Source organism: Ovis canadensis, chromosome 25 (genome assembly GCF_042477335.2).
Source record: "Ovis canadensis isolate MfBH-ARS-UI-01 breed Bighorn chromosome 25, ARS-UI_OviCan_v2, whole genome shotgun sequence".
NCBI lineage: Eukaryota > Metazoa > Chordata > Mammalia > Artiodactyla > Bovidae > Ovis > Ovis canadensis.
In genome coordinates, this window is record NC_091269.1 from 35173882 (window position 1) to 35462239 (window position 288358).

At 39.0% G+C, this 288358-nt stretch overlaps 1 protein-coding gene across 2 annotated transcripts; it reads left to right on the forward strand.

Annotated features, from left to right (window-relative positions):
- Positions 1-34891: 34891 nt before the first annotated feature.
- CABCOCO1 (ciliary associated calcium binding coiled-coil 1) lies at positions 34892-196594 on the forward strand. Of its 2 annotated transcripts, XM_069571748.1 has the most exons (8): positions 34892-35162; positions 47648-47751; positions 63329-63498; positions 87893-88031; positions 93142-93214; positions 188595-188717; positions 189129-189269; positions 194797-196594. In XM_069571748.1, exons 1-8 carry the CDS (start codon positions 35085-35087, stop codon positions 194869-194871), a joined length of 903 nt encoding a protein of 300 aa, XP_069427849.1. In that variant the 5' UTR covers positions 34892-35084; the 3' UTR covers positions 194872-196594. The 2 variants fall into 2 exon arrangements, with proteins under 2 accessions (XP_069427849.1, XP_069427850.1); XM_069571749.1 differs by lacking the exons at positions 188595-188717; positions 189129-189269; positions 194797-196594 and adding an exon at positions 162219-163245.
- The last annotated feature ends 91764 nt before the right edge of the window (positions 196595-288358 follow it).

A 288358-nucleotide genomic window follows, 5' to 3' on the forward strand; every position in this document is an offset into this window, starting at 1 on the left:
AAATAATAACACCCAATGAGCTATAGCATCTTTTATCCGAAGTTTTGGCTGCCTTTATTTACTCCATGAAACGGGGCCCAGAACCTACATTATTGTATTAAGTTTGCAAAGCTATCAAGATGCCCTTGAGTAAGATTCATCATCTTGTCCTAAATTCTCCACACGCTCCACTAAAAGCCTAGTGGCAGACTGAAGGGATTGTCAGAAAGCATAAAAGGCAAAATAAAAATTTTATGCTCTTTTAGGCAAGTGAAGATTTGCCCTCTAGCAATTTCTGATATTAACTCATTAATCCTCACAACCTATCTAGAGGATGGATTTCAGGAATGAACAACCCTTGTCACCTCAATCGCTTTTAAAAACCTGCACCAAACACAGCACTGGCTATTTTCCTGAGTTGGTCTGAGCATCGCCTCAGAGCCCAGGAAGAGCTAAGGCTGAGACAGACAGGATTCAGAAGCATCTCGACAACTCCCTTCTTTCCCTATCACCAGGGCCAGCAGCTGCACAGGACCCGGTGCTTGGTTGATGCACCGCTGCTGCCATCCTGAATTTTTTTTCCAAATGAAAATTTTTTTTCCAAATCAAGAAGTACTGCATTTTCATTCTATATTGGGTCCCACCAGTTATATAGCCAGTCCTGCCTGTCACACACCCTGGGTGAAAGGACATCAGTAGTATAAAACTTAGGGCTGGACGTGTTTCCTCAGTCTCCATACTGATGCCCATAACAAACAAGTCCACCTGCCCTGTGGTGCCTTCAATCCTCAAGGTTTGCTCTGCTTGTTCAAAATGCAATTGGACTATATGTTTAGAACTGTATATAAAACTTAAGACCATATTCCTTCTCAACTATATTCATGCCACATTTATGTTTTCTCGGTTTGAAATTTACTTTAGTGTGTTTATTGCTACATAATATTGTACCTTCTTTGGATGTGGCATCTCAACAATGTGCAATTTCTAATAGTCAGCATAAAATCATAACTTAGAAAAACATTGCTGAGCTAATTACAGGGACTATCAAAATACATCTACATCTTTTCTGGGCCACAGTCCATATCTGAATCATAATGAGTGTGAAAATGTTTACACATCATTACAAGTTTTCCACAGAGTTTCGCTCTGTGTTGGGACCAGTCGTGTTCTTTCAGTCATTTGAGTCGACAAGCTGGATGATCTCCAGTGAGAATGCTAGTTTTAGAAAACAGCTTATTAGAGATTATAAACATCAAAGACAGAATTAACAGACCTGAAAATGCAAAATGTAAGGAACATTCTTCGTGTAACTATTAGAATACACCCCTCAGCACAATATTTATTTTGCAAAATATTCCACTGAAGTTAAAAAGGGAATCACAATAAACTGTGGAAAATTCTGAAAGAGATGGGAATAGCAGGCCACCTGACCTGCCTCTTGAGAAACCTATATGCAGGATAGGAAGCAACAGTTAGAACTGGACATGGAACAACAGACTGGTTCCAAATAGGAAAAGGAGTACGTCAAGGCTGTATATTGTCACCCTGCTTATTTAACTTATATGCAGAGTACATCTTGAGAAACGAAGGGCTGGAAGAAGCACAAGCTGGAATCAAGATTTAAGGGAGAAATATCAATAACCTCAGATATGCAGATAACACCACCCTTATGGCAGAAAGTGAAGAGAAACTAAAAAGCCTCTTGATGAAAGTGAAAGAGGAGAGTGAAAAAGTTGGCTTAAAAGCTCAACATTCAGAAAATGAAGATCATGGCATCTGGTCCCATCACTTCATGGGAAATAGATGGGGAAATAGTGGAAACAGTGTCAGACTTCATTCTTTTGGGCTCCAAAATCACTGCAGATGGTGATTTCAGCCATGAAATTAAAAGACCTTTACTCCTTGGAAGAAAAGTTATGGCCAACCTAGATAGCATATTGAAAAGCAGAGACATTACTTTGCCAACAAAGGTCCATCTAGTCAAGGCTATGGTTTTTCCAGTGGTCATGTATGGATGTGAGAGTTGGACTGTGAAGACAGCTGAGCGCCGAAGAATTGATGCTTTTGAACTGTGGTGTTGGAGAAGACTCTTGAGAGTCCCTTGGACTGCAAGGAGATCCAACCAGTCCATTCTGAAGGAGATCAGCCCTGGGATTTCTTTGGAGGGAATGATCCTGAAGCTGAAACTCCAATACTTTGGTTACCTCATGAGAAGAGTTGACTCATTGGAAAAGACTCTGATGCTGGGAGGGATTGGAGGCAGGACAAGAAGGGGATGACCGAGGATGAGATGACTGGATGGCACCACTGACTCGATGGACGTGAGTCTGAGTGAACTCCGGGAGTTGGTGATGGACAGGGAGGCCTGGCGTGCTGCGATTCATGGGGTCGCAAAGAGTCAGATACAACTGAGCAACTGAACTGAACTGAAGGAAAGTAACCAGGCACTTAATTTTGTATATTTTAATGAATTTATGTTTTCTAAAAACCCTATTTAGAAGCCTGGAAATTAGGTGGTAAGGAAGTTAATATTTCATGACAAAATAAAGGAAAATTATTTTAGTAAGTATTCACCTAGTATTACTTTTATGACATTGGAACTAAGCTGCTACAACAGAATTCTGATTTTTCATTACTTCATGTAAGATTCATTGTACCTATTGCGTACAAGGTATTGGAAGAATCCAGTAATGCTCCAAATTTTTTACTCCTTCACATGTTCTTAAGCCTTAACAACTGAACTAGAAATATATTTTGAGGAATAATGAGCCTATTTTTTTCCTCTAAATAGTTAGATATGATATTTTTTAATTCAAGGAAGGAGGGTTTAGTTTTTGCATTCTATAAAAATGCTGTGTATATGGTTGGATGGTGTCACCAACTCAATGGACATGAGTTTGAGCAAGCTCCAGGAAATAGTGAAGGACAGGGAAGCCTGGTGTGCTGCAGTCCATGGGGTCACAAACAGTCAGACACGACTGAGCCACTGAACAAAATATATATGTGTGTGTGTGTGTACATATACATATATATGTACATGTATATATATTATATGTACATATGCCTGAGTCTAAAAATGAGCTTTAAATATGTATATGTATAACTGATTCACTTTGCTATACAACTGAAACTAACACAAGTCAACCATATTCCAATAAAATTTTTAAAAATAAAAATGAACTTTTGGGAGCCCATGAAACCCCAAAATTGTTTTATGAAATTCTGGATGGAGGAACATTTTTCTGGTGTCAGCACTTGTAGTTTTCATGATTCTCAAAGAATTCATGATTCCAGGTCCTAACAGACTTCCCATAGTACTGCCAACTTCTGGGCTTCTCAATCACTATCCTGAGAACCTGGTGCACTCAAAAACCATGAAGTTCAAAGTCAGTCAGATTCCTTATTCTGAAAGCTCTCTGAGATTGTCTGGCTGTAGCGTTTTGTGCTCTTGGCATCATTTGGTTCTGTGATTATTTTCCCTGTGAGTGAGGTGTGTACTCTCCATGGGGATGCAAACTACTTTGGAGCCATAAATATTTTTAGTCTACTGCAGCTTAGATACATGTTGTATCCTCAGACATTTCTGCAGTGTGATCCATAGTGTTTAGAGGATGTCAGAATTGAGAGCATTAAATTCCTTGACAGAAACAGAAAAGCATTCCAACTTGACTAATATTGTTAAGTAATGTGTGAAACAAGAAGGGTTACAACGATGATATGTTATGATTTGCTAAAAGTGGAAATTACTTTTGCGTTTGAAATGATTCAAATGAATTCATTCCAGTCTCACTTCTATCTTGCTTAGTATTTTTTTCTGATAGAAAATCCAGCTACTTTTCAATAGAAAATAAAGCAAACTATTTGTCTTTGACTTTTCACATATCATTCTCCAGAGATTCTGCAATGTGCTATATTTAACATAATTCACCTAGACCTCCTGTCCAGTCAACAATAGTAAACTCTTCCAAAGGTCACTGCTTGGGGAGAAGATTGAGAAATTTTGAATAAGTGAAATTCTTTAACTATATCCTTGCTTACATGCTTATATCCATAGCTATTATTTATCTGTATAAAAGCAAAGAATTTGATGATATACAATGAAGGCCCATAATTACCTGACAGTGCATCTCAAACTTGGAACATACTACTAGGTCAGAGAAATGTAGTAGATATTTTGGCCTTCCCATTATCCATTGTCTTTTTTTCTTAGTCACCATACTCTAATTTCCTTTTGAGTATTCTCTCAACACAGCAACATTTTCTGATGAGAAACTGACTCATCCCCAATAACAGACATGTTGATGACTGGCCAAAACCAGTCAGCAAGTCCAATCTCTGACATAATAACCAGAGTCCAGCAGGGATCAGTTAAACAATATCTTGCTGAGAATTTCTCAAGAACTAAGTTTCCACCCTCTTATTTGAGAACTTCCAGGGAGATCTTCTTTTATTGCTTAATATGAATTAGGATGCTTTCAGTTCCCCAAAGCTGAGCCTTTCTTGGTTGAAGCAAACACTTTGGCAGGCAGAGAGGATAGTGAGAAAGAAAATGGAAACATTGATAACACTGTTTAACCTCTGAATCAAAACCTCACTTGAACTCTAGCCTACCTTCGACTCACTAGCAAGTCAGTAAAATGCCTTTTGAGTTCTTTTTTTCTGCAAAATACAGATGAAGTCATGAAGTCTGTAAATCTAGAAAACTACAGGCAGGCAACATATAACACGTTGAAAAATTTTGTCTCTAAACTATCACCATCACTTTTTCAATAATACAGAGTAAGAAATATATTTAGAGATAGTAATATAGCCTCAGACATCTTTCCTAGATTCAGCTGCCCAATAAGCATTTACTGAATGATAATGAGAACAATATTTATCGACAACTTGGCATGTTCACATAAACAAACAAAAGCTAATTTTCTTGTGACAAAACAGGCTTAGGTTAAGGTATTTGTCAAATGTCACCAAGTCAGTGGCAGAGGCAAAGCTTGAATCTATGTCTGTCAGACAAAAAAAGCTCATGCTCTGAACCCATCACTTATCCAAACTTCAGTGGCCTAAACAGTTTAAGTTTAAAAGTACTTGCAGGACTCCCATGCTGGTCCAGTGGGTTAAGAATCCACTGCCAATGCAGGGGACACAGGTTCCATCCCTGGTCCAGGAAGATCCCATATGTCACAAGGCAACTAAGCCCATGCAGCACAACTACTAAAAATGTGCTCTAGAGCCCTTCAGGTGCAACAAAAGAAGCCATGGCAATGAGAAGCACACACACCAAAACCAGAGGAAGTCTGCATACAGTGAAGACTCGGTGCAGCCATAAATAAACATATAAATAAATTTTTTAAAGGTAGTTTGCATCCTTATTGGACTTCCCTGGTGGCTCAGATGGTAAAGCGTCCGTCTACAATGCGGGAGACCTGGGTTCAATCCCTAGGATGGGAAGATCTGCTGGAGAAGGAAATGGCAATCCACTCCAGTACTATTGCCTGGAAAATCCCACGGACAGAGGAGCCTGGTGGGCTACAGTCCACAGGGTCGCAAAGAGTTGGACATGACTGAGCGACTTCACTTACTTACTTACTTATGCCTCACTCACAAGAAAAATAATCCAAGAATCAAATGATAGAAAAACACAGCAAAATAATGAAGTTGTAGAAACTCAGAGAAATTTCAGAATCTTGTACCATGAAGCAAGTGGCAGCATGGTGCCAGGAAGAGATGTGGCCTTGTTGCAGGAAGTTGAGTTGATTACTCTGGACCTCAGTCCCCTCATCTTGCAAATGACTTGGTAAACTGAATAATCCTTAGATTCCCTTCCAGCGTGTAGAATCCGGTAAGTCTCATCAGAGGAAAATTTCAGAGGAACTGCATGTTTTGTCTTTAAATTTGGAACTCATCTATTTTGAGAGACAATTAAGTAGATATTCCTTTTATAACTTTATTAGAAGGATCCTATACCATGGTTAAACAATTTCAATTGTTCAAAAAATTAGTCCATGGAGTAATACAATCAAGAAAAATAAGATGGTTTTCCATGTATATGACACTGGGCTAGTTCTGATTTTTATAATCAACTGCTGGCTGATTCTGTTATACAGTGTTACTTTATGCAAATCTTTAAAATATGTTACTTATAACACTGGGAATTTTCCTGCCAATAACTTCATGATTTTGAATTTCCAATAGGAAAATTAGGAAGAAGATGAGTATTCTATGTTAAGTCTTATTATTTTAATCTTAATACATTGTTTTTCAAATCGGCTCTAGATCAAATTCAGATGTTAAATGGAAACTCTACTCTGATTGACTGCTTTCAAAGGGACAGAGTTGGTTAAATATGTCACAGTTGCTCCTTGATGATGACCTTTTGGGGGAAAGACTAAAATCAAGTCACAGAATTAGGATCTGATCTAAGGTTTTCAATAATAATACTCCATCTTCCTAAGACATCTACCAGTGTGCATAAAAACCAGCAAACCTGTCTATACCTTCCATCCCCAGAGCTCTAGCCCCCACTTACATCAACTATCAAAATTACTAATGGACGGGTAGGTATTACACAGAAACTCTTTAGAGGAACACAAGCTTTCAGAAGGGGAAAAAAATCAGGAATATTTTGCAACATTACACAGAATGACCCAAACTGACAAACTGACATATAGTATATCAATAAAATATGGTCATAGAGCAATAAATAAGCACAGGAAGTCTGTAGATGACTGGAAGCCACATGAAGAATCTCAAGTCTCTTGGGTCCTAACTAGCACATAGAAGTCATTTGTTAAATGAACCTCCAACCATGTAAAATCTGATATGCAGCTCTGAAGAATAAGTTACATCCTGGGAAAGTTAGGTTAATTGAACCCCCTTATGGCTCTATTTTTATCAATTTAATGAACTTTGAAGAATTTGAAAATGATGCAGGGACCTGTGAAATCTCTAGTGACTTATAACTTTGGTATAATTCTTCACTAAATTTGCCCCACAGAGTACCACAGAATAGATGTTTATTGAAATGGTCAACAGAAAAAATTATGTTGACATGAAAATCATTCAAATAGTTGTTAAAACAGCATTAAAGAGGCCCACAATTCTGTACTGAATGTAGCATTGCATATTCACGATTAATATATTAAATGGCAGATGCCAGTTAATTATTTACACAGTTACTGATAGACCACCTAAAGGCCTGAAAGAATTAATGCAATTACCTCATTTACACTAAAGTCAGACTGGAACTATGAGAACTTGATCCTCCAGCATTCATTCATTGATGACAGATCCAGCTGTTAATACTTCTAAAGAACTAAGTACATTGGTCCCTATTTCTTCCCACTTTCCAGGAACATATTTATTGAATAAAGTGCATATTGGGTAATATTTTTGCATTGACTTCACCACTCTCCCATAAGAATTTTCATTCCTAAACAGATTGTTCATGTCTGTCTACCAAACATATTTTACCTTTTCCTATCACTAGCCATATTTACATAGCATTGAATTGGCCAAAAGGTTTGTTAGATGCTATGGAAAAACCCAAATAAACTTTTTGGCCAACCCAATATTTCCTTGTGCATGCTAAGTTACTTTAGTCATGTCTGACTCTCTGCAATCCTATGGACTGTAGCCTGCCAGGCTCCTTTATCCATGGGATTTTCCAGGCAAGGAGTGGGTTCCATGTCCTCCTCCAGGGGATCTTTCCAAGACAGGGATCAAACCCTTGCCTCTTTCATCTCCTGCATTGGCATGCAGGTTCTTTATCACTAGAGCCACCTGGGAAGCCCAGTATTTCCTCACCTGGAGCTATAACTCCTCAACCTTGCCACACTGGATCCACCTTTTAGACCCAACTCTAATCTTGCCATTACCTCTCTTCCTAACCAAGGGCCCTCCCTTTCTTTCTGTTATTTATGTATGTGGTCCTCTCCACAGCTAGTTCATAAGCAGCTTGGAGAAAGAAACGAGGCATTGCCTCTTTTGGCATCCCCAGAAGTATGTAAGACTATTTCTTATAACCTGTGCTCACAATTTAGATCCTGGGGGTCTGACTTTGAAAGATAGCATACTCTTTTTCTGTTTAACACTCGACGTGCAATTGATTCCAGATTTTGCTGGACATGCCACTCTGTATTTGTTCAGCCATTTCAATCATTGCCTTTCAAATTATACAGGGAGTTGAGAGATGACATCAAGTAGATGACTTTTTAAAGAAGTTTGGCTCTAGGGACTTCCCTAGTGGCTCAATGGTTGAGATTTCACCTTCTACTGCAGGGGATAAGGATTCATCCTTGATCGGGGAGCTATGATACCACATGCCTTGCAGCAAGAAGACCCATAAAAAAGAAGCAATGTTGAAACAAATTCAATAAAGACTTTAAAAATGGCCCACATAAGAAAATTAATAAATAAATAACAAACTTGCTGCTTGGGGGAAAGATAGGAGGAAGAGATAGTTAGTAAGTTTGGGATGAACATGTACACACTGCTATATTTAAAATGGACAACCAACAAGGACCTACTGTATAGCACATGGAATTCTGCTTAATGTTATATGGCAGCCTGGATGGGAGAGGAGTTTGGAGGAGAATGGGTATGTGCATATGTATGGCTGAGTCCCTGTGCTATTCACCTGAAACTATTGTGGCATTATTAACCAGCTATACCCCAATATAAAATGAAAAGTTCACAAAAATTTAAAGATAAATTTTAAAACTTTTTTAAAAGATTGACTATGAAGGAAAGAACCAAGCTAAGTCAACTGCTTAAAGAGAAGCTTAGATCAAGGACAAGTATTATGTTTTATGGACTGGATTTGGAGGGAAATTTGAGAGTGCAAATTGCAGGATAGAGGATGGTGAAGCAAGAGAGACTGAGGTGATGCCTAATGGAGCAAAGCCTAGGAAACAGTGAGAGAGGATGAGATCAAGGAAAAGAGTTTTATATCCTTTTTAAAGATACATATTTGTGGGCTAGAAAAAAAATAAAAGGAGGAGCACAGCCAAGTTTTCAAAACAAAGCAATTTAGGTGGATGCCCAATTGAGGCTTCATGTATGATGTGAACAAGGTCAATAACCAGCATCATTGCTGGATATTTACCATGTGCTGGGTGTTCATCATCTACCAGGCACTGTACCAAAGGACTCACATACATCATCCCATTCAATTACCACCCTGGCACCTTAGCATGATAACATCATGAAGATATTAAACTCAGTATTAACGACTTCCACTAGGAAAGCTTATCCAAAGGGTCGTGTTGTTTTTTCAACTGAGTTGTAGCAGGAATGTCTTGATGCCACTTACAAGGCAACTGAAGGGAAGTGTTTACAAAGTGACTGCCTCAGAATAACTCCTTCTGACAAAGTTCCCATGAGGCAATTCCTGGAGTAACTAGCAGTGCTGTTCTGGAGTCATAATAAAGCAAATGATTCAGTCAGTTGAATCCTTCCATTGTGTGATTAACTGAGGCACAGAACATTACACAGATCATCAAACTGCAGTGTGATCATAGCAAAGCCCCAAAGCCTTAGCCTGAGAGCCGGGAAGACTGGATATATACCACTGTCTGGAGGAAAACCAGCCTGACCAGTAAAAATGCTTCATTAGAGGAGAGTCCAGGAACAGGGTTTTTCTTATTTTTGCTGTTTTGTTTTACTATTTTTTCTTTACTGCACAGGTAAACCAAGCATCACTAAGCCATTAAAAAAAAACAAAAACAAAAAACAATGTATACATTACCTTGGGGCTTCCCTGGTGGCTCAGCAATAAAGAATCTTCCTGCAATGCAGGAGATGTAGGTTCAATCTCCAGGTTGGGAAGATCCTTTTAGAGAAAGAAAACGGCAAACCACTGCAGTATTCTTGTCTGGAGAATTCCATGAGCAGAGGAGCCTGGTGGGCTACAGTCCATGGGATCACAAAAAGTCAGACACAATTTTTCAACTAAACAACAACACCATACATTACTCAGTTAACCCTTTATATTTTTAAACAGTTATTATTAAGAAATACGTGCCACAAGGATATGAAGTATCTGGATATCTGTCACTGATAAGTCTCAATTAACTTAGGTATTTATGTTCTGAAATCATAAATTAAAAAATTCATAATCACTGGTTAAGATACGGAAATGCAGCAAAAACAGGAAGGGTTAATAATAATAACACCAGCAATCATACTTACGGAATCAATGGAATGTTTTATAATACACAGAAAGAAGTATAAATAAGTAACATTTTTAAAGAGAGCCCAAAACCAGGAAGTGGGCCTAAGAAGCATAGCATCTCATCAAGATCACTTCCTCATAACATCAATGTCCATTCAGACTGCCCTGTACTATCCCAGAACGCTGGGAGTTTTAAACACAAACCCTAAACTCAGGAAGTTAGGCTTACCTCATACCTCAGACACTAGTTGACTAACCAGCGCAAAGGGAATCCTACAATCTAAACAGAGAGACTGAGACATTAAAACACAGAGAACAAAATATAAGTCCTGACAACACCTCCAGTATTCCAAACTTCAAAAGAAAACAAAGCTAAATTGTGATGAAACTGGCAATGGATATGTGCATATGTTCAGTCACTAAGTCATGTCCAACTCTTTGAAACCCCATGGACTGTAGCCTGCCAGGCTCCTCATGTGATTATCCAGGCAAGAATACTGGAGTGGGTTGCCATGCCCTCCTCCAGGAGATATGACCCACAATTGAATCCACTTCTCCTGCCTTGGCAGGTGGATTCTTTACCACTGAGCAACCTGGGAAGCCCCAAAATACACACACACACACACACACATATATACACATATTTGTTGCTTTATCTCATACAGTAGAAAGCTTAGATTACAGCCAGATTTTATGATTCTATTCAACACTAATTGAGGTAACACTTATCATCATAAATCACATTAAATGAAGTAGGATTGATTCATGGTTGGCATAAATTTTTTCCACATTACTACTTTCCATGAACATTGCTGATACCAACACACACACAAACACACTCACCATGATCATAACCATAAACTAAATAACTCCATACTCAGAATAGATGGCTGTTAGAAAATACTCACACTAATTGATAATGACATCATGCTGCTATGCACATTACAATGTAAATGAGGCTTCCAGACTCATTTATGGCTCTTTTATTCAAAGTTTAGTACTTATTAGTTTTTTTTTTTTCATGGTTTAGAGGGTTCTTCTTAAGGCTGTGGGATTACTTATTCCTGCTAATTTTGCCCCTTGGAATTGGACCAGGAGTACCAATTTTTGACTGTATTTTAAAACAGATGCTTACCAGCAATGAAACAGAATTGAAATGTCTAATGGAAACCACATTAGTGAAAGAAAACAAGCAAAGAGAAAAACTGATTAACAGATTTACTCAGGCAGCCATTTGGCTTTATGAAAAACATGAATTACTCTTTGCATCAAAATATAACAGCTTCCATGATTTTGTCTAGGTATGTGTGAAGAGAGAGCATACAAATGAACACTTTTCTTCGGTGATATATTTTGAAAGGTGGTTTAAGATCCATCTCAAACACATCTGTAAACTTAAGTGACTTCTCAGGCTCATATGAAAGATCTAGGAATAAGATACAGAACTCTGAACTTCCCCTAAGTGTTTATAAAACTTAGCCAGATTTAGCAAAACCTGGAAAGAAAACAATGCTTGATATAATGCCCAACTTTTCTTTGGCTTCTATTAGTGATGATTCACAGCAAGACCACATGGTTTCCTGATGTCTCAACTCCGTTTTTTTTTTTTTTTTAAGAGCTCGTGTTTCTAGAGCCTCTGTTAGTCTCCTCAACGCTACAAAGTAAAGAGAAAAATTAGAGAAATGCAAAGTTGGGGCCCTGATGGAGATGTAGAATATACTTGTTTTCTTTAAGTTACAGAAATCTGATCAACCACACTGCTGCTGCTGCTGCTGCTAAGTCACTTCAGTCGTGTCCGACTCTGTGCGACCCCATAGATGGCAGCCCACCAGGCTCCCCTGTCCCTGGGACTCTCCAGGCAAGAACACTGGAGTGGGTTGCCATTTCCTTCTCCAGTGCGTAAAAGTGAAAAGTGAAAGTAAAGTTGCTCAGTCGTGTCCGACTCTTAGTGACCCCATGGACTGCAGCCCACCAGGCTCCTCTATCCATGGGATTTTCCAGGCAAGAGTACTGGAGTGGGGTGCCATTGCCTTCTCCAGATCAACCACACTACATGGTGGTAAAATTTTTAGTACAAGAAGGCTTACTTTTGCTGAGCTTAACTCATAAGAACATTCCTCTACGTTTATAACAATTGCAAATTCCATCTATAAATCACAGCATGTAACTCACTGCCTAGATTGTGCACCTATTGCACTGTTCATGATGAAGATGGGAGAAGACTTCACGTGTTTAAAAAAACAGGCTGAATAGGCTTAAAAAATATAGATGAGGGGATATATGTGTACATATACCTGATTTACATTGGTGTACAGCATAAAACACTGTAAAGCAACTGTACTCCAATTAAAAACTAAAATGAAAAAATAGACTACCAAAAATTAACATAATGAAGGAAGAGAAAACATTTTATTACCGAAAATAATTTATGGAGCTGCAAAATTGGGATCAGGAATGCTGGAAACTTTGTGAGAACTAGGCTGTGATGACCTCACCAAGTGATATCACTGGTCATTTTCAGTGCAGTAGTAATTTGGCAGAGGGATGGTCTGACAGTAGCTCTACATTTTGCTTAGCTGAGAGCTTCCCTTGTAGCTAAAGACATCACGAAATTGAAAGCATTAAGCTTTGTTTTGCAATTCACAATTCAGCCCAGGTGGGCCACTATTACACAATAACTGTGCAGCTGTTAGCATCATTGCCTAAATTGCCCTTCCTTTTTAAAATTTACAGTATAATCTGCTCAACCAATAGATACTAATGTCCAAAAACTCAGCTCTTATTTACCATTTACTCCCTATAAAGGTCCAAAATAACTAACAAATCATTCTCAAAGGAATTCCAATTATGCTGCTTGTTCCCTTAAAGAGTATAAAGGAGTAAAATGTCAGTATTGTCTGTAAGACATAAAGTACTCACACCTGCTAACAATACATACTGTATAAAGCACTTAGCCTGTTATGCATTTCTGGAAATCATTTCAGAAATTTACAAACATAATTTTTGGCCTATCTTCCCACCATTATAAAGACTCGCCATATGCTACAATTTTTATCTGAATTGCCTGATTCTTTAGTCCTGATGTTAACAGGGTGGCAGTGTTCTACAGGCACATAGATTATGTCAAATACCTAGATTTTTCTCAGTTAATGCTTATAAAAATTAATAGTTTCTACTAAAGCTTTCTGATCCCAATGAAATTGTTCATTTATTTAACTGATCATATTTGTCTCCACAGTGGATGGATGTGAGAGTTGGACTGTGAAGAAAGCTGAGCACCAAAGAATTGATGCTTTTGAACTGTGGTGTTGGAGAAGACTCTTGAGAGTCCCTTGGACTGCAAGGAGATCCAACCAGTCCATCCTAAAGGAGATCAGCCCTGGGTGTTCATTGGAAGGACTGATGCTGAGGCTGAAACTCTAATACTTTGGCCACGTCATGGGAAGAGTTGACTCACTGGAAAAGACTCTGATGCTGGGAGGGATTGGGGCCAGGAGGAGAAGGGGATGACAGAGGATGAGATGGCTGGATGGCATCACCGACTCAATGGACACGAGTTTGAGTGAACTCTGGGAGTTGGTGATGGACAGGGAAGCCTGGCGTGTTGCGATTCATGGGGTCGCAAAGAGTCGGACACGACTGAGCGACTGAACTGAACTGAAGAAGTGTTGAGCACATCCAAAGAGCTTTGGTCAGACAAAAATGGTTAAGCAGAACATGTGTTTACTCATTTGTTTTCAAGGCTTTTAAAGCATTATTTTGGAGTTCTAAGTGCCTTCAGAGAGGACAATAAATTAAACAAATTAGTGAGAACTGAACAGTCAAACCCCAGTGTAGTCTATGACTTAATAGATAGTAGCTAAAATAACACAGTAATAAGACTAATAGTTTTTATAATCCACAGGTGAGACTGACTACAAACTAGAGAAGCTGTTATAGAACCAGTACCTGGGTCTGCTTGCCTGTGTACAGTAGTCAGTCTACTGACCCTAGTTTGTGGTGAAGGAAAGTGCAGCATTTACTGCAGAGCCCCACACCAGGAGTCCAGAACAGCTAATGCTTAGAGAGCCTGAACTCTTCCTGATGGGTTTCAGCAAAGCATTTGTGAGGGCAAAGTGAGGGAGGGGAATCCTAGGGTGTGTGATCAGCTCATGCACAGTTCTGATTGGTTGATGGTGAGGTAACAGGGCAGCATAACTGGAGGTAACAATATCCAACAACCCTTAGATTCTGGTAGGTCTGGGGTGGTGGAGCTTATGGTCATCAACTAGTTCATTCCTTCCATTTGGTGGGAGTTTTAGCATCTGTAAAACAACTCAGGAAATGTGCACCAGGTACTGTTATCTAAGTACTTCAGAGTGGAGCTAAAGCAGAGGATATGGGAGAGGGGCCTGTCCCAGGAAGGCCCCAGAGGGTCCTGTCCCAGGAAGGCCCCAGAGGGTCCTGCTATTAAACTCCCTCCTGTTCTTTGCTACTTCTCCATCCTGACTGAAGAGAGGAAATGATCTCTCTGGATCCATCCCGCTGAACAGCGGCAAAAGTCAATTTTTCAGAATTAGAGGAAAGAAAATCATTGACTTTCATTTCAAAGAATTCTTGAGTCCCAAGAAACTTAGCATCAGTATTTTGTATTATGAAAACATTACCTCTCTTTTCGATGGCTTTTGTCATAGTACTCAGAGAAACATTTGAAAATTAGTAGACACATTACAATTAGGAAAATGATCAAAATGCACCTTGTATTAATAGTATTTCCCAAAGGAATCTGCCTATTCCAGGTGGCAACCAGGACAATAAGTTAAGATCTACAAATACCTTATAAAATTATTATATTTATTTGGGTTTCAATTTCTCCAGCGGTATTACGTATCTAAAGAATCTAGTGACTTCTGCTGGGAGACTATAGCTTAAGATTGTCTTATTTATTATAAGAGAAAGGTTTCATGATACAAGAGGATACCTTCAGACAATAAGGCTGCAGTCAGCAGCTGCTAGCAGATATTGTTTTGAGAACACCTGGCAATGTCCCTTAATCTTAAACAGTTTGGAAAATTCAAGCTCTCAGCCATCCATGAACATATCTAAAATCGTGTCCACGATGGCCGTCTAGTTTTACCTAGGGTATCTGAAACATAGCTGCCCCATTTTGACTTTTAAATCCTTGCCCTCCTCAATTGCCAAAGCAGATAGCAAATTGTATTTAATAAGCAAAAAGTTTGTTGGAAGTATCAAAAATTTTCAAAACATTTGGTCAAATTGCATCATAAGGTACTGAATATATATTCATGTAATCAAAGTGACAAAAGATTTCAAAAGCAAATACAGATCCCTTCAATAACATAAATTACAGCAATATTTTTGAATCCATCTCCTAAAGGAAATAAAAGCAAAATAAATAAATGGGACCTAATTAAACTTAAAAGCTTTTGTACAGCAAAAGAGACCTCTAACAAAATGAAAAGACAACCTTCTTGGGGTAAAATGTTTGCTAATGATATGCCCAATAAGGGATTAATATCCAACATATATAAAAAGCTCATACAACTCAACATAAAAAAAAAAACTAACCACATGACTAAAAAATGAGCAAAAGAATGGAATAGACATTTTTCCAAAGAGAAAATGGAAGTGACCCACAGGCACATGAAAAGATGCTGAGCGTCACTAATCCCAGAAACACAAATTAAAACCACAATGAGCTATCACCTCACACCTGCCAGAATGGCTATCCTCAAAAGGAATACAACAAATGTTGGCAAGGATGCAGAGAAAAGGGAACCCTTGTACACTGTTGGTGAGAATGTAAATTGGTACAACCACTGTGGAAAACAGTGTGAAGCTTTCTCAAAAAACTGAAAAGAAAGCTAACATATGACAGAAATTTCACTCCTGGGTATATACCCAAAATACCCAAAACATTAATTCCAAAGATACATGCACCTCGGAGTTCACAGCAGCATTATTTACAACAGCCAAGATATGGAAGCAACCTAAGTGTCCATCAACAGATGAATGGATATAGATGTGGATATGAATGTGTGTGTGTGTATATATACACATATATGCAATGGAATATTAGCTATAAAAAATGAAAATTTGCTATTTGCAGCAACATAGATGGATTTGGAGGGCATTATGCTAAGCGAAATAAGTCAAAGACAAATATTGATTGATATTGTTTATATGTAGAATCTAAAAAATACAACAAACTAGTGAATATAGCAAAAAAGAAGCAGATTCAGATACAGAGAACTAGAGGTTACCAGTGGTGGTGAGGTTCAACCAATGCTCCGTCAGATATGAAGCCACGTGGCCATACTTGATCCAAAAGGGAGAACCCCTTACCAATGACTGGTCAGAGAGGAAACCAAAATGACTGTCCAAAAGAGAAAATCCCAATCAATGCTCTGCCACAGGTGAGGCCAACACAACAGGGAAGGACAGCCTGGTGTCGTGACACGCGAGCCCCGTTACTCACCAAAGATGTCTGAAGCGGCCAAAGCGATCGCCTTGTTTCCTTCACCACAAAAGCACTGCGGGCCAAGGACGCCCGGGTTGTGGCAAGCACTGGGGGCTGTCCCTGAGGAAAAGACGCTCTGTTAGCAGCTGCACAGGCCCCGGGAGCCACCATAAGCCAAGGTGAATGTGCCACGGGGGACGTCCCTTCAGGACCATGCCCACCTCAGGTGCCAAAATTGCCAAACCAAACTTGGGGGCTCTCAAGAATGGCCAATTTTTGACTTGGGTTGTCCTGAAGGGAAGTGCAGAGTTTCTTCTAGGAGTAAGAGTCTGGGACTGCTAAGGCTCAAAAAACCTGAACACTTACAGCTAGACACTTTTTAAGACAAAGTGCGGGGGTGGGGGAGGGGAGGTACGCGATCAACTCATGCGCAACTCTCTGATTGGTTGATGGCCAGGTAACAGGGCGGGGTCACAGGTGTTAACATTATCAATCCTTAGGGTCTAGGGCTACATGCTCCCGCTGTCAAGTAGTTAATTCCTCTCATTTGGTGGGGGTTTTAGTAACTGTAAAGCTTCCCTGGTGGCTCAGCTAGAAAGGATCTGTCTGCAATGCGGGAGACCTGGGTTGATCCCTGGGTTGGGAAGATTCCCTGGAGAAAGGAAAGGCTACCTACTCCAGTATTCTGCTCTGTAAAATTCCATGGACTGAATAGTCCGTGGTGTTGCAAAGAGTCGGACAGGACTGAGCAACTTTCACTCACTCACTCAGAGCAACGCAAATGTTCTTCAGATACTATTATTCAGGTACTTCTGCTGCTGCTGCTAAATCGTTTCAGTCGTGTCCGACTCTGTGCGACCCCACAGATGGCAGCCCACCAGGCTCCCCAGTCCCTGGGATTCTCCAGGCAAGAACACTAGAGTGGGTTGCCATTTCCTTTTCCAATGCATGAAAGTGAAAAGTGAAAGTAAGGTCGCTCAGTTGTGTTCGACTCTTCGCGACCCCATGGACTGCAGCCTACCAGGCTGCTCCATCCATGGGATTTTCCAGGCAAGAGAACTGGAGTGGGGTGCCATTGCCTTCTCCTCAGGTACTTCAGGGAGGAGCAGAAGCAAAGGATATCGGGAGGGCTGTACCCTGGGAAAGCCCCATAGGGTCCAGCTCGCTTACAAAGTCTTCTACCAGTAGTCTCTTAAGTGATCTTTTGGCAACTTGTGTGAGATTTATCAGAAGGGGGAACATGTTTAGGATCAAATTTCTGCAATATCATGTTTAAAATTAGTTACAAAGCAAATTTACTCAGCCTCACACTTACATGCATTTTCTTTTTGTAACTGAAACTGGGGTCCAGCTGGCGCCCCTCGGAAGCCATTAAAGAAGACAGTTTAGTGGAAAGAAATCTTTGTTTTATTTTGGATGCCAGCAACCAGGGTTTGGGGGGTGGTGGATGCCTGTCCACAGGCAAACTCCCCTCCCCATCACACCCCTGCAGACAATCAGGGGGGTAAGAGATTTTTAGACAGAGGGAGGAGGCTACATGCAGAAATAGCACAATCAGTTCTGACAGTCATCATTGGTGGTCTGACCAGAGTATATCCTGATTGTTTTAAGTATAGTTAAACTTCAGTTCCAGGGTGGGTTTTTTTTTTTCTTTCTTTCTTTCTTTCTTTTTTTTTTTCCCTCATTTCTTGAGGCCAGTTCTTGGATTGTGGTCAGACTGTAGAGAATCTACCTGCAACGCGGAGACCTAGGTTCAATCTCTGGGTTGGAAGATCCCCTAGAGGAGGGCATGGCAACCCACTCCAGTATTCTTACCTCGAGAATCCCCTTGGACAGAGGAGCCTGGCAGGCCTACAGGCCATGTGGTCGCAGAGTTGGACATGACATAGGGATTAAGCATAGCACATACCATGGCTACAGTTTGGTCATCACGTAGTTAATTTCTCCACGTAGGGTCTCAGTATCTATAAGACAGCTCATAGGATATGGCTGAGAATATTACCTATAGCCCTTGAGAAGGAACTAAAGCTCCTCCACTATGCTTAATGACTAAACTATTATTATTTGGTCTCCTTTGACTGTTTTCCTTTGTTTCTGCATTTTCTCACTTTTCTGACTAAACTACTGTTTGGCTAAAGTTTTTTCACAGACAAAAGGCAAGCATGGTGGGCGGGAGGGGGTGGGCTGGCAAGGACAATGTGGTCCTGCTCCATTTCACTTTATTGCTCACACTGGAAAGGTGGGTTTAATACCTATTTTCTAACTGAGGTAATGTTTCCCTCTGATATAGGTATTTCTACTTCAAAGTATTTCACTAAAAAGCCTATGAACATGGCTGACATAGTTTGTGATTATAATCTCCATGAGCAATATCTCAGAGTGTGTTATTAAAAAGTTATCTGATCCTGATACTGTTGTTTTCTGCTTCTCCCAAACAGCTTTTCTTCATTAATTATTTATTTTATATATATGAAATGTTCACTGCCGAAGGACTTCTGAGCTTGTGCATAAAATTTAATTCCGCAGCTAAAATGCTCTTAAACTAAAATGAAATTACCAAGTTAATGGAGTGGTATAATCAAACCAGAGTTAATAAATATGGTGTGGCCTTAATAGATGCCATAAGAACAAATGTCAATAGATATTGACAATTTGCCATGTGAAAGCATGACATTTATTATATTTATACTCATGTTGTCACACATTTATTATTTTTATGGTCCAGCTCTACTGAACACATCGAAAGCACAGTATTGGACCTCATGGAAATAAAAGAAACAATTTTCCACTTTCCAAAAGTAAGTTATCTAGGATTTTAAAAAATAGCACACATTCAAAGTTCACCAGAGGGGTTAGCCCATCAAAATGCATACAGACCCACCAACACACAGTATGAAAATTTGCCTCTAAATCTGGCACAAAAACAGGAGTCTTAAAGAGGGGTTTTTAGTTATAAATATACTAGATGGTGTCTGTGGCATCTCTTTGCCTTTCATTCTTCAGAAGGGAAGATATTTAAGCTTGTGGGAGTCTTTTTTTTTGCATGGAAGCACATAATCCTTTGGAGCAGACATGGCTAGCTGTTAACTTCTCAAATCTCCTTATCAACATCTGCTTACATTTCATACATTTCATATTTCAGATTCTGAATTCAAGAATGAAAGTGCATCCAAAACTGATTATAAAGACTATGGACTCTTTAACTTAAATGTGTTTTACCAAATTCTGCCTCATCCCTAAACTATATGAAGAGATGCAAGGACCTCACACAAGTGGCCACACGGCCTTTTAGATCTCATTGCTCATAAGCTTCTTGTTTATATATTCAGAGAAAAAGTGATAAACTGCCAAATAACAGAATTGTGGCTTTTACTTGGATAAAAATTTTAAAATCACATTATTGATTTATTATATTCATTAAAAACACTGAAATGCTCTGCGCTTTCTCTTACAAAAATTTTTGGTGACTAAGGCAATGTTTTGTAAACAGGATTTGGGCAGTGGAAACAAAATATTTTTAAAAGGAAAAATATGAGAAATCCCTTGTTAAGAATCACGCTAATAACTCCAGGAGGTTTGGGCACAATGGTTTGTGAATAATTGAACTTTGAGTGCTGAAGAATTGATGCTTTTGAACTGTGGTGTTGGAGAAGACTCTTCAGAGTCCCTTGGACTGCAAGGAGATCCATCCAGTCCATCCTAAAGGAGATCAGTCCTGGGTGTTCACTGGAAGGACTGAGGCTGAAACTCCAATACTTTGGCCACCTCATGCGAAGAGTTGATTTATTGGAAAAGACCCTGATGCTGGGAGGGATTGGGGGCAGGAGGAGAAGGGGATGACAGAGGATGAGATGGCTGGATGGCATCACTGACTCGACGGACATGAGTTTGGGTGAACACCAGGAGTTGGTGATGGACAGGGAGGCCTGGTGTGCTGTGATTCATGGGGTCGCAAAGATTCGGACACGACTGAGCGACTTCACTTTCACTTTTCACTTTCATGCATTAGAGAAGGAAATGGCAACTCACTCCAGTATTCTTGCCTGGAGAATCCCAGGGACGGGGGAGCCTAGTGGGCTACCGTCTATGGGGTCGCACAGAGTTGGACACGACTAAAGCGACTTAGCAGCAGCAGCAGCATTATAACTATAAACATATTTACTCATTATAACATGCATTTGTCTATAACTATAAAAACTAACATAATGAGACTGTTTCAGTCATGTCAGTCTCAGTAATGAAATTATTCCAAAATTCTGACTTGGTTTCATAATATTAAAAAAAAACCAACTTAATCTACATAAGTAACTACAAATGGTAGGTTAGAAAAAAAACATAACTTCCTGTAATCTCAGGATATTCTTCATTTAAGTAATTCAGAGCTTAAAATAAATTCAAGAGTTAGTCACTAATTATATCTCAATTCAGGCAAAAAAAAAAAAATCTAAACTGAACCAATGGCACTAGAATTACATATTATATGACATTACATGACCATATTACAGGTTCTTTTTTTCAATATGTTTTCAAGATTCCATCATGATGATAACATGCAATCAGCAGACATTCCCAATCCTACCTCATGCTACACACGAGCTATTTTAGAATTTTCTGTTGACAGAACTACTGTCTGAATTTTCTTAATCATGCAAAATTTAAACATTGAAATGGCAACCCACTCTAGCATTATTCCCTGGAGAATCCCAGGGACGTGGGAAGCCTGGTGGGCTGCCATCAATGGGGTCACACAGAGTTGGACACAACTGAAGTGACTTAGTAGCAGCAGCAGCAGCCAATGAAACATTTGTACAATGTTCAAATATATGCACAAAAGTGGAAATAAATTTGCAGATGTACAAAAAGTACCTAATCCTCAGTTTAACAGGTTGAGAACCTCCAATATGTTAATATGTGAATTATTATATATTTAAGTACATGGTTTTAAACTGAGTTTTAAATACAAGGCTAATAATAGATGCTTTGAAAAACTAATGTCAAATCAAATGTCACTGCAACCTTCAAACCCAGTTAGGAAACTATTGCTTGAGACATAGTACAGGATGCATGATTTGGGCCCTTGATCAGATAGTCTTGAATTTAAATTCTATAGCCTCCACTAAATAGCTGTGTTACATGAAGTAAATAATTAACTTGTTTAAGCTTCAGTGCCTACATCTGTTATGAAATTTAAATAGGAAATACACAGAAAACAGTTAGCTAGAATGCTAGTTATGATAATGGTGATGATAAGCTTGCACAATTGTCATCTTTTTTCCAAGGTGAATCCTGACCATCCTACCTGAAATTTCAACATGCGTAGATTCTCCCAACCCCACACTGCTGATCTCCCTTCAAACTGCTCTGTTTTTTCCCATAGCACTTGCGTGTGCTAAGTTGCTTCAGTCATGTCCGACTCTTTGTGACCCTATGGACTGTAGCCCAACAGGCTCCTCTGTCCATGGGATTCTCCACGCAAGAATGCTGGAGTGGGTTGCCATGCCCTCCTCCAGGGGATCCTCTCACCACAGGGATCAAGCCCAGGTCTCCTGAATCTCCTGCAACTCCTGCAGGTTCTTTACCACTAGTTCCACCTGGGAAGCCCATAGCACTTACCACTCTCTAATAAACTATTAACCATCAACCAGTAGGATATTATTTCCATTTAAAGAGACATCACATAAAATATTGAGCTCTTTTCATATCTTAAACTCTCAGATATTTATAGACAAAAAGCCTTCCCAAACACTAATTAGTGGGTTCTTATATCTTGAAATAGAATCTAGGTGTACTACCTCATTAGAATGGAATTTTTGGGCACAGAGTTTTTTGCCTTTTTTTTTTTTTTGTCTGTTTAGTTTTCTTGATATATCCTGTAACTGAAATACTATGATGTAAAATTAATAATACATAAATACTGTGATATAAACTCAGTACATCTTATGTTACATAAGGGAATAAGAGAGAAAAGAAAACACACACAAAGGTGCTCATAACAAGGAGAAAATACTCATGGCAATCATAATCTTTGTTTCTGTGAATGGTTGGCAGTGAAGGTTTGTAGCTGCATTTCCACTATCTTTTCTGTATTCTTTTTGCCTTCAGCAAGCACTTCAGCTGGTCATGGTTTTTCAGCTGGTGGGGTGGACATTCCTGAAGGGTCTGGGCCATTAGCACTCCTGCTTGGATTGGGTTTTGGTGTTTTCTATTGATCTTCAACATTCAGAAAACGAAGATCATGACTTCTGGTCCCATCACTTTATGGGAAATAGATGGGGAAACAGTGGAAACAGTGTCAGACTTTATTTTTGGGGGCTCCAAAATCACTGCAGATGGTGACTGCACCCATGAAATTAAGACACTTAATCCTTGGAAGAAAAGCTATGACCAAGGAGCATATTCAAAAGCAGAGACATTACTTTGCCAACTAAGGTCCGTCTAGTCAAGGCTATGGTTTTTCCTGTGGTCATGTATGGATGTGAGAGTTGGACTGTGAAGAAGGCTGAGCACTGAAGAACTGATGCTTTTGAACTGTGGTGTTGGAGAAGACTCTTGAGAGTCCCTTGGACTGCAAGGAGATCCAACCAGTCCATTCTGAAGGAGATCAACCCTGGGATTTCTTTGGAAGGAATGATGCTAAAGCTGAAACTCCAGTACTTTGGCCACCTCATGAGAAGAGTTGACTCACTGGAAAAGACTTTGATGCTGGGAGGGATTGGGGGAAGGAGGAGAAGGGGACAACAGAGGATGAGATGGCTGGATGGCACCACTGACTCAATGGACATGAATCTGAGTGAACTCCGGGAGTTGGTGATTCATGGGGTCACAAAATCGGACACGACTGAGCAACTGAACTAACTGATTGATCTTAATCCCAGGTAATATTAACTTCCTCAGTGGCTCAGATGGTACAGTCTGCAGCAGGTAGACTTGGAAGATCCCCTGGAGAAGGAAATGGCAACCCACCTCAGTATTCTTGCCTGGAGAATTCCATGGACAGAGGAGCCTGGCGGCTACATTCCATGGGGTTGCAAAGAGTGAGACACAACTGAGCAACTAACACTTTCACTTTCATAGTAATATTGATACTAACAGAGGCCCTAAGGAATCTCCTATATACCTGACATACTCTCTTTACCCCACTGTAGAGTAGTAGTCCAATTTCCTCTTGGTAGTCAAGTCAATCACCTCAGCCAGTACCATAACTCCCTTCTTTGTTAATTCAGGGGTATGAGGTTCAAAGTGGCTGGGTAGCAGCCTCAACATTCAATTCAGTGGGGTCATTGTTGTGTCTCCTGGTAGAAGTATTTGTCCCCCTGGAACTAAGTGCATGCATGTTGAGTCACTCAGTCATGTCCATCTTTTGCAACCCTAGGGACTATAGCCTGCCAGGCTCCTCTGTCTGTGGGATTCTCCAGGCAAGAATACTGGAGTGGGTTGCCATGCTCTCCTCCAAGGGATCTTCCTGACCCAGGGATCAAACCCGTGTCTTCTGCATCTCCAGCATTAGCAGGCAGGCAAATTGTTTGCCACAGGACCACTTGGGAAGCCCCTCTGGAACTAAGACCACTAGGCTAACAGAGCATAAGGACACAGAAACAAGGAAAAATATTTGGCTACTGGGTCATTAGGGTATAATAGTTGTGCCACTCCCATTTCCACTCCTTGATTCCTGGACTCATGTATCCTGACTGTGAGAGAAAGAGTACCATGTATTGGATGCTGATTCAGAGCATGTACAACCATCTGGATAAACTTGATCCAGGTCTGCAATGTAACTGAGTCTTCAAAAGGTCATTCCACTATTTCATCAAGCCAGCTACTTCAGGGGATGGGGGGTGGGGAGCAGATATAATAAGACCAGTGAGTTCCATGAGCTTGGGCCCAGACCTGCGCTTATTTTCCTGGGTAGTAAGTTTCTTGATCAAGGGTGGTGCTATGTAGAATACCATGACAGTGGATTCTGATGAATAAATGAGATAATGTATGTAATTTTCCTTCCCTCGAATCATCAACATGTATATACATCAGAAATGTTTAATAATAGTAATACTGTGTATTTGCCAAAGCGAACATTTCAGACAACGAATGCTTTGGGAAATTATATTGTAATAGAATTTTCAGAGATGAAGTTTCCTTAGAGATTACCTCGTCGATTTGAAACTTTTTAAAGCTCAAAGTCTTTCCTTCTAACAAAATTCACAAGAAAGCTATTATGTAAAACAGGTAAAATTAGACTTGCTATGTTTAAAAGTGGAGTGGGGTGGGAGGCAGCACAGAGAAGGGGGCAAAGCTTGCTCAGCCAAAGCACTTTTCAGAATACCCCAGGATAAATTTTCTCAAAGATATATCTGAAGAGCAATGGAGTCCCCTGCCATTAATTAAATGGCACCCAGTCACTTTTAGATAGTTTTAGAAGGAAAAAAAAAATCAGTGAAACTGTTTTGATCATACATATTTCACAAATTAAAATGTAGGATAAATTTTCATTTTTACAAAAATTATTTATGGCTAACTCAAATCATGTGTTTAAAGAGCCTGCTTGCACTTTAAAAATTTGCACGCGTTTGCCTGGGTGAAGGAAATAGGGTGTGGTTTTTTGTCAGCTGAAGCATTTTCACTTTAGGTGTGCATTGTTGCTTAAATTTGTTAACTTGGTTTTTTGCATTAAGCTGTGTGTGTGTGTGCACACGCGCAGGTGTGTGTGTGTGTGTGTGTGTGTGTGTGTGTGTTCAGTTGCTTGCCCAGTCGCGTCTGGCTCTTTGTGTTCCCTTGGGACTGTAGCCCTCCAGGCTCCTCTGTCCATGGGATTCTCCTGGCAAGAATACTGGAGTTGGTTGCCACACACTCCCTTCAGGGGCTCTTCCTGACCCAGGGATTGAACCTGCATCTTTTTCATCTCCTGCATTGGTAGGTGGGTTCTTTACCACTGTCACTACCTGGGAAGCCCCAGTCCACAAGAATGGATTAAAGACTCTAAAGTAGTTCCCTGAGGAGAAATATCAATAACCTCAAATACACATGACACCACCCTTACGGTAGAAAGCGAAGAAGAAATAAAGAGCTTCTTGATGAAAGTGAAAGAGGAGAGTGAAAAGTTGGCTTAAAATTCAACATTCAGAAAATGAAGATCATGACATCCAGTCCCATCACTTCATGGCAAATAGATGGAGAAACAGTGGAAACAGTGGCAGACTTTATTTTGGGGGGCTCCAAAATCACTGCAGATGATGACTGCAGCCATGAAATTAAGATGCTTACTCCTTGGGAGAAAAGTTATGACCAACCTAGACAGCATATTAAAAAGCAGAGACATTACTTTGCCAACAAAGGTCTGTCTAGTCAAGGCTATGGTTTTTCCAATGGTCATGTATGGATGTGAGAGTTGAACTATAATGAAAGCTGAGTGCTAAAGAATTGATGCTTTTGAACTGTAGTGTTGGAGAAGATTCTTGAGAGTCCCATGGACTGCAAGGAGATCCAACCAGTCCATCCTGAGGGAGATCAGTCCTGGGTGTTCACTGGAAGGACTGATGTTGAAGCTGAAACTCCAATACTTTGGCCACCTCATGTGAAGAACTGACTCATTTGAAAAGACCCTGATGCTGGGAAAGATTGAAGGCAGGAGGAGAAGGGGGTGACAGAGGATGAGATAGTTGGACGGCATCACCGACTCAATGGACATGAGTTTGGGTAAACACTCCAGGAGTTGGTGATGGACAAGGAGGCCTGGTGTGCTGTGGTTCATGGGGTCGCAGAGTCAGACATGACTGATCGACTGAACTGAACTGTACTGAGGCTCAAAGGAGAGCTGCAGGGGCTAAGGGACCCACCTTAGCCATCAAGGCTTTTGGTGTAGGAAGCTAGCTACTGTACACCCAACTTGTAATCCTGAAGAAAGGAAACAGGGAGAATAAATGACCCTGGACCTCAGTCTCCTATCATTAATCTGCTGGTGTTCCCACTGGCCAAACGTAACCACAAGTCTCAGGCTGACGAACTTGGTGAGTCCAGCTGATGGGTCAGCCTTCCAGGACACAAGGCCAAGTAGAGAAGGCAAGGAATGGATATTTGGGACAAATAGGACGTCCACACACCAAGGAAGACAGGACCTGGGACAGCCCTTGAGAGGACGGCTTTAGGAGAGCACAGGCGATTAGAGACCGACTGGAGGACATGGAGTGGTTAAGGAGAGGTGACCCCATTTTTCTTTTAAAAGATCATCTGGAAGAAAAGGAACAAGTTACAAAATTATCTTTTTTATTGAAATGTAGCTGATTCATAGTGTTGTGCCAATCTCTGCTGTACAGCAAAGTGACTCCGTTACACACATACACGTGTGTGTGTGTGTGTGTGTGTTTAGTCTCGCAGTTGCATCTGACTCTTTTTCCACCCCATACATTATAGCCTGCCAGGTTCCTCTGTTCATGGGATTTTCCAGGCAAGAATACTTGAGTGGTTTGCCCTTTCCTACTCCAGGGGATCTTCCCCACCCAGGGATAGAACCCATATCTCTTGCATCTCCTGCACTGGCAGGCGGGTTCTTTACCACAAGTGCCACCTGGGAAGCCCAAACATATATAGAATTTCTTTTTAGTATTTTTTTCCATCATGATTTATCCCAGGATATTGAATATACAGTAGGGCCTTGTTGTTTAACCATTCTAAATGTAGTTTGCATCTACCCCAAACTCCCAGTTCATCCCTCTCACTTCACCCCTCTCCCTTGGCAACCACAAATCTGTCTGTTTCTGTACAAAACTATCTTAAAGAAGTCTCTGGGTTAGGAAAAGAGAGCATTTTCTGATTGGAGAAAAAGAAATTTCATCTTGAGGGCACAAAAATTCACTGTAAAGTAAATAACTGGATAATAAAGAATAACAGATATGCCCACAATGAGTTTTGAAGACAGGATGCAGTATTACATGAACAAGTTCAAAATCAGACCAAGTGATTGAAAATCATTACACTTCCCCCCCCCACACACACACACAACCAATAATTAGTTAGTCTCAGAATAGATTCTACTACAGTAGGTTTACTATCCCATTTTCTATAAGCACTTTGTTAAGGTAAGACTTTAAAATGTTCTCCCATATGACTTGAACAGATTAAGGCACTTAACTGAAATGAGAAGACCAGATTTGAGAAGTAGGTAAAGATTTAGAAAATGAAATATATTTCAGAATTGATTAGCTACTGGAATACTTTCTTTGCTAAATGTTAAATATGTAACAAAGAGTGAAGGTAATGATTTACAAAATAAAATGATTTTTATAGCTTTTCTTTCTACATCTAACAATTCAGTGTATCTCAAGGCTAAAATACAGTGTGTTATCTAAATTCCATGTCTGCAACTTTGTGGTCTCTCAGTACTATTTCAAGAACAAACTGTAGTTTTTCCAGCCTGATCCTCTTAAGACTATCATGGGTGTCACTTAAAAGATTCAAGACCTCAGGAATGACAGTGTTGGAACTACTAATATGTCATTAATCTCATTAGTATCATCATTTCATTTATTGTTGAAGAACTTCTCTTATACTTAAAATGAACCAGTAACACATAAATCATGAGGAGTGGAGTGAAAATAGTTCCTGACTCTAAGAAGACAGTGGAAATCTCACCATCAGTTCTCATTGTATTATATTGCTACACTAGACCATCAATCAGAGAAGGCAATGGCACCCCACTCCAGTACTCTTGCCTGGGAAACCCCATGGACGGAGGAGCCTGGTAGGCTGCGGTCCATGGGGTTGCTAAGAGTCAGACACAACTGAGCGACTTCACTTTCACTTTTCACAATCATACGTTGGAGAAGGCAATGGCAACCCACTCCAGTGTTCTTGCCTGGAGAATCCCAGGGACGAGGGGAGCCTGGTGGGCTGCCGTCTATGGGGTCGCACAGAGTCGGACACGACTGATTCGACTTAGCAGCAGCAGCAGACCATCAATACCCAATAAAAAATTATCTAGCCCTTTCCTAAATGTTTAATTTTTTTAAAAAAAATATGTATTTATTTATCTTATTTTACTCCATTGAATCTTACTTGCAGCCTGAGTGATCTTTCAGTTGTGGTACTCAAACTCTTAGTTTCAGCATCTGGGATCTAGACCTTGACCAGGGATCAAACCCAGGCCCCCTGATTTAAGAGCGTGGAATCTTAGCCTCTGGATCACCAGGGAAGTCCTGGTATTATTTTAAACATTAAAGGCTCAATTAGGGCTTCCCTGGTGGCTCACACAGTAAAGAATCTACCTGCAATGCAGTAGACTTGGGTTCAATCCCTGGGTCGAGAAGATCCCCTGGAGAAGGGAATGGCTACCCACTCCAATATTCTTGCCTGGAAAATCCCATGGACAGAGAAGCCTGGCGGGCTACAGTCCTTGGGTTTGCACAGAGTCAGACATGGCTGAGGGAGTAACACAAACAAGGCCTCAACTGATAAAAATTATAAAAATATCCCTCTTCAAAAAAATTTGATTCCACTTGTAAAACCTGCTGCTCATAGGTTTATCAGCATGTAGACTGGAGTACTTTCATTAGAATGAGGGCCAATCCAATTGGGCAAAAAATACTATCAAGCTATCCCGTATTTCACTGTGATGTGCTTAAAGTCAGAGGTCGTTTAAAAAAATAATTGTAAACTACAAGACCCATATGTTTCCTTTTCCCTGCTAGCCCTAAAACAATAAACTAAGATAACAAATGGAATTTTGCAGGCTTTAGTTAGAAGCCTTTATCTTCCAAAGAGACTTGAGAAGGAAGATATAACTGACCTTTCCATGTAAGAAAGCATATCAACTACTGAGATTTGTCTTTCCTGTTGGCACCTCCCTACAAAAGAAGTGAGAAGTTAAAATCAGCTCCAACTTGTGCAAATTAAAAGTAACCTTCAGGCTAATGGGTTTTCAACACCATTCCTTACCACGGCAAAAAAAAAAAAAGTGCCCCATATTATTAAATTAGCTCCTCGAAACTGACTTCTCTAATATATTACAACATTAAATACAGTAAAATACAAATTACTACAAAACAATCCCCTCCCCACCGCCCCCCACCCCACCTCACCCCACCACCCACACTGGAGGTAACCCTCCTGTCATCGGTAGAATTTCAGATCAGTTCAGTTCAGTTCAGTTCAGTCACTCAGTCGTGTCCGACTCTTTGCAACCCCATGAATCACAGCACGCCAGGCCTCCCTGCCCACCACCAACTCCCGGAGTTCACTCAAACTCATGTCCATCGAGTCCGTGATGCCATCCAGCCATCTCATCCTCTGTCGTCCCCTTCTCCTCCTGCCCCCAATCCCTCCCAGCATCAGGGTTTTTTCCAATGAGTCAACTCTTTGCATGAGGTGGCCAAAGTATTGGAGTTGCAGCTTCAGCCTCAGTCCTTCCAGTGAACACACAGGACTGATCTCCTTCAGGATGGACTGGCTGGATCTCCTTGCAGTCCAAGGGACTCTCAAGAGTCTTCTCCAACACCACAGTTCAAAAGCATCAATTCTTTGGCACTCAGCTTTCTTTATAGTCCAACTTTCACATCCATACATGACCACTGGAAAAACCATAGCCTTGACTAGACAGACCTTAGTTGGCAAAGTAATATCTCTGCTTTTCAACATACTATCTAGGTTGGTCATAACTTTCCTCCCAAGGAGTAAGCGTCATTTAATTTCATGCCTGCAATCACTATCTGCAGTGATTTTGGAGCCCCCCCACCCCAAAAAATAAAGTCTGACACTGTTTCCACTGTTACCCCATCTATTTCTCATGAAGTGATGGGACCAGATGCCATGATCTTAGTTTTATGAATGTTGAGCTTTAAGCCAACTTTTTCACTCTCCACTTTCACTTTCACCAAGAGGCTTTTTAGCTCCTCTCCACTTTCTGCCATAAGGGTGGTGTCATCTGCATATCTGAGGTTATTGATATTTCTCCCAGCATCTTGATTCCAGCCTGTGCTTCTTCCAGCCCAGTGCTTCTCATGATGTACTCTGCATAGAAGTTAAATAAGCAGGGTTACAAATACAGCCTTGACATACTCCTTTTCCTATTTGGAACCAGTCTGTTGTTCCATGCCCAGTTCTAACTACTGCTTCCTGACCTGCATACAGATTCCTCAAGAGGCAGGTCAGGTGGTCTAGCAGTCCCATCTCTTTCAGAATTTTCCACAGTTTATTGTGATCCATACAGTCAAAGGCTTTGGCATAGTCAATAAAGCAGAAATAGATGTTTTTCTGGAACTCTTGCTTTTTTGATGATCCAGCGGATGTTGGCAGTTTGATCTCTAGTTCCTCTGCCTTTTCTAAAACCAGCTTGAACATCTGGAAGTTTACGATTCACGTGTTGCTAAAGCCTGGCTTGGAGAATTTTGAGGATTACTTTACTAAGGTATGAGATGAGTGGAACTGTGTGGTAGTTTGAGCATTCTTTGGCATTGGCTTTCTTTGGGATTGGAATGAAAACTGACCTTTTCCAGTCCTGTGGCCACTGCCAAATTTGGAGTTTTCCAAATTTGCTGGCATATTGAGTGCACCAATTTCACAGCATCCTCTCTCAGGATTTGAAATAGCCACTAGCTTTTTTCATAGTGATGCTTTCTAAGGCCCACTTGACTTCACATTCCAGGATGTCTGGCTCTAGATGAGTGATCACACCATCATGATTATCTTGGTCTTGAAGATCTTTTCTGTACAGTTCTTCTGTGTATTCTTGCCACTGCTTCTTAATATCTTCTGCTTCTGTTAGGTCTATACCATTTCTGTCCTTTATCGAGCCCATCTTTGCGTGAAATGTTCCCTTGGTATCTCTAATTTTCTTGAAGAGATCTTTAGTCTTTCCCATTCTGTTGTTTTCCTCTATTTCTTTGCATTGATCGCTGACGACGGCTTTCTTATCTCTTCTTGCTATTCTTTGGAACTCTGCATTCAGATGCTTATATCTTTCCTTTTGTCCTTTGCTTTTCACATCTCTTCTTTTCACAGCTATTTGTAAGGCCTCCTCAGACAGCCATTTTGCTTTTTTGCATTTCTTTTCCATGGGGATGGTCTTGATCCCTGTCTCCTGCACAATGTCAAGAACCTCATTCCATAGTTCATTAGGCACTCTACTTATCAGATCTAGTCCCTTAAATCTATTTCTCACTTCCACTGTAAATCATAAGGGATTTGATTTAGGTCATACCTGAATGGTCTAGTGGTTTTCCCTACTTTATTCAGTTGAAGCCTGAATTTGGCAATAAGGGACGGTGGTGAGGAGATACCCCTTGTCCAAGTTCAGGAGCAGCAGCTGTGCTTTGCTGCAATAGCTGTGAAGAGATACCCCACCTCCAAGGAAAAAGGAACCCAAATAAGACAGTAGGTGTTGCGAGAGGGCATCAGAGGGCCGACAAACTGAAACCATAAACACAGAAAACTAGTCAATCTAATCACACTAGGACCACAGCCTTGTCTAACTCAATGAAACTAAGCCATGCCCATGGGGCCACCCAAGACACGCGGGTCATGGTGGAGAGGTCTGACAGAATGTGGTCCGTTGGAGAAGGGAATGGCAAACCACTTTGGTATTTTTGCCTTGAGAACCCCACAAACAGTATGAAAAGGCAAAATGATAGGATACTGAAAGAGGAACTCCCCAGGTCAGTAGGTGCCCAATATGCTACTGGAGATCAGTGGAGAAATAATTCCAGAAAGAATGAAGGGATGGAGCCAAAGCAAAAACAATACCCAGTTGTGGATGGGACTGGTGATAGAAGCAAGGTCCAATGCTGTAAAGAGCAATATTGCATAGGAACCTGGAATGTCAGGTCCATGAATCAAGGCAAATTGGAAGTGGTCAAACAAGAGATGGGAAGAGTGAATGTCAACATTCTATAAATCAGCGAACTAAATTGGACTGGAATGGGTGAATTTAACTCAGATGACCATTATATCTACTACTGTGGGCAGGAATCCCTTAGAAGAAATGGAGTAGCCATCACGGTCAACAAAGAATCTGAAATGCAGTTCTAGGATGCAGTCTTAAAAACGACAGAATGATCTCTGTTCGTTTCCAACCATTCAGTATCACAGTAATCCAAGTCTATGCCCCAATCAGTAACACTGAAGAAGCTGAAGTTGAACGGTTCTATGAAGACCTACAAGACCTTTTAGAACTAACGCCCAAAAAAGATGTCCTTTTCATTATAGGGGACTGGAATGCAAATGTAGGAAGTCAAGAAACACCTGGAGTAACAGGTAAATTTGACCTTGGAATACGGAATGAACAGGGCAAAGTCTAATAGAGTTTTGCCAAGAAAATGCACTCGTATTAGCAAACACCCTCTGGCAACAACACAAGAGAAGACTCTACACATGGACATCACCAGGTGGTCAACACCAAAATCAGATTGATTATATTCTTTGCAGCCAATAATGGAGAAGCTCTATACAGTCAACAAAAAAAAAACGACCAGGAGCTGACTGTGGCTCAGATCATGAACTCCTTATTGCCAAACTGGTCTTAAAGGCAGGGGTCAAATATAAGAAGAGGTCCATGAAGGAAGTATTATTTTGGCAATGGTTGTACAGGATGGAGTAAAGAGAAAAGTACAAACTAATACTAATCCTAATAATACAGAACTACTGTTGCAGGATACTGTCCTAAATATTCCCATATATTAACATGCTAAATCCTCACAATAATGCAATAAGGCCGACACTGTCATTATCTCATTTGACAGAGGAGGAAAGTGAAGCATTTTAATGTCTGATATTTGCAGTAAGTTTCCTGCATAGCAACCCCCATGGAAGTTAATAAAAGTAAAACACATTTCATTATCGAAGTACATACTATTGTTCAGAGAGGAACACTCACATGAAAGTTGCTCATACCTGTCAGACTCTTTGTGACGGCATGGACTGTATGCTGCTGCTACTGCTGCTAATTCACTTCAGTTGTGTCCAACTCTGTGTGACCCCATAGACGGCAGCCCACCAGGCTCCTCTGTCCTTGGGATTCTCCAGACAAGAACACTGGAGTGGGTTGCCATTTCCTTCTCCAATGCATGAAAGTGAAAAGTGAAAGTGAAGTAGGCAAGAGTACTGCTGCTGCTGCTGCTGCTGCTGCTGCTAAGTCACCTCAGTTGTGTCCGACTCTGTGCGACCCCAGAAATGGCAGCCTACCAGGCTCCCCCGTCCTTGGGATTCTCCAGGCAAGAACACTGGAGTGGGTTGCCATTTCCTTCTCCAGTGCAAGAAAATGCAAAGTGAAAGTGAAGTCACTCAGTCGTGTCTGACTCTTCACAACCCCATGGACTGCAGCCTACCAGGCTCCTCCGTCCATGGGATTTTCCATTCCATTAAATTCTCCAGGCCAGAATACTGGAGTGGGTAGCCGTTCTGTCTGGATGGAATCTTCCCAACCCAGGAATCGAATCCAGGTCTCCCACATTGCAGGTGGATTCTTTACCAGCTGAGCCACCAGGTAACCGCAAGAATACTGGAGTGGATAGCCTATCCCTTCTCCAGCGATCTTCCGGACCCAGGAAGTGAACAGGGGTCTCCTGCATTGCAGGTGGATTCTTTACCAGCTGAGCTACCAGGGAAGCCATACAAATACTAAAAATATTGTTTTTCAACATTTTTATTATGGAAAAAAATCAAACTATAAGTAGAAATAATAGTATAATGACCATGTCCCTCCTCCCCAATCTTGATTCCTCTACTGTACCTCCACTCATTATCCATCTGCCTCCCTTATTTTGGAGTAAATCGTGGACATTTTATCCCTTCACCATCACTAAATCTATCAGCATGTTATCTCCAAAAAAATTAAGGTTGTTTTTCCTTCTAAACATAACAATAATATCCTAATATTTTAAAATTACTTTTTTCATGTAAAATATTAATTTCAATAATATACCTCACTTTAATATTTACGGGGGGCTTCCCTGGTGGTTCAGTCAATAAAAATCCGTCTGCAATGCAGGAGACGTGGGTTTGATCCCTGAGTCGGGAGGATCTCCTGGAGAAAGGAGATCCAGTATTCTTGCCTGGGAAAAATGGACAGGCTTGCCATGTATTAGTATTACACACCCACGTTTGGTGGTAGTAGTTTAGTCGCTAAGTCGTGTCTGACTCTTGCGACCCCATGGACTCTATCCCCACTGAATCACCAGGGAAGCCCCACTTGCCCGTTTACTAGTTCGTTTCAACTGCTTTTATTCTTTTCCTTTTTTCACTCTTGCTAAAAGGAAAGTCTATCTCGATTCAGTTACTCAAAGCCCTGCCATAGGCTTTCCGGGCACAGCGCCCCGCAGCGGTAGGGCCTGCTCTCCGTTCCTACAAGCCTGGTCCTGACCAATTCCCGGGTGGGCATGGGGCTCGGGACCGGAAGCGGCTAAGCGTGGCCTCAGTTCCCCAGCCCATTGACCCCGGCCCCGCCCCCTCCCCGGTTGCCTAGGCGACGAGGGGCCGCAGGGCTGAGGCGGGATCATGGCGACGTTTGTGGGGACACCAGGGGGAACGACTCCCGCGGGAATGACTTCGGCGGGAACCACACCCGAGTCGGAGGTACGCAGTCTCTGCCCGGTACCCGCGACCCCCGAGCCCCCGACCTCTCCCGCGGGCCGAGGCTGTTCCCTCGGAGGCGCCCCATGCCCGAGTTGGGTGCTCGGCCCCGAGTGGGTGCGACGCCCAGGCGGCGCCGGCTCTCAGGGAGTGAAGGGGGCTCCCCAAGCCACCGACCCGCGCTCCCCTTGCCCTGTCGACCGCCGCCCCTCCGTGCCCCCGAGTGTAAACTAAAAACCCCTCCATTGGACGGTTCTTTGCCCAAAAGGCCTCACAAATACGCGCTCTTCCCAGGATTCTCTACTTAAAAGGGAATTTTGGAAAATATAAGTGAGCGCGTCTCCTTTGTAAATGACTCCTATTTCTCAGATATCACAGTTCTGTTGCTCAAAAGATGTCATGGAATAATTACTCTTCATTGATAGTGGATTGATGAATATTTGAAGGCCAGTGTTTCTCGTATTATTTTACTGTTTCTCTAAATAAGTAAATAGTTGATAGATCGGACAAAGGAGGAACGCCTAGAAAATCAACCTTCCGGTTATGGCTGAGTTGCTCATTAGCACCTTGTCTTTAGGAAAAGAATTTAACATTCTTAGGCCTCCAGTGATTTCCTGTGCGAAATAAAAGATTTCTTCTCCGGCCCCTCCCAGCACTAATTCTCAATAATAAATGGGTTCTAAGTAACTGGGATTACTCAGAAGCTTTGTATCCTGAGATTTTAATTAAAAATATTTGCCAGATACTACTAAGAAATGTTTAAATCTTCACATACTGAGTCAATCATGTTATTCTAAGAAGTTTTTTCTTCAGCTTTTTTAGGACTCTGAAGGTGAATAATAATGTTATAATTAACATTGCTGGGTTGAACTCACTTATTAGTCTAAATAGCATTTATTTGGTTTTTTTTTTGTACAGAAGATGTGTATGAGCTGCAGTTTTATAAATGAGGATAAACAGAGCCAGTGATACAGTGCCTTGCCCAGAGATACGCAAGTTATTCCCAACAGGTTCTTCCCAATACTGTATGCAGACCACTAAAGCTGCTGACTCTTCTATGAACCTTTTGAAATTAGCATACATTAAAAATACATTTTAATGTGATAAACTGGTTACTAAGCCAGTTACTCCCTTGTGATCTGTAATGTAAGTAATACAGTTTCAAATGTGGCATAGGAAATTTTCCAATTAAATCATGGTATATAAATATATACAAAAACTTTCTTGTGAGAATATACCCAGTACTTATCCATGTAACAATAATAGAAATATCCTTTATAAGTAACTGATAATTTGGAATTAATGAACCTGCACTTCAAAAAAGAAAATACCCCTTAATTTTTTTTTAAGATACAAAACAAAAAACAAACAAAAAAAAAACAACCGTGCTCCAGGGTGAGGGGGAATCACTTTTTATAAAGGATAAGTGAAACTAATGAACCAGTTACAGACCTTAGGTGATTATCTGCCATCTTACCACAGTCATTGAGCTCTTTTGTTTAACTTCTTGGAGGAGCAGCAGGTATTCCTCATGGCAGTCATTTTGGGATATGCTTAGTCTTTTAGTTCGTAACAAACTGAAAAAGTAAAGTTGGAATTTGGACTCACTTAACTGTTCGTTTGCTAAGATTAACAGTCTGCATCTTGGAGACTTCATTTTAAAACCAGAGTTCCTGTAGTTCATGGAGAAGACAGTTGATCCTTAGTGTTGTGTCATTCATTAGAGTAAGTCCTGCCTGCCACCCATTACCCAACTCCAGTACTCTTGCCTAGAGAAGGCAATGGGCAACCCACTCCAGTACTCTTGCCTGGTAAATCCCATGGAGTCTTGTAGTCTGCAGTCCTTGGGGTCGCTAGGAGTTGGACACAACTAAGCGACATCACTTTTCACTTTAATGCATTGGAGAAGGAAATGGCAACCCACTCCAGTGTTCTTGCCTGGACAGGGGAGCCTGGTGGGCTGCCGTCTATGGGGTCGCACAGAGTCAGACACAACTGAAGTGACTTAGCAGCAGCAGCCACCCATTTGTGCCCGCTGTGGGTTTCAGGGGTTAGATGGAAAAGATAGCAAAAATCTCTCTTGGTGTCTCTATTCATGAGGCTACTTCTTTTCAGTTAGGTATTGAAAGGTTCTTGTAAAGTGAGATTCTTTCCAGAGTTGATCCCTAGAAACCTAGCATTATAGTATTATTTCTCAATAATTTGTACCCAAATTGACTAGCCAGTGGACCATTCAGTCATCTGAGCCAAACAGTAGTGAAATACTTCTTTTTGCCAAGTTTGTTGGAAATAAAGCGTACACTTTCAATAGTCTGAGGTTTCCCACTTGTTGTTTGTTGTCAGTACCTAAAATTAAAACAACCAGTTGTCCCAATCATATAATAGGCACTCAATAAAATTTGACAACTAATTGGAATTATAGAGGGTTTGAGGTATGCCAGGTATAATAATTATCATAGATCGAACTCTATAAGATAACCTTGAACAAGCAGACATGAGATATGACTCCAGAAAAATATTTTTATGTAACATTACATAAACTTTCTTGCCAACTTTCTGCATTTAATAGTATAGTTTCATTAGTAACATGGGAATAAATGCCTCTTGCGTAAGGCTAAAGTTTTGGGAGAGAAACATTTAAATACAGAAAACCAGAGAAATGATGACAATCTGAAAATAAATATTTGCTACCTAAAGATTTGTAAGTGAAAGGAGTTTATAAATGCTTATAAGTTAATTTGTACGTGAGGGTGTAAATTCAGTTCATAAACTGACTTTCTTAATATCTTCAAAAATACTGTTTGGGACATGTAATCATTTAGGTATTAATACTATAATTAAAAGGGACTATACTTCAACTCTGGAGAAGGCAATGGCAACCCACTCCAGTACTCTTGCCTGGAAAATCCGATGGAGGAGGAGCCTGGTAGGCTGCAGTCCATGGGGTCGCAAAGAGTTGGACACGATTGAGTGGCTTCACTTTCACTTTTCACCTTCCTGCATTGGAGAAGGACATGGCAACCCACTCCAGTGTTCTTGGGCTGCTGTCTATGGGGTTGCACAGAGTCAGACACGACTGAAGTGACTTAGCAGCAGCAGCAGCAGGAGCAGCATACTTCAACTCACATCAGAGAAGTAAAAAGTAAATGATTGTTTCCCAGTTGGCTCAGTGGTAAAGAATCCGCCTGTAATGTGGGAGACACGGGTCAATCCTTGGGTCAGGAAGATCTCCTTGAGGAGGACATGGCCACCCACTCCAGTATTCTTGTGTGGAAAATCCCATGGACAGAGGAGCCTTGCAGGCTACAGTCAATGGGGTCTCACAGAGTCGAACGTGACAGAAGTAACTTGGCACACATGCCCGGGCTTTGAAAACAGCCCCATCTCATTATTGGCAGGTTGGAGAGAAACACTTGGGGCTCAACTTGAGTACCAAGATGATCAGGTTCCTACAACTGGAATATCATTCAAGAGGGATTTATTGAAGCCATTCACACCACATGATATAGATAGTATAGGACAATGGACAGGATGCCAAAAAGTTGCTCAAAATATTGTTGAGAAAACATTACTCAGTCAGTTCAGTTCAGTTCAGTCGCTCAGTCATGTCTGACTCTTTTTGACCCCATGGACTGCAGCACACCAGTCCTCACTGTCCATCACCAATTCCCAGAGTTTACTCAAACTCATGTCCATTGAGTCGGTGATGCCATCCAACCCTCTCATCCTCTGTTGTCCCCTTCTCCTCCTGCCTTCAATCTTTCCCAGCATCAGGGTCTTTGAATGAGTTAGTTCTTCACGTCAGGTAGCCCAAGTATTGGGGTTTCAGATTTAGCATCAGTGCTTCCAATGAAGTGAATATATAGCATCATTTATCAAACACTTAGAACCTCTGAAAATACTGATAGTGGGTGTGGAGGTATTCACAGATGTTTGGTCTTCTAGTAAGTCTTTCATCTTACTATTAAGTTTAATAAGTCCTTCATCTTATTAAGTCTTTCAATTTCCTATCTTATTCCTATCTATTTCCTGCTTCTCCCTACTCCATCCTCACTTTCAGGTTGCACAAATTATCTTCAATCTTTTCCTGATATTTAAAGTTTTCTTTTACTAAAGTTATGTATCTAACACAGCTAAAATTAATTTTTGATAGATGTATATTTGAAATGGGGATCTAATTTTGTTCTAGTGTGAACCATCATGCCAGTTTCATTCACTATAAATTAGCTTTTTTTAATTCATATTTTACTGAGAGTTTTGCTGCTGAATTCTCACAAATGCCTATTTATTATTTACTTATATAACCATAATTTTATCTTTTAATTTGACTTAAAAAGTACATGAGACTTGTTAACCATCATTTATCCTTGCATTTATGAAATTAACCTTATCTTGTCATAATGATAGCTTCTTATTATTTTAGTACAATGCTGGATTCAACATTCAAAGACGTCACTTTTAAAAAATATTTTTAAAATTTTATGTATTTATTTATTTTGGTTATGCTGGGTCTCCATTGCTGTGCTCAGTCTTTCTCTAGTTGTGGTGAGTGGAGACTACTTTTCTGTAATAGTTGCTGTACATGGGCTTTTCATTGTGGTGCCTTTTCTTGCTGTTGTTCCACAGGTTATAGGGCTTGCCAGCTTCAGAAGTTGTGATGCATGGGTTTAGTTGCCTCACAGCGTGTATCAGTGAATCAGTGATCGAACCCATTTCCGCTGCATTGGCAGGCAGATTCTTAGCCACTGGACAACCAGGGAGACCCTTAAGATATTTTAAAGTAGAATTTTTGCATCTGAGTTCATTAATGATTTTGACTTTACTCAACTTTCCGTGCTAGTTCAGGTTTTTGTATACAGATAATGCTGGTCTCTAAAAATGAATATCTACAATCTGCAATCATTAGACTAACAGAATTTATGTGTTCTGGTTGTTTAGTAGAACTTCAAGTGTAAAACTGTCTGGACGTGTGACCTTTTAAAAAGTAGACTTCTAGTTTAGTTCATGTTTGTCAGGTCCATTTTTTCCTTTACCCTTGGTCAAATTTATAACGTATATTCCTAGAAAATGACCCATTACCTTGTAATTTTCAAATGAATTCATTTAATGTGGCATATATTTATTTCTTCTTTAACCAGCTTTGCCCAAAATTTGTCTATTTTGTTCATTATTTTAAGGAACTAGCTCTTGCTTTTACTTACCCTTCTTTCATCTACTTTTTTTTTTTTTTCTTAAATTGGCTCTTTATGGTGTCCAGCACTATAGTGATGAGAGTGAGGCACCCTCCTTGGGTACAGAATTTAAGGGATGCTAAAAAATTCCGTAGTCAAGAGAAAAAATTTAATGCAATATTTAAAAAAATTAAAATAAATGCAAAAATCCATAATGGATTTAAATTCCAAGTAAAGACAGCATCATTATTACTGTTCTTTCCTTTTTGCCTCAGCTCCAACATGGCTGAACACAGAGCTGCTTCTTAGTTCATTTCTTTTCAATCTTGAAGAAAGCCTTTCAGAGTGTGGAAATGGTAGACCACTCTATGTTCTCTAAGGCTATGAAACCCCTCTTAGGCATCTTTGGTGAACTGTGCTATATATTTCTTAAGTGAACATTTTTTAAGAATCTTTTAAGACATATCAGTGATAGAAACAAAGATGCGCCCAAAAGATTAAATTCTAGAAGAAAGACGTTATGTTCAAATGTGAAAAGTTTAGATGACATTAGAGAAAAAATTCACAGAAAAGATTATCTGACAAAAAATAGCAGCTTACAATTTTAATGCTTCTGGAATAACAGCTAAAATCCACCAGGTGGTGGAATAAAATGAGTTACAGTGCAGTTTAGCTCACATATTTTCCTAGTCAGAGATGTAATTTTACAGAGAAAGTGATAATTACATATTTACATTTTTATTAGCCTATTCATGAATTTTCCATTGTATCTTTAATTTTTACAAATGAGAATGTATGTATTGAAAGATTAAAGATATTTAACCATCTTACATCCTTTCTAGTGCATGGCAGTGTATAAACAAACAGAAGAAAAGCTCTCATTTAAAATGGTCCAGGAATTCAATTTAAAACAAAAGAAAACAAAAAAACAGAGGCAAACCCTCCTACAAAATGATTATCTTAATCTATCAAGTTTTAGTAGAAGAACAAGGCACTGGTATTAGATTCCTTAGCTAGAATTATTATTGTATGAAAGATTAAGATTATACTGTTTTTTGCAGTTCTTGTGTGACCTATTTTCTCCTAAAAAATTTTGAAGTCTGAGACAATTGATCTGAATGTGTGTATATCTTTCATGTATATCTTTATTCATTTTTAATAATGATAACAATTGTGTTTGTATTAAAATATATCAAAAGATGTTTTAACATGAATCCAATTTTAGGTTCAAAAGTCTTGCTGTTAAGTCACAGAATTCATCAATATATTAAAGGCATCATGATATTTCCAAATCTACATACGGCTTTTCATCATGTTCCATCATCTAACAATGTCATCACAGGATGAAGATGAATTCAGACACAGGTTAATTAACAACCTTTGTTGATCTAACTAGAAACTTCAGAATTCTCAAAAGAAATAAAATATTGAATGACTGTCCCTGAGGAATTTACAACCTAGTTGAACTGATAGTACAGTAATACTTATAGTTTAATGCTAATAATAAAAAATGCATGTAACTAACAAATATTTAAACAAATATATACAATATATTATGAACTAAAATACTATCCTGTCTAAACACTGCATGCATTTAATTCAATTTATAAGCATCTGAGTGCCTACTAGGTACAAAGTATTATATTAGGTACTAAAATATTTTTTCTTCTTGAATTTATAATCAAATGGATGACCTAGTTTAGGTTAGTTTGCTGACTCTATACTAAATAAAGATAGTTAATAAAATAGCATATTTTACTTTTCAATTAGATTTTTTAAAATAAAAATATAATAACCTAATATTAAATTATAAACATTAAACTGATTATTATTTCCAGTGAGTGTTAGCTTTGCAGTTTTCTATTCTTGAAAAAGGATAAAGAAAATTTGGGATGTAATCTTATTAACTATAGCAAAAAGTTTCTTGCTGTTCTTATTTATTGGAGTTCATTGACATGGAAGGAGGATAAATAACTGTTGAATTAAAAATATTTGCCCCACTCTCACCCAAATCTCACAATACTTTTTAAAGATTTATTTATTTTAAAAATTTTAAAGTTTAGTTGGGCTTCCCTGGTGGCTCAGATGGTAAAGAACCCACCTGTGATATAGGAGACCTGGGTTCTATCCCTGGGTTGGGAAAATCCCCTGGAGGAGGGCATGGCAACTCAGTCCAGTATTCTTGCCTGGAGAATCCCCATGAACAGAGAAGCCTGGCGGGCTACACTCCATGGGGTTACAAAGAGTCGGACACAACTGAGTGCTGAGAACAGCACAGCACATAGTTGATTTACAATATGTTGATTTCTTTTGTGCAGAGAAGTGACTCCTTATACTTGTATATATTATTTTTAACATTCTTTTCTATTATGTTTTGTCACAGGATACTGAATATAGTTCTCTGTGCTACACAGTAGGATATTATTTTTTATTCATTCTAAATATAATAGTTTGCCTCTGCTAATCCCAAACTCCCAATCCTTCCCTCCCAACCTCTCCTCCTGTTTGGTAACCACAAGTCTGTTATCTGTATCTGTGAGACTTTTTGTTTCATAGATATATTGATTGTGTCATATTTTAGATTCCACATGTAAGTGGTTTCATAGGATATTTGTCTTTCCGACTTTCTTAACTTAGGATGATAATCTCTAGATCTATCCCTGTTGCTGCAAATGGAATAATTTCATTTTTTTTTAATGGCTGAGTAATGGATGACTCTACATATGGACATCACCAGATGGTCAATACTGAAATCAGATTGATTATAATCTTTGCACCCAAAGATGGAGAAGCTCTATATAGTCAGCAAACACAAGACTAGGAGCTGACTCTGGCTCATATCATGAACTCTTTATTACAAAATTCAAACTTAAATTGAAGAAAGTAGGGAAAACCACTAGACCATTCAGGTATGACCTAGATCAACTCCCTTATGATTATACACTGAAAGTGGCAAATAGATTCAAAGGATTAGATCTGATAGACAGTGCCTGAAGAACTGTGGACAGAGGTTCATAACATTGTACAGGAGGCTGTGATCAAGATAATCCCAAAGAAAAATAAATGCAAAAGGGCAAAATGGTTGTCTGAGAAGGCCTTACAAATAGCTGGGAAGAGAAGCGAAAGGCAAAGGAGAAAAGAAAAGGTATATCCATCTGAATGCAGAGTTCCAAAGAATAGCAGGGAGAGATAAGAAAGCCCTCCTCAGTGATCAGTGCAAAGAAAGAGAGGAAAACAATAGAATGGGAAAGACTAGAGATCTCTTTAAGAAAATTAGAGATACAAAGGGAACATTTCTTGCAAAGATGGGCACAATAAAGGACAAACAGTATGGACGTAACAGAAGCAGAAGATGTTAAGAAGAGGTGGCAAGAATACACAGAGCTATACAAAAAGGATCATCATGCCCAGATACCATGATGGTGTGATCACTCACCTTGAGACAGACATCCTGGAATGCAGAGTCAAGTGGGCCTTAGGAAGCATAATTAGGAACAAAGCTAGTGGAGGTGGTGGAATTCCAGTTGAGCTCTTTCAAGTCCTAAAAGATGATGCTGTGAAAGTGCTGCATTCAGTATGCCAGCAAATTTGGAAAGCTCAGCAGTGGCCACAGGACTGGAAAAGGTCAGTTTTCATTCCAATCACAAAGAAAGACAATGCCAAAGAATGTTCAAACTACTGCACAGTGCATTCATCTCACATACTAGCAAGGTAATGCTCAAAATTCTCCATGCTAGGCTTCAACAGTGTGTGAATTGAGAACTTCCAGATGTACAAGCTGGATTTAGAAAAGGCAGAGAAACAAGAGATCAAATTGCCAACATCCATTGGATCATAGAAAAAACAAAAGTATTCCAGAAAAACATCTACTTCTGCTTCATTGACTATGCCAAAGCCTTTGACTGTGTGAATCATGACAAACTGGAAAATTCTTCAAGAGATGGTAATACCAGACCACCATGCATAGCTACAGGTCAAGAAGCAACAGTTAAAGTCGAACATATAACAATGGACTGATTCCAGATTAGGAAAGGAGTAAGTCAAGGCTGTATATTGTCACCCTGCTTATTTAACTTCTATGCAGAGTACATCATGCAAAATGACTTACTGGATGAAGCACAAGCTGGCATCAAGACTGTCAGGAGAAATATCAATAACCTCAAATATGCAGATGACGCCACCCTTATGGCAGAAAGCAGAGAAAAACTAAAGAGCCTCTTGATGAAAGTGAAAGAGGAGAATGAAAAAGCTGGCTTAAAACTCAACATTCAAAAAACTAAGATCATGGCATCCAGTCCCATCACTTCATGGCAAATAGATGGGGAAACAATGGAAACAGTGAGAGACTTCATTTTATTTGGCTCCAAACTCACTGCAGATGTTGACTACAGCCATGAAATTAAGATGCTTACTCCTCGAAAGAAAAGTTATGACCAACCTAGACAGCATATTAAAAAGCAGAGACATTACTTTGCCAACAAAGGTCCATCTAGTCAAAGCTGTGGTTTTTCCAGTAGTCGTATATGGATGTGAGAGATGGACCATAAAGAAAGCTGAGTGCTGAAGAATGGATGCTTTTGAAGTGTGGTGTTGGAGAAGACTCTTGAGAGTCCCTTGGACTGCAAGGAGATGAAACCAGTCAATCCTCAAGGAAGTCATTCCTGAATATTTGTTGGAAGGACTGATGCTGAAGATGAAGCTCCAATAGTTTGGCTACCTGATGCAAAGAGTTGACTCACTGGAAAAGACCCTGATGCTGGGCAAGATTGAGGGCAGGAGGAGAAGGGGACGACAGAGGATGAGATTGTTGGATGGCATCACTGATTCAATGGACAGGAGTTTGAGCAAGCCTCAGGAGTTGGTGATGGACAGGGAAGCCTGGCTGGCATGCTGTAGTTCATGGGGTTGCAAAGAGTTGGACACAACTGTACTGAACTGAATAGAGTATATGAGTTTGCTCCTTTGGTCAGCAAGTCTCCCCATAGAAAGGAATGGTTACCCACTTCAGTATTCTTGCCTGAAAAATTCCATGGACAGAGGAGCCCAGTGGGCTACAGTTCATGGGGTTATAAAGAGTTGGATACAACTGAGCATACACTCATGGCAACTCTAATTTTTTGAGTAACCTCCCCACTATTTACATAATGGTTACACCAATTTACATTCCCACCAACCATGTTTGAGTTACCTTTTCTCCACATGGTCTCCAGCATTTGTTATTTGTAGACTGTTTAATGATGGCCATTCTGACTGGTATAAATCTCATAATCTTTGATTTTCATGAAGCTCCTGGTGTCTTACCTCTTTCTCAGTCTCCATTTCCATCCTCCATTCACAGTTCACTTTATGCTCTGGCTCTGGGCAGTTTCATTCATTCTCATACTTGCAGTGACTCCTAAACCAATATCTGTAAAATTGACCTTGTGACTCTAGCATTTCTAATTAATCTCTAAACATTTCTTGCTATTCATATTCCACCTAAAATTCAACCACTGAAACCAAACTCATCATCTTGCCTTCTTAAAGGCATCATCTTCTAAATCTCTTATTTCTTTTGGTGTAATAAGAGTGTTTATGTGTCAGTTGCTCAGTCGTGTCCAACTCTCTGTGACTCCATAGACTGTGTCCATGGAATTCTTTTGGCAAGAATATTGGAGTGGGTTCTCTTCTTCGGGGGATCTTCCCTCCCAGGGATCAAACCCACATCTCCCGCATTGCAGGCAGATTCTTTACCATCTGAGCCATCAGGGAAGCCCAATAAGAGAGCCTTGTATGTTTTTATGGATTGTACTCTGTACAAAACGACTCAGCTGAGAATTGAGCAGAAGGTGGAACTATTCTGTTCACAAGCGGTGCACTTGGGTACAGGGCTGTGTCAGCCTTACATCTTTTAATACTTCCTCTACCCAGAGAGTATTCTTTTGTCTGGTTCGTGCATGGGGGCATATTTGCTTTTGGAGGCCCTGAGTCTCAATACCTTTTTCTTCTAGTCACCTATTTCAGAAACTCAGACTCTGCATTCATTCATCCCTCTTTTTAGTCCCCCATATATATGTGGCATTTATCCTTATCCATTTTCATGCACACTGCTAGGAGCCCAGTGCACCCAATGCTTCATTCCTGAACTGTTCTAATAATTTTTTCATTTAACTCTTCCTTTTTATCCTTGCTCTGTTCCTGTCTTTCCTTCACCCTGCTACAGATTACCCTTCATTGAAGCATAGTTTTATTTTGTCATTTCACTGCTCAAAAACTTCAGAGTCCATTTCTGCTTATTAAGAACAAACTCTTCTGTCATTCTTCCAATAGCCATGGTCTAAAATATGTATGGTGAGTTGTGCAGTATCTTGTGTCTTGTAATTGCTTAGTAAATATTTATTAAATTATTTAAGATCTCCTGTGATATTTTCCCAATGCCCACCTTCCACTTGGGTTCAACTTGTACTCTGTGTGTATGCTTGGCACCACTGTGAAATACTGATACTCACAGAACTGGTACCCAACTGTCCTGCATTTATCACCTTGGTGTTGCTGATTCATTCACCTGCGGCACTATCCACGTTCATTCTCCGAAAATCTATTCCTTTCTTTAGACTTTCTTTGTCCTGTTTTTGTCCTTGTCCCTTCCTTCCTTTAGACTGAATGACAGCTATTTTTTAAATTTTAATCTATTTACTTATTTTTGGCTGCACTGGATCTTTGTTGCTTCCTGTGGGCTTTCTCTAGTTGCTGCAAGCTCAGGCCACTCTCTAGTTGTGGCCACTGGCTTCTCATTGTGGTGGCTTCTCTTGTTGTGGAGCACAGGCTCTAGAGCGTGCAGGCGTCAGCTGAGGGATATGGGCTTAGTTGCTCTGCAGCATATGGAATCTTCTTGGACCAGGGATCGAACTTGTATCCCCTACATTGGCAGGCAGATTCCTATCCACTGTGCCATCAGGGAAGTCCTGAATGACACCTTTATTATGGTTCACTTATAATTTTATTTTCTTGTTTTAAAATCATCTTCGGTTTATTCCTTCCATAAGATGTTGAGCTTCTTGAGGGTAACAAGTCTTTGTTGTCTTTGCCTCCTCTTGTACCCTAGGTTCAAAGAGGAATATATAGATATTCAAAAATGTTTGTTAGTTGAAAACCATCACCCAGTTTTAAATATGCACAGAAGACAGATTGACTAACCATTCAGCTTTGTAGAAGAGATACCATTACTTAAATTTTTTTTCCTGATAGCAGTAGACAAAAGTAAGAACAGATTTTGGTATTATTAGGATTAATATGTGAAATGTGATTGAAATAATTATTCCATTTTTTTTTTGGTAGAAAGATGCTGAATTCCAGGAACATGAAAAGATTCTGTCTCCAGATTTTCTTTCAGTTGCCCAGATCACTGAAATACTAGCAGAGGATGTAGATGGAGTTCAACAGTAAGTACTTTTGATATCACAACCAAATATGGAACAGTTCTAGTTCTGCATCTATAAACGGAATAATATGTTATTACACATTTTTAAAACTTTTTTCAAAATATGTGTTATTATATTGTGCACAGATATATATATATATATCCAGACTCTGGAACACAAAAATTCTCAAACTGACTTTTTGCACTGCTCAGCAGTCTTCTTTATGGGAGAAGTGGATTTCAAACCAACTTGTTATCTTAACACAGAATAGGGATTTATTGTTAAAAACAACCATTAGCATATGACATCTTCTTTTCTCTTTCATTTGTAAAACCGACAGTATACATAAGAACCTCTAGGTCTTCTGTCTCATCATGACAAGAGTAAGATGCATTTTCTGTAATATTAATAGTCAATACATGTATAATTTTGGTAATCTGGAATATTAGCCATCCACCTGTGATTTTTATTGGATACGAAGCTATACCAAGTATTCTAATCTCATACATTTTGTTTAAATATGGGAATATAACTGAATCTATAGGCATCAGTTCTAATACAGGTACATCTTATTTTTAAAGCCATTGATTTCTACAGTAGATCATTTACTTAGAACTCTTTAGATATACTCAGATATATTCACCACACAAATGCCTAAATGGTGTTTTTAGTAACATTCATTTTAAAAATTATCTCACTCTAATAATGGAAGCCTGATTAGTTGTAATATATGGAGAGTGGGAATGATGTGATGATGTTCTGGACTGTAATGTTCCAGGGTAAGATTTCTGTAGGCCAGTCATCTGGATGCAAGCAGAGTGTTGTAAACCATAATGGCAAATAGAAAATGACTCTGTCAGTGGTTATCATTTGCAGATCATAATATCAAATATTATGGAATAGAGGTGATTTACGGCTGAGAAGGAAGTATGATAAATTTAATGGGTGGAGGAGAAGTTTGAGAAGGGAAAGCATATTAAGAGCAGGCAGATGACACTGACAGGCCTTTTCCTAAGATGCTCTTCACCTGCACTGCCTTTAAATCCTGCTAGAAATTTTGGTGGTCTGTGATTTGGCCATACAGCTTACTATCTGCATCTTTAGAAGTATGAGTCAATTAACAATTTCATAGATATCAAGTAAGAATTTCAAGGTCATTTTACCAGTTTTATAGAAACAGATACTCTTTGGGAATTCTTATTTTTTAGTGCCAGAATTAATTAGAAAAATTCATTTATTGTATTAATATCACTGATTACTTAAGTCAGCCATATTATTTTGGACTTCTAGATAACCCCAAATGTTGTCATTGAAATGTAAAAAGTAGATATTTAATACTAGGCAGATAGAGTAATATGATGTCAGTGACACATTTAATATAGTTTATAGTTTATAATTTAATTATATTGAATAGTAAATAAAATATATTGTTTAAAAATAGTTAATAAAACTTATTGCACAAATGCTTTTTAGACTTATGTATTTCTCATCACATCTTAATTGTACTGTTTATATAACAATCTTTTTGACAATTTTTTCAATTATTGTCTTTTTTGTTAAATATCTAATTTCTAAAAGTATTTTTCATCTCTAAGAGGTGAGATCCAGGAGAAAGTAAATGATTCAAGGAGTGATACAGAAGTTAGCAACATAGAAACAACCCAAGCTAAACAGCAGGTTGACCTAAAAGGTCATTCTTTCAGGATATGTCGTTGACCATCTGATTAATAGAATTCACCTGAAGTAATCTCAGATTACAGGACATCAATTTTGGATAAATGACTTCAGTGTTATGCCAGGAACCATTTCTTAGAGTAATTTTCTTGAGATATTTTTACATGATTTTTTTAACAGTTACCCTGAAATATTTGCAATCAGTCGTTCACTTTCCATTTAAAATAGCATTATTATAAGTTGGGATTATATACCTTTCAAAATGACAGAAATATAATTGAAGTATCCTGTCACCAACTGGCAAAAGTATGCCAAAAACCATACAATCTAGGAAGCTAAGAAAATGAAAGTGTTAGTCACTCACTCCTATCTGACTCTTTGCGACCCCATGGACTGTAGCCCACCAGGCTCCTCTGTCCATGGAATTCTCCAGGCAAGAATAGTGGAGTGGGTAGCCATTTCTTTCTCCAGGGAATCTTCTTGACCCAAGAATCAAGCCAGGTCTCCCACATTGTAGGCAGATTCTTTACCATCAGAGCCACTAGGGAAGCCCCTGCAAAGCCTATAGTGAAGTGAAGTCCTTCAGTTGTGTCCAACTCTCTGCGACACCATGGACTGTTGCCTACCGGGTTCCTCCATCCATGGGATTTTCCAGGCAAGAAACTGGAGTGGGATGCCATTTCCTTCTCCAGAAGATCTCAACCCAGGGATTGAACCCGGGTCTCTCACATTGTAGGAAGATGCTTTACCGTCTGAGCCACCAAGGAAGTCCTGCAAAGCTATAAACCTACTCAAATAAATTATAGGACATCAGCACATTCCCTTACCTTTTAACATTAAAAATTTTGCTCCATAAAAGCAACCAATCAAATGAAACTTTAAAGTATCATTAAAATATATTTCTTGAATATACTTCAAGCAAGGATAAATATCTAGGTACATTTATCATCTCCTAACTGCTGTCATTCATGTTTTCATGTAACCCTGATTTTATATACAGATCCATGCAAATCCCTTTTGAAAAAAAAGATAAAGACTAAATTGAAAATAACTGTTTAAACATAGAAATAACGTGGAGTGATCTTTTAATAACCTTTCTATAACTGGTTTCCATGAGCTGTTCAGCTCTTGCCGTAAGGCTTATTTCTGCATGTCATCATATTCAAAAAATGAAAGGTATTCCAATTTCAAGAGCATACAAGAATAATGTAATATTTTTACTGAAATTATTGGTGAGATAAAGTAGGTAGTTTCATCACCTATCACTATAGCAAAACTTCCTAGATCACTATTAAGCATCTTTTTCTTTCCCTACATTCTCCTGTGCTGCATCAGTGGCCATTTCACTATTCTCCTCTGTCCCCTCTCCCTTTATCACTAGAGGAAAAGCTTACAAATGCCAGTAAAATGCATGGAAACTTTACGTTCAAACCACAGCTGTATCTTGTTCCCAGCGTCTCCCTGCATAGTTTTCTTTGGAGTGAAATAACTAAGAGAATAGAAATGTTAAATATTTAGCCTGCAGCTCAAGTTGAAGGTTAAGATTTGAATGGTACTTAGGGAAAGCAACAGAGGACACATTAGGGAAAAAGAGAGCAAAAGTGGAGGGACCTCAAGGAGATCTCACCAAAATATTCTCAGGCAGTTGTCTGTTAATATAGTTAAAACATTCAAAAAATAATGTAAAGCAAAGGACACATGCAGCTATTTAGGTCAGATATTTAATTGAAAAAATAACATGCAGATTGCAGATGAATACATTTGGAAGGAAAACTAACTTCCGGAAACAAAAAATCGTTAGACAAAGCTGATGTTTAAAGAGGACATTGATTTCATAAAACAAGAGATAAAAAAGAGATTATAAAATATGTTAAAAAGGAGCTGTTAGGACTAAGACAAGAAACTACAGTAAAAAATAAATCCTGGGGAACAAGATGGCGGAGGAGTAGGTGGACGTGGTGTACATCTCTCTCCACGGATACCTCAGAAATACACCTTTAGACACAGAAGTGCATGCAGAACACCAGCTGAGAGCAGACAGGAGTACCTGCCCAGAGGAAAAGAATATATGGAACAATGCAAAACTCTGTAGAATGAAAGAACTAGGGGGAAAAACAGGAGTGTTAGCAGGACTGGATTTGCCCTCGGCATGTGGGGGAACTGAAGCAGGCGTCCAGTCCCCACAGGGGCAATTGTCTGAGTCAGAGGAGAAACATTTAAGGCTGACAGTGAAACAGCTGATCTATGGAAGCCTAAATGGAATGAGAATCAGACAGTCCTCGCCACAGCCGTACATACCCCGGAAAGGGGCAAGGGTACCCTGGAAGGTGCAGCGCCTGGGAGCTGGAGTTTGGCGAGTGTGGAGCGATCCCAGGGCAGGGGCTGCTGTTGACTGCAGAGAGACCGATTGAGGGGAGGTGAGGGAGGAGATTGTGATGGGAAATGCCTGTGGAGGAAAGCCAGGCAGCCATGGAAGCAAGGAGATACTGCTGAGTCACATGTAGGGGGTGGAGCCATCACTATAGCCTTTCTTTCTCCACAGGCCAGCATTGGCAGCTGAACAATACAGAGGCTGGCCCATCAAATGCCTGATGCACTGAACTACAGAGCAGGACCCCACCCGGTTGCTCCTTTAAGTGCCTGACACGCTGATCTACAGAGTAGAACCCCAGCTAGGGGGGCCCCTCTATGTGCGTGATGCAACAAACAACAGAGAAGGACCGCAGCAAGGGAGCCTTCTAAGTGCCTGAATGGGCGGAGCTACAGAGAAAGGCTAGCCAAAAAGGCCTTTTGATTGCCAGCTTAAAAAATGCTTGAAAAAAAGACTCTGATAGGGCCATACTCCTGTGGCGGAAGCAGTCCGTGTCCCTGCACACTTGGCATTGCCAGGGTCCCCACGAGCCAAGCAGCTGCGCTACTACCTTCACGCTCAACTCTCATTGGGGCAGAGCTGCCACAGGCATAAAAAGCCTTGTGTCTGTGCGGGCAAGGTCACCTGGGTAGTATCCAACTCTTAGGTGACCCTGTAAACTGTGGCCTGCCAGGCTTCTCTGTCAGGGAAGGAGGTTCTCCAGGCAAGAATACTGGAGTGTATTGGCCAGTACTGGTTGCCATACCCTTCTAGAGCACTATATTTCCTGCTGCCCTAGCCACCAACTCCCCTGAGTACCTGGTGCTGCCAGAAGCCCTGCAACCCAAGCAGCTGCACCACCTCCACACCTCACAGGGGCAAACCCAAGTCCTCCCGGGCAGCCTCAGGAGCAAACCCCAGTGGAAGACCCTCATACAGAGGTGGAAATAAAACCACAATAGAAACCCAGGGACAGGGTGGCTAAGGAAGAAGACCCAAAACCTTCCCACCAGCTCTACAAGCTGCAGACTGAATCCACACAATCAACTAGGCAGACTCTGTATCTGTGGAATATATAAAAGATCATTGAGAGCTCCCACAAAAGAAAACATGCTAGTACTGACAGCTGTTGACACTGGAGGCAAGAACACACAGAAGCACCAGTTTAGAATCTGAGCTGCCCCAACAGCAGGTCTAGAGATAGCACAGTGTTGGAGGGTATCATAGGGAGGTGAGGTGGACTGTGACTCCCAGTAAGGGAGAGGACTCTGATAGCAATAACTCAAGAAAAACATTTATTAACCTTATGTATTGACTTGCTCTGTAGATTCTTTTCTATTCCCCTTCCCGCCTTTTTACCCCTCTGTTCTAGTTGTCGATGTTATTGGCACCATGAAATCTGATTCAGTTCTTGAGCTATTTTTTTTTTACCTCAGATTCATTTTTTATTGCTGTTATAAACCACTGCCACTATATTGGGCTTTTGCAGTTCTGTGGAGTTTTCCTTTTTTTCTTTTTCTTTAGTTTTAATTTTTAAGCCTATTATTATTTTTCTACATTTATTCATTTGTTGGCTTTTCCTCCTGTTCTTTTCCCTTTGCACTTGATCTTTAATGTATATAAATCTTCTTTACCTACCTCTATTTAATTTGCATATCTATTCTTTGTTTCCTTTCTATCTTTCCTTTCCTCTCAACGTATTTGTTAGATTTATTTTCATTGCTTTATTCCCCAGTTGGCACCTTGCTTTAGTTTTGTTTTCCAGTTTGTGCTTTAGTTAGTTTTGTTCTGGTAGATATAATTTTTGGTTTCGTTTGCTGGGTCAATTTGTTGTACTTTATTTTTGTTGGACTGTTTTGATTTTGTTTATGGGTGTATATGTATATGTGTAAATTCAGTCATACTTTTTATTGTTGCTATAAACCTCTGCCTCTATGTGGGGCTTTTGCAGTTCTGTGTTTTCCTTTTTTCTTTTTTCCTCTGTTTTTTTTTCCTCTCTCTTTTTTATCATTTTAACTTTTTAAAAAACTTATTATATTTTTACTACATTTATTCCTTTGTTTGCCTTTCCTACTGTTCTTTTCCCCTCGCAGTTAATCTTTAATGTATATAAATCTTCTTTATCTATCTCTATTTAACATTGCATATATATTCTTTCTTTCCTTTCCTCTTAACATATTTGTTAGTTTTGTTTTCATTGTTTTATTACATACTTGGCACCTTGCTTTAGTTTTGCTTTCCAGTTTGTGCTTTAGTTAGTTTTGTTCGTAACTGGTAAATATAACTTTTGATTTACTTGGTTAGCCAGGTCAATCTACTGTTCTTGATTTTTGTTGGACTGCTTTCAGTTTACTCATGGCTTGATATGTGTATATGTATATTCCATTATTTTAATTATTATTTGCCTGATTTAATAACTACCATTTGTCTGGGGCTCATCTTTGGTTTCTCGTTTTTGGATATTTGTTTTAATCTCACTTAATGTCGTAAAAAACCACTTGTGAAATCTTTGTTCCTGACCAAAGATCAAGCCCTGAGCCTTTCGAGTGGGAGCACTGACTCCAAGACCCTAGACTACCAGAAAACTAACCCTAGGGAGTATGAAACAGTGAGAACTCACAGAAAGGAAACCACTTCAATACAAGACCTGGCATCACCCAACCACCAGTAACACTCTATGTAGAACCCCACATCTAAAACACAAACAAAAATACAAACCCAGTTATCAGCAAATGGGATTACCATGCCCTTCAGCCTTGCCCATCAGAGGAAAAACAAACAAACAAAAACTCAGCACAAATTTCATCCTATAAGAAGCTTACACAAACCACGAGACCAAACTTCAGTTCAGTTCATTTCACTTGCTCAGTCGTGTCCGACTCTTTGCAACCCCATGAATCACAGCAAGCCAGGCCTCCCTGTCCATCACCCACTCCCAGAGTTCAATCAAACTCATGTCCATCGAGTCCGTGATGCCATCCAGCCATCTCATCCTCTGTCGTCCCCTGCTCCTCCTGCCCCCAATCCCTCCCAGCATCAGAGTCTTTTCCAATGAGTCAACTCTTCGCATGAGGTGGCCAAAGTATTGAAGTTTCAGCTTCAGCATCATTCCTTCTAATAAACACCCAGGACTTCAGGATGGACTGGTTGGATCTCCTTGTATTCGAAGGAACTCTCAAGAGTCTTCTCCAACACCACAGTTCAAAAGCATCAATTCTTCGGTGCTCAGCTTTCTTCACAGTCCAATTCTCACATCCATACATGACCACTGGAAAAACCATAGCCTTGACTAGATGGACCTTAGTTGGCAAAGTAATATCTCTGCTTTTAAATATGCTATCTAGGTTGGACATAACTTTTCTTCTAAGGAGAAAGTGTCTTTTAATTTCGTGGCTGCAATCAACATCTGCAGTAATTATGGAGCCCCCCAAAACAAAGTCTAACTCTGTTTCCACTGTTTCCCCATCTATTTCTCATGAAGTGATGGGACCAGATGCCATGATCTTAGTTTGCTGAATGTTGAGCATTAAGCCAACATTTTCACTCTCTACTTTCACTTTCATTAAGAGGTTTCTTTGGTACCTCTTAACTTTCTGCCATAAGATGGTGTCATCTGCATATCTGAGGTTATTGATATTTCTCCTGGCAATCTTGATTCCAGCTTGTGCTTCTTCTAGCCCTTCGTTTCTCCTGATGTACTCTGCATATAAGTTAAACAAGCAATGTGACAATATGCAGCCTAGACATACTCCTTTTCCTATTGGGAACCAGTCTGCTGTTCCATGTCCAGTTCTAACTGCTGCTTCCCTACCTGCATACAGATTTCTCAAGACGCAGGTTAGGTGGTCTGGTATTCCCATCCTTCAGAATTTTCCACAGTTTATTGTGATCCACACAGTCAAAGGCTTTGGCATAGTCAATAAAGCAGAAGTAGATGAAGGAGTCAAAAAATATACAATGGGGCAAAGACAGCCTCTTCAATAAATGGTGCTGGTAAAACTGGACAGCTACATGTAAAAGAATGAAATTAGATCACTTCCTAACCCCATACACAAAGATAAACTCAAAATGGATTAAAGACCTAAATGTAAGACCACAAACTATAAACCTCTTAGAGGAAAACATAGGCAAAACAAGCAATGACATAAATCAAGGCAGGATCCTCTCTGTGGTCCACCTTCTAGGTTCAGTTCATTACAGTTGCTCAGTCATGTCTGACTCTTGGCGACGCCATGGACTGCAGCATTCCAGGCTTTCCTGTCCATTGCCAGCATCCAGAGCTTACTTAACTCATCAAGTTGGTGATGCTGTCCAACCATCTCATCCTCTTTGTCCCCTTCTCTTCCTGCCTTCAGTCTTTCCCAGCGTCAGGGTCTTTTCCAATGAGTCAGTTCTTCCCATCAGATGGCCAAAGTATTGGAGTTTCAGCTTCAGCATCAGCCCTTCCAGTGAATATTCAGGACTGAGTTCTTTCAGGATGGACTGGTTGTATAGGGACTCTCAAGAGTTTTCTCAAACACTACAGTTCAAAAGCATCAATTCTTCTGTGCTCAGCTTTCTTTATCATCCAAATATCACATCCATACATGACTAGTGGAAAAAGCATAGCGTTGACTAGACAGACCTTTGTTGGCAAGGTAATGTCTCTCCTTTTTAATATGCTGTCTAGGTTTGGAATAACTTTTCTTCCAAGGAGCAAGTATCATTTAATTTCATGGCTAAAGTCACCATCTGCAGTGATTTTGGAGCCCCCAAAATTAAAGTCGCTCACTGTTTCCATTGTTTCCCCGTCTATTTGGCATGAAGTGATGGGACTGGATGCCGTGATCTTAGTTTTCTGAATGTTAAGTTTTAAGCCAACTTTTTCATTCTCCTCTTTCACTTTCATCAGGAGTCTCTTTAGTTCTTTGTTTTCTGCCATAAGGGTGGTATCACCTGCGTATCTGAGGTTATTGATATTTCTCCTGGCCATCGTGATTCCAGCTTGTGCTTCATCCAGTTTGGTATTTTGCATGATGTACTCTGCATATAATTTATATAAGCAGGGTGACAATATACCGCCTTGATGTACTCCTTTTCCTATTTGGAACCAGTCTGTTGTTCCATGTCCAGTTCCAACTGTTTCTTCTTGACCTGCATCCAGATTTCTCAGGAGGCAGGTCCAGTGGTCTGGTGTTCCCATCTCTTATTTTCCACAGTTCATTGTGATCCACACAGTCCAAGGCTTCGGTATAGTCAATAAAGCAGAAGTAGATGTTTTTCTAAAATTTTCTTGCTTTTTCTATGATCCAGTGGATGCAAATTGATCTCTGGTTCCTCTGCCGTTTCTAAATCCAGCTTGAACATCTGGAAGTTCATGGTTCACGTACTGTTGAAGCCTGGTTTGGAGAATTTTGAACATTACTAGCTTGTGAGATGAGTGCAATTGTGTGGTAGTTTGAACATTCTTTGGCATTGCCTTGGGTTGGAATGAAAACTGACCCTTTCCAGTCCTGTGGTCACTGCTGAGTTTTCCAGATTTGCTGGCATATTGAGTGAGCACTTTACAGCATCATCTTTTAAGATTTGAAATAGCTCAACTGGAATTCCATCACCTCCACTAGCTTTGCTCGTAGTAATGTTTCCTAAGGTCTGCATGACTTCTTATTCCAGGATGTCTGGCTCTAGGTGAGTGATTACTCCATTGCCATTATCTGGGTCACAAAGATCTTTTATATATAGTTCTTCTGTGTATTCTTGCCACCTCTTCATAATATCTTTTGCTTCTGTTAGGTCCATAACATTTCTGTCCTTTATCGAGCCCATCTTTGCATGAAATGTTCCCTTGGTATCTCTAATTTTCTTGAAGAGATCTCTAGTCTTTTCCATTCTATTGTTTTTCTCTATTTCTTTCCATTGGTCGGTGAGGAAGGCTTTCTTATCTCTCCTTGCTGTTCTTTGGAACTCTGCATTCAGATGAGTATATCTTTTCTTTTCTCCTTTGCCTTTTGCATCTTTTCTTTTCTCAGCTATTTGTCAGGCCTCCTTGGACTACCATTTTTCCTTTTTGCATTTCTTTTTCTTTGGGATGGTCTTGATCACAGCCCCTTGTACAATGTCATGAACCTTTGTCCATAGTTCTTCAGGCACTCTAGTCTATCGGATCTAATCTTTGAATCTATTTGTCACTTTCAGTGTATAATCATAAGGGATTTGATTTATGTCATACCTGAATGGTTAGTGGTTTTCCCTACTCTCTTCATTTTAAGTCTGAATTTGGTGGTATGGAATTCATGATCCAAGCTATAGTCAGTTCCCAGTCTTGTTTTCACTAACTGTATAGAGCTTCTGCATCTTTTGCTGCAAAGAATATAATCAGTCTGTTCGGTATTGACCATCTGGTGATGTCCATTTGTAGAGTCTTCTCTTGTGTTGTTGGAAGAGGGTGTTTGCTATGACCAGTGCATTCTCTTGACATAACTGTTAGCCTTTGCCCTGCATCATTTTGTGCTCCAAGGCCAAATTTGCCTGTTACTCCCGGTATCTCTTGATTTCCTACTTTTGCATTCCAGCGCTTCTTGGCCTTTTGGCTAAGATCAAGTGGTGGCTCAGACGGAAAGCGTCTGTCTACAATGTGGGAGACCTGGGTTCAATCCCTGGGTTGGGAAGTTCCCTGGAGAAGGAAACAGCAACCCACTTCAGTACTCTTGCCTAGAAAATCCCATGGATGGAGGAGCCTGGTGTCCATGGGGTCGCAAAGAGTTGGACATGACTGAGCGACTTCACTCACTAATGAAAAGGATCTTTTTTTGGTGTTAGTTCGAGAAGGTCTTCGTAGAACTATTCAACTTTAATTTCTTCAACATTACCGCCTAGAGTAACTGAAATAAAAGTAAACAAGTAGGGCCTGATGAAACTTAAAAGCTTTTGCATAGCAAAGGAAATTATAAGCAAGGTGAATAGACAACCCTCAGAATAGGAGAAGATGATAGCAAATGAAACAATTGACAAAGGATTAATTTCCAAAATATACAAGTAGCTCATACAACTCAGTGCCAGAAAAACAAACAACCTAATCAAAAAGTGGGAAAAGGACTTAAACATACATTACTTAAACATACATACAAAGAAGACATACAGATAGCTAACAAACACATGAAAAGATGCTCAACATCACTCATTATTAGAGAAATGCAAATCAAAATTACAATGAGATATCACCTCACACTAGTCAGAATGGCCATCATCAAAAAGTCTATAAACGATAAATGCTGGAGAGGGTGTGGTGAAAAGGGAATGCTCTTGCATTATGGTGGGAATGTAAATTGATGCAGCCACTATGGACAACAGTGTTGAGATTCCTTAGAAAACTAGGAATGAAACCACCATATGACCCAGCAATCTCACTCTTGGGCATATACCCTGATGAAATGAAAATTTCAAAAGATACATGTATCACATTGTTCATTACGGCACTATTTACAATAGGTAGAATATGGAAGCAACCTCTGTGTCCTTCGACAGATGAATGGATAAAGAAGTTGTGGTACATATACACAATGGAAAATTACTCAGCCATAAAAAGGAACACATTTGAGTCAGTTCTGACGAGGTGGATGAACCTAGAACCTATTATGCAGAGTGAAGTGAGTCAGAAAGAGAATGATAAATATCCTATTTGAATGCATATATATGGAATATAGAAAAATGATACTGAATAATTTATTCACGGCAACAGTGGAGAAACAGACATAGAGAATAGACTTAAGGACATGGGGAGGGGGAGGAGAAGGTGAGATGTGTGGAAAGAGTAACATGGAAACTTACATTACCATATGTAAGATAGCTAGCCAAGGGGGATTTGCTGTATGCTTCAGGAAACTCAAACAGGGCCTCTGTATCCATCTAGAGGGGTGGGATGGGGAGGGAGATGGGAATGAGGTTCAAAAGAGAGGGGACATATGTATACCTATGGCTGATTCATGTTGAGGCTTGACAGAAAACAAAATTCTGTAAAGCAATTATCCTTCAATTAAAAAAAATAAAGGAAAAAAGAATAAATCCAGTATAGAACTTATCTTGGTGAAAATCAAGTCAGTAATGGAAAAAAAATTATGAAAACATTCAAAATGCAGATTATAGCAATTAGATGTTAGAGTATACATCTAGCATAGTGAATCAGAGAAGTAATTTAAGCTTCATAAAATAAAAGCTTTGATAGCAAAGAAAATAAGAAAAGTTGCTGTTCAAAACTGTTTCTTAAACAAATACACTCTTACTGTAAATTTCCCCTCTCCCCCCAAAAAAACCAAAGCTTTAAGGATATAATTCAGAATAAAATGCTGCTGGGTTTGTTTTAGTTAATCCATGTATTGGTTGAGTATTGTTTTATTTTCTATGTGGCTAGCTAGTGCTGCCAGCATCATTTTTTTAACTGTTTAATTTCTGTTGGAATAAACTAGCATCATTCTTAAACAATTCGTACTTCCCTTACTGATTTTGAAATATTACCTCTCATATCCCTGTTTCCATATATATTTGGTCTGTTTCTTTGTTTTCTACCTGTTCCTTGGCCTATTTATTGATTCTAGTAAAATAACACAAGTTTTTACTGCTATAGAAGTTTTCTTACTGCTTTTCACTTAAGACTAAGTGGTATTATAAACACTGAAAAATGAATCTTGCTGACTGATATCCAGTGCAAATGGAAGATGGCTGGCTAGTAAGATAACCTCCCTCCCCAGAGTGCCTGCCCATTCTTTTCTGCATCTATCATTTAATTTCTCTGCTTGACAAAATATATCAGTTGTGTATGCTTTTATTTGCTTGTAACATAAAAAAAGATTGTATTGTCTTAAAAATAAAGTTTATGCACATGTACACATATAAGATGGCTGGATGGCATCACCAACTCAATGGACGTGAGTTTGGGTGAACTCCGGGAGTTGGTGATGGACAGGGAGGCCTGGTGTGCTGCAATTCATGGGGTCGCAAAGAGTCGGACACGACTGAGCAACTGAATTGAACTGACACATATGTGTGTATGTAAACTATCACATAATAGGACATTGAGAGAGAGAGTGACTACAGTGTTGATTGACTCAAGTCCTCAAAATTATCAGGAAGTAAGGCTTAATCTTGGGACTGATTTTTCTAAAACAGCTGCCAGTAGCAGTCAAAGCTACTTATTTATGCTTTTGATTTTTGTTCCACAGAAGAAAATTAACCTTACCTTTAGTTATGCATTAACTAGAACAGTTTAGGACAGTACCCACTGTAGGTCAGTAATTATAAAGAATGCCATATACAGAAAGGCATTATACAGCATTATGAGAAGAGGCTATGATTACTGTGAAAAGACTCAGATCTCACTTTGGGGATTGGGGTCTACTCTGATACCACTGTAAATGAAATGTTTCTGAGTTGGATGAGAGTGTGTTAAACATAACATCAGCTTTATTTTTTCCCAAACTTGTTTAATCTTGCTGTATTCATTATTCTGATCATATTTTAATATTATAAATAATGACTATCTTTTTTTTAATAACTGTATAAAGTTGTCACACAGACAAACACACACACACACACACACACACACACTCTTTCTCCCTCAGAAATCACATATAAGCATCAAGGAAATATCAATTCCATCTCTGTACTAACAAGGAGAATGAAAGTCCAGACTGCAAAATGTGAGTATGCCTGCCAGAAACATGGTAGATCAAGCAGAAGTGTGGGGAAAAGTACAGGGACGATCACACAGTTTAAGATCTGAGAATGAGTTTAAAAAATATTCTCCCAGGTGAAGAGAAAACCCTGAAGTGCCATTCCAAGAACACTTGTTTGCAACAGCAGGACTATATTATAAGGTGTGGAGCAGATACTTCCTCTATCTATAAGGAGGTATAGAGATGGTATAAGGAGAACCTATTCTACATTTTTCATTTTTCCCAGTAATTGAATAAAGGCTAAAAAGTAGAATAATTGACATAAACTTATTTCATATAGAAAATAGCTTGTAATATGACCAGGTTTGAGCATTAAACTAGGAGTATACATACAAAGCCGTTGTGAGGATAAAAATGAAGAATAGAAAAAAAAGAAATGTCAGGCAAAGGAAACACACCAGAAAAATATGGCTATGAACAGACAAAAAATATGCTCAAATATATTTATCATGAATTAAGAATAAGAACTCTTGTGAAGTAGTCACAAGAACATAAGACAGAGATACAAAAAAATCAAGGTAGAGATAAAAATAAATAAAAGGTGATGAAACTTTTTTTTTTTTAAGTAGAGAAGGAGAGGTCTCACAGAAGTGAAATTTATAAATAGCCCAAGGGAGAATTAACAATGCTGAAAATACAAGGGACACAGAAGACAGTAATGAGAAAAGCATATAAAATGAAAAGGAAATTGATTTAAAGTTTTTTGAAGATAAAGAAAATTACAGTACTAGAAAAAATGAGTAAAACATACATAATTGGAATTCCTAAAAAATAAAACAATAAATATTTAACAATCCAGTTCCAGAACACTGTCAGAGTAAAAGAAACTTGATTGTATAAGTGAAAAAAGACATTGAATTTGAAAGAAAAGAAAAAGTTACTACATTTTACTTCAGAGATAAATAAGAGAAAAAGGAAACTCCCAACAACTGTTGGTGGGAATGTAAACTGATATAGCCATTATGAAGAAAAGTACGGAGATTCCTTAAAAAAACTAGGACTAAATATACCATATGACCCAGCAACCCCACTACTGGGCATATTCCCTGATGAAACCACAGTTCTAAAAGGCATATGTACGTGTTCATTGCAGCACTGTTTGCAATAGCCAGGACCTGGGAGCAACCTAGATGTCCATCGACTGATGAATGGATAAAGAAGATGTGGTACATGTATACAATGGAATATTACCCAGCTATAAAAAATGAATTTGAGTCAGTTCTAGGGAAGTGGGTGAACCTAGAGCCTACAGAGTGAAGTAAATCAGAAAGAAAAACCATGTATTAACCCATATATAAGGAATCTAGAAAAACAGTATCAATGAACCTATTTGCAGGGAAGGAATGGAGATGCAGATGTGGAGAATGGACTTGTAAACATGGTGGGAAAGAGAGAGAAAGAGGCGGATGAATGGAGAAAGTAGCATCAACGTATGAGTAGCTGGTGAGAAGTTGCTGTATGACACAGGGAGCCCAACCTGGTGCTCTGTGATAACCTAGAGGGGTGGTATGAGAGAAGGGAAGGGAGGCTCAAGAGAGAACAGATATATGTATAATCATGGCTGATTCACATATTATATAGCAGAAACCAACACAACATTGTAAAGCAGTTTTACTTCAATTAAAAAAGAGGAGAGGAGAGAAATTTAGAAGAAGAAAGAGGAAGTGGAAAAAAATGAATAATAAGAATTTTCATGTGCTCTCTTTTGAATGCTGTTTGGGTTTAGGATTTTTATATAATCATGGTTTTTTTAGCTTATGAGCATTATAGAATCTTCATTCAAGAATAGTATCTGTTTTCAAAACTTAGAAAAGGAACTGTTCAGTGTTTAATCAATTTTAATATCTTGATTTTTTTTTGTTAACAGGAAACTAGAAAAGTTTTTGAATTTCAAAAATCTTCAAACCTGTTTAAAGGAAGCCAGTCTACTAGATTATTACGTATCTGGATTTTTGTGGGCAAGAGGAATGGACTTTTCTGTTATTCAATATTCAAAATTTATGACTTTACTAGATATGCTACTTCATAATCTTAGAAGTAAGTACATTACTTTTTCTTTTTTTAAGAAAAGAAAATTTAGTCCACTGTCTAAATGAATTTTCTCAAGCAAAAGCTCCTAATTTCATTGTAAATCCTACAATGAAAATTATGTGTTTTTTCCTTGGGTATATATAGCAAGAATATTCTTCATAACTTCATTAAGTTGTAAAGTGTTAATACTTAACAAAGTTAATGTTCTCAATAATGAATTTGCCAGATATATTACTTTAATTTTGAAATCTCATCAGTGTCATCATCCCAAAAATATCAAGTAATTCAGATTTATCTAGATATTTTTCATTGTTTGAGCTGTTTTCATCTTATCTTACATTTAAATATTACTGTAATATCAGGTTTGCTGTTAAGAGGAGGTACTTTGTTCAGTATCAAAGCCCCATGAAATAGACATTAGTCCCATACACTTAGATTTTGTGAGTTTTTTTATTTACTGAAATGAGTTACTACAGGAAATTTGGAAATTCTTCCTTGGAGCAGTTTTAAATGTGATGACTTTTGTTTGAGAATAAACAGAGTTACTTTCTTGGAAGGAGGAAAAGAAGGAAATCTATCATTACTTATTGCCAGCTTTGTCCTAGGCAGTATGTTTGGTTCCAATCTTTAACATACATTGTAAAGTGCAGAGCAACTGCAGGGGAGGTATCATAACCCCTCTATCACAGCTGAGCAAGCGGTCTAAGGTGCATAGTTGATAAATGGCAGAACTAAAACATGAATCTTACTGTATAATCAAAAGACCATGAACACAATAAATGTCAAAGTATTTCTAACTCCACAGAAAGACCTGCTTGTGTCTACGGGAGGCAGCTTTGCTTCCTTCCTTCCTTCCTTCATTTCTTCCTCCTTCCATTTTGTCTCTTCTTTTGATTATTTGCTTGTTTTTAGTTTCTTTTTTAAAAAAATTTAGGGAGATAGAAGTCCTTTCTACCCCTAAAGTATTGTCACCATTGTCCTACTAAAATTTATGGAGGACTTTTGGTCACACAAAGCTTATTTTGTTCCTTGTATAATTTTCTAACTTTTCAGAAGCAGGGAAATACTGTGTTAGCAAAATTAATTGAGGAGTCACTCATACCTTATGTTTTCTTCCTGCTTCTCATCACTCTTAACAAGGGAAGCATTGGTAGTTTTTGTATGTGAGGAAGAGAAATCCTTATTTTCCTTCTCTGCAAATAGGAGAATTTCATTTTTTCTTTACTTAGGTATGTGGTGCCGTGTTAAACACTAATAATGTCCAATAGAAGAAAAAAAATAATTATGCTTGACAGTGAGAAATATTGTATGATATTAACTGACTGATTTCAGATTATTCTGTACCTAATATAAAACTAAAACAGAAACTGAGGTCTTAGGTAATTTTGAGAATTCAGTCTTTTCCAGTACTATTTTATTAAGAGCCCTGATAAATAATATAACATTGTTTCAGTGTCAATTGTTGAACTATAATCTTCCAAAAAAGAATTCTTAGTAAATCATCACAAAAACAGACTTTGGCTGTTTTTTCCCTCATGACACAAATATTTGTGGAATCTTTGAGTACTACAGGTCTCGAAACATTCTTTCAATACTATTTTCAGAATTGCTAGGCAGACAAAGAACTGTGTGGATCTCATCCTGCATGGAAAATATTAATAACTAGATACCAACAATAAGATGAAATGGGCTGGTGCACTGGGATGACCCAAAGAGATGATATGGGGAGGGTGGTGGGAGAGGGGTTCAGGATTGGGAACTCATGTACACCCTTGGCGGATTCATGTCAATGTATGGCAAAACCAATACAGTATTGTAAAGTAAAAAAAAAAATAAAAATAAAAAAGAGCACCAAAAAAATAAATAAATAAAAATAAAATGACAAGATTTTTTAAAAAAAGATGAAATAGATATTGAAATTAGATGACAAAGACTTCAAAACAGCTACAAGAGCTTAAAAGAACTGTTGTGAACATTGTTGAAACAAACATTAAAATATAAAGAATCATGAAAGAAACAGAAGGTATAATCAAGAAACAAAATTTTAGAACCAAATTGTACAATGACCAAAATTAAAATCTCACTGAATGGAATCAATAACAGAATGGAGACAAAGGAAAAATCAGTGAACTTAAAGATGGAAGAGCAATAGAAATTATCCAATCTGTGCAATACAGAGAAAAAATTTTAAAAGATTGGTAAACAAATGAACAAAACCTCAAGGACCTATGGACAACAGAAGTTCTAATATACATATCATTCAGAGTCCCAAAAGGATAGGAGAAAGAGTACAGTGCTAAACAAGCATTTGAAAAAGCAGTAGTTTAAAACATCCCAAATTTATCAGAAGACATAGACCTGTAAATTCAAGAGGCTAACTAGGTCACAAATAAGGTAAACCAAAAGAAAAACATCAGCTGTCTGGATCTAATTGCCATTTACAGAGCAACATACCCCAAAACAACAGAATAGTCATGCTTTCAAGTGTGTATGGCACATTCATCAAGGAGGACCCATATCCTGGATCATGTAACAACTTTAAGTTTAATTGAAACCATACAAATATGTTTTCTGACCATCATGGAATTTAACAATCAACAACAGAAATGTGTAAGGGAAATCTCCGAACACTTGGATATTGAACAGCACAATTCTTAATAGTCCATGAGTCAAAGAGTAAGTCTCAACAGATATTAGAAAAGATTTTTAAGTAAATGAATAGAGCATAGATCAAGCAGAAAAGAAATAAATAATAAACAGAAGTCAATGAAATTGAAAATGGAAAACCAATAGAGAAAATCAGGGAAAAAAAATCTGGATCTTTGGTAAGATCAAAATCGATAAACATGAAGCAAAATTGACTAAGAAAAAGATGGAAGTTATTATTATCAAGGTTATTATTATCAAGTATAAAAAAGGATATCACTAAAGATTGTGCAGACATTAACAGAATAATAAGAGAATGTTAATTATATGTACATTAGAAAACAAAAGTAACTGACCAGTTTTCAAAAACCTCAAACTAAAAAATTTCACCAAGATGAAGTAGATATCTTGATAGTCCCATAACTATTGAAAAAATTGAATTTGTTGCCAAGAACTATCAGAAAAAATTCTTCAGGCCCAGATGTTTCTACTGGAAAATTCTGTTAAACATTTAATGAAGAAATACCACCAATTATATATGACATCTTCCAGGAATAACAGAGGAGAGGACTCTTTGTAACTCATTTTGTGAGGCTAAAATTATATTCATACCAAACCTGACAAAGAAAAGGAGGGGTGAGGGGAAAGAGAAAAGAAGAAAAAGTTGAGGAAAGGTGGGGGGAAGTAGAAGTAAAAAGAGGAGAAGAAATTACAGAGCAATGTCCCTAATGAACATAAAAGCATCTCAACAAAATGTTGTCAGAATTAATCAGGCAATTCATAAAAAAAAAAATATATAGATGACCAGTTGGGGTTTATACCAGAAATTCAATGCTGAATGGTTCAGTGTTGAAAATCTGATTCATGTAAAAAATTGAAAGAAGAAACGAGCACATGATCATGTAAATGGATGCAAAGATAGTATTTGACTAAGTACAACATCCATTCATGTTTTTAACATCAGAAAGTTAAGAAAAGATGAGATTTTTGTCAACCTTATAAAAGACATCTACAGAAAAGCCACCATCATACTTAGTGATGAAAAAAAATTGTTTCCTCATAAGATCAGGATCAAGGTAAGAATGTCTGGTTTTACCTCCTATTCAACATAAGAATTGGAGTCTTAGCAATAAGTGCAGTATAGTGAGAAAAAGAAATAAAATACAGGCAGACTGAAAAGGAGGGAATTATACAGTCCCTCTTGTCAGATGAAATGATTATATAGCAAATTCCACAGAATAAAAAAATTCCTAGAAGTAATGAATTTAGCAATGTTGCAGGAAGAAGGTCAAAACACAAAAGTCAGTTGTATTTCAATATACTACCAAATTTTTAACAAACAATTTCATTTATAACAACTCAAAAAATGATAGAAGTATGGATACAGAAGTATAAGTATAACAAAATGTGCACAATCTATATGCCAAAAACTACAAAATGATGATAAAATTAAAACCTAAACAAATAAAAAAACATGCTGTGTTCTTGGATTAGAAATCTCCACATGATAAAGATGTCTTCCCAAATTGATATGTAGATTTAATGCAGTATCAATCCAAATACCAGCAGGATTTTTTCTAGACATACTTACTGATTTTAAAATTTATATGGAAAGGCCAAGGAGCTAAAACAACTAATTTTTTTTTTGAAAAATAAGAGTAAAGTTGCATAAGGCTTAACACTCAGTTTAAGAATTACTATATAGTTATAGTAATAAAGTCATTGTGGAATTAGTGAAGGGATAAACACATGTATCAGTGAAACAGAAGACAGAATTCAGAATAGAAAAATGATCATCTGACTTTTTGATAACTATGCAAAAGCAATTCAGTGGAACCAAGTCTCCTTTTCAATAAATGTATTGAAACAACTATTCATCTATATTGAAAAGAGTGCACTTCAGCCTAAACTTTTCACTTGATGCAAGTTAACTCTAATTGTTATAAACTTGAAATATAAAACTATAAATCTTTTAGAATAAAACATAAGAGAAAATCTTTATAACCTTGGGTTATTGAGAAGTTCTTAGATGTGAACCCCAAAACAGTACCTGTGAAAGAAAAATTTATAAATTGGACTTCATAAGATTTTAAAACTTTTGTTTTATGAAAGTCATTGTTAAAAGAATGAAAAGTTGTAGACAGGGAGAAATACATTTGCAAATCACATATCTGAAAAAGAGCTTGTATCTGTAATGCATAAAGAACTGTCAAAACACAGCGATAAGTTTAAAAATCCTGTTAGAAATGGACAAAGCCATGAAAAACCCATAACTTCTGTTTAACGATCAGGCAAACTAAATTGAGGAACATTGTACAAAATATTTGACTGGTCTTCTCCAAGCTGACAAGGTTATTAGAAACAAGAAAAGTCAGAGAAACTATGAATCTAGGGGGACCTAAGGGGCATGACAACCAAATGTAATTGGTGTCCTGGATGATGTCCTGGAATATTAAGTAAAAATTATGAAAATTAATAAAATAAGGGCTTTAGTTCATTTTAATATTTGTGTGTGAAGTTGCTCAGTCATGTCCGACTCTTTGCGACCCCATGGACTGTAGCCTACCAGGTTCCTCCATCCATGGGATTTTCCAGGCAAGAATACTGGAGCCGGTTGCCATTTCCTTCTCCAGGAGATCTTCCTGACCCAGGGATTGAACGCAGGTCTCCCGCATTGTAGGCAGATGCTTTACTGTCTGAGCCACCAAGGAAGCTCATTGTCATGTTTAAATTTGGTTTATTAGTAGTAATAAATGTACCATGATAATGTTTGATATTAAAAATAAAAGAAACTATGTGGAGGGTTGGCAAGAATTCTCAATATTATTTTTGTAATTTTCAATAAATGCAAATCTTTTACAAAATACAGTTGACCTTTTTTTAAAAAAAAGGGGGCACAGAATCTGAACAGATGCTTCACCAAAGAAGATATATAAAGATAGCAAATAAACTCCTGAAAAGAAGCTCAACATCATTAGTCATTAGGGAAATGTAATAAAACCACTATGATACCATTACACATCTGTTAGAATGGACTGACAATATCAAGTGCAGACAAGGATTCAGAGCATCTAGAACTCTTGTTCTTTGTTTGTGGAGATAAAAAAATGACACAGCCACTCTGTATAATAGTTGGCAGTTTCTTAGAAAATTATATCCCATTCATCCCTCTCTAAAGAAACATGCGTTACTCTAAAGAAAGAAAATCATATATTCACACAAAAACCTGCACATGCATGTTGTCTAGCAGCTCTGTTCATAAGTGCTCAAAAATAAAAACGAATTCAAATGTCTATCAATGGATAAACAGGTAAAAAAACTATGGTATATCCATGCAATGGAACACTACTCAGCAGTAAAAGTAGTTGAGCCATGATACAATAATTAGAATGAGTCTCAATAGGATCATACTGAGTTAAAGAAGTCAGTCTTAAAGATGGTATTCTTTATGATTACACCTATGGGAAATTCTCAACAAATCACAGTGACACCAGTTCAGTTCAGTCGCTCAGTTGTGTCCAACTCTTTGTGACCCTATGAATCGCAGCACGCCAAGCCTCCCTGTCCATCACCAACTCCTGGAGTTCACTCAGACTCACGTCCATTGAGTCAGTGATGCTATCCAGCCATCTCATCCTCGGTTGTCCCCTTCTTCTCCTGCCCCTAATCCCTCCCAGCATCAGAGTCTTTTCCAATGAGTCAACCCTTCGCATGAGGTGGCCAAAGTACTGGAGTTTCAGCTTTAGCATCATTCCTTCCAAAGAAATCTCAGGGCTGATCTCCTTCAGAATGGACTGGTTGGATCTCCTTGCAGTCCGAGGGACTCTCAAGAGTCTTCTCCAACACCACAGTTCAAAAGCATCAATTCTTCGGTGCTCAGCCTTCATCACAGTCCAACTCTCACATCCATACAAGACAATGGGAAAACCATAGCCTTGACTAGATGGACCTTAGTCGGCAAAGTAATGTCTCTGCTTTTGAATATGCTATCTAGCTTGGTCGTAACTATTCTTTCAAGGACTAAGCATCTTTTAATTTCATGGCTGCAGTCACCATCTGCAGTGATTTTGGAGCCCCCAAAAATAAAGTCTGACACTGTTTCCACTGTTTCCCCATCTGTTTCCCATGAAGCGATGGGACCAGATGCCATCATCTTCATTTTCTGAATGTTGAGCTTTAAGCCAACTTTTTCACTCTCCTCTTTCACTTCCATCAAAAGGTTTTTCAGTTCCTCTTCACTTTCTTCCATAAGGGTGGTGTAATCTGCATATCTGAGGTGATTGATATTTCTCCTGGCAGTCTTGATTCCAGCTTGTGTTTCTTCCAGTCTAGCATTTCTCCTGATGTACTCTGCATAGAAGTTAAATAAGCAGGGTGACAACATACAGCCTTGACATACTCCTTTTCCTATTTGGAACCAGTCTGTCATTCCATGTCCAGTTCTAACTGTTGTTTCCTGACCTGCATACAGATTTCTCAAGAGGCAGGTTAGGTGGTCTGGTATTCCCATCTCTCTCAGAATTTTCCACAGTTTATTGGCATCCGGTCCCATTACTCCATGGGAAATAGATGGAGAAACAGTGGAAACAGTGTCAGACTTTATTTTGGGGGGCTCCAAAATCACTGCAGATGGTGAGTGCAGCCATGAAATTAAAAGATGTTTAGTCCTTGGAAGAAAAATTATGACCGACCTAGATAGCATATTCAAAAACAGAGACATTATTTTGCCGACTAAGGTCTGTCTAGTCAAGGCTATGGTTTTTCCAGTGGTCATGTATGGATGTGAGAGTTGGACTGTGATGAAGGCTGAGCGCCGAAGAATTGATGCTTTTGAACTGTGGAGTTGGAGAAGACTCTTGAGAGTCCCTTGGACTGCAAGGAGATCCAGCCAGTCCATTCTGAAGGAGATCAACCCTGGGATTTCTTTGGAAGGAATGATGCTAAAGCTGAAACTCCAGTACTTTGGCCACCTCATGAGAAGAGTTGACTCATTGGAAAAGACTCTGATGCTGGGAGTGATTGGGGGCAGGAGGAGAAGGGGGTGACCGAGGATGAGATGGCTGGATGGCATCACTGACTCGATGGACGTGAGTCTGCGTGAACTCCAGGTGTTGGTGATGGACAGGGAGGCCTGGCGTGCTGCAGTTCATTTCGGGGGGGGGGGGCGTGCAAAGAGTCAGACACGGCTGAGTGACTGAACTGAACTGAACATTGTGATCCACACAATCAAAGGCTTTGGCATAGTCAGTAAAGCAGAAATAGATGTTTTTCTGGAACTCTCTTGCTTTTTCCATGATCCAGCAGATTTTGGCAATTTGATCTCTGGTTCCTCTGCCTTTTCCAAAACCAGCTTGAACATCAGGAAGTTCACCGTTCATGTATTGCTGAAGCCTGTCTTGGAGAATTTTGAGCATTGCTTTACTAGCATGTGAGATGAGTGCAATTGTGTGGTAATTTGAGCATTCTTTGGCATTGCCTTTCTTTGGGATTGGAATGAAAACTGACCTTTTCCAGTCCTGTGGCCACTGCTGAGATTTCCAAATTTGCTGGCATATTGAGTGCAGCACTTTCACAGCATCATCTTCCAGGATTTGAAATAGCTCAACTGCAATTCCATCGCCTCCACTAGGTTTGTTCGTAGTGATGCTTTCTAAGGCCCACTTCACTTCACATTCCAGGATTTCTGGCTCTAGATGAGTATTCACACCATCATGATTATCTAGGTCGTGAAGATCTTTTTTGTACAGTTCTTCTGCGTATTCTTGCCACCGCTTCCTAATATCTTCTACTTCTGTTAGGTCCATACCATTTCTGTCCTTGATCCAGCCCATCTTTGCATGAAATGTTCGCTTGGTATCTCTAATTTTCTTGAAGAAATCTCTAGTCTTTCCCATTCTGTTGTTTTCCTCTATTTCTTTGCATTGATCACTGAAGAAGGCTTTCTTATCTCTTCTTGCTATTCTTTGGAACTCTGCATTCAGATGCTTATATCTTTCCTTTTCACCTTTGCTTTTTACTTCTCTTCTTTTCACAGCTATTTGTAAGGCCTCCTCTGACAGCAGTTTTGCTTTTTTGCATTTCTTTTCCATGGGGATGGTGTTGATTCCTGTCTCCTGTACAGTGTCACGAACCTCATTCCGTAGTTCATCAGGCACTCTATCTATCAGATCTAGGCCCTTAAATCTATTTCTCAATTCCACTGTAAATCATAAGGGATTTGATTTAGGTCATACCTGAATGGTCTACCAGTTTTCCCTATTTTCTTCAATTTGAGTCTGAATTTGGCAATAAGGAGTTCATGATCTGAGCCACAGTCAGATCCTGGTCTTGTTTTTATTGACTGTATAGAGCTTCTCCATCTTTGGCTGCAGAGAATATAGTCAATCTGATTTCGGTGTTGACCATCTGGTGATGTCCATGTGTAGAGTCTTCTCTTGTATTGTTGGAAGAGGGTGTTTACTGTGACCAGTGCATATTTTTGGCAAAACTCTATTAGTCCTTGCCCTGCTTCATTCCACATTTCAAGGCCAAATTTGCCTGTTACTCCAGGTGTTTCTTGACTTCCTACTTTTGCATTCCAGTCCCCTATAATGAAAAGGACATCTTGCCGGGGTTTAGCCTCAGCTGAGTCCAGGGATATCCTCAGTATTGGCGACGTCGGTGAATGAAGATAGATAGAGATAGAGATAAGGAAAGAATGACACGGGGTGACCAAACTTCAGTGAGCGAGGCCCGTTTTACTTTATTTTCCTCGGGGCTTTTATACCCTGAGTTGTACATACAGCAATGTGAAAAGTGCAGAGTCAACATTCCATCAGTTATAACTTTTATCAATATCAGGTTCCTTCTTGTAAGAGTCTAATTTTTTGTACATCATCTTCTATTCTGGAGGCTTGTTGATATTTCATGACCTCTTTTTGATAAATGTTGGTCAGCCAGAACAATAATCTTCCCTTAAAGAGTTTCTTCTTAAATTCTTAGCCTGCGTCACCCTTAAAGTACAGAGTTACATTTTTATGGAGCAATGATTCAGAGGGTTACAGCAAAGAAAGAACTTATTAACTCAATGTCTAATGTTGCTAATGCTAAAGCTACTGCTTGTTATTTCTATATCTTAACTATATGCACTCCCAGGAACAAAATGGATAAGGGATGTGAGAACTTGGCAGCAAGCATAGGCTCAACAATGTTGCAAGAGTCTGGATAAACCTGCCAAGTAAGCTAGAATGCTAACAGAGTTTGAAACACTCCTTTCATGCCCAGGAGATTTATTAACTAAAGCCCTAAGTTTACTCATACCAGAGAAGGGTGGTCGGGGTACAGCCCCCTGCTAATGTCAGAAGAGCTGGTGAAAGACATAAAATAGTAAGACAGACAGATTCTGGTTTGAGGGTAGATGCTCGAGCAGGTCCAGGGGGTCCGTCGAGTCCTGAGGCCTTGCTTATCAGGACTCTTCCACATGACCTTGTCATGGGTGGGATGGCCCAGGGAGTCCCTCGAGTCCTGCATGACCTTGTCATGGGTGGGATCTCCTGTGCTGGCTCCCGGCAACATCTTTTTCGAGTGTTAGTTCTAAAAGGTCTTGTAGGTCTTCATAGAACCGTTCAACTTCAGCTTCTTCAGCATTACTCGTTGGGGCATAGACTTGGATTACCATGATATTGAATGGTTTGCCTTGGAAACGAACAGCTGCTAAGCTGCGAAGTCACTTCAGTCATGTCCGACTCTGTGCGACCCCGTAGAGGGCAGCCCACCAGGCTCCCCCATCCCTGGGATTCTCCAGGCAAGAACACTGGAGTGGGTTGCCATTTCCTTCTCCAATGCACGAAAGTGAAAAGTGAAAGTGAAGTCAGTCAGTCATGTCCGACTCTTAGCGACCCCATGGACTGAAGCCTACCAGGCTCCTCCATCCATGGGATTTTCCAGGCAAGAGTACTGGAGTGGGGTGCCATTGCCTTCTCCGGAAACAAACAGCAGTGGAGAACAAATCAGTGTTTGCCAGAGGTTGAGGTGATGAGAGGACATAAAAAGACAGCATGAGGGAGTTTTTGGAGGTGATGTACCTTTTCTGTATCCTGATGGTAGTGATAGGCTATCCAAGCATTTAACTTTCTAGAACTGTACACCAAAAGGAACAGTGAATTTTACTGTATGATAGTGTTAAAAAATATTTAGGTATAAAAATATTTGTACATAAATATTTGTGTATAAAAACATAATATTTATGTATAAAAGATTTAGTGAAAGAAAAATATGTGCTCTAACAACAACAACAATGATAAAATACTAAGCAGGAATAAACTTTAAAAAAGCAATGTGCAGGCCCTATATGAAGAAAACTTCAGAGCATTTTTAAAGTCACACAGGAGGTTTTTAACATTTGGAAAAACAACATTCTTTGAAAGAGTCAACATCATAAAGATGTGAAGTCTTATCAAGTTAATCTATAGCATTAATATTCCAATTAAAAATGCCAACAGTATTTTGTTAATATTTTTGTCTAGGGGTGTGTTTCTAGGCAAGATGATTCTAACAAAATATGGAAAATAAGACAAATTGCCAGAAAAACTGTCTTCAGAAAATGTAATAAGCTATAGCATATCTTAGTAGTAGTAGTACTACTAGTAGTAATTCTGTAGTTTATTAACAGAAAACCTCAAGTATTTGAACACAATGGTGAATCACTTGACAGACAGACCAAAGGAACAGCAATTTAACTAATCATTAGAATTCAGTAAAATGGCTTTTCAAATCTGTGATGAAAAGATAAATTATTCAATAAATAATACTGGGACAACTGGGTATCCATCAAGAAAAAAGTGAAATGAAATTGATTCAAACCTGTGTCTGTCTGTTGATATAAACCAGAATATATTCCAAATGGATCAAATGCTTAATTTTAAATTAAGTTAAGCCTTAAAAATATTAGAGAAAAACATGGTTTAATTTATTTACAACCTTGGATGGGGAAGATCTTTATACTTCAAAATTCTGAAGCCATAAAGATAAAATTTGATACATATTTGATATAAATGTCATTTATAAAAGTCAAAAGTCTGCAATGGAAAAATACCAAAATAAAAATAAAAATTAGAACCTGGGGAAAACATTGCATCTCAGACACCAACAAACAAATTCTATAATATAAAAAAAGAGCATACAAAAGCAAGAAGAAAAGACCAATAGTGCAATAGAAGAGTATACCCAGGCTATGACTAAATAAATACAAATGATTCTTAAATAAATGAGAAGCTCAATCTTAAAGATAAGAAAAATGTTAATTAAAATATTTGTCATATATCAAATTGACAAAACTGTAAAACTTTGGTAGCATTTTCAACTGTCAAAGCTGTAAGAAAACAAGTACTCTCTTGTGTTGCTGATGGAAATAAAAGCCCCATTGTGGAATGTAGGTTAGCAGCTGTCTATCAAATTTACAGATTTATTATCTCTTTGACAAATGTATTGTCTCTTCTCAGCAATTCAACTTTTGGGAACTTATCCTGCATATTCACTGGCACATGCATAACCTGACATATATGTAGAGTCATTAGTTTCAGTAATATTTGAAACAGCAAAAAATTAGAAACATCAACTGAAAATATCAGTGTGAACTCTTGTTTAACGTAAGAAATATACAGATGAATAGTTGTAGAGTTCAGTGTAAACATATATTCATAAACTTCTCAGCTCTATTCACAAAGAGGGCCAAAAAGCAATGATATCCAATAGCAGTGAGCGTAGCACTCAGGACTCAGGCCTTGGTTTATAATTTCATTCTCAGATGAAAGGAACCAGGGCTCCTTAGAAAAATGGCTGATTGTAGACCTAGAGCAGGGAGCATAAAAGGTGAGCATGGGGCATCTTGTAGTGACCAGAAAAAAGTACTTAAAAATAAGAATGATGGGAGTATGCCAAAAGAATAGAGAAGCCAACTGAAAAAGCTCCCAGTATCCACAGAACAAATTGAACAAGATGGCATAGTATTGAATTATAATCCAAATATGAAATTAACTTCCATGAATCCATGCTGATGAAAATTAATGATTGAATAAATAATTTGAATAAATGAATTAATGCTTGAATAAATAATTAACTACCTGCAAATGGCCATGGGATAACATGGCTTTGGCAACCTGAAGTGGTGTTGGTGGCCTGGGAAGTAGCTTCACAGAGATCACCCCAGAGATGGAGACGGGAGTAGGGTAGTAACAGATTGGCCCCAGGATGACCACCAGCAGTGGAGAGGCGTGGGTACTGTTCACTCCAAGGTGGTTGATCGGCTCCAGAGTAGACAGTGGCTCCACAGCAGACAGCAGCTCCTGGGCGGCACATCAGCTCCACTGGTGGACAGCGGCTCCTGGGCGGTGCATCAGCTCCATGGTGGACAATGGCTGCTGGGCAGCAGGTTGACTCCAAGTGGCCAGTGGCAGCCATGATGCTGGGCTGCCCTCTGCTCCTGGGAATCCTTCAACATTGGCTCCAGCCTTCCTCTGACCCACTTACCAGCCATTCCAGTGTCACCTTTGCCTCGATCCCCTTACTGCACATTGACTGACACTGGATGGCCAGTGACGGTTTAAACGCTCAAGGAAGACCAACAGTGGGACAGCAGGATAGCCAGGGCACCATGCATGTAATCCAGCTACCTTGAGCAGCTGAAGGGCATGTCCCTGCTAGTTAGGGCCTGACAAAACATGGTCCACTGGAGAAGGGAATGACAGACCTCTTGAGTATTCTTGCCTTGAGAACCCCATGAGCAGTATGAAAAGGCAAAAACATATAACACTGAAATATGAACCTCCCAGGTTGGTAGGTGTCCAGTATACTACTGAGGAAGAGCAGAGAAATAGCTACAGAAAGAATGAAGAGGCTGGGACATAGCCAAAAGGATGCCCAGTAGTGTTTGTATCTAGGGGTAAAAGTGAAATCCAGTGCTGTAAAGAAAAATATTGCATAGTAACCTGGAATGTTAAATCCATGAATCAAGGTAAATTGGATGTGGTCAAACAGGAGATGGCAAGAGTGAACATGGACATTTTAGGAATTAGTGAATGAAAATAGATGGGATGGGCAAATTTAATTCAGATGACCATTATATCTACTACTGTGGGCAAGCATTCCTTAGAAAGGATGGAATAGGCCTCATAGTCAACAAAAGAGTTTAAAATGCAGTAGTTGTGTGCAATCTCAAAAATGACAGGATGATCTCAGTTCATTTCCAAGGCAAACCATTCAACAACACTAATCCAAGTCTATGCTGCACCCAGTAATGCTGAAGAAGCTAAAGTTGAACTGTTATTTATGAAGACCTACAAGACCTAGATCTAACACACACAAAAGATGTCCTTTTCATCACAGGGGACTGGAATACAAAAGTAGGAAATCAGAAGTTACCTGGAATAACAGGCAAGTTTGGCCTTGGAGTACAAAATGAATCAGGGCAAAGGCTAACAGTTTTGCCAAGAGAACATACTGTTCACAGCAAATACTCTCTTCCAACAACACAAGATACAACTCTACACATGGACGTCACCAGATGGAAAGTACTGAAATCAGATTGATTACATTCTATGCATCCTAAGACAGAAAACCTCTATACAGTCAGCAAAAACAAAATCTGGAGCTGACTGTGTCTAGTTTATCAGCTCCTTATTGCAAAATTTAGGCTTAAATTGAAGAAAATAGGGAAAACCACGAGGCCATTCGGGTAGGACCTAAATGAATCCCTTGTGATTATACAGTGGAAGTGACAAATAGAAACAAAGGACTACATCTGATAGAGAGTCACTGAAGAACTATGAATGGAGGTTCATAACATTGTACCGGAGGTGCTGACCAAAAACAATGCAATGCTAAACCAAAAGAAATGCAATAAGGCAAAGTGGTTGTCTGAGGAGTCCTTACAAGTAGCTGAGAAAAGAAGAGGAGCAAAAGGCAAAGGAGAAAGGGAAAGATATTCCAAATTGAATGCAGAGTTCCAGAGAACAGCAAGGAGAGATAAGAAAGCCTTCTTAAGTCAACAATGCAAAGAAATAGAGGAAAAAATCAGAATGGGAAAGACTAGAGATCTCTTTAAGAAAATTGGAGATACCAAGGGACTCTTTCATGCAAAGATAGGCACAATAAAGGACAAAAATGGCAAGGACCTAGCAGAAGCAGAACGGATTAAGAAAAGGTGGCAAGAATACACAGCAGAACTCTACAAAAAAGCTCTTAGTGACCCAGACAACCATGATGGTGTAATCACTCACTAGAGCTAGATATTCTGTAGTGTGAAGTCAAGTGGGTCTTAGGAAGCATTACTACAAACAAAGTTAGTGGAGGTGATGGAGTTCCAGCTGAACTATTTGAAATCCTAAAAGATGATGCTGTTAATGTACTATGCTCAGTATGCCAGTAAACTTAGAAAAAGCAGTGGCCACAGGACTGGAAAAGGTCAGTTTTCATTCCAATCCCAAAGAAAGGCAATGCCAAAGAATGTTCAAATTATTATACAATTGTACTCATGTCATGTGCCAGCAAGATTATGCTCAAAATCCTTATCACTAGGTTCAACAGTACCTGAACCAAGAACTTCCAGATGTACAAGCTGGATTTAGAAAAGGCAGAGGAACCAGAGATCAAATTGCCAACATCTGCTAGATCATTGAAAAAGCAAGAGAGTTACAGAAAAATATCTTATTTCTACTTTATTGACTACACTGAAGATTTTGATTGTGTGGATCACAACAAACTATGGAAAATTCTTAAAGAGATGGGAATACCAGAACACCTGACCTGCCTCCTGAGAAATCTGTATGCAGGTCAAGAAGCAACAGTTAGAACTGGACATGGAACAACAGACTGGATCCAAATTGGGACAGGAGTACGTCAAGGCTGTATACTGGCACCCTGCTTATTTAACTTATATGCAGAGTACAACATGCAAAATGCTGGGCTGGATGAAGCACAAGCTGGAATCAAGATTGACAGGAGAAATATCAGTAACCTCAGATATGTAGATGACACCATCCTTATCAGTTCAGTTCACTTCAGTCGCTCAGGTGTGTCCAACTCTTTGTGGCACGCCAGGCCTCCCTGTCCATCACCAACTCCTGGAGTTCACTCAAACTCACATCCATCGAGTCAGTGATGCCATCCAGCCATCTCATCCTTTGTTGTCCCCTTCTCCTCCTGCCCCCAGTCCCTCCCAGCATCAGAGTCTTTTCCAGTGAGTCAACTCTTCACATGAGGTGGCCTAAGTACTGGAGTTTCAGCTTTAGCATCAGTCCTTCCAGAGTACACCCAGGACTGATCTCTTTTAGAATGGACTGGTTGGATCTCCTTGCAGTCCAAGGGACTCTCAAGAGTCTTCTCTACAGTTCAAAAGCATCAATTCTTCGGCACTCAGCTTTCTTCACAGTCCAACTCTCACATCCATACATGATTACTGGAAAAACCATAGCCTTGACTAGACGGACCTTTGCTGGCGAAGTAATGTCTCTGCTTTTGAATATGCTATCTAGGTTGGTCATAACTTTCCTTCCAAGGAGTAAGCATCTTTTAATTTCATGGCTGCAATCAACATCTGCAGTAATTTTGGAGCCCCCAAAATAAAGTCTGACTGTGTCCACTGTTTCCCCGTCTATTTCCCATGAAGTGATGGGACCAGATGCCATGATCTTCGTTTTCTGAACGTTGAGGTTTAAGCCAACTTTTTCACCCTCCTCTTTCACTTTCATCAAGAGGCTTTTGAGTTCCTCTTCACTTTCTGCCATAAGGGTGGTGTCATCTGCATATCTGAGGTTATTGATATTTCTCCTGGCAATCTTGATTCCAGCTTGTGCTTCATCCAGCCCAGAGTTTCTCATGATGTACTCTGCATAGAAGTTAAATAGCAGAGTGACAATATACAGCCTTGACATACTCCTTTTCCTATTTGGAACCAGTCTTTTTTTCCATGTCCAGTTCTAACTGTTGCTTCCTGACATACAGATTTCTCAAGAGGCAGGTCAGGTGGTCTGGTATTCCCATCTCTTATGGCAGAAACCAAAGAACTAAAGAGCCTCTTGATGAAAGTGAAAGAGGAGAGTGAAAAAGTTGGCTTAAAGCTCAACATTCAGAAAACGAAGATCATGGCATCTGGTCCCATCACTTCATGGGAAATAGATGGGGAAACAGTGAGAGACTTTATTTTGGGGAGCTCTAAAATCACTGCAGATGGTGATTGCAGCCATGAAATTAAAAGACACTTACTCTTTAGAAGAAAAGTTATGACCAACCTAGACAGCATATTAAAAGGCAGAGACATTACTTTGCCAATAAAAGTCCATCTAGTCAAAGCTATGGTTTTTCTAGTAGTCATGTATGGATATGAGAGTTGGACTGTAAAGAAAGCTGAGTGCCAAAGAATTGATTCTTTTGAACTGTGGTATTGGAAAAGGCTCTTGAGAGTCCCTTGGACAGCAAGGAAATCCAACCAGTCAATCCTAAAGGAAATCAGTCCCGAATATTCATTGTAAAGGCTCATACTATAGCTGAAACTACAATACTTTGGTCACCTGATGTGAAGAACTAACTCTTTGGAACTAACTCTTTCCTGATACTGGGAAAGATTGAAGGTGGAAAGAGAAGAGGATGACAGGATGAGATAGTTGGATTGCATCACTGACTTGATGGACATTAGTTTGAGTAAACTCTGGGAGTTGGTAAAGGACAGGGAAGCCTGGTGTGCTGCAGTCCATTTGGTCACAAAGAGTCAGACACGACTGAGTGACTGAACTGAACTGAAATGCAGAGTACATCATGCAGAATGCCAGGATGGATGAATCCCAAGGTGGAATCAAGATTGCAGGGAGAGATATCAACAAACTCAGATATGTAGATGATACCACTTTTAATGGCAGAAAGTAAAGAGCAGCTAAAGAACCTCTTAATGAAGATGAAAGAGGAGAGTGAAAACCTGGCTTAAAACTCAGCATTCAAAAAGTGAAGATCATGACAGCCTGTCCATTGCTTCACGGCAAATAGATGGGGAAAATGTAGAAACAGTGTCAGATTTCGTTTTCTTGGCCTCCAAAATCACTGCGGATGGTGACTGCAGCCATGAAATTAAAAGATGCTTGCTCCTTGGAAGAATAGTTAGGACAAACCTGGACAGTATATTAAAAAGCAGAGACATCACTTTGCCAACAAAGGTCCGTATAGTTAAAGCTATGGTTTTTCCAGTAGTTGTGTATGGATATTAAAGGGTATAAAGAAGGCTGAGTGCCGAAAAATTGGTGCTGGAGAACTCTTGAGAGTCCTTGGAGAACAAGGAGCTCAAACCAGTCAATCCTAAAGGAAATCAGTCGTGAATATTCATTGGAAGGAGTGATGCTGAAGCTCCAATAGTTTGTCCACCTGATGGGAAAAGCTGACTCATTGGTAAAACCCTGATGCTGGGAAAGATTGAGGGCAAGAAAAGAAGGGGATGACAGAGGATGAGATGGTTGGATGCCATCACTTTCTCCATGGACATGAGTTTGAACAAACTCCAGAAGATAATGAGGACAGAGAAGCCTGTTGTACTGCAATTCATGGGGTTGCAAAGAGTTGAGCATGACTTCGTGACTGAACAACAGCAAATAATTAACTGGGGCAAAATAGACAAATCTCCCATGTGGAAGTCCCAGTAATTTTTATAGATACCTCCTCTGGAGGAAGGCATGGCCACCCACTCCAGTATTCTTGCCTGGAAAATCCCCATGGACAGAGGAGTCTGGCGGGTTACAGTCCATGAGGTCGCAAAGTCACAGAAAGGACTGAACAACTAAGCACATCACTGCATCCTCAAGAAGTTGAATGCCTTTTCCCATTTCTTAAGAATGTTCTGCACAGCTCATTTCAAAGAGGACAGTATGGAAAGGAGGGAAAATAGTAACTTTATATAGGGAAGCCTGACAGATACAACCTCCACAGGTCTAAATACTAATGTTATTAGTGATGAGCCATGTTAAATAGTAATATGATGTGGGTGGCAAAATATGCATAGTAAGGTGTGTGCATGCCCAGTCACTCAGTCATGTCCAATTCCTTGCAACCCCATGGATGGTAGCTCACCTTGCTCTCCTGTCCATGGGATTCTCCAGCCAAGAATACTGGAGTGGGTTGCCATTTCCTCTTCCTAGAAATCTACCTGACCCAGGGATCAAACCCGCGTTTCCTACATCTGCATTTGTAGACAGATTCTTTACCACTTGATATAATGTGAAGAAAATGGCTCTGTAGTCTTCCTCTCCAAAACCTTTCTTCCTTATCTGATCATGACAGAAGTATCAAATTTATTCCAAATTTAAGTACACACTACAAAATACCTGATCAGTACTTCTTGAAACTGTGCAAGCCTTTAATAGCAAGGAACCTCTGAGAAATTGTGCAGTCTCAGAAGATGAGATGAGTAAATGTAATGTGTCTGGAGGGAATCCTGAAACAGAAAAAAAAAAAAAAAAAGACTTGAATAAAAACTAAAGAAATCCAAAGAGTGAACTTGAATAATAATATATCAATATTTGCTCATTAGTTGTGCCAAATGCACCATAGCAATATTAACAATGGGGGAAACTGTGTATAAGCTATATGGGAACTCTGATATTCTTGCAACTTTCCTGTAAATCTAAAACTACTCTGAAAATACAAATTTATCTGTAGGGATTACCCTATCTCTAAATCGTAATACCATGTAGCTGTAAAAATGGAAAGAATAAGGAAGCTTTCTAGATATCATATGTTACTGAGTCAAGTGAGGTGCAGAATTGTATTCTTTTGTTTAAAAAAAGAGACAAGAATAAGTATATGTTTTTATTTACTATATATACAAAGAAGTGCTGAAATGATGTAGAAAAAACTAATAATCAAAATTTTAGGTGCAAAGGGTGTAGGAACTAGACATTTGGACAACAGGATTGGAGTAAGTCTTCTTACAGTACACCTTGACATATTTTTTGAACCATGTGAATGTACCACTTAATCAATTTAATTGTAAAAAGAAGTATATGACATGAATAGTCTTAAGCTTTGCAGCCTGTGAACTAAGAATTTATAAACTAGAAACACTAAAGGAAAGTAGAAAAATTTCATGAATGTCACATTCCAAATTGGACAAGAGATTTCCATTTTAAACTTTTTCCATAACTTACAACTGCATCACAAGTATTTCTTTTATGTGAAACTTTATATTGTTGATGTCAGTCCAAAAGTGAATTTTTAAAACTTGAACAGGATCCATCCAAGTACTCAAAAACTATGAGAGAGTGAAAGTACATGTGTAAAGGCTAACCAGAAGAAAAGCAAGGGATCTAACTTTTTCATTCTGATAGAAAAAGAAAATCCCCTCAAACCTTTCAACCTGAAAAGGTTCTAACTACCATCAGGAGAGAATGTAATCTTAGCCAGGTGTGCCAGAGAAATAGGTAAAGTACGTTTATATTTAAACTAAAAGGTGGTAGAGTCCTGAATGCATAGTGAGCACTCCCATCCCATTCTGCAACATCGTCATAGAAAAAGCACTGAATCTGTGCTCTGAACTGTAGCATGGTCAATGGTTGCTAATAAAATTATAGTGTGAAAACTGCATTTTATACTGACTCACTTATAATGTGTCCCTTGTCTCAGATTCTGCTGCATTATCTATGAGTCATTCTGCAGACAACCCACCTGGAGTCAAAGTAGATCAAAATAAAGGATTATAGAACATAAGATTTGTACAATTATCTTTCGTGAAGTCGCTCAGTCGTGTCTGACTCTTTGTGACCCCATGGACTGTAGCCTACCAGACTCCTCCATCCGTGGAATTTTCTAGGCAAGAGTACTGGAGTGGGTTGCCATATCCTTTTCCAATAATATACATATTGAGGTCCAGTTTTTCCAGGACCTGACCAAGCATGGGATGTAGACAGTTAGATAGTCTGGATATTTGGCCTCTGTCAGGGTCAGTGGGCCAAGATTAATTCTCCTCTATATAACATACATTTATTAAATATTCATAGAACACTTCTTAGTTCTATGAAGTTGAATTGTTTTTCTTCCAAATAGGAATAATAATAGTAAATATTTCATAGATTTGCTTTCCAAATACTGGCACTTGATTCATCCACAATCTTATGAGATAGTTCTATTAATATTATTCTCCTTATTTTAAAAATTATAAAAATAAATAAGATTCAGAGATGACACATCTGAACTCCAGCAAGTGAGAGCCCATCCTCCTGACTATCTCAAACGTGCCTGGTTTTGGATTGAATTCTAGAAAGTGCTATCAGTTAGGTTCAGTTCAGTTCAGTCGCTTAGTCGTGTCCGAATCTTCGAGACCCCATGAATCACAGCACGCCAAGCCTCCCTGTCCATCACCAACTCCCGGAGTCTACCCAAACCCATGTCCATCGAGTCAGTGATGCCATCCAGCCATCTCTCCTCTGTCGTCCCCTTCTCCTCCTGCCCCCAATTCCTCCCAGCATCAGGGTCTTTTCCAATGAGTCAACTCTTCACATGAGGTGGCCAAAGTACTGGAGTTTCAGCTTCAATATCAGTCCTTCCAATGAACACCCAGGACTGAACTCCTTTAGGATGGACTGATTGGATCTTCTTTTAGTCTAAGGGACTCTCAAGAGTCTTCTCCAAGACCGCAGTTCAAAAGCATCAATTCTTCAGTGCTCAGCTTTCTTCACCGTCCATACATGACCACTGGAAAAACCATACCTTTAACAAGACGGACCCTTGTTGGCAAAGTAATGTCTCTGCTTTTCAGTATGCTATCTAGGTTGGTCATAACTTTCCTCCCAAGGAGTAAGTGTCTTTTAATTTCATGGCTGCAATCACCATCTGCAGTGATTTTGGAGCCCAAAAAAGTAAAGTCAGCCACTGTTTCCACTGTTTCCCCATCTCTTTTCCATGAAGTGATGGGACCAGATGCCATGATCTTAGTTTTCTAAATGTTGAGCTTTAAGCCAACTTTTTCACTCTCCTCTTTCACTTTCATCAAGAGGCTTTTTAGTTCCTCTTCACTTTCTGCCATAAGGGTGGTGTCATCTGCATATCTGAGGTTATTAATATTTCTCCTGGCAATCCTGATTCCAGCTTGTGCTTCTTCCAGGCCAGCGTTTCTCCTGATGTACTCCACATATAAGTTAAATAAGCAGGGTGACAATATACAGCCTTGATGTACTCCTTTTCCTATTTGGAACCAGTCTGTTGTTCTATGTCCAGTTCTAACTGTTGCTTCTTGACCTGCATACAGGTTTCTCAAGAGACAGGTCAGATGGTCTGGTATTCCCATCGCTTTCAGAATTTTCCACAGTTTATTGTGATCCACATAGTCAAAGGCTTTGGCATAGTCGATAAAGCAGAAATAGATGTTTTTCTGGAACTCTCTTGCTTTTCCAATGATCTAGCAGATGTTGGCAATTTGATCTCTGGTTCCTCTGCCTTTTGTAAAACCAGCTTGAACATCTGGAAGTTCATCTGAAGCCTGGCTTGGAGAATTTTGAGCATTACTTTACTAGCGTGTGAGATCAGTGAAATTGTGCAGTAGTTCAAGCATTCTTTGGCATTGCCTTTCTTTGGGTTGGAATAGACATATAATATATATGTATCTTTTCAGTTTACCAAGAGTTTCCTATGCATTCCTTACTCGATCTTCACAGCAGCACTATTAGTTTGAAAATTGGTATTATTCTCATTTACAGATAAGCAAATGAAACTCAGATCACCTCACTAGTAAATGGCAGTTATGAATTACCAATCTAAATCTTCCAACTAATTATAAGTATATTTTGTTTTTTGATTACCCTAAATTTTCAAGGATAAATTTTATATCTAACAGCTTTTACTGTTTAATTGGTTTAATCTTATATTTTAATCACATCACTAAAAGTGATTTTTAAAAGCAAACATTTCAGTTAGATAAGTAACTTTCATATTTTTAAAGCCATTTCCTGTTGAAAGACATTAGACATAAAAAACAGTTTTAAAGAGTCATTTATATTTTAACATAAGGAAATAGCTATTTGAATTTATTTTTGTGCTTGATAAGTATAATTACATCTAGAATTACAATCTAGATTTTTTCTCTGCATCTCTAATTAATATCATTTTATTAATGATTCAGATTTTAATCCATTCATTTCTTAGGTACTTTTATCCAACAGATTTTTCATTTCTGAAATTGCTCTATTTTCAAAAGAAGTTTGTCATGAAAAAAGAAATAATTCAATAATAATTGAGCTCCACTTAAAATGATATAGGAAAACCTAGTTATCTAGCAATAATTCTATACCTCTGACAGATATAAAACAGTATCTATAAGGAGGCTATGAGAATTAGACTAATTGTCATTCATTAAACTAGGTTTTAATTGTTATATAGTTTTATGCTTCTTTTCTAATTCCTACATATAGAATCTAGACTAAACAAATCACAAGTTGGTATTTATAGTGTCTCCCAAATTTTTAAATTCCTGGCATTTTATTAGTAATTTTGGGACCTAGCACTTACATCCTAGGAAAAGTAGCTGTGTAACCCAGAAATAAATGGGTCCAACAATCAGCCTATATTCTCATAACTTCCCAGCACTCTCCCCTTCTACCTCCCTGAAAAATCCATACACCCCATTAACAAGACATGGAAACTTTATTAATGGTTTGGTTGGGCTTGGGAGGATGAGGTTCACATTGTTCAGCACAGTTCTCTCCTAGTCCCTCATCTAGGCCCCCAGCTGACAAGTGCCTTCCCCAAGCAAGCAATCCAACCTCCTTTCTGCTAGAGCCTTTCAAATCTCCAGCTTCATGCTCTTTGGTGTCATGTCCATACACCCTTCACTTATCAGCAAAGGACAACCGAGACACTCCAGTTACCTGGATTCATCCTCAGCACACAGGGAGCCATGACTGTCTGTGTATGTGTATTTTGTATTTGCCTGCCACAAGTGAAAATATGAAAAGATGAAAGTTAATATTTATAATATACACATTGTAAAAGTTTAACTCTCAGGCTTTTGACACTTACCTACTTCTTTTTCAACTGGATGCCTTAGGAAATAGTTTTACTTTGTTGTTTGTTTGCTTTTAATAGTGAAATAATCGACTTGTTTGGTGTAATGGTGACAAAGTGGTGCCGGTGTCACTCTTTTTGCACTGTCATCTGGCTCTCACCACCACCATCAGGCATACATTTGAGAAACAGCATATATATGTCTGCAGCTTGGAAAAGAAAAATGAAAAGTCTTGATGTTTTACATAAAAATCCATATTCCTGGCATCTGTTAAACCTCTTCAGGCCCAAATTCCCACATGGTAACAATCAGCTAAAACTGAGTATTAGTCAACTCTGTTCATTTACATTTTCAGCTCTGTGTTCGGTTTTGCTGTCTACCATGTAGGCTTTCCTTACCAGCTGATCTAAGCAACCTTTGGGTCATTTCCATCTATACTCTTAATCTAAGATCATAAAAAGATTTTCTTTTCCAGTCTAAAGTAATTTTTTGAGGTTTTTTTTTTCCCATCTTTAAATGGAAACAAACTCTTTAGACATTTGTATAGTGTTTATGGTAATTTACTATTGTTCGGTTTGTCACCTGCTGTTCTTTTACATAAAATATAATTATTAGCATAAACAACAGTAGTATTACATTTGTCCTCACAAGTACTGCAATTTTTACACATTAAGGACTTCTTTGGTTATTTTGTTGCCAAAGCATCCATAAAATAATGCTTAAGACTTGTCTGGATTTTTTTTTCAGCACTGCATATGTCCTTAGAAGACAGCATAAAATGGCTTGGAGAAGTCATGGCTGAAATAGGACCATCACACAAAAATGAAAAATGGAATATCTTTGATGTGAAACAAGCCAATGCTATTGTTGATTACTTGAAAATCAGGTAGGGACTTTATTCAGTAGCATTTAGGTTTTTATTTCAGGTTTTATAGAAAAGGTCTATTAAATAGAAACTGAATTTTAAACTAAGTTATACATTACAAAATTTATACAGTAATTAAGTGAAGTGAAGTGAAAGTCACTCTTCGTGTCTGACTCTCTGCAACCCCATGGACTACACAGTCCATGGAATTCTCCAGGCCAGAATACTGGAGTGGGTAGCCTTTCCCTTCTCCAGGGAATCTTTGTGGATCGAACCCAGGTCTCCTGCATTGCAGGCAAATTCTTTACCAACTGAACTATCAGGGAAGCGATACAGTAATTAACCCAACCAATAATTAGATAATACTCAAATCATCCATCCAGTAGATCTAGGACATTGAACATTTTGGTTAACCTTGTGACTTTAAAAAATCTTTGTGTTTGATAAGTATAATATCATTGAGATATGTAATTCTTGTCTAAGAATTTTTTCTCTGAATCACGAAGTACTACTGTTCTTATTAATAAAGTGATTTTTTCAGATTATTCAGATTTCATCACAATGGATTCTTTAGGTAGTTGATCTTGACATTAAAATTTTACATTTTACAGAGTAAAATTTATATCCATTTAAACATTTATTTAAATGGTTTATATTAGAAATTGAAGAGATTTATATCTGTATTTCCTCAGATTTATTATGTGCCCTGAAATATTTTGTAGTATTGACCAATTAAACTCATTAAGTCTTTCTCTTTGCTTTGAAAATGATGGGGATTGGAGGAAAAGTATTTTTATTACAGTGATTCTTCATTGTTGAACTAAGAAATCTGTCTTTTTATATGCTTTGTCACAAGATCTGCGTGAGAGTCATGGATCTCTCTCAAGGGATATTTTTAAAGTTAGCAAATATTTAAACAAGAATTGGAAAAAAAAATCTTTTTTTTGCCTAACTAAAAGTTTCTGCAGAATATCTTTGTTCCTCCATTACTATATACTGCCGTACTTTTCAACTTTAAGTTTAAAAATTCTAAAATAAATGGTGCTACATGATAGTCTAGACATGCTCGTAATTTGCTTGGCAAGGATCCTGGTTGTAGTCTGGAAGTTTTTTTTTTTTTAATTAATGTGTTTAATATGATAAGGTTTATATACTGGTTTCTGGCATGCATTAATAATGGTGTATGATCTATTTTTATGTAATAACATTTGATATATAATAATATGATTTCTTAATGTAACAACATAACCTCCTAAAGTATGTCTCACTGAGAGCCACAGTAGTCCTCCTATGAACCAGATTAAAGGGAGATCCTGTGTGGGGAGAGGGAAGGGAATGGAAACCCAGAACTGGAAAGGAAACAGGAATAGGAGAAGGAAAGGAAAGGAAAAGGAAAACCTGTTCCCCAAGATCCTTCTGCCCATCAGAGTTTGGAAATCACTAGGCAGGGGAGTTTAAACCATTCTTCTTTCCTTTCTCTCTCTATTTGAGCCTTCTCTCTTGCACATTTTTCAGCTGAACTCTCAGCCCAAGAGGTTTACTTTGGGCACAAGGATGGATAATCACAACAGCAAAACCCAAGCACCTTCTAGATGGTGAAAGATGGCAGCTCTTTTCTTGTTCATCTCATCTCTCTGGACAAATATTCATCAACATGTTTCTTTTCATTTTATTTACATTCAGAAAATGGTTAAGAGAGGAGAGGGTGTCAGTATTAGTCATCTTTAGATCCTAACCAGTTAACTTCACAAAACAAAATTACCTAGTAATTTTGTAAAAAGTAAAAAAGTAAAATTTTGTAAAAGGTAAAAAGTCTTACCTCTCCCCACCCCACCCCCCAAAGTTGGAAGTTTAGGCAAATAAGGTAAATCAGAACTAGTTTTTCTTTTTTAAAAAAATAATTTACTTACTTTTAGACTGCACTGCGTCTTCTTTGCTTTGCACAGGGTTTCTCCAGTTGTAGTGAGTGGGGACTATGCAGCAAGCAGGGCCTACTCATTGGTGCAGTGCACAGGCTTCTCATTGCAGTGGCTTCTCTTGTGGAGCACAGAATCTAGGGTGCACAGGCTTCAGTAATTGCAGCACACAGGCCCAGCAGTTACGTCTCACAGGCCCTAGAGCATGCAGGATACAGTCGTTGCAACGTGCAACCTGGTAGTTGCAGCTCGTGGACTCTAGAGCACAGGCTCAGTAGTTGTAGTGGATGGATTTAGTTGCTCTATGGCATGTGGAATCTTCCCAGACAAGGGACTGAACCCGTGTCCCCTGCATAAGCAGGTAGATTCTTATCCAGTACTCCACTAAGGAAGTTCCAGAACTAGTTTTGATGCTGTTAAATCTTTATGTTGTGATTTCAAAGAAATTACATGTTTTAAATGTCTATGTCACATAGAATAAAATATGAGTTGGTAAGTAGGATACCTGGAATTGATACTGACATTGTGTAAAGAGAAATGTGCTTCTCTACAACACTTGTTCACAGTGTCACAAAGATCCACAAATATTAGTTTAATGGCAGGTAAAGCATATAATAGTTACCGTTTTAATGACTACAGAGAAATTTTCTAAATATAAAGCTAACTCATGTATAAAAAATATAACCATGTTTCATTTTAGCCTGATAATTAAGTTTAATCAACCAGCGATAGCCCTAGTCAATTTTGGGAGAGTGCTTTTTATAACATGACTTATTGTACATGAAACTTAACTGACAATAAAATTGAAATTTCATTTGATGCTCTTAATAAGTCTGCACCATATACTCTATCAATATAAGGCATTTATGAATTAAAAAATGAATACCAAAATTTCTTCCCAACATTGCTATGAGTACTGAGTAATCTGAGTAATATATACATAGCTTTTTAACATAAGACATCATTTAGATATCCATCGGCTTCAAGGACACTTCTGTCATTGTATATTCTATGTATTCTGTAGAAGTCAGGTGAAGGTAATGTGCACAGATGTATACCCAATATAAGAAAAGCAACACTGTCCCTGTTTGCACACGTGCACTTCCTGGTGTGGAGCCAGGTATCTTGACCCATTTTCATTCTGAGTCCTCTCCTTTTGATTTAAGACTAAGACAGATGTTTGATAAAATAATCTAAGGATTTGAGTCAACTGAAAGTTCAAAGGTAGAGGTAAAAAATACATTCCCATTTCAGAAGTGATGCTTTGTTCCCATATAAGTCTCCCTGGTAAAGTGAGAGAACCCCAGCTGTGGTGGGGACCAGATCAAGGCACTGGGGGTGACTTGACCAGCAACTGGGTAAGTGCCTCCCTTAGGTGGCCCCTCCCTCTCCTTGCCTGTCTCTCTATAGCCCTGACCTTGCCCAACTTTGCCTCTTTGACCACTGCATCCAAGTCATGCATTTTATATTCATTGTGAGAAGTGAGTTTCTTTTTTAGTATGGGATAATCTAATAATGACTTCCCTGGTGGTTCAGGTGGTAAAGAATCCACCTGTAATGAAGAAGACCCAAGTTTGATCCCTGGGAGATCCCCTAGAGAAGGGAATGGCAACCCACTCCAGTATTGTTGCCTAGAGAATTCCATGGACAGGGGAGCCCAGTGGGCTGCAGTTCATGGGGTCACAAAGAGTTGGACACAGCTGAGCAACTAATACTGATCTAATAACTATATGCAGTAAGGAGAATAAGGTGGAAAGATTATGAAATTGCAGGAAGATTTATGAATTGACTTCATTGAGTGACATAAGATGGGGGAAGGAAAGTTTTATACCAGTTAACTGAAAAGAAGCCAAGCTCTTTCCAAAATACTCTGCAGTCTTATTTTTCTACTCAGAGTCAGTTATTGACAGTGTGATACTTTTAATCTTAAAGCTTTCTCTAGGTAACCAGTGTAAGGGAAGGTGGGTTTGAATGTATTTTGCTTCATTGAATCATCAAATGTCACTAATCTTAATGTATTTTCTAGCCAACAAATCAAAGTAATGTCAAGGTCTAAGTTAGTTTTCTGAATGTTGATGACTAATTTGAATGTAATAAAAAAAAAAAAACATGACTGATCTGCACACACATCACTTTTTAATGGATTGTGTTAGTAGTGAGATCAACTGCTAATGTAACTCAGAGAGCCCCAGCTGCCTGAGGATTTTTTCATTGATTTCAAATGAATTGAAACTTTGATCCATTACAGCATTCAGAAACCATTATTATACATGCTCTGTAGCTACATTTTGCAAATGTTAATTTCTCAGTTATATTAAAATCAATTTTCTTAAATAGCAAAAGGCACCAGAGTGAAAGAGAAACCACTAAGACAATTTTTTGTTCTTCAGCATTTCACTGTATTATGAGTCTATTAATTTTCCCAACCAGCAGGATGAGAATTAGAAAAATTCAAATATTATCACAAACAGGATATTAGAAGTCAACCTTTCAGTAAATTTTTAACTCTCAGTAACACATTGCTGAGATATTTAACCTTACTAGAAATACATACATTTTAAGAAACTCCTATCTTTTATCTCTTTATAGGTTTTATACACTGACCACCTAGTCTTTAGGGTAGGAGCTAAAGAAATTATCTTTCTTAAGTTAATTCCTACCTTTGATGTGTAATCGAATATTCTTTAAGAAAATCAGACATCTCTTAAAAAGTAGTTCAGTTAACATTATATCATTTTTCAGGTGTTATTAGAGATTAATCTTGAAACAGTTTGAGAACATGAGAGGTTTAATTGATATGGAAGTAGCCTTAGAATTCAGTGCTATTTGTATGAGAGGAAATTGATTCCAGTTTGGAACAAAACATGAAAAAGAATATGAAGGTTGGTGTTTAGGTGCATTGCATTATTTGGTCATGAGCCAAGAAAAGTCAAGATGAAATCTACCCCAAACCTATCCATTCATCACAGATTAGTTTACCGTTACTAATTTAGGTACTGTGTTATATTGTCATTGTATCAGAAAATAAGCCTTTAAATTTCTTAGCATTTCTGGGCAACATATTTTGAAGTAGTGGAGGTGACTGATACCATATTAGTGTTTAATGTCTTTAGCTTGGTCAATGCAGACAACTTTCCTATATTAAATATTCTTATATATTTGCTTTTTTCCCTGAAATAAATTTATCAGTTTTCCACATTTATTTTGTGTTTCAGCTTATTTCAGCACTACAAGCTGTATGAGTTTCTGTTCTTCTCTGCCAGGGAAGAAATTGTGATAGGAACTGAGGTAAGTAATTTATCTAGATGGAACCAATTAAGCTGAATCACTTAATGCATGCTGATCAGCATCTGGATCTTTAACTGCTTAAAGCAACTTCTTGTCAAGATTACTCAAGTGTTAATATAACCAACTAGTAGTTTGCAAAAAGAATAATTACACAAAGTGAGCTTTGGATTAAGAAAATAAGCTGTCTTTTGGCATTAAAAGCATTGTTAATCACATATACTTTATGTATTTATGGATTATTTGACAAAGCTCAGTTGGATAGAGTATGTGTATCTTCATACAAATAAAATCAGGAAAAGTGAGATAAATTAATTCAGTTAAATCTCTTCTAATTTCACATTTATTTTCAGTGTACTCATTGTTTAAGGCCTAATTCAAATCCCACTTTCTCAACGAAGCAAACCTTCCTTAATTACGTCGCATCTCAAAGGAAGGGTTTAGAGAAACTCTTTAATCACACTCTATTATTTTATTCCAATTTATCTCTTTCTGCTGAATATTGGCTACTCTTAGCACAGCAGTAAGCATGTATGTTTACATCTCGTTATATGGTTTTCTAATTGTTTCCCGGGGATTGATATAGTTGACATAATCCAACCGTAATTTCCTTGAAGCCGTGAATCATGTGCTGTTTTACTGTGCAGCATATAGTATAATGCAGGGCACATAGCAGTGCCTCTTAATACTCCATAAGTGATTCAGTGGCAGTGCATATAATAGCAGTTCTACAAGAAATGGTTTACCTAAAGCTGTTTTTGAACACTCTTAAATATAGTCACATATTCATAATTACTAGAAATGAATCCACGATAAGAGAACATCTTATGAAGGCTGTGCTGTACTTAGTCGCTCAGTCAATCCAACTCTGAAGATGCCATAAAGAGTGCTCTTTAGATTCTCAACTAGAAAAATAGGAGACGGGAATGGTCACAGTCAGAAATAAGGTGAATAAGGGGATATTTACATTATCTGTATAATTTTCCTAGTATTAAGAAGCAGATGCAATGTGCCAGCCATTTGGTCTTCCCTAGTATTGTTATTCTGTAGTTTATAAATTGCTGACTTCATTAAACACCTGAGTCATGGTGTCCATTTGGGTACTTGTTCTACTGTTGGCCTTTTAAATGAGCTGAAGGAAAACAAGGAACCCTTTTTGCTTTTGACTTTCCTTAAAATTTCTTCTTTGTAGTCTCCTCATTTTGTGTCTTAAATTAGATGTCATTTGACAAAAGTTTCACTGAAAATGTTTCCATTTCAGAATTAAATCATATAGTATGACAGCATTATAATAATCATCTGTTTGGCATATAACCCTATCTTATCTACTCAGCAAAACTTTGGGAAAATGGTAGTGGCTTCCAGCAGTGGCATACACAGATATTTAGAATCATGAAGAAAAAAAATTTCGTGAAGAACTCCCTTTCCCTTTGTTAATTACACAATCGTGCCTTTCTCCTCTGTTGTAAGGTTATATTTAGGTGACATTTATGCTTATGGAAAGAAAAAATGGAGAAAGTAGACAAGGGTTGATCCATTTATTTTCTATTGTCTTTTGTATTTTCCCCAAGTTGACCAGAGCTATAAATAAATTCCTTAAGGAAGGGATGTTGGGTCTTCGAGAATTAGATCATTCATATAATTTTAAAGGATTAACCAAAGCAAATGTTATACTACAATTATTTTATAGCATTTTAGGAGTTTCTGATAATGTTTGGTGCAAATACCTTCTTTTAAGTAACAACCTTTCATAGAGGCCTGGTCCACTAACGTAATTATTCATGCTGACCTCAGGGCTCTGGAACCAAACAAGGGCCATACAACAGCCATGTAAGTGTTCAAACTTTAAATCTCAGGCAAGAATTCAAGTTAAGTAACACTGATGAAATTTAGTTTGTTTCTTAGTTATGGATAGATGATTATAACAAAATGCATAAATCACCTCTAAGAATAATTGCTAAATATTAATTTTAATTATTAATAAGAAACATAAATCATACTCAATTTTTCTTGGGTTTTAAAGAAAATTGAATTTGTATTTTTTATTTTAATAGTTGTTTCTAGCTATTTCTACTCACCTTTTTAAAGAAATTTCATATTAGGTCATTTTTTGGTAGGTAATTCATTATTCTTGGCCTGAGATTTTTCATAATCTAGAAATCTAATATATACAGTTCTATAAGCAGCATGTTTTGTAGTTCTTTCAATAGTTCGCATATAAACATATGTTGAAAAAGGTAGTGAACAACTAGAATGAGCTAGAATAATGACAGGATGGAGCAGAGAACAAAGGCAGCAGATAGATACCTGTAGTTGTAGCCATCTTAGAGGATGACACAATTTATTTATAGAGATGAGAATTTCCTTTTAATCACCCAAGCCAAGAACTCTCCAAGTCTGTTGTTTTGGCAATACAATTAGATCACAGATCCACAAACATAACAATTATAAGGGAACCAAAGTCTCCTTAAGGCAGCAGTCCCCAAACTTTCTGGCACTAGGGACTGGTTTTGTGGAAGACAGTTTTTCCATGGACTAGGTTGAGGGGGATGGTTTCAGGATGATTTGAGTATATTGCATTTATTGTACACTTTGTTTCTATTCTTACATGGGCTCCACCTCAAATCATCAGACATTAGATTCCAGAAGTTTGGGACTCCTGCCTTAAGGGGTATATGTTTTCTATGGCCTTGAGGACCCACCCAAAAACCTGGAAACTGTCCTTTGCTTTGGTTACCTGAAAACTAGGAGAAACAGTGAATACTTGTACACAAAGAACCCTATTGGTTAGTAGCAATGATGATGATCAAAAACTTATAGCAGATACCCAAAGACATGGTTCTAACCAGGTATCTACTGCCGGGCATCTACTAAAATGAGATGATACAGTTACAGCATTTATTCATTATTCCACATGTTTATGTGATCCAGTTTCTATTATGCTCTAGGCCTTGTACAAAAGTTCCAGGCATACACAGTGACAAGCAATGATCCTTGTCCTCATGGAGTTTATTGTTGAATGAGAGGGGAGAGATGATTAAGTAATTATAATATAGGGGTCTTCCATTAACAAGTGAAGTCTAAGAGGAAATCTAAAGACTGTGAATGAGTTAGCCAGAAAGTATATTTTTTTGGTGCAAGCAAAAGAAATTCCACTCAAAATAGTTCAATTAATTAAAAAAGGGGGGAGATATCTTATTATGTCGTGTGCTTGTGTGCTTAGTCACTTAGTCATGTCCGACATTTGGGACGCCATGGACTGTAGCACGGCAGGCTTCTCTGTCCATGGAATTCTCCAGGCAAGGATACTGAAGTAGTTTGACATTCACTTCACCAGGGGATCTTCCCAACCCAATGATTGAACCCTGGTCTCCTGCATTGCAGGCAGATTCTTTACCAACTGAACTACCAGGGAAGTCACTAACAGGTAAAGGCAGGGGTGAAAGCTAGACTAAAACTAACTGGATCTCATAGTCAACCATGTTACTGAGTGTGTATGTACATGTGGATATCCATGCATGTGGTTCAGTCTCTCATCTCTCCTAGACTTTTTTCATTTCTTTTTTCTGAAGGGCCTTGTTCCCTTCTATTGCAGTCAGGCTTCCTCCAGCTGGTGGTGGACATGAAAGAGACAGTTACAGTTTAGCACCTCCGAAAGAAAGAAACATTCCTCCTCCCAATACGATTTTCTGTGTTTGTGTTTTATGTCTGCTCTCAATTAGTCACTGTGACCAGAGAAGTGATATTATTAGAAAACCCAAGTTGACCATATTGAATGGGTGAAAGAACATGAATAGATCCCCAAAGAAGCAGGAAGAACTTTTCCAAAGGGAACAGTGGTTTTATCAAAAGAATAAACTAAGCACACATGTACAATTCCTCTTGCATCCAAAATCCTGTAAAAGACCAAAATTTTCAAAATTCAGAATGCTATAGATAAGAGGTTTGATGCCATCTAAAATGATAAATTATTGATTAGATGAAACTGTAGCCCCATATGTACTGAAAAGGCACTACAGAGTTAATGCTACATTTCTTTAGGCATCCTAAACTGATACAGAAATGAGAGAAACTTTGAGAGGGAAAATGATGAAAGCATTACTTTCAGGTCAGTTTTCATTCCAATCCCAAAGAAAGGCAATGACAAAGAATGCTCAAACTACCACACAGTTGCGCTCATCTCACATGCTAGCAAAGTAATGTTCAAAATTCTCCAAGCCAGGCTTCAACAGTACATGAACTGTGAACTTCCAGATGTTTAAGCTGGATTTAGAAAAGGCAGAGGAACCAGAGATCAAATTGCCAACATCCATTGGATCATTGAAAAAGCAAGAGAGTTCCAGAAAAATATCTACTTCTGCTTTATTGACTATGCCAAAGCCTTTGTGTGGATCACAGTAAGCTGTGGAAAATTCTTAAAGAGATGAGAATACCAGACTACCTGACCTGCCTCCTGAGAAATCTGGATGCAGGTCAGGAAGCAACAGTTAGAACTGGACATGGACCAGACTGGTTTCAAATTGGGAAAGGAGTACATCAAGGCTGTAAATTGTCACTCTGCTTACTTATCTTCTATGTGGAATACATCATGAGAAATGCTAGGCTAGATGAAACACAAGCTGGAATCAAGATTGCCAGGAGACATATCAAAAACCTGAGATATACAGATGACACTACCCTTATGGCAGAAAATGAAGAGGAACTAAAGAGCCTCTTGATGAAAATGAAAGAGGAGAGTGAAAAAGTTGGCTTAAAACTCAACATTCAGAAAAACGAAGATCATGGCATCTGGTCCCATCACTTCATGGCAAATAAATGGGGAAAGAGTGAAAACAGTGACAGACTTTACTTTGGGGGGCTCCAAAATCGCTGCAGATGGTGACTGCAGCCATGAAATTAAATGACGCTTGCTCCTTGGAAGAAAAGTTAAGACTAACTTAAGAGAGCATTTTAAAAAGGAGAGACGTTACTTTGCCAACAAAGGTCTGTCTAGTCAAAGCTATGGTTTTTCCAGTAGTCATGTATGGATATGAGAGTTAGACTATAAAGAAAGCTGAGCACCAAAGAATTGATGCTTTTGAACTGTGGTGTTGGAGATGACTTTTGAGAGTCCCTTGGACAGCAAGATCAAACCAGTCCATCCTAAAGGAAACCAGTCCATCCTAAAGGAAATCAGTCCTGAATATTCATTGGAAGGACTGATGCTGAAGTTGAAACTCCAATACTTTGTCCACCTGGTGCAAAGAACTGACTCATTGGAAAAGACCCTGATGCTGGGAAACATTAAAGGCATGAGGAGAAGGGGACAACATTGGATGACATGGTTGTATTGCATCACCGACTCAATGGACATGAGTTTCTGTAAGCTCCAGGAGCTGGTGATGGACAGGGAGGCCTGGCCTGCTGCAGTCAATGGGGTTGCAAAGAGTTGGACACGACTGAATGACTGAATTGAACTGATGAAAGCAAGTAGAGCAGCTACCCCATTTAGTCCATTTACCTTCTGCTGCTTGTACAGGATACTGGGATTCTGTGGCATTCATTCCCATGCTAAAGAAACTATTGTGGGTGTTGACACTAAAGAGAAGGGCAGTTCTGTAGTGGCAATTGATGTTCAGAAGTGACAGTGAGTACACCTTGAATGCCTTACAACATCATTCTTTATGCCTCCCCTACAGTGTCTAAAGGCAGGCTTGGCAAACAGACATCCACAGACAAATGAACAAGGATCATCTAATGTGAAGGTCAGCTGGCAGCACAAAATCAACAAGTAGTTGAGGAAAATAAAATTATAAGAGATGCATGAAACTCTATGAACAGATCAAATGATAGCTAAGAAACAGAGTTGATAGAGCAAATGTTAGTAGATCTAAACTCTGATTAATAGTCTCACAAAAGTTTGAAAGTTTATCCTTTTCTTGACAAATGAACTGATAAAGATCTTGTTTGTTTAAAATGAAATTTGAAAATGTTTATAAAATATCAATTTTCTGTTGATAGGCTTGAAAATCCAGAAAAAGCAATATTCAGGGAACTGTAAATTTTACTTGAGAAATACAGATTTCCTTGAGAGTGTAGAAAATCTTAATAGAATGTTAAACATATAAAATATTGAATGCTCAACACATAAAAATGCCGTCAGATATAGGTTTTATAGGCTAGTTCTACCAAAATTTGTTTCACTTTTATTTTGTCTGGGGATATAGCCAATTAGCAAATTATGTTGTGATAGTTTAAGGGGAACAGCAAAGGGATTCAGGCATATATATATATATATATATATATGTACCCATTCTCCCCAAACTCCCTTTCCATCTAGGCTGCCACATAACATGGAGCAGGTGCTATATTGTAAGTCCTCGTTGGGTGTCCAGATAATTAGGAAGTTTGGGATGGACATGTACCAAAATTTCTAAGAGGAAACATTTCCTTTTTATATGTTATTATAGAGCATAGAAGGAGATGGAAAGCTTTCAACTCATTCTCTGAAGTTAATATAATCCTGAGAAAGTTTTAAATTTATCCTGTGAATCGGTAATAAATTATAATTAGAAATAGAAAAGAATAACACAATATTGTAGGCAATCACAGTTATGAAAATATTATAGATGCATTAATCTTAAATAAAATATTATGAAGTGAAATATGGCAAAGGATTAGATGTTCAGATAGTGTTTATTCCAGATATGAAAGGATGGTTTAACACTGGGATATCTATTAATGTAATTTAGTACACTGTCAGATTAGAGGAAGGAAAAACCAAATGATGATCTCAATAGATACAGTAAAACATTTGATAACTATCCATTTCTCATTTTAAAAAGACTCTAGTTAGCCCATAATGTAGGTTTATACTCTTAGCTGATAGAATATACCAAAAACTGAAATCTGTCTAAAATGTCTTAATGAAGCCATTAAAATACCCACAAAGAACAAGACAAGGCTGATAATTTTGACACAACATTGGATTTTTAGTTCCTCACCAATTTGATAAAACAAAAAAGTCAAAATTAGAAGAAAAAGGGAGGTGTTGAAAAACAAGATACAAAGCTGTCATTGTTTGCAGATGGTATGGTAAGAAACCATCATTAAGAAAAAAATGTTTTCCTGTATTTTGTTAATAGCCTTGAAGAAAAGGATCCCATTGGTAATAATGAAAACCATAAAATATGTAGGAATGAACCTAACAAAATGCAAAGAAAATTGAACATTTTATTTGTTGAATACTTTAGATCTTCTATCCTATAGAATTTACTGACATTTGACTAAATTTTACCTAAATTTCTGTGGTATCTCTTCCTTATTTTCAGAACACAGTTAATGTTGGAAGGCTAACTAGATTTCACTTCATATATTTAGCAAGAATGATTTGAAGGTGGTTTTGTACAGTCTTATTAAGAGGCAAATAGTGTCTGGTTTTCTTTCTGTTTTCTTTTTCTCTTTTAATATTTTATCATTCTTTCTTCATTTATGAGTTCAGTATTTCTAGAAACAGAAACTTTCACTCTTCAATTATTTGATTAAAATGAGATACAGTTCATATGGAAAAGAAAGAACAGGTTTCTTATTCTCTCCCTTTCTCTGAAAGTTTTCAAAATAATAAGTTGGATTTTTAGTATACTTCAAAAGTGATGGTGGTAGACTGAATAATTAATTTCCCTCCCATCATTTCAAGATGCCTACATACCAATTCCTGGAACCTGTGGATATGTAATCTTACATGTGAAAGAGATTTTGCAGATATGATTAAGCTGAAGGCTTTGAGATGGGAGGATTATCCAAGTAGGCTCAATGTGATCATGTTCCCCCTAAGAGGAAAAGAGAGGAAAGAGAGAGTCAGTGACAAGGGGGAGATTTGAATAAGCTAAATTGTTGGCTTTGAAGATGGAGGAAGAGGCAAGGAGCCAAGGAATTCAGGTGCCCTCTAGGAGCAGACAGAGAAGACAGTGGCAACCCACTCTGGTACTCTTGCCTGGAAAATCCCATGGATGGAGGAGCCTGGTAGGCTACAGTCCATGGTGTCATGAAGAGTTGGACATGACTGAGTGACTTCACCGGAGAAGGCACTGGCACCCCACTCCAGTACTCTTGCCTGGAAAATCCCATGGACGGAGGAGCCTGCTGGGCTGCAGTCCATGGGGTCGCTAAGAGTCAGACACTACTGAGCGTCTTCACTTTCACTTTCCACTTTCATGCATTGGAGAAGGGAATGGCAACCCACACCAGTGTTCTTGCCTGGAGAATCCCAGGGACAGGGGAGCCTGGTGGGCTGCTGTCTATGGGGTCACACAGAGTCAGACACTACTGATGCAGCTTAGCAGCAGCGGCAGCTAAGAGCTGAATAAGGCAAGGAAACAGATTCTCCTGTAGAGTCTCTGAACTGAATGGAGCCTCTTCAACACATTAAGTTGAGGACTTCTGACTTCCAGAACTGTAAAATAAATTTATGTTAATTTAAGCCACTGTTTGTGGTAATTTGTTGTAGTAAGAATAGGAAACTGAAATAGATTTTATTTTGTTTCTGTTTTGTTTGATCCATATTAATTACTATTCTTAATGCTCAGTTTGACTTATTATGACCAGTAATCCCATTGGTTTATTTGTGAATCCCTGTCAGAATATCACCCTGCTTTAATCACCATACCATAATAGAATTTCTTGCTATCTACTATCGCAGTGCCTTCTTATTGTTACCCTTCTTCATTATTTGGTTGATTATATACTTCATATTAAAATACTGTAAAAGAAAAGAGGAATACTTTTGATGAGCTTATTGGTAATCTGGAAACAACTGAGGAAAGAATCTCTGAACTAGAGGATATTATCAAAAGAATCCTCAAACCAAAAACCAAAGAAAACAAACACTGAAAGAGAAAAAAAAAATGGAACAGACTATTCAAGGTCTACAGGACAACTACAAAAGGTATAAAATGCATATAGTGGGAAAAGCAGGAGTAGAAGGAGAGAAAGGAAGAGAAGAAATATTTGAAGCAATAATGAATGAAATTTTCCCCAGATGAATTTCCCTGCATCCTGGGAGGTCAGAGAACCCAAAAGATGATAAATGCCAAAAAAATTATACCTAGGCATGTAAGTTTTAAACTATATAAAATCAAAGATAAAGAAAAATTCTGAAAGTAGTAGGAGGGAGAAAAAAAGACTCAACCTGTACGAACCAGTATAAGAATTACTTTCAATTTCTCTGAAACCATACAAGTAAGAACTGAGTGAAGTGTTTAGTGCTGAAAGAAAAAAACTACCAACCTAGAATTCTCTACATTGTGAAATTATCCTTAAGAAGTGAAAAAGGAAGGCTTTCTCAAACAAATAGTCCTGAGGGAATTTGTTGCCAGTAGACCTGGCTTGCAAGAAATGTTAGAAGAAAGTTATTTAACAAGGTGAAATAATATAGGTCACAATCTTGGATCTGCATAAAGTAAAGAAGTGCATTCAAAGAGGGAATAAATCAAGGTAAAATATGAACTTTTGATTTCCTTTTTTCTTAATTTAGCTAAGAGTAAAATTTGTTTAAATAATAATAATGCATTTGATTTTATATATATATATATATATATATATATATATGCTTATCTATAAGTGACATGAATTTCATGATGGATATAAGAGACAACAGAGAAGAAATAGGTTTATTTTGTTTTTACAAGGTCCTTATATTACCCATGAAGCAGTATACTACTATTAATATTTAAAATTGGACTTGGATTGGCTGTAAGTGGATATTGAAAACTAGAGAACACCACTAAATTAGTAATATGCTAAAAAATGGAAATTATATATATAATATATATATAATGGAAATATAACGGATATATATATAATGGAAATTATATATTATGTAATTATATTGAATTTTCAATTAAGAACTGAAAGAGGCAACAAATAAAAAGCAGAAACAAATATGGTATGTATTAATCCAGCTATATCAAATTTAATGTCAGTGGTTTAAATTCATGGAAAAAAAGATTGTCTTAAAAACAATATGATCATCTCAGTAGATCCAGAAAATGCTTTTGACAAAATTCAATACCAGTTTATGATAAAAACTCTCTAAAAGTAGAAAGTAGGCATATAGGGAGCATACTTCAACATAATAAAGGCCATATATGACAAACCTGTGGGCTTAGCTGGTGACTCAAATGGTAAAGAATCTACCTGCAATGCAGGAAGCCCAGATTAGATCCCTGGGTTGGGACTCCAGTATTCTTGCCTGGAGAATTCCATGGACAGGGGAGCCTGGTGGGCTATAGTTCATGGGGTCACAAAGAGTTGGACACAACTGAGCAACTAACACACACATACACACATGACAAACCTATAGCTAATACTGTACTCAATGGTGGAAAGCTGAAAGCACTTCCTATAAGAGCAGAAACAAGACAAGGATTTCCACTTTCACCACTTTTAGTCAACATAGTTTTGGAAGCCCTGGCCACAGCAATCAGAGAAGAAAAAGAAACAGAAGGAATCCAGATTGGAAAATAAGAAATAAAACTGTCACTATTTGCTGATGACATGATACTATACATAGAAAACCCTTTAAATGTTACTGGAAAACTACTCCAAATTAATTCAATGAAGTTGTAGGATGCAAAATCAACACATAGAAATCTGTTGCATTTCTGTACACTAACAATTATCTATCCCTGCATTCCTATACAGTAAGAATGAAAAACCAAAAAGAGAAATCAGAAAAACAGCCCCATTTACCATAGCATCAGAAAGAATAAAATTCCTAAGAATAAACCTACCTATGGATACAAAAGACTTGTACTCTGAATATTATAAGATGCTGATGAAAGAAACAGATAATACAAGTAGATGGAAAAAATATACCATGTTCTTGAATTGGAAGAATTGATTGTCAAAATGACTGTACTATCCAAGGCAGTCTATAGATTCAGTGCAATCTGTATCAAATTATCAATGGCATTTTTTTCTCAAAATTAGAACAAAAATTTTTACAACTTCTATGGAAACACAAAAGACCCCAAATAGCCAAAAAGCAATCCTGAGAAAGAAAAATGGAGCTGGAGGAATCAGATTACTTTACTTCAGACTATACTACAAAGCTACATTTATCAAAATAGTATTCACACACACACACACACACACACACACACACACACACACACACACACAAAGAAATATAAGTCAATGGACAGGATAGAAAGCCCAGAAATAAAACCGAACACCTCTGGTCAATTAGTCTATGACAAAGGAGGCAAGACTATACAATAGAGGAAAGACAATCTTCAGTAGATGATGCTGGAAAAACTTGACAGCTATGTGTAAAAAAAAAATGAAATTAGAACATTCTTTGACACCATACACAAAAGTAAACTCAAGATGGAAAAGCAGTTTGGCATGCAGCCAGTTTTAAGGTCATTGTCCAGTCAGAGGGAGAGAGACTTAGTGCCACCTCTGAAGCCTGAACAAGACTACTTCACTAGCTTCCCCAACACAGGTATGAAGAGGACATCACAGAGTGATAAAAGGGTTAATTCTCCAAGAAAACATGACAGTTCTTAGCATATGTGACTTAACAACAGGGTATCAAATTGTGTGAGGCAAAAACTAATAGAATTACAAATTTAAAAAAGGGATAAATCCTCTATCATAGTTGGAAAGTTCAGCACCCCTCTATTCATAAGTACATAGATCTAGCTGGCAGAAAATCTGTTAAAAACATAGTAAGACTCAACAACACTATCAGTCAACTGAATATAATTGACATCTATGGACTACTTATCCAACAATAGCAGAGTACACATTCTTTTCAAGCTCACAAGGAGCATTCACCAAAATAGACCTTATTCTATACCATAAAACACACCTTAACAAATTTAAAGGAACAGAAATCATAAATGTCTCCTCGTAGATCACAGTGGAATTAAACTAGAAATCAATAACAGAAAGGTAACTGAAAAATCCAACAATTTGTAGTAATTAGACACACTTCTAATAGCACTGGCTCAGATAAGGCATCTCATGAGGAACTTGAAAGTATTTTGAGCTAAATAAAAATAAAAACACAGCTAATCACAATTTATGGGATACAGCAAATGCAGCGCTTAGAGGGAAATTTATAGCATTGAATGTATATATTGGAAAACAAGAAAGATCTAAAATCAGTAATCTAAATTTCCATGTTAGGAAACTAGAAAAATAAGAACAAATGGAATACAGAGTAACTGAAAGAAAAATAGTCTGCTCCTAAAGAACTGGAGCAGAAATCAATGAAACTGAAAACAGGAAATCAATAGAGAAAATAAGTGAAATCAAAAACTGATTCTTTGAAAAGATCAATGGAATTGATAAGCTTCAGCTAAGCTAATTAAGAAAAAAGAGGTAGGACACAAATTACTACTATCAGTAATGAAGGAGGGAACATTACTACTTCCCTATGGACATTAAGATGATAATAAAGGAATACTGTGAACAATTCTCTGCCCACAGATTTGATAACATTGATGAAATGGACCAGTTAACTTGAAAGACAAAGTTTGCCAAAACTCACAAAAGAAGAAACAGATGATGTGAATAAATGAATAAGCCTATATCTGTTAAAGAAAGTAAATAATTAGTAATCTTCCAAAAGACAAGACACATGGCTTAGATGGGCTCACTTGTGAATTGTAACAAATAAGGAAGAAATCATACCAGTTCTCTACAAACTCTTGCAGAAGACCGAAATAGAGGGACTACTTCCTAACTGATTCTATGAGGCCAGCATTACCAAAGTACTAAAATTAGACAAAGACATTACAACAAAAGAAAACTGTAGACTAATAGCTCTCATGGACATAGATGCAGAGGTACTTAACGAAAATTTAGCAAATCTCATCTAGCCATGTATTCACCATGACCAAGTGCGATTTATCCCAAGTATACAAGGCTTATTCAACATTCAAAACTCAATTATTACAATACTTCGAGGCAAGATAAAAAAAGAAAAATCACATGGTCATAATAGATTCAGAAAAAGCATTACATAAAATTTGATACCCACTTGATATAAAAACAGCATACTAGAAATAGAAGGGAACTCCCTCTTTTGATAACAAATATCAAAAACCTACAGCTAACATTATTAAACCATTCAATCCTAAAGGAAATCAACCCTAAATATTCACTGTAAGGACTGATGCTGAAGCCAGAGCTCCACCCCTTTGGCCAGCTGATGCAAAGACTAACTCATTGGAAGAGACCCTGATGCCAGGAAAGATTGAGGACAGGAAGAGAAGGGGGCAACAGAAGATGAAATAGGTGGCTGGATGGCATCACTGACTAAATGGTCATGAGTTTGAGGAAATTCCAGGGGATAGTGTAAGATAGGGAAGCCTGGTGTGCTGCAGTCTATGGGGTTGCAAAGAGTCAACCACGATTTAACAACTGAACAACAAATACCATTAAGTTAGAAACTCAAAACTTTCCACTAAGGTAAAGTGTACTACAAGGCAGGGATATCTCTTCTGTGCTATAAGTTCTAACTGATAAGACAAGAAGATGATATAAACATTATACAGATTGAAAAAGAAGATATAAAAATGTCTTTGTTTGCAGAGGACCTAACTGTAGAAAATCTGATAGAATTTACCAAAAAAGAAATCCTATAAGAAACAAACACAAGCAATTCTCAAAAGAGTACAGGATAAAAACTTAATATATAAAAAAGTCAGTTTCTTTCCTATGTATCAGAAAGAACAAGTGGAATTTGAAATTTAAATCACTTTATTCTTTGTATTAGCACTCAAAAAATGAAATACTTAGCCATAAATCGACAAAATATATACAAGATTTACATGAGGAAAACGTGAACCTCTGAAGAATGAAATGAAAAAAAAAAAACTTGATAAATGGAGCGATATTCCATGTGTGGGTAGAAAGACTCAATATTGTGAAGACATCAGTTCTTCCCAATTTATGTATAGATTCTATGCAATCATCATCTAAATCCCCCAAATTTATTTTCAGTTCAGTTCAGTCGCTCAGTCGTGTCTGACTGTTTGCGACCCTGTGAATCACAGCTAGCCAGGCCTCCCTGTCCATCACCAACTCCCGGAGTTCACACAAACTCACATCCATCCAGTTGGTGATGCCATCCAACCCTCTCATCCTCTGTCGTCCCCTTCTCCTCCTGCCCCCAATCCTTCCCAGCATCAGGGTCTTTTCCAGTGAGTCAACTCTTCGCATGAGGTAGCCAAAGTATTGGAGTTTCAGCTTTAGCATCAGTCCTTCCAGTGAACACCCAGGACTGATCTCCTTTAGGATGGACTGGGTGGACCTCTTTGCAATCCAAGGGACTCTCAGAGGTCTTCTCCAACACCACAGTTCAAAAGCATCAATTATTCGGCACTCAGCCTTCTTCACAGTCCAACTCTCACATCCATACATGACCACTGGAAAAACCATAGCCTTGACTAGACGGACCTTTGTGTCAAAGTAATGTCTCTGCTTTTTAATATGCTGTCTAGGTTGGTCATAACTTTCCTTCCAAGGAGTAAGCGTCTTGTAATTTCATGCCTGCAGTCACCATCTGCAGTGATTTTGGAGCCCCAAAAATAAAGTCAGCCACTGTTTCCACTGTTTCCCCATCTCTTTCCCATGAAGTGATGGGACCGGATGCCATGATCTTCGTTTTCTGAACGTTGAGTTTTAAGCCAACTTTTTCACTCTCCTCTTTCACTTTCATCAAGAGGCTTTTGAGTTCCTCTTCACTTTCTGCCATAAGGGTGGTGTCATCCGCATATCTGAGGTTATTGATATTTCTCCCAGCAATCTTGATTCCATCTTGTGCTTCCTCCAGCCCAGCGTTTCTCATGATGTACTCTGCATAGAAGTTAAATAAGCAGAGTGACAATATACAGCCTTGACGTACTCCTTTTCCTATTTGGAACCAGTCTGTTGTTCCATGTCCAGTTCTAACTGTTGCTTCCTGACCTGCATATAGTTTTCTCAAGAGGCAGGTCAGGTGGTCTGGTTTCCCATCTGTATCAGAATTTTCCACAGTTTATTGTGATCCACACAGTCAAAGGCTTTGGCATAGTCGATAAAGCAAAAATAGATGTTTTTCTGGAACTCTCTTGCTTTTTCTATGATCCAGCGGATGTTGGCAATTTGATCTCTGGTTCCTCTGCCTTTTCTAAAACCAACTTGAACATCAGGAAGTTCATGGTTCATGTACTGCTGAAGCCTGGCTTCGAGAATTTTGAGCATTAAGAGTTAGCACTATGTTTTTGGATCTGTCTCATCAGGCAAAGAAAACAAAAGCTAAAAAACACAAATGAGGCCTAGTTGAACTTAAAATCTTTTGCACATCAAAGGACATCACCAAAATTAAAACGCAACCTACTGAGTGGGAGAAGATGTTTGCATTTTTATGCAGGTTTTTTTTTTTTTTCTTTCTGTTACTGACTTGTATGAAGTCTTTTTATTTTTTGGCGTATTAACCCTTTATGAGTCACATTTTTTCTAAAATATACAAACAACCCATACAACTCAATAACAAAAAAAAGAAAAGAAAAGAGGAAAAAGGCCTAAATGAAAATGAACAGAAGACCTAAATAGGCATTTCTTCAAAGAAGACATACACATGGCCAATAGGCACATGAAAAAATATTCAAAATCACCAATTATTAGAAAAATGCAAATCAAAACTACAATGAGGTACCACCTCTCACTGGTCAGAATAACCATCCTGAAAAAGTCTACAAATAACAAATGGTGGAGAGGGTGTAGAATAAAAAAGGAACCCTCTTACACTTTTGGTGGGAATGTAAATTGGTGTATTCACTATGGAAAACAACATGGAGATTCCTCAAAAAACTAAAAATAGAGTTGCCATCTGAGCTTACAGTCTCACTCTTGGACATATATCCAGACAAAACTATAATTTGAAAAGATAGATGCACCCCACCATTCATTTTATCACTATTCACAATAGCCAGGACATTGAAACAACATCAATGTCCAACAGATGAATGGATAAAGATGTGGTACAATGTTCTTAGATTGAAGACTCAATAGAGTAAAAATGATTATTACTACCCAAAGTAATTTATAGATTCAAAGATATCCCTATCAAACAACCAATGGTATTTTTCACAGAACTGGAACAAAAAATTTCATAGTTCATATGGAAACACAAAAGACCTCGAATAGCCAAAGCAGTCTTGAGAAAGAAAAACAGACCTGAAGGAATCAACTTTCCCAACTTCAGACTATACTACAAAGCTACAGCAATCAAGACAGTATGATACCAGCAGAAAAACAGAAATATAGACCTATGGAACAAGATAGAAAGCCCAGAAATTAACCCACGCACCTATGAACACCTTATCTTCGACAAAGGAGCCAAGAAAATATAATGGAGAAAAGACAGCCTCTTCAATAAGTGTTTCAGGGAAAACTGGAGAGCTACATGTAAAAGAATCAAAGTAGAACACTTCCTAACACCACACACAAAAATAAACTCAAGATGGATTAAAGACTTAAATGTTAGGCCAAAAACTATAAAGCTCTTAAAGAGTGCATAAAGCAGTACACTCTTTGACATAATTAGCAACATCTTCTTTGACCCAACACGTAGAGTAATGGAAATAAAAACAAAAATAAACAAGTGGAATCTAGTTAAACTTAAAAACTTTTACACTGCAAAAGAAACAATAAACAGGATTAAAAGACAACCCTCAGGTTGGGAGAAAATAATGACAAATGAAACAACTGACAAAGGGTTAATCACCAGAATACATAAGCAGCTCATACAGCTCAATATTAGGAAAACAAATAGCCCAATCAAAAAATGGGCAGAAGACATAAACATACATTTCCCTAAAGAAGACATACAGATGGCAAAAACATATGAAGAGATGCTCAACATCACCAATTATTAGAGAAATGGAAATCAAAACTACAATGAGGTATCACCTCACACCAGTCAGAATGGCCATCATCAAAAAAAAAAGCTACCAACAGTAAATGCTGGGGAGAATGTGGAGAAAAGGGAAACCTCCTATACTGTTGGAGGTAATGTAAACTGGTACAGCCATTATGGAGAACAATATGGAGATTCCTTTTAAAAACTAGGAATAAATCTACCTTATGACCCAGCAACCCCCCTGCTGGGCATGTACCCTGAGAAAACCTCAATTCTAAATGACTTATGTACCCCAATGTTCAGTGCATCACTGTTTACAATAACCAGGACATGGAAGCAACCTAGATGTCCATTGACAGATGAATGGGTAAAGAAGATGTGGTACATATATACAATGGAATATTACTCAGTTATAAAGAAGAATTAATTTTGAGTCAGTTCTATCAAGATGAATGAACCTAGAGCCTGTTATATAGAGTGAAGTAAATGAGAAAGAAAAGTTATGACCAACCTAGATAGCATATTCAAAAGCAGAGGCATTACTTTGCCAACTAAGGTCCATCTAGTCAAAGCTATGGGTTTTCCAGTAGTCATGTGTGGATGTGAGAGTTGGACTGTGAAGAAGGCTGAGCGCCAAAGAATTGATGCTTTTTAACTGTGGTGTTGGAGAAGACTCTTGAGAGTCCCTTGGACTGCACGGAGATCCAACCAGTCCATTCTGAAGGAGCTCAGCCCTAGGATTTCTTTGGAAGGAATGATGCTAAAGCTGAAGCTCCAATACTTTGGCCACATCATGCGAAGAGTTGACTTATTGGAAAAGACTCTGATGCTGGGAGGGATTGGGGGCAGAAGGGGAAGGGGACGACAAAGGATGAGATGGCTGGATGGCAACACGGACTCGATGGAAGTGAGTCTGAGTGAACTCCGGGAGTTGGTGATGGACAGGGAGGCCTGGCGTGCTGCGATTCATGGGGTCGCAAAGAGTTGGACACGACGGAGTGACTGAACTGAACTGAACTGAAATCAGAAAGAAAAAACAAATATAGTGTATTAGTACGTATCTATACGGATCTAGAAAAATGGCACTGATGAACCTATTTGCAGGGAAGATGTGGAGATGCCAATATAGAGGATGGACTTGTGGACACAGTGGGGGAAGGAGAGAGTGAATGGAGAAAGTAGCATCAACATGTATACACTATCGAAGTGTAAGATAGATAGCTGGTGAGAAGTCACTGTGTAGCACAGGCAGCCTGGTCTGGCATTCTATTATGGCTTGGAAGGAAGAATGGTTTAGCAAAGAGGGGATATATGTGTAATTATGGCTGATTTACAGTGTTGTATGACAGAAACCAACACAACATTGTAAATGCTAAAAAACAAAAAATAAAAGCTGTGGTACGTATGTACAGTGGAATACTACTCAGCCATAAAAAGGAAGAAATAATGCCATTTGCAGCAATATGGATGGACCTAGAGATTATTATTGGCACCCCACTCCAGTACTCTCACCTGGAAAATCCCATGGACGGAGGAGCTTGGTGGGCTGCAATCCATGGGGTCGCAAAGAGTCAGATACGACTGAGTGACTTCACTTTCACTTTTCACTTTAATGCATTGGAGAAGGCAATGGCAACCGACTCCAGTGTTCTTGCCTGGAGAATCCCAGGGACAAGGGAGCCTGGTGGGTGCCGTCTATGGGGTAGCACAGAGTCGGACACGACTGAAGCGACTTAGCAGCAGCAGCAGAGATTATTATACCAAGTCAGAAAGAAAAAGACAAATACCATATGATATCACTTATATGTGGAATCTAAAATATGATACAAATGAACCTATCAAAGAAGCAGAAACACACTCACAGACCTAGAGAAAAGACTTGTGGTTGCCAAAGGGAAGGTAAAGGTTGAAAGTGTGGAAATAGCAGATCCAAACTGCTGTATAGAGAACAGATAAACAACAAGATACTATTATATAGCACAGGGAACTATATTCAGTACCCTATGATAAATCATAATGCAAAAGAATGTAAAAAAAGAACATGTATATGTATAACTGAATCACTTTGCTGTACAGTAGAAATTATCAAAACATAAATCATCTATATTTGAGTAAGACTAATTTTTCATTACAACATTTTTAATGAAATGATTCTAGATAGAAAGTGAAAGAAATAGAAAAGAATGAAAACAAGTAAAATGTGACAGTAGATCTGAATAATACACCTGTGTTTTGTGTGGCTTAAAATATTACATAGAGAATTAAAATAAACTGATAAAAGTGAAAGTGAAGTCGCTCAGTTGTGTCCAACTCTTTGTGACCCCATGGACTATAGCTTGCCAGGCTCCTCTGTCCATGGGATTCTCCATGCAAGAATACTGGAGTGGGTTGCCATTTCCTTCTCCAGGGGATCTTCCTGACCCAGGATTTGAACCCAGATCTCCTGGGTTCACTGCCTAAGTCTCCTGCAGGCAGACTCTTTAGAGTCTGAGCCACCAGGGAACCCCAAATAAACTGATAATACTTTATATATTGAAAGGATGGTAAATTAGTCTGGAGAAGGAAATGGCAACCTACTCCAGTATTCTTGCCTGGAGAATCCCATGGACAGAGAAGCCTGGTGGGCTACTGTTCATGGGGTCACAAAGAGTCAGACATGACTGTGTGACTAAGCACCTTATAAACTGAAAAGAAGGTAAATGAGTTAATGTATTGTTTCTGACATTTTTTGAGAAGAGTCAAAGTATCGATTTATAAATATTTAATAATTTGAGGATGCATAATATTGAAAAATAGAGATATTACTTTGCCAACAAAGGTCTGTCTCATCAATGTTTTTCCAGTGGTCATGTATGGATGTGAGAGTTGGACTGTGAAGAAGGCTGAGTGCCGAAGAATTGATGCTTTTGGACTGTGGTATTGGAGAAGACTCTTGAGAGTCCCTTGGACTGCAAGGAGATCCAACCAGTCCATCCTAAAGGAGATCAGTCCTGGGTGTTCATTGGGAGGACTGATGCTAAAGCTGAAACTCCAATACTTTGGCCACCTCATGCGAAGAGTTGACTCATTGGAAAAGACCCTGATGCTGGGAGGGATTAGGGGCAGGAGGAGAAGGGGACGACAGAGGATGAGATGGCTGGATGGCATCACCGACTCAATGGACATGAGTTTGAGTGAACTCCGGGAGTTGGTGATGGACAGGGAGGCCTGGTGTGCTGTGATTCATGCGGTCGCAAAGAGTCAGACACAACTGAGCGACTCAACTGAACTGAACTGAACTGCATCTCTAGGATAAGCTTTGGATAAATAATGTTAAGCTAGTAGAAGAGAAAATGGAATAATAAAAATCCATTGGATTAAAAAGTGCTAAATTTAAAATCTCTCATATGAAAACACGAGAAAAGTATGGAGGAAAGTAGTTTTTAATTTTGAGATTAAATTTAGTTCTAGGATTAACTGCCTATTTTTTTTTTAAGGTTTAAGGAAGATACTACAAAGAAAAATGTTTTTAAAAAGGCACTTGAAAATTTTTGCAAACAATGTTAAAGGTCAAAATTATTTTATGCATAAATAGTAAGCACAGAGAAAATAAGTAAAAGACAAACAAGAAACAGAAGCATTGCAAAGAATTTGAACAGGCTGTATATTTTACTGATAAGATACAAATATATTTAACCTCACTATTTATAAAGGAAGTGCAAATAAGAAAAACTATTTTCAACTATAATATTGGCTAATATCAAAAAGGTTGATTAATAGCCAGTATTAAGGAAGATGCAAGAAAACAAAGCTCTATGGCAGGGGATTGTTGAGAAGTTTTTAAATTTTTAAAGCCACTTCGGAGAGTAGATTGGAAAAATCAAATGTAAATATCCTATGTCCACCAAATTCTAATTTATAAGTATCTTTCATTTGGACATACTCATGTTATATAAAGATGTTTATTCATGAATATACATCAAAGTATGGTTTATAACAGCTAATAATTTCAGAAAGTGAAAAAGAAGGGAAATGACTAAATAAAATGAAGTATAATCACACTGTGGAAAACTAACCAGTCTTTTGAAGGAGTCCAGCAGATCCACATGTATGGTTATGTTAGGATCTCGAACATGCTTAAAGGAAGAAGAACGGTAGAACAATGTGAATAGTGTTTCCACTTATTTTTAACTAGAGCTCATCAATGAATATAGTAAAGTTGCAGGATATAAAATCAACACACAGAAATCCCTTGCATTCCTATACACGAATAATGAGAAAGTAGAAAAAGAAATTAAGGAAACAATTCCATTCACCATTGCAACGAAAAGAATAAAATACTTAGAATATATCTACCTAAAGAAACTAAAGACCTATATATAGAAAACTATAAAACACTGATGAAAGAAATCAAAGAGGACACTAATAGATGGAGAAATATACCATGTTCATGGATTGGAAGAATCAATATAGTGAAAATGAGTATACTACCCAAAGCAATTTACAAATTCAATGCAATCCCTATCAAGCTACCAGCCACATTTTTCACAGAACTAGAACAAATAATTTCAAGCTTTGTATGGAAATACAAAAAACCTCGAATAGCCAAAGCAATCTTGAGAAAGAAGAATGGAGCTGGAGGAATCAACTTGCCTGACTTCAGGCTCTACTACAAAGCCACAGTCATCAAGACAGTATGGTACTGGCACAAAGACAGACATATAGATCAATGGAACAAAACAGAAAGCCCAGAGATAAATCCACACACATATGGACACCTTATCTTTGACAAAGGAGGCAAGAATATACAATGGAGTAAAGACAATCTCTTTAACAAGTGGTGCTGGGAAAACTGGTCAACCACTTGTAAAAGAATGAAACTAGATCACTTTCTAACACCGCACACAAAAATAAACTCAAAATGGATTAAAGATCTAAATGTAAGATCAGAAACTATAAAACTCCTAGAGGAGAACATAGGCAAAACACTCTCAGACATAAATCACAGCAGGATCCTCTATGATCCACCTCCCAGAATTCTGGAAATAAAAGCAAAAATAAACAAATGGGATCTAATTAAAATTAAAAGCTTCTGCACAACAAAGGAAAATATAAGCAAGGTGAAAAGACAGCCATCTGAATGGGAGAAAATAATAGCAAATGAAGCAACTGACAAACAACTAATCTCAAAAATATACAAGCAACTTCTGCAGCTCAACTCCAGAAAAATAAACGACCCAATCAAAAAATGGGCCAAAGAACTAAATAGACATTTCTCCAAAGAAGACATACGGATGGCTAACAAACACATGAAAAGATGCTCAACATCACTCATTATTAGAGAAATGCAAATCAAAACCACAATGAGGTACCACTTCACACCAGTCAGAATGGCTGCGATCCAAAAATCTGCAAGCAATAAATGCTGGAGAGGGTATGGAGAAAAGGGAACCCTCCTACACTGTTGGTGGGAATGCAAACTAGTACAGCCACTATGGAGAACAGTGTGGAGATTCCTTAAAAAATTGCAAATAGAACTACCTTATGACCCAGCAATCCCACTTCTGGGCATACACACCGAGGAAACCAGAATTGAAAGAGACACATGTACCCCAATGTTCATCGCAGCACTGTTTATAATAGCCAGGACATGGAAACAACCTAGATGTCCATCAGCAGATGAATGGATAAGAAAGCTGTGGTACATATACACAATGGAGTATTACTCAGCCGTTAAAAAGAATTCATTTGAATCAGTTCTGATGAGATGGATGAAACTGGAGCCGATTATACAGAGTGAAGTAAGCCAGAAAGAAAAACACCAATACAGTATACTAACACATATATATGGAATTTAGGAAGATGGCAATGATGACCCTGTATGCAAGACAGGGAAAGAGACACAGATGTGTATAATGGACTTTTGGACTCAGAGGGAGAGGGAGAGGGTGGGATGATTTGGGAGAATGACATTCTAACATGTATACTATCATGTGAATTGAATCGCCAGTCTATGTCTGACGCAGGATGCAGCATGCTTGGGGCTGGTGCATGGGGATGACCCAGAAAGATGATATGGGGAGGGAGGTGGGAGGGGGGTTCATGTTTGGGAATGCATGTAAGAATTAAAGATTTTAAAATTTAAAAAATAAAAAACTAAAAATTAAAAAAAATAAAAAAATAAAAAATAAAGGTCATTGGAACTGCTGGCAGAATTCAGGGTATTGTGAGGACTTTCCTGGTGTCCAGTGGCTAAGACTTCTCACTCCCAATGCAAAGGGGGTGGGTTCAATCCCTGGTCTGGGAACTAAGATCCCACATGCTGCAACTAAGATCCAGTGCAGCCAAATAAATAAAAGTAAACATTAAAAAAAAAAAAGGCAGATAAACATGAAAATATATAGACATGTATATACATTTAAATGATGGTAAAGACTTGAAAGGCTAGAAGATTTATACTAAACTTTAACATGGCAGACCTTTGGGCAACTGAGTGAAAGTAGGAGTTTGATAGGGTTTGAAGAGGGACATTTTATTCTGTGTATTTCAGATTTATGGTAACCTTCTACAGTGTGAATGTCTTCATGTATTACTTGTACAATAATTAAATTGTTCCCTAGTTCATTCCCAAGAAGTAGTGAGGCGCATTTTGTAAATTAAATGCAGGCATATAAGCATGCTTCCGTATTAATATATTGACAGAGAATTATCATCTGGGTGTTTACAAAATGAAAAACTGAATAGAAAAAACATAGGTGAACTCTTGATCCATAAAATTTTTAGATACTTTACAAGTGTGTTACTGACATATTTTAAATTTAAGTATAAACTTGGTTTAACTGAAAAGTCATTTATAGATTAAAAATCTGGTGCTGTGCTATAACATCCCAAATTTTCCCTAAGAAATTAAAATTGTTATCATGAATTATGTATACATAACACATTTTAAAAATATTTATTCAGTTTAATTTCACCAGAGTTTCAACACATCAAGTCTTGGATCATGTGTACTTTCAAAGGTTATATTATACATATATGTGTGTGTGTGTGTGTGTGTATTTAAACAGATGCACACACATATACATATTTGTATTTAAATATAAAAAAGATTAAGCCTGCTTTAATAGTTTCCCTAATTTACACATGTAATAGGTATAATTTTATCTCTTAACTAAGCGAAAATGCTTAATGTTCAGACTGTAAGTTTATGGACATTTTCACACACTCTCCCTTTGCACAACTCCAGAGGGCACCGTTCACATCACGATCTATGTGATTAGTGGAGTTGTGCATTACGCAGCCTGCACAGCTGAAAGTGGAGGCCCTGTTTTCACAAGTGGTACTGTGGCAGAATCTGATTATTATAAATATGACATACTTACAAAGATATTTAAAGAGAATGATAAATATGCCTAAGTGGTTACCTTGCCTAGAGTCATATTTTGGCAGCCTTTCAAAACCTAAAATAATACCACTTATAGTCAGCAAATATAGAAAATTCAGACCTCTCTAAAGTCAGGGATGTCAATTGTATATAATTTTATGTTCTGAACACTTATTCCTAAATCAAAAACAAAATAAATAAAACACTTTTTTCTTCCTTATTTCAAAACCCACACAGATTATGGGTGTTAATGACACTGTACTTAAAATGTTAGCTTTTGGCGGAGAAAAATAACCAGATAGAAATATGAATTTATTTTCTTTTTTTAAACTATAAAGTTATGGTGTCCTTAATAAACAAAATATGACACTTATGTAAACGCTCAGCCTTTTAAGGAAAAACAAAAAGCAGAAACAGCATTGCATGTCTGATCGTATTTTGGAACAGAGTGTGGCAACTGAAGCGTAGCTATAAAGATATCTTTTTTCTCTTTAGTTTACCCTTGAGATGTACCTATCAAAATAATCTAAACTTATCCAGATGATGTTTTTAATCTTGAAAAAGGCTTTTTTTTCCCCCTTGTTGGATGATCCTATTAGCAAACTGCTGGACGGGAAAATCATACAGGACATAATTTGTAGTTTGACCTACTCTCATTGGGTATTGCTAAAGAAAATCAATCAGAAATTGTTGTGTTAAAATAACTCTATCTGCTCTACCTGGCATGTGTGACTGACTTTAGAATCTATCATTTAAAGAAAATGGTTGATGCTTGAGAATACAATTTATCAAACTTCTTGTTCTTTTTCCACAAAGCACAGGAAAATAATCATCCTGCCCTAAATATCAGTCTTTTGAGAGAAATGTAGGGGATCTGTCTCCAGTATAAAATAATTGATAAATGGCAGGAGCATAATTTAAAGATGGTTTCCGTCACCAATCATATGGCACCTAAACTCTTGAACCTGTTACTCAAGTCTTTCCATCTGTTGGCCCACTAACATTAATCTCAGTTCCTCTGTAACCAGTTCTCTGATGAACTAGGTTGGTCTTTTCATAATTACAGGGTTCCTACTTACTTTTGCCTTGACATAAGCTTTTCCTGCTGCTTGAAATGCTCTTCAACCTTTTTTATGCCAATTCAAATCTAATTATTCCCCCATAGCTGTTTGAGGGATGCTTCTTTTAAACACCGAAGAAAAAGGAAGGGGTGAGGAGAGACTGACTTTCTCTGGCATTTTTACTTTTGATTTCCTTAGAATTAAATATTTTCTAAGTATAGAGTTGTATCACTTGAAACTATGTAGCTCTGGGGGATTAGGATAACTGATATTTTTTTCTTATTTTCTTCAGTAGAGAACCTATATATATTCACATACTTCCCTGGTGGCTCGGAGGGTAGAGAATCCTTCCCGGCAGTGTGGGAGATCTGGGTTCCATCCCTGGGTTGGAAAGATTCCCTGGAGGAGGGCATGTCAACCCATTCCAGTATTCTTGCCTGGAGAATCCACATGGATGTCCATGGGGTGGCAAAGAGTCAGACACAACTGGACGACTAAGCACAGCACAGCATTCAGTAGTTGTTCACTAAATCAATTAATGTAAAGGAAGGAAAAGTTTATTTCATTGACTAATTCCAAAATATTTTATTTGGAGAATATTATTTTTGTGCACAGACTGAAAAATCTAAATCAACCTATTAAGATATCAATCGTTAAACCCATTACCAGGAAATTAAAAGTCAGTATTAGAAGAAAATATGCTTATATGAGTTGTTTTAATCATGGAGAACCTCTTTGTATGGACCACCCTGGGAATGTTTAATTTATAATGGGAATTCCCATTATACGTTGAGACTCTTAAGACATCAGAGACCAATAATATTTTAGATGACATCAAAATTTTAAAATTCTGTTTGGGGAGGGGAACACCATAGACAAAAATCAAACACTCTAAAAATAAAACAGTATGGGTAGAACAAAGGCATAATAGTATTAATGTGGAATGTAATGATTTCTTACAAATCAATGAACAAAAGGTAACAGTACTAGTGGAAAAAATAGTAAAGCATATTTAGAAGAGAAGATATATAAATATCCAATAAACTTATGCAGTTTTACCCTTTGTAGAACTCAAAGAAATGCAAATTAAAATTATCAGATTCTCAAAAATTAAAGTGATAGCACCTTATCTTGAGAGTATCTTAAACTGGCACTCACATACACTGATGGTAGGAGTGTAAACTGGTAAACTTTCCAGAGAGAACTTTGGCAAGATTTATCAAATTTTAAAATGTGTTCACCTATTGAGCTAACAGTTATTCTTCTTTGAGTTTATTCCAAAATGATAATCAGACACTAGACAGATCTATCAGTGCATGTATTTGTTTATGATAGGAAAAAAAAAAACCCTCAAACTGTGAAACACCTGAACATCTATTAGAAGAAAATGTTCAAATCTGTGATGTCTCTATTATTTGTCATCTTTAAAAGTACTCATGTAGTGTTGTACTTATGATGAAAAATTATTCACATTATGTTAAGGAAGTAAAAAAAACAGACTACCAAATGTATCTATTGTGATTGTGATTTATAATTTTATATCCTTATTGATGTAGCTATATAAAGAACAGGTCCTGAAGGACATATTTCAAATTGTTAGCAGTAGTTATTTGATGTTGATAGTATACCAGATAATTTTTACTTGCTCTCTACACTTGTCTATATGTCCTGAATTTATTTTTTATAATCAGCATGTACTTCAACACACAGCTGTTTTCTGAGTAAAGACTTAAATTAGCAAAGATTTATTCAATTTCCGTTTATTTTCCTTATCCAGCAGTATTTCTTTTTTCTTGCTTACTTAACTTTAAAAGATTGCATAACATTATGAAAATGTCTTTTATTTTGAAGAGATGCATTTCATGTTTATGTGATTAGGCAGTGTTCTTTTTCCCTAAAGCAAAAGGGTCTATTGCCAATGAAGATTTAATTGTTGCTTCGATGAGCATCTTATTATTCACGAGTTCTATAAATCACCAAAATGTCCAGGATGATCACAATAAGACCTAGAAAACAAGGACACCAGCTATGGGATGTACTGTGTAGTTTCAGATACTTATCTGGCCAATAGATGGCAAGAAGAGAGGGAATGAATAGAGTCTTAAGAAAAATCAACATATCTCAATTCTGTGATTACAGCAGAATCCATTAATAATCTAGCTTCTGGTTTAAAGAAAAGTCATCTTTTCATTATTCACTAAGATGTCCAGACATGTCTAAAATAGACCATACAGGGTTCAGTAATGTACATTTGAAAAGGGATATATTCAAATCAAAATGTGTTAGAAGAAAATAACCTGGATTTTTCAGAGGTCTCTGAAGAAGAAAAACTGAAGAAAGATAGAACAGCTGTCTTCAAATCTGAAGGTCTGACAGGATTAAAAAGAAAAAAAAAAGCATATGGCAGACAAAAGACTATTGGCTGGCTCTTCTGGGGAGGATCTTGTCTAGGAGTATGCAGTTACTTTCTCAATAATGAATGAACTACCCAGTAATGGAAGCTCCTGCAAGCAAAAGACACTTAATGAATTTTATTGAATGAATTGAGAAGTAGTAAATTATATTTTCATTGAATATATTTTAAATTTAACTGTACGATTTTTGAAACAGATTTTGTAAAGTTGTTTAAAGTATAAAATGTAAAATTGAGCCAGGACATCTATAGGGATGTGACCATCTATCCTGGATTTTTATAGAATTTTATAGGACAGTTCCAATTCAAACTATTTTATCGTATTCTTCCCTTAAATATACTTCTAAATATTCTCATTGGTAGTGAAGTCCCAAATTTATGATAAGCCTGTCTTGTTCTAGGTAGCATAACTAATAGAATGACAAAACAGATTCTGTTCTACAGACTGAAAATCATGTTGGATTGCTACAGTTGGTGTGGATAGAAACTATGGTTGTTTATAACTAGGAAGTCATTTACTATAAATATAGAGCTAGCTGTATCTTGGTGAATGCAGGCTTAACTGTTAATAAATTTATGCAATCAAATGGAAGTCAACCAGTACTGTAGGATGATATATTTTTATTGATTACTTTCTTGAAAAGATGATTCTGGTCACAGTTCTATAATATTGGGCCACATACCAACCTTTCCTCAGTGTTCAAGTTTGATTATGAGGCCAGCCTTAAAGGCTTGGTGAGTGTTTGACAGATGGCTGAGAATATGCAAGTGAGTATGCATTGTGCAGAAAAGCATGCAAGTGAAGAGTCAATCAAGAGAGAATAAACATGCTTAGAAAGAGGCCACCTTATTGGTATTCTGACTACAGAAGGGAGCAACTTTCTATGCAAATTATGCAGCTGCATCAGCACCATTGACTATAGGAGTGAAGAGGGAAAAAAACCAAAGTTTTCTGTGGCAAACTAGCTCTGTGTTTGATCAAGGAAATAATATAAGGATAGATGAAGCAGAGTGAGTTTTTTTGTTTTTTTGTGTGTTTTTTTAGTTGCTTATTTCTTCTCTTGGCTTGAAGTACTAATGACCATAGCAAATGTGGCAGGTTTAAGTGATGAGTATGGAGTTTCATACCTCCCAGAGCTTGGCTTTTAGACTAATCAGAATTTAGATGGGGAAGCAACTTTACTCCAGGATTTGCGTGCTCAGTATACACAGAATCATATAAATGTGCCAGTGCTTGTGGGGAAATACACACACACACACACACACACACACACACACACTTTAAGAAGAGGAAGAACTGACAGAGAAGTCTCCATTATTCAGAAAATGTTTTTCTATCCTAATTCAACACACAGTAACTTAAAGAATTACAGGCTTTCAGCTAAAGAGATCAAGTATTCTAAATGGGAAAGAAATGATGCATGCTGCTAACAAATGAATACAGATAATTTTGCTCTACTTAAACAATGAAAATCTTTACTTAATTTATTTAAGAAACTACTTTTTTTAATAACTCAAACTAGCAATCTAGAGAGACATGTTATAAGTATGTGAAGCTAAGCCTTTTTTATAAGCAAGGCTTATTACTGATAACTGTACAAGTTCACTGGGAGATATTGGCTCAATGCTCTCTTTGGCTCAGGAATAGGATTAGATGTGCATTTCAGCTCCACATGGGCAAAGCTGCCTTGCAGTTTAAGCTCATCTCCTAAGGAACAAATTATAGGTTCCAGATCACTGTCTTCTAAATGCATTTCCAGTTGTAGATGTTACCTATAATCTTCAGGTTGCTCTCTATTGTCTCCTTTAATAATCAAGATATTTATTAAGCAAGTGCAGTGTGCCTACCACACTAAGTACTCTGGGAACTTACTGTCCATATGTTTATAAAATATTACTTTTAGTATCAGTATGTGCCAGCAAAATAAGCACAGTTGTTCATAATGCTAAAGAATCTAGTGAGAGAAATGGACATTAATAAACTCACTAGAATATAGGGCTTCCCAGATAGCTCGGTAGTAAAGAATCCACTGCCAGTGCAGGAGACACAGGTTCGATCCCTGGGTTGAGACGCCCTGGAAGAGGAAATGACCACCCACTACAGTATTCTTGCCTGGAGAATCCCATAGACAGAGAACCTTGGCAGGCTATAGTCCATCCGGTCGCAGAGTCAGACATAACAGCACGCATGCACACACAGGCCAAGTACTGTAAAGGAAAACTACAGAGTATTGTAAAGAAGGAGATTAGAGAGTGCTTTCTGATCTGAGGATTAGTGGGTCAGAGAAGGCTTCTCTGAGCCTAGTTATCTTTTTGGGGTGGATACATGGAATAATAGATGTTAACTGGGCAAACGTTTAGGGAGAAGGGAAGTTAAGCTAGTTGAACATTTAGTATACACTAGGAACTGTCTACAAACTTTAAGTCAACAATTTTCACAACAACCAAAGGAGGGAGACAACTTTTTAACCATGAAACCTGAGGACTAAGGTCCACATGCTTAAAGACTGTCCCAAACCTTCTCTGCAGAGGCTTTGATTTAATGCCTAGGATCACCAAAGAAAGCCTTGAATGAGACAGTTTAGGCCACTTTTAAGTTAAGCAGGATGTCATAATATTGGTTACCTACAGATGTTCAAGCAATTAAACAGAAACAAAGTAGGACATAGTTTAACTATAGTACCTTCCAAACACGCACTGAAAAAAGATAATAGAAATAATATTATAAGAAAGTTATTTTAAATTAGTTATCACTTTTACAGTTCTTTTACATTCTTTATGCTTTATACCCAGAGGCACCATGATGTTCATTTTTATTTCATAAATATCGTTAACCAAATATGCGCCTTTGGCTTATGTAGTTTATAAAAATGGACATTAAGTACAGTACTGTATATTAAGTTACAGTCAAAATGGAGAAAATAAAAGTGAAAGCACTCCATTATTTTTGTTAAATATTGAATGTTTTGAAGTAATGTGATGATTAAATGTAAATGAGCATAACTCTGATATAAATGTAAATTTTTCAAAACTTGAGATGTTACTTAAGATAAACTCTGGCTGAAGTTCTGAATATTTAATTATACCATTTTCATAAAATGAATGTAGTCACCTATTCAACATAATCAGTTATCTAGATAAAAACAATTATAATTAAACATAGCTATTTCCTAAATATATTTTAAATACCATAAACAATCCTACATTAAATATTTGGCCTATTGCTTGATGTTTTCTGTTGGCTTCTCCAGATCCACTTTCTACCCTTTTCTACCCTTCTCTGTGTCTCAGAAAACCAGTGTTTTTGGAAATCATCAATAGCTTCTTACCTTCTGACTTCTAGGTAGGCCACCGTGTGGACATGGGTGGTTGAAGAGAGAGGCTGTGTGTTTTTACTCTCAGCTCCCCTCCCTGTAGGGTCACTGCATATTGAGTGTGGCCTTTACAGAAGGCTAGACTTCCTGTCTTATCTACATAACTCTTCTCTCTGTATTCTGGAAACTGCTCCCTTTCCTCCCAGCTTGACGCTGGGATGAGAACAGGGTGCCAAACCATCCTTGTTGCTTCCCCCTAAAGCAGCCTGCTTTTTGGTAAATAACCACCTTTTTAAGCCCTCCTCAGTTACCAAGCTTCAGTGTGCCTTTTTGTCACAGAACCTGGACTGTATAGTAATCGATAACAGGAGTGGCCTCAGGAAAAAGACCCTCAAAATGGGATTCTGAACTGAGCTGTCCACATATGTGTGTGATAACTTATTGTCCAGATAACCGATTGGCAGGGGTTGGGGGAAATAGGGATGCAACAATGAAGAAAATGGTTGAGTTGACTTTAAAGGTATCAGACAAAAGAGGATGAAACAAAAAATGAGACAGTAGAGGCTGAGCAGGCTGAATATATTGATGGGAGTATGTTCACTCCATATTCAGGACTTGAAAGTGTGACTTGAGTACTGATCTCATTTTATATCCCCAGTGCTGATATAGACAAAAACACATGAGACACCAGCTTTGTAAGCGAGTGAATGAATGAGTGTGTTCTTTTGATAATGAAACAGAAGTGGTCAGTTTATTATTTACCTTCCTTTCCATTTCTCTACCCGTGTTAAAATTTAGTCTCCATCTGCTGCCTTTAGAACCATGGACGAATTACATAACTCTATGGAGCTGTGGGTCCCTCATCTTTAAAACTGAGAGAACACCTCTTATTCTTGTCGGAGTACTATAAGAAACAAAGGAGAAAATGCTTAAATATTGGGAAAATAAGGAGTAGGGAGTACTACATAAATTTTATTTCGCTTTCTGTTTCCCTTTTTATATCTCAAGTACATGGCACATTATAAGCACTGAGACAATGTTTTCTATGGTGGATCACACATAAAGTTCTCATTTTAAAAGCTTATTTATACTCCATTTATTCCCTTAAAAAAGAATTCCTGAATATCAGATTACTGCCCATGGGATTGGGAAATATTTTTAAGCCTTTTATGGTTAAAATGCTCTAAGAATTTGGAAGAGAGAGGCCCCACTTTCGAAACTTACTTTAATAAATCCAAAGTAGATAGATGTGGAAAATATTTAACATTCAGCAGTTAATTTTGAATAGAAGAAATATTTAATTTTATCCCTTTTTTCTACAGATCATAAGGGGAGACAGTTTAAATTGGTTATTCAAAAGAGATTTCCCAAATCATTTCTAATGGAATACATCATCTCAAGTGTTGCCCAAAGATTATTCTTAACAAATACACATATTGTTTGACTTTACTTAGAATAAACAAAAAGTTTAAAATTAGATTATTGCTTAGACATAGAGCCATTAAGTTAAAATAAGCCCAGACATTTGGAATTAAGTCAGTTTAAGATAGTCACCTTTAATTAAAACATGGCTAAAATACGTGGATTGCTTTATTAGCTTTATAGTATAACCACAAAAGCTCACTTAAATTTTCACAGCAAATGCATAGTGCCTTTACACAAATCACAAATACATTAAATCAATGCCTTTGCACAAATTAATTTTACATACTAGAAGGGACTCCAACAGCCAATAAACCACTAAAAACAAAAGACAGAAAGAGGAAAGATTTGTTTTAAAGTCATTTAAATCACTGTTGGCCTGACTTCCTTTCTTCTCTTCAGAAAGAGAAGAATATATACATATATATATGTATATATATAAAACTAACAAAACTCAGTGCTGTATCTCTCATTTTTTTCAAGGCTCCAAAAAAATATAGCTAATTTAAACCGATTTAGAAAAAGAAGCTTTACTTAGAGCTTTATTTGCGTTGAGTGGCTTTTCAAAAAACACATTTTTCAGATTAAAGGAAATGTTTGTGGTAACATAAGCTCCACTTGCCATTTCAAAATTATAAAATGAGTTAAAGGGTGAGGGACGTAAATTAAAACAAGAGTGACTTCATAGAATAAGCATTTTATATAATTTGTACATTTCAATTTTTGTTACCTCAAAATGAAGACAATGATTTAAGAATGTAATGCTTTTATTCACCAGAAACAAGAAGAAACTTAATTACTATTTTAAATAAAGTTTCCAGTGAGTTTTTTGTGTATATAGATAATGGAAACCTCCCCTTCCCTCTCTCTTTCCTCTCCTTAACCCTTCCTGTCCTTCCCTGTTTTTCTAGTCCCCCGGTCCTGAACGCAGGAATCTGGTTGAAGTGCCCTCAGCCTGAGCTGAGGATTGGAGACTGATCACCTTCTCTTGGCAGAGAACTCGAATTCTGGTTCTGGTCTGATCTGATTTCTGGTAGGGCCGAGTTCCAGTCCTCCCTTTTTGGAGGCCCAGGGAAAAGTCCCATAATGTCTGGGTATCTGTAGGTGGTAGGAGACGACTGTAAGGCCACCCCTTTCGCCCCTCCCTCCCGCCTCCTCCCTCTTCTTCTTTCAACCTGGCTTCCTTTCCTCCCTTGAAATCTTTGATGTTAGTACTTGGAGTCTTGTATTTAAGGGCTTCCCTGGTGGTGCAAAGATTAAAGCGTTTGCCTGCAGTGTGGGAGACCTGGGTTCGATCCCTGGGTTGGGAAGATCCCCTGGAGAAGGAAATGGCAACCCACTCCAGTATTCTTGCCTGGAGAATCCCATGGACGGAGGAGCTTGGTGGGCTACAGTTCATGGGTCGCAAAGAGTTGGACACGACTGAGCAACTTCACTTTCACTTTCACTTTGTTCTATGCCACAGATTCCCAGTTCCTAATATAGCACTGTGACTGGAGGCTTGAGATGCTGATTTTGTATGTGTGTGCAGAGACATAAATAGAGAAAGAGATAATGATAGAGACTTTATTATAATAGTTTCTTTAAGGAGCTCTTACACTTAACTAGAGAAACCCTATTGAACACAATTTGGATCCTGAAAGCAGTTGTGATACTTTTGAAATCCCCTGGATATAAAGTAAACTCAAAAATATTCTCTTTTCAAAACAGTGGAAATTTGTACTTTGGGGATGTTAAACAATAAAGCATAAATTTGACAATTATGTATCTTTCTAGTGTAAAAAATACTTCATCAAAAAATAATCATTCTATCACATCTGTTTCTAGCTCTGATGGAGTATCTTATAACAGAAGATGCTCTAATCAGGAACAAATAAAAAAGTGGATAAATTTTAAAAACTCATTTGAAGGCTTTGGAGATCTTCCAAGGCAGTCAATACTTAAAGAGACCATGATCCTAGAGAGATGTGAGCCCAGTATTTTTGAAGTAAGCCTAAGCATATATGCTACCTCTCTCCTGGAGTATTTGTTTTAGGAAGTACAAGTCAAGAAATTGAGAAGCAGGCAAAGGGCAATCCCTAAGAAGCAGACAAGCCAATAGAATTTTTGGCAAATTCATAAGACTTTTGTTGTTATTCTGTCACTAAGTTGTGTACAACTCTTTGCAAACCCATGGTCTAAAGCACTCCAGGCTTCCCTGCCCTTCACTATCTCCTGGAGCTTGCTCAAACTCATGTCCATTGAGTTAGTGATGCCATCCAACCATCTCATCCTCTGTCACCTCTGTCTCCTCTTGCCCTGAATCTTTTCCAGAGTCAGGGTCTTTTCTATTGAGTTGGCTGTTTGTATCAGGTGGCCAAAATATTGGAGTTTCAGCCTCAGCAGCTCTCTTTCCAATGAATATTCAGGATTGATTTCCTTTAGGACTGACTGGTTTGATCTCCTTACAGTCCAAGGGACTCTCAAGACTTTTCTCCAGCACCACAATTTGAAAGCATCAATTCTTTGGTATTCAGCCTTCTTTATGGTCCAACTCTCACATTTGTACATGACTGCTGGAACAACCATAGCTTTGACTATATGAAGAAAACAAAAATTAGAGTATGGGCATGCCACTGGTGCTAGGATGAGGAGATGGAAATTGAAGAAAGAAGATAGGTGTATAGAAGTGAGCCTAACATTCTGTGACAGTCATCTACTCCAGGTATATGCAGTTTTTCACAGACAGTGCTAAGGAAACAATTCAAATGCTGTGCAAAGAGCATCCATAGAGCATAGCAGAACTTTTAGAGTCTTACACTGCTGAGAGCATAACAATTTAAAGTACAGAAATCCAGAGAGGTAAGGGTCCTAGTCTTTGGGATTCTGGAGTGGAATGTAAATGAATGGTACACTTAGCCTTATAGACTAATAGTGAGAATGAATTAAAGGTGCACTTAGCTTTTACAGTGTTTGAAAACCAGCCCCATGATTTTCTAGACCATGATTGGATTGAGGCATTTTGCTCCTACTCCTTGCTTGTCTGGAGGAAGTTAAAATAAGTCAGTGAGCTGTGGGATGTTTTCAAGTGGCCAAATACACATGTAATTGGATTTCTTGAAAGAAAAAAGGAGGAGATGGGAAAGTATTTGAAGAGATAGTAGCAAAATTTTATCCAGATTTCCTGAAAACTATAAAGTTATAGATCCAAGAAACTCAGCAAAACTCACCCAAACGTAAGACCATAAAGAAAACTAATCTGTAATACAGTATAATCAAATTGCTAGACTAGTGATAAAGAGAAATCTTAAAAGCATCTGTAGAATTAAAAGCATTATCTTTGTTTCTCACAGAGGAACAAAGGTAGAATGAAAATAGAGTTCTCCCTAGAAACATTGCAAACCAGAAGAGATGGAGCACCAAAAGAAAAATGATCAACCTAGAGTTCTACATCCAGTGACAATATTGTTCTAAACTGCTGGTGAAATAAATACTTGTCCAGATACACAAAAGCTTAAAAATCCATTGTGAGCAGACCCCTAATACAGGAAATGTTAAGGAGATATTCAGGCAGAAGAAAATGATATAAAGTGGAAATCTGGAACTATGCAAAGGAATGAAAACACTAGAAGGGTAAAGGTATGAGTCAATATAAAATAATTTTTTAACATTCTACTATTTAGAGAAAGAATATATTTTTGGCTTATAGCATTTAAAAAAATTAGAATGTATGATAATAATGGGCTTCCCAGGTGGCGCTAGTGGTTAAGAACCTGCATGCCAGTTCAGGAGACATAAGAGAACATGGGTTTGATCCTTGAGTCAGGAAGATCCCCTGGAGGAGGACATGGCAACCCACTCCAGTATTCTTGCCTGGAGAATCACATGATCAGAGGAGCCTTGTGGGCTATAGTCCATAGGATCACACAGAGTTGGACACAATTTGACACACACATACATATGATAATAATAGCACAGAGACTAAAAAGGGAGATTTGGAAGTATATTGCTAAAAACTTCTGTACATGAAATGGTACAGTATCACTCAGGGTAGACTGGATTAAGGATGTATACTGTTAACACTAAATCAGCTGCCAAAAACACTCTAAAAAGTCCTTAGCTAAGAAATGAAATCAAAATAATGAATCCAAAAGAAGACAGAAAAAAATGAACAAAGGATTTATGGGATAAATAGCAAGATGGTAGCCCTAAACTCAGCTATATCAGTTATCACATTAAATGGAAATGTAAACCTAATCATGTGAATTATGATACTGAATATAAGAACCCAAAGAAAAGGCAAAGATCATAAAGTTGCCAACTATATGATGCCTACAAGAAACACATCTTGAATATAAAGATAGATATAGGTTAAAAGCAAAAAGATGGAAAAAATATACACCATGCTAATAAAAATGAAAAAGCAAGGAGGAATGGCTTTGTCAATATCAGATAAAATAGAGATCAGAGCAATGAATTGACCAGTAAGAAAGAAGGTCATTTCAAAATGATACAGGAGTCAATTAAAGAAGAAAAAAAATATCCTAAATATTTATGTGCCTAGTTACAGAAATTCTAAATATATAAAACAAAAACCAACAGATCTATAAGGATGAACAGAGAAATCCACAGTTACAGTGGAAGATTTCAATACCTCTCCCTTAATAATTGATAGAACAAGAAGACTAAGTTAGTAAAATATAGAAGATTTGAACAATATTATCAAATAGCTTGACATAATTGAACAACAGAAAGCTTTTCTTTTAAGTATGCAAAGGATATTTACAAAGTAGTCCATTTCTGGACTATAAAGAAGTCTAATTAGTTTCAAAGAATTCAAATTATACAAAATGTCTTCTGATTATAATTGAATTAATTAGAAATCAGTAAGAGAAATCCCCAAATAGGTATAAACTCAATAACACAGTTCTCAACCCATAAAAATCAAAAAGGAATTTTAAAAGTATTTTGACTGGAATGAAAATAAAAACACACACAAAAAAATCAAAATTTGTAGGATAAAGCTAAAGCAGTGTTTACAGAGAGATTTACAACATTAAACAAAACGTCCCATATCTCTGACCTCAGATTCCACCTTAAGAAACTAGTAAAAAGTATAAAATTAAGCATAAATTAAACAGAAACAAAAAACACTAATCAGGAACAGAAACCAATAAAACCAAACAAAAAAGGTTGAGCTATTATTTAGAAGGTCAATAAAAGTTGATAAATGACTATCAAAACTAAGCAGTGAAAAAAGAAGACAAAATTACTAATATCAGTAGTAAATGAGGTTACATCACTGAAATTTCTACAAATATTGAAAGCATAATAAGGGAATAGTATTGTCAAGATCTGTGAAAGGACCAAGATTTTACATACTCTACAAGTTAGCTGTCACAGTTTAATGTGCTTGAAGAAGACATCCAGACTGCTGGGCCAGAGACCAAATTAGAGAAATAAAAATTTTAAATACCAAATTACATTCAAAGGAAGGATAAGCAAGAAAATAAAAATCTAAGAGCAGAAATTAATGGAATAGAAAATACACAACCAGCAGAGAAAATTAAGAAATATATGAGGTAATTCTTTAGAAAGGCTAATAAAATTGATAGAAAGACTGTTTAAGAAAAAGAGAGATGGCACACAATACAAGGTCAGTAATAAACTGTTACTGTTCAGGCGCTCAGTCATGTCTTACTCTTTTGGACCCCTGTCTGCAACATACCAGGCTTCCTTGTCCTTCACCATCTCCCACAGTTGGCTCAAACTCATTGAGTCAGTGATACCATCCAACCATCTCATCTTCTGTTGTTCCCTTCTACTCCTGCCTTTAGTCTTTCCCAGCATCACGGTCTTTTCCTATGAGTTGGCTTTTCACATAAGGTAGCCAAAGTACTGGAGCTTCAGCATCAGTCCTTCCAGTGAATATTCAGGGTTGATCTCGTTTAGGATTGACTGGTTTGATCTCCTTCCACTCCAAGGGACTGTCATTGCTAAAGATTATACAGGCATTTAAAAGATAAGAAGATAATATAAGATAATATAATAAGCAACATTTTACCTAAATTTTCATGCTAGTTAAAATGACAAAATTTGGAAAGTTCTAATAGCTCTATATCAAAGAAATTGAAATAATTAAAATATTTTTAAATATTAACAAAATATTTTCCACAAGGAGATTTCCAGCATATCTTCATGCTTATAAGAAAGTAATAAAACTAATGATGTATGAACTTCCTGAGTTCACAAAAAGATTAACATACTTAAACCTAGCAAGGATATTATAAGAAAGGAAAATTCTTGACATTTCTCCCTTTTGAAAACACATGCAGTCTGGAAATAAAAGCAAAAATAAACAAATGGGATCTAATTAAAATTAAAAGCTTCTGCACAACAAAGGAAAATATAAGCAAGGTGAAAAGACAGCCTTCTGAATGGGAGAAAATAATAGCAAATGAAGCAACTGACAAACAACTAATCTCAAAAATATACAAGCAACTTATGCAGCTCAATTCCAGAAAAATAAACGACCCAATCAAAAAATGGGCCAAAGAACTAAATAGACATTTCTCCAAAGAAGACATACGAATGGCTAACAAACACATGAAAAGATGCTCAACATCACTCATTATTAGAGAAATGCAAATCAAAACCACAATGAGGTACCACTTCACACCAGTCAGAATGTCTGCGATCCAAAAATCTGCAAGCAATAAATGCTGGAGAAGGTGTGGAGAAAAGGGAACCCTCCTACACTGTTGGTGGGAATGCAAACTAGTACAGCCACTATGGAGAACAGTGTGGAGATTCCTTAAAAAATTGCAAATAGAACTACCTTATGACCCAGCAATCCCACTGCTGGGCATACACACCGAGGAAACCAGAATTGAAAGAGACACATGTACCCCAGTGTTCATCGCAGCACTGTTTATAATAGCCAGGACATGGAAACAACCTAGATGTCCATCAGCAGATAAATGGATAAGAAAGCTGTGGTACATATACACAATGGAGTATTACTCAGCCGTTAAAAAGAATTCATTTGAATCAGTTCTGATGAGATGGATGAAACTGGAGCCGATTATACAGAGTGAAGTAAGCCAGAAAGAAAAACACCAATACAGTATACTTACACATATATATGGAATTTAGGAAGATGGCAATGACGACCCTGTATGCAAGACAGGAAAAAAGACACAGATGTGTATAACGGACTTTTGGACTCAGAGGGAGAGGGAGAGGGTGGGATGATTTGGGAGAATGGCATTCTAACATGTATACTATCATGTAAGAATTGAATCACCAGTCTATGTCTGACGCAGGATACAGCATGCTTGGGGCTGGTGCATGGGGATGACCCAGAGAGATGTTCTGGGGAGGGAGGTGGGAGGGGGGTTCATGTTTGGGAATGCATGTAAGAATTAAAGATTTTAAAATTTAAAAAAATAAAAAACTAAAAAAAAAATACTCATAAAAAAAAGAAAACACATGCAAAAATTCCAAATGAATTGTTAACAAATCAAGTCCAATGGTAAACAAGTTGTGTCTTTCAAGAATGCAAGGTTTATTTAACATTTGAGAATCAGTCAGCGAAATTTGCCTCATTAAAATAGAGGAGGGCAATCATATGATCTTCTCATTAGAAGAAGAACTATCATTTCATAAATCTGACATCCAGTCATTATAAAAGTCTGTGGCAAATCTGGAATAGAAGAATTAATTATCATAATTATCATAATTATGACCGATATGGCATAATTATGGCAGATATTGAAATCTTTCCTCTTAAGAATGAGAATAAGGATCTCTCCTCTCATTACTTCTATTCAGGATATGCTGGAAATCTTAGCTAGTGCAATAAGGTATGAAAAAGTTGAGGATATAGAAATAGGAAAGTAAGATTTAAAACTGTTATTTCTCACATTTAATGATCCAATTGTATATATAGGACCCACAGAAGAATTATTGCAATTTATAAAATAATTTCATAAATCAGTGGACATGTGACCAATAAACAAAAGGTTTTTTGTATATTATCAAGATATAATTAGAAAATAAAACTTAATAAAATGACAACATTTACAACAACATCAAAAAACACGAGCTATCAGGAATTCTTTGGTGGTCCTGTGGCTAAGACTCTGTGCCCCCAATGCAGGGAGGGCCTGGGTTCTATCCCTGGTCAGGGAACTAGATCCCACATACCACAACCAAAGATTCTACATGCCACAATGAAGGTAGAAGATTGTATGCCACCATTAAGACCTGTCACAGCCAAATAAGTAAAATAACTAAAAATATTAAACAACAACAAAAAAAAACACCATGAGATATCAAACTGGAAGTCTGTAAAGAATATGTACATAGACAATGGCAAAACATTATTGAATGAAATTAAAAGAATATGTAAACAAATAGAGGAATATACAGTGGCCATGGACTAGAGGACTCAGTATAATAAAGATGTCAGTTCTATCCAAATTTATCTTCATATTCAAGGTAACCTCAATAAAAATTCCAGCAGGTTTTGTACATATAATTGCTAATCTGATTCTAAAATGTATAAAGAATCTCAAAAAAAAAAAACTGAAACAATCTTGAAGAAAACACAATGAAGTGTTTATACTACTGTTTTCAAGATTTATAAATCTGAAAATGGCTGTCTGGGGAGGCCTTACAAATAGCTGTGAAAAGAAGAGAGGCGAAAAGCAAAGGAGAAAAGTAAAGATATAAGCATCTGAATGCAGAGTTCCAAAGAATAGCAAGAAGAGATAAGAAAGCCTTCTTCAGCGATCAATGCAAAGAAATAGAGGAAAAGAACAGAATGGAAAGACTAGAGATCTCTTCAAGAAAATTAGAGATACCAAGGGAACATTGCATGCAAAGATGGGCTTGATAAAAGACAGAAATGGTATGGACCTAACAGAAGCAGAAGATATTAAGCAGAGGTGGCAGAATACATGGAAAAACTGTACAAAAAAGATCTTCACGACCCAGATAATCATGATGATGTGATCACTAATCTAGAGCCAGACATCTTGGAAAGTGAAGTAAGTGGGCCTTAGAAAGCATCACTACGAACAAAGCTACTGGAGGTGATGGAATTCCAGTTGAGCTGTTTCAAATCCTGAAAGATGATGCTGTGAAATTGCTGCACTCAATATGCCAGCAAATTTCAAAAACTCAGCAGTGGCCACAGGACTGGAAAACGTCAGTTTTTATTCCACTCCCAAAGAAAGGCAATGCCAACGAATGCTCAAACTACTGCACAATTGCACTCATCTCACATGCTAGTAAAGTAATGCTCAAAATTCTCCAAGACAGGCTTCAGCAGTATGTGAACCGTGAACTCCCTGATGTTCAAGCTGGTTTTAGAAAAGGCAGAGGAACCAGAGATCAACTTGCCAACATCCGCTGGATCATGGAAAAAGCAAGAGAATTCCAGAAAAACATCTATTTCTGCTTTATTGACTATGCCAAAGCCTTTGACTGTGTGGATCACAATAAACTGTGGAAAATTCTGGAAGAGATGGGAATAACAGACCATCTAACCTGCCTCTTGAGAAAACTGTATGCAGGTCAGGAAGCAACAGTTAGAACTGGACATGGAACAACAGACTGGTTCCAAATAGGAAAAGGAGTACATCAAGGCTGTATATTGTCACCCTGCTTATTTAACTTCTATGCAGAGTACATCATGAGAAACGCTGGGCTGGAAGAAGCACAAGTTGGAATCAAGATTGCCGGGAGAAATATCAATAACCTCAGATGTGCAGATGACACCACCCTTATGGCAGAAAGTGAAGAGGAACTAAAGAGCCTCTTGATGAAAGTGAAAGAGGAGAGTGAAAAAGTTGGCTTAAAGCTCAACATTCAGAAAAGGAAGATCATGGCATCCGGTCCCATCACTTCATGGCAAATAGATGGGGAAACAGTGGAAACAGTATCAGACTTTATTTTGGGGGGCTCCAAAATCACTGCAGATGGTGACTGCAGCCATGAAATTAAAAGACGCTTACTCCTTGGAAAAAAAGTTATGACCAACCTAGATAGTACATTCAAAAGCAGAGACATTACTTTGCCGACTAAGGTCCGTCTAGTCAGGGCTATGGTTTTCCCTGTGGTCATGTATGGATGTGAGAGTTGGACTGTGAAGAAGGCTGAGTGCCAAAGAATTGATGCTTTTGAACTGTGGTGTTGGAGAAGACTCTTGAGAGTCCCTTGGACTGCAAGGAGATCCAACCAGTCCATTCTGAAGGAGATCAACCCTGGGATTTCTTTGGAAGGAATGATACTAAAGCTGAAACTCCAGTACTTTGGCCACCTCATGTGAAGAGTTGACTCATTGGAAAAGACTCTGATGGTGGGAGGGATTAGGGGCAGGAGGGGAAGGGGACGACTGAGGATGAGATGGCTGGATGGCATCACGAACTCAGTGGATGTGAGTCTGAGTGAACTTCGGGAGATGGTGATGAACAGGGAGGCCTGGCGTGCTGCAAAGAGTCGGACACAACTGAGCGACTGAACTGAACTGAGTACTGAAAGCAACTTATGTTTGACTTCCCTCATAGTTCAATCTGTAAAGAATCTGCCTGCAATGCAGGAGACCCAGATTTGATTCCTGGGTCAGCAAGATCCTCTGGAGAAGTAAATGACAACCCACTCCAGTATTCTTGCCTAGAGAATTCCAAGGATAGAGGAATCTGGCAGGATACAGTCCATGGGATCGCAAGAGTCAGGCACAACTTAGCAATTAAACCACCACCATGTTTGACTTAATGATGGACAAATAGACCATCAGAAGAGAATTGAAAAGTGCAAGAAGAGAACCATACTCACATGGTCATTTAGTTTATGACAAAGGTGACAATAGAATGCAGAGGGGGAAACGGCCTTTTCAATAAGTGATGATAGATGGTGTATATTCCATAAGAAAAAATAATGTATGTGTACCCTTAGCTCACAATATAAACAAAGATCAATTCCTTATGAATTATATAGATCTGAACATACAAGTAAAACATATAAGCTTATCGAGGAAAACAAAAATATCATGGCCTTAAACAGGGTCACAGAAAATACTAACCGCAACTGAAAATGTTGATAAACTGTACTATGTTAATATTAAGAACTTGTTTCAACAAAAAACACAATTTAAAAGATAGAACTTTTTAGTAGATTGGAGAAAATATTTGCCATAAAATGTATGTGACCAAAAAAAAAGATGTATACACAATAGATAAAGAACTACAAATCAGTAAGATAGAGGTAAACCAATAGGGGGGGAAATGGGCAAAAACTTGGACAAAGTCTTCACAAAAGAATATATCCAAATGAAAAGGTATGTCTGGCTTTATTAGTCATCAAGAAAATACATACCCTTAGAAGCTGACCTCTCTCTCATGATCTCTACACATTTCATCTAGGTGGCTGGACTCACTGCAGGGTCCTTGGATCTCAAAAGTGAAGGTTGCAAGAGGGAAGAAGCAGAAGCTGCCCAGTCCTCTTGGAGGTTAGGCTCAGAACTCCCAGTGTCACTTGGACCATGTTGCACTAGGGAGAGCAGTCACAGAACCAGCTAGGATTCCAAAGGGAGGGGGAATAAGCTTCACCTCTCAATGCAGAGAGTGACAGAGGATTAGTAGTCATCCATAACCCATCACATCTTCCCACCTCCCTTAAATGGATGCTTGTCCAAACTAGCTCTATCATCAATGTTCACTTCAAATCCTCTCTCTTTTATAAATTATTAACCCCCTAAACTGAAAATAGCTCTTCTATTTCCCCTGTGAACTCTTCATTTTATCTTTACCTTTCTTGGGGCATTTTTAAATTTCAACCGTGAATTATTTATATGTCTTATCTCTTCTACATTTTAAATAACATTATTTCTAGTTGCTTAAATAAGAAATTCATATTATATAAAATAATCAGCATCTATTTTGAATAATATGTCCCCCTCCCCACTCACTGTTGCTTTATATATATGAGGTAGTAATGTATCTTTATTGAGGAAGATTAGAATAAAATTTAAGCTTTCGAATAGGCCAATATTGGGTACTTCTGAAGGCCTTTGGCTTGCCATTTCCTTCCTTGTCCTTAATTGTGTTTTTTAAATACAAATATGCAAAATGACACTAAGTGATGTTTGTGTATATTTTACCAGGCTCATGTTGGTGGTGTGCTGGGAAGCGGGGAATATCATAATAAAAGAAACACAATACTCAGGAAATGACTTTAGAAAAAAAAGGGGTATCTTTCCTCCCAGATTAGGATCTGAAGTGAAAAAAGTGTTAGTCTCTCAGTGGTGTCTGACTCTTTGCAACCCCATGGGTTGTAGCCTACCAAGTCCCTCTGTCCATGGAATTCTCCAGGCAAGAATACTGGCATGGGTAGCCATTCCTTTCTCCAGAGGATCTTCCCGACCCAGGGATCAAACCCAGGTCTCTCTCATTGCAGGGAGATTCTTTATCATCTCAGCCACCAGGAAAGTCCATATACACTTCCAGTTTTATGTGGAGTATAGTCTATCTCATGAACTCTAATCTTTGAAAACAAAATCATCCACTTTCCGCCTTATTGGAACTTCCAGGGCTTCAAATTATCTTAGGATATTTTACTCTTACCTGGTGGCTCAGATGTTAAAGAGTCTGCCTGCAGTGCAGGAGACACAGGTTCAGTCCCTGGGTGGGGAAGATCCCCTGGAGAAGGGAATGGCAATCCACTGCAGTGTTCTTGCCTGGGAAATCCCATGGACAGAAAAGCCTGGAGGGCTACCGTCCATGGGATCACAAGGAGTTGGACACAACTGAGCCACTAATACTTTTCACTTTTTCAGGTTTTAATATAATGGTAAACCCTTTAACCACCTACCTACACAGGAGAAGCAAAATCTGACAATAATTGCATTAAAAAAAATTGTGTTCTACCTAGAGGAAATAGTCTACAGTTATAAACAGAAAAAGGTAAACACATTACTCATACCTTTGACAGCCAAAAAAAGTATTATGTGTTCAGTGCTATGCTCTTTATGACTGTTGAAAAATAAAAAAGTGTAATATGATACCTGATATCAGAGAATATACAATCTACTTGAAAAGATAAATATTAAGGGAATTAACACAAAGGCTTTAGTTTAGAAATAAAAGGAAAAAGAATAATCACTGTGGACCATAGCAGCAAAATAAAATTTTGTTTGAGGAGTTTGGAAATGAGGTAGGCCTACAAAGAAGGGCAGCATTTAGAAAAGTTAGTAAAGAACATTCCATATTTGAGAAAGTGGAAATTAGTTACAGTATGAGCAAGGTCATAGAGCCAAGAATAATTGTTACATTTTAACCAGATAACAGGGAAGAGATTGCTCATATTAAGCAAGGCTACATATTGGAGACTGTTGGGAAATAAAATTTAGTGAGTAGAGTAGAGTAGATTATAACAGACTCTAAATGGATGCTAGACACTGTGATTCCGGTTTGGTGCAATAAACAACTTGAAGCCATTTTCATACTTGACTGTGAGGGTGAACTAAAGGGAACCTTACTGAGTTTTAACATAGGAAAATTCTTCCTGAAGCACAGTTGGATAGAAATCTTGTTTGCCATAAATTCAGCATGATTTTCCATAAAAAGAGTATTATTTTTGACATAAAGCAAAGGTCAGAGTTTGGGTGTGTGTTTGTGTCCATGAACACCATGATGTGTATAGGTGTTTTAGTTTCCAAAGTCAGGGTCATGAGGCAGGTTAGGGCTACACAGTGTCACAGCAACTAAGCAAGCTGTTCATTTCAGTCCAAAAAGTAGTTCAATTCACTAGAAAACACCCAGTCCACAAAGTTTAAATTAAAACACTTAAAAATCATTTGTGAAAAGTAGCCTCAGTTTGTTTAAAGAAAGGTATAAAAATAGCATAGTTTTCCAAAAGGAGATTATTATTTAAACATGAAACAAAGGTCAGAGTTTGGATGTGTATGTGTGTGCATGTGTTTTAATTTCCAAAGTGGCAGTCAGAAGTCAGATTAGTACTACATCGAGTCAAACCAGCCAATCCAGTTAGTCATTGCAGTTCAGAAAGTAGACAGTTTACTGGGAAAAGTTAAAAAGCTAAGTTTTAAACAAAATATTTACCAATTCATTGTGAAAAGCTCCTGGAGATCTAATAAAAATTATAATACAGGTGTTATTTCATGAGCTCTAACAGCTTGTCACTATCTCATGGAAATAAATTTGATTAATCTGATGAGATACATTTCTCACAGAAAACATTAATTTCTACCCAATGCCTGTATCTTCTGGGTGCTTAGAAATTGATTTCCAGTTCATAATAAAAAGTCCAACAAAACTGCTAAACGAAAAACTTTCATCAGTTACTTTTCATTTCATAAATATACTTTGAAAACATGTTGTTAATTTTACAGAAAGTCATTAGGTTAAATAAATTACCTTTTGGATACACTTACTAATGGAGTAACATAATTCCAATATATAATTTACTTCTAAATGCCTCAGAGTTTCAGGAAGTGTTAATAAAGCCCTGACTTCCTGTATCTTAAACCAAAGATTAAGTCTGATCATTGCTTTCCTGGGTCTTAGTAAAACAAATTTTGAAAGTTATAATGGACTTCTTGGAATGATAATGACATATAGGCATATTTATAAAATTCCTTTCTTTGATTTCCAACTTAAATTAAGAAAGGTTAGGCCTAAACAGAAACTATAATGCCACTGAACAACTGTTATACAGTACTATTTAGACTGTACTCAAAGGATAGTTGAGAAAGGATACCGAGAGCCAAGCTTAAACTCTCCAGTTTATGAAGACAGAACAGAGTTGCAGGTGACATGTGATAGAAAATCTAAAGATTCACACTTTCTATTGCTAGCTTTGAAAAGCCAGAAAATACTCAGCATAGGTTCTAGTCTTCTTCTGGTAAGCAAAATTGGCAGTAGATGGGAAGCAGCTTCTCCAAGCTGCAGGCAGTTATCTCTGATATATGCTTTTAACCAAAGGTCGTGCTATCTTGAGGTAAACTTTAAGCTATAGGGTATGAGATCCTTCCTTTCATGTTTTTCTCTACATTTTTTTTTAACTCCTGAACTGGAGGATGCTTCTCTGTGTTGGGAGTTTATCCTGTTTTGTGATTTTCTCCCTAGCCCATCAGGCTCCTCTGTCCATGCGATTTTCCAGGCAAGAATACTGGAGTGGGTTGCCATTTCCGTCTCCATTTTAAAAGGTGGATCTATAATTAACAATAACATTTAAAAAATCAGAAAGAAGGAATAGGAGGAGGAGGGAAGAAGGGGGTGAGGGAGGAGAGTTAAATAAGAAAAAGGAAAGGGAAGAGCGAGGGGAAAAGGAGTGAAAAAAAATCAAATAGACTCACTAAAGATAGATGAAGATTTACCCTAAAGAGTTTAAACTATAATGCTTTCTATTTCTTCCCCTCGCCCAGTACCCGCAATTTAGGACACATGTCATTTAAAGATATAAAACAGAATAAAATAAAAAGGAAAATGATATTCTAAAGAGAGAAAAATGATAACACTGAAAAACTGGAAAATATTTAGAAATGGGGAAGAGTAGAAATTACAGTAGAAAAACCAAACCATGACAACAAAAAACAAGCATTAGAAAATCATACAAGAAATGTGAGGGAAAGGACATAGAGAGAAGAATTACAAGGGATCCAGTAGAGGTCCAATGTACAGTAGGATACCTGTGGCAGATTCATGTTGATGTATGGCAAAACCAATACAATATTGTAAAGTAATTGGCAATTGTAAAGTTAATTAACAATCAGTAATTTCCGATTAAAATAAATTAATTTATATTTAAAAATAAAGAAAAGAAACATTAAAAAAAAAAAGATAAACTGAAGTAACATTTCTCAGTGAAGGAAGACAGGAAGTTAGTCCAAAACCATTTGGCATAGACCAAACATCCTCATGGATGTTTTAGATAGGATCACATTTCAAAGACCTTTAGGAATGGGCCAAATTTCTTATGGCTATTTTGGACAGAACTAAAATGTCCTGCAAGGTGAAGAACAAAAGGTGTCAGTGTCCTAAATGGAAAATATAAAGAATGACAAACCTCAAGACCTCTCCATGTGGAGTTACTGAACTTCATGGTTAAAGCATTCCAGCAACAGAAATAAGCCACTGATAAAGGAAGAGGTAGAAAGAAACATCGACTTAATTCTCCTTAGCAGTTTCAGATGTGAAGGAATTAGAAATAATGTCAATGAAGTTTAGGAGAAGAGATTCGATGTGGAATATCAGGCAAAGGAAGCCAATAATAACTGAAGGTTCTTCATTTAGTATATCTTATATAGCCATATGTCATTTGTATTAGAATTGCATTTAATAAAAGGTATTTATTGTGGGGAGGTGGAGAGCTTTGACTGTAGAGTTACATACTCAAATTAGTATTCAGATGTCAAGACAATATGAAATAAGCACAAACAGACAAAATTTAAAGAAGCATATGTCCCAGGTTTACAAGTACCATTTTTGAAAAATACGTTTGTCAGTACCAGCTAATACAGATAATCATCCAAATAAAAACTATAGAAATGGCAGAATCACTGGATGAGAGATGATTGGTGAGTACTGCACTCACTTGAGCATAAAATTAAGGTCAAATTACTAATGAAGTATAAAACAATGTAATTATTATAATTCTTAAAAGAAAAACTACTTTTCATTGAGTTTCAGAAATAGTGATAAAAGATTCAGTGAACACCACAGTATTTATTAGAATTCTGGGCATGAAACAGACAACATCTTCAAAAAACTTGAAGATCATTTCTATATATCATCTGCATGTTTATATTGGGATGAGAATCCCTGCAGCCTGGTGAGCACCACGTACAGTCAACAGCTGCTGCTGCTGTTGCAGTTGCTTCGATCGTGTCCAACTCTGTGTGACCCCATAGAGGCAGCCCACCAGGCTCCTCTGTCCCTGGGATTCTGCAGGCAAGAATACTGGAGTGGGTTGCCATTTCCTTCTCCAACGCATGCATGCACGCCAAGTCACTTCAGTCAAGTCCGATTCTGTGCAACCCCGTGGACAGTAGCCCACCAGACTCCTCTGTCCACGGAATTCTCTAGGCAAGAGTACTGGAGTGGGTTGCCATATCCTTCTGCAACAGTCAACAGCAGGGAAGGCATTATTGATACCTTTGACAGATTTTGTTACTACTGTTCCCCCATTTCTGCCTCTATAAGGAGGCTTATACTTGCCTATTTCATTGAAGTTATACTTGGTCATGACTTACATGAGCCAATAAAATGTGAGCTGAAATGTCATGAAAGAGATGGGAGGAAGCTTTTAAACCTAGTTTGTGCTTCTCTATCACCTGAATCCCAGAATGGACATCAGGAAGCAGCATCACAACCAATAACTAATATTAATTAATCCTTATAGTTGTAAGTCACTGAGGTTTAAGGAGTAAGTTTAAGGAGTAAGTTTTGTCACTAGCCCTAAGGCTGAAGAGGGAAGATCCAAGGGCTCAAGGTGTCACTAGAAGAAAGAAATGAAATCTTGAAAGGGGAGCCACAAAGTTGGAACTGAAGTCATAAAGAAACATAGTGTAGTCCAGAACCATAACCAAGTAATAGGGAATGGGGCAATAAATACCCTGATTTCTCTCTTTCCTCCTTGCCCTCTCTCTTACATCCTGCTTGTGGCTCTCTTTGGCCAAATCCAGCTGGAAGCAGAGGATTAAGGAATGATGCATTCTATAGGATTCATTTTCACAATTTTAGTATCCCATAGTCATTCTGAGATGAAGTTTGGGTGCAAAATCTTTACTAGGGAATCTTCCCAACCCAAGGATCAAACCTCTGTCTCCTGCATGGCAGGCAGTTCTTTACCACTGAGCCACCAGGGAATAATTCCAGCCAAAGATTAATTCTATGCCAAAATTGTTAGAAAAATAACAATCTAAATACTCATTGCCAAACAAATGGATACAACCAAAGTTATGCACAGGATCTTAAAGTTGGTTTAATATGAAACAGTTAAAAAATTAAAAAAGAGTAACAAAACATTCTACTCAAGGGTTTAAGAAGTAACAGTAATCACAGAACAAACAGAAGAAAATCATTAAGATAAAAGTAAAAATTAATGATTTGCAAAAGAAAAGCAATCGAATTAATAATTACTCTTTAAAAAGAATTTTCTTTTTTACTAGGTAAAATACTAGGTAGCCTAAATTTCAAAAACATAAAAGAAAAGCACCAATACAAAAGTAAACATGAATTAGAAAGCAGCAATAACCAGAGATCACTGTAGAGAAACATGGTTGGAAGGGAAGAAAAAATTATTAAAACAGATGATACTGAAAGTCTAAACCAACTAATAACTATAAGATAAAAACAGAAAACATAAAAGTCTTCAGAAATGAAATATTTTTAACCTTCAGGTGATAGAGGTTGACATATTTAAGCTCTTCCAAGGAAACAGAAGAAACATTGCTCATACTTTTTATGAGGGCAAACAGTGATTCCAAATCTTGTCAAATGGGGTGGGAGGTGGGAGGAGGGGTTCAGGATTGGAAACTCATGTACACCCATGGTGGATTCATGTCAATGTTTGGTAAAACCAATACAGTATTGCAAAGTAAAATAAAGTAAAAATAAAAATTAAAAAAAAAAAAAGATGAGGCAAAAAAAAAGTAATTTTTTTTTTTATTTATTTTTTAAATTTATTTTTTTTTATTTTTTAAATTTTAAAATCTTTAATTCTTACATGCATTCTCAAACATGAACCCCCCTCCCACCTCCCTCCCCATATCATCTTTCTGGGTCATCCCCATGCACCAGCCCCAAGCATGCTGCATCCTGCGTCAGACATAGACTGGCGATTCAATTCACATGATAGTATACATGTTAGAATGGCATTCTCCCAAATCATCCCACCCTCTCCCTCTCCCTCTGAGTCCAAAAGTCCGTTATACACATCTGTGTCTCTTTCCCTGTCTTGCATACAGGGTCGTCATTGCCATCTTCCTAAATTCCATATATATGTGTTAGTATACTGTATTGGTGTTTTTCTTTCTGGCTTACTTCACTCTGTATAATCGGCTCCAGTTTCATCCATCTCAACAGAACTGATTCAAATGAATTCTTTTTAACGGCTGAGTAATACTCCATTGTGTATATGTACCACAGCTTTCTTATCCATTCATCTGCTGATGGACATCTAGGTTGTTTCCATGTCCTGGCTATTATAAACAGTGCTGCGATGAACATTGGGGTACATGTGTCTCTTTCAATTCTGGTTTCCTCGGTGTGTATGCCCAGAAGTGGGATTGCTGGGTCATAAGGTAGTTCTATTTGCAATTTTTTAAGGAATCTCCACACTGTTCTCCATAGTGGCTGTACGAGTTTGCATTCCCACCAACAGTGTAGGAGGGTTCCCTTTTCTCCACACCCTCTCCAGCACCACAATATGTAAGACAAATGCTAACAAGTATGAAAGGGGAAATCAACAATAACACAATAATAGTGGGAGACTTTAATACCCCACTCACACCTATGGACAAAAAAAGTAATTTAAAAGAGAAAACTACAACTCAGTTCACTTGTGAATATTGGTACAGGTGACCTAAGTAAAATTTGCTCAAGTAGAATTCAGTGATACTTGAGAACAATAACACACCATGATCAAATTGAGTTATTACAGGATCCATTCACATGTCATCCCTGAATAGACAAGAAGAAAAACTTTGTTATCTTCTTGATAAATATTAAAAAGCATTTGAATATTCACACATTACTTTTAACTTTCTGTTTTGTATTGGGATATAGCCAATTAACAAGCACTGTTATGATAGTTTCAGGTGAACTATGTAGTGCTGAAGAAGCTGAAGTTGAACGGGTCTATGAAGACCTATAAGACTTTTTAGAACTAACACCCCAAAAAGATGTCCTTTCATTATAGGGGATTGAAATGCAAAAGTGGGGGTCAAGAAACACATGGAGTAACAGGCAGATTTGGCCTTGGAGTACAGAATGAAGCAAGGCAAAGGCTAATAGAGTTTTTTAAGAGAACACACTAGTCATAGCAAACACTCTCTTCCAACAACACAAGAGAAAACTCTACACATGGACATCACCAAATGGCCAACACCAAAGTTAGATTGTTTATATTCTTTGCAGCCAAGATGGAGAAGCTCTATACAGTCAGGAAAAATAAGTCTGGGAGCTGACTGTGGCTCAGATCATGAACTCCTTATTGCCAAATTCAGGCTTAAATTGAAGAAAGTAGGGAAAACCACTAGACCATTCAGGTATGACCTAAATCAAATCCCTTATAATTATACAGTGGAAGGGAGAAATAAATGTAAGGGACTAGATCTGATAGACAGAGTACCTGATGAACTATGGATGGAGGTTTGTGACATTGTACAGGAGACAGGGAGCAAAATCATCTGCACGAAAAAGAAATGCAAAAAAGCAAAATGGCTGTCTGAGGAGGCCTTACAAATAGCTGTGAAAAGAAGAGAAGGGACAAACAAAGGAGAAAAGGAAAGATATAACCATCTGAATGCAGAGTTCCAGAGAATAGCAAGGAGAGATAAGAAGGCCTTCCTCAGTGAGCAATGCAAAGAAATAGAGGAAAACAATAGAATGGGAAAGGCTAGATATCTCTTCAAGAAAATTAGAGATACCAAGGGAACATTTCATGCAAAGATGGGCTCAATATAGGACAGAAATGGTATGGACCTAACAGAAGCAGGAGATACTAAGAAGAGGTGGCGGCAAGAAAACACAGAAGAACTGTACAAAAAAGATCTTCATAACCTGGATAATCACAATGATGTGATCACTCACCTAGAGCCAGACATCCTGGCATGTGAAGTCAAGTGTGCCTTAGCAAGCATCGCTATGAACAAAGCTAGTGGAGGTGATGGAATTCCAGTAGAGCTATTTCAAATCCTGAAAGATGATGCTGTGAAAGTGCTGCACTCAATATGCCAGCAAACTTGGAAAACTCAGCAGTGGCCACAGGACTGGAAAAGGTCAGTTTTCATTCCAATCCCAAAGAAAGTCAATGCCAAAGAATGCTCAAACTACCACACAATTGCACTCATCTCACACGCTAGCAAAGTAATGCTCAGAATTCTCCAAGCCAGGCTTCAGCAATATGTGAACTGTGAACTTCCAGATGTTCAAGCTGGTTTTATAAAAATCAGAGGAACCAGAAATCAAATTTCCAACATCTGCTGGATCATCCAAAAACCAAGGGAGTTCCAGAAAAACACCTATTTCTGCTTTATTGACTATACCAAAGCCTTTGACTGTGTGGATCACATTAAACTATGGAAAATTCTGAAAGAGATACCAGACCAGCTTACCTACGTCTTAAGAAATCTGTATGCAGGTCAGGAAGCAACAGTTAGAACTGGACATGGAACAACAGACTGGTTCCAAATAGGAAAAGGAATATGTCAAGGCTGTATATTGTCACCCTGCTTATTTAACTTCTGTGCAGAGTACATCATGAGAAAGGGTGGGCTGGAAGAAGCACAAGCTGGAATCAAGATTGCCGGGAGAAATATCAATAACCTCAGATATGCAGGTGACACTACCCTTCTGGCAGAAAGTGAAGAGGAACTAAAAAGCCTTTTGATGAAAGTGAAAGAGGAGAGTGAAAAAGTTGGCTTAAAGCTCAACATTCAGAAAACTAAAATCATGGTATCCAGTCCCCTCATTTCATGGCAAATAGATGGGGAAACAGTGGAAACATTGGCTGACTTTACTTTTTTGGGCTCCAAAATCACTTCAGTTGGTAACTACAGCCATGAAATTAAAAGACACTTGCTCCTTGGAAGTAAAGTTATGACCAGCCTAGACAGCATATTAAAAAGCAGAGACATTACTCTGCCAACAAAGATCCATCTCATCAAGGCTATGGTTTTTCCAGTAGTCATGTATGGATGTGAGAGTTGGACTATAATGAAAGCTTAGCTCCGAAGAATTGATGCTTTTGAACTGTGGTGTTGGAGAAGACTCTTGAGAGTCCCTTGGACTGCAAGGAGATCCAACCAGTCCATCCTAAAGATCAGCCCTGAATATTCATTGGAAGGACTGATTTTGATGCTGAAACTCCATTACTTTGGCCACCTGATGCAAAGAGCTGACTCATTTGAAAAGACTCTGATGCTGGGAAAGATGGAGGGCAGGTAAAAAGGGGACTACAGAGGATGAGATGGTTGGATCGCATCACTGACTCAATGGAGATGAGTTTGAGTAAACTCCAGGAGTTGGTGATGTACAGGGAGGCCTGGCATGCTGTGGTCCATGGGTTCACGAATAGTTGGACACAACTGAGCGACTGAACTGAACTGTGTAGGAACTTATCCATACATACAACTGTATCCATTCTTCCTCAAACTCCCCTCCCCTCCAGGCTACCACGTAATATTGAGCAGAATTCCCTGTGCTACACAATAGCTCCATTTTAAATAAAGCAGCCTCATATTACTGATAGGACCTCTTATTAAAATAGTAGAATAATACTTAGTATTTTAAAATCAGACATTTCCAAAATTAATTACAAGAATTCCCATTAAAAATAGTGATAAGATGAGGGCTCCTAGGGAGGATAAATTAGGAGTTTAATATTAAAATATACATACTACTATATATAAAATAAATATAATAAGTAACAAGAATTTTGCTGTATAGCACAGGGAATTATAATCACTATCCTATAATAACATACAGTGGAAAAGAATCTAAAATATATATATATATGAATCACTTTGCTATATACCCAAAACTAACACAACACTGTAAATCAACTATTTTCAATTTTTAAAAATTTAGTGATTTATTTGTCATTTTATGACTTAGTTCAGTTCAGTCACGCCAGGCTTCCGTGTACATTACCAACTCCCGGAGTTTGCTTAAACTAACATCCATTGAGTCAGTGACGCCATCCAACCATCTTTATGACTTAAAGCCAGTCCAATAAGAGAATGAAATAAGAATATTATTCTGCTCAGGCCTCCATGACAAAATTCCATAGACTGGATGGCTGAAACAGTAGAAATTTATTTTGTCTTTGTTCTTGGAGAAGACCAAGATCATAGCGCCAGGATGGTCAATTTCTGTTAAGAATTCTCTTCCTGGCCTGCAGACAGCCACCTTTGCTGTGTGTCCTGACATGGCAGAGAAAGAGAGGTTGTGCTCTGGTGTCCCTTCTTAAACGGACACTAATGCTATAGGAAAAGGGCCCCACCTTTATGACCTCATTTAACCTTAATTTTGAACTCCAAACTTGGTCACATTGGGGTTTAGACCTTCAACATATGAACTGGGGGGGAGGGGGAGGGCATCATTTAATTCAAGAAGAATCAAGCAGAAGGAAAAGCATGATTGGCTTTAAATTGTATGACTATTTACCTGAAAAATCCAAGAGAATCAACTGAAAATAAGAAAAAAGTAACATTGTATATGGCAACAAGTAAAAATTAAAGTATAAAAGTTAAGAGCATTTTTATGTTTAAACAATATAGTTGGAAAATATTTTGGAATAAAAACTCCACTCACAAAAATAAGACCAAGTTTTCAATAGCCATGAAAAAATCAAAAGAATATGATGAAACCAAGTGAATAAACTGTTATTTACTGAAGAATATAAAAGAAGGCTTGAACAAAAAATGAAGCATATTTTCTTCTTTCATAGAAGTACTTAATACTTCTATATGAAAATTCACTCTTAATGTTTAAATCCAATGCAATGCCACTCAAAACCCTATTAAAATTTGTGACTGGGGTACTCTTATGATGAGGTATATATACTAACAAGGGAGAATATAACATAATTATTCTTCCAGCTGGAAGAATGAAAATGCCATGTTAATGAAGAGAAATTTATCCTACCAGATACAATGAAATAATGCAGGATCTGAAAAAGACCAGCAGGTCAAGTAGCACAACCAAGAGTTTAGAAAGAGCTGTGAGCATATCTAAGATTTTAATATATGATAAAGATGGCATTCAAATGAATTATTGAAATATGGAAAATTACTCATCACCATCTTACTCCTTTCATCCAAGAAAATGCCAGATAAAGAAAATATATAAAGTTAAAAAATAAAACCATAGTAGATCTAGATGAAAATATGAACAAACTCTTTTCTAATTTATTTATAATTTCAGATGAGATAGACTTTCTGAGCATGTCTCATAAGACATAAAGGAAAATATTGATAATTATAAAACCCCAAATTACATTTTAACAGAAAGGTAGCACATAGAATCAAGTTTGAAAATTTCTTAAATAGAAATGTTATTTTTAACAAATGTTAAACAAAGGATTAACATTCATAGCATCACATAAACCATCCCAATAGTAAACTAAATGACACAAACAGCATTCTATAAAAGAGGGGACAAATGGCCACTAAATATATGAAAAAGATATCCAGGCTCACTAATAATGAAAGAAATACTGACAAGTTAATGTGATACCATCCTCTCTTTATTGGATTGGCAACACTGAGTTAGCCTATCTGGGTATAAGAAACTAGACTCTTTATGAAAATTCAAATTTCTTCTCTGCTAGTCTGCAGTTTGTTAAAATGTATCAAAAATTTTAGAACGCATACCCTTTGACCTGGAAATTCTGATTCTGTGGCTTTATCTCAAAAAGGTAATTCGGTATGTGCAGATATATCTATGAGGACTCTCCTCCTAGTGTTGCTCTTTATAGTCATGAAAACTGGAAAATAGTGTCCCTGAATAAGAAATTGATTAAGCACATACTAGTACATCCATCGGAGAAGGCGATGGCACCCCACTCCAGTACTCTTGCCTGGAAAATCCCATGGACAGAGGAGCCTGGTAGGTTGCAGTCCATGGTGTCGCGAAGAGTCGGACATGACTGAGCGACTTCCCTTTCACTTTTCACTTTCATACATTGGAGAAGGAAATGGTGACCCACTCCAGTGTTCTTGCCTGGAGAATCCCAGGGACGGGGGAGCCTGGTGGGCTGCTGTCTATGGGGTCACACAGAGTCGGACACGACTGAAGTGGCTTAGCAGCAGCAGTACATCCATCCAAATTAGGATCACATACCCATTAAATATGAGCTCTTGAATTTTCACAATGAGATTGACAAGGAAAGACTAAAATATCTATATCATATCATCCTATTCCTTACAGTAAATATATTTATATATATATATATATATATATATATATAATATTAAATGTAGTAATATAAAAAATGGGCTTCCCTGGTGGCTCAGTGGTAAAGAATCTGCCTGCCAATGCAGGAGACATGGGTTTGACCCCTGGGTTAGGAAGATCCCCTGAAGAAGGAAATAGCTACCCACTCCAGTATTCTTGCCTGCGATAGCCCATGGGTATAGGAGCCTGGCGGGCCATAGTCCTTGGGGTCTCAAAAGAGTCAGACATGATTTTGGGACTAAACAACAATATAAAAGGTACAGCTTTATTTTTATGTGCATATTTGATTACATAGGAAAAATACCTGGAAAAATATTTAAATATTAATAATATATGGAATTCTGGTGACAGTTTTTATTTTTATTTTTACTATTTCATATTGCTTGATCCATTTTAAGATGATGCTGTTTATTCTTATGGTCAAAAAATAGTAAAATCATTTTCATTGGTGGGAAGCTGATATAACAGGGGACAGCATGGAATTCTTTTTTTTTAATTAATATAAATTTATTTATTTTAATTGGAGGTTAATTACTTTACAATATTGTATTGGTTTTGCCATACATCAGCATGAATCCACCACAGGTATACACGTGTTCCCCATCCTGAACCCCCCTCCCTCCTCCCTCCCCGTACCATCCCTCTGGGTAGTCCCAGTGCACCAGCCCCAAGCATGGAAATCTTTAGGCAAAAATACTAGAGTGAGTAGAATTCCCTTCTCTAGGGCATCTGCCTGACCCAGGGACTAAACTCGAGTCTTCTGTGTTGCAGGCAGATTCTTTACTATCTGAGCCACCAGGGAAGCTCTGCAACAGGGAACATGTTACTTATAACATTTAGAAAATACTATTTTCCCATGAAATCATATAGGATTGCCCAGAATTGGATAACTTCCTTTGAAATCCCCTATAACATTATGATACCTGTATAAATTAAAATTATAAAAGACAAAATGAGATTTATAAGGTATTACTTTCTGTTATAAACTCAATGAAATTAGGACGTTTACTTAACTGACTTTCCTATAGATATTAATATAGAGAAATATGCAAGAAACATTTATTCAGTTGACCCAGTTGGACTTCAACTATTTTTAAATATCATAATATTTTTACCTATACTAATAAAACTGGAATTTCCAAAGATCCTAAATTTACAAATCACCCCAGTGTCAAAAACCAGATTCTTCATGCTGAGTGAAACAAAGCAGACGGATGAGTTTATTGCAAGGTTTTCAGCTTACAAGCCAGGGAACTCAAGGCTACGGGAACAATGAGTTCTCAGTTGCTTACAGACTAAGGAATTTTTATGGGAAGAATACAGAAGTTTTTTGGCTTTTTCAGCTGGTTTGTTGCCTGGTGGTCTTCTTTCTTATTTGGATCAGGGTAGCTGAGTTAGGAAACAAGAAAATCAGAGATGGCATGAAAAGACTTGGTATTTGGGGCCTGGCTAGTGTCCTCTGCTGATTTCTAAGAAGAAAGAGCTGTGAGGTTAGGTTAAGATTAATTTTTGCTCTTGTGTTTTGACTGACTCCACTTTGTCCTTGACATAAGTGACTCCATTTGGTTTGGTTCCACACTCATTACAAAAGGAAAGACTTATAAATTGACCATTGCATAAATCTCAAGAATAATTCTTACAATAGTTAAAATTTTCTTTGGTGTTCTCAGAATATTGAAGAAAGAGATTTAAAGCTGTTTCAAGTTAATTAAAATACATCTAAAAGACCTCTAGAGTTCAAAGAGTGTACAATCAAACCCCTTATACACAACATTTCTCTCCAGAAAAAAAAAAAAACAAGCTAGAAATGTCTGTTTTTATCCATAACTCTTTTCAAACAGCACAAGCTCAGTTTGTTGTTTTTTTTTAAAGACTTTTTAATATATCTGGGATGGAAAAAAAAAGCAGAAATGTTTTCCTGATAATTGTCTGTCATTCTGCTCCTTTCCTGTATTTTCTCTAATGTGTATCTATTATGATCAAGAACATTTTCTAATTTTGTAAATGATCAGCATGACTCAATAAAAAATAAACCAAAATAATTTTCAACACCTAACCGGTAATATTTTTAAATTTTCCTTGAGCTGGAACAATTAGATGTTTGAATTACTTACTCTGAATGCTAATGTATGAATACTTTTCTCCTGTTCCACATTCATCTCTATATATATAAACTATTTAAATCACAGTATAATTATGGAATATGTTAGTAGAAGGAAGGCAGTGTTTTATCAATGCCTGTAAGCATCATTTACATTAGCATCTGTTACAGAATTGGCTTGAAATTTTATTTCTAGAGCCTTAAAATCTGTGGGTCACACACATTCAGTGTTTTTAGACTCTAATGTCATACGACTAAAACCATTTTTCAACCTTCCTTTATTTCAACATGCTTTTGAATGCATCCGAAGATATGGGTATTATGTTTCCCTGGTTTCTTTAGATCCTTTCATCTCTGTAAGTCTTCTAACATGTTGGCTTTTCTTTCTGTTTTTGTTTTCTTTTAAACATACAACGTTAGCTCATACTCATGTTTATATACAAGGCCTTTAACACTTTTGGCATATCAATCCTCAGACGTTTGGTAATAAAAATACCTTTCTTGAAATATGGAAGTAGGAGATAGATCTGCAAGTGTTGCAACTGGCCTGTCAGTATTTACAAATCAACACCTAATGTCACCAGGTGATTGCAGATTTTTGGGCAAAGATATACCAGTTGGGAGCTAGCCTCATAAGTAAATTTATTAGATATCACCTTTTAGATATCAATTACAAAGAAAGAATAATCTATAATATTTCTATGGATTTTATAGAATGTAAAGGGACTATAACTATTAGTTTCTTCTATATGCTTATATAGCTAACCTGTTTGTTTCAGTTAGTATACAATAGACTCCAAAAGATTACTTCATAATTTGGATTTTCATAAGTTTTTGACAAAGCTGTTTCTACCAGCACAACCCAGCAGGGAACTGGAGAGCTACTGTGTTTCTGTCCAGGTTCAAGTTTTAGTTCAGTTTGGAGGACTGTGAAGCCAGAGCCAAGATTCTTTATTTCCTCCTTCCTTCTTCATCTACTTCCCATCCCCCTTCTTAGATCCGAGCTGGGGGCAGTAGGAGAAAGAGAGGGCAGCATATATCTAGGGTTGAACTTTTGAATAATACAGCTTTGAAAATTGGTTATATATGAGGGGAGACAGAGAAGATAAGTAAATGTATCAAGAACAATGGAGAGGAAGTTATACAAGTAGTAAGGGGGAGGACTACATGGTTTTGGAATTATCAGATTGAACTAATGAGTTTTAAGATAGGTGGGTGGACAGATAGGTGGATATATAGACAGGTCGGTAGGTAGATAAACACACAGAGAATAGTATAGTGTGATGTAATGTAAATTTTTTCTAATTTTGTCTGCTGAGAGGACCCTTAGTAACAATGAACACGCTAAGCACCAAGTTCTTCGTTTCTAAATACAGTGGCACAATAAAAGAAACTAAGGCTCCATAAACATCTGACTTGGCTATAGGGAAGGAAAAAATAGTGGTTCTGGAATGTGTTATTGTTTCAGAAAGGAAAGAAGTATACAAAGAGTGATGGGGCCTTGTCCATTGACACAGGCTCTAGTTTGAAGGATCACCTGCTGGCCAAATGGAACATCAAAATAAATCATGATAGTAATGAATTCTCTACTAGCTAATTTGAACACCAAAATACGCTATGATGGTAATGGACTCCATTTGTAAAATACATATCCCTGAAGCTTCACTGTTGTAAATTCATGAATTTTAAAAATAGATTTATGAAGGGAAATAGGACACATCAGTGGAATGACAACTTGTAAATCAAAAGAATAATGAAGTTAAACTATTACTATTTAATAATAACTTATTTAGATATGAATGATCAAAGAATGCTAAAACTGACAGTGTAAGTTTGATGAAGAACTGAATACTTACATTGTCTCAATGTATCTTTCAAAAAAATTGTTACTAATTGCTTATTAAGTAAGTACAACATGCTGAATAATTAACTTTTAAGCAGAGTATTTAACCAGTACCATCTCATCCAAGTTACAAACATTAATATTATAAGAAATTATGCAAATTAGCACTGTTGTCTCCTGATATGCTGTAATGAAAAGGATATAACATTACTTCTGGGGCATCTTGTCAAAAATGCATTAAATCATGAGGAACATCAGAAAAATATTTCAAAAAGTTACTGTTAGGCTTTTCAAAAAATCAAGTTCAAGAAAAGTAAAGATAGACTGAGGGACTCATCAGTCTATCTTGATAAGACTAAAGAAACAAATACAAAACATACTTCTGGATTGGATCCCGGACTTACAAATGACATTATTAGGATAACTGGCAAAACTCTACTAGAGTCTGGGGATTATATGGCAATATTAGATCAAGGTTAATTTAAATAGCTGTCCTCTGGTTGTACAGGAAAGTGCCATGTTTCTTTAAAGCATATTGAAGTCTGATGAGAAATACAGCATTGGTCTGCAGTTTAATCCAGTGGTTCTATCAGTGGTACTACAGGAACTCTATTGATGATTTTTATAACTTATATGTAAATTAGAAGATATTTCAAAAAAAGTAAAACACAGATACAATTTTGATCAAACTTCTATGCATTATATTTAAAAACCTAATGTCTAAATCATGGGAACACTGAAAATGTTGATATAGGTCATAGGTAATCTGCTTTTGCATGTTGTGGCTCCCTCTTCTATTGGCTTTTGTTACATAATTCTGCCCACAGAGGCACAGTATGTCATTTCATTCACTAAAGGATGAAACCATGTAAAATCAATAGTTATACATTGATCATTATCTCTTTCTTTTCCCTCTTGTATTATGGAGGTTTCTAGTACTCACCTAATGTCATATTTCACCTTCTGATTGTTTTTGTTTCAAAATAAAAACATCAGTCACCCTCAAAAAACTGTTTTGTTCTTTGGGGGATCAAAGTTGGAAATTAAATAGATTTTGGCAGCAAAATTTTGATTAATAAATGAAGCATCCTAGTTAACCAAAATTTTGCTTTTTCTTTTGGACATATTAAATTTTGTGAAAAAATCTTTCGGTACCTCTTCCTGACTTTGGTAAAAATGAAAAAGAAAGTGAGAAAGGATGAAAAGGAAGGAAAGAAGGGAAAGAGAAGAAAGTGAGAGAAAGAAGGAGGAAAGTCCATAGAAATTTGGCCCATCTCTAATATAGATCCTGGAGGTTACATTTTTTTTTAATTACTGTCATTTTTTTTTAAATTAAAGTCATTTGACTAAAACTGAAATAATCCCACACATATATGAACAACCGATCTTCAACAAAGGAGCTAAGAATACACAATTGAAAATGGATAGTCTCAACAAAAGGTGTTTGGAAACCTGGATATTCACATGCAAACAAGTGAAATTGGACCCCTATCTCACACCATACACAAAATCAACTCAAAATGTGTTAAAAACTGAATGTAGTACCTGAAACTGTAAAGTTCTTAGAAGAAAACCTAAGGGAAATGACATGGGTCCTGGCAGTGACTTTTGACTATGATGCCAAAAGCACAAAGAAAGTGAAAGTCGCATCTGACTCTTTGCAACCCCATGCACTATACAGTCCATGGAATTCTCTAGGCCAGAATACTGCAGTGGGTAACCATTCACTTCTCCAGGGGATCTTCCTGACCCAGGAATCAAACCAGGGTCTCCTGCATTGCAGGCAGATTCTTTATCAGCTGAGCTACTAGGGAAGCCCAAAAGCACAAACAAAAAGCAAAAATAGATAAGTGAGACTACTGCTACTGCTAAGTCACTTAGTCGTGTCCGACTCTGTGCGACCCCATAGACGGCAGCCCACCAGGCTCCCCTGTCCCTGGGATTCTCCAGGCAAGAACACTGGAGTGGGTTGCCGTTTCCTTCTCCAGTGCATGAAAGTGAAAAGTGAAAGTGAAGTCACTCAGTCATGTCCGACCCTCAGCGACCCCATGGACTGCAGCCTTCCAGGCTCCTCCATCCATAGGATTTTCTAGGCAAGAGTACTGGAGTGGGATGCCATGGACTAAATCAAACTAAAAAGCTTCTGCATGGCAAAGAAAACAGTGAGAAGACAAACTGTAGAATGGGAGGAAATATTTTCAAATCATGTATCTGATAAAGGGTTGATTTACAATATAAGAAACTTCTATAAATAGGAAAAACCAAATAACCTGTTTTTAAAAGTAGGCAAGGAACTTGAAGAGATATTTCTCCAAAGTAGACAACAAATAGACAACAGATATGTGAAAGATGCTCAGTATCACTGTTTATCAGAGAAATGCAAACCAAAACCATATTGAGCTATTACCACACACCTGTTCAGACAGTTCAGTCGCTTAGTCATGTCCAACTCTTTGCGACCCCATGAATCACAGCACGCCAGGCCTCCCTGTTCATCACCAACTCCCGGAGTTCATCCAAACTCATGTCCATTGAGTTCGTGATGCCATCCAACCATCTCATCCTCTGACATCCCCTCTCCTCTTGCCCCTAATCCCTCAGCATCAGAGTCTTTTCCAATGAGTCAACTCTTCACATGAGGTGGCCAAAGTATTGGAGTTTCAGCTTTAGCATCAGTCCTTCCAATGAACACCCAGGACTGATCTCCTTTAGGATGGACTGGTTGGATCTCCTTGCAGTCCAAGGGACTCTCAAGAGTCTTCTCCAACACCACAATTCAAAAGCATCAATTCTTCGGCACTCAGCTTTCTTCACAGTCCAACTCTCACATCCATACATGACCACTGGAAAAAACATAGCCTTGACTAGATGGTCCTTTCTTGCAAAGTAATGTCTCTGCTTTTGAATATGCTATCTATGTTGGCCATAACTTTTCTTCCAAGGAGTAAGCGTCTTCTAATTTCATGGCTGCAGTCACCACCTGCAGTGATTTTGGAGCCAAAAAAATAAAGTCTGACACAGTTTCCACTGTTTCCCCATCTATTTCCCATGAAATGATGGGACCAGATGCCATGATCTTCGTTTTCTGAATGTTGAGCTTTAAGCCAACTTTTTCACTCTTCTCTTTCACTTTCATCAAGAGGCTTTTTAGTTCCTCTTCACTTTCTGCCGTAAGGGTAGTGTCACCTGCATATCTGAGGTTATTGATATTTCTCCCGGCAATCTTGATTCCAGCTTGTGCTTCAACCTGTAGCCAGCCAGGTTCCTCTGTGCATGGGATTCTCCAGACAAGAATACTGAAGTGGGTTGCCATACCCTCCTCCAGGGGATCTTCCTGACCCAGGGATTGAACCTGCATCTCTTATGTCTCCTGCATTGGCAGGTGGGTTCTTTACCACTAGTGCCACCTTATGCTACATGAATTAAGCCAGTCACAGAAGGACAGGTATGGAGTGATTCCACTTACATGGGGTATATAAAATAGTTAGATTCATGGAAAGAGAGAACAGAATGGTATTGCCAGGGGGTGAAGGGAAGAGTAGATAGGGAGTTGTTCAATGGGTATAAAGTTTCAGGTATGCAGGATAAATAAGTTCTGGATATCTGCTGTGCAGCATAGTGCCTATAGTTAGAAATATGGTACTGTGCACTTAAAACTTAAGAAGATCAAGCTCATGTTAAGTGTTGCTATACCACACCAATAAATAAATAAAAGAAGCAAAGGAAACAAGAAATCTTTTGGAGGTGATGGGTATGCTTATTACCTTGATTGTAGTGATGGTGTGACAAGTGTATGCATATGTCTAAATTCATCAAAATGTATACCTTCAGTTCAGTTCAGTCTGTCTGTCTTATCCTACTCTTCGCGACCCCGTGGACTGCAGCATGCCAGGCCTCCCTGTCCATCACCAACTCCTGGAGTTTATCCAAACTCACACCCATTTAGTCAGTTACGCCATCCAACCATCTGATCCTCTGTCATCCCCTTCTCCTCCTGCCTTCAATCTTCCCCAGCATTAGGGTCTTTTCAAATGAGTCAGCTCTTTGCATCAGGTGGCCAAAGTATTGGAGTTTCAGCTTCAACATCAGTCCTTCCAATGAACATTCAGGACTGAATCTCCTTTAGGATGGACTGGTTGGATCTCCTTGCTGTCCAAGGGACTCTCAAGAGTCATCTCCAACACCACAGTTCAAAAGCATCAATTCTTCGGTGCTCAGCTTTTGTTATACTCCAACTCTCACATTCATACATGGCTACTGGAAAAACCATAGCCTTGATGAGATGGAACTTTGTTGGCAAAGTAATGTCTCTGCTTTTTAATAGGCTGTCTTGATTGGTCATAGCTTTCCTTCCAAGGTGTCTTTTAATTTCATGGCTGCAATCACCATCTGCAGTGGTTTTGGAGCCCAGAAAAATAAAGACAACCCTGTTTCCATTGTTTCCCCATCTACTTGCCATGAAGTGATGGGACCAAATACCATGATCTTAGTTTTCTGAATGTTGAGTTTTAAGCCAACTTTTTCACTCTCCTCTTTCACTTTCATCAAGAGGCTCTTTAGTTCTTCTTTACTTTCTGCCATAAGGGTGGTGTCATCTGTATATCTGAGGTTATTGATATTTCTTCCTGCAATCTTGATTCCAGCTTGTGCTTCATCCAGCCCAGCATTTCTCATGATGTACTCTGCATATAAGTTAAATAAGCAGGATGACAATATGCAGCCTTGACTTAGATATGTGCTACTTTTGGTATTTAAAAGTATACCTAGTAAAGCTGAGAAAAAAATTTAAATGGAAGTTTCAGAAAAACCAGTGAAGTAGGTGTTCTGGTTAGCTAGATTCCAGATTTAAAAAGAAAGGAAAACCTTGATCTTGTATGATTCTATTATTTAAGTATCTGACTATATAATTTGCCAATTTTACATGAGTAGTTTATAAAAGTAATTTTTATTATGTGCAAGTAGAGTATCCAAGTCTTACTTTCTGATTTTTTATTGCTTTTAAATCTATTGCTGAATTGTTTATTGGCTAAAGGATCTGTAAGTATGAGCTAAAAGAAAAGATATTTGAATTAAAACAGTCTGCCTTGAGTCCCCAGGGGAGTGATGAACTAGCATTTTAATTACCAACAAATTTAATTATTCAGCCAGGTGTGAGCCATCAAAAGTTTAGCAAACCCTGTTTTAAGTAAGCACTTTGCATTTGTATAAAATTATGATGCCATACATTTCTAATACAGAATGCAGATTCAGAAAGCTGTCAGGCTCACGGTGTGGTTACATCATTTTGTTTCAACTTATATTTCCAGAATACTGCAGCTATCAATATTAGACCATAAAGTGGAACATGTTGCACCCAAAAGTTAAGGCCATTGATATGGGGATTCTCACCACTGCAACATTCTACCAGCCTTTCCCTTCATTATTAGGATTTATCTGAATGCTATTTTTTTGGCAGAACTATAATGAAATGAGTAATTTGCTTAATGGAAACAGATCTGTTATGTAAAGTTATAGAGCTATATCTGTAACCCCTGCTCTTATTGCTCTGTAAATTTAATGAAACTTTCTATTCAGTGGAGCTTTTGTGGACTTGTGCAGCATTCTCTTAGTCCTCAGAATAATAAGGCAAGGGTCACAGAGACACTTCATAACTGCCAAGATTACAATTACTTTCATATGGATTTAACTCTAGTAAACTATCAAAATTCTTATCTGCTAGAGAGAAACTTGGAAATACACTAGTGAAATTGAAAGTTAGGGCCAGGGGCATTTAGAAAATCTTAATTTAAATCAAGTCTCCATCTTTATCATTGCAGTCAGTGTTTTCAGATCCTTACTGGGATGAGGTGAACTAGTTTGGAGATACTTTGGTATTTATATTTTGATTCTGTTTCTACATTCACTAAGGTTGATTTACCTATCCACTGTCTAGTTAGGTAGGCATACATTATAAGTAACATATACCATTTGTTATACCAATTTTATATACAATTTTCATATACTGTTTCTAAATACATGCCACCAATGAGTAGTAAATGCATTTATCTGTTTTAGTATCTTTTAGTTTTGATTGCATAGTCTGATAGTTCTAAAATATTCCTGCTGTTTCAATATTATATAACCCTAACCTATTTAGATTTTGCCTCATCCAGACCATGCACCTTACCACTTTTGCTGTATTTTGAGGTAAGATTTTATGTTTAATGTATGGCGCAAAAGAAAGATTAAATATCCTATACTCTTTTGGGTTATTTTACTAAGAAAATAAATTTGCCACATGTGAAATCTATCTATCTTGAGTTTTGAAAACTAGAATTTTCTAATTTGGGAGAAGTGCTCACTATTTTAGATGTTTAATCAAGGGTCAGATAATGACTGAATGGGTTGCAATAGTTGCAGTTTATACCAGAGTCACACTATAGTGCCCTCCTGTGGAGGTTTGGTTAAAACTTTATTTTTATACCCATGAGGATGATTTTCAAAGTAACGAAATCATTACATTCAAACTACCAAAGTTTAACCTAACTTGGTCCTTTTTTTGTTTATAACTAGATGTTAAATTACTTTTAAATATAAAAGCATTCACAGTTCAGAAAACTAGCAGTTCAAAGTACAAACTGAGGAATGTTAGCTTTTTATCTATATTTCTTTATTTTCTTAAGATATGTTTTTTCTTGATTTTTCCTTAAATGATCAAATAATAAAGAGGAAAGAGAATAATAAAGCCCTTAACTAGAAAGATAATTTTTTCAGCTAAGGCATTCTTAGATTTATGTCATGAAAAAGAGTTTTATTGTTAGAAGAATAGAGACTATAATGTTTTTAAATTACAACAGAAAAACTGATAATAGAAGCTTAGTGTAGAATGTACTCTCATTTATATATACCAAACATTGTCAAGAGCTGACTTTTTTTTAACTCTAGCTTTTTTTTCCAGTTTAAAATTTAAACTTTTTACTGAGGATAAATCAGTTATCATATATTAGGTATTTATTAATATTTCAAAATGATTTGGCCTGTCTTTTCTTCCAGCTCTAAAATTTCTTTTAATTTCAGGAGTATAGTAATATAATGTTTATTACTATATGTGACATGCACATGCGTGTGTGTGTGTGTGTGTGTGTGTGTGTGTGTATCCATCCCAAGACCTTTTTACTCTTGGTCCACATTTATAATCAAGTTCAATGTGTATAACATATCAGATCAGTGGATTTAGGTGTCCAGTAGTCGCTATTGTATTAGGATGGTGCAGAAGTAATTGTGGTTTTGCATTGTTGAAATTTGCTGTTTGATATTGGAATACATTCTTAAATAAATGTGGTTATGTTATACATCATTTTAGTTAACATATTTCACTTTATTTTGATGCTAATAACTTATTGCTGTTTATTTTATATTTATTTTAGACTAGGGAAATGATGTTAGACAAAAAGCAAATTCGAGTTATTTTCTTATTCGAATTCAAAATGGGTCATAAAGCAGCAGAGACAATTTGCAACATCAACAATGTATTTGGCCCAGAAACTGCTAATGAACATAAAGTAAATGAAGTTTTGCAAAGAAGGTAAGAGCCTTGAAGATGAGGAGTGCATTGGGCGGCCATCAGAAGCTGATAGCAACCTATTGAGAGCAATCATCGAAGCTGATCCTCTTACACAAGAGGTTGCCAAAGAACTCCATGCCGACCTTTCTACGGTCGTTTGGCATTTGAAGCAAATTGGAAAGGTGAAAAAGCTTGATAAGAGGGCGCCTCATGAGCTGACCTCAAATTTTAAAAAAAATCTTTGTTTTGAAGTGTCTTCTCTGTTCTGTGCAACAACAATGAATCATTTCTTGATCGGATTGGGACGTGGGATAATAAGTGGATTTTATACAACAACCAGCAACGATCAACTCAGTGATTCGACCAAGAAGAAGCTCCAAAGCACTTCCCAAAGCCAAACTTGCACCAAAAAAAGGTCATGGTCACTGTTGGGTGGTATGTTGCCCATCTGATCCACTGCAGCGTTCAGAATCCTGGCAAGACCATTACATCTGAGAAATACGTTCAGCAAACCGATGAGATGCACCAAAAACTGCAGTGCCTGCAGCCGGCGTTGGTCAGTAAAATGGGCCCAGTTCTCCACAACAATGCCCAACCACCCATCACACAACCAGCACTTCAAAAGTTGAACAAATTGGGCTATGAAGTTTTGCCTCACCCACCATATTCACCTGACCTCTTGCCAACAGACTACTACTTCTTCAAGCATTACAGCTTTTTGTAGGGAAAATACTTCCACAACTAGCAGGAGGCAGAAAATGCTTCCCAAGAGTTCATCATATCCCAAAGCATGAATTTTTATGCTACAGAAATAAACTTATTTCTCACTGGCAAAGATGTGTTGATTGTAATGGTTCCTATTTTGATTAATAAAGATGTGTTTAAACCTAGTTATAATGATTTAAAATTCATGATCCAAAACCGCAATTACTCTTTCACCAATAATATTTAGTCTTTTGTTCCAGTGGCCCACTGCTTTATTGCTCAACCTTTTCCATTTGCTGATACTAAGGATGTCTGCTAACTACTCAAAACACACCTTACTTTTTTAATGGAAAATTAAACAGATGTTAAGAACCACTGGAACCTAATTAAGATTTTCCTGAAGAAGTAGGAAGGAAAAAATAAAACACTAAAGAGAGTTGAGACAAAAGCCAGAAAGCTATCTGCAACATTTTATGTCAACAACAAATACAATGGATTTTTGCCTCCTTACTTAAGTCTCTTTAAACCTATCTCCTGCAAATGAAAGGGAAACACACTGGTTCTTCAAAGTTTAAATATCTGAAATTACAGACTGTTAGACAACTGGCAGCATTCATAACTAGAGAAATAAGTGGAACTCTTTCTAAAGCAATAGCCATGATCAAAGAGATTATGAGTAAGCTCATCCAAATTAGAAGTGTTGGACAAGATCTTAAAATAAAAACAAAAATAAGAAGAAATCATGTGGACCAGAGTGGAGGATGGCATTAGCTTCTTTTAGTAAAACTAGTTTCATTGCTGAGACCAGGTGAGATTTGAACCATAGTTGAGAAATTCAGCCTAACCTAAAAGTAATCTTAAATTTTTTGATGAAGCATGATAGTACTGATCATTCTTCTATGTTCTAAAGAGAATCCAAGAAAAGAATGAGATTTTCCAAGGCCGGAATTATTGAGTTCCACTGATGAGCAACAGTGAAATCGAAGGTATCTTTATACAACCGTGAAGTCAATGGAATAAAATTGGGTCCTAGCCAGAAAATTTCTCTCAGAGGGATCCAGGATAAACCTCAAAAGGTGTTCACAAACTGAGGTTCACATGGAGATTAGACTACAGCCTCCTATGGAAGCTAATTCAGCAGGAACTTGATCTTTCTTTCTAGACTCCAGGCAGACACGAGAGCCACTTTCTGTCAATAAAATCAAATAAAGTCTGCTACATGAAATTATCAAAGACTAGGTAATGGCAATCCTTAAATCTTGAGTTTCAGTTTCCCACCAAAAGTCTCTGGAACAGCCAGACTTAGCTAAATCAGTCTGGGACCAGTGCATCTTAGTTATTACCTCACACTAACATTTCTCCAGCTTCCACCATGGTGTAGACCCTGGAGGTCCTTCTGAAAAAGATGAAGACATTGCCTTCAAGTAGTTCATTTATAAGAATGTTGTCATTGTTTGCCCAACTGGGTGTAATTTTCTGGCATAGGATCTACCCTCTCCATAAGAATGAAGTATGAGTGGTTTATTAGATAAAATTAGGATTATAGGATTTGTGGTAGAGTCTCTTGAGTCATCTCCCAGCATACATTCTCCCCCTTCTTCCCCTTTTCCCCTAGTAGAAAAATTGTACTGGGGAAGATGATTGGCTAGGATAGACTTCATTTCCCAGCATCCTTTTCAGTGAGTGAGTAAGTAAACTTAGGCAAAACAGTGTTGGCCGATGGAATGTAAGCAGAAGTCAAGTGTGAATCTTAATGGAATTGTCATTAAAAGGAAGGAGCACACCCTTCTTTTTCAGTTCAGTTCAGCCTCTCAGTCGTGTCCGACTCTTTGCGACCCCATGAACTGTAACACACCAGGCTTCCCTGTCCATCACCAACTCTCAGAGCCTGCTCAAACTCATGTCCATCATGTCGGTGATGCCATCCAGCTATCTCATCTTCTATCGTCCCTTTCTCCTCCCGCCTTCAATCTTTCCCAGCATGAGGGTTTTTTCCAATGAGTTGGTTCTTTGCATCAGGTGGCCAAAGTATTGGAGTTTCACCTTCAGCATTAGTCCTTCCAATGAATATTCAGGACTGATTTCCTTTAGGATGGACTGGTTGGATCTCCTTGCAGTCCAAGGGATTCTCAAGAGTCTTCTCCAACACCACAGTTCAAAAGCATCAATTCTTCGGTGCTCAGCTTTCTTTATAGTTCAACTCTCACATCCATACATGACTACTGGACAAACCATAGCTTTGACTAGATGGACTTTTGTTGGCAAAGTAATGTCTCTGCTTTTGAATATGCTGCCTAGGTTGGTCATAACTTTTCTTCCAAGAAGCAAGTGTCATTTAACTTCATGGCTGCAGTCACCATCTGCAGTGATTTTGGAGCCCCCCAAAATAAAGTCTGTCACTGTTTCCATTGTTTCCACATCTATTTGCCATGAAGTGATGGGACCAGATGCCATGATCTTAATTTTCTGAATGTTGAGCTTTAAGCCAACTTTTCACTCTCCTCTTTCACTTTCATCAAGAGGCTTTTTAGTTAGTTCCTCTTCACTTTCTGCCATAAGGGTGGTGTCATCTGCATATCTGAGGTTATTGATATTTCTCCCAGCAATCTTGATTCCAGCTTGTGCTTCATCCAGCCCAGCATTTTGCATGATGTACTCTGCATATATGAAAAATAAACAGGTTGACAATATACAGCCTTGACATACTCCTTTCCAAGAACCAATCTGTTCTTCCATGTCTAGTTCTAAATGTTGCTTCCTGACCTGCATACAGATTTCTCAGGAGGCAAGTCAGGTGGTCTGGTATTCCCATCTCTTCCCTTCTTTTTGCTTTTCTCCTGTTTTTCTGGATAGACTATGAAAAGGATGGCTTTGGATGGAGCAAGCATTGTGGACCAGGAGGTTATCTCGGGACTGGAGGCCAGCATAGAGGAGCAGCAAGCTAAAAGGAGCCCAGACCCCAAAAGACTTCATACAGAGCAGAGTCAAAGTTGCTATGTGTGTGCTGTGTAGCAGCTTTCTTTTGCTAATTTCTGAAATTTTATGTGAAGCCACGATAAAATACTGTCTTGTTAAAGCTGCTGAATTTTGGGTTTTCTGTCACTTTAACAGCTGAATGCTATCCCACTACACAAATGTCACTACCATATAGTGTTAACAAACAACTATTATCCACTTTTCATTTTAAAATTTAAATTTGAAACATTTTTAATGATAGCTCAAGAATAAAAATGTTTTATTATAGTTGACCTCTCTAAATATGTGTAGATTTCACATAATTCTAACATGAAAATTACTGTAGTATACATTATATTATATAACAGTTATATTGGACAATATATGTTATAGCAGTTTGGATCTTCTGGCAAATTATAAACAGTTAAAAACCTCATTAATTCACCTATCCGCCTAGTCTGCACTAATAGTAAAACTTCAGTCTGTAAAAGTACAAAGACAAATAATATAGACAGTATTACATGGAAACTGTTTATAAACAGCCTCTGTTCTCTTAAGTAGGACAGGGTTTGAATTTGGCAGCATTGTTTGTATGCAAATGGACATTGCTAATTATGAATGAAGTGGGGTTTTTTTTTCCTAAGTCATTAAGGTAGATGCAGAATCTCTACTTGTAATATTTTATTAGCAGTTTATATCAGCTATGGTTTATTTCAGTTATTACTTTATCCGCCTTTTTAACAGGAGTTCTACAAGGCGACTAAGTCCTACAGAAAATTGTTTAAATGATTATTTTCTCAAGGATGGCACATAGCTAGTAAGATTCAAGATGCACAGGAAAGAAGTTAATTCATTATAAACAGTAGATGACTTGGGCATGAAGGCTGAATTCTCTGGAAATCCTGGTAGAGAGGCTGAGAATTGCTACAACTTGGAAATAAAGTTCTAAGTAGAAAATATGCTATGAATCAGACTCTGTCAAATTCAGCATGGCTTTCCACTCAATTCATCCTAATTAATATTTAATAGGCATGAGAGTAACTTTAATTCTTCAGAAATTTGAGCTGTTTCTATTCCATCTTTGGTAAGAACTGTGATCTAAATGTAATGAAGTTGATAAAAGCAGTATTTTGAGCAAAGTTAACTTGGCAATGTTATACACAACATTGTGAAATGAAAAGTGATTGGGGAACAGAAAGCTAAATTAGGAAATTGAGAAATGATTAAAAAATAGAACTAGGATATAGCAATCGAAATGGAAAGGAATAGACATGTAAGAACTACTATAAAGAAAATTTAAAATAGAAGTTGATGACAATTTGGATATCAAAGACTAAATTAAGACAAGTCAAAACTTGTACAGATTTGAATAAAAGGATCTAAAAGTAATTGTGCTATTGACATAATTAGAAAAGATAATTTTCATAATGATACTAAGGGTTGTGATGTTGAGTTTAGTGTTAAATACATTAAATTTAATGTGATACTGAAATGACAAAACATAAATTTCCTACAGACAGTTGGAGATTTATAGGTAGATAAGCACATTAGAAAGGTCACTGATTGAACTGGGAGAGGGAACTCATATGTAATAGTCTTTATCTAGCCATCTTTGTGCAAGTGTGGCTTTTGCCGTGCACTGTGACATCATGATGCAGAGACTGCATCATGATACAAGGTCACATTGTAATGTGAGTGTGTTCTTTAGGGCCAGGGCCTGGGCATGTGTCAGTGGGGTCTCGAGAAACCAGGTTTGAAGCGTATGGAAGGAGAAGCTAGTCTGTGGAAAATTCTAACAGTGATCAGCTATGTGAAAAGTTATTTAAGTCTTGTAATATGAGTTAAATGACATTTTAAGAACTCAAATATATTTTTGAAGACTTGGAATAAAAACCCAAGTGCAAATGAAATGCAAACATTTTATTCAACAAATTTTGAATATATCATCTTAACTGGAATTTGGGCAGACTTTTGGAGTATTTTAATTCAACAAGTGAGAAATTAACAACTTTTGATTTGGACTTATATTCAGAGCACCTTCTTTTGTCATCTTTAAATTGCTTTATAAAGAACTGAGAAAAATTCAAAATATAGTAGAATATAAAATAAGAGCAATGCAGATGAGAAATTAATATAAACTATTCTGACATCAGTGAATAAATTGTAACCCCTCAAAACAATTGTAATCATAACAAAAGTAGTAACTCAATAAGCAGAAAAAATACATTTTAAATAGAAGCAATGACTAGGCCAGATTGCTTGATAGTCCAGTTAGGGAAAAGGAGTGAATCACATGAACACATTGTAAAAAGATTTTAATTTCTTGCCTTTTACCAAAAAATACTAACATTGACAATAACATCAAATATATAATATATATCTACAGTAAAGATATTGACAGAAATTGCTTAATGAGTGCCATCTTTATAAGGATTAAGATTATTTTAAATTGTTCACTGTATAAGAGAATCTGAAAAGACCCTATAGTGTTACATTTCATATATGGAGGAATCTTGCTACAGGTTTTTTTTTTAAACTTGCCATCAGTCCTAAAATTCACATGACAGTATCTATAATGAGTTGTGAAGCTGAAATTTTTCTGAACTATATCAATAATCATTATAATTTTCATTAATCAAACTAGAGGAAAGACTAGATAATCTTTCTAGTCTTTCTGTGGAAAATAATATTACAACATTTTGTCATATGAAGAGCTGATTAGAATATGAAGCTCCAAAAGTAAAGTGAGATGAATTACAAATATAGGTCAAGCAGTTGACAGTTATTCATTTTTTTATTTTGTAATATTTGTGGAATTTGTCAGCTTTTTAATATATCTAATTTGTTGTTAATTCCTTGCATATATATGCATATGTATATGTATATATATATATATTCACTTGTGTGATTTCTATAGATCACTTGTGTATGTAATTTTTTTTCATAATTTAACTTCAGGCTCCACAAAGCCTTCCCTGGCTGTATCTTGTGCCTGATTCTGACTGAATAGGAGAGCAGGAAGACCAATGAGAAGGTGATTGCTCTGCTCTGAGATCCTGGAAAGGGTGATAGTAGAAAAGTTAGAGAGAAGTAGATTCCAAATATATTTCAGAGCAGATCTGGCAGGAGTGGCTGAAGAATTGGATGTAAAGCATGAGGGAAAAGGAGAAATCAAGAATGACCCATGCCTCCGCCACAATTCTGATTTGAACAGTTAGGTGAATATTATCACCATTACCTGGAAGCCTGGAGAAGGAGCAGGCTTAAGGAAAGAGATAAAGAACTCTATCAAACATGCTGAGTTTTTCATGATTTCCTCACTATACTACACTGCCTTTGAGGCTGCTTGTCTCATTGTACCTTATAGTCATGCCCACGTTAGATTGTAAACTCAAAGAGAGCAACAACTGTCTTCTGTCTGTGCTCGTGAGCATAACATTTTCATTTAGTTGAATTTAACATGTATTGCACCAACTATATATGCAAGATGCTCTACCAGAATTTTATTTAAATCTTGTAAATCAAACTCTACCTACAAAAAAATGCGAATAGTTAAGAACCAAGGTTTAGAATGAAAGAGACCAGGGTAAGCACCTTAGTTCTGTTACCTCTAATCATGGGGTATGTTATTTGAACAATAACATAACCTCTCAGAGCCTCTTGTTCCTTATCTTAAAATGAGAATGATTATTCCTATTTCACAGGATTATTGCAAGTGAAAATAGACCAGTGTGTGCAAAATGCCTAGCATACATGAGCACTCAATAAATGGTAGGATGCACTTGCATTTGGTTTTCTTGCCAATACAAATAATATCTATAGCACAGGCATCACACAATCAGTATACTAGAAAATGTTAAGAGAGAGAAGTTACATTTTCAGCCTAAGAACCTATCTTAAATAATTTCAGAAAGAGATAATAGGTTTTTGCACTTTCCCAGTCCTAAAAGGGGGAGGGGGTAAAAGGCGCTGTGAGCAAAAATAGAATGAATTTACCCAATTCTTTACTGCACTATTTAACCTCTGCTTTCTTAATCATATGCACAGCAGGGGAAAGGATGTGCTAAAACAATTTATGTGTCATGAACAAAGCAGCCGCAGATTTTAGCTCAAAAATCACGCTAGGAAAACCACCAGTTGGAAGTAAAGTAATAAGGCCAAATTTATTTTTTTAATTGAGTCTTGAGTTACAAGCAACCCTTTAATTACATTAATCAAGCAGCCTTCTTCTCAGCAAATGATGAGGGAAATGCATTGTTCTAACTTTTGCTAAATTTGTTTTTAAAATTGCTGGATATTATTTGGACATATGGAAATAAATCTCTTAATTTCCTTTTCTCCATTGTTTCACTGTAGCTATAGCAAAAGACAAATATACACTTACTTCTAGACATGACTGACTCTAAAAGATTATACATCAAATTTTAAATTTAAAACCTTTACAACATTTAAATATTTAAAACATTAGCATGCCTCAAACAAAATTTTACACGATAACTTTTATTTCAGTTGTTCTGATCTTTGACTTTTTGAGATGTTCCCACAAAATCCTCAAGGAAATGGGCTTTACCAATGCATGATGTCAGTCAGAAGGTTACTTGCCCCATATGATAGGCTGAAAACCAACGGTTACAGGAAATTAAGTGGCTTGTCTGAAAGTTGTGTAGTTATTAAATGTGCAAGCTGAAACTCAACCTAGACCTGATTGGCCCCAACTTTCGCCAACACTGTGTGTATCTCCTGTCCTGGAATGCTCTCCTTACCCTCTATACTTTTGAACATGCACTTCCCCTGTCTGTCTGTCTTTGTTTATGGGATTGTCTCTTTATTCACCCCCATCTACATGCTATTCCCTATTTATCCTTCAAAATTTAATACAGGTACCATCTCCCCTTTACGCTTTTCCTGAATCCCTTCCTCTGTTCTGTTCTATCAGAATGAAGTAGCTGTCTCTCCTCTCTATTTCTAGAACACCCTACATATTCTTCTAGCAGTTATTTCACTCTGCAAATTATCTTGTATATCATCCCTACCAAGAACCCCATGTACACGCTAAATTGTGACCTGCTTGAAAGTAGAGGAATATTTGATCATCCCTGAAAACCTAGGGCCTAGACAGTGCTGGTTTATAGTGGATACTCAGTAAAGTCACACTGCAAATGATTGCATAAATGAGAATTTTAAAAATAGAGTGCCTTGTTTTCTGAAAAAAGTATGAAGCTTTGAGGAGGAGCTGGGAGTTTAGCTGAACTTTTGAGGGTGCATAGGATTTATGGAGAAGGAAGGGATGTTAAAATTTAAAGTAAGTGATTTGTAGTAATCCCTGAATCGAAATTTTCCAGAATATAATATCATTACAGGAAATGTCAAGGAAATTTAATTATATTTCTGTCATTGCCAGAATGCAATGAAATTGAGAATGCAATAACATAATTAATATTTTACAGTAAGAGCCCTAAGAGTATACATTAAAAATTTTGTTTTCTGGTCTTTAAAAATTATTACTGCCAGGTAATTTACACTTTATTTAAGTTAGTAACAACAAACATGGCATCTTTTCAATCAGTGTCACCAAGCAACAGTTCTAATTTGATCTGATATTTCGTAAAAGAAACTTATTTGAGCCAGATAGTTTTTCTCATATAACTAATAACAATTTTGGTTGGTAATGAAACAAAACTAGTCTTCAGTAGGAGGCAGTCCTGTGCTTCACTGGCATATCAGCCCTCCTCATGCTAGGGGGCACTAAAGAGTCAGAGCTGATGTCCTCAGAAAGGAGATGCCATCAACCCTGATATTCATTGCTGTACAACAATCATACACCAACATCTAAAAAAATACAAACACCTTCAGTTCAGTTCAGTTCAGTCGCTCAGTCATGTTCGACTCTTAATGTCTAAATAAGAGAATGGAGTTTGAAAAGCCCAGTAATTCAATAATGTTGAAATAAAATATGGTAAACATTTTGAAATGTGGCCTTGTGTTTCTAAACGTACACCTTTAGTCTACAGACCTGTATTTAAGTAAATCAACCGTTTGCTACTTTTGTCTTGGATTTAGTATCTAGTCATTTGCAAGAGCAGCAGCATTTCAGTGCTATTCTTGTGTACATATAGCCATTAATGTTTGTCAAGGGCTTTGGGAGGAAAGGACTACATAAATGTCAGTAGTTATTAATATTTGGATGTTTTATATTTAGCTATCAAATGTGTTTTTCATAATCTGTGCCCAGAGGTCTATCTGTGTCCCTCCAACTGTAAACATTTAAAGCAAAAATAACCATCAACCAATAATAGTGTTTGTTCTGTTCTTCTTTATAATTAGAGTAATATTTATCAGTAATTAACAACTATGTTCAACTTCTTCAAGAACCAAATTTATTTTAACATGTTTTCATATGCAAGTTATTTAATGCCACCTATTCCTCTGACTTTGGGTGATTATGATGAGAGTAGCCAGCTGACACAGTATCCACCCACATACTCCACCTTGCCCTGCCCTTCCCTTCTCTGTTCTTGTCTTTAACGGGCACATCACTCAGTCATTCAGTCGTCAGCTAAATAAAGTGGGACTAGCCCAGTAGTCCTCTCTTCTAACCTAATCGTAGTTATTTTCACTTACTGTTATAATTGATTATACAGGTGCTTGTATCCCCTGCCTTCTAATTCTACCTCCAGACTAACTCCTATAAGAGCAGAAATCCTGCCTGTGATGTGGCTGCCTGGATGGAATACATTCAGATCAATTGAATTGAACTGAAATCTAAATCTTATACAAGAGGAAAAACTCTTCTTTTAAATGCAATCTGGTACAGCATAAAGTTTACTAGAAGAAAATCAGAGCAAAGCCAGCAAAATGGCTTTCTATTTTTCTCTTAAATGGTATTTCCACTTTATTTTCTTTGAATGATAACAATGTATTTTTTTTAAGGTGTTGGGAGAATGAAATAATTGGGTTGACTTGCAAGTGGTTCTCCAGTCTAGAGTTCAAATTCCAGTAGGTTTAAAAAAATAGACTTGGGGTCCTCTTACCACATGCTTATCCACTAATGCATTTTTAAAAGAATCATACAAATTTCCATGTTTGGCATTGACTTATAAGAACAAGAATAGGTCAAAATTTATTGGCAGAGCTACATAAAGCAGTCTACGAATATAGGCCTATACTCTTTCTGGCTCAAGCTAGCAGCATTAGCCCTTCACTTTTATGAGCACTAAACTCCACTCTAGTTTTAATATAATAATAATAATAAATATAATAATAAAATCTTGTTTATATAAGAAGTTCATCTTGTTAAAAATGCATTGAGACTCATGGTTCTTTATAGGACCCAATTTATACTGTCTGATGATTTAAAGGTGATAACTTAATGTGATTCATTGCCACCTAGTTCTGAATTTTAATAATAGAACCACTCATCATGATTTTTTCATTTCTTAAAGAACCAGCTTGTCTAAAACCATTGCAGTGTTTTTTACTGGGGTCGTCTGAACTACGGTTCCCAGAATACTCTTAAAAGGGGCATGCTTATGTATTCTGAACAGCCATAATCTATCGTGACTGGTGCCAGGTCGACACATTATGAGTTTACAGTGTCAGCCCAGTGAATTAAAGCTTTGTTGTAGACCAGCTTGCTATGCAATTATTTCCAGTTCATATCCTATCGTCACTCTTCACATGACAATTGGCAATTTCCATTTAGCATTGTAAGCATCCATATTTTGCCTTAATTGTGCTGTCTGATTCTGCACCTAGAATGGAGTGACATGACTGATACCAATAACTTAGAAAATAAATTTCACTGTCACTGGAACCTATTTAAGGAATATTCTATGTTCTTTTGTTGTTGTTGTTGTTGAGCTATTTGTTATTTATGTTAAAATAATAGGAAATGAATTTAAATAGAAACACTTCTCATGTCTTATCTCTGCAAACAAAAAAAACATAATTTACAATAAATTAGCACAGCAGTTGTTAGTGTAGCTCAGCTTTATTTTGCAATTCTCACACCTAAGCTCACAAGATGACACTTTTTCTGATAAGGTAATCTTTATAAGGTAGTTTTTGTAGGTGATTAAAGCTGACAGATGCTAGTGAGATGGTGAAGTTCAGAGATATAACAGCAAACACTTTTTAAAAATTCTCATTAAAGTAATAAAATATCTGTTGATCTACCAATAGAAAAATTGATCTGACAAAGGATAAGTTAGTTACAATGCTATATTGCTGTATCCAAACCAAATTAAAATCATTTATAAATAAGCAAGTAAACATGATTATAACAAAATAAAGAAATGGTATTTATTAGGAATAAAGAATTACTGTAAAATCTTATCTTCCCAGTCATTTCTTAGTATTTACCATCACTGCTGAGCTGAAAGAGAAGAAAATGTTTCAAATATAAACAGAAGCTACAGAAATAGAATATGTCTTTTCATAACATTTTGATACTCTATCTGTTCTTCACAATATGACCTGAACTCCAAATTCTTCAGAAGTAAAACCTTCATCTTTCCTAGGATAATGACGATAATCAGTGGACTTATGTTTTCAATGATACTCCAATCCCAAATCTGTTAAGATCCAGTTGTAGATTGAATAATTTGATTAACTCGATTAATACTGTGACTTAGTTTTGCAGTGTGCCTTACTTATTATTATGGGTTTAGTTCTGCTTTCTCATATCTAACAGAAGAATTTTGAAACAGTAACTCATTGTCCTTGCTTGTTTTTGATTACTTAAATGACATTAGCTTTGCTAAAATCAATCTGTATTACAATCCACTGAAGCACTGTATTACAGCATGTGCCATTCTCCAATTTTCTTATCTAAATATCAGTTGTCTGATGTACAGAGTTCATTTATAAATACCAGGAAGTTCCCTGAATCAAGTAAATTAACATGCTGGGCCAGATTCTCCAGAGCAACCCCTCATACCAAGGCTGTGTTCATACAAGTGTGAAAACCAGAACGATCCTTCAAGGGTTTTCCTGGCCTGAATAATTTCCTCATCAGGGAACAGGCTACACTCATTCTAATATTCTGGTCTCATCACCACAATCTATTCATTTTGCAAAACTCCATGGACACCCCCTGGAAGAATCTAACCATTAGATTCGAGGAAAATGTAAAGTCATGGAACTGGACTGGACAGCCATGATGAGGAGCAGCCTGAGTTACAGGTCATAGTGGGAGGGCAGGGGAGAGATACAGAAAAAAAAAAAATCATAAAATTTGGCACCCCCTATACCAACAGACTATATAACAGGGGGAAACTAGTAATAGGATGATATACTGACCAAATGAGACCACAATGATTTCCTGCATTCAGTTATTCAATAAATATTTATTACTGTCCCACTATTTATCAGCCACCTGCCAGGCAGTAAAGTAGGGAACAAAACAACAAAACAGACCAAATCCCTACCCTCACAGAGCTTTGTGTAGACTGTGTTTATTGTAGACATAAATATGTGACATGAAGATGTAAAAATAAGAACAAGCTTCACACTTTTAAGCTCTTCCTACATGCCAGGCACTCTGTCCGTGCCTTAAACACATTGATTTAATCCTCACAAAACACCCATGTGGTGGGTGCCTAACATCCCTGTGTTCTAAATGAGGATAGTGGCCCTTGCCAGAGGACCATGGGTGAGTAAGCATCCTCAGAGAGCTGCAGTTATGCCTTTTGCTTGTGACAGTGAGTGTCTGAGTGAAGCAGCAGATAATGCAGGTTTTTTGGTGCAAAGAATTTTAAAATATGTGTGCATTCTCTGTTTCCCACTCAAAGAAATGAGTGATTCAGGCTATGAAAATAGGTGCCTAAAATCCACAGGACAGAAGCAAGACCACAGTCCCAATAGGACAGCTGTTGAGATAAAGCCAAAGCACCACTGGGTTTGTGCTAGAAGAGTAACTCGGCACAGCTGTCTAATTCTTTCCACGAAATGGTTGGAACTGATCAGAAACCAGAGCCACAGGACAGACAATGAAAGTCGTCCACAGCAGACCTAATATCTTATTCACCCAGGTTGACTTTAAAATTATATCAGTCATGAAAATTATTTCACTGTCTTCTGTTGTGAGTCATTGGGCTATATTTAATTTTAATCATTAAAATGTAAAAATAATAAAAGCCACCAAATAGTCTATAGTCAATTTTCTGATAAAGCAAATTTGTTTTTTCTCCCATTTGTGATTTAAATGGCCTCCAGAAAGTTTTTTGGAACTAAGTGTTAATTAAAAATATGGAAATGGATTTAAAGTACATTACAGAGCACAGTGGAAGAATAATCACAAGAGATTTGTTCACAATACCATACCCATTTCTCAATGTGTTTTTTTTAACTATCTAGGTTATTGGTTGTTTTTCTGCATGCCTGTTTCTAGAAGAAAAAAAAAAAAACCTGTGATTCCAATGAAAACAGTAATTACAATTACAACAAATAGGATAAATTGCTATTTGAACAGGAACACGCAGTTTTAGCCACCAAAAGCAAACTGATGCTCCTAGACTTTCCTGTTTACACAGATGAATTTAAGCATGTTCTCAGATTACTTTATAAACCAAATGCTTTTTATATCTTGCCATCTTTAAAAACAAATTCAGTCCTCCGTGCCTTACTTTCATTAGCTTATTCTGAAACAATGCCCTACGGTGCTGTGAGGAACCAGTGAACAAATTCTCTTCCTGAAATTCCCTGAGAAGTTATATTTTCAGATATTTAAATAGTGTACATACATCATTTACTTTTCTGAACCTCTCAGTTCAGTTCAGTTCAGTTCAGTCGCTCAGTCGTGTCCGACTCTTTGCGACCCCATGAATTGCAGCACACCAGGCCTCCCTGTCCATCACCAACTCCCGGAGTTCACTCAAACTCATGTCCATCGAATCCATGATGCCATCCAGCTATCTCATCCTCTGTTGTCCCCTTCTTCTCCTGCCCCCAATCCCTCCCAGCATGAGAGTCTTTTCCAATGAGTCAGCTCTTCACATGAGGTGGCCAAAGTACTGGAGTTTCAGCTTTAGCATCATTCCTTCCAAAGAACACCCAGGACTGATCTCCTTTAGAATGGACTGGTTGTATCTCCTTGCAGACCAAGGGACTCTCAAGAGTCTTCTCCAACACCACAGTTCAAAAGCATCAATTCTTTGGTGCTCAGCTTTCTTCACAGTCCAACTCTCACATCCATACATGACCACTGGAAAAACCATAGTCTTGACTAGACGGACCTTTATTGGCACCTCTAGTTTCTCATTATAAACTCGAGAGGAAGATCCTGAACTAGAGAGAAAGATTTTAGAGGATCCATAAAGAAGCAGAGGGGTTTCACTTGCCCCTATGGATTGGGTATATGGACTTCGGAGTCAAATAGATCTGGGTTCAAGTTCTGAGGGAATTCCACATACTCTAGCTGTGTGACCTTGATCAAGTTACTTATCCTCTTTGAACTTTAGGTTCTTCCCCCAAAATTGGGATCAATAAAACTTCTCCTCACATCATGGTATGAATTGAAGGGCCTGATATTTGTAATATGCTTTCTGTAATGTCATTTCTAATGCCTAGCTTGGAGCAAGTTTCCCTATAAATGAGAGTGGCCCTTTTTCATCATCAGTGTTCAGCTTCCTGGTCATGGCAAGCACTGACACAACTCCAGTGGGTACCATTCAAATTGTTTTGGAGGTTGGGGGCTGCCAGTGGACAACCCATGGAAAGCAATGTGAATCATGGCCCCCAGAGCCAGGCACCAGAAAATCTAGCAATTTTTTAATGTTATTCCCATCCAAAACTGTAGGGAGGACAGTATCTCTGAGGAATTATTTAGAATTTTAAACTACACTGACTGATAACTATTAGTCAGCTTAAGCAATACAGTCAAGTCTTTGAAATGCTGTTTTCATTGTGCTAATCAAATGAATACTCTAAAACTCCATTCATAACTGAGAAATACAGGCATTGCACTGATGCAGAAGTGAACCATTAGATCTGCTTGTCCAAGCAGTATCATTTTTCAGGACAAACTTACAAAACTGAATCAGAACTGATCAAACAGACTGGCAGCCCTGAAAATGTTTTCATGGATGGTTACCGTAATGGAAGACTCAACACCTAATGAATGCCTCCTGTGTACAGAAACCTGAGCTGAGGTCCCAGAGACATGGTTCCTGCCCTCAGGAAGTTTCCACAAAGTAGTGGGAGATCACTCATCCATGGTTGTAACTCAAGGCACAATGTACAAAGTACTATTAAGAGGAGCAGGGAATATTCTGAAGCACAAGAAAAATGTCACTGAGGTGGTTTGAGCTGGCCTGGAAGGCCAGATGGAATATCAGCTGGCAAGGAAGAGGGAGAAATACCCTCCCAGGCAAGACACTGGTTGGGAAAGCACCTCCATCTATGCTTTTATTTTTCCTGTGAAAAAATATTTATTGAGCACCCCTCAAACTGTACTGCTGGAGAAGACTCTTGAGAGTCCCTTGGATTGCAAGAAGATCAAACTAGTCAATCCTAAAGGAAATCAGTCCTGAATATTCGTTGAAAGGACTGATGCTGAAGCTACAGCTCCAATACTTTGGCCACCTGTTGCAGGAGCCAACTCATTGGAAAAGACCCTGATGCTGGGAAAGATTGAGGGCAGCAGGAGAAGGGGGAGACAGAAGATGAGATGATTAAAAGGCGTCACTGCCTCAATGGACATGAGTTTGAGCAAACTCCAGGAGACAGGAAAGCCTGGTGTGCTGCAGTCCATGGTGTCAGAAAGAGTCAGACACAACTAAGTGACTGAACAACAGCAACACTCTGTGCTAGGCACTGTACTTATTTTGTGCAAGCCAAGTACTCCAATATGGCCGGAGGTACTTAAGATCTGTAAGGCAGGAATTTGGATTTGAAGCCTTCCCAATGGGCATTGTTGTGTAAAAGAAGGGAGTGGGTCTGGCAGACATCACTGAGGTGCCCCCAACATGCTTTGTGACTGATTTAATATCAGGGACAAGGGAGAGTTAAGTACTGAAGACAACCTCCGGGTTTTGAGTCTGGCAACCAAAAAGCTGGTGATACCATCAAGAGATAAAGCAAATGGAGGAGGAGTCAGTTTGGAGAAGATAAATAAGTAGAAATAAATGAACAAGCCGCAGCCTGTCTGATTCCAGTAAGCACTAAGTGTGTAATCCAAATATTCCTCTACATCATGACATAAAAATACTGAATCTGAGGCTCTGTATAGGCTGGCGACTGTGAGTCTTGTATAAATAGAGAAAAAACCACTTGAAATTTAGTAACATAGGATAGAACATCTGTAACTGGACTAGAGATGACCTAGTTCAACCCCCTAATTTTACAAATAAAGAAACCACATCTCAGACATACTCTCTACTGAATGGCAGAGCCAACCTAGGACTCCCAGTACACATTTAAGGGGGGAAAAAATCCAAATTTCTAAAACATTCAAATCTGGAATAAAGATACCACCTAAATTTTTCATATGGTGAAGGACAGGGAAGCCTGACGTGCTACAGGCCATGGGGTTGCAAAGAGTTGGAGCCAACTGAGCCACTGAACAACAACAAATTTTTTCAGAGTTACTGTTACTTCAGTTTTTTAACTAAACTAGCGTGATTTATTCAGAGAAGGCAATGGCACCCCACTCCAGTACTCTTGCCTGGAAAATCCCATGGATGGAGGAGCCTGGTAGGCTGCAGTCCATGGGGTCGCTAAGAGTCAGACACGACTGAGCGACTTCACTTTCACTTTTCATTTTCATGCATTGGAGAAGGCAATGGCAACCCACTCCAGTGTTCTTGCCTGGAGAATCCCAGGGATGGAGGAGCCTGGTGGGCTGCCGTCTATGGGGTCGCACAGAGTCTGACATGGCTGAAGCGACTTAGCAGCAGCAGCAGCAGCAGCAGCAGCATGATTTATTACTTATAGGTAAAAGGTCTTTTTGATAAAATCTCTTGCTGTATATGCCATTGTCCACAGAGTCAGTTTTGTAGTTAATTTCAAAGAATTCAGATTCCATGAAAAGTCTTGAAACTACGGTACCTAGAGCTGTTCCTTGCAAGGGAAGACACGCCTCTTCTTAGGTCCTTAAAAAAATAATTGTCCCATGTAAATAATAAGGGGCTGCCCTGCATGGAAGGAAGGGCTTGGGTGCTTCCTGAAAGAGCCATGTTTCTAGAATGCCAGGCACATAAGAATAATCAACAGCAGTTTCCTCTGAAGCAAGAAAATCCTGCCCCGCTGACCAGAGTGCCTAATACAGTTAAAGAATTAGTTGAGATTTTTAAAAAGGAGGGGGAGGGAGGGGGTGGAAACTAAGCAGAGAGAGAAATATTTATAACTATGACAATGTGTTTCCTTGTAATAATTTGTGAGCCCACTGGAGAAAAAGGAAACATATAAACTATGAATAAAATATCCAAAATATAAACTTTATGCCTTCTGCAAATTTTCTTAAGTTAAAAATTAAGATTGAGGTTGACTAAAGTAAATGAGTATATTTTCATGGTCTCTTATTTCCTTGATGCTAAGGGTTACCAACTGATTTACAACTTCCTGTGTTGTTTTTTAATCTATATTTGTCAGCACATTTTTAATGTCAGATTACTTAAAATAGACACTTGGGCCTAAGAGGTCAGGAATAATAATATTCTGTTGACTTTTGTAAAGATTTCATAGCACTTACAAACATTCTAGTTTAGCCCAAAAAAGCCTTATATTTCTAAATGAAATAAATTTCAATATAGTTTTAAAGATTTTCTTTCAGCTGATGGCTTTGGGACTGAAGTGTAGCTCAATCCATATACTTTGAAGTTAAGTAAATTGCATGTGTAGCTTTCTCCAAATAGTTTTAGCCTCCTTTTATTCAGATAACTTAAACTGGGAGAATAACAGAAAGTCCATGAAGAGAAAGTCTAGAACCAAGAGGATTCTTCCATTGTAGTTTCTCTTCTAACCATTATGATTTGTAGTCTCTCATAACATCTGCAAGTTATAGATACTTGTTCAAAAGGAATATTTTCAAGTATAAAAGCCATGAAATAGCTTTATCTTCATATAAGCTATCATAAGATATAATTAAATGCAACATTTATAAAATCAAAATTTTAAATTTATATTTCATAATTCAGAATAGGCTCTCCACAAAGATAATTGCATAACTCATTATTCTGACTAACTGATACTTAATTTCCTAATTCTTAAAACAAGAGGTAATTTATAGTATTTCCTCATTTTTAAGTACTAGAAACCTCAAATTTAAATAGAATACACTGGATGAAACCAAACAAAAATTCACCCATCATCAGGGCTGTTTGAAATAGTTTACAGTGAGTTCAGTGATATGCCTTTTAGAGTATAACTTAGTAAAATAAACAGATACAATCTGAGTGGCTTCTAAAAGATATTTTTGAAAAGAAATAGTTTTTTTCTAATTATTTGTAATGGTATTAACCATATTTTCAGTCTCTCACCCTGAGGAAATTGCACAATAAGGACAATTCAAGAGTCAAAAGTACAGTGCTGAACTTCGTAGTTGTAATAACCCTGGTATTTTGATTTTCACAAGAAAGACATGTTGAAAGTTTGCCCTAACTGTGCTTTTGACAAAATTTGTTAAAGGAAATCTTTTTAATTGAACTCAATCTGGGAAATCACAAGCCACATTGGATACTGGAAAATGAAAAATAAACAGAGTGATAAATTGGGGGTGGGGGAAAGAAGCAGATTTTCTAATTTTGAAAGTTGAACATAAACACTCTCCTTTTCTAAATAAGGTGATTTGCCATAGTCCTGACCAAGCCACATACCTACCTAATTATGTCATGCTGTCTAAGTCCCAAAAGAGAAGTTGTTTGGGTCCAAGGAATTCATCAAATAAAAGGGCATTGGATATATGTTTGGTATTTTAAAAATTGAGACTATATGGAAACAGGGTGATGGGATGTCATCATTAACAAATTCTTCTGAGTTAATTGGATTGCTTGGGCAATGTTCCAATTAAATATAGAAATAGCATAGACTAGTATCCCCAACATGGCTACTCTAATCTGTCTTCCAGTGTCGGCATTAAAAAGATGATCCTTTCCATAATAACAGTAATTATAAATGATAGTAATATAATACACCTTCAGGTTCAATAACAGTTTCCCTTTGAAGAACTCCCAACATTTTCACTCACATTATCTAATTTGTGCCTTGAAACAATTAGCCAGGTAGCAATTATCATTATCTTCCTTTTACAGATAAATAAACTGAGGCCTAGGGATTTCTTAGCATCACACAATTAGGAATAGAACCAAGTCTAAAACCTATAATTCAGTTCTGTATCTTCCAGATTATTGCCATCTTTAGAAAATATCTGAGTTTCTAAAGGACTGTTCTGTCCCTCAGGAATTGTACCAGAGCCAGATCAAAACATCTTTTCCTCTTAAATTGCCTTTACAGTATAAGAAGGTACTCTTTTTCAGATTCATTAGAGAGGATTTTGTCATCTGAGGTCTTTAAGATAGGGGTACTCAGATTTCTTTTCATGTTAGAGGGTTGGCCTTAAACAGAAGTACACTTAGAAATACTAAAGATGTCTAAAATACCCTGAAATCAATTTATTTACCTATCTAACTTAAAAAAAAATAAGCCCAAGTTAAACAAGATCAAATCAAGAGATATAAATAAAGTGGGCATAAGGTGTTAACTGGAGTGTCCTAGCCAGATTGCGAATTGGTTTACTGGCGCCTGCCAACCTAAATTCCTCCTTGCAGCTTTAGCTGGACTTGGTAGTCTTCATTTCCTGTCCTAACTTGTACTGTTACCGTTCCCTGTTTAGGTGATTAGCATGTGAATCTGATGGTCTCGGAGCTCTATTAAGTTATAAATGTTCAAACTACCAGTATGCTGTGGATAAAAATAGAAGTTGCTATTAGATGTCTATTCATACCCTGCAGAAGCCTGGCAACATTTTGAACCTTTTCAAAATGTAAATACTGCATATTAAGCATAGGAAAGAAAATTAATGTGCTGCATTTGCGAATTTATTTCCAAGTCAAAAATGCAACTGGGGAGGAGGACTCCTAGCAGAATTGATATTCTACATTTATAGGGTATATTAAGAAATTTATAATGGCCTAAACACACACAAAAAAAACACTTTAGAAATGGATTAAAGTTTCTCCGATAATCTCAGCTTTTGAATTTCCTCTCTTTTCATTTTAAATTTATGGCCTCAGTATGACATTACCAGAGTTGATTGCGTTTTGCAGGTGGCATTCATGTGTTGGTATTTTATGTGTTGTATGTGGTGAGCAATGGGTTACAATTTGTGTTAAAATTTTCCAGAATGACACAATACGTCTTAATTAGACTTGCAAATAAGTAATGCTTTTTTTCAAGGAGAGAAAATAGTTAAAACATTACAGGAATTTTTGTGCTTTTTTTTCCTTAGTATTGGGGAAGTTTACCATAAAGTTTTTGTTTTGAAATTTGACATTTTGTAGTAAATTCTGATTTACCTATGATGTCATCATCTGACAATTCCAAAATTGTCTCTTTGAAGCATACCAGTTTTTTTGTGTCTGTAGCTCAAAAAGAGTTTAATGACTCTTTCTTGTTTTTTGCCATTCAGAACAGAAAATTGTCATTCCAATGGCATTTTTAATATTTTGAATAACTTAACTGACTTTAATAATTGCCATCTTAATCATGGATTTCAGTGATATAAACACTACTAACAAATCACCTACGGTTTTTCTAAAGAAAAAACTATACTAAATAAATAAAAATAAGCAAAAACAAACAACAAAAATAAGAAAACAAGTAATAAACACAATAAACTAGAGTTAATGCAAACTAGAGTTAATGCTACCAATAATGTTAACACATAAAGTAGAAAAAGAAAACATGAAGTAACACAATTTTCAGATAAGATCTTTATACTGCTCAGACACAGAAAGATCTGGAAGCAGGTTTTAATTCCTGTAAGTATTTTTTAGACCTAAACTGACCCTGTCCTGAGTTCCAGGAGGTTGAAAATCCTTATTATTTATTCCTGTAGTAAATGTCTATTTCATACTGAATATATAAATTCTTAAATGACTTCTAGTGATTTCATTTGGCTTGTAAGTAAAGATTTTGGATGTTTTTAAAGCTGCATAGTGTTTGTTGATGAAATTTTGTACTTCCAAGTATAAATTATGCCAAAAGCCATTTACTTGATATTCTTTAAATACCATGGCACAGTTCAACTAAACTCAGATTATAAACCATCTTAAATAACTCTAATGCAGTGTGCACTTAATGAACACTATAGCCAACTTAAGTTAATTTTCATGTAACAGATAACATCTGGGGGAAATGTATACTGGTAAGTTATGCAAAACAAATTTTCTAACGTCCACATCTGTAGATGTTATTTATTGTATGTTCACTTAACAGTTCATTATTCTGTTTAGAAATCTATTCTCTTCTTTATTAGAGCTTTTAATGTACTCACCTTAGTTCAAATGGTCTGCTCATTATCAGAAAAAATATAAATGGCATTCACATGGAACAACATAATTGTTTTTATTATATCCATTTGTGTGCAAGCATTCAAAAATGGCAAGAGAAACACATTTATTGCTTTACATTCAAAGTAATATTTAGGGGGTATTTGAAAGTCAGGCAAAACCAATCATTTGGTCAAATGATGTACGTATATAATCAGAAACTCCTGATTTTTAATTCCAGCATTAGGCCTCAGGCAAATCACTTAAAGTCTTTCTCTTTGTTTTCTGATCTGAAGATTATGGGTGCTATTCTCTTATAGACTCAAAGAGGGGGTTGCTAAACCAGAGTACCAAGTAGGAGTATTTTTTATAAACATACTTTATACTTTTTCTGTTTTTATTTTCCAGATTTAAGAGGTAATGTATTATACTTTTGAGGGAAAAAATATGAGACAATTACAGTTCTACAGGAATATATAAAATAGTTATAAAACTAGTTTAATTTGCTTCAGCTATTCATAGACTTGAGGAAATTATAACGTTCTTTCAGAAAATCTAACTTAATAAAGCTGACCATGTCTTTCTGTTTTAAATAGATTTTATTACAGAACCAGTGATGTTGTAAAACATGAGGTTTTGTTTAAAAAAAAAATACAAAGGCCTAATTGTATTTTTTAAAGAAAGTATTGCATCAGACGGTTTCATTTAAACATATTTGCTGGCTCTGTGCTCTCACCACAATTATTGATTCTAATTTTCCTTAAACTTGTTTTCTAAAATGGCTACTTAATGGGGAAAAAATCACTATGATGCTTCTGGGCACTATGTTTATTTCAAGCTATATATTTGACAATGTACCTTCGTACTACTAATGAAATGACTTTACATTTACCCTCATCTGAAATTGGAATTTATTTTATTTCTCTCCCTTACAGTATCTTACTAACGTAACCAAATATAGACTCTTTGTCAAAGGAAAACATAGCTGTGGTTTGGTTCATTGACGGTATGCAAAATACCCTGAAGTAAAGAAATCCTCACTGCTAGTTATTGTACATGAATCAAATAAATGAATAGCTATATGAGCTATACTCACAAAAATCAAGGAAAAGAAACCTGGTTCTCAGTCAGAGGTTTGGGTTCTTGGGATAAATAGGAGCTTCACCCCACCGAAAAAATGATGATGTGGAGCTGAGGAGTTCCAGGTTTCAAAGTGTGTGCCCAGTACACACACACATGTACACACACATGCACCAGTGCCAAAGACTTGGAAAACAGAGGAGTTGGAGTTGGCGAGCAGTTCAGATAAACTTTATAAGGAAATCCAGCCCACAAGGGATTTAAGGAATAAAATGAGATCCGTAAGCACAAATATCTGTTTGCCCTTAAGTATTTAAATGTATAATTTATTGGAAGAAAGGATACAGGTGGGCAGATGGTAGAATTCTCTACTACCAGGTTGGAGATGTGATCCATTGATGACTTCCACCAAAGGGAAATAAAATTAGCAAAGTCTTAGCCTGTGTATGGAAAACTATACCAGCAAGACAGATATGGCAAAAGCAACAAGATAAAATTTTCCTTCATTAAAAGAAACTACTTTAACCTTGCAGGTTATCTCCTGCTTACCTTCTCAGTGCCTGTGGTAAATAAAATAAATTCCAGTCAATTCCTTTCTTCTTTTTTCAATGTCTAACTCACTACCACTCCCCTCAAATTTCTAGTTTTACCCTATATTAAAGTCAGCTTTAGTGAATTTAGTCTCCTTTAGTCAACCAAGTAAATTCCTCATTATCTTCCCTTGTCTCTGGATTCCTATATACAGCTTATTTACTTTATCTGTGTTTCAGAAGACACTAAAATATATTTAACTATGTCACTTTTCTAGCTTAGTAAAATAAAGTGCAATATAAAGTGCAGGAGGATAAAAAAGCAAGCATGCTGAAAAAAATTTACAAATTTTGTGAGGAGATGAAAATGCTCGGATGTCCCATTTAGGAAAAAAGAATATTTTACTAATGTGAAGAGACAGAAAGATTATTCTGATACAGTTTTTTCGATCTTCTATTTTTATTAACATTTAGTCATCTTGGTCAATTTAGGATGAATAATCTGGAATGATGTCATCTAACAGAATAAAGATTAAGTGCTTAATAATATCAGCAACTTCCAAATGTGGCAACATGAGGACATATTACAGTTGACTGAAAACGGCATAGGCCACAAAGTCAGCACACCAGGGCTTAACTCCTAGCCCTGTCACCAAGTAATTATTTGACCTTAAGCCAATCATTTAATTTCTTGATTTCCAAATTGCCTTGACTGTAAAGTTACAACACTTCAGTCCTTATATATGTTTATACTAAGCAGCAACTTCCTATAAGATCAAATTAAAATTAGTAATACAAATTCAAGGCAAAATATATTGGTATGACCATGCAATAACCTAGCCTTCAGTTCATTCCAAAACCTATCTAAATCAAAAGTATTAGTATGTAAAAAGTGAAGTATTATAATACGTGGAAAAGTTAGAAATGAACATGATGATTTCAGGGTTTTTCCAGGCCCCATGGGATGGTAATTATTTGGTGTTTATGCATTTCTAGATTATTGTCTTAGAGTAGGCACTTTTTTTTTAATTTTTTGTCTATATCTGGTCTTAGTTGTAATACTCTGTCTTCTCTCTAGTTGTCATGAGCAGGTGCCAGAGCCCATGGGTTCAGTAGTTGTGGCACACTGGCTTAGTTGCCCTTAAGCACATAGGATCTTGGGCTTCCCAGGTGGCACAGAGGTAAAAAATGCACCTGCAAATGCAGGAGACTCAAGACATAAGGGTTCAATACTTGGGTTGAGAAGATCCCCTGGAGTAGGAAATGGCAACCTGCTCCAGTATTCTTGTCTGAAAAATATCATGGACAGAGAAGTCTGGTGGGCTAAAGTCAATGGACTCACAAAGAGTCAGACACAACTAGTGTGTGTGTCCACACACACACACACACACACACACAACACACACATGGGATCTTAGTTCCCTGACCAGGGATCAAATCACCATCGCTACCTTAGAAATCATATGCTCAACCACTGGGCCTTGAGGGAAGTCTCAAAACTTGTAGTCTTGAAGACTTTGTCAGCATACAGTGGGTAGCTTCATCTCAGAGCCATAAAAACAAGCTCCTAGGACCTTACTGAATACATGAGAACATGGGTTTATTGATTTACAGTGAGGAATGTAATAGGCATGAAGATCAGAGCACTCAGCTGTAGAACAACTGAGTCATGTCTGTAGAACAACTGAGATGAGAAGTCAGATTATGATCAGAATGTTGCCTTTTAAACATGAAATCAAAGCAAGAGGAACCATTGAGAGGCATCAGATGTTTAGTGTCATCTGTACCCTCACCTCTGCTCTCTCCCTCAAGGCATGGTGAGGTGGACACTTCTTTGACTCGTTTCTTCATTTCTGCTGTTGACCACCATCACCCTTCTCTGATTGGCACAATCTTGCCACAGAATTGTTAAATGTTTTCAGTGACATCTTGCCTTGCCCTCAGTATTTTTTCTTGACTTTGCACATCTCCTCTCTGAGTTACTCTGTGCTAACTTTGTACGTTAACCTTTAGAACCTTTATTATCCTCATCACCAAGTTCTCTTGGCCATTTCACCATTGCCTGCAAGAACAGCTAGACTCTACTGGGTAATATCAATCACCATCAGGCTGTCATTGAGTGTTTTAAGATCAAACTCTACCAGAACTGGAGAAGATGCACAGAGAATCTAAAACATGGTCTCTGCCTTCAGAGAACTTGTAGGCAGGAGGAAGGGAACACTGACCCATGGAACAATTCAAGATTAAGGCAGTATAAAATGAAGTCCCAAACTACACAGTATAGAAAGATAAGACAGTGGGGGAAGTAAAATGCTAATTATCAGAGCACAAAAAGCACTATAAAGCTAAGAGATCTGTGGCATCAAGAAATCAGAGTCAATGGCATTTAAAAAGTAATAGACTTGGAACTTTGTGTATATTGGCTGAAATTGTGGTTACTCACCCGAGCTTTTGTCATAATATAGCTCTTCTCTTCCCCTCTAGCAACTGATAGAAGTTGTGAATCCTGCCGATCACCCTTTCCCTGATCCTCTAGAAGAAGGAATCTCATTTGATGTTTACTCAACATTCATAGAGCCACCTCCACCACTGGATATGGAAATAAAGGTATGTTTCCTTTTGTCTCTTACTTCACTGTGTCTCAGTATGATATTCTCTAGTAGGAGAAAAAGAACCAAATGCACTCCTATTTTCCTTCCGACCTTTCCTAGTTAAATATAAATGTTTCTTTGGCATTGATTCACAGGTGGGCCAGCTGAGGCTGATTAAGCAATTTTAATCTTATCTGCTCCACCTTTCCCAATCTCTACCTTCATTTTCTCTGAGTAGGTAAAAGCACCGCTTACTGACCTGTCATAATGCTCATGAATAATGAAAATGCAGGAAAATGTCAGATCAAAATCCACCTAGATTGATATCATTTCTGATAGGAAAGCAGCCAAGAGAAGTCTGAGGCTACATATAAATCAGTAAAGGCTCCAGAAACTACTTGAGTGTTGTTTACATTTAATATTCTAGGGGTTGAATCAAGAACAAGGCCCTGAAGAGTCCCAGCCAGAAGCCGATACTTCAGAAACTGATCTGTTAGTTGGTTTCACCATTGAAGAGATAAAATCGGTGCTGGACCAAGTCACAGATGACATTTTAATCAGCATTCAGGTACTCAGCCTTGATAGTGTGCTTACTTGATAGTGTGCTTACTTACTTTATTACTTGTTAATTAGCCAACCTCAACCTTAATGTCTATAAACACTACCCATGCTCTGCCAGCAAGTGTGATGCTGATGATCGAGCAGCTCAATGTAACGTCTCCACATAACTCTCAGTTGTGTCATCTGAGACTCAGTAAGATCACAAAATAAATTCAACAATGGCACATTTTGTGGTATGTTACCAGTTTACAGAATCACGCAGCATCAAGACCCATAAACACTTGATGCCCAGTCACACTGACTGACTGCTCATGCAGGGGTAATGATAGTACATTTAACACCAGACCATCATTCTTAGCTTAGTCTTTCCATGAAATTTCTAAAGAGAGGCTTTCTTATCTTTGAACTCCTTTGCTCCTTTTCACATATCAGTAAGAGCTGATGGGTGTGTGAAAGTGGAAGTTGCTTAGTCCTGTCCAGCTCTTTACTGAGTAGCCCTTCTCTTCTCCAGGGGATCGTCTCAACCCAGGGAGCGAACCCAGGTCTCCCACATTGCAGGCAGATTCTTTACCATCTGAGCCCCCAGGGAAGCCCAGCTAATGGATATATATTTATTTATTTATTTATTTATATATTAATGATTTACCACTGACACCAATGGCTGCATGAAAATGGTGATGACAGCAACCATCTCAGTAGCAACTGCTAATGATAAATCAATAGGCTTAGCTTTATCCTTAATTTTTTTCCTGTCCAAAAAAATAGAACGCCACCTTTTCTACCTCAACACAAAGACTTGCATCATTTCCTAGGCAAAATGATTGAGTCATTTGCATATTTTGAGAGGATTTATATTTCCTGAGGAAATAAACATGAACCAATAGGACATTATACTGCATGTTTAAAATATGAATGCATCTCAGGGAATGCACTCAGTTGTTTTTTTGGACATGAGACTATATATAAAAAGCACTCTGCATTAATAACAATTTAGAGGAAACAAAAGATTAGCTTGGCAATAGCATACCTTGTTACTTGTTTAATCATCAAGTGTTAATGTACTATTTACACGAACATTTAATAATTCGATGCCAACAGAATTAGCCAAAGTCCTCGGCTTAATAAGGGGTGTTTAGTGTTTACCAGAAATAGTGAAAGGACACGTTTTACACAAAGCTTTATTGTTAACAACCCCATGAATGTAATAACTGGTTACTCTGTTGAAGGGCAGAGAGCAGCTGAATTAAGCTGAGTTCAAAACATATCTCCTCTTTAGATTTGATAACATTTCATCTAAATATAGTTTATGGATAATCATGGCCCTGGGCTCCTTTGTGATCCTGTGGCCCTGAAATTATCACCAAGGCCCTATACAGTAATAAAATTGTTTGCAAGCCCTCAAAATTGAAAACATCTTTACTGAGGCCATGTTCCATGTTCCATGAGCAGTATGTTTAAATATTCATTGACATTTCTTTAATATTAGAGTCTGTAGTATTTATATCACTACCTTTATAGCAAAAGAAATATGATGGTTCTATGTGTAAGTGTTGTCCCACTGGCCTGCAGCCGTTCTTACTGGGCCTGGAAGTCCATTAGCTGGCTCATCTAAATGTAATTAGGCATAGAGAGAACTATGGACACTGGACGACAAGATCCCCCATCTTGTCAAGAATTAGGCATAGAAAGGACCAGAGGTGAGGGATGCAGATCTTTCAGGTGCCTTGATCATTTCCATATTAAGTAGATTTATGGGCATTCAGTTCAGTTCAGTTCAGTCGCTCAGTCGTGTCCGACTCTTTGCGACCCCATTAATTGCAGCACACCAGGCCTCCCTGTCCATCACCAACTCCCAGAGTTCACTCAAACTCACGTGCATCGAGTCGGCACTGCCATCCAGCTATCTCATCCTCTGTTGTCCCTTTCTCCTCCTGCCCCTAGTCCCTCCCAGCATCAGAGTCTTTTCCGATGAGTCAGCTCTTCGCATGAGGCGGCCAAAGTACTGGAGTTTCAGCTTTAGCATCATTCCTTCCGAAGAACACCCAGGACCAATCTCCTTTAGAATGGACATTAGCTTGAGCCAAATTATTGCCAGTTTTTCAATAAAATGGCTTGATGATGTTTATTTATACAGTATCTCAAGATAGCAAACCCCTTTATGTATTTTCTCTCAATAATCCTAGTAAACTCCATTTGAATTAGGCAGGCACTTCTCTGATAAATAAAATGAAAACTGAGAGAAACAGAAATATTAAGTCATTTGTCCAGGGTTTCCAGGGTCAGAAGTTGATGAAAGACCCTGATTGGGAGCTGTGAACCGGGTTCTAGTTCTAATTCCAGCGTAATCTACAAAAACCACACAACCTCTAATATCACAACCAGACTACTTTGCTTTTTAATACTCCAGTGGTGTGGCACTTTTTCAGTGTTTACTGTTGCGTCTTGGTCAAATTCCAAGTCGGGTAATTACTCTCTGCCTACCTAAATTTCTCCCTGTTTTAAATGGGTAAGTTATTTTCCACTTCTAAAACCTGCCTTCCAGTATTCTTGGCTCTTAAAACTGTCTCATCCCTGTTCAAAGGTAGCCACTTATCAGTGGTCAGTGCATATAAACCAATGACTTGCTGTAGAAACATTTAATGAATTATTATTTGTAAGATACATTAAAATTTCCAATAGTTTTTTCTCCTTCTTTATCTAAAAATCATACTCAAAAAATATACAAAGGTAAAAATCATAGTCTTATTATAATTTTTGTAGGAAAAGGCAGTAGTGAATTCATGTTTTGAGTACAGTTTTTTTCAGACCTCATTCTCCATTGTGGTTACAAGCATATTTCACTTTCTGTAATTCAGAAATTTCTGAAAATTGTGTGAATCCTTAAATTTTTTATGTTAATCTACTTACTTTCCCATTGACTCACTTTATAGCTTCAGAAATTTATTAAGAATGAAGTTATCTTGGCCCTGAGATGTTAATTAAAATTATACTGAATAGAGCAAACATTTTAAGCTTATGTAGCCTAGATATTTTAATTTTAAAGATACATTTAAAATGAAATTAGTTTGGCCCTGAGTTGTATAATAAAAATTATGCCCAATGGAGCAAACTTTAATATATTTAAAGAATTATATTTCAGAGAAATATGAACGCTAGCACTAAATTCTTGCATTTGTATTTCAGAGACATATGAATGCTAGCACTAAATTCTTTCATTAAATGTTGGCTGTTGGCCCTATCTTAAGCAGTAGAGTAAAATAATGTGAAAACCTTAAGAGAAGTTTGCCATCTTGGGACCATAGGTATTTTTAGGTCAACTTCCCAGGTTAGAAAATCTGAGTGGAAAATCACCTCAAGAAGTAATCACTGAGAGACTGTCGGACCCAGGTCATGGATTTTCCATTCTTTCCTAAAAGGCAATAGAACCATACCCTATCCTGGGACTTGTAGGTAGCACATCTGGTCATCCGTGTCCTGAGGATTAACATGGAGACACTGTAGACCAAGGACAACCTGTTCTTGACCAGACGGGGGATCTTGTCGTCCATGTCCAAAATACTGATCACCATGGTCTGGAGATCTGAGATGTGTCCCTCGGTCAGCACAGCTCTAGCAGGCACGCCCTTGACCTTCAGGAGCCTTTTCCCCAGAGCCTTCACTTACTGGCAGTCAATTCTGTCTCAGTGAAATACCAAAAAGACCTCCAGGTTAATGTGAAAACCCTGATGAGATAGGGAAACAGAAGCTGGAAGATAATAATACTTCTGTCCTTAGTTTAAAAGAAATGAGATTATTGGTAGACCTAAAATACATTTAATTGAAAGTGGGAAGAGTCAATTGTCTAGTTAGACCACTGCTTCCCAATCCTTTGGAACTGTAACAGAATCATTTCTTCAAACCATTTTATGCCCTACATGATATAATATATAGCCTGCCATAAAGAAACAGAAGTAATACTTTTTTAAATATAGCACAATATCATGATAATGAAATAGTATAACAACAGTGAATATATCAGAATTAAAAGTTAGAATTATGAATTTAAAAGTTAACATACTTGGAATTATGAATTTAAAAGCCAACATACATGAATTTAACATACTTAATTTTAAACTACTTAATTTTTCAATAAGAACTAAAGGTGGTTAAGTTACCTGCTCAAGGCTGCAGAGCTAAACGAATCCCTAGGTCTCCATACTCCTAGACCCTTCCTCCTTTCAGCTTTCCCAAAATTATGCCCGAGAGGATTATAGGTTCCTAAAAATAAGACATTTCTTTTGTAACCTGGACAACCATGCTCATCCCTCATTGCCTCCTTCACTTAGCACCAAGAAAGGAAAAGAGGAAAAGCCAGAGGCCAGACTTGAGCCCAAGACTCGATAAAACTGGAGCCAAAAAACATACTTGTGCGAGAACCCAGAATTATTGGCACCAATGGGATCTTTTCAGAAATAGTTTCTCTTAACTGTGAAACAATATCTCATCAGACAAGGCAAGCAAGTAGACCTTTCAAAACTAGCTGTTACAATTACAGTTATAAATAAATAAATAACAATGAAGTTATATTTGGACCAAAATCAGTATTTGATTTTTTAAATTTCTTCTATATAAATTAAAATGTTTCTTAAAATACAGTTACCTGCTGACCTTAAATTAGGTCATAGGCATTACAATTCTACATTTCTAATTACTTATTAACATTTATGTGTGTGAACTATTCCTCATATGCTTGTTTACTATTTTAAATCACCTAAACAAAGACCCCAGTTTTACCATGCCCCCTGCCACTGGTTTCTCTATACATAATGTTATAATCCATCATGAAAAAAAAAAGACATTTCCAGGGCTACAAATGTTCAGCTAATGTGAAAATATTTTTGGATTTGTGTAGGTAGCAATGTTAGTCCACAGAATATCACTGCCAGAGGCTAAATGCTATCATAGCCACAGCAAACACGAAAACCTGTCAGCAACTGCTTACTTTTTTATACCAAAACTATATCACAAAGGGCATAATTTTAAGAGCTGTATATGTGGCAAATACTCTTTAATTATGAGAATCATTCTAATTGTGAGATTATTTGTGTTGTGATTTCACAACAGAAGCTTTCTGGGATCCCAATTAGAATGTATTACAAGGGAGACAAAAACACCCATTGCAGAGGGGTGGCAGTACCAACAACACTGCAGTAACTGAGCCTAGAGCAGTTATTCTGATTCGGTGCTTGTTGGTAAAGTCTGTCTGAAAATGCAGATAAATTAGCCTATCTTCCAACACAAGCCTATGTGAAAAATGGCTGTCCAAATACCACTTCCTGTTCATAGCAGACATGCTATACATTGGGAATGTGCAGAGAAATATGATAAAGTGTTATCACATCACTACAGGCTGAAACACGGCTATGTCTGCAAAACAGGAAGGTGTGTGAGGGATAATGTCTGTCTTTAGGCACTATAGTATGTCAAAACCACAAAGACAATGTGCAGCAAAAGATAGCTCCATCATAACCACTTTTTTATGATTGTCTTCACAGACTGAGATAAACGAAAAGCTGCAAATACAGGAAGAAGCCTTTAATGCACGAATAGAAAAATTGAAAAAGGCCTGAGGACTCCGAACCAGGAGAGTGATACTAAAACCTAACGAAACAAACAAAACCGGCCGGAATCATAGACTCTCTCGAGCACCAGATCGCCTTCATTTAGTTGAGACAGGAAAACCAAGCCCCACTTTTTATTATCCTAACTAATTAGAAAAGTATTGGCCCCAATTTCTCTATCTCCTGTCCCATAACAACCTCTGAATTTATTGCACTGTGTGTAATAAGAACATTTTTATATAAGAGTTTGGAGAACCATATATAAAAATACAATTACTTTTATAATACTCCTTTGACATTTTGACTAGTAAATGTTATTCATCTTAAGGAGAATGAAGTCAACATTTTAAAATAAAGAAGAATGATAATGATTTTATCCATATTGACCCAAATGAACTGCCACATTGCTGAAGCCTTGTGAACACAGACCACCACCATACTGCTGAGGGTAAAATTTGCTAAACAATAGGAATTCAAGTGCATGTACTAGGTTTTGTTTTTTTTTTCTCCTTAAATCAGTTGGTTTTCTTATTTAAATGTTTCAGTGTGAAACCAATTTTCTGAAATTATATAATGCAGTTTGAAGCACTTTAATTTATTCTGTACTGTATTTGTTATTTCTAATCTTGTTACTCTCCTGGGAGAATACATGACCTATATAAAAAGAAGCAATGTATAAGTGGTTATTAAAGACCAACCTATATATAGATTGCAAAAATCTTAAATACAAATCAAACTCACAGAGCTCTTAAAATTAACCATTATATTGCAGTAGAATGATTGAAAACATCTCAAGCCTTTAAATACCATTATTAAAAATATAATTTCAAAAGAAAGTATCCATTTGCCAACTGATTATCCCTAGTTTGGCAAATTATATTGACTACTACCTCGTTCCTTTCCCAATTTCTGAGACTTCAGAGTGTTCTAGAATGTAGAGCATTGCAAGGAGGGGAACATTTCTTCAAGAAGTTTCCAGTTTATATTGGAACCAAATGTACTTACATCTGGGTGGCGCTTGGTCGAATATGTTTGGTCCGTGCTGTGACCTTGGGCTACAACCTTGCTTACTGCATCAGTACCAAGGGGACTGCCCAAAATATATTCATTTAGGGTAGAGACAGATCTGGAAGCATTTGGTTGTTTTAACTACACTGATCGGCGAAGTAAGAGAAGTCCTTACTTTGAAACTGTCTTTATTTATTTGTTCATGCAGTTCCAAGTCTGGAAGGCCTGAATGAGCTAAGATGTTTCTTCTTTGAGCCGTCCTTCCTAACTGAAAATGCTGATGGCCATCAGAGATCACTAGAAGGGCTCACAAGTCTTAATTTCATCAATCCGTCTTTTTTCCAGGGAAAACAGAGGTGAAACTAGAGAAACCACAAATAGGAAATAAAGGAGCTTCTTAAAATATCCAGAACAGCTTCAAATGCAACCATTGGCACATCGGTGGACCTCCATTTCTAATAAAGAGCGCTGATTTTGAGCAAAGGTACAAAGAGTTCAAAACTGAATAAAAAATAAGCAGTTGGATCCCTAAAAACTACACAAAAACAATACCCTATATGAACACCGAAAGCCTGCCTCTGGAGTTAGACTCCCAGGGTCTGATGTGTGACTTTGGACAGGCTGCTCACCCACTAATTGGTCATCTGTTAAGTGAAGATAATACTTATTTTTTGTGGTTGTTCTGATAATTCAATGAATTCACATTAAAGGATTTTTTTCCTAAGGTTTGGTTTCTGTTTACCTCTTCAGTTCAGTTCAGTTCAGTTCAGTTCAGTCGCTCAGTCATGTCCGACTCTTTGCGACCCCATGAATTGCAGCACACCAGGCCTCCCTGTCCATCACCAACTCCCGGAGTTCACTCACACTCACATCCATTGAGTCGGTGATGCCATCCAGCCATCTCATCCTCTGTTGTCCCCTTCTCCTCCTGCCCCCAATCCCTCCCAGCATCAGAGTCTTCTCTAATGAGTCAACTCTTCGCATGAGGTGGCCAAAGTACTGGAGTTTCAGCTTTAGCATCATTCCTTCCAAAGAACACCCAGGACTGATCTCCTTTAGAATGGACTGGTTGTATCTCCTTGCAGTCCAAGGGACTCTCAAGAGTCTTCTCCAACACCACAGTTCAAAAGCATCAATTCTTCAGTGCTCAGCTTTCTTCACAGTCCAACTCTCACATCCATACATGACCACTGGAAAAACCATAGTCTTGATAACCAAAACCCACTGCCCATCCCTGATACCCACTGTCCAGTTGTTTGGGGTAGCCACCTTGCCAGAATTCCCAGCTTCCTCTGTCTTTCCACTGGAACTTGTGGGTCGGTATGTCCCCCCATGGTAACTAACTTGTCACCCTGTTTTCTTATGTCTTTATAGTGTTGGAGCAGCCCAGGGATCCCTGCAATAGCCTGACTGTAACATCTAATAATAGGAGAAAGAGCAATTATAGTAGCAGTAACTACAAATTTTAATTCAGTCTTTGCTCTTTTAAATTAATTTTGAATCAATAAAGCAATATATGCACTCTATTACCAAAAAAAAGGAAAAAAGCAGTGTAGACAATGAGAAATAAATTTCACCCTGGCTAGGTACCTTCATTTGTTTTCCCATGAGGCAACCACAGCTTTCAGTAAGTCCATAGGAAATTATTTTTGCCCATTTAAACAACTGGATACTTGTATAGAGTGGTCTTTAAAAAAACACACACAGTTTGCATTGTTCTTTACAGTGCTTTTTTATATGAAATAATATATCTTAAGATAATTCTCTATCAGTATTTTTTAGTGACAGCCCATGGAGTTCGAAGAGTTGGATGTGCCTGAGCACACACTTTTTAATGAGTATGTATACAGTATTTCATTTTAGAAATTCCATAACTTTTAAACTATTTCTATTAATGGACTTTGTATTGTTTTCAGTACTTTTGCTTGGAGAAGGAAATGGTAACCCACTCTAGTATTCGTGCTTGGAAAATCCCATGGACAGAGGAGCCTGGTGGGCTGCAGTTCATGGGGTTGCAAAGAGTCGGACACAACTGAGCGGCTAACACACTTTTGCTATCACAATGTCGTGTTGCCATCTGTGTGAACATGTATGATTATACTTCAAGAATGAATTCCTAAGGAGAGAAATTTCTAGGTCAAATTTTATTTGCATTTCCAGTTTTTATAGATATTGCCAAAGTGCCTTCCAAGGATATTTTACCAACAGTGTATGATAACTCTTTGCTGCTAAGTCACTCCAGTCATGTCAGACTCTGTGCGACCCCATAGACGGCAGCCAACTAGGCGCCCCCGTCCCTGGGATTCTCCAGGCAAGAACACTGAAGTGGGTTGCCATTTCCTTCTCCAATGCATGAAAGTGAAAAGTGAAAGTGAAGTCGCTCAGTCGTGTCCGACCCTCAGCAACCCCATGGACTGCAGCCTACCAGGCTCCTCCGTCCATGGAATTTTCCAGGCAGGAGTACTGGAGTGGGGAGCCTGGTGGGCTGCTGTCTATGGGGTCGCACAGAGTCGAACACAACTGAAGCGACTTAGCAGCAGCATATATATGTGTATATATATATACACTTAAAGGCTTCCCTGTTCAGACGATAAAGAATCTGCCTGCAATGCAGGAGACCCGGGGTTGACCCCTGCGTCTAGAAGATCCCCTGGAAAAGGAAGTGGCAACCTACTCCAGTGTTCTTTCCTGGAGAATTCCATGGACAGAGGAGCCTGGCAGGCTACAATCCATGGGGTTGCAAAGAGTCTGACCTTACTGAGCAACTAACAGTTTCACTTTCGTGTACTTTTAATCCTTCAAATAACCCTAACAGATAGACAGACAGATATTACTGGCCTAATTGTATAGTTAAGATGCCTGAAGCTTAGAGAGATGACTAACTTGAACCGAATTGCACCATTGACAACTGGCAGATCAGGGCTTGAAATCCAGGTATGACCTGTTTTACAGATGAGGAAACTGGAGCAGAGAAAAAAATTTAAGTAACTTTCCCATGATTACACAGCCAGTAATGGTTGAACCAGGTTTTGAACTTAGGCTTGTGTGATTACAAAGCCCATATTCTTAACCTTACCTTCACCTAGCTATCTCATAGTCAATATGAAACAAAGGGAAAACTGACCATTTGGGGTTTTAGTTATAATAAGGGAACAAACTTATTTGTATTGTAAGCATATTAAGTATTTAGAAAACTTATGTAGGGATGGAATGCCTAACCCAGCTCCATTTGTTCCTTTATGTACATGCTGTATATTCATTGAGTACCTACTACGTGCCCAAGCATTTACTAGTGAGCCAAACAGACAGGGCCTCTGTCCTAATAATGTAGGAGAGTTCAGTCACTCAGTTGTTGTCTGACTCTTCGCGACCCCATGGAGTGCAGCATGCCAGGCCTCCCTGTCCATCACCATCTAGGAGAGGGAGACAGCTAATGCTGACTATGACAAAGGCAGGCTTCAGGAAATTATGAGCATATTGAAAAAAAGAACTTGATCTAGTCTGGGACATCAGGGGAACTTCTCACATGTTTTTCCCCTTGAGACACAAGAGGTAGGATTGGGAGAGGTAGGATTTAACTTCACAGAAGGTGGAGGAAGATGAATTTCAGGCAGAGAGAGAGAAGCATGTGCAAAGTCCCTGGGGTGCAGAGGAAGCTGTATGACTGGTCACAGCCAGAGCTCTCTAAGGGACCTGTAGCCCCACAGTACAGATTTTTATTTTTACCCTAAAAGCAATGTGTTACTTGTTGATAAGTTTTAAGTAGTCAGTGACATCAGATTCATATTTTTAAAAAGGTCATCTCCCAGGTGCCAGGACTTCTATACATGTAGGCGTGGAAAAGAGCAAATTCTCATAAAAGCTATAGCTCCACTTCTTAGCAGTTTCTAAGAGTGGGAGAAATAAATAACATTTTTTACTTTTTTAGTCACAGGGTCCACCTACTCTATGCAGTCTTTGGCACAAAGGCAGCCCTCTGAGGATTCACCTGAATAACAGTCACAACCTCTTACGTAGATATGTAGCAGCCTTGTTCTTACCATCCACAGTGAGATAGATTTTCTCCATTTGCAGGAATAATTTGCAGTGATTTTTTCCTCACCCCTATGGAAAGTTTCAAATAGAAAATATACTCATGATGATACAAGCAAGGCACAGACTGCCACTATTTCAGGTATTTGTAGGCACTGTTGCACCTAAATATAGCTGTGGAATCATTTTTCCAAAATCCGAATATAAAGCCCTTATTTCTCTCTTCCATTTGATTGGAACCATTCAACCATCCTGGTAGATAATAAGTTTGCATGTTCTTAGATTGCATTTCATTATGCTTCAGTTCCCCTAGAGAAGAAACGTGCTACTTTTCTCAACAATTGCAGAGGAGAAATACTTATGATATCTCAGGTTTCAGAGTCTCAGGAAGATGTCCCTCTTCTGGATAGCAAATTTTTTTTTTTTCCTGGACATTGGTTTGTTAAATAAGAGGAGTCAGGACCTCTTTGTAGCAGCCAAAATAACTGTTAGTTTAGGTTTCCTAAACAAAAAGGAATCTAAATCAAAATAATACCATCTTGTTGGAATTCAAATTTCAAAAGTAAGAGAGAATACCAAAAATTTCTTTGGTTCTTGCAGTCCTTCTCTTGTTCATGAAACTACCAACAACAGAGATCAGTTCATCACATTTTTGTCTGAGCTGCCAGAGTTTTGTGTTATTTAACTTTTGGCTTCAGGGAATGTTGAGTGCAGATGTCTCCAACGGTCATTTGGTGTTTCTTGTTTTTAATCTAACTTGTTATTTACTCAGGGCACTTTCTAGGTATTAGGATGAAATAAGACAGATGAGGAGAAGGCAATGCAACCCACTCCAGTATTCTTGCCTGGAAAATCCCATGGACAAAGGAGCCTGGTAGGTTGCAGTCCATGGGGTCGCTAAGAGTCGGACACGACCGACGTGACTTAGCAGCAGCAGCAGTAGCAGCAAGACAGATAAGGTCCTTGACTTCATGGAGTTCATGGAATTGATGCTATCCAGCAACTTGAAATCAAGCTTGGTAATGGTCACCTGTCATCCTATGATCTAAAAAGGGTTAATACAGACTCAATATTTTTATTGAATATCAATCTCAAAATCAAAAGGAGGATAAAAGCCCCTGTTCTTATACCAATAAACATTTATATTAAGGCACTGTCAAAACATGACCTTCATAAAACCAAGGCACAAATTCAAATGGAATAAAAGTAACATGATACTCATTTTCCAGTCCCAAACTGGAATTAATCCCTTACAGTGACTAACAACATATTTATAGATTTTATTTCCTTATCTTTTTCTGTATAATCATTGGTGCTATTATTTTTTATTAACGTCATCCAATCCCCTTTTCAGCTATGACTGAACTTAGTAGATTAGGATAAAGTTAAAGTTTGCACTGAATTTGTAATCATCAAAAATTCAAGACAAAAGAATAAAATATGTTTTTACTCTATTTGCCAGATCCAGAACTTGTAACATCTGCTTAGGAAACATAGTTGAGTGATTGAAACAAACATAATGACCCACAGGATTCAGTTTTAAAATAGTAGGACCATAGGACCATGGTGCTGAAAGTTTTAAACATCATGTTAGTTCAGTTCTTGAAGACAAAGAAACTGAGGCCCCAAATAGTAAAAACTCTGTGATCACATGGCTAATTTGTGGCAGGGCCCAAACTAAAATCCAGATCTTCATCCATACAATTGTTCATTCATTTACTCACATATCCTGATAGTCAACAAATATTTACTGAGTATCTTCTGTAGAAAAACCGACATAATCACTTAACTCATGGAGTTTATAGTCTAGTGTAAGAGGTGGATTTTAATCAATCACACAAACAATTATAAAAGAATAACTGTAATGGGTACTGTGGGGGAAAACAGTATAGTCTACAATGAGAGCTGATTTAGAGGAATTTGAACAATCCAGGCACGTTCCCCTGGGAGAATCACGTTGAAAGGATGAGTAAGCACAAATTAGGCAAAGAAGGGAGAAAAGAGTTTTTAGGCAAAGGGAACAGCAAGTGCAAAATCCCTGGGAAAAGACAATATAGGAAATAGAGGATGTGAAAGGGGGTCTGAGTGACTGGAGCCTTGAAAGGGAGAAGGGGCATTTTCCAAAATTGAAAATTAATAGATTAAAGTAGCAGTCCCCAACCTTTTTGGTACCAGAAACCAGTTTCATGGAAGACAATTTTGTCCATGGTCGAGGGGTCAGGAGGAGGGGGGATGGTTTTGAGATGATTCTCATAAGGAGCGCACAACCTAGATCCTTCGCATGTGCAGTTCACAGTGCATGCTCCTATGAGAATCTAATGCCACCGCTGATATGCCAGGAGGCTGGAGCCCAGGTGGCAATGCCAGTGATACAGAGCAGCTGTAAATACAGATGAAGCTTTGCTCACTAGCCCACTGCTCACCTCTGGCTGTGTACCCTGGTTCCTAACAGGTCATGGACCACCGGGTATTGGAGACCCCTGGCTTAAAGGATATTAGATTATGTTGGGATAGAGTTTTGTGTTTGTCCTGAATATATTAATAGTAGGTTATTGAAGGGTTTTCAGCTGAGACTTGAAGGTGGCCAGTGAGGGACAAGCACATTTGAACTATGCAGCTAGGACTCTAACTGCAGTGGGGAGAAGGGACTAGGGAGGATGAGGTTCCTGGCCCTCTTTTTGTGACTCCACATATGTGTCAGAAGGTGTCCAGCAAACCCCTTCTCCTATTTTTCCTAAGCACATGGCTAGTCTCCATTTTTTCTGATCCCTTTGCAGTGAGGTATGACAATGGGACCGGGTTCCAGCCAGCAGAATGTGAACACAAGTGCATTGTGCTCCTTGAAGAGTATCACTCAAGACCAGACCACACCTCGTCCATATTCTTCCCCTCCCCTCTCTGCTGGCTGGATGGCAGTGAGACAGTGATGGCTGGAAGGTGACAAAGCAGCTGTCTGCCTGGGTTCGTACACAAAACAGGTGAAACTTACCAACCGAGATCACACATCCAGACTGTCACATGAAGTAGAAAGAAACTTCCGTTTCTGAGAGTGACTTCACTCTTGAGTCTCTCTGTTAATGGAATTTGACCTGCCCTAATTAACTAATGAATATGTCTCTCTGTGCTTATGCATATGCAGTGTACCTCATATGGGTCAATGTCTATAAATTGGGAGAACAACCAGCAAATTCATTAACCAGGGACCTGCTTATAGTTTTATTGCATAAAGTAATTACTTCTTAGCTTATATAAGCCCGCAGTCCCTCCTAAACAGACTTTCTATGAAATAATTGACTGAGCCTCTCGAGCATGATGAACTGCACACTCAGGAAACTCTTGAGAGGCCACACCTTCAATACTTCCTACTTTAAGTCAGGCTAGTAATTTTTTAAATGTCTATGGATGGCTTGGGATATCTCTAATATAATAAGTATAAACAAGACTCTAGATTATTAATTTGCTAATAGTTTCTCCCTTAAGCCAAGGTTATTTCCTCAACTCCTTGATTCACTGAAAAGTATTTACTAGATTCCTACTCCTGAACCTAGCTAAAGCCCTTACTAGAGCAAATACTGGTATGTTGCTCCTTGATGTTAACTATATCCAATTCTAAAGATTAATATGTATTTCAGAAGCATTATTTTCTGATTTGGGTAGTAGACAGTCCATAGGTAAAAATAAGCAGCACAGTCAGATCATAGACAGAGTTGGAAATAGAATTTAGTTATTCTCTCCCTCAAACATGTTCTATCACCACTTGTTTACTAGCTATTGGTGACCACCTGTGCCACTCAGAATGCTTGTGGCTACAAAGCAATAAAATCTTAAATTCAAAATGGCTTAAACAATTATGAAAATATACTACATAATCTTACAAGAAAGAAGCTCATAGGTGGGGAGCCTCAGTGACATCATGGAGGACCCAGATCATTTCTGCCTGCAGCGTCCCCTTCAGCACCTTGGCTACTGTCCTGAGTTGTCCGCCACTAATCCCAAGATGACAACTACATGCTCACAGGTTTTTTCTTCACTTATGTTTCATTTTAAGAAGAAGAAAAACTTTGCCCAAAGCCTCCTGGGAGAGTTTCTCCTGTGTCCCTTCAGCCAGAGTTGTATCACATGATCAATTCTAAACCGGATACTGGTAAGGGAAGTAGAATGATAAGAATTAACTTTGCAGGTTTATCTGAAAACCCAAAAGCAAGCATATTTAACTGGAAACACTAGCACACTATAGAAAAATATCAAAATATGATCATTCTAAAAGTAAAAAAAAAAAAAAAAAGAATTAACTTCAATGAGTCAGGATTCACCAGCAGGGGCGGGAGAGCGGGCCTGAAACACATGGTCAGCCAGTAACTGAACAAAATTGGAATTTCCTTTCAAGAGGGAAAAAACATACAATGGCTGTTGGGCAGGTCCCTGCCATTTCTACTCCAGCAATGATCTTTCCTCCATAATGTTTTTTGTGATGGTGTTTTTTTCCATATTTTATACCTTGGAATGTCCTAGCATTCTCAGCATTCTTCAATTCCAAATTTAGATGGATAGGTAGGTAGGTAGACAGATAGATAAGACTTATTTTTTTCCTCCTTTTCAAAGATTATGCTGCTAGTGCTGATTATTATCTCTCTGTGTGGGTGTGGTATTTTAAATGTTTGCCACAGAAGAAGCTATTGCATTCCAACATGTCTATGAAAAATAGCTAGAAATTTTTTGAAACCAAACCTATTCAGCTCTTAAGGTGCTAGACTCTTGTTGAATTATTAGTACCATTTCCTTTCTGCTGAAATTTTGATGACAAGGTCATCATTCATTCAACCAAGTGTGGCCATTTTAGATTCAGTTAAGCGTCTTTATTCAAGGTGTCCTCATAGGCTCCTTTATTTGTTAGAACTCTTTCAAAATGAATAGACAGATGAATCACTGGAGCACTGCAAAGGGAAACTCAAGGGCCAGGCCTCAACTGATGAGACAAAACAAACAAAAAGCTGACATAATTGTAGACTTGGGAAATTGTTCAAGATATTAGAGGAAAAACCTATCACTCAATATGATAAGTGTTTTGTAGGGAAAAAATAATATGCAAAGATAAAGCATTCAAATAAAGTGGAAGTTATCTGTTGATGGTAAGGTTGCAGGTGATTTTAAAATTTTTTTCTATATTTTCCATAAATTCCATGTTAACTTTTTTAACTAATAAGAAGTAAATATCACTTCTGATAGGTTGATGCTACAGTCTAGCCTTCAGTGTCCTTGCCCTTTGCCAGCTTCTGGACCAACTCCAGAAGCTTGGGTGCCCTTTTCCTTGCCCTCTCTGGGGCAAGTAGGGAGTCTTTACTGCAGCGACCACTAGAAAGTGGCAGGTACTGTTCCAACCCATGGAAGCACAGAATGCTTCCAAGAAACGGCTCCTGTTCTGAAAAAGTTCTCAGTCTAAGTTGGATATATTGACAGGTGCTTGTGTGCTCAGTAGCTCAGGAATGTCCAACTCTTTGCCACCCCATAAACTGTAGCCCTCCAGGCTCCTCTGTTCATGGAATTCTCTAAGCAAGAATATTGGAGCCAGTTGCTGATTCCTTCTCCAGGGGATCTTCCTAACCTGGGGATCAAAACTGTGGGTGAATAGGCGCATTGCCCTGATGGTACCGAGATGAGTTCTAGAAGGTGAGTTCCATGGGGGATACGGTCACACACACAAAAAAAACCCTGCAGGATGTCGGGCATGCTCCATTAGCCCTCTGAGCTTTGAGTTTATTGTTTATAAAATGGATGGATTGACAATAGTTTTGGGGGTTGTTTTTTTTTTTTTAAAGGCAACATTGAGAAGCCTTTTCTTAAAACCCCAGGGACATCCCTGACTTTAAAAAACTAGAACCTTGCCTTAGAAGGACATAGCATGTTAAAGATCTCACATTGACTTGGACTGAAACACTAGGTGCATTCCCATTAAAGTCAAAAATGAGATAAGGGTTGCAATTAATGAATTACTAATAATTACCTGCTAGATGTGTGTCTCCCAGCCCAGGATACAGCTGTAGGAGGGCAGGTGCTGTTTCTGTCTTGTTCTGTGCTCTACCTGCAAGGTCTAGGACAGTGCCTGGCACAGAGAAGTCCTTCATGAATGTTTTATAGAAGGAAGAGGAAAAGGACACAGGTACATAGGCTGGCTGTTTTCACCAATGATATTTCACTTTTCCTACCCCTGGAATAAGACAACATAAGGAGATTAAAAGTACAGTTATCATAAAGCTAAAATGATTATTTGTAGATTATAATGTTATCTACATTAAAAACTCAGAAGGAATTCTATTCAAAAAAGAAAGATAAAATATAAAGACTAAAAAAATAGATTTTCTACAAATTAATAATGGTTAGAAAATATAATGGGAAAAAATCTGTTACAACAGTTAAAAAGCATTCAAAATATTTAAAGTGAAAATAGGAAATGTAAAGGACCTACAGAAGAAAAATAAACTGTTCTAAAGGATATTTTGCTTGATGCAAAATTTAAATACTATAAAGATGTCATTTTTACATGTAATTCCACTGAAAATCTCAGCATTTGTATTTACTGATGTTAGTCTGAGGCCAACATGAATACACCTTCAGTAACAAGAGAAAATGGCTTTCTTTTTTAAAAAGAAATAATAATTTTTAAAAAAAAAATATTATTTATTTACTGATGGCAGCACTGGGTCTTGATTGCTGCACGTGGGTTTCTCTAGCTGTGGCCAACAGGCACTACTCTTCATTTGGGTGTTCGGGCTTACTGTGGGGCTTCTCTTGTTTCACACAGTCCCTAGGCACACATCTTGAGTAGTTGCGGTGAATGCAGTTGTGCCTTACAAGCCCTAGGGCACAGGCTCAGTGGTTGTGGTACATGGGCTTCGTTGCCCTGTGGCATGAGAAATCTTCCCAGCTCAGGGACCGAACCCATGTCTGCTGCATTGTCAGGCAGATTCTTAAACACTGGACCACCGGGGAAGTCCAGAAGATGGTTTTCTGAAATACTTGTAAGTATTTCTGAAAGCTGAAATGCTTAAAAGTGTGATATTAGTTGGGCTTCCCTCATGGCGCAAAACTAGCTGCCAAATTGGGCTTCCCTGGTGGCTCAGACGGTAAAGAATCTGCCTGCAATGTGGGAGACCTGGTTTGATCCCTGGGTCAGGAAGATCCCTGGAGGAGGTCATGGCAACCCACTCCAATATTCTTACCTGGAGAATCCCCATAGACAGAGGAGCCTGGCAGACTACAGTCCATGGGGTCACAAAGAGTCAGACACGACTGACCAACTAAGCACAGCACACAGCTGCCAAGTTAGTAAAACAATAAAGAATCCCAAAATAGCTGTAACTGTAGGAATTTGTTTTATGGTGAAATTTACATGGGTGACTAAATCTAAGAATTTGGAAGCACTTAATCCTGAGATCCCCTCTTAGATCTGCCTTTTGTAGATAAGTAGTATAAGGTATCTAGGCCTCAGTTCACTCACCTGTAAAATGGGGATAAAAATAATTATACTAGAATTTTATTATGAAGATCAAATGAAATCTGTAGTCATTAAATTTTTAAATTCATTAAAAATATTTAGCACAGTATCTCAGTATGGAATAAAGAATTCTTATGACATGCTTGAAAAACCAATTGGAAAGTAAAGAAATCTATAAGAAATGATGCTGAGATAATTAAGGAAAAATATTTATATGTTATCTGTGTTTTATATGTTACATGTTACAGAGTATAGCAATGAGTTAAAGCATTAAATGCAAATATTAAAACTACAAAACAACTAGAAGAAAGTGTGAATGACTCTTCCTGATCTCATGATAGAGAGGGCTTAACAAATTAAAGAAATGAAGTAACATTACAAAGACAAGAACAGGTAAGAAGAAAAATTTTAACTACAGGAGAATTCTGAACTGCTTCATGTGAAAGAAAATTTACCATTAATAAAAATAGGGGAGAAAAAAAAACCCTTCAGCAATATGTATGACAGATTTGGAGTTAATAACTTTAATATATAAACAGCTCTTTAAAAGCAATACAAATGCTGACCACTCAACAGGAAATTACAAAGAATCTGAAAATATAATTCATAAGTTAAAAAAATTAAACAGCAAGTACAAACAGCAATAATGAAGTTTTTAATTCCATCTGTTCTAGAATTTCCAGAAGCTGTGTATTTGTAGGGTATGTGAAGCTGAAGAAATCCATAAAGAGAAAGGCAGAAATGAAAGTATTTTATACATGACTGTCAGGAACTGCCTGAAACTGACTCAAATACGTGAAGAAGCATTGTGCAGCTCCCATTTAACACCTCAGGAGTTCTTTAAATTTTTAGATATCAAAGTTCTCTTTCTCTGCCATTCCATGTTTTTCTCTGATGTTTCTAATGTGGTGCATATGGCTTTCAAATCTGACAATTTCCATGTCATAAATACATATCTGAATGAGTGTGAACTAAGTAGTTAATAAAACATCCCTGAAGAAAAATGGAAAGAGATATAATTTGGGGTCTTGCTCTCTTACCACTAGCTGTGATTCAGGCCATAAGTGAGACACATCACTTCTCCAAAAGCAGGAGGATTAAATCGCTTTCTCCCAAGGAAGTCTGTAATTCCTGCACCCCACTCCAGCCCTGCAGAGTCGGAAGGCCAGACTTGGAAACTGGCATTTTTAACAAGCACCACAATTAATGACCAGGTACTTTAAGTTGCAAAACACCCTAATGGCAGACCACCAAATCCCTTCTAATGTCAAAAATAAAGTATTCTGAAGGAAAAATTATGCATGCAGAATAGTGCTCCACTCTGCACATCTGAGAGTGAGTGTCCACCTCAACTCTCAAGTTTGGGTTCTCAGATCCAAGTTATATTTCAGCTGATATCTTTTTAGGTTTTGTTCTCCTAATCCAATGAATCAAATTACAGTCACTGAAGCTGCCAGTCTTCTAAAGTGCTTTCAGAAGGCACATAAATCCAACCCTAAGTCCTCATGATTCAGACATTTAATCACACCATAAAGTTAATGGAATCCAATTTGAATGTAGACACCTCAACAGCTACATTGCATTGAATTCACAGCATTCATAAAATGTGGGTCTCAAAATGAATCACTGGCCTGACGGAAACTTCAGAGAACGCTACTCTCTCATTGGTCACTGTCCTAATCTTCAGCTGCCAGGAGAGGGACCAGAGCTGTCAACACAACACTGTAGCCCAGGCAACCAGCCATGCCGCTAGGAAATTTTCAACACTTAAAAAAATAAAAGTTACTATGGAAACTCTCAGAGACTGTTTAGATTGCTTGGACAGCCCATGGTTTATAACAGTAATGATGCCTCATGGCCAGCCATCACCTATCAACCCTAGGACCTCCCATCATTCACAGCCCAGAAATGGGTTAGTTTGGGGATGCTCCAGACTTTTACCTTAGGGCGGTGAAGTGTGTTCCTCCGGTGGCATGTGTACTCTGGGCTAAGGGTAAATAGATACTGAGTTTCCAAGAGCCCCCAAATCCATTAGTTAATGAAGTAATAATGGCGGTGGCCCTCCAGACATCCAGATGTGGTGTCAATGATGTTTGACTTCCATGAGGTGAAGACATCTACATGACTGATTCTGAGCTTTGATGTTCAACCTTAGCAGTAGGTCTGTTTTGAAATGAAGCTGGGGGCGAGGGGGTGTTGCAATCATTGCAGAGGTACCTGTATGAGCTCGTTATACTGGGAATGCCTCTTCACACTAGTTTTCCCACCTTGGACAGGGTGGCTTTACCTGAAAGAACCTCAAGCACCGCAGAACTGCTTAGATCAACCTTCCCAATGATGCTTTCTGTTCTTCAAGATTCTGCAGCCATTGCTAAGCTAAGTGGAAGGAAGACCCAATCCTTTCCTATTTTTTTTTTAAGTCAGCTGCCAGAATCCACCCATTCTTTAAAATGTATTTATCTGAAGTATGAACTTTGCATATACGGGAAGGAGGCAGGGTTCTCAAAATGTCCTGTCTACTTTTCTAGTCTAATATGCTGAACTACAAATTTAATCCACTGAAGTGGTTTCATGCAAACACTTCTCTCAATCTCCTTTTGTACAAAATCTTGATGCATAATGTATAGAGTCTGAAAATGGATTAAGCTACATTTGGAGATGGTTTGAGGTGTTTTTTTTTTTTTTAAGCAAGCAAAAATGAGCAGGTTTTTTGTTGTTGCCTTTTTTAACCCTTCTTGCTCAAAGCAGTCACATGGATTGTGTCTTCTCAAAGCTGCCTTGTACACAATGTTTCTTATCTCCTTTTTTTTCTGTCAAAAAGCTTGAAATGTAAAACATTTTAATTAGAAATGTAAAGAGTGAATTGGATTCATTTCCCTCAGATTTCCCAACTAAAGCAAGCAAATAGAATGGTAAAACCTTCTGATTTACTCCTGGAAGATAATTCAGCAGCTGAATAAGCAAATGAGTAAAATCTTACTGAATAAAGTGTTCCCTGGTACTCCAGGATCGTCATTATCCAGAGGACCGTGGCCACACATAGAATGCCAGTCTCTGTGTTATGTAGTAAATGCTCAGACACACATTTCCTCCGGTGCCAATCAAAGCCAAAAAGATAAAAAAGGAGATGGCCAGGGGACTGGCCACACATAGAATGCCAGTCTCTGTGTTATGTAGTAAATGCTCAGACACACATTTCCTCCGGTGCCAATCAAAGCCAAAAAGATAAAAAAGGAGATGGCCAGGGGACTGCCAAGGTCTCCAAAGGAATCAGAGACTTGGCTACAATCCCAGGTTTCAGTGGATCAGTACGTTTATATTGCTGTATTTCATGATTGCTAATTTTTACATAACATTTGAATACTATGTAAATTGTACTGGAAAGAGAATTGCAGCTAAAATCAGAAGATCTGGACTTGAGCTTTAGGTCTGACCCTACACAGTCATGTGACTTTTTTAAAATTTATTTACTTATTTTTGGCTGCACCAAATCTTTGCTGCTGCATGTGGGTTTTCTACAGTTGCAGCACGCGGTGGCTTCCCTCAGTAAGCATGAGTTGCGACATACAGGCTTAGTTGCCTCACGGCATGTGGAACCTTCCAGACCAGGTATCAAACCCATGTACCACAGTCCCCATGCGACTTTAAACTCACTTGTTTTCGCTGGTTTCAGTTTCATCATCTGTCAAGTGAGGACAGCCATCCTCCCTGCAGCTACTCATGCATATCCAGGGCCTCTGGAAGAACTGGTGAGATGGATGGGAAAGTACTTGGCAAAGACTTAGCTTTAGGGATGCTGCTGAACTCCTTGTTTCTTGAATTAACCACCGTGTTCTCCTGAGAAGGTAGTGGTATCCTCGGCTCTTCTCCCACATCCTTCTTCATCCAGGTTTCCCCCAAGCCATGGGCGAAGCAACCAGGCTTCTCTGAGGCCAGCTTTCCTCCCATTGCACAGTGGACACTTCTGGGGGGAGCTCCATCTTTGCAGCACCAAGGGCTTTTAAGCTGACAAGGCCTTACCTGTGGCACTTGAAAACATGGCTTCAGATAAACAGAAAAACAACATCCTGCAATCCAGTGTGTCTCACGGCCTCCTTTCCAAGCCCTCACCTTGATCTAATTGTTCCTGACCTGGTGACTAGCATTTTTTGCTGTGTTTGTTTCACCTCTCCTGATAATCCCAGTTACCTGGCTTGGTTGGGCCTTTTGAGTTTTCTTCTCCATCATGACTGAAATGATTTACTTAATCGTACTCTCTTAACCCACTCCACCTTGGTCCTAGCACCTTACATTCCAGCCCTGAAAATGGGACACAAAGAGAAGATAATCGTACGCAGTGCAGGAGTTGAGGTGTGCCTCCCCAGACAGGTAGTATAGAGATTTCTGCCAGCACGGGGGATGTTTTCTCTTTTGGAGCTACAGACTTAGAACAACTCGACAATATCAAATTCTATGGGACAGGTACCTTGGGAGAAGGTGATGAGAGGAAGAGCAGTGATTTTTCACCCCACTCACCTCATCTTCCTACTTTAAATGTTCCCGCACACCAAGAAACCACAAAGGAACCATAACCTATTTGCATCTCTCCATTTGACCTTGATTTTTATTGAATGGGAAAGGAAGACTAATTCAAATTCATTCCTCCTGATTTCACAATAATATAGATTTTACCAAATTTTTACTTAAATTTCTACACTGTAGTGAGAGGAAGACCTTGAATGTCTTGTTCTTTGGAGTACTTCTAGAACTTAGCAAACAAAAGGTGTTTAAAAAATATTCGTTGCCTGAATGAATACATAAGAAAAGACATGGTGATATTTGAAAGATTTCTTATTATCTGATGCTGATAGAGAGTAAAGTTAATGATTTAGAGAACAAGTATCCAGCAGCAGAGCCCACTAATACCTTTTAAAATGTGTTGATGCTCATAAATCCAAAATAAATGACCTGCAAAATCACTTAAGAAGAAATAATACGCATTTAATCAGGCTTCCAGAGGAACGTCTGAGGGTAAAGCCGAGAATTTCAAGAAGAATTATTAAATCTCTTCAAATTCAATCACTGGCCGATCTCAAACACACCACATGTCCCTCTGCCCACAGGGCTGTCACTTTAGGAAGTCTCGCTCAGCCCTTCGTTATGAAACTCCTGAATTACAGCCGCCTCCTGGAGCCAGAGGGAAAGGCTTTGGATCATCTGAAAAGGGTAAGTCCTCTTGCAGGTCTACCCAGCACATTCTGCTACATTCCCCAGAAGGATCTTAAATAAAGGGGGAGAAACTGAACACATCACCCACATCCTAAAGCTAGCATCTTCAAAGCCTTACACGAGGTTTTAGCTTCAAGTCAAAGGGCCCTTCCTCTGGCCAATAAAATTCAAAACACTGTGAAATGCCAGTCGGTGCCTCTGCTTTACAATCCTGTTGAAATTTTGGGGCTCTAACCATGTTCTGGAATCTTCCATTCCATCCTAGATTTTTACTTCTTAGTCTGCTAATAAGAGTTACTTTACCTTTCCCAGAGTGTGACTAAGGTCCTGAGGGTGGTACTAAAATGGACCCTTCTTTTTCTTACAAACTCAATTAGCAGAAGTTGGAATTGGTCTCTTCAACAAAGTTACATAAATTGTTAATGAGAAATTCACCGTCACTTGATTCGCTAGTTGCCTTATTAGCTTGGAGTCAATGCTATTAAAAGAAGATGTTTATAAAAGCTTAAGGTGTTCGCTGGATTGAATGTTAAAAAGAAGATGGCAGGATAGCACCACTGACTGCCTGTCCAAAAACCCAGAGGGATTTCCATGCCTCATCCAAAATGAACAATTCTGAGCCCACATTTGGGGTCTCCTCATCAGGGAAATAGTGATTTATTGGGAAGACAGAAGTGCCACCCACTCCTTGAATGGGGTACACCTAAAGCTTTTGGGGTGCACCCAGCAGCTTTTCAGCAACTGTCATGAGAGTGTTTTCTCAGCCCGGTGGACATCAGCCTGAAGAAAGGCCACCCAGTTGCAGGTGAGTCTGAACACATTTTCTCTTTTGGTAAGGAAGGCACTAGAATACCCTCCATGAATGTCAGGGGCACAGGAGAAGGAGGCTATTTATTTACTCAAGATAATTCACATGAAGACCTCAAAACCACCTCCCAAAGAAAACCCAGATGTCTCCCTCATATGGCATTCCTAAGATGCCTCCTCTAAATAATGACCACCAGCTCTAAGCACAGTGCCAAGGTCAGTCAAGGTTATTTTCAGCCCCTTCTTCCTTTCTCTCACAAAAATGCTCTCCTGCCTTGACTACCCTCCGCCCCGCCTCCGCCGCCAGCCCCCACCATGTAGCCTACAGATTGGTTCACACTCACCCATCCCAACCCCTTCAGAGCCACTGTTTGGCTTTGCTGAGGGTGACAAGCCAAATGGTCTCATTTTCCAGGGTGCTCTGCAGCTTAGGTTCAACATGTAGCCTGACTTCAGCCATGCAGACCCTGCCCATAGGACATTGCGAAGCTGAAAGCAGATGTCAAGGTGGAGGCTGCAGCTAGCACGTCTGCTCGCCAGCACAGGGCAGAGGCGTGTGGACCCACACCCTAACACTGAGGCACCTGAGAGGCAAGTCATGGGCCGCTTGGCTGGCGCGTATTGGGGTAGGTGTAGTGAGGGATGAGACCAGCAGTTGTAGATGTGGCTTCCTTCTTCACCAACTAGATCATATGGCAGAGGCGGCCGCAGTCTTAGTGGGTCAGTTCTGAACTGTGTGACTTCTGGAAATTCTGCTGAAAGCTTCTTCCTCCAACTCTTCTAGGGATTTCTGTAAGCTCCTCATTTCTGGCATGGGATCCATGTTTGATTTTTTTTTTAATAGACTGAATCCTGTTACCTACAAATAAACTCTGACAGAGACACTTCCTGCCTGCATAAACAACCAAAACCTTTAATGCTTGCTCCCCACCACCATCTTCACAGATGAAATGAGTTGATAAACTAATTTTACAATCAGTAGTTAATAACCAATAAAAGTAACTTTGTGGGTATTTGCTTAACCCAAGAAAAAAAAAAATTCTAATGGTGAATTTCCAACCATACATGGCTGATAGTATTGATGGGATTTTTTTTTTTTCCCTAGATGGGGACACAACAGTTTTTTTAACTGTAAAAAAGCTTTTAGCTGTTAATGATGATGGAGATGGTAATGGTGGTAGCGCTGTTTAAAAGTGTCAACTGATCTAACTAATAAGGCTCACTGGACTGATGTCTCCAACTCCCCCAACTCCCACTCAACTCTCTAATCCAGGCTGGAAGCACCAGGATCATCACCCAGTTGCTTGCCTCTCACTGCAGACCCGTCCTCGAGAGCTCTTTGTGAAATCAGAAGACTCATCCCAGGAAGGAGAAAACCTGCATCATAAGGGGATGAACAAGGGTGCTAATGCTCTCAGAGAGGAGACAAACAAGCAGATAAAGGAGGCATTTGGCTGGAGAGATGATCGATGATGTCTGTCTGCACAACCACAGACGTTCTTGGATGAGCTACTCCACTGAGGCTCCACCTCAACACTTGTGGAGAGGTGAGGCTCCCCCCGACCCCCAGAATGCCACAGTACAGGGGAATAACAGGAACTGCTGGTTTTTGATTGCTCTATCTCCATTCATTTCATTCACTCAACAAACGTTTTGTTTGTGCTTCTGTTTCAGTTGTAGACATGAGTGAATAGGGGGGTCCCTGGTGGCTCAGATGGTAAAGAATTTGCCTGTGATGCAGGAGACCCACGTTTGATCCCCAAATCAGGAAGATCCGCTGGAGAAGGGAATGGCAACCCACTCTAGCATTCATGCCTGGGAAATCCCATGGAGAGAGGAGCCTGGTGGGTTACAGTCCACGGGGTCACAAAGAGTTGGACACGACTAAGTGGCTAACACTTTCACAGGTGAATAAGTTAGGTTCCCTAACCCCTTATAGAGGGAGCCAGATATGACACCAGTATTCACAATGTTCTCCATTACAACTGAGGTAACCGTTACAAAGGAAAACCATAGCACAGTGTCTGATGGGAGTATGGGTGGCATTTCTTGGCCTGCAAGTTCATGAAACACTTCCCAGAAGAAAAGCCATTCCTGCTGAATCCTAGAGGCTGAGCACAAGTTAGGTTGAAGGAACAGCATGAGCAAAGGCCCTGAGGTAGGACAGAGCTTAGGCCTCTGGGATATTATTATCCCCACTTTACACATGAAGCAATAGAGACTTAGGGAGATTAGACAAGTTCCCAAAGTTTTGCAGAACAGAGGGCAGTGTGAACCCAAAGATAACTTTCTGCCGTGTAATCCAATATAATCCAGCCTCTCTGGAAGACAGAGACAAAGATACTCACAGGCTTTGAAAATAATTGTCAAAAGACCCTCTCATGTCCTTTAAGACTACCCTCACCCCCTCCTGCAGGAGCTGAGGACAGATTTTCATTTTGTCACTCTACTGGGCTCAGGACTAAATTAAATGACAAAACTGCTATTTCAGACGCCAAAGTCCTGGATGCTTTGGGGGTAATGAAACCATCTTCCCTCCTCCCCAGGGCCTCTGGTACCCTTATGGTGCAGTCCCAAGCTATCAGTGATAGTGAAAAAACGGGGCTTTGCAGTAGAGGAAAGAGGCTATTCAAACCGCTCCTGATTTCTATAAAAGAGAGATCTTTTGATCTTTGAAACAGCCAAAAGGGCAGTTTGATCTTCGTTAAGCTCATTTATTTTAGATTCTTGCAAATTTCTTTTCTGTAGGTTTACTTCCTTAGAAAACTCAATATTCAATTGAACAGTGACTTTTATATATTGAAATGCAATACTGAATAGCTGTAGCCTAATAAATGCCATCCTGGCTGTATAGGATATTTTAAAAATCATAAAAGGGCCGACTGAGCCCGATCCAGGCAAAGATGACAAAGCGAATTCAATGCTTCTTTTGAAAATGAGTCATGGTCAGAAATACTCACTTTGACCAAAAGCATTTCTTTGAATGCCAGAGGTAAATTTGCTCACTTTCATTTTCTGCCTGGGTTTCAAGTCAGCACTGCAGAACTGAACAAAATCGACTCCAAGAGGCCCTGGCAGCTGTTCCAGATGTAAATGTGAGCAGGATAGTAGGGTTGGGCCTGTTCCCTTCAGTGTGTTATTTTCAAATTATGTAGATGATATTCAGATAGGGGTTGATCAGACTTTGTCTGTTTTTTCAGGGAGGAGTCAATCATTGCTCTTCTCCGCTGCCTTCACATTCCCCAGGACCACCCTTTCCCTTACTTAGAAAAAGGATGTATTATTATCACAAGCCTCCAAATTGCTGGCAAAAGGGAGACTCTGACATATATTGCCAGTCGTGGGGGGCTCAGGGGAGGACAGGCAAGCAGACTCAATTGATTAGCCAAAAGGAACAGCCTTTGATGTCAGGGAACCTTTCCAAACTTCATTTAAGACTCAAACAATCTGTGGGAAATCAAAGTTCTCAACCAGGACCTCTGCCCTACTCCTGCAGCCGAGGCTGGAGGAACTTATGTTTTAACTATTTGTAGATGATTACTCAGTTTGGGAATGTGTTCCTCTTGTGGCTCTTTCTACATGAGGCTCTTTAAGAAGTTGAATAGGTTTATTCTCTACTTCCTGTCATGTGTACCTTAGCCCTCTTGCATATATGTCTTAAGAAAATGCAGATTAGCACTGCCTAAGAGTTTTTTGGTTTTTGTTTTTTTTTTTTTTGGTCTCAGCCCTCTCCTCCATGTGACCTTTGAAGAAGATCTGATTGTGTAAACTAGTACAGGAATGCCGTCCGTTTTGCACACTCCCAGTATCAGCTGAAAAGTAGGTTGCACTTAGGAAAGGAACTCAGGCCAAGGTACTAGGGCGCGTGGAGGAGAAATGGTATCCATTTGTAAGAATATGGTGGGGAAAAGGAAGTCAGAAAGACATGGAAAAATTTGGGTCCTACTCTCAGAAATAGCAAAGTCAAGATGAGGAACCAAAGGATTTGTCAGTTTAGAAATCACAGTTTGGATTTTGAATAAATTTGAATTCACATGGTTCTCTGTATATCCCAGCAGAAATGTCAAATCTTAGGTGCTGCCTATGAGCGTGGATTACTTTGGTATTTAGAGGCAGATGTTTCTTCTCTGAACAATAACATGAAACGCCTCCAGAAAGGGATTCCTTAGCCCCAGCCCAGTCTGCACTGGTTAGACCACACCGAGGATACCATAGCCCTGTCAGTGTGGATATGCAATTCTATCACTTGAGCATCCTCAGTTCTTCACACTGGTTTCTAATACAGACTGACTAGTTGGAGTTTCTACAGACAAGAGTGGTCAAGAGTGGTCCACGCCTGGGCAGCAGTTAACACCCTATAGATGTTTAGCTCCCAAAAGAATGACTTAGAGAAGAGGTGGCAGCACTGAAGATCTGTCTTGTGAATAGAGATTTGATGAGTCCCTTTTGCTCTAGAAGAGAGGCTGCATGGGGGTTCCAGGGAGTGGGGAGATAATCTTCACAATTACAGAAATGCTTTACTCAAGGAGTGCGTTCCTTGTCATGGAAGACACTCAGCCAAAAGCTGGGAGGGTTGTGTCAGTAGAAAAAGGAACTACCACATTCTTGGATAATATCAGAACTGGAAGTGACCCTCAGTGTCACACAGTTCCAGAGTCTTTAAGGTGTAAGGAAACGCTGACAATCTCCCTTAAGGCTTGTTTCCCTACCAGCAAGTACAGCCTTTCCTTGTGGCGTTAGGATTTCAAGAACATTCTCTGGGAACAGACTTAGGGACACAGTGGGGAAAGGAGAGAGTGGGATGAATTGAGACAGTAGCCTTGAAATATATGCATTACCATATGTAAAACAGATAGCTGGTGGGAAGTTGCCATATAGTGCCACCGGGAGCTTGGCCTGGTGCTCTGTGACAGCCTAGAGGGGTGCGATGGGGTGGGAGGTGGGAGGGAAGTTCAAGAGGGAGGGGCATGTGAATATCTATGACTGATTAATGTTGATGTATGGCAGAAACCAACACAACACGGTAAAGCAATTATCCTCCAATTAAAAACAAATTAACTTTTTTAAGACACCAAAAAGTAAAAAGAACAATCTCTGGGAGCCAGTTGCAAAAGTGGCTGAAGTATCTCAGAGCCTTTGATATGAGTAGTTTTCCATCTTGAGACCATCAAAAACAACTCCTATAGAATAAAGTCTCTCTTAATCAAGCAATCCCACTCTGGGTATATATCCAAAAGAAATAACATCCGTAACCTAGGGCTATCTTCCCTCCCATGTTCACTGCAATAGTATTCACAATAGCCAAGATATGGGAACAACCTGAGTGTCCATCAAAGAAAATGTGACATAGATAGATAGATAGATAGATAGGCAATGAATATTATTCAACCATGAAAAGGAGGGAAATCCTGCCATTTGTGACCACATGGATGAAACTGGAGAATACTATGTTATGTGAAATAAACAAGACACAAAAAACAAATATGATCTCACTTATATGTGGAATATAAAAAAGTCAGGCTCATGAAACCAGAGAGGAGAGTGGTGATTGCCAAGACCTGAAGACTGGGGAAATGTTGGTCAAAGTGTACAAACTTTCACTTATAAGAGGGGTAAGTTCTGGGGATCTAAGGCACGTGTGGTGACTATAGTTAACAACACTGTATCAGATACTTGAAATCTGCTAAAAGAGTAGAAAACTTGAAATAGAGAATATCAAACTCAAGGGCAAAATTCTGAGCGAAAATAACCAAATAGCCATAGAGATACCCACACCAGTTTCTAGGGCTATTAGCTCTCCAACAGGAATTTGGGAAAAGGGACTGTTGTTTTTTTCCTTAGCAGCAAGTGGAGGGTTTTTTTCCTTTAAAGAAATTTAAAGCACATTTTAAAGCAAAAAAAAAAAAAAAAAAAAAAACCAGTATCTGGATTCCTAGACACTCACAAGTATGTTTCTTACACTCCAAGGCCTAGAACACAGGTTAATATGTTCAAAGAGAAAAACAAAATATCCAACAGGTAATTGCATTCAAGGCATGGTAATAAAGACAAAACAGCACCAGGCACATCTCAGCACAGGCACGTGCCCTGCATCCAGGCTCACAGTGGTTGGGATAATACCCCTGTGACAAGATTGCCTTTGTCACTCAGCACCTCTTGTCTCCTTTTGTTCACTTTGCTGTTTTTCCGGTTGTAATTTTATCCAGAGATTGAATCAAGCTGTAGGCTTCTTGTGGAATAACACCCCCAGACACTCACCCAAGGATTGTTTGAACAAAGTTTTCAGTGGCAAGGAATGAAAATGTTGGAATTGGAAGAGAAGTTGAACCAAGTGGGAAAACACACATAGGCAAAGGAAAGCCACCCATCCAATTAAGAGTGAAGAAAAATATTAGGAGACAAGACACTAAATACCAGGAGAAAAATGGAAGAAACTGGCTTCAAATAAGTAGGACCCATTCTCCTACCAGCATTCTTCTCATTCCTCTGCAATCCTCTGCAAGATAGACCATCTGCCAATTGCCAGAGTGTGTCACGAAGCAGAATGGGTTAATCGGCACAGCCGTTTGTTGTCCTCATTAATTCTAGGATAAAGTTAAAGAAAAACCAATGCAGAAGTCAGCACTCATCCCAATAGCTGCAACTGTTAAATATTCCAAGAGCTTCCAGGTAAGCAAGAGAGAAAGCAGCAATGATGTTCCAAAGCAAAAATATATTACCCTTTGTAAATAAAGCAATGGGGTAAGAATTGGGGGAAATTTTCACTGACAGTAAACCAAAAACTAGATATTTTCCCTGTAAACCCTTCTCTCCAAACTTCCTATCAGTAAAATCCTATCAAAACAACCAAGCACAAATGCATTGCTTTTTCAGTTTCTATTTCAATGCAAAATGCAGCTCTCATAATGTCAGTTTCATGTAGTCTGGCCTTTCCAATAATGTGCATAGTTAGACTTCAATGAACTGTACTGTTTGGAGGAAGCCCTTTAATTGAATTTTCAGGTTAACTGGGTATATGCTCAGTCCATCCAAGATGGCCGTTCTCTTGCTCTCTGTACACCTGCTACTCGACCAGTGCCTGCTTCACTTACACCTGCTCCCATGACTGACCTTCCCCCATACTTGCCCCAGACCAAGCTAGTAATTGTTCTAATCTTTACATCAGAACATCTCCACCTCTAACTTATCAAAGGGGTGATGAGGGGCATGTGTGTCCCTGCTGCCAGTTTCCCTGGTAACCAATGAGCCAACTTGAGGTCAATATCTACCCTCTCCCACCGGAAACAGAGATGGCCACCATGTCCCACTTGCTGAGTCCTACCCAGTGTCTGCCGCACACTGTGGGGTGAAACTCTAGGACCTTGCTTCAGACAGGTAAGCTCCCCCTACCCATTAAGCCACTGATGTCTCTGTCACTGACTCTGGGTTCTTTCTTCAGTCCTGAGGCTGGGCAAGTCCAGGGCTTGCAGACCAGCAGGAAGCAGCCGGGATACTGAGAAACTCCCGTGAACGCCCAGACTCTGGAAAGTAAGGATGAGAGTGGGAAGCTGTGGGGCCCACAAGTTCCAGGGGAACACCCCAAAAGTTGTGGGGGAAATCCCAATGTGGCCACCACTAGTATGTGGGGCCCCATGGTGGCTGTCTTTGAAGAGTGGGGACCACCAAGAGAGTACAGAGAACTCATACATGGCCCTGAGGCTGTGGTGGAGATTCCCGCTGCCATTACAGTGGAAAAAAGAGGTTAAACCATAAAGCAATGACCACAGCTCTGGGGTGGCCCTGCTCTTTTTTTTTCTTTTTTTTAATTCTTTTAATATTTACTCATTTGTTTGGCTGCACGGGATCTTGGTTGCATGGTATGCAGGATCTTTAGTTGCGGCATGTGAACTTTCTAACTTGTGGCATGCAGAATCTAGTTCCCCAACCAGGGATCAAACCTGGGTCACCTGCATTGAGAATGCATACTCTTAGCCACTGCACCACTAAGGAAAGTCCTGTGGCCATTCCTTTTAAATTAAGAAAAACCACAGACACACAGTGAAGGTGAAGTTTAACTTAAACGCTGATTCTTATTTCTCTGAAAGTGAGGCATGTAAATATGAGTGAATGATTCGTATTATTGTATATTACTGTTGTTTAAACTGAAGAAAAAAAAAATCCTCAAAAATGGCCACAATAGGAATCTTTCAGCATTGTGACATGCAGTTAGAGGAAGCTAGCTTCCTAGAAGGAAATGACAACCCACTCCAGTGTTCTTGCCTGGAGAATCCCAGGGACGGCAGAGCCTGGTGGGCTGCCGTCTATGGGATCGCACAGTCGGACACAACTGAAGCGACTTAGCAGCAGCAGCTTCCTAGAAGGAACTGGTATTTCTCTTCTTGTGCCTTTGAGATGTAAATGATCTACCTGGGCTCTCAGGAACTTTAATCATCGGATCCCTGAGAATGAAGGGAGAAAAAGAAAGAGGTATTTAAAAACTCTATAGGAATAATAATGTTTTGGGAATGTCTATCTATAATAGTCTCTTCAGATTTTGATAACTTGAAACTAAGCTAAGTTAAATGAAGAGAATTCATTGATGATCTGAGTCATTTCAAATAAGATAAAATAGAGGAAAATTAATTACTGGGCGGGGCTGTTTACCTACCTTTGCCTTAGAAGAGGAAGAATAAAGGGCAAGTTTTCTGATCAGGAAATGCTGATGTGGCACATAGTTCACAATTACTATCTTCTTGGTTTTTGCCAGAGATTTAGATTTTTAAGGGTCAAGATTTAATTGGCCATAATTCTGGTTATTATAACCAAGTTAGTTTATTGATTACACATAAGTAGGTGTTTAAATGTGCCTTTTAAAGTCCTTTGTCGTTTATACAGTTGTTGTACGCTGATGCTTTTGCAAAAGTGTTTCATCGTAATGAAGTTTCATAGGAAGGACATTTTGTCAGTACAGATCTCTGATAAATTTCAGATCATATCACTGAACTGGGTACAGAATTAAAGCATGTTAGGGGAAAACCTGATGGCTTCATAAAAAGTTAGCAAAAGGACTGATTACTGAGTAAACTGGTAAATATGGTTGTAGTTTTTATGGTTTTTGTGTAGAATATTGCTGATTTTAAAAAATATTTATTTGGCTGCATAGGATCTTAGTTGCGGCACACGGGATCAAACATGAGCCCCCTGCATTGGGAGTACGAGTCTTAGCCACTGAACCACCAGGGAAGTCCCTAGAATATTGCTGCTTTTGATTTGTGTTTTCCAGTTCTAGAAAAACCCTTCCCCTTAGGTTGATGTCCCGCAACTTGGTAAACTACACCTGTGGTAGAACTGAAATATTTTTCTTTTCTTTCTGCCAAGTTCCTCCAGAAGTTGGAAACTCTTGGGTTCTGAGCAGCTTTGTCAGGTGAGTGGGAAAGACTACTTCCTGGCAGGTGCAGGAATCTCGATTTTGGGGGGAGTCTCTAGAGGAGAGAAATCCACTGAGACAGAATCTGATGGCAGGCTGTTGGCATGGCTTTCCTGGCCTTGTGAGGCTTTCTGGGAATTTAGTCTGAGACTCTTTTTGAGGAGCTCCACTATAGACAGTTTGAAGGAGAACATGTGGTCAATCAGCCAGGCTTATTTTGCAAATAAGTTAGTCTTGCTTTGGCCATGTTTGATGGAGATGAGAATAATTTAGAGGGGAAAATATCATGTTTCAATAGATATTAAAGTCTAGTCCTATTAATTGAAGTCTAAATTTATAAAAGTTATTGTGTTAGCCACACTTTTGCCCTGAATGTTCAGAAGAAGAGAAAATTATCTAGTGAAGTTGTCAGAGTGAAACTACTCATGATGTATAACACTACTCGCTTGCACTTTGCTGCAGAAAGCACACGTACAATTCTTATGTAACAATTCAGCCTAACTGATAAAATACATACCCTTCAAAGTCTTTTCCCATCAGTATGTCTTTGAGCTTGTTCATAATATCTGATCAGTTTCCCCCACGCATGGATAATTCGGCAAATATAAAGGAGACCTAGCACAGACATGACCTGGACCCAAGGCAGGCAGGCAGAATTCACCCTGGCTTTGAGGGACATATACTTTGGTCTGCTGAAAGATTTGCAATCAAAAGGGAAAATGATGGGGAAAGTATCTTCACATATGGAGGTATGGGGAAGTCATTATGGCTTGTACATTTTTTGTTGTCAGTCACTCAGTCACGTCCACCTCTTTGTGAGCCCATGGACTACAGCACGCCAGGCTTCCTTGTCCTTCACCATCTCCTGGAGTTTGCTCAAATTCATATCCATTGAGTCAGTGATGCCATCCAACCATCTCATCCTCTGTCGTCCCCTTCTCCTCCTGCCTTCAATCTTTCCCAGCATCGAGGTCTTTTCCAGTGAATCAGCTCTTTGCATCAGGTAGCCAAAGCATTGGAGCTTCAGCTTCAGCATCAGTCTTTCCAATGAATATTCAGGATTAGTTTCCTTTAGGATTGACTGGTTTGATCTCCTTATAGTCCAAGGGACTCTCAAGAGTCTTCTCCAACACCACAGTTCAAAAGCATCAATTCCTTGGCACTCAGCCTTCTCTAGGATCCAACTCTCTTGTACATGACTACTGGAAAAACCATAGCCTTGACTGTATGGACCTTTGTAGGCAAAGTGATGTCTCTGCTTTTTAATATGCTGTCTAGGTTGGTCATAACTTTCCTTCCAAGGAGCAAGCATTTTTGAATTTCATGGCTACAGTCATTGTCCACAGTGATTTTGGAGCCCAAGAAAATAAAGTCTGTCACTGTTTCCATTTTTCCCCCATCTGTGTGCCATGAAGTGATGGGACCGGATGCCATGATCTTAGTTTTTTGAATGTTGACTTGTACATAGTTTAAGTTTAGTTAAGCTAAACTTAACTTCAAGTTAAGACCACACCAGAGTGGCCTTTTATGTGGCCTATTGAACTTGCATTGAATTACATCTGCTTTGGGCATTGTGGTGGAGAATGCATTTAAAAGTCACAATGGAGTATCTGTGGTTCAGACATCCAAGGTAAAACTAGGTGGCCGTTGTCGATGTGATTTTGGACATGCTCCTGTATTACTAAAAACTTGAGTTGTCAGAACTGCATTGCAGACCAGGGCAACAGCCACAGGCAAGTGTAGTACTATCTGAGAATGCAGGCTCTGCCTGTAGTTTACTTCATGGTCTTGAGCTCTCTCATGTTGTGCCTGTTAGATGTCTCACATTTCATCCCTAACCTGAGTGAAGGAAGTCTACTCAAGGACTGGAAAGCAACCAGGCCTCACTGTGGAATGAGTCTAGTTGCTGATCTACAGTGAAATGCTGTGGCCATCTTTCTCTGGACTTCCATGAAAAATTGATGCAGCTGCTGTGACTAGGTGGAGATGACTGGCAATGGAGGAAAAGACCCTCACCATCTTCCAGTCCTATACGCCAATACATCAGAAGGACCCCTGTCATTAAACATTACCATACAACTGACTGCCCATGAGCCCCCTGGTTATGCTGTGTGGATGGGATAGGCTTTAGACACACATGCCCAACTACTGGGATTAACTGGGTTTTGTTTGTTTGGAAAGACCTAATGGGTCCACCCCTAATGGCATTCAACATATGTTGGGGTGGCAGACCTGTACTGTGACTGCTGACTCCTGCCTAGATCATCAGAATTTTAGAGCCAGGGCTTTCCCCTCCCCATGGGGGTGGATCTGGGTTTGGGAAAACTAGGTGTAGCTTTACTTTCCTTAAAACTGAATGGGATGCAGCTGCCATTGACTTCCTCTCCTTTGACCCAGTAAGTGCTTGGCTCCAAAATTTGCCCACATCCTGGCAAGTGAAAGTTCTTACTAGATATCTCACTCTTGATGCTCTTTATCTGCTGGTGTTTGTATTGTATTTGTGGTATATGGTTGCAGTGTCCCTCTACATATACGACCCCAGGGATATCACAGAAGTTGGGGGAACGAGCAAGATTCTAAGTGTTGTACAGGATATGTAGGGGTGGAATGTATGATCAGGCTACCTGAGGTGGTTGTATATCCCCTGCCAAACCTGTGCCTGCTTCACCTACATCTACTCACATCACTGACCTTCCTACATACTTACCTCTGCCATAGCTAGTGATTGTTCTAACCTTTAGATCAGAACATCTCACACTCGTAACTTATCAGAGGGGCAGTGAGGGGTGTGCCCCTCTCCCTGATAACTGATGCGCCAACCTGACATCAGTTCCTCCTATAGCAGACATCTTCCCCCTCCCTCTGGGGAGAGAAGACTGGCCACCATGTTCTGCCCACTGTCAGTCACACACCATGGAGTGTTGCTCCAGAACCTTGCTTTACATGGCTAAGATCCCCCATCCAGGAAACCACTGATGTCTCTGCTGCTGACTCTGGGTTCATTCTTCAGTCTTGAAGCTGGATAAGTATAGGGCTTGCAGGCCTGTGGGGAGCAGCCCAACACTGGAGGATAGGCAAAAAAAAGTGCTGTTTTCTCTTTTAAAGAGTGAAGTGAAAGCAAAAGGCAAGGCCACAAAGGAACAAAAAGCACTAATGTCAATAATTAAAATACCACAGTGTTTTGGTTTCGATTGAATTAGTCAGAACCGTGTCCATTGTTCATGACTGATCAGAATACAACTCAAACTCCTTGCAATCAAAAAGAAAGTCTAGAGTTCATAAACTTGGAAATCCACAGTCAGATCCTGCTGAATCGAGGTGTTCAATGATGTCTTCATCAGCCTTCACTCTATCACCACCTCTTTGGCTCTGGTTATTCTGCAGTGGCCTCATTGATCCCTCCACAGGTTCCCAAAGAATCAGAAGTGCTATGCTTGTTTCTATCACTTTCAACCTTCAAAGTAAAACAAGACCCTCACTGAACTAAGAGTTTCAGCGAAAGTCACAGTTACCAGCCAGGGTTGTCACAGCATAGACTCTGCTTATAAGGCCTACTCCTGATCCCAAGATATGGGCAACACATCTGAGAAACACCAATCCCAGAACTGGGAAGAGGAGCAATTCCCCAAAGGAAAAGGTGAAGACACAGTAAGGGGGAAAGGACACTTTGCAGGACAAGCAATAGATAACCGCATTAGTTATCAACATACACATAGTGTTATGAAGAATGAATTTGGAACTACACCAAACTCCCTGGACCCTCTTGGAATCCTCTCTGTTCTTTAATTCAAGAATCCAGTGAGAACCCTTGGGCATCATTCATTTATTTAACAGCCGTTTATTGAGCACCAACTCAGGGCTGGGTACTGGGGATACAATGGCGAACAGAAAGTGCACAGGTAAGAGATAGGATGGGGAATGACAGTAACAGCAAACGCTTGTCAAGTATTCATTAGGTGACAGATACGATGGTAAGCTTATTTATCTATTTTTAAGGGTGCTGTGAGCACACAAAGGAAGAAACTCTTGCCCAGACTTGGGGGACAAGGGAATGCTTCTAGAGGAAATGAAAATCGAAGCTGACATTTGAAAAATGGGTAGGAGTTGAGCTGGTCAAAGGGAGAAGTTGAGCTGTTCAAGCAGAAAAAACAGCACATGAAGTGTCCCCAAAGCAAGAAAAAGTGTTTCACAGGAACAGAAAGACTTACATAAAATCAAATCGCTTATTAATATAAATATCCCTGAGGGCAAAAACTGTGGTTTACTCACATCACTTTGTGATCTCAAGCAGGTCACTTCTGGGTCTTTCTCACCAACTTGTTATGAGGATCAAATGTAATAATGAATGTGAAATACTGTGTAAATTTTAAATCCTCTATGACTGTAAGGCATGTGCAGAAAACTGAAGGAAGCACACCAAATCATAAAATGCTGAGCAGTTAAGGAGGAAAGACTCCGTATAAGTGGGCTTCTCAAGAAAAAACGTGCTGTAGCTTTAGAGTTTCTGGTTGACCACTGAGGCCTCCTTTTAGTCACTGAGGGGTTTAAATGGAAGTCTTTAGACAACAAAGGCAGGGATCACGCATTCTGTGTTTTGGTAACCAGAAATTCAGCAAGTTGAAGAGTCAGGTCTCTGGGGAAACAATGGGCACATTCAAGGAAGGTGGGTACAATTGCCACATTCTAAAAGCATCCTTGGCAAGATGGAGGGATCCAGGAACCTTGAAAGGAAGAAAAACTTCACCTGCCCATGTTCTAAGAGCATACTCAACAAGATGGACATGCTTGGAAGATCCCTGAAAGGCAAAGAAAATCCAGGGTGTGAAGTGAGTGCGGAAGGTTACAAGTGCGGAATCTATGAGAAGTAGAGGAAGTAGTTTGGGGGACTCGAACTCTGAAAGCGTCAACATAAGGTATGTTTAAAGTGTAATCCAGGCCAGGGAGTCATGAATAATCAGTTTGTCTTGGAGAATTCTGGAATTATAAACAAAAGGATACAAAGCATTGTCCAAGGTAAATATTGACATGACTGAAGAGGAACTAGAAAAACTTTTAATGAAGCCAAAAATACTGCATCTGGGGAAGATGTTTCACATTCTTATAACAAACGCTCGGTACAAGAAGCCAAAGGACGACGGGTAAGAATGATTGTCCAGTAGGTTGGAAAATTGAGTTAGAACAAAGGCTTTCTCCAATTTAGAACAATAATACTATGAAAACACAAATATTAATTTTTAAGACCATGTTATTTCTTAAAATAAAGACAATTCTCTCTGCCAAACAACGATTTGCCCACAAATATGAGAGGATGAGAGGATTAGTGCTCTTAGCCCAAAGCAGCCATCCCGTTTACATTGTGGCAGATGTACAGAGGTTCCTTCCCCGACTGACTCCCAGCTGCCCAGAGGAGAGGGGTCTGGGAAGTCCCTCCCCACCAGCCCTCCCCTCCCCTGCAGTGACAAGTCTCCACATCTGCTGAGATGCACCCCGGTCCAGGAGAACAAGGGACTGACTCCACTAATTCCTTCAGTTTCGTACCTTGCTTCCTTGGAGAAGACGTTCAGGTGGGGTGACCTAAAACTTAGAATAAACAGAAGCCCATTACTGCTGCTCAGTGGGAGCCAGTGAAGGATCTTGTCAGCAGAACAGCGCCATGGCAACCAGTTCTTCAAAGCATTTTTTAAAAAATACAAGTCGAATTTCATCTGGAAACATCCCAATTACCCAATTAGCCTAAGCTGCAAAGTCTTTTTAGAATAATCTCAGATCAGAAGCAAGTGAATAGCTCAAACCCCAACCAGTGCTTGCAGTGCTCAGAAAATGTGAGTCTGATGGTACTGTCTTCTGGTAGGAAGACAGATCTTTATTAGCATGGGGAGTGAAGCAAGTCTGCGTTTTCACAGGATTCTTGATGCTAACGTAACATATGACAATATCCCATTGGGAGCCATGAGATTCTGGCTTTGTTTTTCCCCCTTAGCAGATGGGAAGACTAAGGAACTATAAGTAGACTTATCCCTTGAGGACACAGAAAGAGGCTGAGGTGGAGCGAGTCTGAGTTTCTCTTGCGTGTGTGTGTGTGTGTGTGTGTGTGTGTGTGTGTGTAGCTCCAAGGAGTAGGTGAATAAGGCCCTGTAGATTGCACCTCCGTGATGTCTCTGTCCCTCATCTCCCCTCTCCACCCCTTCCTGTTCTGGGTCAGACCTTCAGTGTTTATCACAGGACCATTACACTCCTCATGCAGCTGCTGGGCACATCTGTGAAAGCACAGGTCAGATCACAGGCTCCCAGTGCTCAAAGGATCAAAACTTCCCTGGGCCTTAAAAAAAAAAAAGCTCACTGTGCTTAGGATGGCTGTCAAGGTCTCCTCATGGACACAGATTAACAGAATTAAAAGAATTGTCCACTACGCCCTCATCCGCCATCCAGCCACACCATGAACTTTCAACACTTAAATTTCCTGAGAGGTTCTTTGTCAGCCTAAAATTAACATAGTCACCTTTGCTTTCTGTCACTCACTCCTCAAGGCCCCGGCCTAGGGCAGCCAGTTCATGAAGCATTTTCATAATGCCTGGGGGTGTATCGCTAAGACTTGAGAGACACTTGTCACATGCCAGGCTCTGTTCCAAAGCATTTCGCATACATGGTTCTCAGGACTCTCCTATGGGAGGGATAACCCTCCTGACCTCATTTCAGGGATGAGGAAACAGAAGCAGCAGAAGGAGAGGGATCGTGGCCGCCATCACAGATAGTAGGTGGCAGCCTCCCTCCAGGGCCAGTCCTGTGGCTGCATTTCCCTTCTTTGGGGTAATGTTTGCTCTGCACACCCACTGCAGTTTGAATCTCAAAGGGAGCATATTTATTTCACTCTCCTTTTTTCGAAAGGTGAGAGGTAATAAGCTGTGCTCCCAGCTTCCTCATCTGCAAAATGGGTATAATAACTGATTGTATACCTTTGTAAGGACTACATGAGTTACTGCATTAAGAAAAAAAAAACTAGTAAATATGTCTGGCACATAGCAAGTATACAATGAACATTAGGTATTTATTGATTACATAACTCTTTCTCCAACAAGAATTTGAGCTCCTCTATACTGCTTATCTGACTGCGCTGGCACTGTGGCTGAATGGCGCTGGAGCGGCCGCTTGATGAATGTGAAAGAGGAGAGTGAAAAAGTTGGCTTTAAACTCAACATTCAGAAAACTATGATCATGGCATCTGTTCCCATCACTTCATGGCAAGTAGATGGGGAAACAGTGGAAACAGTGTTTTATTTTGGGGGGATCCAAAATCACTGCAGATGTTGACTGAAGCCATGACATTAAAAGACACTTGCTCCTTGGAAGAAAAGTTATGACCAACCTAGAGAGCATATTAAAAAGCAGAGACGTTACTTTGCCAACAAAGGTCCGTCTAGTCAAAGCTATGGTTTTTCCAGTAGTCATGTATGGATGTGAGAGTTGGACTCTCACATAAAGAAAGCTGAGCACTGAAGAATTGATGCTTTTGAGCTGTGGTGAGAGTCCCTTGGACAGCAAGGAGATCCAACCAGTCCATCCTAAAGGAAATCAGCCCTGAATATTCATTGGAAGGACTGATGCTGAAACTAAAACTCCAATACTTTGGTCACCTGATGTGAAGAACTGACTCATTTGAAAAGACCCTGATGCTGGGAAAGACTGAAGACTGGAGGAGAAGGGGACGACAGAGGATGAGATGGTTGGATGGCATCACTGACTCAATGGACATAAGTTTGAGTAAACTCCGGGAGTTGGTGATGGACAGGGAGGCTTGGCGTGCTGCAGGCCATGGAGTTGCAAAGAGTCGAACATGACTGAGTGACTGAACTGATACAGCTTATCTTGGTATTGCCAAAACCTGGGAGGCTAATGTAGTGCTCAATACATGTTACTAGGTTACTATGTAACTAGATTTACTAGGTCCATTACTATTCAAATATTAATTGAATTGATCATATTGAATATATACAATGTACTGATCACTTTCCAGGGGTTCCCAGGTGGCACTAGTGGTAAAGAACCCGCCTGCTAATGCAGGAGACATGAGAAACACAGGTTCAATCTCTGGGTCAGGAAGATGCTCTGAAGGAGAGCGTGGCAACCTACTGCAGTATTCTTGCCTGGAGAGTCCCATGGACAGAGGTGCCTGGCAGGCTAGAGTCCACAGGGTTGCAGAGAGTTGGACATGACTGAAGTGAGTGAGCATGCATGCATACATTGGTCACTGTTCATCCCACCACAGTTAAAGCCCAAGGGCTTTACTGTACCTGCATAGCACCTTCTACCCCAGCAGAGGGTAGAGGGTGTGAGTTCCTCCTTGTGAGGAACTGTTCTGTGAACAGGAATCATTTCCTCCTTTTTCCCTCTCGCTCTATCCACTTCCACCACACAGTGACCACCTTGCTTTTCTTCAGACATACCTGACAACTTTCCAGAAGCTTTGCTATAACCCCTCCCTTACGTGGTTGTGTTCTTCTTAGAACTTGAGTTTCGTCCAAATCTATCTATACATTTGGTGCCTGTGTCCAGTCCCCTGTAGGAAGGGAGCTCCATGAAGATAAGGACTTTTGTCCACTGCTGTGGTCCCTGTGCCCAGACAGTGAGTGGCACTTAGCCAATATTCAATAGACTTTAATGACTGAATAAATATAGGAATGAACAAATGAATCTCTAAATCCTACAACAATGCTTAAAGGTGGTTTTACAGATGAAAAACAGAGGTGCAGAGATACTAAGTAATTTTTCCGTGGGCACACATTTAGAAAGAGTCAGAGTTTGAATTTTATCCGTGCCTCTCTGATTCCAAAATTCATTTCAATGTCTCCTAATCATAAGACATCCAAGTGCCACCTTCAAGAGATGTGCCACCTTCCTTATAACAGCTGAACCAATATATACCTGATATTTTTATTTTGGGCTTCCCTGGTGGCTCAGCAGTAAAGAATCCGCCTGCGATGCAGGAGTGGCAGGAGACGCGGTTTTGATCCCTCGGTTGGGAAGATCCCCTGGAGGAGGGCAGGGTAACCCCCCACTCCAGTATTCTTGCCTAGAGAATTTCATGGACAGAGAAGCTTGACAGAATCAGTCCATAGAGTCGCAAAGAGTCAGACACAACTGAAGTGTTTTAGCACACACACAGCACATTTTTAAGTCACATATATTATGCAAATAATTTTATTTTAAAACGAAAGCAATCATTTCCATGAAATACATGACAGTGAAATAGATGTGTGTCCATGAAAATTCAAAATATTCATCAATGTCTTTTGGAGCAGAAATTTACCTCCTGCTTTTGAAAACACTGAGGCTGCCTCATTCTAAAACCCCTGGGGGCTGGTCCCGAATCCAGGAGTCAGAAGCTTCTATACCCACCAGTGCGTCTTCTCGGTTCTTTCCGTTCACTCAGCTTTCCTGGGACATTCATTGAAAGAAGGCCAGAAAGAGGCTTCAAATGCCTTTAAAACACACTTACACAAACACACACACACACATCTCACAGGAAGTTCATGTGAGCCTATGAACACTATAGCTCCACAACTGAAAGCAAAAACAAAATGCAGAAAGTGGAGAAAGAAATTAATTGAAAACTTGAGGCTGTCAAGCCATACCAAGGAAAATCTCTCCCTGAGTTAAAGATTGCGGACATAATCAAGGAAAGTGGCTTCTATAAAAGCTTGATTGGTTGATCGAAATCTCCAGTCATCCCGAAAATAATTGCCTGGAAGAAAGCGCAGAGTGACCTGTCTGCTTGGAAGGGAGCAGCCAATGCTGACAATGGAAGGGGCTCCCCAGCCAGCCCCCCTTCTGCTGGGGCCTCAGCAGTGATGGGCTGAATCTGTTTAAGGATGAACGCTGCCTCATTATTTTCTCCTCTGACATACGTGAATATTTCTTGTGGATGCTTACTCTCAACAACGTGGAAGAGGTATTTGTGCTCTTTGTTTCTGCAGCTTTTTCATTTCCATGTCAGTGATTATAAATATTCCCTCTGTCCTCCTCTTGGCAAGGCATGAAGAATGCTGGATAGGGCCACAAGCCCCCGCTTTGGTTGCTACTGGAATCAGAACTGTGCCAGGGGTCCCCAAACTTCCTCTCAAGCAGGTCTTCCCCTGCCTTCACTCCCTTCTGCCCCACCTGCTTCCTGGCACCACAGTGCTATCAAAAACATCTTTTTTTAAGCTCAAACTCTTCAACAACTCTGTTGCCTATGTAAGGAAGGCAGCCTTCCTTAACGTGATGTATGAGCCCCTTTCACGATCTAGCCCCTGCCGACCTCTTCTCAGCTTGTCTCCCACATCTTTCCTGTATCCGCTAAAAGCCTTGCATGTTTTCTCACATCTCTTTGTTGTTGTTATTGTCTAGTGGCTAAGTCATGTCCAGCTGTTTGTAACCCCATGGACTGTAGCACGCTAGGCTTCCCTGTCCTTCACTATCTCCTGAAGTTTGCTCAAACTCATGTCCATAGCATCAGTGATGCCATCCAGCCATCTCGTCCTCTGTTGCCCCCTTCTTCTCCTGCCCTCAGTCTTTCCCAGCATCAGGGGCTTTTCCAAAGAGTCAGCTCTTCACATCAGGTGGTCACAGTTTTGGAGCTTCAGCTTCAGCATCAGTCCTTCCAATGAATATTTAGGACTGATTTCCTTTAGGATTAACTGGTTTGATCTCCTTGCAGTCTCTGGGCCTACCTATAGTCTTCCCACTGCCCCAGGCCCACTTACCTCCTCTCCTCAGAATCCATGTCTTCCTTGGAAATTCCTTTTATCCTTTCAGGCTCTGCTCTGTGAAGCCATCTCTCACCTTGACCCTGCCCAAGACTTATAGAAGACTGGTGCCTAGGACCTTAAAGTAATTCTTCTTTCATCAGGCTCTGACATCTCATTGTCCAAAGGCTGCCTCATACTCCACCTGCCTCCTTAATGAAGTCTTCCCTGATGGCTTTTTTTTTTTTTTTTTTTCCGCTCAGCCACAGAGATCTCTAACTTCCTGGAGTTTTTGTTATTCAAATATGTGCCACACATCTGAACACCTTTTTTAATAATCACCTTGGATTTGAAGAAATGCCAAAAATTCTGACCAAGTAATCCTCTTCCAGGAAATAAGCAAGAAGCAAATCAAAGTGTTATGTCCAGAGACATTCCTTGAATTGTTTTTTATAAGCACACAAAAAATGGAAACAACCAGAGTGTGTAACAGTGAGAGGTGGTTATATGAAATATAGTCATATAGCCATCAAAAATATTTTGAAGAACATGTAAGGATGTGGAAAAATGGCCATGAAATAATGTTCACTATAAAAGCAGAGTCTAAAATTGTATGTAAAATATGACCCCAGGTTTATAAAAGAATACATCTTCTTTTTCTAGAGAAGAGAGGGAGCAGGGTGATGAACAGTGTGGACTCCAGAACCAGGCAGCCCAAGCAGGTTTGATCCTGTGATCTTGAGAATGTTACTTAACTATTTTTTTTTACCTCACTTTGCTTGTCTATAGTATAGGGATAATAATAGTACCTTCCTTATTGAGTTGCTGTGATGATTAAGTTAGTTAATATAATATAAATTATAATATAATATAAAGCAAAATGGCTGTCGGAGGAAGCCTTACAAATAGCTGTGAAAAGAAGAGAAGTGAAAAGCAAAGGAGAAGAGGAAAGATATAAGCATCTAAATGCAGAGTTCCAAAGAACAGCAAGAAGAGATAAGAAAGCCTTCCTCAGGGATTAATGCCAATGTGCACCTGCACATTGTAAGTACTATTTAAGTGTCAATTATCTTTGTTATTACATACCAAAAAAAAATACTGCCCTTTCTGGTTGATAGAACTGTGAGTGATTTTTTTTTCTTGTCTTTACATTTCTCTATCCTTTTTTTCCCCAAATTGCCTATAATGAACACACATCACTTTTTTAATCTGATATATTTAAAGAAGTAAAGCACCATTCAAAATCTAAGTTATTCTTGACTCCCAGTCATGGCTCTTTTATCCTTTCTTTCCCCTTCTTTTTTTGGGACAAAAACAGAATGTCACCTTGGGCAAGTCTCAAAGTTCTCTTGTGTCTCAGGGTTCTCATCTGCAAAATGAGGGGAAAATAATCCCTACTTCATAAACAAACTACTGAGAAACACATAAAATTGAATAGGCCTGGTACATAGTGGGGACTCAGGAAATGTTAGCCATCAGGATCATGATGAAAACTCAGAATGGAGTGGCCTGGATATAGACGTGGGGAAGAAACAGCTTTGGGGTCAGACTAACTTGAGTTTGAGTCAAGGCTCTGGTCCCTACTTGCATTGTACCATCCAAGGTCAAGGAAATTCCACCCACCCTGTAGCACCAATTATTTTCTCTCTTAACCCCCTACTTATTGCCTGTGGAGTTCAGTTCAGTTCAGTCATTCAGTCATGTCCAACTCTTGGCGACCCCATGAATCGCAGCACCCCAGGCCTCCCTGTCCATCACCAACTCCCGGAGTTCACTCACACTCACATCTATCGAGTCAGTGATGCCATCCAGCCATCTCATCCTCAGTCGTCCCCTTCTCCTCCTGCCCCCAATCCCTCCCAGCATCAGGGTCTTTTCCAATGAGTCAACTCTTCGCATGAGGTGGCCAAAGTACTGGAGTTTCAACTTTAGCATCATTCCTTCCAAAGAAATCCCAGGGCTGATCTCCTTCAGAATGGATTGGTTGGATCTCCTTGCAGTCCAAGGGACTCTCAAGAGTCTTCTCTAACACCACAGTTCAAAAGCATCAATTCTTTGGTGCTCAGCCTTCTTCACAGTCCAACTCTCACATCCATACATGACCACTGGAAAAACCATAGTCTTGACTAGACGGACCTTAGTCAGCAAAGTAATCTCTCTGCTTTTGAATATGCTGTCTAGGTTGGTTATAACTTTTCTTCCAAGGAGTAAGCGTCTTTTAATTTCATGGCTGCAGTCACCATCTGCAGTGATTTTGGAGCCCAAAAATATTAAGTCTGACACTGTTTATTTGCCACCATTTATTTTTCATTGATTTATTTCTTTGGTTATATTTTTTCTGTCCTCCTAATTAGATGGCAAGCCCCATGAAGGCAGGGATCAAGTGTTTCACATTCAGCATGCTAGCCTCTGTGCCTGGCTCAATGCCTAGGGGAGAAAGAAGACAATACTCATTACATAACTTTTTGGTAAAAGAATTCATGGTCAAATGAATAGATGAACTTGGGCAAATTACATTATTTCCCTTGTCTACTAAGAAAACTGAATGATACAAGGCAATCATGGTGCCTGACACATAGTAGGTGCTCTTTGATTAATTTCCCCTTCCTGGGTATTCGTCAGATCAACTTTAACAGAACGACACAGTTTCTAAAATTACTTTGACCGTCTGGACAAATGCTGTTCGGGAAGCATCTTAAACAATTATCCCTTGTGCCTGAGCAATTTCTTGATAAAGGGAATTTTTTCCCACAAAATAGAGCAAAAGAAGCTTTGAAGCTAGAATTTTTATAGTTCACACTCCGTGCATGCCAGACGCAAAACTCACTTTGAGGCGCTAATTGGTGACGTAGGAAAAAAAAAAAAAAGGAAAGAAAAATGTAAAAATGCAACAGTGGGTTTTGGCAGTAAGGAGAAGAGGTTCTTTTCGATCTAAAAATGGTTGTCATCTCAATTTTTCCTGCCTTAATTCATTTCTTAAGCAGAGGGCAAAAAAAAATTGATGATTAAGATGTGTAATGGAAAATTTTCAGAGCAGAGTGAAGAGGTGACTAGAGACCATATGTTGCCCAAGAACGGAGCCTTCAGCAAATGCTGAGGAAGAACAAATGTGCTGATTTGCATACTATTGGAGATTATGTCCCACTGAAAGAATACACTTCATTACTAATAATGGCCATTATGTACACATACAATTTAAACAATATATAACCTTTCCTGAGACCAAAAGCAAAGGAGAAGCTGGTAATACAAGGTCAGGAGGAAAACAAAGAGTGAAATGAACTGCTGGATTCGAATATTTCACACAAGTCCACATTCAATTCAGTTCAGTGGCTCAGTCATTTCCGAATCTTTGTGACCCCATGAATTGCAGCACACCAGGCCTCCCTGTCTATCACCAACTCCCGGAGTTTACTTAGACTCACATCCATCGAGTCAGTGATGCCATCCAGCCCTCTCATCCTCTGTCGTCCCCTTCTCCTCCTGCCTCCAATCCCTCCCATCATTAGTCTTTTCCAAATTCAGACTTAAATTGAAGAAAGTAGGGAAAACCACTAGACCATTCAGGTATGACCTAAATCAAATCCCTTATGATTATACTTGGAAGTGAAAAATAGATTTAAGGGACTAGATCTGATAGATAGAGTGCCTGATGAACTATGGACAGAGGTTCATGACATTGTACAGGAGACAGGGATCAAGACCATCCCCATGGAAAAGAAATGCAAAAAAGCAAAATGGGCTGTCTGAGGAGGCCTTACAAATAGCTGTGAAAAGAAGAGAAGGGAAAAGCAAAGGAGAAAAGGAAAGATATAAGCATCTGAATGCAGAGTTCCAAAGAATAGCAAGAAAGCCTTCCTCAGGGATTAATGCAAAGAAATAGAGGAAAACAACAGAATGGGAAAGACTAGAGATCTCTTCAAGAAAATTAGAGATACCAAGGGAACATTTCATGCAAAGATGGGCTTGATAAAGAACAGAAATGGTATGGACGTAACAGAAGCAGAAGCTATTAAGAAGAGGTGGCAAGAATACACAGAAGAACTATACAAAAAAGATCTTCACAACAAAGATAATCACAATGGTGTGATCACTCACCTAGAGCCAGACATCCTGGAATGTGAAGTCAAGCGGGCCTTAGAAAGCATCACTATGAACAAAGCTAGTGGAGGTAATGAAATTCCAGTTGAGCTATTTCAAATCCTGAAAGATGATGCTGTGAAAGTGCTGCACTCAATATGCCAGCAAATTTGGAAAACTCAGCAGTGGCCGCAGGACTGGAAAAGGTCAGTTTTCATTCCAATTCCAAAGAAAGGCAATGCCAAAGAATGCTCATACTACTGCACAACTGCACTCATCTCACACGCTAGTAAAGTAATGCTCAAAATTCTCCAAGCCAGGCTTCAGTAATACGTGAACCGTGAACTCCCTGATGTTCAAGCTGGTTTTAGAAAAGGCAGAGGAACCAGAGATCAAATTGCCAACATCCACTGGATCATGGAAAAAGCAAGAGAGTTCCAGAAAAACATCTACTCCTGCTTTATTGACTATGCGAAAGCCTGTGACTGTGTGGATCACAATAAACTATGGAAAATAAACTCATGTCCATAAGTCCACATTAAGAAAAGGCCAAATACTAGCCAAGCCATGACACTACTAGCATCTGATATGGGATCAACCCCCTCCGTCAGAAATGCAGGAGGCATGTGGCTGTAGCAATGAACAAACCTACGAAAGAAGGCCTAATGGGCCTTGTGATTTGCCTTGATTCTTAGAGTTCAACTCAAACAGTAAAACTTAGTTAAATCATGCACTAAATAGAAACTCAGCACTCGCCAGAGCAGTCAACAAACAACACTGGCACCAACAACCAGACTAAGTGCAATGCAATTCACCCCAGAGTAGTTTGGGCCAAGTTTTCAGTGTCAGGAATAAAAACGTGACCATGCGCTTCCATGAGCCATGGCATAAACCGGAGTGGTGCTGGCCTGTAAGCTCCACCTGAGTCAGGGCTCAAGGTCTGGGCATCAGAAAGCCAGAGGTCAAGCCCAAAGAGGGCCACGTACAGGTCACAAGGAGGCCTGCTTTGGTCACTTGCCGGGTGTGGGGGGGTGGTGGTGGGTGTGGGACAGGGGACAAATTCAGAGATGTAATTCAAAATGAAGTTGCAGTTAACATCTGAGGACGGTTTCCCAGATTTCTGTAGGTGTTTCCATGCATCTGGACTTGAGGGGGGATACGTAAATAGTGTGAAATGTAGCTGGTGTCACAGGACAACAGCTATCCTCAGCCTTGAAGAAGGACACTTTCTGCCTCAGCACTGTCCCCAGTGATGTGGGCCTTCCGTCTTGCAGGGCAAGACCTCACTGAGGACAGAGACCATGCTCTCGTTTTGCATCTCCCATGTGGCCCACCATTGCACTTCGTATACATTAGATGCTCAATACATGAGGACTGATGAGGTTATGAAGTTAACTACATCAAGTATCTACTCTTTCCTTTTGTCAGACATGATTCTTCTCCTAAGTCCCCAGTGTCCTCAAAAATGCCACTTAAAAGTCTCCACCAAAGTTTAAGACCCAGTCACACCCAAGTTTAAATCCCATTCTGCTACTTAATAATGAACACTTCTGCCATGACAAATATGTGTCAAGCACTACCCTGAACTCGTATACACTAACTCCTCTTATCCTCACAATAACCCAAAGGTAGATACTATTCTTGTCCCAAAGGTAGATACAGATGAAGAAACTAAGACACAAAGAAAGACGTTCAGTATCTTGGCCAAAGGCACAAATCAGCACTTTGAAGCCTGGATTCAAACCCCTGCCGTAACATTCATTAGCTTTGTGGCCTTGGGCAAGTTCCTTACCCTTGCTGAGCTCTTTTCCTTCATTCAGCAAATATCTATTGAGTACATACGCTGTGTCAAGAATCGTTTCCAGCATAGGGGATAAAGTGGTAAATAAGAAAAGATTTGGAGACTAATCAAAGGCACAGACAACTTACACCAAATAGGATGACTTACTGTAAGAAAAATGAAGAAGAGAAAAGTGAAGAAGTGCAGCGGTGCACAGAGATGCAAAACTACGGTGTGGTCTCTGTCCTCAAGGAGGTCTTGCCCTGCAAGACACAGGCCCAGATCACCGGGGACAGCACCGAGGAATCTGGGGAAGCCTTCCTCAGATGCTAACTGCAACTTCATTTTGACTTACATCTCTGAATTTGTCCCCTGTCCCACACCCCCCTGACTGATGTATTAATACTACAGCAGAGGGGGAAAACCCTTAGTTAAGATAGTCGAGGAAGTTCTCTCTGAAGAAAGTAAGTTGAAGTTGAAATGATGAGTTGGTCAACCACTGGCCAAAGCCCCAAATTCTGCAGCAGGAAGATACTTGGATGCTAATGCTGGTTTAGCGGGGGATGTTCTCAGGTGGAGGTTAACATGCTAGACAAAGATCTTCACACTCCATGCTGCTATCCACATGCCTCTTGCCCAGATCTCATCCTCTGTTTCTAATCATGCTCAGTCCAGGCTGCTGTCCAGTCAGCCCCACTGTTTGCCACTGACTCTGAGTCATAGGCTTTCTAGGTGGCTCAGTAGTAAAGAATCTGCCTGCCAGTACAGGAGACACAGGAGACATAGGTTCAGTCTCTGGGTTGGGAAGATCCCCTGGAGTAGGAAATGGCCCATTCCAATATTCTTGCCTGGAGAATTCCATACACAGAGGAGCCCAGCAGGCTATAGTCCATGGGGTCACAGAGCTGGACAAAACTGAGTGACTGAGCACCATCACTGCTGTGTATATTATTTCCAGTCTGTGTATATTATTACTTCCCTTGAACCACTTATCTTTTCACACAAAGTGGTGGCCCCAATGTACGCCCTGATGTCTGTCACTGAGCAGAACTATAGTGCAGCAGATGTCCATTCTTGGCCTCCATCTGCATGTAGACCCACTTGTGAACCAAGCTCTGCTCTTTCCTCCTCTCACAGCTGGTCATAAGGAACCCTCTCCATCACCATAGGTGTGTGCTGAGGGAGGGGGCCTGGGGCATAAGTGCGAATGGCACAGGATCCTAGCCACTCACTCGCACAGCTTACATGTGCCCTCTGACCCTGCTTATGACTGGTCCAGCTGATGAGGATGATGAATTGCTGATGGATCCTCTCAGTCTCGACAGATTTAACCCAGGTTTAGTGATGGGCAACTCTGGCCACAAGACCACCTAATGGTACAAGGTCAGCTGTTTTATCATACCATCAAGGGAGGACGGGCTCCAAGCAGCATGCCAGGTGTCACTTTTTGAATGCTATATAGTTCTCTGCTAGGGATGGAAGGGCCTCGCTGCAGAACCCTAGGGGCCTGCACTGTGACCCTCTTGCTGGGGCTCACCATCAATTACACATGGAGTCTTTTAAGCACCACACAGACTTCTAACATCATAGAGTCTGCAGGTCTTATGGTCCAAGTGGCAGAGGCGCTTCCACTGCAGCCTGGATCTGTACAGAGCCCTTTCCTGCTCTTGGCACACTCAAAGCTTTCTGCATCCGTACATGGTAAATGGATTGAACCAGTGTTCCCAAGTGTGGACTATATTGTCCTAGAATCATATAACACCTACCAGTTTTCTTCTTTCTTGGTGTTAGGAGAAGAGAGATGAAATAATTTGACTTTTAATTGGAGATGATGTCTTGACATGACCCAAACCACCTGACCTCTAAAAATTCCAGCAATGTAGTGACTTATCTTTGTTCTGGAGCACATATATCTTACCCAAACCTCCACTTACTTGCTGCTGTTTGCTCATCTTATCCAATAAATATGGTATTATCAGTGTAAAGGATCAATATGATATTCTATATCATGGCCAGATGATTCAAATCGCCTCAGATGATATGATGTCAATAAGAAGGAGAAATCACAAAGCCCTGGGGTAAGAATTTCACTCCCATAAATGTCAGTTGTTTCTGATTCTTCTTATAGATGAGGATGGAAAAAAAAAAAAAAGACATTCACCAGATGACCACACACTGGTCTACACATCTGAAGCCACATAAAGCCCTGCTCTAGCAATGATATCATAGCCAACATCACAACTGTGATTAGGACTGTGCTTCCTTGGGACTGTGTTGGTCCACTGTTGACCTCTGGAATCCATTCAGTTTTTGTAGGGGTCAAGCTGGTAAACAAGGTGGAGATATGCTCATTAGCCTTGCACCCTTTAGATACTTAAAGGTAGCACCAATCTCTACTTTTCCTTCAACATGTAATATTGGCTTTGATTTAACATTGGGCATGGGGGTAGAAGACAGTTCCAGAGGCTTCCACTTGAACTTTTGCTCTAAGCTAACTTTTACCTCATAGACCTAGAAACCAACATGGTGGTCCTGCCTACCACCAAACATCCATTCCAGTTACACAGTCCAGGGTCAGGGAAATGACCACTGGGTGGAACATGCGGACTCACTATGAACCAGGAAGAGATAGGATTCCATTTACTACCTGACTCCCAAACTCTCTTACTCTAATAAGGAGACCAGGATGACTTTTTTCTGCTTTTGGCATCGATGTCAGTTCCAGCCCTGTGTCTGTGAAGTGAAAGTCGCTCAGTCATGTCTGACTCTTTGTGACCCTATACAGTTCATGGAATTCTCCACGCCAGAATACTGGAGTGGATAGCCTTTCCCTTCTCCAGGGGATCTTCCCAACCCAGGGATCAAACCCAGGTCTCCTGCTTTGCAGGCAGATTCTTTACCAGCTGAGCCACAAGGGAAGTCTAATATTCCTCAAAATGCTTGGGCAATCCCCTTGCCTCAGTGTGCCCACAAAGAACAGAAAGAATTAATACTGCAAAAAAATAAAAATAAAAAAAAAAGAATTAATACTGCATACTTTTGCTATGATGGCATAGCCTTCTTCCTCAAGGTGAGCGAACCTCTCCTTTAGCCAATAGACTTCAGGTCCAAGAACTGGCTCAAGTCCAGAAAATAGGTAAAGAATCATGACCTTTCTTCCCCCTTTGGTGGCTGCCTTCAGCTTCTTGACCATCTATCCTTTTTTTTTTTTTTTTTATCGTATACATTAATACCTGTTGGTTCCCTGTCTATCTTGTGTGTACACTCAGTCACTCAGTCATGTCTGATTCTTTGTGACCCTGTAGACTGTAGCTGGCCAGATTCCTCTGCCCATGCAACTTCCCAGGCAGGAATACTGGAGTGGGTTGCCATTTCCTCCTCCTCCTCCAGGGGATTTTCCCTACCTAGGGATCAAACCCACGTCTCTTGTGTCTCCTGCATTGACAGGTGGATTATTTACCACTGAGCCACCAAGGAAATATCTTGTACCTAAAGAACACCATATTCTTTTTTTAATTGAAGTATAGTTGATTTACAGAAACATCATATTCTGTTTAATGTCTCCAACATTCTGTGCAAGCTAGATCCCCCACTGGCTACTTTGACCTTGTTCCTCTTTCCAGTAACTGTACCTGCCTTGCTCCTGGTGTTAAGTGTCACCACGTGGCCTCTATTATTTGAGGATCCTACTATCTTTGTTATAACTAGAGAGCCCAGTTCTGTAACAGCATCTCTTACTGTCAGTCCTAGCTCCAGAGGACTAACACCCCTGAACTTCTCAGGGGTGTCCATGCTCACCTCATGAACACATTCCTTACTGCTTGGATAAAAGAGTGTTCACTTGACCCTTCCACGGAAATTAGTCAGCTAATGGATATTCTTGCCTGGAAAATCAAATGGACAGAAGAACCTGGCGGGCTACAGTTCATGAGATCACAGAGTCAGACACAACTGAGCGACTAGCACTTTCATGAATACTCTGGCATTATGTAGTATATCCATTCTAGCAGGTCCATTTCTCTGAGCCATCCCGTGACGTCCTCCACCACCTGCCTGGGCAGTCCTGACATTTCCACTTTGTTTGGTGTGGACCGTTGCATTCTCCAAGGTTGCAAAAGCCATCCTAGCACTACCTCAAGTCATTGAAAGTGTGTTAAATCTGTGGCCAGGGAAAGTGTTCTCATTTCAGTAAGCTCGCCCTTCAGAGTTTAAGTGTTAGTCAGTCATTTGTGTCCGACTCTTTGTGACCCTATGGACTTTGTGATCTCTCTGTCCATGGAATTTTCCGGGCAAGAATGCCAGAATGGGTTGCCATTTCCTTCTCCAGGGATCTTCTGGGCCCAGGGATTGAACCCGGCTCTTCTACATCACAGGCTGATTTTTTTTTTTTTTTTTTTTTTTTACCATCTGAGCCACCAGGGTTGTTTAACATCCTCAAAATCTAGTCTGTCTTGGGTGGTAGTCTCTGTAACATAGTCTCTGAGACAAATATTTGCACACAGGATGTTTATTGGGATTTGCTCTCAGGAACAATGCCTCTAAGAAGGTGGGGAAAGCAGAACTGAGCTTAGGGAGAAAAGATGCTCAACAGATGCATTTGCAACTGAGGCCTCTGCTGATCGACTGGCATAGCCCTTCAAGGTTGCTCTTGAACCCCTGTACATATAGCCCCTGACACAGACCACCCTCCAAGAAGGGGGCATACCATCGTGAGATAGCTCCCTTCTACCACAGGCAATTCCTGAAGACCAATCTATACTGCCAGCATCAGGGAGCAGGACCAGGGACCCACAGCCACTAAAGAGTCCATTAGACACTAACCCTCATAATAAGATGAAAATCTTCAGCAAGTCTAGGTTAGCAACTTCATGTTTAGGAAGAAAGCAGGTACTAAGAATTCCAGAGACTAAAAGCTCACAAATCATAACTTATGAGGGGAAATATTTGAAAGAAATATGGATACCTGATGTGTCTCTGTAGAACAATGAACCTTCCCTTCCAAAGTTTCATAGCTCCAAGAATAGTGTTTCCACGACCTCTGTCGTAGTGCCACTTTCACAGAATGAAAGCAGTTAGGTGCTACTCCCATCCCTGCTGAAGCAAGAGCAAAAGAAACTTTATGATGTGGCTCAAAGCAGGGTGTCATCACATGCCAGTCAGCCCCAGCTTCATGTTTCCCTACACATTTTGTGAATATCCTTTGGAACAGAGGCTTTTTTTTTTTCAGGCAAGGCTTTATCGGGCCTCCACTGCAACAGGAGGCAGCAAGAACAAACAACAGCTTCCATTGCTTGCCCAGTTCCCTGAATGTGGGCAAGCCGGTTCCTTGTAAGTGTAGGGGTGTCAACAGGTCAGGTCGGCGGGATCCTTAGGTGGTTTGCCCACCCCTTAGGTGGTGGTGTGTGCAGGGGGCATGTGAGGTACTCTGCTTTTGCTCAGGACTCTTCAGAAGTGTCAGTTTAGCTTTTTGGTCTTTTTGTATCTTTCATCCAAAATTTTTCCTAATTGCTGCACGCATGCAGTTATTTTTAGTCCCATATAGTTTCTTTGTATTTTGTTGCTCCAAGAGAGGTATGTCCAGGTGCCAACATTGTAGCACTGCAGCAAAAGGTCCAGGTCCTAGACCTGTCTCATTCCACGCCCCACCCCCCCCCCCAAGAGACTGCTTTCTTTTTAATTTTTATTATTTTTTTTTAAATTTATTTTATGTTTGATTGCATTGGATCTTTGTTGCTGCTCATGGACTTTCTCTAGTTGTGGCTAGCAGGCGCTACTCTTTGTAGCAGCACACAGGCTTCTCATTCCTGTGGCTTCTCTTTTTGCAGACCACAGGCTCAAGAGCACAGGCTTAGTTGCTCCGCAGCGTGTGCAGTCTTCCCAGAGCAGGGACTGAAGCTGCGTCCCCTGCACTGGCAGGTGGATCCCTATCCACTGTACCACCAGGGGGGTCCTGCACCTTTATTCTTAAGGGGTAAGGGGCTAAGGTCTCTTATCCTGAAACTTATTCCTGCTGGACAAGGGCTGCAGACCCTAGCCTACCCTAGAAGTACAAAAGTCCCTTGTTGACTTCCAGGAACTTGTAGGAACCTGGGCCACTTTCCACTGGAATGGACTGAATTCCTTAAGCCATCATGTACCTTACTTCAAACCGTTGGCGCCTAAACACATAAACTTAACCAGTTCAGTTCAGTTGCTCAGTCATGTCCGACTCTTTGCGACCCCATGAATTGCAGCACGCCAGGCCTCCCTGTCCATCAACTCCCAGAGTTCACTCAAACTCATGTCCATCGAGTCGGTGATGCCATCCAGCCATCTCATCCTCTGTCGTCCCCTTTTCCTCCTGCCCCCAATCCCTCCCAGCATCAGAGTCTTTTCCAATGAGTCAACTCTTCACACGAGGTGGCCAAAGTACTGGAGTTTCAGCTTTAGCATCATTCCTTCCAAAGAACACCCAGGACTAATCGCCTTTAGAATGGACTGGTTGGATCTCCTTGCAGTCCAAGGGACTCTCAAGAGTCTTCTCCAACACCACAGTTCAAAAGCATCAACTTAACCAGAGGGTTAAACAAATAAGGACTTAAAAAGAGAAAGACAACAATAGCCATTAAAGGGCTTAGAAAGGGAAGGAACCAGGTTAACTTTGGGCTTCCTTAGCTGCTGACCAGACAGCTCCCAGCATGACACGACTTTAGGCATCAGAGAACAGAGACCTGGGTTTCCTCCCAACTGTCTAGTGAGCTTTGTGACCTTAGGCAGGTCACTTCCCCTCTTGTGGGCTCAACTTTCTCTCTAAAATTAAGCAAATACTTAGGTTGCACATCCTTGTGACCTTTTTCACTCATTGGAGACATTGCTAATCCACGTCTCCTGTGCCTAGATAAGAAACTTAGAGTCCTTCTCAATAACATGTTCCAGAAAATCACTGCTAATGAATCATTGTTGATAGTTAACATGAAACCTGTAGGCCCCTTCTGTACTAAAAGCTCCCTTCTTCCATCCAGACAGCTGTGATTCATGCTCAGAGCCATGTATCACAAACCAGTGTAGCCAACGTGACTCTTGTATATAGATGTCCTAGAAGCTCATGGCATCACCAGGGCCCTGGGGAAACCCAGCTACTGACGCAGGAATTCCAGACTGTGTCCCTACTTTCTGCAACATCTTCAGCCTTTCTGCCTCTTACTAGGCGAGGGCCAGGGGTCTCGTACATGCATTTAGGCTCCAGCCCCGTCCATCCCCAACCTGGACCATTAAGAAAGTCTTCTGCAGACGTGGCCCTAGGGCATGTCGAACAATCACACAGGGTGAGGCTATCACAGAGAAAGCCAATTTTAGAATGTGTCATCACATTAGTGCAAATTAGCTCTGATATTTACTTGTCCTTAAGAGGCCTTTCGTTTACAGGAATGAAAACTTTCATTTCTACAAGCAACATAGAGACCAACCACCCTCAACCTTTCCTACCCTCACAATTTCATAAATGTCACTTCTCTCTCCTGCCAACAGACACATACTAATAAGAAATCAATTAATCTATTAAGAGCAAGAGTAACAGGCTTCTTGTCTAGCCTACCTGAGTCCTGGCCCTCCTAAAGCTTTCCACCTAACCCTTCTCCCCTCATACCACCTCCCTCCCATCTTGAAGTAGCTCGTGCTGCGTAATGAGAGTTTTGGAAGGCAAACCCTGTGGTTCTTAAACCGACTGTCCTCATTAGGGTCAATCTTTTAAGGTCCTTCAACTATTCTGAAATTCTTAACTCTGTCCTTGTTCCCTGCTTCATCAGTAATGCTGCCAGATGCAACGTATCATTCAATAAATCCTACAGCTTGTCAAAAATAGAAACTGAATTCCCCATATTGCCAACTCAAAGCTTGATCTCCTGAAGCCCAGATACAAAAATACATTAAGCTCCACTGAGTTCAAATTGCATTTGGAGATCTTTTGCTGATAGCTGCCAGTTCCCAGGACCCCAGGGCCTAAAACTAAGCCAGAGTTAATATCTCATTAGGTGAAAAGTTTGACAGAATATAGAGTGTCAGGGCTAGCGGGGACACCAAAGATCTTGTAGTCCCACCCCTTTGTTTACAAACAGGGGAAATATACACAGGAAGGTGAAGTGATCTACCCAGAGTCACACAGCAATTTAGTGACAAGGCAGGGAATAAATGGAGCTAAATTTCTGACCTTAACGCTCCTCTGGCAGTGTTATAGGTTATATGTTAATGGCCTATCCGGTAGCTGTTTACACTTCACCTCATGTTCTCTCATCCTGAAAGAACTAAAAAAATTCATAACAAAAAAACACACCCACAAAAAAAAATTTAAAGGGAATGCATGGTATCCCAGTGGTTAGAACTCTGTTCTCACTGCTGAGGGCCCAGGTTCAGTCCCTGCTCGGGGAACTAAGATCCCACACGCCATTACATCACAGCCAAAAAGGAAAATAATTAATAATGTTTAAAGGTGGGGGGGGGGGGTGTGGAGAGAGAGATCTGAGACTTAAACTCAAAAAATTTTTTTTTCTTTTTCAAATGTCAAGTCTTTCAAGACCACAGGCAGTGTAGACCTTATCAGTAGGAGGTCTAGACTGCCAAATTCACATGGCTTGGGATACCTACTGAAAGGTCTCCCACCCTAAGTACTTCCATTTGCTGGCTGTAGTGGGTAAAGGAAAGGCATGAAGGAGGGCTCAGAGTTACTGGGTGCTCAGGGAGGACCTCCTCAATAAGGCAGCAAGTGAACCGAGACCCAAAGCAGATAAGGGGGCAAGCCAGGTGGGGATGTGAAGGAAACATAGTCTAGGCAGATAAACAGTAACTACAAAGGCTCTGTGGCCAAACTGGGCAAAAAGAGAAAGAGGCAAAGTAGCAGGTAAGAGGGCTGGGTTGGGAAAGGTGGCGGGCAAATCAAGGCCTTAACATAGGACCTTAAAAGCCATTGTGAAAACTCAGAGTTCACAATGAGTGATGTGCCAGCAGGGCACTGAGGAAAAGGGAGTGACATGATGTAACTCACATTTTGAAAGGAATGGTTTATATAATGAGAAATCACTTCACATTCACTAGGGTGGCTATAAACAAAATGTCAGATAATTTCAAGTGTTGGTAAAGATGTAGAAACTTGGAACCTTATCCATTGTTGGTAGGAATGTAAAATGATGTAGTGATTTGGAAAACAATCTGACAGTTCCTCAAAAAGGTTAAGCATAGAGCTGCCATATGACTCAGCAGTTCCACTCTTCCTTATATACCTAAGAGAAATGAAAGTGTATGTCCAATATGAACATTGTACACAAATGTTCATAGCAGTATTATTCACAGAAATCAAAAGTGGAAGCAATGCAAATGTCCATTAACTGATGGATAAATGAACAAGGTGTGACATAGCGACATAATAGAATATTGCGTGTGTACACACTCAGTCACTTCAGTCATGTCTGACTCTTTGCGACCCCATGGATTGTATCCACCAAGCTCCTCTGTCCATGGGACTCTACAGGCGAGAATACTAGAGTGAGTTGCCATGCCCTCCTCCCGGGGATCTTCCTGACCCAGGGAACGAACTCACATCTTTTGCATCTCCTGCACTGCAGGCAGATTCTTTACCTGGGAAGCCCTAATAGAATATTATTTGGTACTGAAATAGGCAGTGAAATACAAAATCATGCTATAATATGGATGAAACGTGAACACATTAAGTGAAAGAAGCCGGACACAAAGGATCACATACTATATGATTCTACTTATCTGAAATGTCCAAAATAGGCAAATCTATAGAATCAGAAACTAGATCAGCAGCTTGCCTAAGGATGAGGGGGTTGGCAGGGAAGGTTAGGATGAAATCTGAAGTGATTATTAATGGGCATGGGGTTTCTTTTGGGGAGCAGTTAAAATACCCTGAAATTTATTGTGCTGACAGTTGTGCTACTCTGTAAATATACTTACAGCCATTAGATTATACACTTTAAATAGGTAAATATATAGTATGTGAATAATATCTCAATTAAGCTGTTATAAAAATAAATTCAGACTACTATCAGGGCTGCTTAGGTAAAACTGTATAGTGACAGGGCAGAAGCATGGACATCAGTTAGAAGGCTACTGCAAAAACCAGGTATGAGATGATGGTGGCTTGGACCACAGTGAGTTACAAAGGTGGGAGACTCATTAAGTATCATATACCTTCTAAAAGGTGAGACAATATCCTTTATTTCTGAAAGATTAAGTGTGAAATACAAGTTTTAGGTGAATGTAAGTTTTGAGGAATGAACAACTGTTGGGGGGTTACTATGATCTTTAAAGGGAATCCTCATGAGAAAGAAATGCAAAAGGCAAAATGGTTGTCTGAGGAGGCCGTAAAAATAGCTGAGAACAGAAGAGAAGCTAAAGGCAAACGAGAAAAGGAAAGATAAACCCATTTGAATGCAGAGTTCCAAAGAAGAGCAAGGAGAGATAAGAAATCCTTCCTCAGAGATCAGTGCAAAAAAATAGAGGAAAACAATAGAATGGGAAAGACTAGAGATCTCTTCAAGAAAATTAGAGATACCAAGGGAACATTTCATGCAAAGATGAGCACAATAAAGGACAGAAATAGTATGGACCTAATGGAAGCAGAATATATTAAGAAGAGGTAGCAAGAATACACAGAAAACTATACAAAAAAGATCTTCATGAACCAGATAACCATGATGGTGTGATCACTCATCTAGAACCAGACATCCTGGAATGAGAAGTCAAGTGGGCCTTAGAAAGCATCACTATGAACAAAGCTAGTGGAGGTGATGGAATTCTAGTTGGGCTATTTCAAATGCTAAAAGATGATGCTGTGAACATGCTGCACTCAATATTACAGCAAATCTGGAAAACTCAGCAGTGGCCACAGGACTGGAAAAGGTCAGTTTTCATTCCAATCCCAAACAAAGGCAATGTCAAAAATTGTTGAAACTACCACACAATTGCACTCATCTCACATGCTAGTAAAGTAATGCTCAAAATTCTCCAAGCCAGGCTTCAACAGTATGTGCACTGTGAACTTCCACACATTCAAGTTGAATTTAGAAAAGGCAGAGGAACCAGAGATCAAACAGCCAACATTCACTGGATCATTGAAAAAGCAAGAGAATTCCAGAAAAACATCTACATTTGCTTTACAGACTACACCAAAGGTTTTGACTCTGTGGATCACAACAAACTGTGGAAAATTCTTAAAGAGATGAGAATACCAGACCACCTGACCTTCCTCCTGAGAAATCTGTATGCAGGTCAAGAAGCAACAGTTAGAACTGGACATGGAAGAACAGACTGATTCCAAATTGGGAAAGGAGTACGTCAAGGCTGTATATTGTCTCCCTTCTTATTTAAATTATATGCAGAGAATATAATGTGAAATGTTGGCTGAATGAAGTACAAGCTGGAATCAAGATTGCCAGGAGAAATATCAGTAATCTCAGATATGCAGGTGACACCACTCTTATGGAAGGAGAAGAATTAAAAAGCCTCTTGATGAAAGTGAAAGAGGAGAGTGAAAAAGTTGGCTTAAAACTTAACATTCAGAAAACTAAGATCATGGCATCGGGTCCCATCACTTCATGGCAAATAGATAGGAAAACGCTGGAAACAGTGAGAGACTTTATTTGCCCGGGGGGCGGGGGTGGGGGTGGGCTCCAAAATCACTGCAGATGGTGACTGCTGCCATGAAATTAAAAGATGCTTGCTATGTGGAAGAAAAGTTATGACCAACCTAGATAGCATATTAAAAAGCAGAGACGTTACTTTACCAACAAAAGTCCGTCTAGTCAAAGCTATGGTTTTTCCAGTAGTCATGTATGGATGTGAGAGCTGGACTATAAAGAAAGCTGAGCACCAAATAACTGCTTCTGAACTGCGGTGTTGGCGAAGACTCTTGAGAGTCCCCTGGCCTGCAAGGAGATCCAACCAGTCCATCCTAAAGGAAATCAGTCCTGAATATTCATTGGAAGGACTGATGCTGAAGCTGAAACTCCAATACTTTGGCCACCTGATGTGAAGAACTGACTCATTTGGAAAAGACCCTGATGCTAGGAAAGATTGAAGGTGGGAGGAGAAGCGGATGACAGAGGATGAGATGGTTTGATGGCATCACTGATGTGATGGACATGAGTTTGAGTAAGCTCCAGGAGTTGATGATGGACAGCAAAGCCTGGTGTGCTGCAGTCCATGGTGTTGCAAAGAGCTGGACACGACTGAGTGATTGAATTGAACTGATTGCTGGGAGAAAAACTTTACTAAGGCTATTGCTGGAAGAAAAAATTACAAATTAATTTTGGTTATGTTAAAAACTTGAGATCTAGGAACTTCCCTGGTGGTTCAGGGGTTAAGACTCCACACTCAATTTCTGATCAGGGAGCTAAGATCCTACATGCCATACTGCATGGCCAAAGTGTATGTGGGTGTGTATTCAGTCACTCAGTCATGTCCAACTCTTTGCAGCCCCATAGACTGTAACCCATCAGGCTCCTCTGTCCAAGGGATTTCTCAGGCAAGAATACTGGAGTGGATAGCCATATCCTCCAGGGGATCTTCCCAACCCAGGGATATATACTAAACTTGAGATCTGTTAGACATGTAAGTGGAAGTATCAGGTGGGCGTCTCAGTCTGGAGTTTAGGGAGAGAGAAAAATTGAAAAATAAAGTTGAGATGATGATCACTTAGATATTTGAAGCATGAGATGGAATGGTATCATCTAGGGAATGGAAGCAAATACAGAAGATAAGAAATTCAAAATGGACTGAGTCCTGGGATATGCCAACATGTTGAGTTTGGGAAATGAGGAGAAAGCATTAAAGGACATTGGGGGAGGGGGCAATAGATTATTTCCAAAGAAAGAAAGATTGAGGGCAGAAGGAGAAGGGGATGACAGAGGATGAGACGATTGGATGGCATCACTGACTCAATGGACATGGGTTCGAGTGGACTCTGGGAGTTGGTGATGGACAGGGAGGCCTGGCATGCTGCAGTTCATGGGATCGCAAAGAGTCAGACACAACTGAGTGACTGAACTGAACTGAACTGAAAGAAAGAATATTTCAATGAGAAGGAAGTAATCATTGTGACATGTATACTACTTCCAGTAAGTCAAGCAAGACGAGGACTGAAAATTTACCAATGGACTTACTGACTTGGAAGTCTTTGCACCATCACAGGATTAGTCTTGTGACAATCCTGTGCAACAAAAGACTGACTGGAGTGACTTCAAGAGACAATAACAGGAGAGAAATTAGAGGAGAAGCTAAAGACAATTTGCTCAATGGTTTTTCCATAAGTAAGATCTGAGAAATGGAGAGGCAGCTGGAAGAGGTATGTATCAGGAGATGTTCTTTTTTTATTTTTTTTAATATGAAAACTCCCAGCGTGTTTGTATGCTGATGGGAAATATCCAGTAGATGAGTAAACAGGGAACATTGATGATGCAGGAGAGAAGGAGGCCACCACAGGAAGAAGAGCTGAAGTCTGGAGCCCAGGAGGAGGGCTGGCTTTAGATAGGTGCTTGGATGGCCCACTCACAGTAAAGGGAGGCCAATCAGGGCAACAGCATAGGTTTGGGAAGATGTGGAAATTGGAATGTTTAGACGTCTTATTTTCATTGCTTCTCTGTCAAACAAGAAGCAAGGTCACTTGTTGAGAATGAAGAGTGGAAGGGGAAAGGAGAAGATACCAGAATTTTGAGGAGGGGAAGTAGTAGTTAAATAGTCCTTTGTAGAGAGAAGGAAGGGCTAGACAGGTAACCCAGGTTAGTGGCTGTTCAATGGGTGTGTTTTCCCAGCCACATTTAATTGTTTGTGTCAAGGCAGAATGGGATTTAATCAAGGTCAAGGTTTTCCAGAAAAGAAAAGTGCAGAGAGAGAGAGGGTGAGGTAGCTGATAAAATGCAAGAAAATGCTTCTAATGATGGCCAGGGAGTCTAAGCTGGCAGAGGGGGAACTGAGGATATGGAGGGGATTTAGGGACAGAGAGAGGATGGGAGGATAAACAGGGCATAGGTCGCAGTGGGGAAGAGGAGATTCGGAGAGCTGGAGGAGGGAGAAGCACATTAAGCCATTATCGGATATCACCACCTCTTCCTGAATTTATTTACAGGCACTTGTTAAATTGAATTAAATTTTAATGAATTAATACCACTGGCAAAGTTACATGGTGTATTAGTTTCCTGCGGCTGCTGTAACTGGGTGGCTTAACCAACAGAAGTGTGTTGTCTCACAGTTTTGGAGGCTAAAAGTTCCAACTCAAGGTATTGTCAGGGTTGATTCCTTCCTACGGGTGTGAGGGAGAATCTGTTCCTTGCCTGTCTCCTAGCGTCTGGTGGCCCTGAGCATTCCTAGACTTGTAGATAATGCCCTCCCTGTGTCTTCGATGGTCTTCCCTTTGGACATGTCTGTCTCTGGGTATAAATTTCCCCTTGTAAAATTACATCAATCATAGTGGACTGGATCCTATCCTAGTGACCTCATTTAATCTGATCGCCTTTGTGAAGTCCCTATCTCCAAATAAGATCACAACCTGAGGTCCAGGGAGTTAGGACTTCAATATTTTTGTTCTGGGGGACATGACCCCACATGTAACACAGAGTATCCTAAGTAGTAATATATATGCTAAGAAAATATACAGGCAGCTGTACCATCAGGATTCAAACTAAGAATGATCAAACTTGAATCTTAGAAAATGACATCTTCAGTTGTTCAGTGTTCATTGGAGCAGAAACCAAGTCAGCCATTACCCTTCACCTCTGCTTGGGATCAAGAAGGGGTACGGGGGTGTAAGGGTAGGGGAGAGGGAATGGGGAAGCCTGCAAAATTACCTGGATCGTGGTCCAGAAAGAGCCCTGGGGAAAAGTCACACAAAGGCTTTTAGCCTGGCTGTTGCAGCTAGGAGTCCAAAAAACATTTCTCCACCAAGGTCTGAAGCACTCTTTCCTTCCTTTGCCCTGTACCTATGGAGCAGGTTGGAGGTATGGTCCACGAAGGGGCTGGCATTCTTTCAGCCTTAGGAAATGTGAAGCTAACCACTGGGTCAGGATGAACCATGCAAGCCCTCAACACAAGGCGCTTCTCTCTCAGCACTAAAGCACCTGGCAAAGCAAATGTGTTCTCAGAGGTGAGCAGTAGATCCCCAAAGACTTTTTTTGAAAATGCATAGGAAGCAGATGCATGGGCTCTCAAGTACAGAAGTATCTGCCAGAAGATCTATCAAAAGAGAAGGTCAAAATAGAAAAAAGTTGGGCAACTGGTTGACCAGACATCTTGGAACAGTGATTATTAAACTGTGACCAATGAAATTTGTTGACCAGTTGCCATTTCAATGGATGAAAACTGATCGTGATTTAATTTGTAGGCATAAGGGGGTCCCTAAATTTTAGTCTTCATAAATTCAGTGTAGTACATTATAAGTTTATAGAGGCTGCTAATTCATTACTCTGCTAACAATTCTGGCTCCCAATGCTTGGCAATACTGCAAGCTCCAGCACAAGCTCACATTCACTTGGATGGAATTCCCACAAGTGTCGAGAAGGATCCTTTTTTGTCAGTGTATTATCCACGTTGTCTTGAGTTGGTTGATTGTGCTTTTTAAATTGCTGCTATTCTTGTTTTCTAATTGCAAATGGCTGTGGTTTTTGTCATATCTTATTAATTTAGTTGGTCATGAGTAGTTTGTTAAACCTTACTGTGTGTAATGGTGCATACTGTACCAAGAGTATTTTTGGCCTATAATTATCTAATAACTAGGCTTTAAGGCACAATATATTGTGGTTCAAATGTGAGTCAACCAGACCATTATTTCTAAAGCATATTATATATAGATAAATAGATATGTACACATATATGTGTATTTATAAATATATATGTACATATAATGGAGAAGGCAATGGCACCCCACTCCAGTACTCTTGCCTGGAAAATCTCGTGGACGGAGGAGCCTGGAAGGCTGCAGTCCATGGGGTTGCTAAGAGTCAGACACGACTGAGCGACTTCACTTTCACTTTTCACTTTCATGCATTGGAGAAGGAAATGGCAACCCACTCCAGTGTTCCTGCCTGGAGAATCCCAGCCAATCCCTGGTTGGCTGCCGTCTATGGGGTCGCACAGAGTTGGACACAACTGAAGCGACTTAGCGGCAGCAGCAGCAGCAGCCTGTACATATAAATGATGTAATTTAAAGTGTTTGTAAACATACACATGTAGTTGTTGTTTAGTCACTCATTTGTGTCCAACTCTTTGCAATCCCATGGACTATAGCCCATCAGGCTCTTCAGCCCATTAGATTCTCCCAGCAAGAATACTGGAGTGGGTTGCCATTCCCTCCTCCAGCGGATCTTCCTGACCCAGTGATCGAATCTGCATCTCCTGCAGTGGCAGGCGGAAATTTTACCACTGAGCCACCAGGGAAGCACACATATGTAGTATATTTATATATTAAATAGTCTCTCCAAATATTCCCCCCAAATTTCCTGTACAGTGGAATTTTGGTGGTAAATATTTGTGCTCTTTATATAACTCTATATAGATTCCAACATACTATCAAGGTAGTATAATTATTGGGTTATTTCTATGGGTGTAGGGCATGTTTTACAATGGAAAATTATTACGTATGACTCTTCTCTTATATGATAAATAATAGGTTTTTATAAATTATAAGCAATTGTTTAGCTACATTTTCATATTTTGTCCGCCAGATTATGGGAGACCATGCCTTGCTTTTGTAAGTTTGCTCCCTGTTGTTGTTGTTCAGCTGCTCAGTTGTGTCTGACTCTTTGTGACCCATGGACTGCAGCATGCCAGGCTTCCCTGTCCTTCACCATCTCCCAGAGCTTGCTCAAACTCATGTCCATGGAGTCTGTGATGCCATCCAAACATCTCATCCTCTTTCGTCCCTTTCTCCTCCTGCCTTCAACCTTTCCCAGCATCAGGGTCTTTCCCAAGTCAGTTCTTCGCATCAGGTGGCCAAAGTAACGGTGCTTCAGCTTCAGAATAAGTCCTTCCAATGAATATTCAGGATTGATTTTCTTTAGGATGGACTGGTTGGATCTCCTTGCAGTCCAAGGGACTCTCAAGAGTCTTCTACAACACCACAGCTCAAAAGCATCAATTCTTTGGCGCTCAGCCTTCTTTATGGTCCAGTTCTCACATTCATACATGACTACTGGAAAAATCATAGCTTTGACTTTATGGACCTTTGTAGGCAAAGTAATGTCTCTGCTTTTTAATATGCTGTCTAGGATTGTCATAGCTTTGCTTTCAAGGAGCAAGGGCCTTTTAATTTCATGACAGCAGTCACCATCTGCAGTGATTTTGGAGCCCAAGAAAGTAAAGTCTGTCACTGTTTCCATTGTTTCCACATCTATTTGCCATGAAGTGGTGGGACCAGATGCCATGATCTTAGTTTTCTGAATGTTGAGGTTTAAGCCAACTTTTTCACTCTCCTCTTTCACTTTCATCAAGAGGCTCTTTAGCTCCTCTTTACTCTCTGCCATAAGGGTGGTGTCATCTGCATATCTGAGGTTACTGATATTTCTCCCGGCAATCTTGATTCCAGTTTGTGCTTCATCCAGCCCAGCATTTTGCATGATGTATTCTGCATATAAATTGCATAAGACAGTGACAATATACAGCCTTGGTGTACTCCTTTTCCAATTTGGAACCAGCCCATTGTTCCATGTCTGGTTATAACTGTTGCTTCTTGACCTGCATATAGGTTTCTCAGGAAGCAGGTAAAGTGGTCTGGTATGCCCATCTCTGTAAGAATTTTTCACAGTTTGTTGTTATCCACACAGTAAACGTTCCCTATAAGGACCCATATCCAATGGATCAGAGTATCTGAACCTTTGACTCTCTTACATGGGACAACAGCTTAACAACAGTTACTGGAATCCGGATGTATAATAAAGTAAAGCAGCTAATAGCAAGGGTTCGTTCAAATCCTGACCATACACTCATGGTGCAACCACAAGAAACCTTTTTAGCCCTCTTGAGTTTCAACTTCCTCATCTGTAAACTGAGGAAATAATCTACCTTTCAAGGTTGTTACCAACTTAAATGAGATGCAGTATATAAAATGCTTAGCTCAGGGTTTGGCGTAGGAAATGGAATAGGAAATGGCAACCCACTCCAGTAGTCTTGCCTGGAAAACTCCATAGACAGAGGAATCTGTTGGGCTACAGTCCATAGAGTCGCAAAGAGTCAGACACAACTGAGTGACTGAGCACGCGTACACACAAGTGCTCAAAAAGGGCAATTGTCTTATTGCTGGGGTTACTATCATTACTAACTCATAAGCCAGGATGGGCTACATCGTCCTGCCATTAACACACAACACCAGTCTTAGTGTTTTACAGGAACAAAGATTGACTTCTTGAATTCATTGCATATCCACTGAAGGTCTGCTATGCCTTTGCTCCAAGTCCCTTTTTCTCTGGAACCCAACCTGGAACATTGCTAGCCTTTGGGACAGAGGAAAAAGAGAGGAAAAAAAAACAAACATTGCTGGCTCTTAAAGCCTTTGCCTAGGAATTATGCATCATTCTGACCCATGTTTCATTAGCTAAAGCATCCTGGCCACTTGCATATTTAACACGGTAGAAATGTATAACTGCCCTGCAGAAAAAGTTTGTTGTTATTTAAGTTGCTAAGTTGTGTCCTACTCTTTTGAGACCCCACGGACTGTAGACCGCCAGGCTCCTTTGTCCTTGGGATTTCCCAGGCAAGAATACTAGAGTGGGTTGCCATTTCCTTCTCCAGGGGATCTTTCTGACGCAGGGATTGAACCCCTGTCTCCCACATTACATGCAGATTCTTTACTGCTGAGCCATCAGGAAAGCCCCACAGAAAATGCACCACAAGGAAACTGGAACATTTGGTGAGCAGTAATACCATCAACCATACAATCAATTACTAACTTACTAAGGGTATAATCTTTAGCCCCACTATCTTTGAGAGTCCACCCAGCTTAACTAGTAGAGTCAAAAGCCCCTACTAGTGTAATCCAAATGTAAGATCTAAAAAGATCCTTCATTTAAGGCAACTGTATGTTTCTCTTATGCATATATCCAAGTATGAAACAATTTCAGCTACTGCCTCACAACAGCACAGTGACTCTAGGCCATCCTCACTGCTGCAGCTCTGCTGTGCTCTGCTTAGTCGCTCAGTCGTGTCCGACTGTTTTAGACCCCATGGACCCTGCCAGGCTCTTCTGTCCTTGGGGTTTCTCCAGGCAAGAATAGTGGAGTGGGTAGCCGTTTTCTTCTCCTGGGGATCTTCCCAACCCAGGGATCCAACCCAGGTCTCTTGAATTGCTGGCAGATTCTTTACCATCTGAGCCACCAGGGAAGCCCATCCTCACGGCTACAACTTCGTTTTCAGCCAGAGTCTCCCCACGCTGAAGCTGCTCCACTATTGTAACCAATGTCAGGTGCTCCACAGTATCCATCCACGTTATCCTTCCAATCTGGATTTACTTCTTTCCTCTCTTGCTTCCTGAAGTAGCAGATCTTATTGAAACATAAAAGTCCCAAAGGAATTAAATGATAGGGAGGGGAAGCCATTAAAAAAGGTAATGCAGCTTCCTTAGAGCTGAACTTCTATAAGCAGATTAATGTCATTCTCAGGAACTTTGTTTCCACCTCCACCATGGACCTCTGGTGAGCTCGACTGGCAGCTGAACTCTGGGCCTGCACACAACCAAGTCAATGCACAAACTGAGGATGAGTGGCCAGTCTCTCAAGGGAAGGATTTACAGATGAGAAAGCTGGAGGATGCTAATGAGCCAGAGAGCAGATCCATATCTAGAGCAAATAAAAATTTGCAGGGCTTTCTGTTTTTAATTTTGGCTGCATCAGGTCTTGGCTGCAGGGCCTTCGTTGCATCATGCGGGATCTTTTGTCGCAGTGCATGACCTCGCTTAATTGTGGTGTGTAGGGTCAGTAGTTGCTCTGCATGGGCTTAGTTGACCTGTGGCATGCGGGGTCCTAGTTCCTTGACTGAGGATCCAACCTGCATCCCCTGCATTACAAGGCAGATTCTTAACCACTGGACCACCATGGAAGTTCTAAAATTTGGGTGTAAATCATTCATCAAATCCAAAAACACACCTGCCCATGAAGATGCCTCCCCCAAAGGCCACTCAGATACAGATTGGCATTTAAAGATTGATAACTTGGGGGTCTGATATTTCCCAGACATGGATGACTGAGGAAGATGAACAGATTCAATTATCTAAAATTCACAAGCAGTCTCGGCAAACATGGCAAACCAAATGAAGACCCCACAGGAGGTCTCATGTTGGCCCTGTTTTGAGGTTTCTCATACTCCTTTAACATATGAGGTTGAGACCCACTGAGATAAAGACATGTAGGCGGTGAGTGAAGCCCTGTCCCCACCTCCATGTGGGAGCTTTCCCAGACTACAGCTGTTCCTCTGCTACCTTCAGGAACCATGCCACAGCTCCATGCCCCCTGCTGTATTATTTATTTAATGCTTCTAATATTGAACTGGTCCTTTTAAACTGAACCTAACTTAACCTTTTTCCTAAACAATACCAGCTGTGAACTCACAGCTTCGATGTGCTAATTATTTTTGTCCAATATACATCACATTTAAAAAACTATTTAAAACTTTTAAAATTCATGAACCCTTAAAATCACTGGTATCCCACCAGTGATGTGCACACTGAACTCAGGAGGTCAACTCTGCAACCTGCTGCCCCTGCCCATGTAGCTGGCTTACCTGGGTCTTTGTGAGGATGGTCATTCCTTTGACCTTTCTCCCATTCTTTCTTTATCCATAACCCATAGCCAAACCAGGATTTATTATTTTTTTTTATTCAAAAGTACATCAGGGAATGATTTAACAACTTTGCCTTCTCTGGTAGACTTCTGTATTTTTATTTTTTTGAATGTTTAGTTCATCCGAATACCACATGTATATCGGGAGATTCTCTACCACCTTAGTCCATTTCACCACAAAACTGATGATAGAAACTCACTTTACCAGCCTCCCTTGCAGCTAGCACACAGCCATTTATTTTAGACTCTGCTCGTCTGGTGGTGAATTCAAAATTTGATTATACAAAGAAGTGCCACTTAAAGCACATCTATAGAAGGTGGCAGATACATCCAGTCCCTCACCTTATCAAGTTCACCATCTAACGTGTCTTAAATAGATATAATCAGACAATTGCAATACAGTGAGACAGCTACTTTAATTAGGGTATCTACAGAACACTCAGTGCAGAGGCTTGCAGGGAGGCTTATCAGGGAAGTGATGTTTGGCCTGACTCATGAAAGATGGGGTTTCCCAAGAGGATAAGGAAGATGACACACTAAATGTTACATAATATTATCATCATTTACCAGGTTTAAGTCAGATAGACATTGACTTAAGTCACAGCTCTACTGGGAACATCAGTTTCCTCAGTTATAATCTTACCCTATTTGGTACAGCAAAGAATAGATAAGATTTAAGTATCAGTTCAGTTCAGTTCAGCTGCTCAGTCATGTCTGACTCTTTGCAACCCCATGAATTGCAGCACGCCAGGCCTCCCTGTCCATCACCAACTCCCAGAGTTCACTCAAACTCACGTCCATTGAGTCGGTGATGCCATCCAGCCATCTCATCCTCTGTCATCCCCTTTTCCTCCTGCCCCAAATCCCTCCCAGCATCAGAGTCTTTTCCAAAGAGTCAACTCTTCACATGAGGTGGCCAAAGTACTGGAGTTTCAGCTTTAGCATCATTCCTCCCAAAGAACACCAAGGGCTGATCTCCTTTATACTTAAGTATAATACTTAATACTGGGCACACAGTTTGGTTCTTCATAAATGCTTTTTCTCTTCTCATCTCTACTATTTGTTTTTTTTTTGAATGTCCTTCTTTTCTCTATTTCCATTCTAGAAGAAAATCCTATCTATTGTTCAAGTTCTACTTGAAACATTGCCTGTACTATGAAGCTATTAGTTACCTGAAAGACATAATCTTCTTTCTTTGAAACACTGTTGAAGTTCATCTTGACCTCCATAATGCTTGGCTCATCGTTGACCCATATTTGATGAAATTAATTAAATTGTCCCCCATTCTGGTCCCTGTTTCTAGCCTTAACGTCTGCTTGTTTTTCTCTTTAATTCTTATTCTTTGCCTAGCCAGCATTATGACCACACCAAGGTAAGGCTCTGACTTTTTTTTTTTTAATCTTGTCTGGTGTTCTGGACAACTGAATTACCATATGTCTTTGATCTAAGGGTTCTGTGTGTGCCTCCACTCTGGGTCAGTCCTGTTACACATCTGTCTTCCTTTCTATTTGGTATACATATCTACTGAGCCCCTTCTAGTGCTCTGACAGGGTCATAGGCCCTGGAGATGTGCCAGTGCATAAAACAGATTTGTTCCTTGTCCCTGCTTTACCATCCAGTTGAGGGAGGCAGTCAACAAATAATACCACAATGACAACTATGTAATGATGCTGTAATAGAAAAACACAGACAGGCTTGTTATAGGTCCAGTCTGTTGTTTATCTTCCCTCACCTAACCTCTCTTCCTACCTTTTTGTCCTCTCCACTCTCATCCCAATGTCTGTATGTTTAAATTGTTATTCTTTAAGGCCTAGATCCAATGCCATCTTCTCATGAACATCAGAGAAAGAAGTATGTACCCAGTAAGCATACAAATAGATTTTTATGTACATCTTCTCACCCATGCTACAAGCTCCTGAGGGCAAGGCTTCACACACTTTATCTTAATAGTCCAAGAGCTAAGCCAGCAAGGGAAGTACACATCAGCTCCTGTGAAACCAACAAAAGGTCCTCTCCCCAGTCCTAATAGACTATACTTAGAGAACCGTCATCCATACTCTTTGTAGGAAATCCTGTTCTGCTCCTGCCTCCATTCAGGAATGTAACCTTAGACAAAAGGTAAACAAATACTCGAAGTCCAGAAATGACAAGAACTTGGAACATTCTACATCTCGATTCCCATGGTAACTAAGGTTGTGCACCATGAACACTGCCCCATGAGAGTTTCTTAATCTGGAAGGCCTGACCATTTTTTTCATATTGTTAATTCTGTTATTCTGGACCTAATAAATGGTTACCTGGATCACAAGCTGCTGAACAATATGCTGCATTTCTAAACCCACCACTTTATTGCATGCTGCGCTGTGCTCAGTTGTTCAGGCATGTCTGACTCTTTGTGACCCCATAGACTGTAGCCCTCCAGGTTCCTCTGTCTATGGGATTTCCCAGATAGGAACAGTGAAGTGAGTTGCCATTTCCTCCTCCATGGACTCTTCCTCGACCCAGGGATCGAACCCGTGGCTCTTGCATCTCCTGCATAGGCAGGTAAATTCTTTACCACTAGTGCCACCTGGTTATCATCAATATTAGAATCATGAATATTACGCTTTGCCAACTGAACATCTGAAGTTGTTTATGGGAGCCCTGGCCAGGTCAGCACTTGGTGCTGTCAGCAAATAAGCAGAAACTTCCAGTACATTGGGCTGGGGTACACAGATATTTACTCCTCTGTTTGCACAGCTTGCCACATTCCATCTACTCTTGGTTTTCATGTAAGATGCCATGTGTGGTGCTGTGAGGGATGCTGGATGTGCATGCCTGTGTTTATTTGGGGAATGTAAGAGCTGTGGGGTTTTAATTACCCTGAGCCGGTAGAGATCAATTTGATAAACAAACATATTAGTAAAGAAAAAAGAAAAAACAAGCATTCTTTTGCTGTCAGAGGATGGCAACTTGAAATCGTAGCATCTTAGAGCTGTAGAGCTGGAAGAAACAGCAGAGATTAGGGAGGTCAAGCCCCTCATTTTGCAAATTAGGAAACTGAGCCCTAAAAGATAAAATAGCTGGAAAAGTGTCTGAGAACTTGGGTTCTGCTATGAGACAGACCTTGGTCAGATCCCAAGCCCATAACTTATCAAATGATGTTGGCAAGCCACTCAACATTTCTGGGACTCAGTGTCCTCATCTGGAAAATGGTGATGATGGTAGACTCAGGAGGATTAAATGGGATGATGCATTAAAGTGCTCAGCACAGTACCTGACATAGTGAATAATTAATCATGCTAACTTTTATCATTATCAGCCTCATCATCAGCACCATTGTTAGTTACCACCACAGATTGTTAGTTATAGTGCTCTTGCCTAAATTAATACTCTCTTCCACATACCTGGGTTTGTTTTATACATATACATTTCTTTAATTATTGGGACTTCCCTTGTGGCCCCATGGTTAAGAATCTGCCTGCCAATGCAGGGTACACAGGTTTGATCCCTGGTCCAGAAGGATCCCACACGCCACAGAGCAACTGAGCCTGCGTGCTACAACTCCTGAGCCGGCGCTCTAGAGCCCATGCTCCAAACAAGAGAAGCCCTACAGGGGAAGCCTGTGCCCCGCAGCTAGACAGCAGCACCCACTCACCGTGAGAGAAAGCCTGAGGGCAGCCACAAAGACCCAGCACAGCTAAAGATACATACATTTTTAAAAACTAAAAAAAAAAAGAAATAGTTTTATAAGTCTTGTCCCAATAATCATATGGTCCAAATTAATTTGCAAATCAAGTTTTACCTTACTTCAGTGTTCTCCAGGGCTCGCTGACTCTTTCAAGAATTGTATATTCTACACTGTTGTGGTTCTGGAAATGTAGTTCACTTAGCATAAATATATGCTTGTCCTAAATGTGTAGTCACTCAAGAACGATTAATGATTTACCAAGATGTTTTACTTTGAAGAGGACAGAATCTCTTAGGATATTTGACTAGAATTCTTTTACCCTTCCCTAAGGCCCCAAATTAACAAAACACGATGCTTTTTGTGGCTTGATCTAAATAGATAATCCGTGACTCAGAAAAAGATGATTTCAGAGCATGACATGCAAATGCAGAATTAATGGATGTTTGTTTAAAATCTGGGCCCTTTTCCTTGACTAAATTTACTATAATTAGAAGACTGGCCGTTCTCACAAGGGGTTACAAACACACCATTGGCAATGTCATATATGAGATGCCAGAAAAAAAGATTGATACTCTTTATTGAGTGGCTGGAAACTGTCAGCACCCAACACAACTTGCTGTCTCAAAAAATGAGATTCCAGAGGAGGAAAACACTGGGAATTTGGATGATGAATAATACCCAGGAGGAGAGAATGCTGTACTAGATCTTCTGTGGGCTGGTGGGAGATGAGAATGATGTGATAGTCTAATCTAGAATGATAGGGTGCTTCCATGCAGATTCAAGTTTTGTGTGGCTCAAAGCTTATATAATTGAAGGCAGCCTCTGTACATAAATGAATATAAAATTATGAACAAAAAACTACTGGGGTGTTTCCCAGGGTCTTAGAAAGGACCCCTGAAGCTTAAGCTTCATTAACTTCATAGTATCTTTGGGCTTTGGTGCTTGATAGTTTATACCATTTTCACATGGATGTACTAAATTGATTAAGAGCTTTAGGGGTTAAGGACCATGGTTTAACTCCTGGATTGACCATTTATAGCTGTGTCATCTTGAGCAAGTGTCTTAAATTCTCTGATCCTCACTTTCCACAACCTATAAAAGAGAAAAGAGTAATGTCAACTTTACAGGTTTTGCAAATATTTTAACCCACGAAAAACACTTAAAGAAGTAGGATGGACTTCCCTCGTGGCCCTGTGCTTGAGAGTCTGCCTGCCATTGTGGGGAACACGGGAAGATTCCACATGCAGGAGGGCGAAGCAATCTGTGTGCCACAACTACCAAGCCCACACACTCTGGAGCCCGTGCTCTGCAACGAGAGAAGCCACTGCAAGGAGAAGCTGTTGCACAGCATCCAAGAGTGGCCCCCACTCACCACAACTAGAGAAAGCCCATGCACAGCAATGCAGGCCCAGTGCAGCCAAGAACAAATAAAATTTATATTTTAAAAGAAGTATCTACCATTAGAAAGAGCTTTATTTCCTATACTTCTTATTCAATCTGCATCTTAGTTCTGTGAATATTTATTCAGAAAATGAGGTTTTCTCCTTAAAACTCAACTTTTGATTTGGCAGGAATTATGATTCTCTAAGTCCATGTCTCTTGTTTCTCTTTTCTAATGCCTACCTTGTCCTCTTAATCTGTTTTACCCAAAAAAATGAGTATGGGGCAGAATGAGAAATGGAATTCAAATCAGCTAACTAAAATCCCCATAAAAAAGATAAAGACATTAGTGTTCCAAGCACTTAATCCATTTCCTCTAGGCCAACTCTTCTATATCAGCTGTTGCTTCCATGTAATGGTCACTGACATTGGGGGTTGGACGGGGGGGGGGGGGGGGGCAGTGGGGAAGTGTGGATGCAGGCACAGATACCTGGGCCTCTCATCTTATTTCCTCCTTTGTCTAGTTAAGAAGCAGGAACATGAGATGTTTGACTGGGTGAAGCACAAGCTGGAATCAAGATTGCCGGGAGAAATAACAATAACCTCAGATACGCCGATGATACCACCCTTTTGTAGAAAGCAAAGAACTAAAGAGCCTCTTGATGAAAGTGAAAGAGGAAAGTGAAAAAGTTGGCTTAAAGCTCAATATTCAGAAAACTAGGGTCATGGCATCACTTTATGGGAAATAGATGGGGAAACAATGGGAACAGTAAGAGACTTTATTTTGGGGGGCTCTAAAATCACTGCAGATGGTAACTTCAACCATGAAATTCAAAGATGCTTGCTCCTTGGAAGAAAAGCTATGACCAACCTAGACAGCATATTAAAAAGCAGAGACATTACCTTACCAACAAAGATCCGTCTAGTCAAGGCTATGGTGTTTCCAGTAGTCATGTATAGATGTGAGAACTGGACTATAAAGAAAGCTGAGTGCTGAAGAATTGATGCTTTTGAACTGTGGTGTTGGAAAGACTCTTGAGAGTTCCTTGGACAGGAAGGAGATCCAACCTGTCCATCCTAAAGGAGATCAGGCCTGAGTATTCATTGGCGGGACTGATGCTGAAGCTGAAGCTCTAATACTTTGGCCACCTGATGTGAAAAACTGACTCATTGGAAAAGACCCTGATGCCGGGAAAGGTTGAAGGTGGGAGGAGAAGGGGACGACAGAGGATGAGATGGCTGGATGGGTTTGTTGTTGTTGTTGTTTTGGAAAGGTGTTTTATTTTTGTCTTATACATATATGTTTGCATTTACATATGTATATTTGATATTATGTTTTTATTCACAGATTTCAAATGGAAGAGTTTTGTTATATTTTTTTAGTGATAACACTGTGTTTCATTTATGTGCGGGGGAAAATCACAGTTACTCTAAATTATTCCTAAGAAGTTTACCATATCCTGGAGAGAAAGTGTGGTGGTTAAAAGCATCTTGGACTTGATGGACATGAGTTTGAGCAAGCTCCAGGAGTTGGTGAAGAAAAGGAAAACCTGTGGGGAAACAGTGTCAGACTTTATTTTTGAGGGCTCCAAAATCACTGCAGATGGTGACTGCACCCATTACATTAAAAGACACTTACTCCTTGGAAGGAAAGTTATGACCCCAACATAGATAGCATATTCAAAAGCAGAGACAACAGAACTAGAACAAATAATTTCAAGATTTGTATGGAAATACAAAAAACCTCGAATAGCCAAAGCAATCTTGAGAAAGAAGAATGGAACTGGAGGAATCAACTTGCCTGACTTCAGGCTCTACTACAAAGCCACAGTCATCAAGACAGTATGGTACTGGCACAAAGACAGAAATATAGATCAATGGAACAAAACAGAAAGCCCAGAGATAAATCCACACACATATGGACACCTTATCTTTGACAAAGGAGGCAAGAATATACAATGGAGAAAAGACAATCTCTTTAACAAGTGGTGCTGGGAAAACTGGTCAACCATTTGTAAAAGAATGAAACTAGATCACTTTCTAACACCGCACACAAAAATAAACTCAAAATGGATTAAAGATCTAAATGTGAGACCAGAAACTATAAAACTCCTAGAGGAGAACATAGGCAAAACACTCTCCGACATAAATCACAGCAGGATCCTCTATGATCCACCTCCCAGAATTCTGGAAATAAAAGCAAAAATAAACAAATGGGATCTAATTAAAATTAAAAGCTTCTGCACAACAAAGGAAAATATAAGCAAGGTGAAAAGACAGCCTTCTGAATGGGAGAAAATAATAGCAAATGAAGCAACTGACAAACAACTAATCTCAAAAATATACAAGCAACTTATGCAGCTCAATTCCAGAAAAATAAACGACCCAATCAAAAAATGGGCCAAAGAACTAAATAGACATTTCTCCAAAGAAGACATACGGATGGCTAACAAATACATGAAAAGATGCTCAACATCACTCATTATTAGAGAAATGCAAATCAAAACCACAATGAGGTACCACTTCACACCAGTCAGAATGGCAGAGATCCAAAAGTCTATAAGCAATAAATGCTGGAGAGGGTGTGGAGAAAAGGGAACCCTCCTACACTGTTGGTGGGAATGCAAACTAGTACAGCCACTATGGAGAACAGTATGGAGATTCCTTAAAAAACTGCAAATAGAACTACCTTATGACCCAGCAATCCCACTGCTGGGCATACACACCAAGGAAACCAGAATTGAAAGAGACACGTGTACCCCAATGTCCGTTGCAGTACTGTTTATAATAGCCAGGACATGGAAGCAACCTAGATGTCCATCAGCAGATGAATGGATAAGAAAGCTGTGGTACATATACACAATGGAGTATTACTCAGCCGTTAAAAAGAATACATTTGAATCAGTTCTGATGAGATGGATGAAACTGGAGCCGATTATACAGAGTGAAGTAAGCCAGAAAGAAAAACACCAGTACAGTTTACTAACACATATATATGGAATTTAGAAAGATGGCAATGACAACCCTGTATGCAGGACAGCAAAAAAGACACAGATGTGTATAATGGACCTTTGGACTTGGAGGGAGAGGGAGAGGGTGGGATGATTTGGGAGAATGGCATTGTAACATGTATACTATCATGTGGGAATCGAATCGCCAGTCTATGTCCGACGCAGGATGCAGCATGCTTGGGGCTGGTGCACGGGGTTGACCCAGAGAGATGTTATGGGGAGGGAGGTGGGAGGGGGGTTCATGTTTGGGAACGCATGTACACCCGGGGTGGATTCATGTCAATGTGTGGCGGAACCAATACAGTGTTGTAAAGTGGAATGAAGTAAAAATAAAAATTTTTTTAAATAATTTTAAAAAAAAAAGAAAAGCAGAGACATTACTTTGCCAACAAAGGTCCTCTAGTCAAGGCTATGGTTTTTTCAGTGGTCATGTATGGATGTGAGAGTTGGACTATGAAGAAAGCTGAGCACCGAAGAATTGATGCTTTTGAACTGTGGTGTTGGAGAAGACTCTTGAGAGTCCCTTGGACTGCAAGGAGATCCAACCAGTCCATTCTAAAGGAGATCAGCCCTGGGAGTTCTTTGGAAGGAATGATGCTAAAGCTGAAACTCCAGTACTTTGGCCACCTCATGTGAAGAGTTGACTCACTGGAAAAGACTCATGCTGGGAGGGATTGGGGGCAAGAGGAGAAGGGGACGACAGAGGATGAGATGGCTGGATGGCATCACCGACTTCATGGACATGAGTTTGAGTGAACTCTGGGAGATGGTGATGGACAGGGAGGCCTGGTGTGCTGCAGTCCATGGGGTCACAAAGAGTTAGACGCGACTGAGAGACTGAACTCAACTGGAGATTGAGGGGTCATCCAACTCTGCCTTTTCTCCTGGAAATACAGATGATGCCTTCAGGTTTAGAAAACAAGGAGTGAATTTTCCATTGACAAGAACAGCCCTACTTCCTGGGAGAGACGGCCTCCCATTTCTGATTCTGCAGGCAGGAACAAGCTTCAGCTCCGGGATTAGGCTCACGGTATGGATTTGAATTCACTTTTTACTACTTACTACTGGTGAGACCTCAGGCAAGTTAGTTTCAGGAGATAGTAATAGCACCTACCTGACTGGATTACTGTGAGTATTACCTAAAATATGTATTTAAGCACATAGCATAATGTGCGGGCAAGACAGAGAGAGAAAAAACAATAAAGACACAGAGAGAGAGAGAGACCAGAAGAAACTCAAGTATTCAGTTGTTTCTCATAGTATTAAGTGTCCAGGAAAATCCCAAGGGTTAAAGGGCATTCAGAGGGCAAAAAACTTCATCTTTATGTGCCAAGACCACCCCTGATCATCTGGCATAGCAGGAAAAACTGTTGTGATCTATTAGTAATGTCTGCCTTGGCCATGGGGCAGAAGGTATTGTACCTTACACGGAATACCTGCTACCTCTGGATTCTCTTCTCCTGGAGACTCAGATCATTCATTCAGACTCTGCCACTAGATAAGGTATGAGGTCACTATTTTAGGGAGCCAACAATCTCAGTGTTCAGAACTAAGAAAATCTTATGTTTATATAAAATTAAATAGTTATTCATGAGAAGTATACCAAGAAATAGCTCAAGAAAGAAATGGCTCTAAGTTCTGACCTGTTTCCCTTCCTGATGCTTTGTTTCATGTCTACATGGACCCTGTCTAATTCCATTTAATCTCTTCAATTATCAGTGGTCTTTGTGTTAATTCTCTGCTGAGACCAAAAAAGAAAAAAACAAAACCCTTCTGATAGCACTTTTCTACTTTAGCATTTCAATACAGATTGTGTTCATTCTAGTTTGTTGCAGTATCTGGCACCAGCCTTAGTACATAATAGATGCTCAATAAATACCTTTAATGCATTGATAAGAATTCTCTTATGCCAGCTCTCCCATTAGGGTGCATGCTTCTAAAGACAGATATGATGTATTACTCATCATTATCTCCCTTGCCCCCATTCCCTCAAGTGATTGGCACAGTGTCTAGTACATGGTAATGACTCTATAAATATTTGTTAAATGAATGAAGTATTAATGGCAGGACTGCCAACCTTCATAGCTTCAAATTTCTTCTGCTATCTGTTCTGGCTTCTTGCTACATAAATCTTTCATATCAGTGCATTACAGTATTTGAGAATTTTCCATTTGAAGAGTTCACCAGAGAATATTCCCCGTAAAGAGGAATGGGCCTTATATTATCTTATTACTCACTAATTTCATAAGAAGGGCTGTTTGCTGAATTCCCTCAACCTGCTTCCTTCTTGTTTTTCCCTTTCCCTGCTACTCACTATTTGCTTTGCTCTCCAAGAAGTTCCTCATTCTGTGGGAGCCATGGGCAGCCGTTAAGAACTAAAACTTTTCCTCAGTGAAACATAATCCTTCAGAAAGGAAATATCGCTTCTTCTTGTTCTACTGTAGCAAATCTGTGGAACTTCCATACTGCCCTTTTAGACTGAAGGAATTTCCATTTACGGCATCCTGTAAGCACCTTTATAGATCAGTGACTCAGCAACTGACTTTTAACACGCAATCAATACATGCTATGTTTCCATTTTCTGTTGGTTAAATTTAAGACAAAGAAATTTCTTCACACTTTTATTCCATTTGCTTCAGTTTCCAAGGCAATTTGTGTTTGAGCAGAAACCAAATGTGCTCTCTGCAGGCAGATGGGTGCTAGGGTTTCATTCACCAGGTGCTTTCCTACTACCTATCCACCTACCTACCTATCTACATACCTTCTCGTGTTTCTAGTCTTAATTATTTTTTTTGCTCTGCATAAAACTACTTTTTATTTATTTAATCTTATATTTTTGCATTCATCTTTGTGAACTATCTTAAGTCCATTTGAAATGTAGTTTATATGACTCAGTGAATATATATATATATATAATGTGTGTGTGTGTATATATATATATATATATATATATATATATATATATATATATATATGTTGATATGTTTAGCGCAGACATAGAACCAAGCCTGGATATAGCTCCTGACGCCCAGATGCTTATTAGAGTGTTGCTAGAAGAGTAAGATTTACTTGAGGAACAGTACAAGGGAGTGGATGGCAAATAGCAGCAAGTATGTAATCATTTCCTAGAAGGTGACGTTTGAAGGGACATTCAAAACAATCCAGCTGAGGTTGTGAGACTTGTTTGAAGTCACTTGAGTATCTAGAGCCCTTAGATCTTTTAACTCCAAACTTCATGCTTGTTCTGGGTCCTCGCCCAGCCCTTAGTGTTATGGCTAAAGTATTGGGTTAGACAAAAAGTTCGTTTGTGTTTTTCCATAATATCTTAAGGAAAATTCCAAATGAACTTTTTGGCCAGCCCAACATATAGGAGTCCCTTTAGGAAAGTCATTTAGCAGATATGCAATCATTTGTCATCATAGAACAAAAACCATGTATCCTCTAAAAGTTACCAAAGCAAATATTTATCCTTAATCATACAGTCCTTCACAACATTTTTTCCTGAGTCTAATGGATATTAGGTTATTGTTTTGATTGGCTGAAAGACTTGACTTTGATTCTGAATCAATTTAACATAAAAAAAATTTAATATTCATCTCTCCAAGGACTATTTGAAGCAGCTTATGGGAGGAAAAATAAAATTAATAAAATAGTAACCAACAAGAGGCTATGGCCTTGAAAACGTTGGGTAGTACATGACAACAGTTGTCATCTTTGTACTTTAGTCATGGCTCTGGGCTTCTTAGAAACCCAGTCAAAAAGGGAAACACAATTAGTTGCATAATTCATTTTAACTGAGGAGCTGAATCATATTTTCTCAGAAGGCAAGGATTTTTCTTATGTCAAATTCTGAGATCATTTTATCATAGGAAGCAATATATGGAGGAATGTCTCAATAACAACTCTCAGCTAAGTCAGGAGCAAAATTTACACAACTTTTTTGTAGCAAATCTAGCACAGAGATCATGATGTTGTCTGAAACTATACACGATAGATTCTGTGAATGACTTAGCAGTCAACTGGGTCAAAGGAAAAAATGTAGGTAATTTAGAGAAAAGGGCAAGCTTCATGAGCCTTAAATTATCTTCCCTCAGTTTTTTTTCACTTCCAGGATCGTGACAGGTTGTAGGTATCACAAAATTTTAAGACCTTTCTCTCTAGCAAGAACACAGAGTCCAATTATCCTGAAGACCATTAATTGAAAGCAAATTTTTCAAAAATATTTATTTATTTATTTGGCTGGGCCAGATCTGAGTTGTGGCATGTGGAATCTAGTTCCCTGACCAGGAATTGAACCTGAGAGCTCTGTATTGGGAGCACAGAGTCTTAGCCACTGGACCACCAGGGAAGTCCCTGAAAGCAAATGTAAAACTTTGACAACATGTAAGCAAATGTTTAATTTGACACTGTCTCATGCAAACTCTCAAGCCTAGCCTTGCCTTGAGTAGTAGGCCTCTACCCAGAGACTAATTATACTTCCTAGTCAGAAAGAAAGTTTATAAGTTCCAAATTGCCTAATGAGGGCTTCCTCAGTCTCCTCATTTATAAAATGGGAATAAGAGTTCAGTTGCTGGTGGGGAGTGATTGTCATAATAATATATGAACATTCTTGGCACCTACCTGGTTCTCAATAAAATGTTGCTTGCATGAGTAAATAGGTAGGTTTCAGTTGATAGCATAAATTTCCAATGAATACTAAACATTCAACATCCAAAAGACATAACAAAATCTTTAAAGGACATGTATGCTCTCTCTCCTTTTAACAAATGGTTGTGTCGTATATCCAGTCATCTAGAGCAGAAGTTGGCAAACTATATAGCCTTGAAACCAAATCCAGCTTGCTGCTCATTTTTTGGTAAAGGTTTATTGGTGTGACACCATGCCCACTTATTTACATGTAGTCTGTGGCAGCTTTCCAGAAGAGTTGAGTAGTACAACAGAATCAGTTGGCCCACAAAGGCTAAAACAATTACTTCTGACCTTTTTCAGGAAAAGTTTGCTGACCTCTGAATAGATCACATGTCCTCTCAGATGCTAAACATCATTTTAAACGCAATACATTCCAAACTAAGATCTTCATCTGGGCGTGGATATTCATGCGCGTGTGTGCACGCTTTCCCCTTCTCAACTTGATCATCAACTCAAGTACATACTGTTAATGCTCCCATCTCCTGAACCCAGTTAATTAATCAAGTCCTACCATATTCTTTTCCTTTAAAAATGTCACATCCTTTCCACTCCCCTCCTGCTGTTATTCCTCCTGGATTCCAGTTAAACCCCCTGACACTACCAACATGCCCTGAGATCCATCCTCAACACCACTGCCTGAGCCATTGCTCTAAAAATGCCATTTTTATACTATTATAATCCAGCTCAAGAGTCTATAGCAGCTCCCACTTGCCATCCACACCAAGTCTGAATTTACTCTGCCTGGCTTCTAAAATAGCCCACAATCTGGCTCCACAGTCCATGTGAAACTTCATGGCCCACCTCTTCCTCTTGTCCAAGCAGCACTCTGGTCTGGCCCATCTCTGCGAGCGTCAGCTTGCTAAATCCCACCTCTGCTCTACACTTCGACCACAAACTCTGTTCTGGGTTGAATTGAGTTTTCCCAGATTCGTACATTGAAGTCTGAATCCCCATACCTCAGAATGTGACCTTGTTTGGAAACAGGGTCACTGCATTAGTAATTAGTTAAGAGGAGGACATACTGGAGAAGGGTGGGCCTTATACGTATTTTATACAAGGAGGGAAGTTTGGAACCAGAGACACAGGGAAAACACCAGGTGAAGACAAAGGCATAAATCAGGGGATGCATCTATGAGCTACAGGACGCCAAGGCGGCCGGAAAACTACAAGAAGAAAGGAGAGAGGCCTGGGACAAACTCTCCCTCAAAGCTCTCAGCAGGAACGAGATCTGCCAACACCTTGATCCTGAACTTCTGGACTCCAGGACTGCAGGACAATACACTTCTATTGTTTAAGCCACCCAGTCTCTGCCACTTTGTTAAGGTGTATGTGCATGCTCAGTCACTTTAGTCATGTCCAACTCTTTGTGACCCTATGGACGATAGACCACCAGGCTTCTCTGTCCATGGGATTTTCCAGGCAAGAATACTAGAGTGGGTTGCCATGCCCTCCTCCAGGGGATCTTCCCCACCCAGGAATCAGACCTGCATCTCCTGCATTGGTAGGTGGATTCTTTACTGATTGAGCCATCAGGAGAAGGGAATGGCTACCCACTCCAGTCTTCTTGCCTGGAGAATTCCATGGACAGAGGAGCCTGGCAGGCTACAGCCCATGGGATCACAAAGAGTGGGACACAACTGAGCAACTTTCACAGAAAGCATACACACCATAGAATACAAATACAAATAGTACAGCTTGCTCCCTGCCCATGGCTCAGAAAGCTTTTGGGAAGAAGATGCTTCTGAAGGTCTTGCGATGTGTTGCTGCAGAGTGGAGAGAGGTGAAGAGGTCTGCAGATTGCAGGGTGCAGTCAGTGAGCTTGTTCACCTGCCTGGGTCCTCCCCTCCAGAAGGAAGCCCAGCCTACTTCCTCGGGAGCCTACGAGGCTGCCCGACTTCATCTCCCTCCTGTCATGTCTGGGGGAGATGAGGGGTGAGGAAAGCCCAGATAAATGTTTGTAGCCCAGGGATCTGCCTTCGCTGAGTTGCTTCACAATGTCTGCTCTCCCCCTCCCTTCCTTTCCTCCCTGGAGACTTAAGCCACAGCCTTTATAAAGAGTAAACTCGGAGCCAAGCAGATCGGCTTCAGGAGTCTAGCAGCCGCCTTCCGCCTGCTTCTGTCCTGGAAGTCTGAACAGCTTTCTGAAGAGTCCACACTCCTTGAATGGAGGCCACCTGAGAGAGGCTGCCAAGTCCCAAGCATTGTCCAGGAACCTCAAGGAGGCTAAATCAGGACTGATCAACTCATTAAGGAGATTTCTTGCAGAGAATGTGGCCCAGGGGACTGGCGAGGGACCGAGTGGAGCCCTGCAGCTCTGCTGTGCTCTGACACGCATGCCCACGTGACTCTGGTTGGTCGTCGGTGAGAAAAATGAAATCCCCTCCAAGTCCCTTGATTCCAGGAGGCCAGAGGCCAAGCCAGCTCTTCAGCCACCGAGTCATCACAGTGTATGTCTGTGGGTCTATTACCCTCTTCCCTGCAGACATTTGGTAAGTCCAAATGGCTTGATAAACTCATTTCAAATGATGTAGGGTGAACAGTGATCAGCTTTTCTTTGTTCCAGAGAAAAAAGAAGTACATGCGCTGCAGTGAGGTCATGACTGAGCAGTTGGAGGGAGAGGCAGGGCCAGCTTCGTGAGTGTGCAATGTGTGCTCAGGACCTGCAGTTGGCTTAACACTCTGTTCTGCCGTCTTTCAGTTTTTCATAATGATTGTACAAGGGCCTTGCACTTTTGTTTTGTTCTGAACTCTAAAAATGATGTAAGCCACTCTGGGGAGAAGCCTGTATATATGTGTGCATGCACAGATGTGAGTGCCTGCCTGAGATTGCAATGTGTGTGCCTACGTGCATACCTGTGTGAGTATGTGTGTATGTTTAGCCGTGAGGTGGCAGTTGATGCTGAGTGATGAGTAGAGAAACAATGGTCCAATTTCAAATCTGGGAGTTGATGATAAATATTGTTGATTCTCATTTTTTGTGGTCATTGTGTTCAATAAAGTTGTTGACAACAGTGTATTGGTGAATTCTGAACCACTGCTCCCAGGGGAAATGGAGGGTTAGGTTCCTGTGAGCCTCTGATCATGTCTCATCTACATATCAATATACAACCTACTTTTATATGTTTGCTTAAAGACGCCTTGTCTAAAACATGTTGTTGGTTCATTAACATCAAACTCACAGCCAACAACATTGTAAGTCAAGGCTGAACGAAACTTATCTAACACAAGGCACATCACAGCCATTTTGCACTTGGGAACTCTAGTCTAGTCAGCACCTCCGCACGATGCTTGGGGGCCTTTATAAACAGTGAAATCACCCACCAAAAAGCACCAAAATGTGAAAACACAGCACTTAAGACACCCTGAAAAGGATACTTGTTTACAGCAATGAGAGGAGAAAGGTAAGCAGAACACTGCCTTGTTTGACCTCAGCTGGGCACATGCTTGTCCAGTGATTCAAATCTTTTGCCACTCTGCACAGGTCCATTGAACACCTGTGAAAATGCCCCAAGTATTGGTTTGGAGTTACAAATAAATTTCGGTGAGTAGACAGGTTTGCAAATACCAAATCCACAAATAAGGACTGACGGTCAGTATATTCAACTCAGGAGAGGAGCCTATGATTCAATTTCTGCTCCATCACTGCTCTATAACATCCAACAAGTTATTTATCCTCTCTGTCTGATGGCTTCCTCTTCTCCATCTACTGAATTGCTATTGAACCTTCAAGACACATGAACGACTACTTCCTTCATGAGGATTTTCCAAAAACCTCGGTTGAAAATGAATTGTTTCTTTTCCACCTTGTCACCCTTTCCATGGCCACCTGCCACTTGTCTGTCACTGTGCCTCAGATGATGGCCATGTTGCTGGACCACAGGGCAGTTTTACCCTACTCTCACTGTCTTGCTTGGTTCTTCCTCTTCACCTTTTTTGGTTCCATTGACTGCTACTTCTTGTCCACCATAGCCTATGGCAGCTGTGTGGCTGTGTACCAGCCCCTGCTTTATCTGACCACAGTGACCCCAAAGGGTCTTTTTGTTTCTGTGACCAGGGCTTCCATTGATGGTGTCTTCAGGGCCTTGGTGATGAAGTGTCTCTTTCTCCCAAATATTCCTCATCATTTTGCTTATTCTGCCAATGTGATGCTGATTTAATTATACTTTATTATAATTCATTGTTGACCTTCTACCATTCCAGTAAAAAATCCATCAGAACAGGAATTACATCTTATTCACCTTTATATCTACAATGGTTCTGAGCCCACTTTTTCTTAATGCAGGTGATGAATGTGAATTTATAAACATGGAATAATAAGTCTGGCTTTATCCATCACCACTATTTTTTTTAAATTGTGGTAAAGTTCACTTAGCATAAAATTTACTGTTAGTGACATTGATTACATTTACAATGTTGTGCAACCCTCACAGGATATTTCATCACTCCCAAAAGAAACCCTGGGAACTTCCCTGGTAGTCCAGTGGTTAAGACTCCATGCTTCCAATTCAGAGGACATGAGGTTCGATACCTGAGTGGGGCTAGGATTCTGCATGCCAAGTGGTACAGCCAAAAAAAAACAAACAAAAACAAATAAAACCCCCAAAAATACCCTTTACCCAGGAAGTCATCACTTCCCATTCTCCCCCTCCCTTAGACCCTGCCAAGCACTAATCTATTTCCTGTTTCTATGGGCTTGCCTATTCTGGATGTTTCATATAAATAAAATTCTATAATATGTGGCCTTAGTATCTGGCTTTTTTTCACATAACATGATGTTTTGTGGTTAACCCATGTCATGGCATATATCTGTTCTTCATTTCTTTTTATGACTGCATAATATTCCATGAGAAACGCTGGGCTGGAAGAAGCACAAGCTGGAATCAAGATTGGGGAGAAACATCAATAACCTCAGATATGCAGATGATACCACCCTTATGGCAGAAAGTGAAGAGGAACTAAAAAGCCTCTTGATGAAAGTGAAAGAGGAGAGTGAAAAAGGTGGCTTAAACCTCAACACTCAGAAAACTAAGATCATGGCATCCGGTCCCATCACTTCATGGGAAATAGATGGGGAAACAGTGTAAGCAGTGTCAGACTTTATTTTGGGGGGCTCCAAAATCACTGTAGATGGTGATTGCAGCCATGAAATTAAAAGACACTTACTCCTTGGAAGGAAAGTTATGACCAACCTAGATAGCATATTCAAAAGCAGAGACAGTACTTTGCCAACAAAGATCTGTCTAGTCAAGGCTATGGTTTTTCCAGAGGTCATGTATGGATGTGAGAGTTGCACTGTGAAGAAAGTTGAGCGCTGAAGAATTGATGCTTTTGAACTGTGCTGTTGGAGAAGACTCTTGAGAGTCCCTTGGACTGCAAGGAGATCCAACCAGTCCATTCTAAAGATCAGCCCTGGGTGTTCTTTGGAAGGAATGATGCTAAAGCCAAAACTCCGGTACTTTGGCCACCTCATGTGAAGAGTTGATTCATTGGAAAAGACTCTGATGTTGGGAGGGATCGGGGGCGGGAGGAAAAGGGGACGACAGAGGATGAGATGCCTGGATGGCATCACCGACTTGATGGACGTGAATCTGAGTAAACTCCGGGAGTTGGTGATGGACAGGGAGGCCTGGTGTGCTGCAATTCATGGGGTCTCAAAGACTCGGACACAACTGAGCAACTGAACTGAATATTCCATTGTGTGAATATACCACATTTTGTTTATTTCATTCACCAGTTGATGGGCATTTAGGTTGTTTCTACATTTTGGCTTTTTTGAACAGTATGCCTTAATATTTTAATAATACAACTCAGTATAGAAATGTCAGTGATCATTAATATTTTTGTTACATAGAGGTTACAGCCTGTTTACTTGTCCCCACCTCCATCCTTACTAGACTGTAAGGTCCTGAGGGCAGGGACTTTGACTTGTTCCCTGTGGGTTCCCCAGGGCCTTGGTTAATTCTGGCGCAGAGTACGTATTCAATAAATCTGTTGACAGATGAATGATTTCTGCTGAAATGACTGAGTGTCCAATCCTAATATATATGAGACACATCACTCTCATAAAATCACGGAATATTAGATCTTGAAGAATGGAATAGCTGGTCCAAGATTGTTATTTAAATATTTTTGGCACCATCACTATCTAGCTGTGTGACATTGGGCAAGTTTCTTGATCAGATTCTTAATCAGTTGATCAATTCTTGATCAACCTCTTAATCAGATTCCTTACCTATAAAATAGAGGCAATAACATAGCCTACCTCATAAAGCTGTTTTGATGTTTAAAGGACAACACAGATTCAGTGCTGATTATTAGGAATAAGAAATTAAGATCAAAAAGGGTAGGCAAAGTACTCAAGATTACACAGATGCTTAGAGGCAGAACTGAGACCAGAATCCACGTCTTGGCTTTCCCATCTTCCCATGTCATTCAAAGGCTACTCAGAACCAGATGGGGAACAGACCTTTCTCTGTAATGACATCACTGCTTCTTCCACAAACACATTCTCCAGGGCAGACCTCTCCTTCCTTAGACAGGCGGCCTTCACATTCTAGGTTTTGTCCCTCCTTCCACAATCCAATCTAACCTCCTATCTACCTCAGGAAAGACAAAGATTCAGAGTGTCCACTCACAATTTCCCCCGAAGTATGTTCCTCAAAATATTCACTTGTATCTAGGGTAATTTGTAGGCTGGAAAAAAAAAAAAAAAGATTCCTTAATCAAATGCATTTGAGAAAGAGGACATTTCTTGGAAAGAGATAATGCAAATTAGTATATAAAGGCTACTAAGAAGGCCTGCATCTAGATGCCTTCTTACCCAGTAGTTCTAGGATGTAATGAAATATGAAATCTTGTCTCAGCACAATACCATATTTGGAATGTCATGAAACACATTTTGAGAAACACTGGCCTCAGTTGTTACCCTTGGCATCAAATGGAAGGGTCATATTTTTATTCACATGGTACGAAAGAGCAGGTTTTGTCTAGTTTTTCACTGCTTAGTACCTGGCACACACTAGAGATGAAACAACTATTTGTTGAAGAAATGAATACATTTTAACAGAAATCACAACTTGGAAGTAAAGATGTGTTAGTAAAGAAGCTAACACCTCAGCCCCTGGGTCTTCAGTCTGAAAGTGAAAGTGTGGTCAGTCCCGTCTGACACTTTGCGACCCTACGGGCTGTAGCCCGCCAGGCTACTCTGTCCATGGGATTTTCCAGGCAAGAATACTAGAGTGGGTAGCCATTCTCTTCTCCAAGGGATATTCCTGACCCAGGGATCAAACCTGGGTCTCCTTGCATGGCAGGCAAATTCTTTACCTTCTGAGTCACCAGCGGTTTTCACACTAGTTGTACCCAAAGGAAAGGTCCCCATGGTGTCTCTCTCCCACAAGAAGGCTCCCGTCCACCCATTGCTGGTCTCTTGCCTTTCAAAACGGCAAGTCCCTATCAAAGTAGACCAAGAACGCCATCTGGGTCACTGGCACCTGGTTCACTAGACTCCCTGCCCAGCACACTAGTGTTTCCAGGGGTACCAGTCTTCATGACTTCAAATTCCGGCTCCCTTCCAGATGTGACCTGCGTCAACAAGCTCTACCTGCATACCCGTCAAAAAATGAACTCCCCTCCCCGACCCGTGCCTGCCCTCCTGGGCTCGTCCAGGCAGCAGCAGCAGAGGACCAGGGAACGGGGAACGGGGTAGGCTGCTTCAACTTTTCCTGGCAAAGCCACCTTCCTTTTCAGAACCTTTAGCTCAGCTAAGTGGAGACACCTGGTGTTTGTTGTTGCAACTTCAAGAACAATACATCAAAGATTCCAGGCAGAAAATCAGGCTCCTCATAAAAATTGCATAGTCACAAAGACAATCTGAGGACAGGAAATGCAGACTGTAGCCCATCTCAACCTTGGGAGACATTATTCCTTCTCAAATTTTCTACCATCTGTGTAGTTGTTCTCCACAGGCTTGCCTTTAAAACGGAGGAAAACGCAACTGCAAGGCACCCAAAATTTGTGAGGAGCCAGGAAGGAGGAGAAATACTCTTTCCTGATTGCTCTCTTTTGTCAGGTTTTAAATCAGAGTGCTAACTTTTGTGCAATAACTGTTTGGTAACACTTAATAAGTAGCTGGTGTAGCACAGTTCCAAAAAAAGAATTTTTTTTAAGCCTATGCAAGGCCAAAGGAATATTAAAGTTTCACTACGGAAGAAATATGGCCGCTGCCAAGAACTGATTAGTCATAAAATCCACAGCATTATCATCATCCATCATTGCCTTTCTTTTAATGACCGAACTAAAAAGAGAGACATCAAAGTTTTCAAAATAAGGTTATAAAATCGCTGTACACAGAGGAGGTCTACAAATATTTTGATAGAACCTGAACAGAAAAAAATATAGAAAAATCATTGAAACAAATCACAAAACATATGTTGTTATGTTTTGCTCTAAAAACCATGAAGTTTATCCAGGACCCTATTATGGTAACTGCTTAGCTTTTCATGCATTCCTAAATTACCATGTAATCTAAAACCTTGTTTTCAGCTGTCCTATATTGGAAAGTCCCTTAAAATAATCAGGATGATTACAGGCTGGTATTCAGAAAGAAACTTGCTTGTGTTATAGTAACTGAAAGTATTATTTATCAGGCAGGCTCCTTTAAAAAAAAAAAAAATCTACCTCAGAAGCACAATGTATTCAGGAAATACCTAAACTAAGGATTGCATTTTGGGCTCTCTACATTTTCAAACACATGGATAGTTGGTGTAAAAATATGTTCTTTTCCTGCAGGGACTTGACTGTAATTAGTGTATGCCAAAACTCTCTCACAGAGATTTCATTGTCTTATCTACTTACATCATCTTAATGCGATTTTATTTTACTTTGTCAAAGTCATATTAATGTAAATGTGTTCTTGATAGCAAACAGAGTTCTTTTTTATGCAAAACAGGATTCAGCTGACTCTAATAAAACAGCTTGCAGTCTATTAGACTATAACAGTAATGTGCTTATTTTGTTTCTCAAATCAAGACTGTGTCAGAAAGCTATAGACAGAGATTTGTCTTGTTTTTCACAATAATTGCTAGGGTGGGGTTACATTATGATCTTTAAATGAATAGTATTGCTTAGAACAAACACTTCATATATCTTTTATCTTCCCCTGCATACAGTTCTGAGTTTTCTTTGAAAATGCTGCGCTACTTTTCCACATAAGTCATCAGAATGTTTCCAAAGAATTTTAACTGCCAGATTAATTATATCTTGCAAACAAAGATAGATTGCTTGCATTCTTTATTCAGAATTCCTGCCAGTATGGAGCAACTGGCAACAAATTAATTTCTTTTGCAACCATGCAAAATGTTTTGCTATGAAAAGCTCTGGAAGGTAAATGTATCCTTTAAAAAAAAAATCAGGTTGCTCATTCTGAAAGGCTAATCTGTAAGCAAAAAACCAGAGGATTAAATGAATTTGACTGCTCCCCCTCACTCACTTTTTTTTAGCATCTACGTTATAGCTTTCCGTTAATGTATTCAGTTAATTATTGCTGTGACCTGGTGGCAATTTTTGAAATCCAGGGAATTTTTCCCCCTTTAAATTCCACCTCCCCCACAGAGCAGAATATAATCTGTTTCCAGTCAGTTTGTTTATGTCAGCTGTGTCTCTACTACAAGCCTCTAAAATGTTTTAATAAATTTATCAACCAAAAAATATTACAAACATTTCATTTCCTTTGATTCAGACACACATACACACCAAAAAAAAAAAAAACACCTCTGCCTTCATTGCAAATTCTTGCCTGTATGAATCATTCTAAGTAATATTTGCTTTAACTTTCGTGTGGTTCTACAAACAACCTTTATATGGCTGGACTTCAAAGCTAGGAGAAATAAAGGTTAGAAATGTGATAGGAGTAATCTATTATTAGGCATGAAACATTAAACCACTTTTAGCTATAAGTCTTAAAACCTGAATAATCTAGGTTTTTAATGTAGTGCTCATTTATTGTGCTTTCACTTACACAGGCATTTATCACAGAGTAGTGTTTGGAAGAGAAATATTTTCCATTGCACTTTGTGCCACAATTTGGTTTAATTTTTCCTAATATTTAATTTAGAAAAACGGTAATAGTATAACAGGGTTCTCATGTTTCCTGGCCAAAATGCTTGGTGTTCCTCACAGAGTAAAATTAATCTGTTACCAGCCCGCTGACCTGCAAGTCAGGTTTCAGTGAAGTAGGCGCTGAGAGGGAAGGGCAGAGGAAGGGGGTGAGCGAGGCTGGGTAGGAAGATAAGATCTCTTTCTTAGACTTGGAAGAAAAAAAAAAGCTTAGAGGAATGTCTCAACCCACCCATGCCATCAAATGACAGAAAATAAGCTGAACGGTGTATTTGAGCAGAAGAGTGTTTGAAAACATTTATTAGCTCCATCCATAACGACATCCACTGCAGGAATGTTAATTGTTAAAATCTGTACTGCAGTTATTTCTTTAAGCGAGGGGGGCTGCATTGAGTGAAAATTCAGCTCCTTGTTTCTCTTTTTTTTTCTCCACATATACTTGCACTTAAAAAAAAACTAATGTTATGCAATAAGTCAGATATCAGATGGAGAGCTTTCTATCACAAGAGAATACAAAACAGTGTTAAGGATATATGCATAAGTGGGAACAAAAAAAACAACACTGGTAACATTTTGTTCTTGATTAAATTTGTGCTCCTAATACAGTAGATTAAAAATAAGTCCAACTGTTAAACACATTAGTGTTCAGCCACTGCTGATGTGCCAGGAAAGCAGCTATCGCTAGGGACCTGGCCTGACTCTCCGCAGCCTTGAGGAGACAGAGGAAATCTGACCCCAGGGAAATCTGAGGCCTCCCTCCACCGCACCCCCCGCCCCGCCCCCAGTCCATCAATGACCCTGCAGTTTGGGGATTCCTTGTTTTCATCTGCTGATCACATACCAGAACCTTCTTAACATCTCACACTGTGTCAAACTGGGGTCCCTCAGCAAAGCTGAAAGAGAATATTGCCTTAAAAACATGGAGAGAAAGATTGCTAATAGCTGGCCACAATCAAGGCACTCTTTGAAGAAAATTAAAGTTAAGTTGTCATCTTTGTGGCAATTACTTGTGAAACTTGTGTCCTTTAAGAAGACTGGTGTAGGGGCTTCCCTGGTGGGCCCGAGCTTAATACTTCACTTTCCAATGCCAGGAGTGCAGGTTCAATCCCTGGTCGGGGACATGCCTGGTGACCAAAAAGCCAAGATCTAAAACCAAAGCAATATTGTAACAAATTCAATAAAGAGTCTAAAAAATGGTCCACATCAAAAACAACAACAACAACAACTTAAAAATAAAGGATTAGTGTAAGCCCCACGTCCCATTCCCCAGGCATGTTATGACTAAAAACGAGAGTAAAGATGGGATCACATCCCAAAAATACCTGAAGTGGGAGACTCCAGAGATCATAGCCAGTGCTCTTCTGGTGTAGTTGATGCCCAGCGAGGTTAAGGGCAGCATTGCAACAGGAGACCGGAGCCAGCAGGCTGGAGATTCCAAGCTTCGGTTTCCCCCACCCTGTCCATTGTATGACACGACGCTGCTCAGTTAGTTCAAAATAAGAGACTGAAATTAAACCCATGAGTGAGAGAAATAATATATTTCTTCAGGTGATTGTAGTAATGGCTCTACCTAATCTGTGTGTGATTACATTTGTATGATTTCTTCAAATTATGTGTGTGTTTCTGCTTGAACAAAAATACCAGCTCTTCAATTCTTACTCCCTCCTCCCCCGCCCTGCCCCATCTTCCCCTCCCAGCTTCCCCCACTCCCTCTCAAGTGCACTTTTTATGATCCTTGGTCAATCTGGCTTAATAGGTTACCTGTTGCTGACACTCTCACTTCACATAGAAGTGGTACTCTCTGCTGTGACTTGCTTTCTGAAAGGGTATGAGGGTATGATGTTTATAAATCTAGGAAGTTAATTGCTCCCCAAAAGCAATGCAGAAAACTGCATATATTGCCAAGAACAGAGAACAGTTAATTGAAACTATTTGGGGCATGCAGTATAGAACAAGGAGATGGTTTCTGAGCAACACATATCTCAATGTGGCTTGCCAAAGACCTGCACACTTTTAATTTGCTCTACAAATTTGGTTAGCCCAATAAAGTATAAACATCAAACACTGGTTGTGGAACGCATTAAACATTAACCAACTGAGACCTTAAAGGCTTGAGTAGAACATTAAAATTAGAGGAGAAAGATAGGCCAGGCAACTCTGGGAAATTAGGTTAAGACTCTAAAAGAGAATGTTTGTTGGCTGGGTAAAAATAAAGTAAGAACTATTTTAAGATTGGTAACCATTTGTCTCGTAGACAGACTATTTCCCCTCCCTGAGATTATATTTTTAAAATCAGGCAAATTTACCAAGTCATTCTGATTGTCCGATTGTTCCCCAGGACACAATGTATTACCATCCAAATGAGCTCTGAAAGGGTGAGGGTGGGAGGGTGGTGGTGATATATCCACTGCTGTCCCAGACCTAAGAATTTTTAGATGGAACTGTGCATTTTATCCATTTTGTGTGTTTGTGAGTATTCCACATTGCTTAGCCTGGGGGTCAGCCCCATAAAGGTTCAATAAACTTTTGTTGGACAACAAAATGAAAATGCTCTCTAAGGAAATTAAGGATGGCTCCCAGGTTTCCCATTCAGACTTGTCCGGTAAAGCCCACCCAAACCCTTCATGAGTTCAGGATGTATTCCATTCACAACAAGAGCAATAAGCATGTCCTTTGAAACAGTAAGATTCAAGAAAACGAAAATAATACCATATTCAAGTACCTTGTTCCCTAAGTATCCTTTGTTCCAGGGGGCCTCACAAAGTAAATTCCTGCAAGATAAGAACATTTCCTTTCAGGAGAAAGTTTGGTACATTACCTTTTTTTGATATCCACTAAGAGTCTAGGATCCTGTAGGTAATAGCTCACCCCACATAAGTCATGGTAAGAATGAATTAAACCAGGGGTTCCCAGTCTCCAGGATCTAATGCCTGATGATCTGAGCTGGACTTGATGTAATAATAGAAGTAAAGTGCACAATAAATGTATTGTGCTTGAATCTCCCCAAAACCACCCCCACTGCCCCTGGTCCATGGGAAAATTGTCTTCCATGAAACTGGTCCCTGGTACCAAACTGGTTGGAGCCCACTGATAAACCACTACTAGCCCAAGAATTAACTCCTAAGGCAGTTTAAATCTAACTACCTGCCTTCATGAGAATCCAAACATCCAGTCATGATAGGATATAAGAACCCTTAGGAACCCAGTCTCACTTGCGGTTGCCTCAAAAGTAGACCCCAAGACATTTTGGGAGGCAAAAGAAACTCCAGATAGGGGGCAGGAAAACCAGGCAGGATGGGAAGGGCAACTGATTGGAGATGTATTGAGTTGGCCAAAAAATTCGTTTGGGTTCTTCCATTTGATGTTATGGGAAAACCTAAGCAGCTTTTTGGCCAACCCAAGCCAGCTACTACAAGTCAGCACCTGGAGCTTAATTCCATGGAAAACTCTGGAAGTCAGTGTATAACACACACCTCAGAATTATCCCACCTGAGAGATGGAGCTGGAGTGTTTATATACTAGCTGCCATCAGTCTTTGGATGAAGTTGTTCCTGAGAGGCATTGATTCCAGGGTACCGGCAGCTGACCACATAGGCAGACAAAGCAGGTTTTGGGGGAGCCAAAGGAAGCTCTCAAGCCGCAAAATGCAGGAGCTGGGAATTGGAAACCAGGCTGGCACGCTCAAGTGGCATCAGAGCGAGGGACGATGGGAAGTATTCTAACAGAAATGTCTAAACATCAGCAATGACCTCTGAGACGTTTACCTGCGGTTCTTTGTTGTGTCTAGTATAGTGGCTAAAGCATCATAGGGGCTGAGTCGATGTTTGTTAAATGAAGAAAGGACAGAATAAGACATCAGTTAACTGTTTTAAAGCTGTATATATATGGTTTATGCAATATTTAATATTGAAAAGTTAACACTTTTCTTTAGAAGCTATATAATATGGGCTCAGGCTTGCTATCAGACAGACCAAAGTTTAAATATCACTTCCATCACTTTCTAGTTGTAAAAACGAGCAAATTACTTCCCTTAGTCTCTGTGGCTCCATATATAAATTGCCTGTTTCATAGTATCACGTGGTATAAAACTGGAGAAGTAAGTGATAAAAGACTGGGCACAGTAATTGACACATGGTGAGTACTCAGTGCTAATATAATGATTCAGGAGTCAGCTCTCTGACTTCAAATCCCACTTGTGCCACCAACTAGTCATATATTGGGTTGGCCAAAAATTTTGTTTGGGCTTTTCCTTAACATCTTATGGAAAAAAAACCTGAACAAAGGTTTTGGCTAACCCAGTAACTTCAAGCCAGCCACTTAGCCTCTCTGCTACAGGACTTCCCCATCTTGGAAGTGGAGACAAAAATTTTTTGCTGTTCATTCCCCCGAGAGTGAGATCCTAAGAAGATATCATTGAGCACTCAATAGTTCGCACGTCCTTTTATGTATGTCGTCTCACTTCTGAGCAGGAAAGGACTTTGAAATCATAAATCATCCTTCCAATGTAGGGGAGTGCCTCTCCGTTTCTCCAAATGCCCCCAAATCTGATTTGTGTTTGGATTAGGTTGTAGATTGTGTAGAGACCTGCTGGGGCTACACAGAGAGGAAATTTGGTTTGAGTCATCAGTGCTCAGCCAGGCAGTCAGGGTGGGCATGAGAGTGACCAGCAGGCACTTGCCCACATGGATCTTGTGGCTCACATTTAGGATGGAGTGTTTATTAAGATTCTAGATGAATGAAGAGTAGAATTTATACTGGAACCATTGAACCAGTGAAGTCATGTAGCCAGGCATCAGAGTGGACCTGTCTGGCAAGGGCAGGCAAGGGGACTCTCATGTACAATACACCACCAGATAATGCCTAAAACTTAGCCTGGGGATGATTCCATCAGCCTGTCTGAGCATTGAGTATGTGCTAATCATGGTAGCAGATACAAAAAGGAGTGGCCTTTTATTATCCCTATTTCACAGTTGATAAAGCTGAGGCTTACATACTTGCCCATGTTATGCAGAACTGTAGCCCAGGTCTGCCTGAAGCCAAAGAGAAGGTTTTAAACCACTCTATAACACTGATTTTCTGTAAATTATGATATTTTGATACCATCAACATATAGCTATAATAGAGACAAAATAAAGAAAATCTAATTAATACTATGTATTTTTTTAATGTTTAGCGTCTTGAGGGAAAAAAGTTTTGCAACAGAGCATTGAGAGTCACTGAACAGAGCATATTCAGCAAGAGAAGAGGAAGTCACGACCACCACTCTCCAAATGCTCTTATTTTATGGTA

Excerpts from the sequence above, each read along its gene's own strand:
- CABCOCO1 (XM_069571748.1), top strand. The coding sequence starts at position 35,085 with ATGGCGACGTTTGTGGGGACACCAGGGGGAACGACTCCCGCGGGAATG. Across the intron at positions 35,163-47,647 it reads GAACCACACCCGAGTCGGAG|AAAGATGCTGAATTCCAGGA; the intron begins GTACGCAGTCTC and ends TTTTTTTGGTAG. Across the intron at positions 188,718-189,128 it reads CACTGGATATGGAAATAAAG|GGGTTGAATCAAGAACAAGG; the intron begins GTATGTTTCCTT and ends TTAATATTCTAG.